General features: G+C 41.1%; 10 protein-coding genes across 21 annotated transcripts; 4 read left to right on the forward strand and 6 right to left on the reverse strand.

Annotated features, from left to right (window-relative positions):
* Window positions 1-2,215: 2,215 nt before the first annotated feature.
* Window positions 2,216-14,575, reverse strand: LOC117532832 (RING finger protein 223). Its single transcript, XM_034196371.1, has 2 exons — window positions 14,292-14,575; window positions 2,216-3,670 (listed from the first exon to the last, which is right to left on the reverse strand). Exon 2 carries the CDS (start codon window positions 3,574-3,576, stop codon window positions 2,863-2,865), a length of 714 nt encoding a protein of 237 aa, XP_034052262.1. The 5' UTR covers window positions 3,577-3,670; window positions 14,292-14,575; the 3' UTR covers window positions 2,216-2,862.
* A 13,259-nt stretch (window positions 14,576-27,834) lies between these two features.
* LOC117532864 lies at window positions 27,835-33,046 on the reverse strand. Of its 2 annotated transcripts, none has more exons than XM_034196430.1 (7): window positions 32,937-33,046; window positions 30,499-30,559; window positions 30,150-30,194; window positions 29,972-30,036; window positions 29,542-29,680; window positions 29,277-29,430; window positions 27,835-29,136 (listed from the first exon to the last, which is right to left on the reverse strand). In XM_034196430.1, exons 1-7 carry the CDS (start codon window positions 32,939-32,941, stop codon window positions 28,898-28,900), a joined length of 708 nt encoding a protein of 235 aa, XP_034052321.1. In that variant the 5' UTR covers window positions 32,942-33,046; the 3' UTR covers window positions 27,835-28,897. The 2 variants fall into 2 exon arrangements, with proteins under 2 accessions (XP_034052321.1, XP_034052322.1); XM_034196431.1 differs by lacking the exon at window positions 32,937-33,046 and adding an exon at window positions 30,999-31,700.
* Window positions 33,047-55,360: 22,314 nt separating this feature from the next.
* On the reverse strand, window positions 55,361-78,565 carry dennd2c (DENN/MADD domain containing 2C). Of its 2 annotated transcripts, none has more exons than XM_034196401.1 (19): window positions 78,238-78,565; window positions 73,883-74,926; window positions 71,909-72,033; window positions 70,895-70,968; window positions 70,573-70,731; window positions 69,343-69,421; window positions 69,067-69,111; window positions 67,874-68,058; window positions 66,324-66,433; window positions 65,454-65,523; window positions 64,210-64,287; window positions 63,738-63,878; window positions 59,968-60,116; window positions 58,873-59,050; window positions 58,592-58,633; window positions 57,629-57,737; window positions 56,960-57,202; window positions 56,163-56,249; window positions 55,361-56,085 (listed from the first exon to the last, which is right to left on the reverse strand). In XM_034196401.1, exons 2-19 carry the CDS (start codon window positions 74,728-74,730, stop codon window positions 56,054-56,056), a joined length of 2,754 nt encoding a protein of 917 aa, XP_034052292.1. In that variant the 5' UTR covers window positions 74,731-74,926; window positions 78,238-78,565; the 3' UTR covers window positions 55,361-56,053. The 2 variants fall into 2 exon arrangements, with proteins under 2 accessions (XP_034052292.1, XP_034052291.1); XM_034196400.1 differs by having other exon boundaries at window positions 67,874-68,061; window positions 78,238-78,564.
* Window positions 78,566-79,987: 1,422 nt separating this feature from the next.
* ampd1 lies at window positions 79,988-136,295 on the reverse strand. 3 transcript variants are annotated; one of them, XM_034196360.1, is made up of 16 exons: window positions 136,231-136,295; window positions 135,585-135,693; window positions 93,685-93,850; window positions 93,223-93,376; window positions 92,222-92,387; window positions 90,747-90,966; window positions 89,849-89,978; window positions 89,531-89,725; window positions 88,805-88,936; window positions 88,069-88,232; window positions 87,287-87,413; window positions 86,931-87,094; window positions 86,111-86,231; window positions 81,222-81,395; window positions 80,755-80,865; window positions 79,988-80,401 (listed from the first exon to the last, which is right to left on the reverse strand). In XM_034196360.1, the coding sequence occupies exons 1-16, from the start codon at window positions 136,282-136,284 to the stop codon at window positions 80,246-80,248; spliced, it is 2,343 nt and encodes a 780-aa protein (XP_034052251.1). In that variant the 5' UTR covers window positions 136,285-136,295; the 3' UTR covers window positions 79,988-80,245. The 3 variants fall into 3 exon arrangements, with proteins under 3 accessions (XP_034052251.1, XP_034052252.1, XP_034052253.1); XM_034196361.1 differs by lacking the exons at window positions 135,585-135,693; window positions 136,231-136,295 and adding exons at window positions 94,571-94,576; window positions 96,882-96,968; XM_034196362.1 differs by lacking the exons at window positions 135,585-135,693; window positions 136,231-136,295 and adding an exon at window positions 96,882-96,918.
* A 953-nt stretch (window positions 136,296-137,248) lies between these two features.
* On the forward strand, window positions 137,249-159,845 carry rassf11 (Ras association domain family member 11). Its single transcript, XM_034196334.1, has 4 exons — window positions 137,249-138,011; window positions 157,389-157,444; window positions 157,699-157,810; window positions 157,906-159,845. Exons 1-4 carry the CDS (start codon window positions 137,615-137,617, stop codon window positions 159,225-159,227), a joined length of 1,887 nt encoding a protein of 628 aa, XP_034052225.1. The 5' UTR covers window positions 137,249-137,614; the 3' UTR covers window positions 159,228-159,845.
* A 160-nt stretch (window positions 159,846-160,005) lies between these two features.
* Window positions 160,006-183,899, reverse strand: csde1 (cold shock domain containing E1, RNA-binding). 8 transcript variants are annotated; one of them, XM_034196332.1, is made up of 21 exons: window positions 183,613-183,899; window positions 180,374-181,072; window positions 177,846-178,034; window positions 177,031-177,229; window positions 176,348-176,457; window positions 175,520-175,606; window positions 174,867-174,964; window positions 174,702-174,783; window positions 174,222-174,350; window positions 172,190-172,315; window positions 171,779-171,994; window positions 171,532-171,672; window positions 171,251-171,415; window positions 170,007-170,111; window positions 169,303-169,481; window positions 169,074-169,186; window positions 168,867-168,986; window positions 168,597-168,775; window positions 164,411-164,574; window positions 164,190-164,322; window positions 160,006-161,510 (listed from the first exon to the last, which is right to left on the reverse strand). In XM_034196332.1, the coding sequence occupies exons 3-21, from the start codon at window positions 178,029-178,031 to the stop codon at window positions 161,463-161,465; spliced, it is 2,580 nt and encodes an 859-aa protein (XP_034052223.1). In that variant the 5' UTR covers window positions 178,032-178,034; window positions 180,374-181,072; window positions 183,613-183,899; the 3' UTR covers window positions 160,006-161,462. The 8 variants fall into 8 exon arrangements, with proteins under 8 accessions (XP_034052223.1, XP_034052221.1, XP_034052220.1 ...); XM_034196330.1 differs by having other exon boundaries at window positions 170,007-170,114; window positions 171,502-171,672; XM_034196329.1 differs by having other exon boundaries at window positions 176,291-176,457.
* A 1,097-nt stretch (window positions 183,900-184,996) lies between these two features.
* sike1 (suppressor of IKBKE 1) lies at window positions 184,997-188,097 on the forward strand. The gene is made up of 5 exons (XM_034196318.1): window positions 184,997-185,442; window positions 185,924-186,029; window positions 186,126-186,268; window positions 186,381-186,494; window positions 187,100-188,097. The coding sequence occupies exons 1-5, from the start codon at window positions 185,284-185,286 to the stop codon at window positions 187,247-187,249; spliced, it is 672 nt and encodes a 223-aa protein (XP_034052209.1). The 5' UTR covers window positions 184,997-185,283; the 3' UTR covers window positions 187,250-188,097.
* A 304-nt stretch (window positions 188,098-188,401) lies between these two features.
* Window positions 188,402-190,200, forward strand: micos10 (mitochondrial contact site and cristae organizing system subunit 10). Its single transcript, XM_034196411.1, has 4 exons — window positions 188,402-188,539; window positions 189,406-189,453; window positions 189,785-189,891; window positions 190,006-190,200. The coding sequence occupies exons 1-4, from the start codon at window positions 188,476-188,478 to the stop codon at window positions 190,012-190,014; spliced, it is 228 nt and encodes a 75-aa protein (XP_034052302.1). The 5' UTR covers window positions 188,402-188,475; the 3' UTR covers window positions 190,015-190,200.
* A 1,398-nt stretch (window positions 190,201-191,598) lies between these two features.
* Window positions 191,599-198,365, forward strand: htr6 (5-hydroxytryptamine (serotonin) receptor 6). The gene is made up of 3 exons (XM_034196423.1): window positions 191,599-193,213; window positions 195,121-195,255; window positions 196,521-198,365. Exons 1-3 carry the CDS (start codon window positions 192,320-192,322, stop codon window positions 196,875-196,877), a joined length of 1,386 nt encoding a protein of 461 aa, XP_034052314.1. The 5' UTR covers window positions 191,599-192,319; the 3' UTR covers window positions 196,878-198,365.
* Window positions 196,945-208,338, reverse strand: tmco4 (transmembrane and coiled-coil domains 4). Its single transcript, XM_034196421.1, is given in 15 exon segments — window positions 196,945-198,110; window positions 199,784-199,901; window positions 200,074-200,191; window positions 200,936-201,020; window positions 201,349-201,485; window positions 201,997-202,161; window positions 203,581-203,700; window positions 203,960-204,041; window positions 204,043-204,104; window positions 204,331-204,428; window positions 205,756-205,885; window positions 205,997-206,024; window positions 206,424-206,598; window positions 207,406-207,556; window positions 208,227-208,338. Coding segments are annotated over 15 exon segments (1,977 nt in total). The 5' UTR covers window positions 208,270-208,338; the 3' UTR covers window positions 196,945-197,645.
* Between the last annotated feature and the right edge of the window lie 9,103 nt (window positions 208,339-217,441).

A 217,441-nucleotide genomic window follows, 5' to 3' on the forward strand; every position in this document is an offset into this window, starting at 1 on the left:
AGCGCTCAGACCATTCCTCTTCCTCACCAACAGAGATGTTAGCTAACCAGGTCAAGGACACTCACTTTTCTTCACTCATTGGCCAGTTTCTGCTGCTGTGGCTCACAAATATATTTAAAATAAATTATTTAAAATACAATGCGTAATCAAAATATACTGAAGTAGTAGAAGTCAGTCATTGCACTGTAATAAACTGTAATTTGATACTGTTGACATGTGCGGGATATTAAAATAAAGGCACAGTGTAAGCTGCAGCAGCCACTCTGTGTGAGTTCTGTTCTTAAAATAATAATTGTATTAAAGTTTCAGCTGAAACTGCTGTCCTTCTTTTCCCTCAGCGTTGAGAGTTTTCCCGCCATAAATTGCTGCAAGTGTATTCTAATGGTTGATTCCTTATGTGAATAAAAGCTATGTTTTATTAATGTGTGGCATTGATGCCCTGTCAGTGAAGGCCAATGTCTGTCTGAAATATGCTGCACCACTCGATGTACTTCGGTAGATTTGGACAATGAACATGTTTGTATTCTTCCGTTTTTTTCCTTTTTGTCCTTTTTCTTCTGAACTGTGATCTACTGTATGTCCGATGAATGAATTTCATGGGTTTGTGTCTGTGTTTCTGAACCATCTTGCGCTGTGGATAATTTAGATTTTTATTGTATTTCACTTTGCCTCTATGGGTCAAACTTGTTTTCTAATGATATGGTGAAGCATCAATACTTGAAAGTGTGAACCTGCTGAATTGTTGGCCTGTGTGTGTGGATGTCTGTCGGCTGTGGGAGTATTTTTGGTAGTGCACTAGACTTTCAGTGTTTTGTTTTTTTTCTTGTTTCATTTCAAATGGTATTTGTAATTGATTGTTTTATCCACTCTTGCATTTTGTAATGTATCTGAATTGTTATTATTTCTGGTGTCATTTCACCTTTTGATGAGTACATTTGAGTTGAACCAGCATACATGGAGGTAAGAGGTTCTGCTCGTCCTCTTACTTTTACTTGAACATGATGTCTTTTTGTTTTGATTCCGTGTTTCTGTTGGTGGCAGTATGCCTGAAGTGAGTAGTGGTGACCTCCCATGTTGTCCCCCCTTCTCCCCCTCTTCTTGCACTGGCTCTGCCCAGACGCCTTTTCGCTGTATAGGCTACAAATGCTGATGCAATGAGCTGCCAGAAATGGCAACAAAATGGTTTATTATCATATAGTTTAATAAAAATCTATGATGGCACTATGTTAAGTCGCACTTGGATATTGCTTTATTTCTGATGTGTTAATCTGGAGCATGAACCGTGTGATGATGGAGAATAAAGCCCAGTGAACACGAGTTAACAAGAATTAATATTAAAAAAGCAAGGCAGGAAACACATTCCGGAAAAAATGCAAATTAAACGGTAATGAATGATTATTTTATAATCTGTATTTTGCTTTATAACTTTTGATAAAAACCGGGGGGGGGGGAACCACAAGAATGAGTTTGAAGTAAGCGCTGCTGTTATTTTCAGCATTTTAACACGAGGCGCATTAAGTGTTGAATGAAAGTGTCTTATGTAGCTGCTATCAACAAGGAAACAGTTTAATTCTGCTTCATTGGAATGCAAAGACCATTTCATATTTGGCTATCCTTTTTTATAAATGTGTAAATTCCCTAGAGAAAAATAAAGCCAATGAACAAGAACTTTTTACTCGTTCTTTACATAAATTATTATTAAAGTTATTATTGTCGTTCTGATTTAGGATATATTTTCCACAATCCATGTTGAAGCGATGACTGAGCCTTTTTCTAATCTATCTGCATGTATCATTTAACCATGTTTACTGTAAGTTCCTCAGGGAAGTAGCACTTTATTACGGCTGCACCTAAATGACACACAAGTGAGGTATTTGGAAAACCCCCCAATCCAAACTTTTCCTTTATCTGACGCACCTAAAGCAGGAATAAAAATAAAGGCTCTTCCTTCCTTCCAATCTGAAGGAAGGGTTGTCTTTTATGGTTTTTGGTTTAAGGGTCGGAGAGGGAGGAAATAATAAACAGCGCTCTGGTAAATGGTACCTATTTTCTATTTGCGTTTAAGCCCGTCAGGAGCTGTGTGCTACTTAAAGGGGAATTTGAGACACCTGCTTTCATACAAATTAAACCACTACCTAACAAAGTGCCAAATGTCATGAAATGCTCCTAATCTAAATAATGAGGCACCAAAGTTTCCTAGAAACATGATTCAAGCTAAAGTCTCCCTTTTTATTATCTTCTGTAAACAAGGCCATGACGAAAGGCACACTTTAAAAAGTTCATGTTGGCACATTGGGTTGACATTCATTTCCTGTTTTGTGACCTTACTAACCCTTACGGTAAAGTTGAATATTTGTTGAAAATAAATCCATATATTTACAAATCGAGTTCAAAATAATGTAACTTTTTCATTTGGAAATACCCGTTTGTATGCACATATAAACCCACTCGTGCTCTGTCATCTGATATCCAGTACGCTCGGTAAATGTGGATTCTGTCAATGTCTGTGTCACTGAACACAATTCGAGCCAAAGTGCCTGTCAGAGGCCATCTTGCACCACTGAGTTTCAAAGCCTAAATTCACATGTAATGACAGTTGTTAAGGATAACATATTTTTTAATTCAAATCAAGCTAATGGAACATGACACAATAACAGAAAAAGTGAAAATTAGTTCAGTCTATGTTTCTTTCAACCCTTTCATCCCACCCATTTAGAAACCAAACACTAGGGGATGATAAAGTCCGACATCTAAATAGGCCACACAAAGTGGCTTTAACATCTGTGGCAAAAGAGCAATTTGGTGAAATGTGTCATATCCAATATAATGTGCGTTTATATTGAAGTCCAGTCAGTCTAAAGTTCACTGTGTCCGACCGTGTGTTTTGGTGAAGGGGCTGAGAGTGGTGGTCGTTGTGGTAGTGGGGTTCAGGACGACGTGATCCCGCATACAGCGCATGTTCCCAGTGCTGAACACACACTGCAGGGGCCATAACACAACCACGATGAGCAGCACGATGAGCACCATGAAGAGCACCAGCCTCTTCCAGTCCGCCAGTCGGGCCAGCAGCCCAGAAGTCCGGGGCCCCGTCTGGATAGGAGCGTCTATCACCTTGCTGGCCCCAATGTCAATGCAGATGCAGAAGGACGAGGGGCTTTCAGAGGCGCCCAAGCTGGGGTCTTGTTTGGAGCTTTTGTAGCACAGCTTCTCCCCCTCCAGCCACACCGGCTCCTCCTGCTGCTGGTGGCTGGGCAGCTTGCAGAGGACCTCTCGGCTGGTGGTGAGGGCGGGGGGGCCCTGCTCAGGCAGCGTGGTGGGGTGGCGGCAGAAGGGGCATAAGAGGCGGGGGCTGCCGCCGGAATCCTCCTGGTCACTCAGCGAGACGGCCATGAGGCGGGAGAGGCACTCCAGGCAGAATGTGTGGGTGCAGTCCAGCTGCTTGGGTGTTTTGAAGACATTGTCGTAGGTGTTGTAGCAGATGGAGCACTCCGGCTGGCTCATGATTGACACCTTCTTTTTCAGCTCTCCAGGAGAGATTTGAGGGGCGACCTGCGTTTGCCAAATCTGCGGTTCCATCTTCAGGAATATTTAACCCTCCTTTGTCGAGTCCCCTCTGGACTTGTCGGCTCTTTGTTACTTTTTCTTGATCTGTTCTTAACTTCAGAATTATCTGAAAAGAAAACCGACCACATGTACAGGTTAGTTTTCATATCGAAGGTATCTTGCTGCTTTTATCATAACAACTGCAACATAATCCCAACAAGTAAACAAGATTTAGTACATCCTTGCACATGTTATAAAGCCCATTTTACCCTCATACAGTTACTAATACTTAGATGAGCTAATATGGTTTTAGTCTGTCAATGAGTATTCCCTCACAGCGGTGTGATGCCAATGAATGTGTTGAGTGATATTGAGGAACTGAAGCAACAGTCCAATTAAATGAGTCAGTGAAATGGCAACAAAGGAACAGGAAGGTCAATGTCCATCCCATAAATACGATGGGGCGCACGGCACACACACTGTGTTATTGTTTATATAACGCTTAGTTATTTATAGAACACAATAAAATATTTTCCAATCATGAGACCCGAACAGGAAATGCTAAGGCTAGCCATATCCCGGACCCTTTATTCCAGAATGAATTATTGAAATTGTAAACCTCTACTGACCAAGTTTAACAGCCAGAGTTGGTATTTTAATGTTGACCCGTGTAACGTTGACTGGTAAATGTTTTATTTTTCACACATTTCCAATAATATAGTATAGCCCGAGTGCTATTTTGCTAGCTATTTTAAACTATTGACGTTTGATGCTTCTGTTAGCATTTAACCCTTTGGCACCCCGCTGGAGAAACCTTATAGGAAGAAGAAGACAAGGGGAGATTCAGTTTTTCATGCTATCTTTCACATTTACAGTATATACAGTACAAATAAACACATGCACACGATCTATACAACTTATGGTTTGCTCTGTTTGTTTTTCTGTTTGTTAGCAGGATTACTGAAAAATGCCTGGCCTGATTTGTATAACTTGGTTAAAAGATACTGTATAGCATGTGCCAAGGACAATCTTATTACATTTAAAGGGGATTTGACCACAAGCGGAAAAAAGCATTATTTCTTAGTTAAGTAAATGGTTTTGGCAGATATCTGACATCAGTGCTCTTATAGATTTGAAGGTCTTCGTTTGTTTTTGTTTTCGGTAGCACTTTTTTAGAAAAAGAACACAGAAACGTTTTTGGAAAACTTCTAAATATGAACATCTAATCAACCGCCACATTTATATTCATGTACTCTCTCATGGGGCTAGAATACTGTTAGTATACCGTACCACTAAATTGGGAGTTAATGACAGCCTTTAGCCAAATGACCGCTGTGCTGTTTACAAGTATCCCAAATAACTGAATATGGTCGCCAGCATAGCTTGCAGAAGTACACCAGCTGGTACACAGGGTCCTTGGGCCCTCCTTGCATCGAGCAGCTGATGAAAGATTGTTCAGGGAAAAACACAGGTTGCTTTGTTAATGTGACTTTTTGACCATGAGTGTCTTAATCTGTATATCAGACGGCACAGTGGAAACTTTGAAATATGAATTCCTTGACCAGGTGTTGAGACACTGTAGGACACTGTAGGTCACAAGATTGGTGTTGAGAAATCTGGGTATTAACCACATGTAAACCAAATTATTGATTAATTTTGAGCATGGTTACCTTGTCTTATTCTTTCTTTCTTATAAGATAAAAAATACTGGTAGCAACCTGGCAGGTTAGACATTAAAGGCCCCTGATGGGAAGTGTGTGTGTGTGTGTGTGTGTGTGTGTGTGTGTGTGTGTGTGTGTGTGTGTGTGTGTGTGTGTGTGTGTAGTGTGTGTGTGTGTGTGTGTGTGTGTTGTGTGTGTGTGTGTGTGGTGTGTGTGTGTGTGTGTGTGTGTGCTGTCGTGCTGTGTGTGTGTGTGCTGTGTGGTGTGTGTGTGTGGTGTGTGTGTGTGTGTTGTGTGTGTGTGTGTGTGTGTGTGTGTGTGTGTGTGTGTGTTTTAGGGATGATGGATAGTCCTTTAGAGCACAGGTGTTCTCCTCTCTGTGCCCTCAGGGCTAGCCCTGTCTCAGCACTCCCATTTACACAAAGTCCCTGCTTGTTCTGCGTCTAATCTCTCCCCACCCTTGAAATTCCTGCTCTGCCAACTCTCTCTTTTCGTCTCTGCTGAATTCAACATGCTTTAGTAGGATGAGGACAGATTTTTCTGTATAATTATTACACCTGTCTTATCCCTGTAAAGTCCCCCTTAATCACTGTTCAAGACTACATTTCCCTATTGCTCTAACTCAAATTCTGATATTGGTTGTGGTCACTTTCTGAAGGCTCCTGTACAAAAGTGTATACAGATCAAATGTAATTTTTTTTAACCCCATCTAATCTAACACTAAGAAGACAAACGCCGCCTTCCAGTGAGAGCGCAGCTAAAACCTTTACTAAAACCTTCCAGCATTTCAAATATTTACATAATTGTTTGTCATATTGAAATGAAGCTGCTTTGGGGCACCTTAACAATTACTAGTTCAGTCTCATTAACTCATTCAAATAAAATAAGAAAAACGATAAGAATTGCAGAAAGCTAAATAAGGTGCTTGAATGGAAACTGGAATTGAACTTTGACCATTTTGACGATGGGCATTTTCCTAAAATTGACATACAACAGCTAGTATTTGAACAAGGTGTTCACACACATTCATAAAGTTTCACATTTGGTTAATCAGTGTATGTTTCATATTATTCACGGATCATAGAGATCAAGCTCAAGGTCTTTAAAAGGGGAGACCATTTCACAAAGCCCCAGGCCATCTTACCTTTATAATGAACACTAAATAAACAGCAACTAACTGACAACACAGCCTCGCATTGTCAAAAGCCGTTGAGGTGAAACCCATTGTGAACACGGCCTCAGGCTGTACTTTGCTGTACTCCTATGATCCCTAAATTCCTCAACACAACACCAGGCTCTAACTACCTATTATATATATATATTTTTTTTTTTTTTTTACTGAATACATTTCCATAGAATTGTTCAAACCTGCAAGCTCAAGTCGAATGAATCCCTAAATTCTGGTGAGCTTTGTGTTTTTGATTTAAACTCTCTGTGTGAGATGTTAGAGGGGGGGGGGGACAAATTGAGGCTTAAAAATGTGAGAAGACTGATCAATACCTCCATAATCTTCAGTGTGGTTAGCTATGAATCTTCCAAAACTTCCAAACACCTTGACCTGGACATAGTTTCTACAGCATGAACTGTGCAACAGTACAGTAGGCCCACAGGAACTGCAGAACACCGGGGCTTTGGGAACACTCAAATTACTTAAAATGATGTAATTCCCATTTAACCTGTTAAGGGGCTTTTTTCCCCCTGTTTTTTTCACAAAACTGTGTCTCAGGGCTTCTTAAAATGTAATAAACTATTCATGTGTCCTACTCATTTAACGGGAAGAAACTCAGCTAACTGGTGATATGAACCATGTTTACTGAAACAAAACACAAGTCTCACAAGAAGCGTCTAAATGAGCCCTGAGCGAAAAAATGCTAACGCACTCTAGGTATAAATCAATCTATATACTTATCGGATATGGACAAACAAGTTTAGCTAACAAGCTGAGATTCCACAGATTCTAGAAATATAAGAATCATCACTGAGCGATCAGAACTCGCGACAAGGGAAGCAAATACAGACATCACACAACGTAGCTTTAGGTAGCAAAACACACGGAGATATGCTCACCTTTTGCTGTTATTCTGATCAAAAACGAGAAAAACGCAGTTGAAGGTTAATCCATAGGTTAATCCAATGTGTCTGTCACTTTGATTTAATGACATTAATTATTGATAATCCATAATTCAATTTTTATGTCAAAAACGGTGTTTTCATTAGCTGCTAATGATAGCTTCCAGAGTGTATGACAGCTTGTCTCCTTGGATACGACTCCAAACAACTCACAGACTGCACCGGGCGCCGATGTAGGCGCCCTGTGACCATCAGATTTGACGACGCTGATTGGCTTAAATTATGTTTCGGCGCCATAATTTAAAGATAGCAACAGTTGGCTTCTACTGCACTTGCTACACAGCGCCCAGACGAGAGTGGGTAATGATCTAATGATACACGGGCAAGGCCAGGCAGGAAACATGTGATTTATCAGTAACTTTAGACATCGTAACACAATTTTAAACGAGATTATATTGTAGATTATACATTTTACTTATACCAATTATATAATATTTACCTTGTTTATTAAAAATAAAATAAAATAAATATTTTTTTCAAAAAAAATAAAATAAATGTAATGTGGGAAGAGGGGGGTCGGCGCCCCTATGGGCCGGCCGCCACTGATATCATGGATTATCAAGGATTATTTCTGAAACAGTATAGAGTGGCGAAATCCCTCCCCTTCCGGTGGACCTCCATGGGACCTTATTTCGGAAAAATTATGTATTGAAGTCAATGGAGAGAGAAAGATTATCTTTCGATCACGTTTGAATTGTGACACGAATTACACATATGATGTTTGTCAATTTACTCTCTGAACTGCCTGATCTTTTTAATGTTTAATGTCAACCATTTGTGCAGATAGCATGAAGTAGAAAAGATCGCCGATGCTAATGTAGCGTTAGCGTTAGCATTTCTCCCCCGGGTTTAAATGCAGGGTTGCCAACTCTCACGCATCTGGCGTGTGACACACGCTTTCACTCTCAATCTCACGCTCTCACGCTGCCCAAACTATTCTCACGCCAAAAACAAGAATACCGAAGACTAGAAACGGTTTTGAAAACGTTTGTCACGTAGTGATCGTCTTCTCAATAGAACATCTTTGATAATGTCTTCTGGCCAATCAGAATCAAGATAACGGCGTGGTGTTGTTGCAGGAAGTCCCTACGAAGAATACTTTTGCTGTAGTACATCTCTATATACATCGATACAACATTACGTGTTGATAGAAATCAACACGTAACGAAATAAGACCCCACGGTTTGATGATTGATAGGTGTGTGGGCTGTCTTTCATTTTGACACACAGAACAATGGGGGCTATCCACCCTTATCCACAATGTAAAGTCATTCACAGCATCTTCCCTCTCCTCTCAGTGAGGAGCAGCAGGTTCAGCTTTCAGAACAAAGTAACACAAAACTAAAATGGTATTCTTTTTTTTTTTTAAATATGTCGTGTAGTAATAGATGTATTTATTTTTCTTCTCAAGAGAGTACCAGAATGTGTATTTTGTTAGTATTTCAAAAGATCTCCTGGGGGAGAATCCCCCCAGACCCCCTGCAGGGGTTGGGTTTTTAGCATGTCAACTTTTTCACTTGTGGGGAAATTGCAGGATTGGCTCCAGATCCCTTTTTATTTACTACAAGACAAATGTGCCTTTTTATTTCATACAGTTCAATTTGGATTGAGACAGGGAAATAATCTAACCCTCACGCGTGGCGTTTCACTGTCAAGGGGGGCGTGCATGTAATTACATTGCAAATACTGACTTGAACCCCACCGCTGTATGGGTTAGCCCTACCATGGATTACCCAACAAAAATACTCTGGAGCCGCCACTGCCGACTCGTATTGCGCATGCGCAGATCTAAGATCCAGTATAAATGATACAAAAATAAATAAAAAAATGATAAAAAATATTGTCTGCACCGTTGTATCATTTTAGAGCACTGACATAATGATAATATATAATAATAATTCAAGTACATACTTTCAAACTGCTAGTCACATCCTCATGTAAATGGCAATTTATCGAGGTAATTTTTATTTATCGTACGATAAGTCAATTAATTGCTTATCGCGACAGGCAGACAATAAAACAGTGGAAACAAACATGTGTTTGACTTTCAATAGTGAATGAAACTGTGTGTCCTTTATAGTCTGTGTCCAATATTATGTATTTGTATATATTGTATGTATATCCTATATATATGCTAAGGTCCTGCTACTGACACGCTAGCAGTCATTTTGTGCGCATATGTGTAATTAAACCCATGATATCAAAATCTCACTCCAGGCAGGTACCCAAAGTTGGCAACCCTGTAAATCAGTGATCACCAACTGGCGGCCCGCGGGCCACATCCGGCCCGCCAGACATTATCATCCGGCCCGCACGACGGGGGTGACTGTGGCGTTGGCGGAGTGGTTACTGCGTTCGCCTCCCACCCATTTTTTTTTTTTACAACGTCTCGTGAGTAAGGTGCAGTACCGGAATCCAACAGAGAGGCAGCAGCTGCGGGTCAGTAGACTGCGTACTGCGAAACCTTCCCTGCCTTGAACAATAATTGATCCTTCGTTGTGAAGAGTCTGGTTAATACGGTCCGCACCACAGCAGTAGCCCCGCTGCGACAGAGTCCAACAGAGAGGCAGGAGCTGCGGGACAGTAGCCTAGAAGCAGGGTTGGGTTGTAACGGAATACATGTAATGGCGTTACGTAATCAGAATACAAAAATCAAGTAGGCTAACTGTATTCAGCTGGCGTTACATTTGAAAAACGAGTAATCTGATTACAGTTACTTTCGTAAACCTGAAGTGAATACATTTTGGAATACCTATTGGAATTATTGGTGGAAAAGTTTCCTCACAAAATGTAATATTCATTACCGGCAGAACTGTGTGCGCACTGCACAGCGCTGCAGCATGTCTGTGAGCGAGAGAGAGATGCAGCCAGTGTTGCCAACTCCATAGTAAGGAAAGTAGCTATTGGCTGTTCGAAAAGTCGCCAGAAGTCGCTAAATGACGTCATCGCCTAATTTGCATATCATGTAATGGCGGCTGTAGGCAAAAAACGTTCCCAACCCTTCAAGGATCAAAACTTGAAACCACCGGAGTTAAATCCAGACGACAGTAGATCAGAAATGTCTTTGCCTTTTGAGTATGTTTTGGGGTTTTAACATGACAGTTTGGCATAGAAATCCCCCTTACAATAAAGGCAGTATGCCCGTGTGTCATCTCCAATAAATGGCTTCAACCATCCTTTATACTCAGGGTTTGATTCCCACTCCTTTCTGTATTTTTGAGAATACAATTTAGACTGTGCCATGATGTTTAGCTTGTCACAGAGAGGCACACACACAGTGGACGAGGTGATTGAGTGACTGAGGCTGTGTGAGGCAAAGGCAGTTATTTATTATAGTGTGAAAGTGAGTGAAGAAACATTTACATTCAACATTTAAATCCCGCTCAAAACCAGGACGGCTTGGCAGTTGGCGCATGCGCAATTCATTTGCAGTCTCGACGCGGGGGAGTGTGGTTGTCTCCTCTCTGCTCTGACTGCAGCAGCAGCTCTGCTGCGGCCAGGCAACTGTCAGTCTGAGCGCCTGTGAGTACTATGGGAGGGAGGCGGGGCTCACGGCAGCACCCGCGGCTCGTTAACTGCAGAACAATACGTGAGTCTCCAAACACCAGAAAAGTCGCTAATAACACCATTATAAATCGCTAGATTAGTCGTTAGTCGCTTTTGACACAAATAAAGTCGCCGGAGGGTTTGGAAATCCGCCAAATTTAACGAGAAAATCGCCAAGTTGGCAACACTGGATGCAGCGTGTCTGTGAGGCCCCGCCCCCGCACGCAGATGAGAAAGAGAGAGATCTCTTTTAAAATATATTGAAAGTTAGAAACGGAGATGGTTCGATAAAATGTGCAAAATAACGTTTATGGAGCATTTTCTTTATTGTCGAGATGATGACATTTATAACGGGATCAAATCAAAGTGAATGGCCTGCTGCTGCTGAATGCATGGGGCAAGTGACTGGAAAAAGTTTTTTTAATTATTACATCGTTTCAGATAATAAATAATAATGATAATTCATTCTATTTAGGGGCACCGTTCAAAGCACCCAAGGACACCTTACAATTCATAACATATTCCAAGGAAAGGTTTTAAGGCAGTACAAAGAATGCAGTCCGGGTGATGTTTTTTATGTGGGGTGCAGATGAGAGAGCTGTCCAGAATGACACCAAGATGTTGTGTTTGAGTTCTTGATAAGCCATTAAAACAGTAAAATAAGTGTCTCCTGTTCACCAAAACATACCCATCTGTTATGGAAAAAGAAAGTATTCCAAAAGTATTCTAAAAGTAATCTGAATACATTTTTAAGACACGTAACTGTAACTGTATTCTGATTACTTTCAGAGCATGTATTCAGTAACTGATTACATTTACAAAGTAACCCTCCCAACCCTGCCTAGAAGTGATCCTTCGTTAGCGTGAATAGTCTACTAAGCTTTATGCGGTCCACTGTACCTGAGCGTGTTCCACTAGCACCTTGTTAAAGTTATCTTATCTTAGCTATCTCTTATTTAGTGGAGGAAAACAATTGTGACATCAGTTATGACATCACTTACGCCACTCTGGGATTTGTAGTCTTTCTAGTTGCGTATTTTTCATAGTCTTATATTTCAACAGTTTTATGACAAACTGTGACTTTTTTGGCGTGGAAATTATTCTTTAAGATTGACAAACATCATATGTGTAATTCATGACACAATTCAAACGGGATCGAAAGATACATTTTCTCTCTCCATTGATTTCAATACATAATTTTTCTGAAATAAGGTCCCATGGACCGGAAGTAGATGGGCGTGACTTCGCCACTCTATGGAGCTCAAAGGCTTTCTCTCTTGACGGTTATACCACAAGGTGAGTTCCTTTTTATTTCCTGCTTCTTCACACACATGCTCTCTCCAGTACAGGTTAGCTCTGAGTGTTAGCGATGCTAATGTAAACACGACTATATTGCGTCCAAAGCCTCGCAGCGGCGAAACCGTGCCGTGCCCACACTAATTGCACCGCATTTGCGGCTCAGTTGAGGCTCCCTCCGCAAGATGACGCCCCCTCCGCAAGGTGAGGCCCCACGCAGTCTGCGTGATCTGGCTGTAGGGAGGGACAGACCTGGTTGTTAGATATAAAGATGTGGAAGGTAGTTGTGACTATCCAGCTGATTATTTGTTACATTTTGTCCCTACATTATTGAATTAATATCCCGGATGGTGCCCCTGGTTCTGAGGCTTCTAGTGGTAGTGAAGAGTCCCTTTTTGTGTACATAAATGCAGTTTGAGATACTTTAGGTGAGAGTATACAGTCACTTTTGGAGAAAAAAACTGTATAAATATAACATTGATTGATATTCTTTGTTTTACAGATTGAATTCATGAGCAACTAGAAAAATATACTCAGTAGACTCTTCCATTTGCATCTCCCCCTGACAGAAAATAGTTTAATCGTATTGAATTGAGTTGTACCTCCAGGGTTCCTACAGTCAAAATGACCATGCCTTGTTAGCAGTTCATTTTCTGATACTCCGGTTCAACACGAAACCATATTTTTTTTTATGAATGTCAGTATTTGAGTTGCGACAAAGGGCAAAATGTGGCCTGCAACAGGCTTTGTTTTTAGCTTAGCCAAATTACGGAATTGTCCTTTTTTCCTACTAAGGCCGCCAAATAAAATAATCGTTAATATAATGTTAATCACCACAACCACGAAAAGGCCTTGAGCATACAGTCATATAGAGCACAACACATATTAACTGATGGGTCCAATATTATTAAAGATTAGCTGCGGACAAAAAGACAGATACACACACACACAATTGGGCACACACAAATCTATTTAAGCCTGGCGGGAAATATTTAACACACCTTGCTCAAAGCAATACGCTGCCACAGCTTTACTTGGTCTTTTATATAACCATTAGCTTGAAGTAGCTAACGTTAGTCCAGGTTAGCAAACATGAGCTTGAATCAGTTCCTTGACTTGACAGTTGTTTTTAAACTTTTGCTGCTGTATGTCTTAGCATTTACTTTTATCCAGAAAGCATATGAAGCCTCTCTTGATTCTGTTTTGCTAAAGTTACATACTATGAACAACACCAAACCGTTATTAGAAAAAGCTACATTTTTGTTTTAACTGTCCAGAGTCCAAATGGGGGGAAAGTAATCCAAAGGCTAACTAAAACTAAAAAACTAAAGGCCCCTGCAGTGTACACCAGAGTCAACTATTAACTAAGTCCTTACTTAACCCATATCAACTAACTGGAAACATGGGAGGGTCCCTTTACTGTCTTTGTACAGTGTTTGGTTTTGTGATTAGGTTTACAGCTTCCTCGCTATCAGTGGCCCATCTTTTTCTCTGTCCCAGTGACCCATTTGTATACACATCACTGCTTGTTTATGACGAGACATAATTCAAACTGAAGCCTTCTATTCAAGCTTCATGTAAAATGCTGTTGTTTTCTTTTTTCAGCCCCTTTGTGTCTGGCTTAGCAATGTGTATCTTCAGCTCAACCGTCATCCACAATGCTGCCCTACCTGTTCTCAGTTTGAAAGGTAAATTAAACCTGATCTACCTGCCGTTTAAACTGGGGGTGGAGTGGGTGGACTGCTGCAGACAGTTTAACTGAACGTGAGACTGTTTGCTCAGGCAAAAAAACACCTGCAGCATGTACAGATAGCACATGTGTAAACACCACAGACAATGCAGGAAACGGCATACAGATACTTGATAATCCTTACTGAATATACGGAAAAATACTTAGTAAATGTCATTATGAATGTTGCAGCTGCTACTGGGCTTCAGTTAGATCACATCATGATGCACCTGCACCTGCATTTGTATTTTCTCATTAAATAGAGAAAAAATGGAAAGGAAATCTCCTTTATTATTTAAGATGAATTTAACAATCTTGTGTTTTTAGGAACATCTCTCTCACATTTCTTAAAGGTCCTTTTTTCTTAGAGCAAAGGTTCAGTTTACCTGTTTTATGAAGAAGATTTCAGATGATCCCTGTTTGATCTATCTGGCTCAGCTCACTCCCTTTGCACTCGAAAATGCATTTTGCTGCAGTCAAAGTCAACCGTCTTCCGAGAGGCCAGCAGGAAATTAGGGGTTTGTAATAGTGCCTCTTCCAAAGTCCTCCTCTGTACTGGTCTGCAAACTCTGCTGGAGTCACAGGTGTGTGTATATGTGTGTGGGTGTGTGCTCAGAGTCTGTGTTCAGTGTGAGCTCTGGGTCCTCCTTGCTCAGCGTCCGTTGCCCAGTATCACCTGCCCTGCTCTGTCAGCTCCCCTTTTAGCACTTTATGTAAATCTCTGCCTTGAGGTGGGGGGAGGAGGAAGGGGGAAAGAAGAAGCCCTGAAGAAATCAAGTAGAATACACATTCACGCCCTCTGACACCCCTCCTTGTGTCTTTCTATGTTGATCTCTTTTATTTTCCCTTCTTTCCTTTCAGTCCTCCCCTACCTCGCCTAAACACACACAGGCAAATACTCCTCACCTCCAGTCCAGTAAACAAACACATATAGAGTAATACATTTTTCAATTGACAGATACATTTCTTTTTGTCGACAATATCCCCCATCTGTTTTTTTAGTTTTGCTCAAATGTAAACTGAATGAGGCAGCAGGTCATATACTGGATATTAAACACAAAAGACACACAAACTACGCCGTCTTTGCATCCACCTGTATGCTTAAGCCGAACAATACATATAAAGGATTCATTTCCATTTAGTGAGTGATAAGGGAGCAGGTGGTTATACAGGAGTGTCTTCCCACAGAGTCACCACCCAATAGTCTGTTGTTTGCTACAGTGTTGCTGGTGTGCCTGTTACATCAGACTAGCCGTTCTGTTCCTAGAGGGTGAATCACAGGGGTTCATCCAAAATAGTGAACTCTTATTGATTGCATTTGTATTTAGAAGACTATCAGAATTGCTTTAGAAGGCAATGTGTCATGTTCCACCAAGCAGAGAAAATAACTTTTTTTTTTTTACAACTGCATTTCAGACTTGTATAATCATTCATTCATATTTAATTCAGGAGATAAACATGAAAATAACAAACGTACATCCAGAAGAAAAAGGCTCTTTCTCTCTTACCTAACATCAAGGATGTGAGTTAGACTTTTTATTTGACTACTAATTTTATTTTATGGTAATGACTAATGGCTCCGGGCCATTAGCTCTAGCATCTCTGCAATAACAGCTGCCTAACTGACTCTGTTATTTAGTAACCCAAACCCAAATGCCCTGCCCTATCATATCAGCAAAGTAATTTATTGAGCATAGAGTTGTGAGTGCTTTGAGGAAGGATAAGATATTCAATACAAACCTTTTTTATTCCCCTTCCTGGAATCCATGAACTTGGCTTTATAGTAAGCATGTCAAAGACTTAGTGGCTGACTGGCTGAGAGTAATAAGCTACGGTAAGTTATCTTGTTGGGGAGGGCTGCACGTGAGCATGGAAGGTGTGTGTGTGTAGGCAGGCCATAAAATGACACAATATTGACTGTTTCACCACTCTACTCAACAAGGAGATATTTACAAGGGCAAAACCATGTCGTTTTTCAGGGTAAAACATACAATCTTATGTCCGGGTTATAGAAGAAATATGAAGTACGGTTTGTCCACACTGGTTTGATGATAAGCCTTGTGTTGTATCTGTAATATTTAGTAAGGTTGGTCAGTATTTTCCAAGCCTTATTTGATGTGTTCAATAACTGATCAGTAGCCTACAAGTGTGGTCTTTAGAATGGCAATATTTTTAAAGATTCTGAAGACATTTTGAGTTTATTTGGCACACAAGGTTTTGCTTAAATAATTTGTACGTAAATGTTTCGTCCAGATTGACATATCTCAACCATTGGAAGGGTTGGCCTTTTGTTTTGTACTGACATTTATGCTCACCAAAAGATACATCTCGAAGACTTTGGTAACCCCATGACTTTACTTTAAGCACCACCAGGTCAAAACTTTCATTTGTGCAATACTCTGGTTTATCATCAAATTCCTTAAAAACAATGACCCATCAGGATCCGCTTGAGCATGTTAGCATTGCCATTGTGTGCAAGGTAGCATGCCAATGTTAGCAGTAGGCACAACTCTGTCTAAAGCCCCGGCTACACGAGGACGATAACGGTCGTATCTGCTACGGTTCACTATCAGATAGACGGTTCGGCCACACGAGGCCCACATGGAAACGCAGAAAACGATAACGGGTCCCAAAGTGGGTATCTGCAAACGAAACAGCAGGAGCACTATGGCGTTATATTTGTGCCTCTATCCTGAGCATGCAATGAAACATGTTGAGCATAGAAAATGCGATTGAGCGCGCACTTGAACATTTTTGAGCACAGAGAAATATATTATCTCTCATAAAACTCCTGCTCCGTGCGCAAGCAGACCGCTGCACGCTCTCTCTCTCCCTCGCTCGCTCGACCTCTCCAGCCTGTGCGCGCTCAGCTTTGCCTGCGCTCGCTCAAGTTGTCACAGCGTTACAAATGTGCCACAAAACCAACCAATCGGAGAACTCGAGAAGGTCAATTCTGATTGGCTGGTCGTCTCCAATCATATTTTCTATCTGAGATGAGAGAGGGATTTTCGGTTGCCATCGGGCTGTTGACGTTCTTATTACACATCCGTCGTTGACATTTACAGGACATGACAGACTCGAATGAAGAGAATAGCACGCCACAGTGTCAGGTGAGTTATACATTTCTAGTTTTCTGATATCACGTTATTGTCAATGCCTGAGTTTGCTAGCTGGCAACATAGCTATAGGGGTAGTTTAAGCAAACCGCTAACAAACCATAGCCTACATACATGAACCCTTCTGAGGTATTGATTACTTGCTGTAAGGTAAGCATTAGAGGTGGCAGAATGACAAAACATGTTTCTCTCTCTATCACAATTTTGGGTTGACCAGAACCTGGACCAACTTCTGTTCCCTGTTCTACAATGGGCATAGAGCTTGCGCTGTGACAATTTGAGCGAGCGCAGGCAAAGCTGAGCGCGCACAGGCTGGAGAGGTCGAGCGAGCGAGGGAGAGAGAGCGCGTGCAGCGGTCTGCTTGCGCACGGAGCAGGAGTTTTATGAGAGAAAATATATTTCTCTGTGCTCAAAAATGTTCAAGTGCGTGCTCAATAGCATTTTCTATGCTCAACATTTTTCATTGCGTGCTCAGGATAGAGGCACAAATATAACGCCATATAGCACACGCCGTCCACCGCGGAGAATAAACAGAAGGGCAACCATGCTCCGGGGTATTCTTCTCTGCTTTTGGTGTATTTTGTGGCGGCAGCAGCGCCACTTACAGGCCCGGCATATGTACTACAGCGTTTCCAGCGAGTCGAGCGGTCTCGTGTGAATGGACACGTTAATTGAGCCGAATGCGTGTGAACGGAAGACTTTTTTGAAAACGAATTCGGTGCGTAAACGCAAACGTACCCGTTTCGTCCTCGTGTAAATGGGGCCTAAATGTAAAGCTGCTAACATGACTCTTATTCTTGCTACAAAATCCCCCAGGTTTCAGCTGAAGGTTTAGTGTCTCATATTGGACAGAGGTGTTTCCATCCCACAGGACAGAAATAGGCCGTTGTTGTCTTTACATTTTTGCCCTTCCACTTGCAGTGTTGAATTTAAATTGGTTACATTTGGTTGACAGATGATGAATGCAAATCTTTCTTTGCGATTCTTTAAGCAGTAAGATGCTGGTGCGTACAGAGGCAGCGGCCCAACATGGTTTTAATTGCTCAATCAAAGGTAACAAAAAGAAAACCATTCTTTGGTTCTAGCCGAACATACTAACAATGTGTATCTCCTTTTCACTAGATGACATGTTTTTATGTTCATGATTATTTACTAAGACAGTTTTAGATGTAATTTAAATACTAATATATAGTGAATATAATGCGTAACAGTGGGATTTCCCGTGATAATGGTTGAAACACTGAAGCTACTGTAGCTGTAGGAAGACTTGTTAGCTGATACAGGGAAATCGGAGAGCACATACACTTCAAGGTGCCTCTTTCCACCTTCCAACGCCTACCTGCTTTTCAGCAACCATCGGCAGAATTACATCAGTTTTTCCAATGTGACAAGCTCTGACAAGAAAGTCTTTTTGTGGATTTTGAAGACCGGTAGAATGGGTTCTAGTTAGCACCCAGCATACACTTCCTGTCTTTGTCCTCTATTGACTGTCAACAAGCAGTGTGCCAGAGTGGAGATAAGGTCACTGTTGAACTTTACAAGTGTTTGGCTTGTCTATTCTGAGCAATCCTATGTCCTTTTCAGTAGATTACGTATTCCAATTCTCATTCAATTCATGAAACACTAAAAAAAATAAGCTAGCTGAAGCATTTTAGCTTATGCAGGGCTTCTGGGGTGATGAGATAACCAGACACTTTGAAGTACATATACTGTAGTACATCTCAGAAATCATCAGCATCATTATCTTCTAATGTTACAGCCTCTGGCCAGGGAGTGTTTTTTCTATATTTTCTAAACCTCGAAATGGGCATATTGGTTCTTGTAGCAAGCACCCAAAATACTCACTGTCTGCCTCTTCTCTTTACCGTCAACAAGTTAGCTGCCGCTTGGGAAGAAGGTCACTGTTGAACTTAAATAAAAAAGCCCACATCCATTAAATGCCATGGGTGAGATTTGAAAGGCCGAAATGCATTTTAGTAAAACGAAGAGTTTAGTTTTGGGGTGACTGTAATCTTTTTTAAACTAAAGGTTAAGGGCTCAGTGCTAGCAATACTGCAGATGCTGTTATTTTTGCACTCAAATATTTGTAATTCTACCATTTTAGTTTATATTTAAGCCTCTATTTGAGATGTATTGCAATATATCACATAGCTTATTAACTGTACTTCAAATGTAATAATACTTTATGAGACTTCACATTAGAATTGGATCCAGTCACTTATTCCTAAGAGAACAGAGTCATGTCAAGGACTTCAAAACAATGGATTATAAACTAATAAATATTGAATCACAATTTTAATAAGGTCAACATTATAGTTTACTGTAAGCTCAGGTCACTAATTTATCTTTTTGGCCCACATCCGCAAACACTCAAGTTCTATTTCAAAATATCTTCCGCCCTGACTGTAGTGCTCTCTGTGTTTTCTTGCCAAGTCATCCCGGGAAGTGGGAAGTATTATTCATTTACAGGGTCAGCCTCACATTATGATTATCATTATGAGTCATCAGATCATGCTACAGTATATTATTGTTTGGTCTGTGATGGTCATATCCGGCACACTGACCATTAATGTCAACATGTGGCTAGTATGGTTACATTTATGCTGAGTGTATTTTTATGCACAATACACTCAAAAGAAAAGATCAAATGTGACACACGTCATCGCTCACCATATACATAAACAATTCCAATACATTTTATATTTCACTAAAGTATTAACCGTGTCTTTATGTGCTTCACTTTATATTTGTAACAAAGAGATGATTAAAAGACCAGACTGGAAAATAGCATTTCGATTTTTTCAGACAGACTGTATCACATTAGCTTTGACTGAACTTTAGAATTGTGAAGAGAAGAAAAGATGACAGAGCGCAAACACTGCTCCAATGTTCATATGGCCATGTGAGTATTGTTTGAAAATGTACTTGAAAAATTTGTATCCTATCCTTTAATGACATTTGTTTTGTCAACTGAGCAAGGACACATAGAGATAAATGTTACATTTCACTGTAATGACCAACTCAGAACCCAAAAGGCCCGAAGGCCCAATTCCTATGATTAGTTAGTTGTGAATCGATTAATTAAAAAATGTTTGTAGGGATTTGCAGGACTAAAGCCCAGTACAAACTGTTAAATGTTACATATCTAGCTGACGCCAATGCGAATGACAAACACTTCAATACAGTTAAAATGCCTATGGGAGCAATTTGGGGTTTAGCATCTTGCAGTAAGACATGTCGACGGCCCCAAACGTATGTGAAACAGAACTTAAAGAGGAAATATTGTGCTCATTTTCAGGTTCATATTTGTTTGTACTGCGACATGTTTTCATGCTTTAATGTTCAATGTGCAGCACCTCTTTTCACCCTCTGTCTGAAACCAGAGCCCAGTCTGCTCTGATTGGTTAGCTGGCTGGCTCTGTTATGGATCTTTAAGCTGGATCTTGCATTGTCTCCGAAGACCCTAACGTTTCAAAATGTAGGTTAAACAGCTTTATTATTTCAAAGCTGAACAAAGATACAAAAAACAGCAACTCTTGAGTCAGGGTTAGACTCATACCATAGCACATTGTGTTTTGCTTGGTTGCAGAACACTCAGCACTCAGCTCAGTACAGTTAGTGCAGTGCAAAAACAATGGGTGGCGTGTGTGGGACGGTCAATAGAGGCCAACGGCTCAAGTATGCCCTGAAAGCTCCCAGCAGTGTTACCCAGCCTCCCAGGCTCCAGAAGTTAAGGAAAAAGTAAGTGAGAAAGTCAAGTTTATTTGTGGCAAACCTTTTTAAAGCAAATGAATGAAAAGCCCTAAGGCACCACAACATAACTAATACTAAGTGAACATGTTAAAACCTGAACAAATTGAAGAATAAACAGGTTTGAAGAAACTTGTTTCTTGAAACCTTTGGACTGCTTACAACAAATATGTATTCAACATCATATTTTTAATTGTATTTCATTATTTTCATGCATTTTTCGAGTCAGGTAAACATTTAAAATGGTGTTATCCTCTGAGACACTCCAGTAGGGGAACTGGTGATAAACTGTTGGTAATTGAGATTATCTTTTTTTAATAAGACCTTTTAAAACAAAGTTACAAAGTGCTCCACAGGTAAAAGCATGGTGTCTCTTCATGCAGCATGCCCAGAGAACGCTGCCCCAGAGGGCCAAGAAGACACAATTCACTCCCAGCAGGACTCCCATGATTACATTAGAATTGTGTTTCAAGTCTCATAACACATCACTAACAGTGTGAGTTTCCCTTCTTTATTGTTGAATTGCCATTAATGATCTGAGTACAGCTTCACGTCTTATTTATTGATAGTTTGCCTTGTTGTAGTGATGTGTTTAAACTGTAGAATATGTGTTTGTTTGATATGACTAAATAAACTACGCATTGAGAAACAGAAAATGTACCAATTAATTATATTTTCCTCTCAGAGACAATTTATGAGGTACTGTTCAATAGTTGTATAGTTTGAGATCTTCAGTGGAGAAGGTTGAAAGGCCTAGCAGCAACATTGGAGACCAGCTTGTGATGTTTGATTGACAGCCGCCTAAATGAAAGATAGAAGTCAGTGGAAGAAGTACTCGTATTCCTTTATCAGCTTTCTAAAATAACAAAAGTCAAAGTATTATGGCCCTTATGACGGATATAGAATTGTTTCTGACATAAGTCTGTTAAAACTGATGCAACAGAGAACAAAATATAATTAGCATTTGACTGTTTCAGGTTTGTCTAAAATGCATTCTCTGGATGTCTAGGAACAGGAGCAAGACACAGCTTTTGGTTATCTCAAGGATGTGAATACAGCAGTGCATGTATCTGCCTCGTGAATGTGAACTGGTCACATTCTATGTGCACCAAAGAATATCTGAGACATCAAAATAAAATTACATTTACTGCAAACACATCAAAGTTAAACTTGTACTCCAGGGCATTTTTTGTCTTGGTAGACATTATGATATTTTCCATAAACCTGCTGTTTTTATTTATTGCTGCTGATTTGAGTTGCTGTAAGTAACTCATCAGGACTTGTCTAATTGATCAAATCTCTCCTAAAGGTGGGCTGAAGTCATTCATCATGGGAAGTGAAATGAAAGTGTCTCTAAAGAGGGGGCCTTGGCAGATAGGCCTGATGGAAATGCACTTACATTTACTATTGGACATTCTCAGGTGCCATATTCTATACGTGTGTTATTGTCCCATATAAGTCCCACAGATCAACACCAAAAATAGGACTTTTTCACTGAAGTTTATTTAAGTTGTCATGTAAAGCAGAAGTGAAGCAACGTTCATTAAAGCATGCCAGTGACCAATACATAGATGTAAAATAACTAAGTACAATTACCTCAACATTGTACTTAAGTACAATTTTGAGGTAATTGTACTTTACTTGAGTATTTCAATGTGATGCTACTTTATACTTCTACTCCACTACAATTCAGAGGTAAATGGTGTATTTTTACTCCACTAAATGTATTTAATACCTTCAGTTACTTTACAGATTTGGATTAATAATGTGAAATATAATCAACTCTTAAATAAGTCTTTAGTTCCAACTGGAGTACATTTACAAGCTACCCTGGAGTATACAAAGTCCTTCAAACTAGCTGCACCTTTACCAGCTTTGATAACACTTTAATCGATCAATAATTATAAAACATATCATATATATTATTCTGAAATGGGCCAATCTGCACAATGAGTGCTTTTACTTTTGGAACTTTAAGTATATTGTGATGCTAATACTTTTCTGCCATTACTTAAGTAACATTTTGATTGCAGGACTTTTACTTGTAATTTAGTACCTCTCCCCTCTCTGGCTGTGGATTACATTTACAAATTTACCAGATATATATTCAATGTAGCCTTAAATTTGAAACTTCAATCCAAAACTTTAATCAGATCTTTATTTATAGTGTTGAACGCCTAAAGTCAGACTAATAAGTAATCATTTTCCTACCACTGAATAACTTCCATCACTTGTCAAACATACAACGGATTTTCTAGGTATAAGGATACGTAAATACCAAGCATGTAATTGTGAATGCTGATGTTGATGAACTGAAACAGAAAAGCTTCAGTACATTATACAGGACTGCCACAGGTCCTTTCAGTGGAAGCACGTGCAGATAATGCCCCCATGTGGTCACAATGGAGACATACATGCTAATACATGGCCTATGTAGAAGATAACTGCGTCTGCTTGTATTGCTCCACATCCTGCAGGCTGAGCTTACCCATGTGTATCATTCTTTACAAAAAAACTCTGCCATTAAAATATTTGTATTTTGGGTCCAGCTGTTAGAGTGAGTCGGTGAGAGCCATGTTTTTTTTTGGGATCTCAGTGAAGCAAGTGAGAGCTGTCTGCAGCCAGAGTTGTCATTTAGTTTAAAAAGCACCTGTTCTCTCAGAGTATGTTATGCCTGCTCTCTGAGGGTGTACTTGTGACAATGGGTATACCATCAAAAATATATAGGCTACATATGTATATATACATAGCCAGGCTACATACTGTTCATCCATGAATTCAGCCATCGTTCATTTCATTATTTAAACCTGAGCTTCTCATACTGTGAAATATTCACTTTGTTTTTAAAATGTAAAAAGTGGTTTGATATGACTGTGGATTTTACTGAGATTGACACAAGGTGACATGTAATACATGTAAATGCTGGCTTTGTTGCTCAGTAATGCTCCTACTGTTTACCATGTCCAAACTAATAGGTGTCAAGAAGGGGAATATTAAAATTGTGTTGAGAGCATGGTCTGAAGCATCCATGCTTGAATTTTGACTTGAGCCGTCCCTTATAGATACTGTCTTTTCACGTTAGTGAGCCGGATCATTTCAATAGTATGAAGCTGCAGCCTCGCAGACCGCAGTTTCTGGACCCTTCTTCTCTTTTTTAATGGCGGATCGCAAACAGCTTTTAGTTGCATACCGCCACCTACTGTACATGAGTGTGTATCACCATGTCATTCCATCTCTAATAAACAAAATAACGAAAACTAAAATAAGAAACCACAAAATAAATAAAACAAAACAAACATCCATAATTTATTCTAACCTACTTTTAGATTATTTTACCTATCCCAGTTTCTCTCAGAAAGGTAACCAGTGCCTTTCTGGTAGCTCTCACTCCTTCTCCTTCTGTTCCCAGAACACCAACCACACTCCCTCTCTGCCTCTATCACTTTCTCCTTTAGTTTTTCTCTTTCAGCTTTATAGGTGACACAATTTAATAAAACATGTTCCACATTTCCCTTACCTCCACAGTTCCCACACTTGTCACTGTTACTTTCCCCCATGACATACAGAGTACCATTCAATGCTGTGTGATTTAGTCTGAGTCTAGCTATCATGATTTCCTCCCTTCTGTTTCTTTCTTTATAATCAATCAATCAATGTTTATTTATATAGCCCAATATCACAAATGTTACATTTGTCTCAGTGGACTTCACAGTTTGTACAGAATATCAGTGTGACAATACGACACCCTCTGTCCTTAGACCCTCACATCGTACAAGGAAAAACTTCAGAAGAAAACCCACAGTTTAAAGGGAAAAATGGGAGAAACCTCAGGGAGAGCAACAGAGGAGGGATCCCTCTCCCAGGACGGACAGACGTGCAATAGATGCCGTGTGTAAATTGAAAAGATAATACATTTGCAACATAGGTAGTCCAAATGTTTGGAAATGCATGTGTGTATAATAGGAAGATGAATCCACGAGGATATCCATCCAGGACCTATGATCCAGGACCACAGCCACGACTCAAGATCCAGGGCTCGCAATCCAGGACAGAGGAGCGCAGGATCATCCATGACTCCGGATCCCGGCGTATATAGACACCAAAAAGAAAGACATTTGGGGAAGCTGGGTTAATCGGAACATGAGAGTACACAGGTATAGACAGAGAGAAGGAAGAAGTAAGATGTCCCCCGACAAACTAAGCCTATATCAGCAAAACTAGGGAGCTGAATCTAATCAGCCCTAACTATAAGCTTTATCAAAAAGGAAGGTCTTAAGCGCACTCTTAAAAACGGATAGGGTGTCTGCCCGCCCGAACACAAACTGGAAGCTGATTCCACAAATGTGGAGCTTGATAAGAAAAGGCTCTGGCTCCCATTGTACTTTTAGAGACTCTAGGAACAACCAACAACCCTGCATTCTTGGAACGCAATGCCCTAGTAGGACAGTAGGGTATAATGAGTTATTTAAGGTAAGATGGCGCCTGCCCATTAGGGGCTTTGTAGGCGAGAAGAAGAATTTTAAATTCTATCCTGTGTTCTATAGGGAGCCAGTGTAAGGCAGCCAGAACAGGAGTAATGTGGTCCCTTTTCCTAACTCTGGTTAGTACACGAGCCGCAGCATTTTGAATCAGCTGAAGCGACTTGACTGACTTCTTGGTACACCCTGATAATAAAGAGTTACAATAATCCAGCCTTGAAGTAACAAATGCATGGACTAGTTTCTCTGCATCGTTTTGAGGCAAGATATGCCTGATTTTTGCAATGTTACGTAGATGGAAGTAGGCGGTCCTTGAAATTGATTTTATGTGGGCGTTAAAGGATAAATCCTGATCAAATATAACACCAAGATTCCTTACAGTCTCACTGGAGGCCAAATTAATGCCATCCATATTTAGTATATCCTTAGATAATTTGTTTCGTAGATTCTTCGGGCCAAGTACAATAACTTCAGTTTTGGTCGTGTTTAACATCAAAAAGTTGAAGGTCATCCACGTTTTTAAGTCCTTAAGGCAGTCTTGAATTTTATTTAGATGATTAATTTCATCAGGCTTGATTGATAAATATAGTTGAGTATCATCCGCATAACAATGAAAGTTTACAGAATTATTCCTTATAATATTGCCTAACGGAAGCATATATAATGTGAACAAAATAGGTCCGAGCACTGAGCCCTGTGGCACTCCATGGCTAACTTTGGTTTGCGTGGAAGATTCATCATTGACACGTACAAACAGAGCGTTCAGATAGATAGGACCTAAACCAGTCTAAAGCAGTTCCCTGTATGCCAACTAAGTGCTCTAGTCTTTGCAATAAGATATCATGGTCGATAGTATCAAATGCAGCACTGAGATCGAGCAAAACAAGAATAGAGACACGTCCCTTGTCAGAGGCTATTAGAATGTCATTTGTGACTTTAACCAGAGCTGTCTCTGTGCTATGATGTGTTCTAAAGCCAGACTGAAAAGCTTCAAATAAATCATTGTTTTTTAAGTAATCACACAACTGTTTTGCGACCGCTTTCTCAAGAATTTTTGAGAGGAACGGAAGATTGGAAATAGGTCTATAATTGGCTAAAACCTCTGGATCGAGGTTGTGCTTTTTAAGAAGCGGTTTTATCACTGCTACTTTGAATGATTGTGGAACATAGCCTGATAATAAAGACATATTCATAATATTTAATAAATAAGTGCTAATTAATGGAAAAACTTCCTTCAACAGCTTAGTTGGAATTGGGTCTAACATACACGTTGATGGTTTAGAAGAGAGAATCATTGAATTGAATTGTTCAAGGTTTATGGCTGAAAAGCATTCTAGTTTACTATCTAGTGTAATATTAGAACTTACGTTTCCGGGAGCTGTTGATAACACTATACTGGTCAAAGGCAAGATGTCATTAATTTTGTTTCTAAGAGTAACAATTTTATCGTTAAAAAAGCACATAAAATCATTACTACTGAGTGCTATGGGAATAGAAGGCTCAATCGAGCTGTGGCTTTCTGTCAGCCTGGCTACAGTGCTGAAAAGAAATCTTGCATTATTCTTATTCTCATCTATTAATGAAGGCTGCTCTCGCTTTACGCAGTGCTTTCTTATATTCATTGAGAGTAATATGCCAAATTAAACGAGATTCTTCAAGTTTAGTGGAACGCCATATCCTTTCAAGTTGTCTCGACTTTTGCTTTATTTTGCGGGTTTCGGCATTATGCCATGGAGCTAATCTATGTTGTTTTATTTTCTTCTTTTTCAAAGGAGCAACAGAGTCTAATTTTATTCGCAGCGCATCTGTAGCACTATCAACAACATGATCAATTTGGGGTGGTGTACATTTTGTATAAGTTTCCTCCCTTACATGCAGACATGCTATCGAGTTAAGTATTGGTGGAATCTCTTCCTTAAATTTGGCTATAGCACTAACAGATAGGTTTCTGCTGCAGGAGCTTTTGACTAATGCTTTGTAGTCTCGTAACAGTACTTCAAAAGTTACTAAGAAATGGTCGGATAAAGCAGGATTATGCGGTTCGACTAATAGTTGCTCAATTTCAATACCATAAGTCAGAACAAGGTCGAGAGTGTGATTATAGCAGTGGGTTGGTTTATTTACACTCTGACAAAAACCAACAGAATCTAATATAGAGTTAAATGCAACAGTAAGGCTATTTTTATCATCGTCAACATGAATATTAAAGTCACCTACGATAATTACTTTATCTGTTTTAAGAACCAAAGTTGATAAAAACTCAGAGAATTCAGATAAGAATTCTGAATAAGGACCTGGTGCACGGTACACTGTAACAAATAAGAATATAAATATTGATTGTAATTGTCTTTTGAACTTTATGATACTATTTACCTTTCTGGTCTTTCTCCCACCTTTTCTGCCAGATATCCATCCCTTTCTTCTTAATTACGGCTTTTCCTTCTCCTTAGTTGAACTGGTAATGTTATTTCCTTTTGTAATGCACTTTTTGCTAATTTATCAGTACACTCGTTTCCTTTCACCCCCTCATGCACACTCGTTCCCTTTCACCCCCCCCCCCCCCCGCCCCCATGCAGGCACCCAGCAGAACTGCAGATCTATACCACCTCTGTGAAGTCTTAACAGGCTATGATTAATTTCTATGAGTATGTCTTCTCTGGCAGTTGATGATGACTGTATGCTTCTTAAAATGGATAATGAATCTGTGCATATAACCACCATATCTGGTCTGACCTCTTCCACCCACTGTAATCCTATTATTACTGCCAGCATTTCTGCTGTGTACACTGATAATTGATCTGACGCTCTTCGATCGATCGATATTTTAAATTCTGGGATATATATACCAATTCCGATACACTCTTCCTTGTTCTTAGAACCATCTGTGTATATTTTGAGGTAGTTGTGATAAGTATTACTGAGGTACATACTTGTTTTGAATCCTACTTCATATATTTGCCACTCTCTTTTCTTTTCTACAATACTCATATCTATATTTACCATTGGGAAAAGCCATGGGGGAACACTACTGAATGGATTTGATGGTGAAAACTCTAACTCATGAATGCCGTATGTCTTTATTTTTCCATCCAAACCCACGGCCCTGGAACTTGGAATATTAGTATTGAGTATATATAACGTATATATATATATATATATATAACGTATATAGTAGTAAGAATGATATAATCTATTTATAATTGTAAATGTATATTGTATGTAGACATACATTTAGATGTATATTTTGTTAAAAGAAAACAAAAATGTTAATTTAGTTTTTGGGAGAAGGGGTGGTAAACTTCTTCCTACGTCTTTTCGGATGTGTAATTGGGTAGATCATTTGTTTATATATCATTTGTAAGTCAATAATATTTAGTTCATCAATTTGATACTGCTTATGTTTCTACAGTATCATAATTATCTTGTTTAATTTCATTTAAATGTATATGTATTCTTTTTTTTCTTTTTTTATTGTATTACACGTTCGAAATAAATCAAATCAAATGTGTCTCTGAAGTGGTGCTTGATTACTCAAAAACAAGTGTTAGTGTGTTTATGCACCTGGCTGCCAAAGATAAACATGCAGTTTGACCAAGAGGCATTTCAGTGCAGAATCAAATTGTATTCATTGGGCACAATGAGGATTCTTCACTGGGGTGAGGGGCGGTCTGTTGCTCCCTCAGCCACCAGACAACAGCTCCAGCTGCAGTACCCCGGGAAGCCCTCTTCGGAGTAAAAACCCATCAAGATTCCTCTCCGTCCACTTCCCCGGTAGCCTGTGCCGACGTCATTATATTGGTCGTCACAGTGAAAGCACCTGGAAATTTGGTATGCCTTCCTGAATTCCCTTTTGTGTCCCTCTGTAAAGATATTCCAGTTGACGACACCTGAAGTAAAATGTCACAAGACAATTACAATTCAGACAGAAAAAGAACAAAACCTTAATTTAGTTGAACTTTTTTAGTTCAACCAAACTCATAATACTAGGATAGGAGAAGGCAGAAGTAAAGACACTTAATAAACTTACTGTCAAGCCAGTTGAAGTGGGTTTCCTTTTGGAATGACCACTGGCTCACGATGTAGTTGAAGTTCTTGCAGGTAAGGGCTAGCGTGCAGATTGCAGGATCACCATCCTCAAGAACGACAAACCCAAGGATCCTCCGGATTATGCCTTCAGGCAGCTGTAGATATAAAACATGACTTAATATGAAATCCTTTCAAGCTAAATATTATTGTAGGTCTCTATTGTTATTGTCTCTACTGTCAAAACTAAAGCAATTGTAAATACATGCCTGCAATATGCCAATGGCCACCTTCTCCTGGGAGATATCCTTTCTGGCACTCTGTCGTGGCACTCTGAACACTGGTTGAAGGGTTCCCTCGAGCAAGCTTCTGGCCTCCAGAGTCCAGAAGGCAAACCTTTGGCCATGCCTTTGAAACAATAAGAACCAGATGTAATCTAAAGTATTACATAGGGAAAGGCTAAGGCATTGGTGCACAATTGATATGCATTAATAATCTCAACAGATATTGCCATCCAGAGTCTTACAGCTCTTGTTACTGATGGTCTACTGATCTGTAGATGGTTAATCTAATATAACTAACAGATGTTCTATTGACATGCTACTGAGTTTGTTGAGAGATTGTAGATAATCTACAAGTGACCCTCAAAATAAAGTGTTACTGAAATTAAAACACACATATTGTTAAGGGCTTTCATACCCTTGTATTTGAAAACGCTCCATGAGAAGAAGACACCACCACTTCCGAATCAAAGGCATGTCCATCTGAATGAAGTGACAAAGACCATTTTTCTTCAAGATGAACAGTATGATGCAACATAAGCAACACTTTAAGTAGGCATTTACTTCTTTGGTAAAAAAAAAAATCAGAAACTAACCTCCTGGAATTCAAACCCGGCGACTGTAACAATCGACAGAGTATACTGGAACAGAGAAGATGGAAAACAAAGCATTATATTTACAATGTTTACAGAAGCCTGAAACGTACCAACTGATACCCTATCATAAGCATAACAATTCTGCAGTCATTTCCACAGATCTGGCGTGGCAAGCCCTAAAATCAACAAAAATAAGATAACATTAAATACATGACTGATAGATAAAACCCCAAAGTCTTCTCCGTCACATGATGATTTTTACATGATGTGCAGAGTACGGGCAATAGTCATTTATCTTTGGAGTAGCTATGGATATATTATTAATATTTGTTATGCATTGATTATTCACCGCAATATCATGCCCTGTCTTTTCAGTCCAGCTCCCAGGATGAATCTGCTGAGCAAGATATCTACAAGACAAAAATTCAAAAATTAACAAAAAGACATTTTGGAATTCATAATGTTAAAGTGATTTGGTACTTGTGCACATAAGTCTACAGTAGCTCCCACATGTCTTTGTCAAAATTGCCTTGCAGTACCGGCATGAACAGATCAGAGCAGTGGAAATGACATTGTGGTCGGCAATTTAATGCACATCTGTGAATGGTATACCCTTAAACATAAGAACATAGAATTTTAGTATTATTATTTTGTGATCATATTATTTTAAAGTGTAAATTATGAATACCAAAAATCTGAATCAAGTAACTGGTCACCACAAACAAATCATAGAAGGACTTGTTTTGATGTATTGCTCAAATGGAACTGATTATAACATTCAGGCTGCTTTTAATGCAGACACATTGCAACTCCATTTGCATTTCACAAGAGAATGTTTTCAAACGTTACCTTCATGGAGAACTGCACGGTTGAAGTGGCTCTCTAAATGGGCTTGGACCTTGTTCAATTTGGCTGGGTGGAATACATTTGAGGCACATAACGGGCAGTGAAAGTCTTTGCAGCATAAATCACTGTAATAAATCGCTGTAAATCGGGCAAGGATCTCCCCTCTCGGATTGTAATATGCATCTTGAAAAAGAGAGAGCCTAATTGGTCAAACTGAACATTTTGAAATAATTTCAGACAGACATAAATTAGGCCTAATTGTTAGATTCTGACACGACAGATTCTAACCTACAGAATAGGCCGACATAATAACTGACTAAAACACCTCATGCAATATTACAAAACATGTCAAAATGATGAGACTGTCTGATAACACGTAGTGTGGAATAAACAGGCAGTCAGCACAGTTAAGATTATTTACAATGAATTCAAATAGTAATACAATGACTATTAAAGATGCATTTACACTGACGACAGAACTTAGGCTACTGCTGATTTAATGTAGTGGACAGACAGATCATATTGACATGCTTTTGTCATCCTTTGAAGTTGAATTAATTAGCTGACTATAATGAATGATCAGGGTTGGGAAGTTTACTTTTGAAATGTAGTAGGTTACAGATGACTAATTACCCTGTTGGTTTTGCAGCGAGTCATCATAGGGCCTAGGCTAACAGATTACTGTTTCCTCACATTTAGCACGTGTTGCTGTTAACTTTAAACAAACAACATGATTCACATTACTCACACTCTTACTGTAATTACTGATTACATTAACAATTAATGTAGGACACCTAGTTGGGCTTGCCAAAATCACCCTACAGTTTAATTAAACAAATAATCAAATATGCTAACAGTTTATTTTGCCGAAAGCTATAGCTAACGAATAATTGTTTTTAGTGCCTTTAATACGGTTAGAAGCTATCATAAGCGAACAGGTGATTGTTTGTATTGCCTTAAGACAGGGGCACTCAAATACAAATCTTAAAGGTCCAAAAGATTTGTTTCAATAAGAGAAAGGTCCGTTTATTACGGTCATTTAAACCTTTAAAGAATTGCAACAAGATTCTTAACACGAGGTTGCAAAAACAAAAATAATCTGTATGCAGCAGTTTTCATTGTTATTGTGTCTGTGCTTGACCCCTCAGAGTCGCAGTGTAAGAGCTGCACAGTTATGAATAAAGGCAGCCGCACCCTCTTTCATTCAGCATTCCCATTATTGCTTTATAAATGTATTCCCCCTTGTGTGTCCACTGAGGTTCGTCAGGCCCAACACATCTTCAACAAACTCCCCTTTGCCTCATCATAACAACTCACAAACACCAGCAACTGAGCATTGTCAGTGGTGTCAGTGGACTCACCCACAGCTAAGGAAATGAACTGTGCATTTTTTATTCCATCACAAAGCTGATGAATCAAATCACCAGCCAGTATTTATGTTCTTCTGGTTACTGTGGAATCTGAGAGGGGGATTTGCTGGATTTTACCTGTTATTTCCTCTTTTTGTTTGCCTTCAACATGGTCTCCATCACTTCAGTCATGCATTCTTTTATACTGCAGTTATTATCCAGTGGAAAGTCCTTACCTACTGGCCTAGTTAAATCAAAGTGGTTACTTTTTTTTGGCTGGGCAGTGTAGTTTTACACACCGTCTTATTTGACTTTCTCAGGACTTAAAACAATTTTTTTGGGGGCAGACCCCCTCAAAGAAAAAAATATATTTACACACGTAAGGTCATTATCTTAACAGTTTTGTATGCTCATCCATGAGCAGAGCATCAAGTTGACATGTCTATTATACAGCTGAATGTGGCGATTACCATTTTGTTCAGCAAAACGCCTCACAAACGTATTAAGATCAACAGCTTTAGTGCGTTTTGATTCAATGCTGAGTACAGCCAAACTTGACAGTCTCTTCTCTGTCATTGTAGAACGCAAATACCTCATTCCTTCAGTACTTGGGTCAGAATCGTCTATGGTCAGAATGCTTCTCGTTTTGCACCGTCCCGTTCAAATGAAATCGGCGTCAATCATATTTCCACTCTCGCGCCAGGGCCGGGGGAGGGGTTACAAGACGTGCGTCTTGTGCTGCATTCAATTACACTCGGACAATGGAGACTTTCTCTCATAAATGTCCGATGAGCCACAACTTTTCTTTTAAAACAAAGCTGCCAACTGGGGTGGCAAGGCCTATTTTTAGGGTGGCAGTTGCCACCCCGGTAGGTGAAACTATAGGCTACTAGCTACAGTACAGATGCAACTAGATGAGCTGTTAACTCTCACTCTGACTTTTTTTTTGCAAACTCTCGCTCTGACTCAGACAGGTTGAAAGAGACGATACACACATTTTTCCCACCGGCATGAGAAGCCCCTCAAGATGAGATGGGCGGGAGCTCAACATGGGAGGAGCCTCAACGCCCCTCCTTCTCAACCTTTGAGGCACGTGACGAGCTTCACAGATGACGCGTTGCATCCTGTTTCCGGGGTAGCAGTTATGTTCTGTTAATCATAGCGTCAGAGTAAAATGGAGGTAAGTAATCCCTGAATAAATTAACTATTTGTTTTTGCTGCAGTTTAAAATGTGTTGATTTTAAGTCTCACTTATTTGCTGTCAAATGTGCGCTGTCGCTACTAGGACGTGCATGTCCTAGTGATGCAGAAACTAACTACATTTAATAACTATTAATTATAACTACAAACTACATTTGTGTTGCTTCAAAATAGTAGGATTTCTGTATAAGCAAAGTCCTGAAAACTTTAGGAAAGTCTTTATATTATGTTTGCACTACTTGAGAAATACTAATAACTATACTATGCATAACCTATATTTCAATTAGATTTTTACAAAATAAATGTATATGCAGCTTATTTTATTCCTGCCTATTGCCTAACTATTTTGTTTGTGTTTATTTTCTTTGACCAGAAACACATCACACACTGATGAAAGGGATGTTCTCTGAAGGATAGAGCTTGTGCCAGAGCTGGCGGGGCGCATGAACAGTCAATGTGCGGAACAACTGTTCTCAGGAATGAGGAAAAACAACATACCCTCAACAAAGAAATATACTACACCACTACAATGTGACAACAAACAACATACCCTCAACAAAGAAATATACTACACTACTACAATGTGACAACAAACAACAAAGCTAAAGAGCAATACAGAAAAATCATCCCAGCAGATATGGAAATACAGCTTGATGTCAATGGGAGGATATCATTAGGTGAAGCATTTCTTAGAATCATTATGTTCTTGTTCTTTTATGTGGTTATCTGGAGATATCTACTAAAAACTAATATTATTTAATTTCAACAGCTCCTCCTTCACAAGTTGGGATGGCCACTACATTTTCAGAACACCACAGAGATGGTCAGGAGCAACAGGAGTGTAAGTTATCTGCTTGATATTGACAACTTGTATTCATACAAGTCATACTGTATAAACACATACATTTTGTGTTGTTGATTTTATCAAGTGAATGATGCCAAGGACCAGGGAGATTTTACTAGTATCAACACAATTATGGCAAGCAAAGGTTGCTGGGGACAGGAGCTTCAGGAGGTTAAAAAAAGTAAAGTGAACTAGTCAGCAGTTCAAAATATTGTATATATGCTAAATATTACTTAAAATGCCGGTTTTCATTTTCTTTTTTCTTCCTTTAGCTGTCACAGGTTCTGGACAAGACCCAAAGTCCAAACACACATCTAGCCTTTGTGAGCAAGATGGTTCTCACGCGGTCAGATCTTTGGAGTTTGGGTTTGGCTAATGACATGGATGGGATGGTAATCAGAGTGATCACGCTCTTTGTTTCTTGTACTTTTTCTAACTGATTTTGTTTTAATTGTTGGCATGTTTCATCTACTCTGTATTTTACTGACTGTGTGTTTGTATTCTGCCAGATCCTGAACAGCTGTCTTACAGTTATTGAGAAGGTATTGAAGCTGTTCTAAAATATGTAAATATATTACATTACATTGCATTTAGCTGACGCTTTTATCCAAAGTGACTTACAATAAGTGCGTTCGACCAACAAAATACAAACTTGAAGAAAACAGAATCATATAAGTACATCAGGCTTCATAGAGCAAAAACATTTATATGTATAAAACATACTATATTATACCAAACAATTATAAGATATTACATTATGAAACTACATCTGTTACAGAGAGTAGATGGCGTGTTTGCTGCCAACAGCCATGTTATAGCTGCTTGGTTTCCATCATCTTCGCTGAATCCGATGCAACACCTGCCGGTATTTTGATCATGATTATCCATGTTGCTGCTCCATGTTCTTGTACCAACTCATTACTGTAGTCACATCATCAACACAACTGTTTTTTTGCTTTTCCAGGAAAATGCAGCAAATCTCCAATGGCTTCTCCTTCCAGTGTGGGAACCTGGACACTGGACACTCTGTGTAAGTACATGTAGTTCTGTCTTTGCTATTGTGTTTACTTTACAATGAAGTTTGCCATGCCGAAAATAGTGTTTCTATCTTTAAATTCAACGCTTAATTTAGTTGTATAATATAGATCCTACAACTTTATAATATAACGTTTGTATGTCAAAGTATACCTGTTGATATTGGAACGTGTGATATTAACAGATACTGAGGCCACAAGCTAGGGAGATTTTCTTTCTAGATCCCCTCCGTGGCACTGGCTGGAGAGATGATAGTCGCACCAAACCATTCAGGTCTTTTGGCGTACAGTTACATCACATCCGGACAGTGGTAGTTCTGTTTTAGACCATTTGTCTATCTTTTTTTAATCTATGGCTCGGTTTTATTTTAACTATACATTGTATTAAATAAAGGGCATTGAACAGAACCATAGATGCCACTTGACAGCGGGGCTGTTCTGTTTAACCCCTTAATTACTTTTTTTTTGGAAGTTCAAGTTTGTTCCTGTTCCAACAGTGTTCAAAGATTTTCGAGTACTTATAAAGTTGAATTAAATTGTACTTATTCTTAACTTTCACATGCATTGTGTTCACAGAAACCTTGCTCAGATCTTGTGCCCTGGGCCTTGGGCAAGTCTTGGTGTGGATGATGTCCAGGTTAGATTTGTTAAAATTAGGGATGCTCCGATCGCCAATTTCGGGGCCGATCGCCGGAATCAGTATCGGCCGATACCGATCGCCGATCCGATCGAGTGGGCGGGGCCTAAATGGAAGATTTAAACATCACTTTAAATCTTCCATTTAAAGTGATGTTTAAAACTCAGTGAATGGGGCTCATTCACTGGAGCTTCCACAAACAACAATCAACTTAATTATTACATTCAAATGATGTACATTATTCAAGTTTACATTCACTTTGGATAATAACACGGGAGAAATTAGCGGAAGCGCTCTCTTTTCCTCTCTCCCTCCCCCCTCTCTGCCTCTCCTGACAGCCTGTCAGTATCTCATGCAGCTCACTGATCCAGTAATGAGTGACCCGACAATGAAGAATAAATATATTTATAATAACTAGTTTAGCTTGTTCCAGAGGTAGGGGTGTAACGGTATCCGTATTCGTCCCGTACCGTCACGGTTCGGACGTCACGGTTCGGCACACACAGTCACACGACGAATACGCATTTTTTTTACGAGTGGGAAAAAAGTGTCATTCAGGGCAGTATCCACTACACTATATATAATCCAGGGGGCGGTATTGCGCCTAAAAGCTGTTTGCCAGCCGCCCTTAAACAACAAATGAAGAACAAGAAGAAACACAACAACAAAACGAACAAAATACAAGAAGAAGAAAAGTTAGTATGGCGATTTCAGATAACACACAGGAGCTAGAACTCACCTGCTTCTTTTAAATCAGCTGTGTGGGAACATTTCGGGTTCCCTGTGGACTACAATAACGATGGAGTGTGCGAGTGGTGGATCGGACGAGGACGGTGTGTCGCCGTTGTTCTACAGTGGTGCGGTATGCTAATGGTAACACAAGCCAACATGCTACATCATATCAGAAGGCATCACCCAGATTTGCCAATCACCGGAGCCCGGCAAAATACAACAGCAGTTCAACAGCTGATCCCCGCTGTTTTTAAGAAGCCAAGAGACATGAAAGCCGTGAGACCAAAATAAATAACGGAAGCTTTTGGCATATGTTTTTCAACGACTTTGCGCTCTTGAAACACTTTCTTATTATTTATGATGTCATATTTTCAAGACATTCTTTTTAGTTTTACAGCTTGATGAAACCTTTTTGTTTGACATCAGCCATTATAGATAATATGGCCATCTGAGTGTACTGTGTAAGGTTTGTTTTTAACTGTTTAATACAGTTAATTATTCAAAAAAGAGTTCTTTTTTTAAAAAAAACTGAAACTTGCACTACTGTTCAAACATAAATAACAACAAACCTGGAATTATGCATTTGGGACTTTTTTTTTGCTTTTTCTTGTTGTACCGAACCGTACCGAACCGTGACCCCCAAACCGAGGTACGAACCGAACCGTGACTTCTGTGAACCGTTACACCCCTATCCAGAGGTAGATAAAATAGCTAAGTGTGTTAGGTCTAACTCTTACGGTACGTCCACACAGCAGCTTTTCAAAAATCTTGAAAATCTTGGAGCTGGGCGTGTCTGAAAGCTTGGGGATTTTTTGCGAGACATACAAAGCAAAAAACCCGGGGATTTTATGCGAGCAATATATATATATATAAACTCCGCAAACAGGCGAAAACTTACCAGTTTCGCCCACTGTCTCTTCCACCTCCCTCCATGCCTGGTTCCTCCGGTTTGTATCCCGTTAATAGTTCTGGTCGTAAAGAACCGGGTGATTTGCTACCGTAATTTCTCGTTTGGAATATGAGGAAATGAACTGCGGTCTGGTTCTCCCTGTGTGTGTGTTTCGCTGCGCTTACCGGTCCGGCGGGCGGAGTTGCAGGATTTCTGCTTCACACACGTTGCATACCGCTATTTTACTGTCTTTTTCGGACACCTTAAAATAATGCCAGACCGGTGAAGCCATTTTGGCGAGCTTGTTTTGGCGCGCACAGAGAAAAGTGTCATGTATTTTACGTCATGCGATCGGCATGTTTAGAGAGCACCGATCGATCGGTAGAGAGTGAGTATCGGCCGATATCGATCGGTGACCGAGACTAAGAAATGACGTAAGCTCCATGATCAAAACTGCCAAAAAGAATTTCATCAATGTCAAAACTGAGGAAAACAAAAATAAACCCCGTGAACTTTGGAAATTACTCAATAACCAGCTTGGCTGCAGTAAAAAACTCAAAACGAGATTTTCTAACTTAAACATAAAGATAGATAACAGGCTCATCACAGACAAACTGGATGTGGCCAAGTACTTGAACATTTTTTTCACAAACATAGCCACAACTCTTGTAAATAAATTACCCTCCCACTCAGGGCTTTTTGGAGTAGATCACATCATGACCTACTACAAAAACCTAGGGGTACGCAAAGATGATTTCAGTCTAGCAAGGGTAACAACAGCAGAGGTACTCATTAAACTGAGCGCCCTCCAACCTAACAAGGCCACTGGCCACGACAATATCCCCTCCAAATTCCTCAGAGACTCAGCAACCGCCATCTCACCAGTCATAGCTCACATAATTAACCTCTCCATAAAACAGGGAAAAGTACCCAAAGACTTCAAAATTGCAAGAGTAACCCCCCTGCACAAAAAGGGCAGCAAATTGGACCCAGGCAACTACCGCCCTGTTTCTATACTTACCTCCATCTCGAAAGTCATGGAAAAAATAGTATATGAACAGGTCGAAAAGTACCTCGCGGAAAAGAAACTAATCTATGAATTTCAATTGGCTTTAGAACATCCCACTCCACTGACACATGCCTTCTTTATTTGAGCGACCACATCAAACAAGAGGTGGACGAGGGCAAGTACTGCGGCATGGTGATGCTGGACCTACAAAAGGCTTTCGACACTGTCAATCACCCCATTCTGATTGACAAGCTAAAAGCCATTGGTTTTGATAAACTATCGGTGAGCTGGATGCAATCCTACCTGGAGGGGAGAGAACAGATGGTGGAGGTAAACGGTACTCTGTCCCCCCCCCTCCCAGTGAGCTGTGGTGTTCCACAAGGAAGCATATTAGGTCCGTTACTGTTCCTAATTTATGTAAATGACATGTCATCAGCATGTGACTGCAACTTGTTCCTGTTCGCGGACGACTCAGCCCTGCTGGTCTCTGACAGGAACAGGTTGCAGGTTGAAAAAACCCTCAGCTCCGAGCTCGGCAGAATCTGCACCTGGCTCGCCGATAATAAATTATCATTACACCTGGGTAAAACAGAGTCCATTCTCTTCGGTTCGAAACATAATCTCAGCAAATCCGACGACTTCTCAGTTGCAGTGGGCGACATTATTGTCACAAGTAAGAAGGAAATTACATACCTAGGATCTATTCTTGAGGCAAACCTCTCCTGTGACAAAATGGCATCCAATGTAATAAAAAAAGTCAATCAAAGAACTAGATTCCTATACCGGATCTCCTCTCTGGTAAGGCAAGGCAAGGCAAGGCAAGTTTATTTATATAGCACTTTTCAACACAAGGCAATTCAAAGTGCTGGTAAACAAAAACACCCTGAAAACTCTGGCAGGAGCACTCATTCAAGGGTACTATGACTATGCTTGCACGTCATGGTACCATAGCAACTCCAAGGCGCTAAAAATAAAACTTCAAACATCGCAAAATAAACTGGTCAGACTACTGCTTGACCTTTCATCTAGAACCCACCTCACCTCTGCCCACTTTGACAACCTAGGATGGCTTAGAGTAGACGACAGAGTACAGCTACTTGCAATGGGCCTGGTCTACAAGATCCACTACACCTCTATGGTACCCATGTACATGTCAAAATTCTTCCCAAAGGTCAAGGAATACCATGATCATAACACCAGAGGGAGCTCCACAAATCATGTGAAACCCAGATTTGGCACAAAAAAGGGGGAATACACGTTTCGCAATTATGCCACATCAAGGTGGAACGCTCTTCCCACAACTGTAAAGGAAAGTAAAACTATACTTACCTTCAAAACCTCTCTTAAAGAGCACCTTCGGGGGAGAGCATTGCAAAACTGGCCCCGGGTAATGGTACAAATCTCAACCTGTCGTTCAATGGACAGCTTCCCCCCCCCCCATCTATGTATATACTCGCATTTTAGACTCTGTTACTAACTGTATATCTGTAGACTTGGTATGTCTTAAATGTCCGGTTAGGATGTATTAGAACGAAATCTAAAATGAAAATTGTAAACAAGCAATCTGTATGTAAAAAAACCACCTGTATGTAAATTGTAAATAAGCCATCTGTATGTCTTATATGTCTTAAATGACATGATGAATTGGAAATGGGGGACCCTGATGTAAACAAGACGAAAGTCTTTCTCTGGTCTGCATCCCCTTAACAATTGTATGTTTTGAGCTGTACTGTACTGTACCCAATATACAAGCTGTTAATAAACTTTTCAATCAATCAATCAATCAATCGGAGCATCCCTAGTTAAAATTATTCTACTGAAGGGTATGATGTAATTGTCATTTTTGACTTTTCACACTACAGGGCCTACCAAGACAAGGGTTCTCGAACAACTGTGGGGTGTTTGTTTTGATGGTAAGATACTGGATATACAGTATACATATAGTAGTCCTATTTTTCTGTTTATAATAATGTATACTTAAGCAATAGCTCACGACAGGCCGTGGTATATGCTCATTATATCACAGCTAAGGGGCGTGGTCCACAACCCCCTTAGTTGTGATATAATGAGCATATATAACGGCCTGAAGTGAGCTATTGCTTTTATAAAACGGTTACCAAGTGTGGCAATATGAAAGAAAAATACACACTCTAATTTAAATAGTTTTTATTAGTAAATAATGATGTTCAAAATAAAATAGTCCCTCCGTTGCCTTCTGCACGAAACATAGTGTGAGGTGGTTGCTATGCAACAACACTAACAGCTAGCGAACATATTAGACAGAGAGCGTTGATCCATTATTTGGCTATTTATTTACATTCATTTGTATGTTGCCGTTTATTGTGCAGCCACTGAAAAACTGTCCAGCATCAGTAGCATGGCTTACGTGGTTACTTGTATAGGTTGAGGCAGAGCCGTATAATAGAAGAGTTATGACATCTCCGTTCACTCCAATGGACCACTTTTTTACAGCAATGGTGGATCGTGGAGCCTCTCATTCGTTCCCCGGAAGTTAGCGCCAAGGCTAGCAGAGCGGTAGAGTTGCAGCATAATAACCGTTCGTGACGGACTTTTAAAGGTAAGAAGAAGTTTAAAGATTTATATTGCGGATATTATCAGTACATCTGATTCAAATTAACATGTGTATTAAAGGATGTCAGTGGATTATCCCTAAATTAGTAGATTTAGGGAACGTTTACAGATAACAGATCAAGCTAGGATACCGAAGCAAGTTAGCAACAGACGTTGAACAACCTTTAAATGTAAATTCCATTCTCTTAATGTCATTTGGTCCAACGTTGTTGAATTAGAGAAGAGGGGCTTCTAAACGGGATTGTATGCGGGGGTGGAGGGAGTTAAATATTAGATAAATATAACTTTGGTGCGTGTAAGAGTGAGTGTTTTTAGCAGAGCCATCTTGTGTCCTTGTGATTATGTTGATTATTACCTGTGTGTATAATGTTGCAGCTCAGCTGATTTTGGATTGATGGCAAAGGGAGAGGAACTTAAGTGAGAGTGAAAACACAAGGTAAGTTTAATACTACTGTTTTATATAAGTAAGCATACTAAACATGTATTCTATCACTGTATTATTTAAGTAATCTTGTTAGTAACCTACTGTATGGCAGGTGGAGGGGCAGTGATGTTACAGGTGGAGGAGCAAAACTGCAAGACTGCAAACTCACAAGACAGAGAAATCGAAGTTTGTTCTCCAGAGAAGAGGTTGATTTCACTTCAATTTTTTCATATTTTCTAAAGATGTGGAAATGGCACAAAAAAAAACTTGAGAGCTGTAACCAAGACAACATAAGTAGACAGCCACCAAGGTTTTTCAAGTCCCTCTCTTACTCCATTTTGCCAACCCAAACTTCCAGGTACATGACGGGACACCTTGCTTGTTTTTGTTGTTTGCGCTCCTCTGGCAGGTGGAGGGCAGTGATCCCTTCCCTTCTTCCCTCAATCTTTGAGACTAATGTAAGTAGAAGACATGGCACTGTAAATGTTCAAACATTTAAAATATTATACCACTTAAAAATAAGAAATATTACTTTTGTTACTAAGAGTTCATACTTATTATACCTGTGTCACCTTTCACACTATCGCTGTGATCATGAGCTATGGGCTTTGTAGATACAGGTCCCGGGGTGAATCGTGGTGCAGGGGCCCTTCTCTTTTTGACCACAGGGCGATGCACGAAGATGGTGGGTATAGCCTCTGCTCTCAGCCTAGTCTTGCCCTTTTTTGTCTTGACAAACTGGTCTGCATCAAAATGTGCCTGCGGAGTGACTTGAGGTTACTTCACACACAGAACAACTCAGTTTTGTCTGCCCACATACATATTCCATAGTGGTTGAATACACAGTATTAGGAAACACTTTATACTTACTGGACATGTTATACTCATTACATACTGTATATACAATATGACCAAGAATGTGAGACAACTTTATAGAAATTCATATCACATATGTTACTGATGCCATTTGTCATACTTTGTTAAACTCACAAATAATAAAGTTCCATAACTTCAGTTGGGAACAAAGACCACACCTTATCTCCCCAAGGCAATTTCCCATCCAATAGGTGTGCTATATAGGTGTGTATAACCCTTTCTCCTGTCTGTTTATCCCTCTTTCAGCACAAGAACCAGAGGGGGATTCAATGGAGCCTGAATACCTGCACTGAGACCCTCACCCTGCACCCTGAGTCTCAACTCTCAGTGTTTTTCAAGCCTTTCCCTGTTTTTTGTATTAAACAAAACATTAAGCTTTCCCAATGGTGTGGTTTTCGTTTTGTGAAAAAGTGCAAATGCAGTGTTTGTATATAAATCACATATTTTTTTGCTGTTGGTCGTGAAATTGCTCCTGCTTCCTCCGCTCTGTGTCAGTGGGGAAGCTGTACATTCGTACTCCTTTCTCTGAGCGATTGGAGCATCCCCAGGCAGCACAGCAAACCATGGTGGCGACTAGGAGGCAGCACAGCAAACCATGGTGGCGACTAGGAGGCAGCACAGCAAACCAGGACAACAAGGAGGAAAAGGCACAGACAAACTGCATGATATGCTATTCAATGTTTATTGAATTCCATGTATTTGCAATGGATGTTCCTAAAACAACACATTTAACATCATCATCATGCTGCTGCTGCTAGTCCTTTGATAGTCACCTGTCGGTCTCCTGTCCTTTCTGAAAGCCATAAAGATGACATTAGTCATTTAGATAACTTGTGTCCTCAATTACCATGGTTACTGAAACTACCATGAATTTAAGAAAATGGTAGACATTAATCTAATCTGAATTTTAAAGCATTACTTTAGATCCCCTCCCTCTAAATATATCAATAAACATTAGAAAGTGATGCTCCTGACTACCATACAGGTTTAAGAAGATAATATTGGTTTTAAAGAATTCAAAGCTATAAATAAACAGCAACAGGCTCTTTAACCAAGGCACTGTTAGCCTAACATGTAAACTAGTTGTTCACACTAATCCTAATATTATCACTTAATATTAGCAAATTATATATTATTTTTTAAAACATATTGATGTAAATACATACACATATCGATTTGTTGTATACATTTTGCAAATCAAAACCTTTATTCACTAATAATTACCAAAAATCGTAGTTCTATCTCTTGTTATCAATGCATTCACATTGCCCGCCATGAACTTCCGGGGAACGATCCTCTTCTACATGAACCACGTGACGATAACCGTTTTTGGACTTCCGTTGTCGTAACTCTTCTATTATATGGCTCTGGGTTGAGGTTGTTCTAGGCTGTTGCTTGGCGTGGTGAGAATATTGCTCCACTTTCTCCGGTCCCCGAGATTTGGCTTCCAGTAGCTCTGGAGAGAGCTTTCGCACCTGTGGCCACTAACGGTCATCATGTCTCTGCTTTGTTTCAAGACCCCATCAGAAAGCTTTTGAATGGTGTTACTTTTCCAGTTGGTCTACCTGCTCTTCACGTAGCTCTGCATGTCGTCGTTTAGGTGCTTTTTTTTTCTGGAGATAGGCACTGCTCAATCCACTCCTCCATAGTAAGAAGACCCCCCCGGAGGTCGAAGTTAATCTTAAATGTTTCCATCTTATGCTTTGTAAGTTTGTTTCGTAACGGAAGAAATGTAAATATATAAAACTGACAAGTCAAATCAAGCAATCTGATTGGTCGATAGTGTTTTTGCGGACCTCTTTGATTACAGATTTGAAAACATTGTTGCTTGCTTTAAAAGTAGCTCAATTCATGAAGTCAAACCTTGGAAAGTATCTAGATATCCCTGCCATAATGCCAAAGGAACTGCACACTGAATATGTTTTGCCGTTTGATGTCTATGTCTGGACCGCTGCGTAAAAAGGAGGGTTTCTGCCCCGTTACTTATCCGCTGCTTTCTTGTTCCAGTTTGCTTTTCAGCCCAACGGTATACTGTTTTTCCCAGACGCGGAGGGATACTGACTTGTTGTGAAAAGTAACTTACAATTCTACCCGTGGTATACGCTCAGTATATCACGGCTAAGAACCAATCAGATTGCTTGATTTGACTTGTCCGTTTTATAAAAATGTATAATGCTTTCAGCATGCTATGCACTCCATTATTGCTCATAGTTTGAGACATGCTGTAATTTATTTATATCCAAAACAACATTCACGGAGGAATATTATTTGTCAATGAACACCATAGCATCACAACAACCTAACATAATATACTATTTCTTTATTTACAGTACGCATTTTACATTGTGGCAAGAGCCCAATTTGATTTCAATGAGGTATGTATAAATAAGGGTTTAATATTTCAGTTTTTCATTGATATCACTTGTGGATACAAGACTTTTCAGGACATGTGTTGTTGACCCATCTAGTTGTGTGCTTTTTATATTCCAAGACAAACATGCAGCAAATCAGGCACTGGTGGTGCCTATTCTCCTCAAAAACGTTCCCATGCCGTATGTTTCTTTAATTTTACAATTTACATTTGCATTCTTGAAACTATTTGTTACACTGTAACCAGACTATATCATTTTTAATGAATGTTTTTAATATTTGTCTTTCATTCACCAAGGTCTGAACAAGAGAGGTCGCAAGACTGAAAGAGGCGACGGGAGGAAAAGGCAATGCAGGTAGAAGTTGTTGAATCACAAATGATAGTCTTGAACCAGTGTTAAATATTTAACCTCTCTTTGTCAAATATATTTCAGGATGAAGAGGTTGTGAGGTTCCACAAAAGAAGCAGGCCATCATTTGAGATGGGGTCATGAGTGACCGCTGCTGGGGGGGAACTGTTACAATCAGCTGTATTAGGTTCACTAATGCCTCAAAATGTATTAGTTGTCACGATCTGTCTGTGTATTATTTTGTCCTGTCTTGTCTGTTGCTTTCTGTGTTCAATAAAATTGAAAGTCCTGAATTCAAAGTGTTTCTTAAGTAAAAGAGTATAAGTATTATCAGCTAAATGTACTCGAAGTATCAAAAGTAGAAGTACAGTATGCGGAATGGCTCTGTTCACAATATTATATTTCCATTGATATTATCCTGTCAATTCTATCAATTTGTCAATACAATGGCACTTTTTTAATATTTTTTAAAATACTGGTAGGAAATACAGTATTATATGATTTCATTTATATCACATGTTTTTCAGTAAAAATTGAGTAAATATACAATATTGCCTCTGAAATTAAAATTAAATTAAAAAGGTGTACGTTAAAAAACAAATGAAGGCCCTTTCTTGAAGTCATAACTGAAATAATTGATGCAATTAACATGCAAATAGACATTAAAATATGATTTGAAGGCTGTTAATGTGTTTAATTTGAGTTTTACATTTTTAAATGCCGTTGCCATGGCGACAGATCACTCGCCATCATCACAGACCTCAAGGTATCATTATATTACTGGTATCATTATATATATATATTAGGGCCAGGACTTTAACGCGTTAATAAAGATTAATTAATTACACAAAAATTAACGCATTTTAATCGCACTTATTTTTGCACCGCGGAACGTTTCTCACTGGATGTGTTTTCGATTATACTGGAGCACCAACTAACGTTCATGACTTCAGACAACAACAAACCACAGTGAACAACAGTGGGAAATGTTTTAAAAAACGGACGGATGGAAGCGTCGATAAGAGCACGGTTGTGTGCAAATTATGCAAAAAGGAATTCGCATATCACCGCAGCACATCAAGCCTCAAGTATCACCTCAATGCAAAACATATAGCAGCTAGCGTGGACGTTAGCCTCTTTTATCGCGTTCACACCAAAAAGAGCCGGTACTAAAATTAGTTCACCCCACGAAAGTCCCTGCTAGAGAGCAGGGACTTTCGTACGGCTCTCTTGTGAGAAGAGAGCTATATGTCTGATTGGCTGGGCGGATTGCAAACCACGCCCCGTAAAACTCCCAAAAAGTTTTGTGAAGCCGCCATTGTCGCCATATCCTCGCATTAGCATTATTAGCATTAGCCCAGCGCAGAAACGCAGAGAGACTAACTTATGGCAACACAAAATAAAACATGGGAGCGGTGGAGATGAGGAGGTGTCGGCGTTCTGGCGATTTACTCGGAAGGCTTCAGTAGAAGCTGCTGGGAGTCCCAGCAGCTTCTACTGAAGCCAGTCCCCAACTCCGGGGACTTCCGGCCGGGGACTTTGGGCGGCAGTATACGCCGTGAAGTGGTTTGCGGCCTGCCAGTAAACCCAAAGCAGAAGAAGAAGAAGTGACGTCAGCGGCTTCATTTGCCTAATCCACCCCCAGGTTCAAAGAGTTCTCATGAACCTTTGTGGGAAAAGTACTGCGGTGTGAATGCGCCTAATGGTATACTAAAATCCATGTGAAAAAAATTGCTTCTCACTGTCCATCCATCCATCCATCTTCTCCCGCTTATCCGTGGTCGGGTCGCGGGGGTAGCAGTTCCAGCAGAGAGCCCCAAACTTTCTTTTCCCTGGCGACATCAACCAGCTCTGACTGGGGGATCCCAAGGCGCTCCCAGGCCAGCGAAGAGATATAATCCCTCCACCTGGTCCTAGGTCTACCCCTTGGTCTCTTCCCAGCTGGACGTGCCTGGAACACCTCCCTAGGGAGGCGCCCAGGTGGCATCCTAACTAGGTGCCCGAACCACCTCAACTGGCTCCTTTTCGACCTCCTTCTCACTGTTCTCAGGTGAAATATTTATATGTGATTAAAAATGCGATTAATTTCGATTAATTAATTACAAAGCCTCTAATTAATTAGATTAATTTTTTTAATCGAGTCCCGGCCCTAATATATATATATTAATAATATAAGATATAATATGTTACAATAGTTAATACTCTGACGCTATGATTAACAACAGCACTGCTACCCCGGAAACAGGATGCAACGCGTCATCTGTGAAGCTCATGGTCACGTGCCTCAAAGGTTGCGAAGGAGGGGCCGTCCCGTCACGTGCCTCAAAGGTTGAGAAGGAGGGGCGTTGAGACTCCGCCCATGTTGAGCTCCCGCCCATCTTGAGGTACTGCGCACTGCAGTGAGGGGTACTACACCGGCATTCCGCGAAGACCCGCCCTACTGTGCCTCTGATGGGGCGGTGGGGGGGAAAAACGCTGACGGGATGCTGAATGTGATTGGACCAATGCGTGCCGTTGACAGACACACACAGACAGTGGAACAGTCGGACATGCAGAGCGCTGTTTGCAGTGGACATAGCGGAGAATTTTGACTCGTTTTGTGGCGATGTCTCGCAGATAACACAGATAATAATATGAAAGGTATCATTTGCTCAGAGTCCAGAGACAGTTGTGGTTCGGTCCGGACCCGGACCGGAGTCCGGACTTTGAGGATGCCTGCCTTAAGACTATCATACTGTAGCGTTCACAAGGTGAGTCGGAAACAGGCTTCTCGTTATTAGGCTTTAATAACTCTTGTTTGACAACAGATGATCACAGGTACATGTACACTTGTGGGTTCAACCTCACACTAACCTAACTCCTACCCCTACACATATATATATATATATATATATATAGCAGTGTCTACGTCACAACTCCCCGCCCTCCCCCGTCCGCTCCCCCAACCACAGACCCTGGACATCCTATGCAGGGTCACTACACTACCCCCCCACTACAAAGTTCCTCGCCCACGAGGAACAAACACAGCACAACACTACATCTACACACTGTACTTTGACTAGGAAGGTCTGGGTGGACTACCATCCCTTCCAGTGAGACCAGGGCACATTCTTGCCCTCTACAGGAACTGAGGGGTCTCACTATAACTTTTCTACCAAACAAAGTCTCTGAAGCGACCCGGGGGTCGTGTCTGCCTTCTCGGCAGGGGGACTGGGGTCAGGTGGACCGGGGTTGCCGGATCTGGCCCAGGCGGCGAAAAAATGGGGGGACTCTCAGTCCCTGATGGGGGACTGCTGCTCTGTTCGCCGGGGGGCCTGAGTGGGGATGTCGAGGGGACGGCTGTGGGCCCCGATGTTCCTTGGGTCTGTGGGGAAGCGACTCCTCTGTATGGAGCCAACCTGTCTCTGTGGAGCACCACTTTTCTCCCCTTTGGTGGCAGCTGCACCCTGTAGACCACTTCCCCCACCCTCTCCAGTACTCTGCAGGGACCAACCCACTGACTGTCCAGTTTTGGGCACCGGCCTTTCTTTCGTTGTGGGCTGTAGACCCAAACCAGCTCCCCGGCCCGGAAATGCTGCCCTCTGGTCCTGGTGTCGTAGTTCCGCTTCTGTCTCACCGCAGCACTTTTCTGCTGATCGCGGGCAAAGGCGTGAGCGGAATCAAGGCGGTCCTGAAGTCTCCTGGCGTACTCAGGACCTGGAGGCGTGTCTAGGGAATCTGGTGGCCGACCAAACGCCAACACAGCAGGGGTTCGAAGCTCTCTCCTGAGGACTCCTGGACTGCAGACCGACATGCCATGAGCACAAGGGGCAGATGCTCGTCCCAGTCGCGCTGATGCTGAGACGTGAGGATGGCCAGCTGCTGTCCCATGGTGCGATGGAATCTCTCGACTAGTCCGTCACTCTGTGGTCGCAAGGGGGAGGTGCGTGTTTTGTGCATGCCCAGTTGTGAGCACATGGAGGCGAACACCCGGGACTCTAAATGTCTCCCCTGGTCACTGTGCAGGGTCTCCGGCACTCCAAAACGGCTGAACATGCCGGCCACCAAGGCATCTGCGACTGTCTCTGCTTCTTGATCAGGGAGAGCATACGCCTCCGGCCACTTTGTGAAGTAGTCTACGGCCGTGAGAACGTAGCGGTTACCCCTGTTTGACAAGGGTAGAGGCCCCACCACATCAACCACTACTCTCTCCATCGGGGCCCCGACGGGAAACTGTTGCAGCGGAGCATGGGAACGACCAGGGGGGCCCTTCCGCGCCATACACGGATCACAGCGGCGACAGAAGTCTTCGACATCCCTCCTGCACTGCCCCCAGTAGCAGCCCTGACGAAGGCGCCGGAGAGTCTTAGTGACGCCAAAGTGCCCAGAGCCTGCCGTTCCATGCATGGCCTTGAGTACGACCTCTTGCAGACCCCTCGGGACCACCACTTGCCACCTCTTCTCCCCCGTTGCTGGCTCCTTCCACGCCCGCTGTAGTACGCCCTGACACAGACGTAGAGTCTCAAACTTTGGAGAGCACTGCCACTTCCTCCCACGGTGGCCGCTGCTGCGACTCAACCCACTGCAGTACAGGCTGTAGAACGGCGTCCCGCTCTTGCTGTTGCTTCCACTCTGTCACATCCACTGTCTGGAGCTCCCGGCAGATAACCTCTTCCACTTGCTGCGCTGCCGCACAAACGATTTCCTCCTCCAGCAGCTCCTTTTCACGAGTCTCTCTCTTCTCGCAGTAGTGGCATCCACCGGCGGCACACGGGCGGCGGGAGAGAGCGTCTGCATTTGTGTGGCGCACCCCAGCCCGGTGCTCCACCCTGAAGTCGAAAGCTTGGAGCTCTTCTAGCCACCTGGCGACCTGCCCTTCTGGCTCTTTGAACGTCATGAGCCACTGTAATGCAGAGTGACCCGTCCTCACCGTGAACGCCTGCCCGCACAGGTACTACTTAAAGTGCCTGATCGACAGCACCACTGCCAAAAGTTTCCCTGCAGGTGACGCAGTATTGTCGCTCCGCTTTGTTGAACGCCCGGCTGAAGTATGCCACCACCCGCTCCCCCTCTGGTGTAGTCTGGGAGAGCACTCCGCTTACCCCAACGCCGCTAGCGTCTGTGTCCAGGGTGAACGGCAGCCTGGGGTTGGCTGGGGCGAGAACCGGGGATTCACTCAAGGCACGCCGAAGGCCGTCAAACGCTGCTTGACATTGCTCAGACCACAGGAAATCCCTGTCCTTCTGCAGCAGCTGGAACAGGGGTGCGGCAGTGCAAGCAAAACCCCGTACAAACTTCCTGTAGTACGAGGCCAGGCCCAGGAAACTCTTCAGCTGTTTCTGGTTGCGAGGATTTGGCCAGCCTGTGACCGCCTGCACTTTCTCGTGCAGGGTGCCGATGCCCGCCCTCCCCCCCCACTTTGTGGCCCAGGAAAGTGACCTCTCTCTGCAGGAAATGACACTTATCTGGATGTAGCTTCAAGCCAGCGGCTCTGATCCTCTCCAGCACCACTCTCAGAGATCCCAGGGCCGCCTCAAACGAGCTGCCGCGCACCAGGATGTCGTCCAGGTAAACCAAACACTGTTGGCGGGGAATCCCAGACAGCACCCTGTCCATCAATCGCACAAAGGTGGCCGGGGCATTACACAGCCCAAAACTGAGGACCTTGAACTGCCATAGTCCCCGGCCGGTGCAGAAAGCCGTTTTTGGTCTGGCCTCTGGGGCAAGAGGGACTTGGTAATACCCGCTGCGGAGGTCCAAGGAAGAGAACCACGACGACCCTGCGACCAGGTCCAGGGACTCATCGATGCGGGGAAGGGGGTATGAATCCTTCTTGGTGACCCCGTTCACCGGTCTGTAGTCTGAGCACAGCCGCCAGCCACCTGTCTTCTTCGGGACCATGACTACAGGTGCTGCCACGGGCTGTCGGAGGGCTCGATAATGTCTGCCTGCAGCATGCTCTGCACTGCCTCGTCGCAAGCCTGCTGACGAGCCAGGGGAAGTCGGCGCAGGCGACACCTGATGGGACGCGAGTCCCCCGTATCGATCTCGTGTTCCACCAGATGCGTTCGGCCCACCTCCTCCTCCTTCATGGCAAAACTGCCCTGGAACTCTAGCAGAAGCTTCCCCAATTGCTCTTGCTGCTCGGGATTTAGGCCGCCACAGTTCTTCCTCCACACCTCCAATACTGCAGACTGAGCCTCTTCTACCTCCGTCTGGGGTAACTGGGGGGGGGGGCTGTGCTCGGGTGGCGCAGTCCGGGGGTGACAGGTGGGAAATTGTCCTGAGTGGGCGTCACCCGGGGATACCGGAACGGAGAGAGGGTTTTCCTCGGTTTCTAGGGTACTCACGGTGGGTGTAGGGGGTCTCCCCACAGGCTCAGCAGGGTTGTGGATACGGGTCATAGTAATCACAGGCCCCCCCCGGAAACTCACTGTGCCTGAATACACGGGTCCTGTACATCCGCTATCCACACGGGGTGCCGCACTTCAACTCCCCCCACCGACACAGACAGCACGCCTCTTCCTTTCATAGCCGCCAACTCTCCTGTGACTGTGCGTAGACGCACCGATGTCGGCTCGAACATAGTCCCACTGGGCAACACATCTGCTCTCACCAGGGTTACTGTAGAGCCTGTCTCCACCAGTGCAGCGCAGGGCACCCCTTCCACATCGACAGGGACATAGCAGGAGTCCCCACCAGCACGGCCCACCGCGACGACAGGCTCCACGCCTGTGCTGTCATCTTCTTCAGGAGAGCGTAGAGTCTGGCTCCCCCGGCTGTGCTGTCGGGCTCCTTCCTCGGATGTCTGAGTCGGTGGCAATAGAGCTGTGGTTTGGTTGGGGAGTCTTTGGGCTTGGTTCCACATATTCTCCTTTATGCGGGCCCCCCGTCGTTTCCCTGGGCCCGGGGTGCCTTGGGGCAGTCTCTGGCCAAATGTCCTGGCTGACTACACCCCCAGCAGACCCTGGTACTTGGTCTGTGTGTTGGCTGCAGAGAAACAGCCCTTATCATTTCCGTCATCTCGGTAACCCATGCAGGTTTCTCCTCCTCCCTGCAGCTCCTCACAGCCGGTGCTGCCGGCACTCCGCTGCTCCTAGCAGCTCCACTCCACACGTGCTCTCTCTCCACAGCCATCTCCAAGGCCGCCTGCAAGGACTGTGGATGCTGCAGCTGTACCTCGACCCTCAAGTCCGCAGGGCGGAGAGCCCTGATGAATTGATCACGTGCCAGCTCACTCTGCACTCCGGGTGGCATGTGTGCATACGCCCGCCGCGTCAGGCTCTCCACGTTGTTAGCCAACGCACGCAGCGTCTCTCCACACTCCCTACAGCGGTTACTCAACTCGTTCCGGAGCAGCTCTGGCGGGAAACACTGTCCAAACCGCCTCTTGAAAGCCCCCGCTAACGCTTCATAGCTGAGTCGGTCCACAGGGCTAAGCAGTAGCAGACATGAAAGAGCCTCGTCTGTGAGGCACAAAGCTAGCTGTAGTGCTTTCGTCTCTATTGACCACCCCCCGGCATGTGCAAGTATTTCAAATTGGGCATGGAAAGCCTCCCAGTCTGCCTTACCCGAGTATTTGGGTGTTTTCACGGACCCGGCGGCGGCTGCTGCTGGTTGATGGGCGCCGCCATTGTTGTTTACATCCAGCTTGGAAATGGCGCGAAATGCCGCTGAAGACGGAGACATTCCCGCGTCTCTAGCCATCTTCACCGCCGACTCTCTCAGGCGCTCTCTCGCCTCCCGTGCACTCATTAACTCTCTACTCATGTCCTTCGACCACCCGCATGCTCCATCTTCCTCTTCATCACTACTTTCCTGCTTCACTCCCATCTTGCTGAACTTTTCCATCTCCGCTAGCTTCCCGGCTAGCTCCGTGATGCAGTTACGGACTCCCGTCAGGATAGACGTCCTCCGTTCGAAAAGTCACTTCTGACACCAATGTAGCATTCACAAGGTGAGTCGGAAACAGGCTTCTCGTTATTAGGCTTTAATAACTCTTGTTTGACAACAGATGATCACAGGTACATGTACACTTGTGGGTTCAACCTCACACTAACCTAACTCCTACCCCTACACATATATATATATAGCAGTGTCTACGTCACAACTCCCCGCCCTCCCCCGTCCGCTCCCCCAACCACAGGCCCTCACCTCAACCAGCATCACTGTGCAGCTCTATGATTGGCAGAGAGACGGGGGATGCCTGAGTGACACCCTGGACATCCTATGCAGGGTCGCTACACTACCCCCCCCCCACTACAAAGTTCCTCGCCCACGAGGAACAAACACAGCACAACACTACATCTACACACTGTACTTTGACTAGGAAGGTCTGGGTGGACTGAGTGACACCCTGGACATCCTATGCAGGGTCGCTACAATACGTTAGCTAATCACACTTCATTTCAAGACACCGGAATTGTTATTAATGTTAAACAAATACAACTTTAAAAGCACTTCACATTACTCACACTCACATGTGCGTTGTCGTTCATATTAATGTCTCCTGCTCGCTAGGTGGCAGTGTAACTAAAAGCTGTTTGCGATCCGCCTTTTAAAAAAGATGTCATTTTCTTCCATAATGGCTGGGTTGTGAATTTAATAACGTGGATGAAGAGATAAGCTGGCGTGAAGGCTGTACATATTCACTGAGTTAGCCACTTAGCTCTTGGTGTCGCTCCGTAGCAACCCTGTCTCCGCCCCCGGAGCTGGCTGTAATGCCGTCTTTTCACTGTAAGGGTCTCACTAGCACTGAGCTAGCTATCCATCCAGTTAAACCGTTTGAAAGAAAACTCCAGCGCAGTTGTCAGTTTTACTGAAGTCTCTTTACTTGGTGAAACTGTAAAGACAATACAGACATAACAGTTTATTATTGACTGCCCGACTGACGAGCTAAACTAAACCGAATACTTCACACAATGAGCTACGGCGCACAAACTGAGAAGCTGTTCAGCCTCGCCGCTAGTAGCTTAGCCGCAAGGAATACTTACTGCATTCTTACAAACATAAAATTGTTACATACAACATATTCCATTAAGCCACAGCCTGTCGGATAATAACACTCACAGACGATGCGTGAACCAGCGGGAAATACGAAGCACAGCCCATGGAGAGCAGACGTCCGTTCATGAAAACAACCCAAGCTACACGTGGAGCACACTCGGAAACAAACAAGTTCGTTCTCCTAGTAACAGGAATCGAATAAACCACTAGCAAGCAGCAGTGTCAACCAACCACCACAAGGTGGTGCCAAAACACAGCCAAGAAACACATACATGACAGATATACACCAAAAACACATATCAAGGACAGAACAGTCCAGAAACTGTGGTCTGCGAGGCTGCAGCTTCATGCTACTCGATCATTTGGCTCGATCTCTTATGCCCCTTTTACACCAACGCGTTTTCAGCTCCGGCTCGGAGCTGGAGCCTGGAAAGTACCGATTTTTCCTGTTCACACCGCAGAGGCGCCGCCTCTTAGCTCCGGAATCCGGTTCACTTCCAGCTCCAAAAAATTGTGGGTCTAGAGCAGAGGTCGCGTTAACCGAATATTTTCCGTCTATGACGGATTTTTTTTAACAATGACGGACAAATCTGAAAGCAGTCCGTCATTTTGACAGATTAGAACAAACTCGGAACAGCGCCAAGCGAGGCTCCGGTGTTATTCCGTGTTATGCATGCCCTCCAAAAAGGAAATTATACCATTTGATTGTTTTCTCCATGCCTCTTCCCTGACAAGGCTGCAGGGAAACTTTTTTTTTCCATTCAATTCCCATGTACATATCTTAGAATTACCTTAGAGTGAATTTCTTCAAATGTGTTACAAACATCCCCTTGGATCAAGGATGAACTGATTACTTTGAAGGTCAATGTCACCGTGACCTAAAAGAAAGACTTAAGAACCACATGGATGTAAACTTCAACATGATTGGTTAGCATCTATCCTCTAAATGCTGCTCATGCTGAAGACGCTTTTCTTAATTGATTTCCTTTTTGTCCTAATTTGCATTGCAATGAGCTCTTGAGGCCACGGGGTTATGAACAACCAAAATCATTAGCATAATCAATACCATAGTCAGTCTGTCCAAGGTGTTCCATTTATTCAAAGTAGGACATCACGATTTCATACAAAAATATTCCAAATGCTGTACACTTGTTCTCAACATTGTGCAAAATGTAAAGAAAATATTTACAACTCCAGTTAACAAGGAGAAGGTCAGAGACAGACAAATTCATCAAACTCATCAAAATGTAAATATTCATTGTGATTAATGAGGAGTGATGACACTTTGAAATGTTCTGATCAGAGTCAATAAACTATATAAACTTGATCTGAAATGCAAACAAATTGAAGTAAACAGGTTTGTGCTGAAGGGATTGCAACATGGATAATGACATTTTACATTAAAATGTACAGTATAAAAACATGCATCAGGTTGGAACGATGCAAAGTATTTTTACAAGATTGCAGTTCACACATTAAGTTGCATTGACTGTAAAATGCACACATTGTGCAGTAGAGTTGAATCTGCCTTAGCCTCAAGGTTTCATTAGAAAAAAAGATTAAAAAAGAAATACCTTTTCCAGTTTTCGTTCAATAAAAAGTGCACTGCTTGCAAACATGCATGGCATTGAGATGAACCTCTCTTTCTCTAACTCTTCACCGTCTCATACGCATCTCGACATCCACATTCATTTCCTCAGCAAGTCCAGCAGCAACAAGTGTTCTGTTAGTAAGGCTTTCAATCAAAGCCAGAGTGCTGCTGTGTGTTCATTTAATTTGGAGGAGCTTCATCTTGTTCCCTAAAATAAGATCAAAACAATTAGCCTTTGAGACTTAACATTAAAAAGTGAACATTTGATGAAAGAGCAACACTTACCCAGTCCTTTAAGAAATTTGTTCACACCACTTGGCTCCGGCTCGGGGTAAGAATCCAGATACTCGGCCACTCGGACCTCAAAGAGACCTGGAACAGAGTTTCAAGTGTTGAGCCACCAAGACGGAATGTTTACACCATTCAATATTCAACTTAAAATGAACATAGTTTAAATTCTCCCCAAATGCAGCATGGTTTATTGTTGTGGTGTTTGCGTGCAAAGTTAATTCTCTTTACCCCGTTTCTCTCATTCCTTGCATTTATTTCAGACATGTGACTGATTTAATTTAAGTCACATGTCTGGTTTGGTATGATTGAATTTTTTTTATTCAATAACATTATCTTATGTGTATTATGTCTGAGTTATTCAGACACTCTAGGAGGGGTCCACGCTATACTTCAAACTTTGAACTACTTTCTTTGAATGACTCGTCTCAGCATTATGGGGACTTAAAAGGTAGAGACATCTTAGGCAGCAATCTAATGTCAGGGAGTAAATAGCTTATTCCTTCTATTCACTTACAAGTAATGAGCAGTATCTATGAATTCGTAAAAATGTTGATGTTTTAAATAAAATTGAGCAGAAAATCCATATTTTGACTAGTGAATAAAGTGTGATTTTCCCTGTGATCTTACAATGTCAACGTGATATGGCTAAATACTTGCTGAAAGTAAGTCCCCACCAGATTTTAAGACTTTAGACCAATCACAACAAATGTTGTGGCATTTTTCCTTCTCATACCATGTTGAGCCTTTGGGTACACATGGGTTACAAAAACAAAGCAACCCAACACAGTTACCTCTTCCTCCTCCCTTGCGCAGCTCTTTGTCCTGAATGAAGCCGGCAAACATCTGCGTGTCCATGAAGAACTGCAGGAACTGCCGCACTCCACGGGACGGGTGGGACTTGCGGAAGCTGTCGCGCTGAAACTCCCTGCTCCCGCTGGAGGACTCCACCATGTGCAGAGGGTAGTGGCCCACCAGCTCCACGAACAACCGGACAAAACCCTCCGACAGCAGAGAGCTCAGATCAGCCTGCTGACCTGGACGGCCATATTTGATGAAGAGAAAAGGGTCAACAGGACTCAAAAATAAAAGACTTGTACCCTAGTTTTACAATATAACTGACATTTGTTTCATTCATTTCTTAAAGGGTCCCTACTATGTTCATTTTCAGGTTCAGTGTGGGTGTGTGTGAGAAACTCCCTCTGGAGGGAACCTTGGGATTTTAGCCTTTGCAGACCATTTACATCCACAAAAACCCATATAATACACTAAAGGGAAAAAACCTAAAAAGCATAATAAGGGCTTCTTTAGACCGACACATTTAGGAACATTATGACTTACTATTTAAACGTCATTGTGGTGCTAAAATTGATGATGATATTGCAACAGTAAGGGCTAAACTTAAGCCATACTTAAAAAGCTGACAGACCTGTTTGGAACATGTAATATCTGTGTATACTAACCTCCACGACTGTCTCCGTCCTCCTGACTCAGGATATCGTCCCGCTGCTCCAGGATCTGCTGCAGCGCCGCCTGCAGTTTGTTAGGCAGGATGCAGTCCTCATCGCCCAGCTGTCATAGCACAGCAGAGGTCAGCAGCAGCCACAAAGTACCTTTTACAATCAAACAATTCAACTCTGCCACACCTTGTCCCAACATACCTTATGATATCTTTAGCCTTTGTACACTAAAGTAATTGCTTGTTTATAATGACTTTATTATTGCTGCTAGGCCTGCTGATGCATGATGTCTGTTTATGAAAATGCATCAGTAACAGATTTGGTCAGTTTTTTCTTTTTTTTATCAAATCAAATGACTATGTACTTCTGAATTAATACAAGTGCTGGTTTTCCCATTGATCATGTTTGCCAATCTGCTCAAATGAATGAACAGCTGTACATGTGTTTAGGAATGATGTTTTGTGCTAAAATAACAAAGTGCTTCACAGTCCATCATATACCATCTCTACAGGCTACAGGCTACACTGCGTATTTGAAATAATCTCCATCCTTTTATTCATACTTTTCCATCAATGATGTGCTGCATTTTGCTAACGGCAGTATTACAATAAGTTCTGTATAACATACAGCTAATGGTAAAGTGGCAATGCCATCATCAATGCATTTCCTATTAGCTCTTAGTTGAAAGAGACTGAGAGATTAAATGTAATTAAATAGGAGAGACTTAAATATAAACAAAACAAATGTGTTTATCATACATAGTAGACTGAGTGATTACTGTTGACAGTCTGCAGTGACATTTTACATGTGTTTATGCCTGCAGTGCTTGTTTGGGTGTAACACGGTGTTCTCTTTGTCACCCTGAACACATTCCACATGCACACACGGAACAAGTGTAGGCAAAGCCGTGTTTCCCGACCGGGACCACACCTACCATTCCCTCAACATAATGCTATGTGTACACACCTGAATGACAAACTTGTCTGCACACAGATCCACAATGAGCACCTGGGAAGACAGCAACAAGAAGAATGACAGTTAATGACGGCGAGAGGTTACTGTTTCGCAATAGTCATACAAAGCCATGGCTTGCAGTTATAAAAAGGTAGGGTGAATTAGCTAGTCTCTTCAGGGTGTTTCTAATTACTACACCCAGAAGAAGTAGAGATTCATTCACAAAATGTAGTAAAAGGACAGCCAAGAGATGGAGCTTAATACTCTCTTCAATGATTTCCCCTCTGACTGACCTCCTCTATGGGCAGCTCCAGCAGCTCAGGCAGGCAGGGGGCCAGCACTCCGATGAGGAATGGGGTGGGGGAGCAGCTGATGTCCAGCATGCTGGCCGGTAGCACAGGCACGAAGGTGTGCTGCCAGGTGAAGGGGTACAGCAGCGCCAGCACTGCGTGGCTACACCGGGACAACACACTGCAGGGAACAGGGAGGACAGCAAAGATGAAGCCACAAAAACACCATTCAGTTCTCACACAGATCATATGACACAGATTTAAATTGTAGCCGCCTAAAAATAGCCTGGTCACACCATTAGGATTCTTTTCCACCGTATATTAAAAGAGTTTTCAGCAAACAGCACTTGTGTTTTCAAAGAGTACTTCAAAATGCAACAGATCTGCCCTTATGCTCTTTGACGGTATTTAACATTACTCCCTTTATAAATAACTTAAAACCAATTTAACATCTATATCTCCTCTTAAAACCTGTGAACATTTATTATACAATCAACTCCGAGATAAACCTATTTCTAACTACAGTCAGTTTTAAACCACTCTGTAGCACATGACATGCCGACTCCATCGCAATCTTTTAAGTCTTAATCCAAGCACAGCGTTGATATACTGATATTGGCTTGTTATCAGTATCAGCAGACATGTTGGCAGATATGCAAAAAATCATCGTTTATATCATTCACAACTGATACATTTTGTGTCGTATATATGTGTTTTTATTTAACCTTTATGATAAATAATGAAACAAGCTTTATGTTTGTATACTTAACTGAGAAATGTCCTGCTGAATAAGCCTGGGGTGAGTCAGCACTTTGTTTTTGTGTAGCCCTGTAGAGCCCACTGGGACACTGCAAGGGATATTGGGCTGTACAAATAAACCTGACTTAACTTGCCTTTGGGACTTTGCCACAGCTTAGCTTATTGAGGCCAAGATACACACAGATAGCTGACACTAGTGCAAGGTCTGTCTGATGTAATCAAGTATTGTATAGCTGCCACGCATCAAGGGAGAGTCTAATCTGATAATAAAACTCTGTGTCAGTACTCTATGACATCCTTCTATATTGAGTATGTATCGATGTGGCTCTGCAGCTGTACCTGAGTTTGTCAGCGATGAAGATGACCCTCCTCTCCAGCAGAAGGGAGGCAAACACCTGCAGGAGGTTCCCGACGCTGAGGCACTGCAGCAGGCTGTCGAAATCAACGTGCTCCAGCCTGGAGTCCACTGGGCGACACAGAGTCAGAACCTGCACGAGCAACAAGAGCACAGAATGAGTGGAAATGCCATGTTATGACATGTAGTTGTTGTACACTAACTGCTTTATGAAGTATTTACAATTGGCAAAACAGACTCTTTACAAACATCAAGGTTGTAGTTTAGAGGCACTGAAGTGTTTCAGACAGAGGGTGAAAAGCAGTCGAGAGAAATAAAGACCTTTCTGAACATTAAAGCATGTAAAGATGTCACAGTAGAGGCACTATACATGGGCGCGGGAAGGGGGGTGCTGAGGGCGCTGCAGCACCCCCTAGCGGCAGGCAGGGGGTGCGGAGCTCCCCTGTCAGAATTATTATTTGACGGTTATTGCTGCTCCCGCTGTGCATAATTTGAGTAATATGTAGCCAATAAATTCCACATTGTTGGTAAAATAATATTTTGGCCTGCCCCGAATGTTTTTTCTGTAGCCCCGGACAATTCTACCTCAATAATATAATACATGAACCGTGTTTTACGTGAACCTCATCATGACACAAGAGAGGACGGTAGGACTGTAATTTCCTGTGTTCAGTGAATGCAACAGAGGCCACCAGACCAATCAGAGAGTTGCATGGAAATAAAAGTGTGCTTGTATCATTCAAGCTCGGCTCTGTGTGTGTGTGGCAATAGCGCATTTAGTGTGTGTGTGTGAGAGAGGGAGAGAGAGGGAGAGAGGGACCGGTGCCAGCAGCAGGGACCGTGTTGTTAGCATCTGGTTAGCTAGCTGCACTAACGGACATAAGGAGCTGTTTGTTCCACAACAAGCTGGAGGAGAGCTCTCCTCTCAGACTGAGAGGCTCAGGTGAGCTAAAGGACTCTCTGAGTGTTTAGATATTTCACTTTAGTCTAAGTTATCTCAGTGGGTCTCATACGGTTTGGTCACTAATTATTCAAACGATTATTTCCGCGGCACACCTTCATATGATCATTATAGTTATAAAAAAAATAAGAGAATAAAGGAAAAACAGTTATGAAATACTATATGGCAGTAAAACAAGAATACAGTTTGAAAGGGGGGTGATTTGTAAAATATCCATAAAGAAAAAGAACATCTGATTACAGTTGTGTTTCATCTGGGTGTTGAGAGATGTATCCAGATCTCTTAATGTTGCTCTCAAATTGCACCAGATTGATGCTTTTAACTTCAATATTTAAAAAAAAATCTTCCCGGGGGAGCTTGCCCCCGGACCCCCCTAGAGGAGGTGAGGTCCGCTCCCCACTCGTAAAAAATAGCACTTTACCCCTGCCTATATGCCGTGAGCTGATTATCGAGCTTTCATTGTAACAGTCGCGGCGTACTGTGTTTGCGTGTGGGGAGTGCTTTTGTGCGTGCTCTATAGTGCCCGTAATAGTGTTCACTGGAGTCCAGCACCTCAGCACCCCCACTCAAAATACCTTCCCGTGCCTCTGGCACTATATACAATTATTCATCCTGAAAATGAGCATAATATGTCTTCTATAATCACACAACAAACAGTGAACAATATATTCAACCAGAAACCGTAATCGATGCTCTCTTCAAAGTGTGCGAAAAGGGTTAGTCAGATAAGTCACAAAATACCATAGACAAACTAAACAGTCGAGCGGTAGACCAGCAGCTCATTTATTCCCAAGGTTAAATGATTGATGATTGTTTTTGTCGAAGGAGTCTGGCTTTGAAGAGAGCATACATAATGACTTCAGTTCCCTCTTGTCGGCAAAGCAAAGGTACTACTGATATGACATGTTTTAGGTGGTCTTTTGAGGCCTTTTTGCTTTCTGGCACTCATCTACTGGGGAGTAACTAATCAGGACACAGAAAGCGCTAACTGTATTCCCTTAAGCCCCTGTCACACTGTCCCGAAATTGACACCCGATGGACACACGAATATGGAATTGTGAATTTCGCACGAAGATGGCCCCGAACCACACACGAAGACAACATTTACATTACATTTAAGACATACAACTGCAATGAAAGTACCAAAAACAATTATGTTACAGTACTATGATACTGTACTGATATCTTCAGACTTTGTTCTTTACTTTATCCCTCTTTATATGTAGAAAATATTACGTTTTCTCCGTAATGTTGTTTCCATAACAACAACAACTTCCTGTCAACTCGCCTTCAAAATAATATATTATATCCTTTTTAGTTTCACAGAACACAAATTGGATTATTTACATAATATGTTTACATGATTTTGTTGTGCAATAAAACAACCCGATGGACACACGATAAAGGAAATGTTCAAATTCGGCTGTGATCGTAGCAACATCGGGCCATTCGTGAGGGCATCTTAAGCCATCGTATGACGTCCGGTGGAGTTTCTCAGGCTCCGGCAGCAACTTCGTGAGCGGTGGCAAAATCTTTGGCATGCCAAACAATTGCCGAAGGACCTTGCGAAGGTTCATTTTTGTGTTGAATTCGTGTGTCAATTGTGCCCTTCGTAAGGCCATCGTGTTATCATCGGTGCCATCGGGCATTCGCCCCGATCAGAGTGAGGGTGAATGCACCGATGATAACACGAAGATGACACGATTTGACAAGATGCCCTCACGAGTGCCTTACGAAGTTGCCGCTCACGAAGTTGCTGCCGGAGCCTGAGAAACTCCACCGGCGGTCATACGATGGCTTAGATGCCCTCACGAATGGCCCGATGTTGCTACGATCACAGCCGAATTTGAACATTTCCTTTATCGTGTGTCCATCGGGTATCAATTTCGGGACAGTGTGACAGGGGCTTTAGAGTTGCACAAAAAAAGATGCCATCAGATTATCATACTTTTTAGTTTTTTAAAGGACAAGAAAATTACTAGTGGTATTATAATGTTACAATACATTTTAAAATAAAGATTGATATATTAGAGGTAGACCTAATGTCTGGATTTTCTTGTTTTTAATAAAGACTACTTTCATTCTTCTTTTATATAAGTACATTAGGTGGACACAAAAATACTTTGCCTTCAATTTAAAAGCATTTGTAAACTATTCTTTCCGTATGCCTAGCCTCTAATATAAAATGACATCTTTGTTTCTTCTTTACTAAGGTTTCATTGTTCTGTTGTTTTACGTAATCCACTTTAAAGTTAAAAACATCTTATTTCATATTGCATTGCATTTGATATTGAGGTAATCCAAAAGTAATAGAAAGTAATCAGGTTACATTACTTTTATATTTTGCTGCTTAGATGATGTTACTGATTACATTTTTTAACATGTAATTGTACAGAGCACGTTTTTAAAGTAACCCTCCTAACCCTTACTTTATGTAATAAACAGACTATGGCTAAGTACCTCATACCACCCCGCTCACAAACTATCCCTTTAATAACCCCCTAACTGCTGAAAGAGAAGAAAGCAGTGATTTTGCAGCACTTCCTCTGAACTCCTGAAGATGTTCATTACTTGACTTATTTAAAATCTGCAAACAGTAATGACTACATTGATGATTGTTGTCTGTTAATATATATAAATCTGTCCCAACATGAACCTTTCAAAGTCGTAATTGCTACCCCTATTGTTTGCACAAAAAACCTCCCATTCTGAGTCATTGTGAGTCTGCAGAAAGAAGTGGTTAGGAAGAACAAAAATACTAATCAACGTTTCCCATTTTGGTTTCAGGGTTACCTCATTCCCCGAGCCAGGCAGGAAGCTCTTGACGGTGACTGTGCGCCCGGGGGCTGGAAAGGGGGCCTCCATTACGCTGCGCATAAATGGGTAAACCAGCGCTGGGGAGATCTCCCTGCGCCTCTCCACCTCCTCCAAAATCTGAACAGACAGAAAGACAAACACTGAGTATCCTGAGAGCAGATTAAACACACAGTGGCGCAGATGTTTTCCTCCTTGCTTAATCCACATTTACTGTTTGCAAATAAAACCCGGCCAACTGGAAAAATGGGTGTGACCCGGCTGCATGTATACAATATCACACACACCCAGGGATTGCTCAGGATTATCTTCTAGGTCATTCCATCCTCATACACACAAGGAGTTTCAAGGCAGCAGCTTTCACACACACTTCTAAAGGGGTCCCATTGAACTTTAGCAAAGGCAGCTCCTTTTCATCTCCCAACAAAAGCTTCCTTTATAGTAGCATTACCTTTGCAAAGAGGTTGAAGCAGCCCAGTTTGCTGACGATACAGTGCACTTCAGGAAGCCTCTTCCCTTTTCCAACGGGCTGAACGACACAAACAGTTTCATGTCAGAAAGCAAGTAGCAGATAAGATAAATATGCTAATCACATCGAATATATTAGCACTAGGGCCGCCATAGAGCTTCATTGGAGGACTGGCGGCCTATGTACTGGGGCTTGGCCAAAATCACCTTTAAAAAGTAACCAATATATTAACATTACAGAACCCTGTCTATTTTACCTTAAAATAGTTGTTTCGTTTTGATGCTACACTGACTTGTCCCACTCTGCACATTTGACAGCTGTTCATGACTGTGTCACATTCCCGTATCATCCCCTGGGACAAGTGTGTGAGGCTTTAAAGACTAAGTTAATTTAGGTGATGGTGGATTATATTTAACTCAGAACATGTTTTCTGTTTCCTCTGATACCCTCAGGCTTCTCTCCCTCGAGTCTCTGATTTACTGAACTGTCCTGATTGACAGAAGACTTGCCTTGTTGCTGAAGTAACACTAACAGGGCTCAGCAGCCTCTAGGGAATAGTAAGTAATACAGGCTTGCTCTGTCTTGTTGCATTATCATAAGTAAAGAATTCATAACAAATGCAAATTAAATGTCACAGCTGGCTCTATGTCGACAACGGTGTATAAGGAAATTGTAAGGGTGTTCAATTGCAAAAACATTGATTACTACATCATGAAGCACAGTCAGGTACTTATGAAAAGCCCATATAATACGTTTAACAGCGATAACCTTGCAGAATTGTGTTGGATAAACAAAGAGTTTAAAGTCTAAACTTTTATGATAGTAGCAGTGAGCTTATCTGCCAACAAAACAAACAGAACTCTTTGAAGATTGAATAAGCAAAAGAAAACATAGTTACAGAGAGCTCAACAAGAAACCCACAGTATGATAATTAGGATATAAACAAACATGAAGCAACATTAAAAGAAGAAAGGGAGATATCCAGCATCTTAATCTAAAGAAGTGTTTTGAAAAGTGTCTTAAAAAGACCTACAAGCAGCTCTCGTTGTGGGGCAAAGAAAGGGGAAATGATGACATTCTTCTTGCCTTGTGTCATTGATTCAGAAGTGGTTTATGGTCTGTGAATCAGATGTACTCATTCTCCTCCTCAGAGAGTTGGAGGCTGCCATGTCGTCACACACTACGGATTCAATGATTCAGATTGAAATGTTAACACAGCCACTCACCAAGATCTTCCGGCAGTAACAGAACCAGCGGCTGCCGTCCTCTGAGGTCAGGACAAAGGAGAAGGTCTCACTGTGAACAACATTACCAACAATTCGATCAAAACACAGGAGATGACGTTTAAGGGATTTTATATGACTTATAACTGCTTTAAAAAATGCAGTTTTCACCGCATGTCACTCCCACTGTCCCTCCTCTCTGCACTGTCACTTCAATAAAAGCACTGGTTCCCAAAATAAAAATTAAAAAACATCACTAATGTTAAAACGTCTGTATTTCCTTATGTAAAAGCCAAAAAAAGAGATTGAGAAAACATCTTTGGGAACAAGTTGATAACAAATAATGAGATAGAAATAGGCATGCAGAAACTAGATAAATGGTGCGTGGTAGGTGTGTATTTTATTTGTTTGCACTTCCAAATAAAAAGAGTTTTAAGTACAGGAAGGCAGTGTAAGTTGACATCATAACCCACATTGCAACAATGATCCCCGTAGTGAAAATAAAATAAGAATGCACACTGGCCCATAGCACTTAGAGATTGAATTAACTCGGTTGAATTTCAGCTGTTGCAACATCAGGGTCACAGCTGAGGATATAAATAAGAAAGAAGGAAATGGGGGTATTAAACATAAAACAAGTGTTAATTACAGTGCTTGATCTAATCTGAATAGTGTACCGGAAAGAAAAGTTAGACAACATTTATTAGAGCACATGAAAGGTGTGTGTGTATAATGACAACAAAAGCAGACATAAAGGAAATGATGAAAGATGAAAAGACAGTATCATGTTACCATGGTGCCTTAGGGATGATTACTTCTGTGTACACCTAGCTAGCATGCAATTAAAAGTATGACTGTAGTGTGTGTGCTGACCTTGGAGTGTTTGAGGAGGGCTTCCAGTCCTGAGAGTCGGGGAAGCAGAACTGGGGAATGACCTTCAGCTGGTCCTCCGCCTCTCTGGAGATCCGCGACGACTTCTCAAACTGAAACAGAGGCACTCCAGTTACAGCAGTGGTTCTACAGAGGAACTCTCTGAAGTAGCTTCAGGAGGACCCCGGTGAGATCAGAGCTCATTCAATTGCATTATAGCAACAGAACTTATATTGTATAGAATTTAAAATAACAGAAGATATCTTAATAAGTCTGAAGTATTGAAAATGACGTATGCACGGTTGACTTGTTATTAGTATTTTACATTGATAATCACCACCAAACAACAATTAGTATCTTCACATACAGGTGCCTAGAAACCTTTTCTAAAAATGGCCACAATCTAACATGAGAATATTATAAAGGCGATGGTTTAGAATGAATATAGAAAAACACTACACTTAGTATAGCATTCAGTTTAAAGAGGCCCTATGATGCTCTTTGGGGTTTTCCCTTTCCTTTAGTGTGTTATAAAGGTTTCTGTGCATGTAAATGCAGGATACGTCCCCAGCTGACCCAGAAAGCGACTCAGGTTCTGGTCCAGGCTCTCGTCATCTCACGCCTAGACTACTGCAACTCCCTCCTGGCTGGTCTACCTGCATGTGCCATCCGACCTCTGCAGCTCATCCAGAATGCAGCGGCTCGTCTGGTCTTCAACCTTCCTAAATTTTCCCACACCACTCCGCTCCTCCGCTCCCTTCACTGGCTTCCGGTAACTGCTAGAATCCACTTCAAGACACTGGTACTTGCTTACCGTGCTGCGAATGGATCTGGCCCTTCCTACATCCAGGACATGGTTAAACCGTACACCCCAGCGCGTGCACTACGCTCTGCATCAGCCAAACAGCTCGCTGCACCCTCGCTGCGAAGGGGACCCAAGTTCCCATCAGCTAAAACACGTGGGTTTGCTATCCTGGCTCCAAGATGGTGGAATGAGCTCCCTATTGATTCTGTTTTCTTCAAGTTTGTATTTTGTTGGTCGAACGCACTTATTGTAAGTCGCTTTGGATAAAAGCGTCAGCTAAATGCAATGTAATGTAAATGGTCTGCAAGTTCCCTCCAGAGGGAGTTACTCTCCCACACACTCCCCCCTGCTTTAAAGCCTCCATTTGACTACTTTGTTTACTTCAGTAACATAGTGACATCACTACGTAACACTCACATTTGTTTTGGCTCTAACACATTGTATGTGCTAGGCTAAGGGGTGGGACATCTCTAAGCAGTTGACCAATCACAACAGAGCCGGCGATCTAACCAATCAGAGCAGACTGGGCTCTGGTTTCAGACAGAGGGTGAAAAGAGTTGCTGCAGCACAGGCAGTATGAGGAAAATAAAGAGCTTTTTGAACATTAAAGCACAGAGACATGTAGAGGCACTAAATACAATTATGAACCTGAAAATGACCTTAATGCGTCCTATTTAAACACTGATCAAAGTACAGTTATGTTCTGTGCCTAAAAAAGGATATGGTTATGTTAAAAGCTTCTTCTTACCAGTTTAGGGAACTGCTGCGTGATTACGGGGGAGTATGTGTTTCCTGGGGAGCCTTTTCTCAGTGACACCACCACAAAGATCTGGAAAAGCTGCTGCTGCTGCAGCTGGATCAGGTCTCTCTCCAGGGTGCGGTAGCCTGGCCGACGCTTCAGTGTAGACTGGATGTAAACTGATCTCCTGGAGCCTGCTGGACACCACACAGTGAGACTAATATGGTAAATGCTTGTTCTGGGACAGATCCCACCCAGCACAATGGAGAAGTATGAGGCAGGCTAAATATCAACATACAGTGTGATTGTGAAGTTTACCAGATTACACAGTGTCCAAAACAATGGCCATGGATGATTGTCTATTTCTTAGAGCAGAAGTATTATTTGACTTTTTCAAACAATATTTCCCACAAGCTTCATTGTTACCTCATGCAAAAAGATGATTGACCTATGTTCAATTGGATTTTCTTACAGAGGAAACCGTTGCTTGGCTTTATAGATGGTATTGTTGGTAAGTCGACTACTTTTCACAAATATTGTATTAGATATATAATCATAAAATCTGGTACAGACTGATAACAGAATTAAATTACGAGGTTGAAGTTTCATTCTTTCCAATAATTTGGTTTATGGCCAAATACCTGACAAACTGATGATAATAATTTCAGATAAACATTCGGTTAAACAGAGAAAAGAATGAAATCTACATTTTTGAGAGGCTGAAAAACAGCATTGTTTGACATGAGAGATTACTCTTATTTGAATTGATTATCAAAACAACATCAACTAATTGATGCAGCTCTATTTTCCAACATGTCAACATGTCAACCTGGGATGTAGATAAAAGCACCTCTGCTAAAGTACAGCCTCTCAGAGCATGGCTGTAGACTATAAAAAAGAGACACATATTACATTTTTCAAAAAGGGGCTAAATCTAGACAGCACTTGGCATTTTGTTATTGATAAATGACTTGTTTCAGCTTTTTATATATGTGCTTATCAAGTATGATAAAGTGAATGACAGTCCAATTGAAGTTGTTTGCGTTTGATTGGATAGTATAGTAGTGTATAGCGTTGACTGGCACTCATATAATAATTACTTCCCTGGAGCAAAAGAACAGACGCTATGAATGGTTCTGGGTTTCCTTTGTTTATACTTGGGAGAGTCAATCAAAAATACTGAGATTAACCCTTGATGGTACCTTTGCTGTTGTCCTCCGGGTCGCTCTCTGTCCCACTCGTCTCCTCTGTTGACATGAATTAGAGGACGGAGGGATTAGTGAGAGGAATGGAAAAAAACTTGAGAAGCCATAATCAGATGCAGACAGTCGGCCTTTGTTTCATAATCAGCGGCTTCGCCTGTGGATTGCTGCAGTGTGCACCATCAAACGCTGGGTATTTCCAGCGAGGCTCGACTTAATCTTATTGAAGTGTTGATGTGAGTGACATTTGGACATCTGTGTGTGTGTATGTGTTACCTCGCACTGAAGCCCCCTGGTTCTTCACTCTCTTCCTCCCTCGCTTGTCGTCAAAGATGGTCTCGATCTTGTTGACGTACTGCGTAGTAGAACACACACAGGTACTCGTCAGCCCCATCATTTCCCATCCATTATAGAATCTTGATTATAGGGAATCATGATATAACAGCCCCTAAGTACATGATTAAATTATAGGCATTTTTGTAACCTCACTTTCCTGCATTCTTCTGTTAATGCCCTGAAACAGTGGAGTATTTTCAAGTCAACTAAGCCCTCTACAATAATGCACAGAGATGGCTCAACACACAATACGGCACATACAGGAAGCTGAAACGTATCTTTAAGGAGACGGACAACACACAGCGTATGGGGAAGAATTAAATACCCCTACTTAAGGTACAATGGTACCTTTGATTTTCAGAGAAATACATGAAGCATAGTATAACTACATTTGACCTGTCAGACTATTTATTCTGAACTTTATAGTTATGACAAAAAGGTCAACAAAGAAAGTGTTGTTTACATTTTTTAAATACCATCCAAAAATAACCATTTGTTGAGAAGACACAGAGTTGCTGTCATTTAAACAATACAAAAACAAAGGCTTTTTAGGTCTAAAATGATAGCCAATTAAACAAATTGCATTTCATTTGTTTAAAAAGAGAGTAGCCTACCTCAGATTGACCTGTGATTTTCAAATCTACTTTCAAACTAATTTTGAGTACAGCGAGCCCTCCTACTCAAACATTGTTTGACCTCTGTTTACGTACTGCACCTTATCATTAAAGTCCCTCCATGTCCACGGTCTTCGCACCGCCATGAGTCGTGTGTCTGAATTCATGTGTTCTGTACAAAGTCTCTTGAAGCAACCGAATATGATGCTCTAGCACTATCTATTTCTGCCAGCGTCCTCTACTTCCTGCTAAACAAGTCACACCCCCTCTGTGCTTTCCAACATGACACATGATTTATCATAGACAGAGGAACATACATCCTACTTTGTTTGTCTCTATATCATAAATAGACAAAACATCTCAGTGAACATGTGTCAGAATTAATAAGGGAAGGGAAAATAGACCCCAAGTTAAAGGTATGTTACCCATTAAACATCATAAAAAAGAGGAAAAATCATCCAAAATTGCCCTGTGATTAAAAATATATACTTTCATATTCAAACCTGTAGTCAACCATTGTATCAAAACACAAAGCCTAATGATATAATCCGTGTACCTGAGGCGTCCTCTGTATTTTTGAAGTGCTTGCGCGCCGGGGTGTAGCTGGTTTGGGAGTTTCTGCAAGTCTTGAGGCTTTGGAGGCCGTTGTCGTTTGGAACCTCTTTCTATCCACATTGCTAGCGTAGCCTTGCAACGTTTGGGGTTTTGGAGGCAGCTGGAAGACAAAAGGTGCCGAGTCATCATAATTACAAGGTATTAAACGACAATACTTCCCTCTACCCTTTAGAATTTCAGGTTAGGTTCATTTGATACACCCATTATCAACTGATGAAAAATACTTGTGAGAAGGAGATATGAATGGTATTATCTTTCAATACCTTTGGCCTTGCCATTGGGAGACACATGGGACTGAGCTTGATATCCTCATAGGGGTTGTCTCTGGTAACGTCACCTGGGGGATGACAGAGTGATGGAAAGGTTAGACAGGCTGTCTGGACGTTACCTCAGGGGAAAGTTTCACCACACCTAATACTGGCTTTGAACAAGAAACACAGTATAAGAGCCAATACATTACAATTCTTTATATTTCCCATGGAAGCGTCAATTCATATATTTCATATACTAACGGTCATTTACATTATCAATTAATTAGTCAATACAGTTTCATCATGTTATCCTTAAAAAGGCCCTATTAATCTTATTTCAGGTTTTTCCTTTCCTGTAGGGTTCCTCCAGAGGACACACTCCCCCCATGCATGAAACGCCTCCATTGGAGTCTTTACATCACTATGTTACACTTCTATTGGCTAGTGCTACAACTTGAACGTGAAATGCTGAGAGGTGGGATATTTTTGACACATCTCTAAGTGGTTGATCACAACAGAGGTGAACAGAGGTGCTGCATAAAATAAAGACCCTGTGAACAATTTGTATGCATTCAACTTACTTATTTAATCCATCAAAGATATTAAGTTTAATATCAGATATAACAAAAAGAAAACCCAATGTGAAAAGCTGCAACCAGATATATATTAAAATGATGTATTCACAAAATAGTTTGGAAGTTGCTGATTCAACAGAAAATCAACTACCTAACTATTTTAATAATACATAGATTATTGGGGCTGGTTGGTGCACCTCCAAATACAGATACATAAAGTTCCCTGCAGTACCATAATGTCTCATTTCTAACAGTGGTGGTTACTTACGTATCTTCTATTGTGTGCTGTTATTTCATCTTCAATACAATTCTCAACATAGCAAAAAACTGAACTGTTCATTCAACCTATGACAGGCCCCAGCTGTCTTTGTGACCTGGTTTGTCTGTTCTTAAACAAAGCAGTTTAAAATACAGGCAGTCAGTTTAATGATCAAATGGGAATTCCACTTACAAACTATATCCTCGTAGATGTTGTCGTCAGAGAAGGCGTGGTAAAGGCTTGAGTGTCCATCCTCGCCTTCAAGCGTTCCTTTCTTCGCTGTGAGACGCGCCGCATCCTCGAACTCAAAGGACTTCCTGTGGCGGGAAGGGAAGGCAGTGAAAAAGTGTGGCCTGGCTGCTGTCCTAAAGATAGCCACCGTACTATTGTTCACTCTATTGTCTGGTGTTTAGTAAACGTCACACCAAAACATTCCTCATGCCGATATCAAATGTCAGCAGGACAGAGAGAGTGTTATCAACTATCATGAAAGGAAATGACTGAGCATATTGGTACGAGACTCGCTTAAAAAGCAAAGCATGGAAAAAGAGGATTCTGGGATAGCATTTGACAAAGTCACAATGTCTGTTATAGTTACAATTACTACATTTAAAAAATAAAATATATACATTTATTTATTAAAGCTGATTTATGGTCGTCTAGATTTGGTTAAAGGTTCAGTGCTCGTTTTCGTTTTTTATCTCACATCTACTTGATTTCAGTTTAGCGTAAAACATGTGCACACGTCTGCTGGAACAGATTGCATGATTCACGGTTCAGTGTGATGTCACACCTAGCCCCATGGAAGAATGTCCTAATGCACAAGAAGGGATGACAGCTAACTGCCTCCTGTGAAGTTGGTAAACAAGAAGCCCTGTAAAAGTTTGCCAACTGTGTGCAAACATGGCGGGAGGACTGTAGGTGAGAGACAAGTTATGAACATGAACCAAACAATACAAATGAGTAGAATGGTAACATTGTACCTTTATTATTCGGTGCAGCTTTGCCAGATTGTTTAGGATCAAATCTACTTGGGGATCATCTTGTTATATTTAGCCAACTTTTTGAACAATTAAGTGCAGTTTCGCAGAAAAGTTGAAGGGGCCTAATAGTGCTAATTTTCAGGTTCCTAATTGTACTTTGTGCCTCAACTGCAAAATGTGTCCATGCTTTAATGTTCAAAAAGGTCTTTATAGGGGAGGACATTTTTTTGGTACTTTGGGATTTTAGCCTTTGCAGACCATTTACATGCACACAAATCTATATAATAATAATAATACATTTTATTTGGGGGCGCCTTTCGGAAGCACACCTTACAGGGCATAGGGGCAGTATAGGGAACAATTAAAACAGTGGATTTAGTCAAATATCAGCCGGGGTAAAACAAGACAAACAACAGGAAATGGACTACAGAAGGACACAGGGTACAGTTTATAAAGAAAATGCCAGTTTGAACAGGTGGGTTTTGAGTTGGGTTTTGAATGTTATGGAATCAAACTGTCGGATATGTAGTGGCAGGGAGTTCCAGAGTCTGGGAGCCGAGCAGCTGGAAGCTCGAGCACCCATATAACACACTACGGGAACGGGAAAACCCCATAGAGCATAATATGGCCACTTTGAAATAATATGGCCCCCTTATCTTCAGAGTCTTGTCTTCAATGTCTTTGCTTATTATCCTATTCTGTCAGTGGCTCCTGAACAGTGTTTTATGATGACAACAGACAACATCAGGATATGACAGTTACAAAGAACTATAGTACGTCACCTAATGAGTCCTGAGCTAAACGTGAGCATGGGTCACAAGTTATCTCTTGTTTTGCTAAGCCTTCAGCGAATGAGAGAAAGTGAGTGTGAAAGGGTGTGGGCAAGCCTGCAGATGATGGCCCTGGACCCGAGGAACTAGGCCACATCCAGACAATAGAGAACAATGCTGCCTGATATCATGTGACATCACACCCGGACCCCGGGCCAACAATTACACTCCTCCTCACAATTGCTCTAAAAACATTGCTGATATTACATCAAATCTGTTTTAGCAGCAGTCTAAAGCAGAATATTTAATGTGCCGAGGGAGTTTCCTTATTCCTTCAGCAGGAGCAGTTTTCATCAATTGAATAAAGCACTGCAAGAAATACCTTTTTTTTCAAAACTCTTTCAGTGCCTCACCTGTTCTTTTTATGCCTTGAAAGCCCATTGGTCTTGGGACATGGAGGAGGCGGGAAGCTGGGTGGGTGGGCCACCCTCCTACTCCTGGAGCGGTTGTTGTGGGTGGATCTGCCGTCCCATCGCACCGCATCGTTGTCTTTGGATCCCTGATACTGGAATGTCCGCAGAGGTTTGGGAGGAGGCTGGACTTCACCTGTAGAGTCCCGGCCTTTCTGCCAGAGCAGCCTGTCCCCCTCCAGCTTACGCCAGAAACCCCGTGATGTGTAGAAGTTTCCAGCAGGAATGTTGTCATTTTGGTCGTCCATCGATAGAGGTAGAAGTTTAGAAACTGCGTCGACATCCAAGATACGACCCATTTTTCGGTCTCCATTGGCAGTGAGGGTTGGTTTATCTGTAGTGTTGGTCTCCACTTTGGGAGACACAAATCTTTGTTTTACAAGTGACTTACTCCCCGGGGTTGTGGTTGAAAATTCTGTGGAACATTTCTGCAGAGGTTCTGACTTCCTACCGACCACATGTTCAGCCCGTGCTGGGGATTCCCGAAAATCCAATCCCAGAGTCATAGATTTGGAGAGGTTTGGTTTCCCCTGAAGCCCCCCTCTCAATCCCTCATTGGGACATCCGTTGCCAAGAACCTCTCCAGACAGAGTTCGGGATACAGTCGGAGGATGTGCCTTCACCCCGGCATCCTGGTTGCGACCTTCCCACTGGGAGATCTTCTGCCTGATGTTGATGCCCTGCTCCTGAGTAGGGGGCCTCCCCGACTGCCGAGCCACAGTGGCCCCTTTCTGCAGGAGGTCAACTTCACCACCCCCTCGCCTGCCCTGCTCCAGCCTCAGAGCCAGCATGATGAGAGGGGGCAAGTGAAGGCATCAGGGATTTCTTTACAAAGACGGATAGGCGAAGTCACGTAATCGGTGGTCAAATAATCCAGAAAAGCAGGAACGCCACAAGGTTTATAGTTGTTACTGATCCTTGATTTCTTTAGAAGTCTTCCTGTGCTAGCAGAGTGTCATTTCCCCCGTATCTCCTTTTGTAAACGACCTAAAAAGAAGAGAAGAAGACACAAATGACTCATCAATCACTGTACTTACAAACAAGTCCAGGCAGCACCTCGCGGGGTCAAAGGGATACCGAGGCAACACAGGAGGACAGTTACTTCTAAAGTAAAAACACACATCTGAAGCCTTCTACTACTTGTAGGAAGGGACAGAGAGGGTCAGGAAGGACAGGCTCCTGTCAAGGTCTGTTTCCAAAAATCTAATCCCGGGAGAATTAGGAAAGACAGTGACAGGAACAAGGTCACAGCAGATTTCTGCTGCTGTGTGTCTTGAGCAGCCCCAACCCTAATCATCTGTCCTCAGGGGAACTCTGTCTACTCTGTAGTCGTCGTCCTTATCCGCACAGCTGGCCCATAGAAAATGCCAATGATTGAATTAAATCTAATTTAGTAATCCTGCAAAACTGTCTTTCAGATGAGTGGGAGGAATGTGCATTTTTAAGTGGTTTCAAAGAACTTGAAAGGCAAGAAAACACTTGATTTTCAAGGTAATGAGTCAACTGACAATTAAGCGAAAGATAGAAAACACTTTAACCACACCTACAGTATCTACGCAGTGGAATAAAAGCTCTTTAAATAGTGTACATTTCATCAGACGCAAGATAAAAACAGACTGATTAAATGATGCCTTTGAGCTATGATTAGATTAGAGAGCTATAATCTATGGTCTGCTATCAAACACTTGATGTAAAGTTCTGCAGCGGCATCCCCCCCCCCCTCATATTCCCTGATCCAACATCAATGCTGCACTGTACGCTCTTACACAGCAGCTCCTGGATTGCTGGAACCAAACCGTTTGGACACGTTGCACATTAGGACCGAGGCTGGGAGAAATGCGGAGAAGGGGAGACATGGTAAAATTCCACTGCACAGCTCATGATCATAATAACGCTATGAGCTGCATTCCTGCAGAGACGACAAGAGGGGGGCTTGGTGGAATACATTTAACCAGAGACAGTCGGTCAGTCAGTCTTGAAAGTGACGCCTTTGTTTGGTTTGACCTAAATCAAATATATGTATGCACCAGAATGCTGCTCAATCATTGCCAGACCCTGTGATGACAATGCGACTCCCACTCCCAAACTGACCCACTTGCAATATTTGTCTGTGTGCGGTACGTTGCACAGGAAGGCATGAGTTGCACTTCCCGAGCTGCAGGAAGAGGGATCAGCAGACTGTCCATAATTATTGTGCAGAGAGATTTGCACCCAGTAGAAAACCACTGATTTGAGCTATGTTTGGATCATCTACATTCAAACCCTGTGATAGTAATCAAATGTTGTCTTTGAAACACGGTAAATCCAGAACAGCTACTAGGTGGTTTCAGTAACATTTGCAAGCAGTGTCAGCTTCCCATTTCCCATGGTTAAAGCAAATGTTGTGAGGCACACCATGAGGTGGTATTATGACTAATCTGCAGGTTCAAATGAACTTCACTGACGTTTTATCAGGCCGTCAACTCTGCAGAAAGGTAACTCTAGTGAAACTCACTGACTCATCCACGTAGAAACCAGACGCAGGACCTGTAAAGCTGAAGCACCCCCTCATCCAGAGGCAGGTAAATCAAACCTAATTGTGCCTTCAAAAGCACCACAAAACGCCCTCCTGACGACGCGCGGCATGACCCAACATGTTGAAGGCGAGGTGTTGCACGCCTGTGGTTCACCGTCAACAGTGACAGTTAAAGCTATAATAAAAGAAAATGTGGGTTTGCTAAATGCCAGCGAGAAAGGACACACCAAGATTAAGTGCCTAGAAATGACTGATCCATCACCACTGTTTTGAGCAACACACCCTTTAATTTTGACAGGACCATTGAAAGAGTGGTAGTCCACTTTAACATGACACCACTGTGCTGACAATGTCTCCAAACTATTCCATAAACTCATAAACTAATAATACAAATAGACCATTTCTGTGTGATTCAACTTAAGAGGATTTAGCACAAAATAAATGCAGAACAATTCATAAACAGTGCTCCTGGTGTGTTCCTTTTCTTTAAAAGGGAGTAGTGGAATATACATTTCAGCCATGTTCAGTTATAGTCACTTACTCATTAACTCAACTGCTTTTCATGAACACCTGCTCTTCTCTCTACCTTTAGGTTCAATGACCTCTGACTGCAATCTAAGTGTGCCAAATTGTACATTGTATTGCTGTATAAAGTGTGTGGATAATCAATGACTTTACTGCAGTAAAAGGTTAGATGCAGATGGCGGAAAAACGTTCACTGTAAATATATTGCCATTAAAACTAAAGCAATTAAAAAAGTGATTTCTTATTGCAACGCATTAGTTCAATCACTGACTTATAAGGAGCTACTTAGTATTCGGCCTTAACAAAAGGCAAAGATAACTGAAGTGGCTAACTCTAACACAGCCTTACCACCAGGTTAAACTTGTTTAGGTGACAAAGTCGATAAAGGATACAAGTTACCCTTGAACAGTGGTTAAAGTATTTAAGTACTGTACCTAGGTACAATTTTGAGAGACTTGTACTTTACTTGAGTAGGCCTATTTCAATTGTTTTGCTACTTTGTACTTTTCCCCACTCCAATTCAGAGGTGAATCGTGTACATTTACTCCACTACATTTATTTAGTGCCTTTAGTTACTTTGAATATGTTGTATAATGATATGAAATATTAACAACACTTACATAAAAATGTACCTGGAGTAAATTCACAAGCTACCCTGCAGTATACACACTTATTAAAATGAGCTGCACCTTTACCATCTTATAGAACACTCTGAAGCATCTATGATTTTAATCAAAACATAATATATACATGTACATACTTATTATTCTGAAATGGATCTGCAAAATGAGTACTTATACTCTTGGTACTTGAAGTATATTTTGATGATAATACTTGTTGTACTTTAACTCAAGTAACATTTTGATTGCAGGACTTTGACTTATAACAGAGTATTCCTACATTCTGAGAATACTTCTTCCACTTCTGAACACATTAAAAACCACATTGTTGAAACTTTTGGAAGCATGCCGAATTAAACAGCAGGATTTATTGATACAAAGTCATGTTTAATACTTAGTTTGATTGAAATATCACCCCCGCTATATCGATAAATCTGCATGTATTGGGGAAAACATAGCAGAGTTACTCGTTATATTTGATAGCTGAATGAAGCAGGGTACTCTTTCTTTACATAAACGCATGCATTGCTAGCTAGCTGTTGAAGAGACACTAACCTAGTCACCAGTGATAAGACATCAATACTCATTCCATAACACCACATGGGGAAAAGAGACCAATTACATGTGTCGTGACTTACCCCTTGTAGTTTAAGCAAAACGTATGCTCTTTCATCATCTTTCTGTCGATAAAATAAAAAAACGCAAATAAAATCCTAGTAACGTTACACTCGCTGGCATCGTTCAAACCGGGGAGGTTAGCAGCCTCACAAAGTCCAGGCGTTGTAGTCCACAGCTGGTTATAGTTAACTTATTTAAAAATACTTTCAATAGAAAATACTTTAATGACGAACAAAAATGTGTCCACTTTTCTAATAACTAGACACAACAACAAAGGAAGTGTCCATGGACTACTAGAGAAAAGTGAAGCACTCCTCGCCCTCCTGCTCAGGACAGTTAGTGTCAAGGCAGTCAGAAACATCCCTACTTCCGGTTAAAACTTTCACAATAAAGTTTCTTACTGACAAGCGCAAAACTGTTATAAGATTTCCCAGGTTTTTTACAACTTTGATGTGACATTACACAATTAATTGTAGCTAAATGTTTTAAAGCTTAGTATTTATTTATATATTTTTGATCAAATATTTTCAGTATTATCTTGTAATGTATTTTAGAAGTATATTTATTTTCAATAAAAACTTCAGTTGGGGGGATGTTTTTCAGATGTTGTCATTATTATTTATAGGACAATAACTATCATTGAAGTTTGGAAACGTCACAATTGCCATTAAGAAAGACGCGCTTAAGAAAATCATGAAAAACTGCAGTGTAAAAATCCAATCCGCCTGAAACCTTATTTTTCCTACTTGTTCCTCACAAGTGAATGTTATTTTTAAATTAAGTTTACCGTAGACCCATTCCATATCCGTGTTTAATAATAATCAAGTTCCTCTTATTTTCATGGCACGTCATTTACATTCCGGTTTTACTCTTTGTGTTTGCCTACAGCTTGACGCAGATTTGATTGTGAGAAAGTTTGGAAGACAAGAGGGAAGACGTCATCACATCAAATCCTGCAGCTGTCAACGATGAATAAATACTGTTGTCTTCAAGTGTCATGGGAAATATGGACATTGTGTTTATGAGTTGCATCTGCGAGACTCCACGAGCTAATAAATATGACTGGGGACTTTACTTGTATTCATATAGTAACATCTGAAACTGCTGTTAATATAATTGTATAAGTAATGTGTAATGTGTAATCAATGCCAGTTTTTCAGCAGATAATCATTTTTAAGTAGAATTTTGAAACGCACTTTAATATTTTGATAGTAGTGGAGACTCATCATATTAGTCAAATCTAAATCATATACTCAGCATATGATTTAGATCTGTTCTGTAGTTATTGCATACCATGGTACACAAAACTAGGAGCCTACAGTAGTTTAAGTCCTTACTTCAGTCCTTTAAACCTTTCAAAGAAATCCAAGACTTAAATCAATCAGGATATATTGGGAACTAAATCTAGCAAATGTTAACCTTTGTTGTTCCAGTTGTTCCAGTTGTTCCAGTTTCGATGTTAAATACAATTAGGGGTGTGTCTTCATTGGAATGACAGACACCGTGAAAGCTCAGTCTATAACAGAAAAAGTGATGCACTGTGCAACAACTCAGACCAATACGTTCATTACTCATGTACATGTTCCCCTTTCATTCTGCTGATACAGCTAAATGTATATGCAGCTAAACTCTTAAAGGAGACTCATTTAGAGCTTATAAGGAAAGCTACATCAGAAAATCAACACAAGACTAGATCCTGCTATCAAGTAAATATTGTTGCAATGTAATCCTGATTCATTTATGAAATATGGAAGCAACCACAAAAGACTCTTCTCATTTTACATTTTATTTCCTTTCATTCTCATTCATGATGTTTCTCCACATGGAATACTCATACTATGTACAGATCAATTGAAGAAGGTGTGCAGATTATATAAAGTGAAGACAAAAAGTTTCCTCCTCCAAAGGAGAGAACATTAGTGTGTTCGAGGCTCACGTTTCTTTAAGATTCAGTTCCTTAAGAGTTACTGTGAAAGACAAATGAAGATACTTTTCTACATCAGATCAAAGAGATGAGTTTGAGTGTGTTTACTCAGACTTCATGCCCTCCTGGATGCGGTGGAGCTCGTAGCAGAGGGTCTCATAGCGAAAGGCCATACGGATTTGGGCCACGTTGGTTTTACGGATGTCGTTGCCCTCCGGACCCTCCTTCAGGTAATCGTCACCCAGGAATAGTTTCTTCTCCTGGAACAAGGAAAGAACCACAAGCACATTTTGTTGTGAGAATGAAATCCCTTAAATGTGGATTGGATGTGTAATCTATTATATTGAAAGAGGTCCTCTTATACTTTTGGGGGGTTTCCCTTTCCTGTAGTCGTGTGTCATATAGTTTTGTGTGCATGTAAATGTTCTGCCAAGGCTTAAATCCCAAAGTTCTCTCCAGAGGGAGTTTCTCTCCCACACATTCCCCCCCCTTCCAAATTCCTCGTATGTATAAACCTACTTGGTAATTAACCCGATTCTTATTCTGATTTATATACAAATCATAATTTGTAAGGCTAAAGTATTCCATTAAAGCTCTCTGTCAGCTGTGTTACCTCATCAGACAACGCGCTCTGGATGACGCTGTTCCTGGAGATCTCACACATGTCGCAGGTACTGAGCTTGAAGACCTGGGCTGCAATGGCGTACTCTTCCATCAGGGGTTCCTGTGGACATAAAGAACAGACTTACACTTGGATATTTGGATCATCACTCCAACTTCAAGCTCCTGAGGCGTAAAAGACATCCTGTGTAGACAAAGCTACCACCCGATTGGGGTTTGTCATTAAGTGTGGAAGACAGTATTTTACAGCGGATTTTCTGCATAAACCTGTTATACTGTATGCTTACACTGCATGTTCATTCAATGCAGATCCAACTCTATTTCCAGTTGAGTGTGCTGAACATTACTTTGCATGTACAATGTAAGTACAACAAAATGTAATCATTTATAGATGCAATACAATACTTATTATAATCAGCACAGCATGCACCATTGCCCCCTTCCTCCATGGGCTCAGACCTTGGTGTAGTGGAACTGCATGGGGTCGTCTGTGGACAGAGAAACCATCAGGCCCTTCTGGTGGAACTCCAGCAGCGGGTTCTTGGCGTATTCCAGGAACAGGCTGTTGTTGCTGAGAGGGGACATGGCGATGGGGATCTGGGTCAGGTAGTACAGGTACTGCAGCACAGGACTCTGGGTAGGGAAGAGCGATAGATATATGATCAGTTTACAAGATATAGCTCAGTCAATTTGGGATATTATTTGTCATGGTCTGGTATATTTGTGATTTTCACTCAATGAATCAAACTTTGTTTCTATAGCATCTTTGATACAAGTGAATTCAGTTAACAGGGTTTCACAGGTGATTGACAAACTGAAATCAAGACACATCAGTGCAAACCATGTAAAAAATATGATAACAATTTTGTAATTCAAGACAAATTTACAGGGGGCAATACAAATTATGAAAATGTTATAAAATAGATTTAAAAGCTATAAGCTGTATGGTATAGTAATAAACAGCTCAAAAAAGAATATAAAAAAAGATTGTTAACAATGTCTATAAGCCTTTCTTATCAACGGCCACATTGACTTTTAAGGTTTTCAACACTTTCTCAGGCTGTTCCCAGGGCTCAAAGCATAATAAATAAGGAACATTTGTTTACAGGTAATAAGTAATGTATTACTCCACTGGTTTAAAATCGTCTCGCCAAAGGACCGCAGTTGGCTGGCTAACACTGCCGTATTTACAGAAACGTTTATTAGTTTTCAATATGAAAGTGAAAGTGCAATAGAAATGAATACAGCTAAAGCCTGAACATCAATACAATGTATATTGAGAACAATCCAGGACAACACCCATTTGGATCTATATTTCAGACATTAAGCCTTTTGAAAATGGGACTTCTTTAAGAATGGGGTCTTAATATCCTTCATCAGAGATATTAAAATACCATATTGAGAAAGAACATGATTTATATCAAGAACATTTTTTACTAGTAAATGTTTGTTTTGCCTCCAGATGAAAGGAGTAGGTCCAGGCCCGGTTCTACGGGGGTGCATAAGGGTGCATTACACCCTCAGTTGAGTTGTTATGCACCCTCATTTGAAAAATGAAAAGTGAAAAAAAAAAATATTACATATATAATAATAATAATAAGAAGAAGAAGAATTTAGTTGAAATAAAATAAATTGTAATTGTGGCTAAATAACATTGTTTGCTGCATTTATTTGGTCAATTGAAACGGTAAGTAACGTTATTATGTCAGGTGTGCGTGACCTGTGCCGCTGCGCAGGGGCGGACTGGGGGGAAAAAGTGGCCCGGGGATTAATTGACAGACAGGCCCACTTAATGCGCGGCATGTATCGGCCGGCCGGCGACGAAAGTATGTTACTTAACAAAAAACCCTATGCATTTTATGTTATTTTGGACCATTATTCATATAGTCATCACATTACCTGAGCCCTTGAGTTGCCTAGAGGAAAATAGTTACAGCATATATTTAGTGATTTTAATGTTAACAGATCATTGATGCAATAACATTTGGACCCAATTTGCCTGACTTGACGCATGGAATAAAACATGGGGGTAGGAAGCATCCTCAATGTGGGTGAGACAATTTGACAGGGGGTGTGGGCAGGTGGTGGACCTCACCTCCTCTAGGGGGGTCCGGGGGCAAGCTCCCCCGGGAAGATTTGTTTTAAAATGTTGAAGTTAAATGCATCAATCTGGTGCATTTGGAGAGCAAAATTAGGGACTAAAGCTATGGATACATCTCTCAACACCAATATGAAACAGAACTGTAAACAGATTTACTTTTTCTTTCAACATTTATTTGAACAGCAAGTGGAGGCAAAAGTGACTGCACCCAGAACAATAAACCTGCTCGCTAACTAGCCTAAACTCAGTAACAGAATGTGGGTTCTGAATGAACGTTCTTCTCCACAGCCGTGCGACCTCTGAGTCAGACGTCACTTCCCCCTTTTCTATCCTACGGGTGCAGCCACTCCCCCTGAACCCCTCTCTGTACAGAGAGTGAGGTGTTCCTTGAGACACACATCATATTTTCCCAGCAAAACAATCATCTCTAAAAAGTTACCATGATCAATGGTGTCATCATCTTGTGTATATAATGCCTCCGCCTGCGTGCCCCTGTAGCTCAAACCACTTTGACCAATGAGCTTCAATACATCTATGATGCGCTCCAACACTTGACGCTTCCTGCGGACTTCCTCTCTGTGACGTGACATCTGAGGTCCCATGAGAAGGTCCTGAATTGTGTTTTTTGAGAATCTGAGGAAATATGCCTCAGCGCAACCTCTGTGAGCATGGCTCTGATCATGCTCCTCGACTCTCTGATGTATGTGTGTGAAGTTGGTCATGCCAGTGATGAAGGAGTTGCTATCTCTAGGATTAGCAAAAGCCATACAAAGGGAGCAGAAGAGTACTTCTCTGGCTTCACTGTATGATAGCTATTTCCTGTTTGTGCCGTCTTTGCAAAAAAAAGCCCTCTGCACTACAGCCTTGTCTGCCTTCTGCTGGGGGTGAAAACGGAAGAATAGGTCTAATGTGCCTGACATCGGCCTGGTGAAATAATCAACTGGGGTGGCACTGACATCCTGGCCTTGACTAACTCTGTCAGTGTCAGCAGCAGGATCATCTTCAGCCTACATAAATGATTAGTATTGATTAGTATGTTACGTTATTATGTTACCACCATGTTATTATTATGTATGTAAACCAAGTAAAGTCTTAAAGACAGTAACAGGCTAATTTCCACCAGACAGTAACTTTAGTTGCAGGTTGACAAATAATGGACCCTTTATTATTTGTAGTATTAATAAAGTAACCTAACGTCTAAGCTAATCAAACAAAAGACAGTATAAGCAATCATAGTAGTCTCATTGATTCACCAGCCCAAGTCAAGTGGCTATAATGTTCAAATAGATTACCGTTGTCAATGAGTGAAGCAAATCTACCAGCAGCTTGCATATTTCACCAGAATTTGGTCAGTGAATGGTGTTAATTTTACCCTGTCCCTGTGAACACACAATGTACTGTAGGCAATAGCCTAGCTAGCTAGAAATAGGCTAGCTAGCTAATATTACCTCATCTGCTACATTAAAAAGCAAGCTAGCATTAGCCAAATGAGGATTTTCACTTTCAGCATCAATCATAACATTAACTTACCATCATATCACTGCTGGTACTGGGCTCTAGATGCCGCTGTACTGTGTCAGTTTCATTGCTGGACTCACTGCCACTGGGAATGGCCGCTGTGTCGGCTAACGTTACATCAGCTTCTCCGGTGGTGGTTGTACTACAACTACAACCAGCTGCAGGACCAAACGAAAAGTCTGTAATTTATTTTTATTTTGCTGAACCTTCCTCAAGTGCTTTCATTTTTTTTATCCCTAAGTTTTTGTGCACCTCCTTTACGCTTTGGAGCTTGTTTATCCATCAGTAACTCACTCCTGATCTTTCACTGCGCAGTGACAGCTGCTACGGGCCTGATGGGGAGTGGCCGGCCCGGAACGCTTACAAATGTGGGCACTTACAAATGTGGGCCGGTAGGATTTAGTTAAGCAAAAAAAAAAAGGGAGTGGCCGGTATACTCACAAATATGGGCCGGTAGGATTTAGGCAAAAAAAAAAAATTTAAAAAAAAAATATTTTTTTAAAAATGTATTTATTGTTTTGGCCCTCCGGCCCATGCACAGCACCGGCCCACCGGGGAAACTCCCGGTATTCCCGATGGCCAGTCCGCCCCTGCCGCTGCGCGTTCGTCATTTGCAAAGTGCTTACACAGCAGTCAGTGATGGACATCAGAAAATGGCTAAAACAACCAGCCCTAATCGCCAGCAGTAACATTGCATCTACTGCAGGTAATAACAGTTCAGATCATGGGGACATTACGTTACCCGCGGCCACTGTCGTGGTCAGTCCTCCCGCCCGACTCGCCGGCTTTGCCCGCCTCGCCCACGGAGGCGGAGCAACCGCAAGTGCCAGAGGACCTCGGCAAAAAAGAGCCTGCCCAGGTATATTTAAAAAAGTACCCAACTCGCCTGTACAGTGGGGTAAGGCGCTCATTTTGCAGCTCATGGTTTCAAAACAGAGATTGGCTGGAATATTCATGTAAAAAAGATGCCATCTTCTGCTATGCATGTAGACATTTCGGTTCAAGAAAGTCAGATGCCTTCACCACAACTGGCTACAACAACTGGCGCCATGCTCTTGTACGTGATAAGGGACTGGGAAGGCATGAATCATGCAAAGAGCACATAGATCCATAGATCTCTTAATGTTGCTCTCAAAGTGCACCAGATTGATGCTTTTAACTTCAATATTTAAAAAAAAAAACTCCCGGGGAACATGCCCCCGGAACCCCTTAGAGGAGGTGAGGACCCCCCTAGAGGGTGTTAGGTCCACTCCCCACTTATAAAAATAGCACTTTACCACTGCACCCTCTCTAATCTCAGATGCACCCTGAGTCATTTTGTTCTGGAACCGGGCCTGAGTAGGTCTGTTATAATATGTAATTGCGGAGAATACAGAAGATGTGTGTAAGGTTGTTAGAACAATACAAGTTGTGCTTCTAGTGCCTGATTATATTTCCAAATGTAATGCCGGCACCTCTGCATTGTGCCTTAAAGATAAAAAGAATATTGGTAGCCATAACATTTTGGAAACACACCTTTATTTCCATAAAGGTGCTCCTCTCCCTGGTTAACAGGTTTTCATTCCAGACTTGTCTTACATTCAAACTTTTATCCAAATAAGAAAACCCATACGAGAATAAATAATTCACTAACTATGTTTTCTTTGTTTAAAGTATGAATGGTATACTAAATGCAGTCTCCGCTAAATGAAGCTGAATTGACTTCATAGTAAGTGACTGGAGAACTGACCTTCTTGAGGTTGAGGCCGTGAGAGATGTTGTCAGCAGTCATGAATGCAGCCAGCAGATGGGTGATGGCTCCGGCTTCACCGCAGTGAGGCCTGAACGTGAAAGTGTTCATCCCCCTCTCTCTGGAAACCAGATGATAAACAAATGTTTTACAACAAACTCACCGGGAACATTTTCACAGAAGGTAGATATGTGAAGGAAGACTAATTTCTCCTGTGTGTATGACACAGGAACTTTCTCAGTTCTTGACATTTTGTTTTCATTTGTGAAACAGCTCTGGAAAAGGTTTTGGCTAATGAAATTCCTTTTGGTCATGATCATTTTGTTTGTCGTTTTCTGACTTACTCACTTAAGCCACATGGGGCTGTAATGCACCACTACTCCATGTTCAAAATAGGATAACAAAATATTAATGTGTTAGTCCAATCAAAGGTTAATTTTTCCACAAAATCTGAATAGAGCAAGTAAATATATAATGTGTTACCATGTTATGTAACATTACTGTCATCTTTCTAGCAAACAAAACCTTTTTTTTTACAGATGGAAAAAAAACATTTACAAAAATGATCCAGGTAACACTTTTTTTTTTTTTTAAATCAAGGAACTTAGAAAGATTATGCTGGCAAATCGTTCACCTATTAAAACACAATTCATAAAGCACAAGAAAATAACTTCAATCCAAATTAGAAAGCGGATTGCCAGAAAACACTTTTTCCTCACATGCCTCTCAGGGCTTCCATACTTACAGAGATAAAATGAGGAGAAACACATCAAGAAAAATCGTGGTCCTGCACTTTAATAAAAAAGACAAAGTTACTGACCTGCGGAGCTGGTTAAGCACTGTGATGTTGGCATACATGTAGTAGATGTAGTAGGTGTAGGAGGGGTTCTTGGTGATGTCCCACTCCTCTGGTTTGGGGCTCTTGGAGCAGAACATGTGACCACTGTGCTTAGACTCATCGTCCACGCTGTCGAAACCTGTCACCTACACACCAGGAGGCAAACGGTGATTTATACAGGGAATAGGGCGTTTCACTCTGGAGCTTATTCTGGGGTACTCCCTTTCACCCCAGTCATTTTCAAACAGTCCCAAATTCATGGTGGGGAAATCTATCCTATAACCAAGAAACAATTTGGTTTATTTTGCATCTATTTTTCACGACTGTTAATGACTCACATGCCGGAGGAAGATGCTGAGATCGGGGTTGGAGTGTGGGTCGATGGTGGCCTGGAACACTGGAAGGAAAATGTTCTCCAACATCTTGCCAAAGTGGGGCACAAAGTTCTTGCCTCTAAAGACGTCGCTAAGATAGAAGAGGGACGGAACAAAACTCATTTTAGATATCAATTCTATACATCTTTCACTCATTTTGAGCCTTTTTTCAAACTTTAAAGGTCCCCTATTATACTGTTTTTCATCAATATATTATAGGTCTCGGATATATACAAACATATCTCTGAGGTGTTTGGCTCGAAATACCAAACAGATCATTGCAGCATCCTATAATCCCCTCTGTTTCAGCCCTGTTTCCAAAGTGCTGATTCTCTGTCTGTTACTTTAGATGAAAACAAGGAGCCCCTCCCAATGCCCCTCTGAGAGAGATTTGGTTACAAAGAACACAATGGTGCTCTAGGAGGAGATTCAGGTGATAAGCCTAATGGTTACACAAGCCAAAAAATCGTTATGACATCATAAGGTGGGCAAAATCTGATCAGCTCTTTTTCAGACAGGTTTCTATAGAAATGGATCAGGACAAAAAGTGAGGGAATCTTTTTTTCCTGAATCTTTCAGAATCTCTTTACACAGAGGGGACACATGTTGATGTAGAAGAGACATGAAAAAGTGGATTTTGCATAATAGGTTTAAGGGGAGTAAAAATAGATGTTTCTCAACATGATTAATAATTTGTCTCACAGTTGTGTCGAACTGCAAAGAAGAAATCAACATTGAAGACTTACTAGATCCTGGGAATTTGAATCATCCATTTGAGGTGTGGGGAGAAGACTCTGTTCTTGACAAACCAGCCAGAGAGCTTGTCCCACTCGATGGGGTTGCAGCCGTAGATGGACAGACGAGGCTCAGCATACTGGTACTTGGCCTCCTCCAGGTCAGCTGCTACTTCCTAGTTTGCAAAAAGGTCAAATCAGGACCAGACCACATGAAGCTTGGCACATGGTTGATGATACTGTGACGAAGATGGCTTCGTCACTGTGGACTGACGGCTTCGGGCTTTGTATATTGCACATGTCTTTTATTTTGAGAAGTGTTCCTCCTCCCGTTCTTTCTGTTACTCCTGATTATGTTCACCTGGTGCCCTGTGTTGTCTCCTCCCCCCTCACCTGTGTCTAATTGCTGATTAGTGGGTGTGTATTTAGGCTCTGTGTTTCCTGTTTGGTGAAGGCTGGTAGTGTGGGTGAGATCCTTGTGGCTGGTGACTGTGTTCACCTGGGCAGCAATATTGAGGCTGTGTATCCTGTACCACAGCGATGAATAAATGCCCACACCGGGTTATATTTGAATTCTCTGCCTCTGCCTCCTTGCTTGGTCGGGCCGCTCAACGGTCAGTTTCACAGATACATTTGGCAGAAAAACTGTGCCAACTGGAAGTCATTTTGGTTTGACATATATGGATCTGTAATCATCATAGACTATTCTTCTAGATTTAGTTTGTTTCTTGTCTCATTAAAAACTGACCTTGATGATGGTGGCAAAGTACTCTCCACCAATGTGGTTCTCTGTCTTCATGTACAGGTCACGCAGCTCACTGGCTCCCACGGGATTGTATTTGGCGTTGAATTTATCGAAACGCTGGAAGGTTTGTCTTCCCTTCAGGGAAACAACAAAGAAACAAGAAAAGACACTTAAATCACAGCGGGTTAAAAGAGGCGATCGGACAATGGGATTAATTTTGTACATCCGCCAAGGGTTATGTTTTGGTTCGGTTTGTTGGTTTGTCGCTAGGATTACAGAAAAACGCTTAGCCCGATTACAATGTGTAGCATGGGTTTACATTTTAGACAGTTACTATGTATTACATTTTTGGTCACATAGGGCATTTGACCTTTAAGGGGGGCTGGTGCTTTTCGAGTGCTGATGTAGTTTTGAATACAAGTTTTGCAATGGCTGTGTTTGGGCATTTTATATCCAAATCAATTGTGTAAGAAAATAACATATCTATTGTATGTCCTACCAGTATCCTATAGTTTTAAGACATTATTTTTATCATAAAACCTTTGGCGTTGTTCTCAGCTGCCTTTACACCTGTAATTCTTCAAAGGTATTACATACTAGGATGCTTTCTAACACAGTCAGAGACTGGCCGTTTCTCCTTTCCTTTGGATATTCAATATGTAGCCATGCGTTTGAATTATTCTGTCCATTCAAATCTAAACCCCCCAATGTTTCATGTCGGTAACGTACAGCGTGCACATCCAGGGAGTCCACAGTGAGGTCATAAGGATGCAGGTGAAGGGACTCGAAGAGCTCCTTCATGGTGACCTCTTTCCCGTTCAGCTTGTGCACGATGCGGTCAGCGTCCACGCGGTAAGACCTCTTGATGAAGCGCAGCAGGTGCTTCTGGTTCATGCAGGCGGCAGCGTGGATGTGGGTGTCCACCTGTAAGGACAGAGAGACGATAGAGGGAAGATCACTGAGGTGTATGTGTTGTAGTAACAATGTTTGGTCACAAGAGGGAGCTAAAGACATGCGGTGTCCATGCTAAATGCTTTTCATGGCTACCTTCCTGCAGTTGTAGAAGTCCCTGTGGGGGTTAGACTTCAGCTCATTCATCTCCTCCATCTCATTCAGCATCTCGTGCACATTGAACTTGGACAGGATGAACTTGAGACGGCGGTGAGTGTAAGTCTTACTGCAAAACAAAGAGAAGCACATTATCACATTAGATTCACTGTGAGGTTATAAACATGCAGCTGTCAAATAGCAGATTTGCAGACATGTTTCATAAGTGTTTGTAAGTATGAGGCTTATGATACATTTTTTAAATGTGATAAGCAGCCAGAGAAGGGAGTACATTTTTTTGCGAAAAAAAAGATTGACGTTATAAACTGAATTGATGGTAACAGATGTTTTTTTAGATGAAAGTGGTACATTTAAGAGATTTTTTACCAGGTTTTTTCTTTTATTTGTGACTATAACCCTATTGAAGTTTTTTTTATTGCATATCTATGTTTTCATAATCTTAGAGAATATTCAATTTTTTTCTAGTAAATTTGTGATATTTATTTTTTAAATATATTGTTTGTAGCCTTTATTTAACCAGGTGAAAATCCCATTGAGATCAACGATCTCTTTTTCAAGGGAGACCTGCAGCACATTGGTTACACATAAAAACAACAGAAAACAAAATATGAATTTATTCTCAAAGAATATCCAAGTTTATTCTCTTAAATTAACAACTTCCATCAGGGAATTATTGGGTTTTTTCGCACAACTTGGGGTAAATGATATAATAGTAAGTCAACCCTGGGACTCATCTACTTGACATACATTAAAATATCTGTGTTGTACAAAAAATTAACTAGAAAAAAACAAACCTGGGAGGAACAACAGAGATTATTGAGAAATGTCAGTTCTAATAATTTTAAACAATGCAATCAATCCATTTTAAAGGACTCACGTTGGGCCCTGTGCAATGAGAGCAATGAGGAAGTTCATGTCGTCAATGAAGGTGTTGTAGTCGGGGCAGGGCAGGTTTTTGTGCTCATGTTTATCGGCAGCAGCAGCGTCGTTGTACACGTAGATGACACCATCCTTCATACGAGCAACGTATCCCAGATTCTTTGGCAGGGTCTTGGTATCAAAGGGGTCTTCTCCGTTCTTTGGAGGAGTTGTGAAGACTGATGGATGGATGCAAAGGTGGAATGTTACCAAGTTGTTCTACTGATGAAGTCCATAGGCATTAGAGACCAGGTCAAGAAAGTGTTCAGAGCCTTTTGAGTGTTTTTTAAGCCCATTATAGAATTTAAACAATAATTGTCTATTCTCCTGCACAATAAGGCAAGGCAAGGCAAGGCAAGTTTATTTATATAGCACTTTTCAACACAAGGCAATTCAAAGTGCTTTACAAAAAATGAAAGAGATTAAGAAAATGGCATTTAAAATCAGTCATTAAAAAGAAAAGCTAATAAAATAAACATTAAAAGAAAAAATACATGGATAAAAGTTACAGTGCTGTCAATTAAACATTAAAAGAAAAAAGTACATGGATAAAAGTTACAGTGCAGTCTAAGATATGAATAGTTCAATTAAAAGCAGCGACAAAAAGAAAAGTCTTCAGCCTGGATTTAAAAGTAGTCAGAGTTGTAGCGGACCTGCAGGTTTCTGGGAGTTTGTTCCAGATATTTGGAGCATAATAACTGAACGCTGCTTTACCATGTTTAGTTCTGACTCTGGGGACAGAAAGCTGACCAGTCCCTGAAGACCTGAGAGATCTGGATGGTTCATAATTTAGCAGTAGGTCAGAAATGTATTTTGGGCCTAAACCATTCAGTGCTTTATAAACCAGCAGCAGTATTTTGAAATCTATTCTTTGACACACAGGAAGCCAGTGTAAAGACTTCAGAACTGGAGTGATGTGATCCACTTTCTTAGTGTTAGTGAGGACTCAAGCAGCAGCGTTCTGAATCAGCTGCAGCTTCCTAATAGATTTTTTAGTGAGACCTGTGAAGACACCATTGCAGTAGTCGAGTCTACAGAAGATAAAAGCATGGACAAGTTTTTCCAAATCCTGCTGTGACATTAGTCTTTTAATCCTAGATATATTCTTTAGGTGATAGTAGGCTGATTTAGTAACAGTTTTAATGTGACTGTTGAAACTCAGGTCAGAGTCCATGACTACACCTAGATTTAAGCTTGCATGAAATGTATTCTGGTCAATGCAGGTAAAAAAATAAATAACAAACTACTTACCGAAGTAGATTTTATGGTTCATTATCAAGTTTCAGACAAGTCTATCCTTTTTAATAACACTTCCTCAATCACTTGATGGATGTACCATACACATGATTCATAAGGGATACCCAATGGTAAAGAAAACACATCGATAATTCATTTATTTAAACCCAAGGTTCACCATCGAGCTTTCCTCCTCACCTGGCTGCACCTGATCCTCAGGTTTGAAGGTCTCTCCCTCAATATCACACAGGTACTCGGAGGTTGTTCGTGGGAAGCGCTGCAAGGCAAGCCTCATGTACTTCTCCCTGATGGTCAAGGCACGGTACAGACCCTTACAGGACAGCTCAAAGTCATCCATGGTCACCTGATGGGTGGATTTAGAAGATGTAACATATTTGAAAGTTGTGGCTTTGTCAACATTTGTGGCATTCCTTTCAAGATGAACCACCTGCCCCAACACTTGTGCAAAAGCCTTACTACAAAATGTAATGAATGATTTGTGGCGGTTTGCTTGAAGGGGTAAAGGAATATTAGGGAATGCATTTTCTTAAAGTTAACAGTTATCTGTCCCTATTTTGCTGTTTAATTCAACATGCTGCATTCAATGAGCGACCATGTGCTTTCTGTTATATATTTTTTTATGGTCAGTATTCTTGAAATATATCTTAACAAATGTGAGCTGTTAAGTAGGATAAACCAGAAACAACAATAAGCTCCTCAAAGAAGTTTCTCTGCCTGTAAATGTCAAACCCACAGTCATGAAACGTAAACCCCAGCCTGCTCTCAGATGAGCTCCATTCATGGGCCTCTGTTAGTGAGAGGTTGAGGTTGAATCCATCATTTAACTTTTGGCAAAGAACCAAACAAGCGTATTTCCCACCAGAAAGAATTCAAGTTAACTCAAATGTAAGTCTTTAAATAATCTAAATAATGTGTTATCTTGATGAATGTTCAGTAGACTAATACAAATAGTGTTAGCATATTAGCATATTTCAAGTTTGAAGCAAAGGTACAGGATAGGAACTTATTTGTTTGCTAATACTTATTAAAAGGTTGAACCTAAGAGTTCCAGCTGAAAAGGAAAAAAATAAACTCAGTGTTCAGTAACAGGGAACTTGTTTGTACTTTAACTTAACAGGCTTTAATTTATGTGAAAATCCCACACTCAAGCTTTGAAGGAAAATTAAGCGTAGGCCTACCCCGGAGGAGTAGTCTCCGATGATGGCCACTCTCTGGAAGTCAGGTACTTCCAGGTAGGTGGGTGTCTCCACCTCCACTGACACTACAGTGGCTCCACCTGCCTTGGCAGAGGCTCCTGGCAGGGACATGGTGTGGCAGCGCTGGTGCCTCTTGCTGTGGACAAGTAGAAGAAAGGTTTGGTGGTTGGCTTCATCCAATGTCAAAATGTCTGAAAGGTTTTGTTGTTAAAGCAATTTGAAACACATTAAGTCATCCAGCAGAATAATTTCTCAGTCAATTATTAAGGACATTGTTACAAGGAAGGTAAGCAAACATGGTTGCACATACCAGCCACACTGCAACCACAGAAAGACTGTTTCATATCTGAAAAGTTTCCCTCAAAGTACATTATTTAATTGTATTGTTTGATTAGTTTCTTAAGACACAAGCACAAACTGAAAACATATGATCTCCCATCTCACCGTTTCTCAGCATCATCCTCAGTGTGCAGATGGTGGGCCATCTCCATGTGCATGATGGGACAGTGCTCATCCACATCAAATATAGAGAGCTCATCGCGGACATCCTCACCCTTGGTCTCCGACGCGAAGACCTGTTCCGCGAAGGCCCTCATCTTATCATCGGTCTCTGTCAGGCACAGCAAATGTTTGTGTGATTAGAAACAGGAATTCACTCTGCTTCAATCAAATCATGCAGCCACAAGCAGAAGCTCTTGACCTCTAATCTATGCTGCATGAATATGACGGGAGAATGATTTAGTTTCTTGACGAATGAATGGTGCACATGACATCCTACATCTATGACGTGAAAAAATGCACATACATTACCCAACCTGCTGTGTACAGACTCCAGCACATGCGTTGTATACATGACCAAAGATCGATTCAACGACTAAAGTCTGCATCCCCGAATTCCGGTTTGGTCCCATGCACTTACAAGCACTACAGTGATAAACCACTGACACACACTATATGAAATACTATACATTATATGACGTGGTTCAAACCTTCAAACTAATTACAGACCCATTTTTCTTATCATCTCTCACTGTATCATTGTAATTGTTATTTGCATCAGGCTGTACTGAAATTATTTGATCAGAATTCATGTTGAAAGAATGACAAAGAAAGAGGGCCATGGTCCTAGAGGAACCAAGCTATGAAGAAGTTCCGCAACAAGCAAAAAAAAAAACGACATGAGTGGCATTTCTTGCTTTACTACTCTTTAGTTCAAACTATACTTGTTACATGCACTATCTAGCCACGAGCCAAGGCTTTTTACTCTAAGACACATGGCATATATTGCCAAAGAGCTTTTAGGGTTTCACTTCTCACCCTGGATACTTACTCTGACCTGATTACGTCCAGCAAGAAAGTAGTACCACCAGGAATAGGAAAGTGAGTGTTAGAAAAAGCATTGGTTAGAAAGGTGATACAAACCAGTGTGACAGTAAATGCATGACACCATTTTACTGCTGTAGTTATTAATTTATTACATTTTAGATACAGACTATATCTTTCCTTTATTATTAATACATTTGCAATATAGAATACTCGTAAAAAAATACATGCAATTGTAGAAGATAAGGTAATGAGCAATTAAGATGAGATATCGGTACAATGCATACACTTAATGGTGAATGGATAAGTGGAATTAATGTAACATACAGTTTGAGGATGAATAATGTTGAGGACACATGACTTTACATAATGTTTAAAATAAGAGCAGCTGGACAAGATGGTAATTGCATCTTCATGGTACATGCATGATCTTGTGGTCTCAGTCCTTATGGTGACGTTTTGGATCAAATATGCAGGATACTCTGTGCATGTGAAGATGCATTTCCTGTTTCTCCCTGGCATTCCGCAACGGGCTCAAACAAGCCTGAAGATCAATTAAGTCTTGTTTGTGCATTGCTTTGCTAACTGATAAGCATTGGTGCTTGGTGGAAGAGTCATTTATAAATATAAAAGTTCACATTCAGTTCAGTCAGTGTTGATGATGCTCTGTTTGTAAGGCATCTGATACAAATTGAACTGAAATTGAATGTGAACAATATATAATAAATGGTGTCCAGTCCCAGTATGTTCCATTTCACATGGTATGGTGTAAACATCCAGTTCCTTTAGCAAGATCCATATTACTAGGTTGTATTCAAATAGGCTTCGGGGAAAGAATATTTGTAGATGTCTCACATCTATCTATCCATACAGTAAATCATGCTTTTTAAATGCTTCTCGTCTTCCCAGTCAGGGTGGGGCGGTCTAGGTTAATGGGAAACAAAATAAGTGTGGTCATGTCTCGAGCAGCAATTAAAAGGGAGGAAGTGAATACAAATAAAACTACATTAAAAGATCTGTGTTGATCTGTGTTGGGACTGTATACTATAGTAACTGGAAAGTATTTAACAGTTATCATCCAAGACGTGTTTCTTGAGATTGTTCAACGAGGATAAGTATCAATTAAATATATATAATTATCACATTAAATGAAATTAAAACTATTTGTGTGGCTAATATGGTATTTGGTCAATCTGGCCCTTTAATATAAGACTGATCAGGGTTTTATCATTGATACATTTGTTGTCAGCTCTGCTTTGGCAGATCGTTAAAGCTGCTTGCATGGACTGCACGACAACTCTGGTGTGGAATCCCTGTCGCCACATAACCAACAAGCGGAAACAGTCGGAAAAACCCGCTCCACCAATACCTGCTAAAATATGTGCCTATTAGTTGTGTAACCAAGCTCTTGAGGCAGCAGCTGGCTGGACCATTGCATTTCTATTTTTTACCATTTTAAAAACTGTTAAAGGCATAACGTGTCATCATAGCTAGCAATATGGTAAGTCTAGGATTAGCAACCATTAGAACAGCATTTTATTAGTAGTAATGATAAAGCGTTTTTAAACTGGAGATAAGAAGAAAAATGGAAAACACCTAAGTAAGAATTGACCTTTGAGAATCTGCTGACGCTTCACAACCATCAAACATCCTCTCTTGAAATGTTGACAGCTGATACTCAATTCAATCACTGGATAACTAAATAACCCTAGTTTTATAATATGAATTTAAAATGCTTTAAAATGCTTAATTGGAATTGAAATCACACAAATCACAAAGTTAAATGTAATTTCCACTGAGTTATTTCCAATTATGAGAAGACAATGACACCTTGCGATGGCTATATATTAGTCTGTATGGACTTTATATTGGAACTATATGCATTTTAACCCCAATGAACCTGCCATTAAAGCTGTCAGTGCCATACATTAGACTGACAATGTAACAATGGCTAACAGATGGGAATTTATTTCCTTGACAGCTGTTTATATTACACACAGTAAAAGGTGTGACCCTTGTAATATGCATTCAAAGCATATTTGCAGGTTCTGCCAGTCACTTCTATTATTTCCATGCATCCCAACAAGCAGCCATGAGGGCAGCATTCGACAGAAAGGTCAAGTTTTCTTTGTTATTCATATGTTGGCCAAAACAAATAATGGAAGAGCATAATACAAATGAATTGAAAATTTGTAGTGAACACCGTCTCAGTTCATCTGTGCAGTCGTTTAAAGAAACCTCTTGAAAATGATATCCAAATGCTATTTGTATAGATGAGTGTAAACGTTCAAACCGAGAGTCATTCTGCCGATACTCACCTGGCACTGAAACTTTAGGCATGGTGACGCTCTTCTATGAAACGCTCCCTTAGGACTGGTAAAGGGTGGTCAGCTACTGTGTGACTGTAGTAGGGAAGAGTGAAGCCCTGTGCCGGGTCTGTGCAGTATTAAGCCCCTTCAGCCTCTCAAGAGTAACCAGAACCCGCTACGCCCACTAGAGACACGCCTAGACGTAACGAGGGAACACATATGTGTCCAACTCTATTTTAAGTAGTCTATGTGCACACAGGAGTCCCTGATAGCCACAGTGTGTAGACAAAGAGTGTGTGTGTGCAGGGGGGACTTGTATTATACAACACCCTGATACAGTAGCTGCACAAGTGCTTGATTGGTGTTCATCACGAAAACACTTCAGTTGTTAATGTTGCGTGAAAATGTCAAGAATTTTCTGAAATAAGAAAGATATTTCATGACAGGTCATTTTTTATACTACTAATTATGGGTATCAGTAAAACACACTGGATAGGACAAGGAAAAGATGACGAAGCAATACTGGTAGAGATGGCGAGGACCACCTAGATGCAGACAAACAAGTAGAGAACCAGTTCTTCCTTAGACTGCAAGATGAACTATATGGAAGGAACTCACACGACATGTTTATTGTTACTGAAGACATGAATGTTAAACAGAGCCTAAGGATGACAGGCAGGCACGCGCTGTTAAAGCAGAACGATAACAGGCAAAGGCCGTACAAAATGTGCATCAAGAACAAGCTGGCCATACCGGTAACAATATTTCCACATAATGATATGCAAAAAGCAACATAGGAATCTCCGGAGGGACCAGGGACCTAGGCAGAGAATAGACGTTTTAGATAAGAATGAAAACCCAGAAATATAAAAATGTGCAGTCACGATGGTCAAGCCACTTTAAGGATGTGCTTTGTAGAAAAGAACCAGAAAACCCAATAATTTACGATAAATTAAGATATTAATGAATAGATTTCAGTCATTAGGATCGCATCATAAGGAGGTGTTACAAAGGCGATAAAAAGACCACAGAATTGGAAGGGACCAGGAACAGACTTCATCATGGCCGAGTTAATGAAGGCAGAGTTTCAATAAAGAACAAAAAATCAACTGTTGAGGAAATGCGGGCCAGAAAGAAAATGAAGAAGACATAGACCAAGGGCTAAGAATAGGCACACAGATGAAAAAGAAAGAGATGAGTTGGACTGGAAATCATAATTCAAGGTGCGAACCAGCGATTAACTAGAAAAGATAAAAAATACTCTGTGAATGGCTAATAATCCATTGAAAGGGATTTTGAACACAAGTGGACTGAAGTCTCATTGGATGCTGCCATTGGTTGATATGAAAACATGAAAACCCTTGAAATGGACAATGCACCTCACATGTGCTGTTATAATTTTGTTGAATTTGTGCCTTGGACTTACATGCTAACACAAGCATGCTAACATGCTCAATAATGTAATAATGTTTAGCTTAACCACCTTAGTTTTAGCATTTAAGCATAATAATTTACGCTACTTAGCAACAATTATGTCTTGTTTTCAGGTATTTGGTAAGCCATACAGTTGTTTTCATCTGGTGTTTCCATTGCTCTTAATGTCTTTCATTTTTGTAAAGCACTTTGAATTGCCTTGTGTTGAAAGGTGCTCTACATTAAAGGGGACCTATCATGCAAAATCCACATTGTGATGTCTTTTATACATAAATATGTGTCCCCGGTGGGTTGGGGAACTCACGCAGCGTCAGAAAATAAAACCCTTTCTCTTTTCCTCCGTACCCAAATCTTTTAAAAACGGGTGTACAACGAGCGGATACAGATTTGCTGCCGATCTGACGTCAAATCCGCAGCGGACCCACAGAAAGTTGCTATCAGAAACAATGCCTGACATGTTTTGGACGTAATCTCGTCTTTGTTTACATTTGCAAGCCTCGCTAACACTCAGTAACCTGTACTGGAGAGCACATGTGTTTAAAAAGCAGGAAATAAAAAAAGGAACTCACCTTGTGATAAACCCGCAAGAGAAAAAGCATTTGAGCTCCATACTATTTCAGTAATAATCCTTGAATGGTGTTTTATCACAGCAGAAATGTACTTTATCTCCGATAGAATTCTGATCAGGCATTAGCTCCGCCTCCTCTTTTTTTTTTTTAAAGCTAAGGACCCAAAATCCGTGTTTCTCTAACAGGGCTGCAAAAGAGGGGTATGAGCAGTATGAGGCATGGCTTCAATGGGTGATCCTTTTGGTATTTTAAGCAACAAAACTTCACTGACATGTTTTGTATCGGTATGGCCCTACAATATATTTGTCCAATATCGCATAATAGGTCCACTTTAAATTGCCTTGCCTTGTTATGTGATTTTTGAGCACCACAAACCATTCCATTGACCTCCATTATGGTAGGGGCAAAGGTCTTAGAAACAGATATTTGAAAATCTCCACAAATTCAATTTAAAACCAATACTATCTTTATTAGATTCCAGAAGAGGTAAGTAGATAAGTACATCTTGTGTAATTTTGTGAGTGAAATAAGTGTTTCTCATCATCATTGCACAGACTTTGCCATTCACTTATGTAACAAACTTCTGCTTCTCAGTCCATCCTAAAATGCTGTGCAGCACGAAGACACTTAACAAGCCATCTATTTTTAGGGAATGTGATCCTAAATGTCAACGTTCCTTGGATGCAACTAGTGAAAGAGATCAAGTAGCAGATGATCATTTAAGTTGTTGTAAAAATGCCACACAATATTTTCTCACAGGACATTTAGTAAATTCTGATCTTTTTAAGATGATGCGTTTTAGAATGTTTATTTAAGATTCCAGCTAAAACAGTTTTGAAACATTATCTTGAACCATGGGGCTGAATTTGATCTCCTCATGGCTTGGCTGTTGTGCAGTTTGTAAAGTATGTTCTCATAAAAAATACTTAGAGACAGAAGGAATTTTCTTTCAATGAATTGCAGTTTCTGATAAAGTGACTTTGGATAATACATTAATTTTGTTAAGGATTTTCTTTTTGATGCTTGAATTTATGATGCTACATTTCAGATTTTGACCACAGCCTTCCCCAGGTTGACACATGAATATGAAGTTGGACACCATAAAAAAAAAGTGGCACCATTTGCAGAGGCTGATCATTTATTTTCCTTGGTCTAGACTAGTTCAGGGGTAGCCAACACGGTGCCCGCGGGACCCGCAGGGGCAACGTGAGTCGCCCCAAGGGGCATGTTCTAAAAATAGCTCACAAAGCACACACGCATGGCGTGAATTCCACTGGGGACAGGGGAGACATGTCCCCCCCCACTTTTTGAGCCGTCGTCGCCACGGAGGAGCACACAGCAATAAAGTAAGAAATCATTCCAATGTGTACGAAAGGACAGTAAAAAAAAATGCAATTCAAAAGAATTAAATTGCATACATTTTCTTTTAGTAAACACTGAAAACGGGTCCCACAGACCCAAACAGCACACAAAGGTTAAAGGTAAGCATATAATAATGTTAAAATGTGCTAAATATATTCACTGCAAAAAACAAAAAAAAGAGGAGTAAAAGTAGCTCACGACTAAAGAGTGATGAATGAATCACGCATGAATCTGAGAGATTAAGCAGCTGACTATATGGTTTACATGGGCAAGAGGGAGCAAAGAGACCAAGTTCCCCGTCTCATATTACCCCTAGCATCATCACCTGTCAGACACTACCAAATTACAACAGGTGCTCCCCTATCTAGCTCCCAGTCTAGGAGTTGTTTGGGTATAGTGTTTGGCCTTACAGACATGTCCAATGACTTTTTTAAAGAATGTCACATGTACATAAGCTAGGTGAAGCACAAAACACTGTAATAAATCAAATACAAAAAAGACCCCTCGATTATGTATTTTCAATTTATATATAGTTCATGTTGATGTCATATAACAATGTTTGGTAACACTTTATATTAAGGTACACAAATTCACCATCAACTAGTTGTTAATTAACATGCATATTAGCAGTATATTGGCTCTTTATTAGTCATTATAAAACACTTATTAATGCCTTATTCTACATGACCATATTCTACAAGTAATAAGCCACTAGTTGAGAGTTTTTCCTCAATAACCCTCTAAATAGTGCTTATTTATTGCAAGGAACTTGTTGTACATGAGTTTTGGTCTATGGTCTAAATATGCGCTGCTCAATATGGGCCTAACAAGGCAGTAGTATCACAAGAATAGTAATTTTCCCATAATAACACTTAACATTACACGTTACTTGTTAGATGCTTTCGATAAAAGCGACTTACATACTCAATAATGGGCAATCCCCAAAGGAGCAATTTGGGGCGAAGTGTCTTGCCCAGGGACACAACGACATGCTGACTGCAGTGGGGTTTGAACCTGTGCTCTCCTGATCCTAACACCAACGCACTAATGCACTGCGCCATACGCCTCCACAAATATGGATCTATTCTTATGTAACAAGACATAAAACTATAAGTGTTAATTAAGTCTAAATAACTCAAAATTAGGTATTTATATCTAAGGACACGTTCCCTATTTTAAAGTGAAGTCTTGTTCATAACCAATAAGCTCGTAATTTGACTCCAATTGACCTGAACAGGTTCCCTATTCTAAAGTTGCCTCCTCTTCACACTTTGTAAATAGATTATAGCACACAACTACTGAAATTAACCTCAACAGCACATGAACAAAGTAGGCACACGTTGAAATATCTGTTTTATTAAACCACTATAGAGAGGTTCAGACGCATACCAAAACATGTCAAGTTTCTCCAAGGCTGAGAACACATATGCAGAATGTACTTTTTAAAGGGAAATGGAAACACTTTTCAAACTGCTTTCCATGCGACAATATTCCCATTAGGAAATGTATTTATCTAGTCTATTTCCAATGTAAACGATCGAGATACGCAAATTTATTTTTTGAAATACGTGCCTGTTACGACCCGCCTCCCTACTCAATAGTAGTGGCTCGTGAGGCAGTCCGCAACTTAAAACAAAAGTACACAACATGTAGGCACTAAACTGTGATCATACATTTATTGCCACAATACTAAATCATTCCACTGGAGGACAGGTAAAACAAACAAACAGATGGAGGGGACTTGGGCCAACCACACCACGGGCCGTAGGATCCAGAGCCTTCCTCCGCTACCCAAAATCCAACAGAACCTAACGGGAGAAATAAAGCCGCGAAAACCTAATACTAACACGTCCTCCAGGAAACACAACAAAAAGGCAAAAGAGCTCTGACACAGCAGAGACATCCGGAGTAGTGATCGGCCCCCTCCTTCTCCTTCAGCCTCCTCTTTTATGCTCGGCTGATTGGCGACTGGGAACACCTGCGCCAAGCTCGGCTGAGTGACAACTGGGAACACCTGGGGAAGGCGGAGCCAGGTGTACCTGCACAGCAGAGAGAACAAAGAGGACAACAAAAGGGGGGGAGTACGTAACACCCCCACCATGAGTTAGTGATTTTTTAATTAATTTTTTTAAACAAAACAATCACAACAATCAACCTTAGTTGACAGACGTGCTCACCACCACTCATTCCACACACCAGACAGGTTAACAACACACAATAACTGCTATATTATAAGCGCGACAATGCATCAGCCAACACATTATCCTTGCCACGAATGTGTTTGACCTCAACATTGAAGGCTTGCATGAAAATACTCCACCGCATCAACCTTTGATTTGTGTTACGCATTCTCTGCAGAAACACAAGGGGGTTGTGATCGGTGAAAATAGTGACAGGAATGTTTGATGACCCCACGTATACCTCAAAATGGTTCAAAGCCAGGACCATAGCCAGTGCTTCCTTTTCGACTGTGGAAACAACGGTGGAACACACCCGCTGGTGGGGATTGAATTTCCCGGAGCGGTACGACACAGGGCGCTCCACCTCACGATCAGCTCAAATACGTCTGCACGCTGCGCATCAGGCAAGTGTGCCAAATGAGACTCCATATTGGCCAGAGTCTCCGCAGCGATCGGGGCCTCCGAGGTGACAGGGGTGTCAGGGGTGTCCCTTTTAGCACTGGACAGCGCCTCCACACAGGCAGCGACAGGGTTATGAACAGCCCCAGGGCTTATCGTACCTGATTTCCCACCCTCACGCCACGATGGAGGATCCCTGACCGGCCTGTCCAATCCCGTAGCCGTAAAACTGTCGCGGGTGACTGCCACCGCATTCACTCCCGGCTTAACGAGCACTCTGCCACCGGCTAAATCATTCCCCAAGACCAAATCTACCCCTTCAATGGGAAAACATGGCCGAACCCCGACAGTTACCGGACCTGTGACCAGATCTGACTCAAGATGAATATTATGCAATGGCGAACCCACACACTGCATACCAAACCCCCTCACAAGAACACCCGAACCCACAGCAGACTCCTTAGAGAGGGGCAACACACCCCTCATCATAAAGGATTGCGAAGCTGCTGTATCCCTCAAAATGGTCACTGGAACCCTGTTGTTCTTCCCCGGTAAAGACACCATTCCCTCCATGAGAAACGGAGCAAAAACGTCCAGTTCTGATTTGAGAGACCCTGGCTTTGAAGTACTCACCAAAGCGACCGTCTTTACAGGCTTCTCCTCATCCCGCAAAGAATAACAATTCGCAGCAATATGACCTCTTTTCTTGCAGTAATGACACACTGGCCTATCCGTAGATCCCCAATTCACCTCTCCCGGTTTTTCCTCAGCAACTCTTGGCCTGCTGGACTGCCATGGCACTTTAGTGAAGACTGGGGTTTCTCTGATATTATTGTCCACAAACCCGGCCTGTGCCCTAGTCCTCTCACTGTAGACAGTCTTGTGAGTAAGCACATATTCCTCAGCCAAAACCGCAGCATCAAACAGTTTCACCGGTTTTTGCTCATTGAGGTATGTGGCTACTGTGTAAGGCAAACAGTTTTTGAATTCTTCCATGAGCACTAATGTTTTTAGGTCCTCTAGAGATTTTGTCCCCGTCGATGAGCACCATCGCTCAAACAGAACCTCTTTCTCACGGGCGAATTCCACATACGCTTGACAATCTTGTCTTTTCAAACCACGAAACTTTTGACGGTATGCCTCAGGCACCAGCTCATAAGCGCGCAGAATTGCAGCTTTCACCTATTCATAATCCCGGCTAACCTCCTCAGATAACGCAGTATACACCTCCTGCGCTTTACCCGAGAGAACGCACTGCAGCATAACGGTCCACATGTTCCCAGGCCATTTAAACGTTGTTGCTACACGCTCAAACAGGACAAAATAGCTATCAACGTATTTTTCGTTAAACACTGGGATAAACCGAGTATACTTGCCTACGTCAAAATCATGAGGTTGTGCAGACCCCAACTGCTGAGTCTGGTGAGACGTCAGCTCCAGCTCCCTCAAACGTAACTCCGCCTCATATTTCCTCAATTCGAGATTACAGGCGATCTCCTTCTCTCTCAGTCTGTTATAACTCTCCTTCTCTCTAACCATCAGCTTGCGCAGCTCTAGCTGAAGTTGAAGGTCGCTCACTTTCTGAGAGACCTCTGTCCCGTCGTCTATGGGAACATCTACTTCCTCCTCTGACAATACCTCCTGATCTATAAGCGCAGCCAACAGCTGTCCCTTAATGATTTGTTTCTTGTTCTGCTTATTGACTACAACGTCAAATTTGCTTGCGATCAGACCAAGCTGCTGTTTGCTACATGCATCCAACTTCCCCCGAGTCGGATCACCAACAAACCCCTCCAAGTCGAAATCCATCACTGCAACTCTACGCTATACAGCCAAACAAACAAACAAATGCTGTCAAGGGCCTTTTACAAAGTAATACTACTCACCACACCGGCACCTGCCCGAGACAGCCTTTGGACGAGCCCCCATATGTTACGACCCGCCTCCCTACTCAATAGTAGTGGCTCGTGAGGCAGTCCGCAACATAAAACAAAAGTACACAACACGTAGGCACTTTAAAAATGACGATTATGTCCACAAAATGAGGTTTGATGAGTCTGGATGCCTGGTTCAATACAAAACATCGGATTTGAAGCCAGGATCTGTTCCCACAATATTCGATTTCTCAACGTATGCAGTCGGGAACAGCGACCGTCCCAGCACGTCGGCCGCGCAAGACAATGACAGTGTCAACAAACGTGAAGTTCGAGCCACCAAACGAGTTGCTTCAGCTGCCGAGAGAGAGGTAAATATTGCAGCACTACCAGATTACTAGCTCACACATGTATTTACTGACACAGTGTGACCTTATTAATTAACGCAATCGCGTCCAAACTAAATGGTAGCTATTATTATGACATACAATGGAGAATTGGGGGTGTTCTATAGCTCAACTAATTAAACTGGCATACACACGCTCATCTGTCGAAAACAGCCCTAAAAAGGCTAGTATTGCTGGACTAGGTGTTCAATGGATGGTATTGCCAAGATGTATGAGGTGTTGGAAAATAATACAAAATATATGTCAACTGACCACTGAGACCGAGTCGGTACTGGAACTGGTGGTATCCCACTCGGCGAGTTCAGAACCGTCGGTACTTTCGGCGGATTCCGGATCGTATGCCACTCTAGTATTCGACCGAATCGGTTCATAAGCATAGGCCATGGGATGCCTGGTAACTGCAGATGCTTCCACATCAATGTCATCTCCCGACGAATAGTCAAATTCATCGTTCAAAACGTCGATCTCATTGCAAAATTCCTCCATCGCTGCCATATCTGCTACGTTGTGTTGACTTCCGGTATGGATACCCGGAGCGAAGACCCACCCAGTGACGTCACCATTTGGGACTCCCCTAATGGTGGCGGCCTGTTCCCGGAATTCCCCACCCGGCCGGCGGATAATTAATTCTCTTTTGGCGAGTAATATCATATACAATAAATATTACGATCAATATCCATTGTAAAATGAATAAACTCCCGGAATATTATAGCTGTAATTGGTGTTTCCTTTCCCCTTTAATAAAAAAACTGATTTTTAACAGAGTTTATCTATTTGTGATATGGTGGTATGTACTTACACAATAGGTGTACTGTTCTCTCTATGTGTTGTACTGTCTCAGTGTGAACATAGATTAAACAGCCAGCCAAACTCTTTTGAGAGCCAGGGAATGAGCAGCCATGCTCCTTTATTGAATTATTTGCAGTCAGGGGCGGATCTAGACAAATATTCATGGGGTGGCAAGAGAGTGGCAGGAGATTTTGAGGGGTGGCATCCCCTGACAGAAGTATATGCTGATTTAAATCGCAATCATATCAATCAATTAGGGGTGTAACGGTACACGTACCCGTACTGAAATTATTCGGTACGGGCCCTTCGGTTCGGTACACGTGTGTACCGAACGAATATAGCGTTAAACGTACAAAATTGAGAACATGAACAACTTTCTGGAAGTAATCTATATCATAGAGCGACCAAGTCATTTCATTGGACGAGAGGCATACTATGAGAGCTGGTCACAGGGATGCTTTCAAATGTAGTCAGTAATTTGAGGAACTGTCGAAATGGCGAACGCAGATAAAGTTGAGCTGAAAATCCTCCAGCATCATTGAAATCTCCGGTTTGGGAACATTTTGGTTTCGCAGTTACGTACAAGGATGACGGACAAAGACAGGTGGACCGAACCAAAGCTGTTTGTCGGCATTGTTCAACTAACATTGGTTACGCGGCTGGCAATACATCACACTCATTTGAAAAGGCATCACCGAATGTGAATATCACCGGTACCAAAAGAAAAAAGACTGAAGTGCAAACCCAACTCCCACTAGCATGTAAGCCTCCACCACTCGCAAAGAGTCCAGACTGAGCCAAAGCTATTACAAACGCCAAATATCCTTATGTTGCCATGTTAGCAAAGCGCTACCTGGCTGTATCTGCTACCTCTGTCCCTAGAGAGAGGGTGTTCTCCACAGCAGGAGACATTGTTAGTGCCAGCAGATCTGCCCTTTCAGCAAGCAATGGACAAGTTCATCTTTCTTTAAACAACATGAAAATACAATGACAAGCAAGTCCTAATGTCAAGCTGGCTGCTTAGGTACTAGTACAGTACAGTTCAAATACAGATGATTTCAGTTCATCGAAATGCTGCACCTTAATGTTTATTTTACTATATTTTGTATTTATTTGAATACATTAGTCACAGTTTAATAATAATTAAAAAAATGTTTTTAATGTTTTGTGATAATTTCTTCTGCTGTACCGAAAACGTACCGAACCGAACCGTGACCTAAAACCGAGGTACGTACCGAACCGAAATGTTTGTGAACCGTTACACCCCTACAATCAATGTTAACTTGGAAAGCCACAATATTAATATTTTAACTCAATCACATAGGTGATATTATTGTGGCACATCAGTAAAGCCTTACATATAAGGTGGCAGACGTAATGTAATGAATTTTAACTGAACAATAACTGAATGAGTTTGTCTCACTCTTAGACCAGCAGGGGAACCAAATCTATGCAGACTGCTGCAATAAGTTAATTAATTAACTGTCTCATCGATGTTTGTCTGAATGAATATGATACTATTAACAATCATATTATTCCTATCAGCTGTCAATCACTGTTAATAAATAATAATAATAATAATAATAGATTTAATTTGTTAGCGTTTTTACAGGTGCTCAAAGACGCTTTACAGATATAGTGAAGAACTGTTATGATTCACATATTCATTTATTATTGAATAAACTATATTTTTTGGAGGAGTTAATGATGAATGTTCATCAAGATGCTTGCTCACCCTCCTTCAAATTTGAAAAACAAGTAATTATATAATTATTGATATACAGTTACAACCTTGACTTTACATCAGAAAGAACAAACATTAAAGAAGTGACTAACTGCATCAGTTAGGGTTAAAAAAAACGTGTATTCAGCTAAAACATAAACATCACTGCAGTTATTATCCAGTGGAAGGTCCTTACCTACTGGCCTAGTTAAATCAAAGTGGTTACTTTCTGTTGGCTGGGCAGTGTAGTTTTACACACCGTCTTATTTTACTTTCTCAGGACTTAAAACTGTTTTTTGGGGGCAGACCCCCTCAAAGAAAAAAATATATACACGCATACAAGGTCATCATCTTAACAGTTTGTTATGCTCATCGAGTCATCCATGAGCAGAGCATCACGTTGACATGTCTTACAGCTGAATGCGGCGATTACTATTTTCTTCAGCAAAACGCCTCACAAACTTATTAAGATCAACAGCTGTAGTGCGTTTTGATTCAATGCTGAGTACAGCCAAACTGACAGTCTCTTCTCTGTCATTGTAGACCACAACTACCTCATTCCTTCAGTGCTTGGGTCCGAAAGGCTTCTCGTTTTGCGCCGTCCCCACGTTCAAGTGAATTCGCCACCAATCATATTTCCACTCTCGCGCCAGGACCGGGGGAGGGGTTACATGACGTGCATCTTGTGCTGCATTCACTTGCACTCGGACATTAGAGACTTTCTCTCATAAATGTCCGATGAGCCACAACTTTTCTTTCAAAACAAAGATGCCAACTGGGGTGGCAGCTGGGGTGGCAAGGCTATTGTTTAGGGTGGCAGTTGCCACCCCATGACACTCCGGTAGATCCGCCCCTGTTTGCTGTCCACTGACATTCAAACGGAGTGAAAAGTTACAAGGCACTTAATGATCTCATACATGCAAGTGTAACATACACAGATTAACACATTGGACCGCCAAGTGTAAACAAGGTAAATATAGCTAATGCTAGCTGTGCAATAAGCATGTGTGGGCCATTCTACCGAATTGGTGCAAAGTCAGGTTGGAACAGCTTTGAAATGTTGTATGTTTTTTTCCCAAAACGTTGTCCATATATATTTTGTACCATATCTAAATTACACATATCTAGTAAAAGAACCGTACATTTTTATATCGTATTTTCAGTCTGTATTGGAATGTTCTTCCTCTACCAAAAATGGTCACTACCGAAACATAGTAATACACTGTAGTAAAAAAGTATTATATTAACCTGTTAAGATTGTTTTACCTTCTCTTCTCTAAATAGTATTTTAACAAATATTTGAGGGTTTTCACGATTCAATTAATAAAAGTGAATTTTTAATCAAATTTCAAAGTTCAATTTATACAATTCATAAAAATCATAATGCAAACTTTCTTTGTAAAATGCATAATACTGATCATATTGATTCCAGAGTTGATGATTGTTGAAATTGAACATACATTAAACCAATCGGTATCATATAATTTTAGTTGATAAATCAATATACTAATTTTTTTACAAAACATCCAGTGTTTCGGTAGTGACCACAGTATTTTGTTCTCAAGGTTGTATCATATTCCCTCAACCTTATTGCTTAACTCATAACATGCCTTATGTTGAAGTGTGAATGTTTGAAGCTACTGACCCAGAATCAGCACTGTAACAGGCTGAAATAGAGGGGAATGAGGCTAGAATGGGTGATCTGTTTGGTATTTTGACTGTTTGGAACTTTTCTCCCCTTGGGAGGCAGCTGCACCCTGTAGACAACTTCCCCCACCCTCTCCAGTATTCAGCAGGGACCAACCCACTGGTTGTCAAGTTTTGGGCACCAGCCTTTTTTCCGTTGTGGGCTGTAGACCCAGACCAGCTCCCCGGCCCGGAAGTGCTGCCCTTGTGTCCTTGTATCATAGTTCCGTTTCTGTCTCACACCAGCACTTTTCTGCTGATCGCGGGGAAAGGCGTGAGCTGAATCAAGGCGGTCCTGAAGTCTCCTGGCATACTAAGGCCCTGGAGGAGTGTCCAGGGAATCCGGCGGCTGACCAAACGCCAAAACGGCAGGGGTGCGAAGCTCTCTCCCTAACATGAGGAGGGCAGGAGAACAGGCTGAGGACCAGGGCTGGCCCTAGACTTTTGGGGGCCCTAAGCGAGCTTTGGCTTGGGGGCCCCCCTCACTCTAGCGCGCTCTCACTACACACAACACGGAACCAACTTTTGTCTTGTGATGTTAGCATAAGCACACATATTGTATAAATAAGCATGTAAACACCGTGGACCTAACATCCTCTAGGGGGGTCCTCACCTCCTCTAGGGGTTGCAAAAAGAGGTTGCACATTTAAATTCAGGTGTTGTTATGGCAACGTCAGTGGCCAAACAGCCATATTTACTGCTGCAAATACGTTCAAAAATGCTGTCGACACGTAAAGCAGTGGCATGCCACCAGTTCAGTTGACTTTTTCTCAGAAATACTGTCACATAACATCCATATATTTCAGTGCTAGGTTGATGCTTAGCTAAGCTAACTATGAAACACTTTAACTGACAGGACTCAGGATCAACTGTGTACTGTAAGGTAGCTTCTAGCTTCATGTCGGACATTTCCCAGAGAGCTTTCTTTGAAATCACCAGGTAACGCTAAAAAACATTACATTTAGATTGTATGACACAGTTTTTATTTAATATATCTGACTAGCTATAGCTACCTGCTAACGGTTTAGATACCCCCGCGATTCAAAGTAACGTCAACAACGTAGCTGTAATTTATGCTTTGCTTACATGTTCACATAACTTGGAAGTTTACTGACATTTACATACCTTGTTCTCCTGGCTCAAGTGGTGGCTCTGGGGTTTTTATGTGAGCCACTTGAGAATTGTCGTCTTTTTTAAGAACAAATATTCTTATGTCCATCTTCAAAAACTCTGAGTCCGACTGACAGTTTAAACATTGTCACAGCTCACAGGATAGGTACCTGTCAGCCAATAAGACAGATGTTTATTTACATTCAACTCTCTGGTTGGTCTGGTGCCTTGCCTCTGTTGCATTCACTGAACACGGGAAATTACAATCCTGCCGTCCTCTCATGACGTTTGTATTATATGATTGACTCAATAATATAATACATGACTTTGAGAGTAGGCAATGTAGGCATATTAACAACATTAATTAAACATACTGTACTTATCACGGCGACGGTGTACTGAGATAATTAAAAAAAATCTTTTTTTTTCTTTTTCATTTTTTGCTAGGGGGCCCTTAGTGGGTGGGTGGCCCTAAGCGGCCGCTTATGTTGCTTAACGGGTCGGGCCGGCTCTGCTGAGGACTCCTGGACTGCAGAGCGACATGCCATTAGTACCAGGGGAAGATGATCGTCCCATTCACGCTGGTGCTGAGACGTGAGGATGGCCAGCTGCGAGGTGCGATTTTTGTGCATGCCCAGTTGTGTGCACACCCGGGACTCGAAGTGAAAAGTGTTACCCAATGTTTTGTTTGGTATTAAATATGACTGGTGTCAGGTTTACTGTTGACTACATCCTCCCTGCATGTGGATAGATATCTGAGACCTGTGCTCCACCATCTTCCACACAGACTCCTGACTTAAAGCAAAGTTCACTGAAGAAAAACAGCCGCTTTAAGGCCTTTTTATCTGGTAAAAAACGTGACACATTACAAGAAAACACGTTTACTTTTGGCTTTGAAAACCACGATAAAGTTGTTGGCCTCCCCAGAAACTTTGCAATTGTATCTCTCATTATTAGAAATGATCTCTGTGGAACTCTATAGCTCAAACCAACTGTGCAAAGGGAAATATAATTGACCCCTTGTCCATGGCACTGGAGAAAGTTCTATAATAAACACTATAACTGATTTTGTTATTTAAAAAAAAAAACATTTATTTTAATCTTTCCGACAAAGATTCAAATACATGTTTTTCAGTCCAGTGATCCAGAAGTAAACAAATGGTGAGGCTGATGACTTGTGTTGTACTGAATCCAACTTTCAGTATAGGAAAATAAACATTTTCTCACAAAAAGAGATACATCTTCCAAAAAGTGCATAAATAACATGGTATTTATTTAAATTGCCTTGATTTTATTGGATGACGGTTCAGAATATTTAACTGCACAGATTCACTGAGGAATGTGCTTGATAGTAATAGCTCACTGGTGCACAGTTTACGAGTTCAGCATGTTTAAATGTTCTGTTTGGATTGTAATCACCCTTCCTGTTTGAAAGATAAAGAGGAACACCCAGATCTAAAAATAGCATAACCACATAAACACTTGTGAATGCACGTATGCATGACCTGTTTGTTAAACAACAGCACGTTTCATAGGCACTGTCTTCGGTCCTAGTTATGCTAGGACATCCTATGGATTATGTTGTCTTAAATGTCAGGGGTTGAGTGAACTAGAAATGGTGAAGCTAGTTGTGGAGAATGTGTGTGTTGGGAAAAATTGTCCAGGACACTGTCTAAATAAAATAAAAAGTATTAAATGCTAAACAGTTTAGCTTAAAAAAAAAGAAAGAGTATATGGTTATTCACTTGAATTAGCAATACATCACAGAGTTGCCAGATTCAATACACTTTGCAGCTACAGCCTCATGGTCTGGCAAGCTTGCTAACGTTAGCATGTATTAGCGAAGGTTGGACAGATATTGCTGTAGTATAGCTGACATCAGTTTGCCGACAGTTTGACTCCTCCCTTTTTAAACTGCTGCCAGGCCTACTCAGAAGAAACACAAAGCTAATAAAAGAAGTCAATGAAAGAACTTGTGTGTACGACGCAAACATTTGCCCTGGAAGGTCCAGTGACCGTTGTAGAAGTTGTCGATACTTCTTAATACATGCATGTGTGTATGTACAAGGAATACACAATGCATAGGCAAGTGGTGGCTTTATTTATGACCACAGCATGTACAGTGAACATGTACGTTGCATGCCGACTAACAACTGAATGCCTATTACCTTAACACGTGAAATGTGGTAGCAAGGTGTTTCCATTCCATCCCATTTCAAGTGCTGTTCGAGGCTCGGCGTAACCCTCGGAGCACACTCTCCAATCACAGAGCTTGATTTTACAGTGATATCTGCACTACTCATCGACTAAAAAACACCAGATTATCCTTGTTAATTACACAACATTGATTGGTTTAAATTGTGTGCAATGCTTTTGTATTTTTCCCCTTCGATTCGGAGAAACAAATATGTTTTCGGAGTAAAGGATAGCAGAAGACACTACACTACCCATAATCCCCAGCTATCGTTTGGACTACACCATGTGCTCTGTTTGACAAACCCCGTGATAGTCCTCAAGCTCTGTGATTGGAGAGTGTGCTCCGAGGGTTACGCCGAGCCTCGAACAGCACTTGAAATGGGATGGAATGGAAACACGGCAGACTGTCCAAAACTGGATATGAACGGGTCATACTATGGAAGCAAACAAGAGACAGAAATATTTGAATAGTATTAGACACCGAATTTATAGCATTGAAAATAATTACTTTGAAAATCATGTATCTAAATGTTTTTGCCCCGAATTTACCTATGTGAAATAAAAATGTAAAAATTCAAGTGAAAAAAATTCGAATGTTCAAATTCAGATCCCAAAAATTCGACGTCAAAAAATTCGATGTCAAAAAATTCGATGTATAAAATTCGATGTCCAAAATTGCGATGCAGCATCATCCGGGCTACGCAGACAGGATAAGCAATCGAGCCCTAATGCAACTCCGACTTCTGGCCTATCAGAGCACGGCTTTGTCAGTCATGTGATCACAACAACCCGGGAGAAAAATGACGGAGAACAGCGGGGCTCGCCGCTCGGGTAAGTAGTCAGTTTGTGCTCTTTATTTTACAAGCAGTGAGTATCTTACATTAGCTAGCTAAATGAGTGAAGTAGCCTTGTGCCTTGCTGTTAGCAAGCTCCGTTACCATTAATTTAAGTGAATCACAACGTGTGTGTGTGTGTGTGTGTGGGTTGGTGACGGTTTGCAAAGTAACGTAACGATCACTTCGGTTAGATAAGTCAAGTAGACCATGCTACACTATACGAAATACTCTCTTACAAAAGCCCTGCATTTAAACATGTTAATGTTACTTTAGTAAAAGTATGCTAGTATAATTAGGAAAGTGTTGTTAAAGTAGATGTGGCATACAGAGCCATTAGTGGGTTGATATACCTACATTATTAGTAATTACATGTTTAACATGATTTGCATTTAATACAGCTCATGTTCAGAGTGTGGTGAGAATTGTCTGTGTGTTTTCTGATAAGGAATGGTTGGTTTATTGTTGGAAAATGTAGTGTCTAACTCCGACCAGCAGAGGGCGCGTTCGCTACACAGTGTTGGGGACAAAGTGAAGTCTCGCGTGAATACGTTCAGAGAACGTAAACATACACTTGAGTGAAGTCACGGTGTGTGTGTGTGTGTGGCGAACTGTGATAATAATATGTATATTTTGGCTCTTTGCAGGTAAGAACGGAGAGTTGGAATTGTGTAATTGATGAGTGAATATGTTATGTGTAAGTTGATGATCCCGGTTGGACTTTATGTAGTAGTGTTTATGAACGTTACTTGTTCAGCAAACGTAACGTACTGAAAATGGCTAGCCAGTAGTTAGCACTGGTGGCCTTGTTAGCTTGAGCGAGCGTGAGGCGGGAAAGTAGAACAATGAGCCGGTCTAAAGAGCCCGGACTGCTCGTGTATAATTACTAGATAAATAAATAAGTTAAAAGAGATACATAAGTGATTTGGTTAATGTGACAATGTTAGGTAGACATGATTGGCTGACTGTGTATCGGAGCAACAAATTGATATTGAATGTACAAGATGAAACTGGTCTGGAATAGCAATGCAACAGACATGATTATTGTTTGGATGTTGATGCAGATGTTCATTTTGTTTCTGTGTTAGTATAGAGAATATGTTCAGAGAACGTAAACATACACTTGAGTGAAGTCACGGTGTGTGTGTGTGTGTGTGTGTGTGTGTGTGTGTGTGTGGCGAACTGTGATAATAATATGTATATTTTGGCTCTTTGCAGAACAAAATAAAAGACTTTCAAATTAAATGTGTAGTGGAGGGCTACTTCACTCTGTACCACGCTACATATTTTGGTAGCAGAGGATGGTTAGATCCAGCCCTACGCCCAGCTGCATAGAAGCATAGATGGACGAGCAGAGGAGGACCATGGAGGAAGCAAGGGACGAAGTAAGCAGGATACTGCTGGCGCTGGAGGAGAGGGAGCTCATTTCCCTGTGTGAGCATCTAAAGTGTAACGCACCTGTTGGGGGGTTTGCCAGTAAAACAAGACGAACCCTCAACAGGTTGGTGGAGACGACATTAGATGAAATCGAGGAGGATGAAGAGTCCATAGAGTCGTATCAGCAGTATCTGCAGCATGTGCTGTCCTACCTGGCCTCTCTGAAGCCGACACCAGGGGAAACTGAGGCTGAGATTGTAATTCAAGAGACAAGTGAGTTAGAGAAGCTGAAAATGCAGTACCAGAAGTTACAGCAGCAGATGGAAGAGGAAATCGGGGCATTGGAGGAAAAGATCAAGCGGAAGACACAAGCAGCAGGAGGAGACACTGCACCTGCCAGCGTGACCGCAAAGGAAGAGGACACAAGGACTGCCACCACAGCACCAATCAGACTGCCCGAGGTGACGCTGAGGCGGGAGTTCCGGATAATTGGACAGATTGGTGAAGCGGGGCAAAAGGACAAATTGTCCTACACAAGCCTCATCAACCAGATCGAGTCTGGACAGCGGAAAGGACATGGAGAAGCGGAGATCATTGAAGCAGTCACACGTGCTGTGAGCCCAGGTCTTCATCTGCGGGAGATGTTGGAAATAAAGCGAGAGCTGACGCTGCACACCCTCAGGATCATACTCAAGGGTCACTACCAAGTGGACTCCTCCTCCGACCTACTGCATCGCCTGATGAACATGACGCAAGATCCAAAGGAGTCAGCGCAGAATTTCTTATTCAGAGCAATAGAACTGAAAGAGAAGCTAATGAGAAAAGCCAGTGATGATGATGCAGGTGAGCAGTTTAGCCCAGCGCTAATTCAGAAAAAATTCCTCCGCTCCATAGAGACTGGTCTTTACAATGATGCGGTTAAGTTCCAGTTCAAGCCGTATCTCAGTGACCGTACTGTCACAGATGAGGTGTTAATTGAGCGAATCAGTGAGGCTGCAAACTTAGAACAAGAAAGACAAATAAAACTGAGAAAGTCAGTCATAAACAAGCCCCCAAAAGTCAGTGAAGTGCAGGCGGAGGTGTATCCACCGGACGCCTCAGCGGCAGCAGTTGACACTGTTACTCACAATGAAGCAGGGGGGAAGAGTAAGAAAAGTCAGGTACCCAAGACAGAGACAGACCCAATAGGAGCACTCAGGGCGGAGGTTCTAGAAATTAAGAAGTTGATGTTACAGACAGTGGAGGCCACACAAGCTAGACCGACAGAGAAAACGTTCACACCCAGCCGTAGTCGGCCCAGGGGTTGTAGGGCGTGTCAGGAAGCTCAGATAGGTGACTCCTGCAGACATTGCTTTAAGTGTGGGCAAGAGGGGCATCTCTCCAGAGGATGTCGACGGATCAGAGAGCAGCAGGGAAAACGAGACCGGGCTGCCGAGCTGGGACCCTCGGTAGCCCGTGAATCATCCAGTCTCAACATGCAGCAACCTGTCCCCCCTCCCGCACCGCCTCAAATCTCATCAGTCAACTACCTCCCACCACGACGCAAGGAAAAACTCATCAAGTTGATTGGGAAGAGACACATTGTCCACTGCACACTGGATACGGTTCCAGTAGTAGCATTATGGGACTCAGGCGCGCAGGCGACCATCATTAATGAAGAATGGAGAAAGCTGCACTTACCACACAGCACGGTGCGACCTCTCAGTGAATTGTTAGGCTCAGACATTTTGTTGGGAGTAGCAGCCAACCAGACTGAGATTCCCTTCATGGGCTGGGTGGAGGTAGAGTTTAGACTAGGGAAAGAATCCGCCAGAACAAAGCCACTTCTAGTACCTATTTTAGTGTCAAGTGACCCACACGTAGCAGCGGAGCCCATAATTGGCTACAACGTGATAGAGGAAATAACAGGAGAGGGTAGTCAGACAACAAAGACAGAGACCATCCATACTGTGTGTCAAGCCTTCCAGATAACAGTCAAGACAGCACAAGCAGTGTTTCAGCTTATCCATGCCCCTATTAGTGAGGAAGATGTAGGAATGGTACACACAGGAAAAAGAACAATCACCCTTGGCGCTGAACAGATCACCACAGTGTATGTTAATGTCAACACTGGGGCTCAGTATCATGGCCAAGACCTGCTTCTAGTCCCAAGTGAAGAGCTGACATTGCCAGAGGGGGTGGTGATAGAGGAGGGTCTAGTCAGGGTCCCCAGAAAAAGGTCAGGTTATGTACCAGTCCCCATCGCCAACACAAACAAATACAGTGTAACCCTGACTCAGCGCACTGTTGTTGGTCACCTGCAAACAGTCAAAACCGCCTATGCGGCCAGTGTTGAGCAGATAACCGGAGGAGAGGGATTCAAATCACCAACTAACACCGCATCAGCCCCAGGTGACAACTCAAAAAAACATAAACCCGCCTGGTGGGACCCTCCGGTCGACCTTAGTCATTTAAACGAGGAGCAAAAGAGGATCACAAAACAGCTGCTGAGAGAGGAGTGTCACGCGTTTTCATACGACGATGACGACATCGGCTCAATCCCCTCATTGAAACTCCACATCACACTGCACGACACTACCCCAGTAAGAAAAACGTACATGTCAGTTCCAAAGCCACTACACCAGGAGGTGAAAGAGTATATCCAGGATTTATTGAATCGGGGCTGGATTACTCCTTCACGCTCTCCGTAGCCTCACCGGTCGTGTGCGTACGGAAGAAGGATGGGACTTTAAGGCTGTGTTGTGACTACAGAGAACTGAACAAAAAGTCAGTCCCTGATCGCCACCCCATACCCAGAATCCAAGACATGCTGGACTCCCTCACTGGCAGCTCTTGGTTCTCTGTACTGGACCAGGGGAAGGCCTATCACCAGGGGTCCCTGGACAAGGAGAGCCAGCCCCTGACAGCTTTCATAACCCCCTGGGGTCTGTACCAGTGGGTCCGAATCCCGTTCGGGTTGAGTGCGGCGCCCGCGGAATTCCAGAGGAACATGGAAGATTGTTTGCGTGGCTTGAGAGATGAAATGTGTCAACCGTATCTGGACGACAATCTGGTCCATAGCCCCAGCTTTGAGGACCACATTAAGCACCTGAGAACTGTGTTACAGAGATATCAGGGGCACAGGGTTAAACTCAGTCCCCGCAAGTGTGAGGTGTTGAAGAGGACGGTGAGATTTCTGGGACGGATGGTGTCTGGACAGGGCTACACTATGGACCCAGCTGAGGTGGCTCCAGTCCAAGCCTTAAAGGAGAAAGCGCCTACAACAGTGAGAGAGCTGAGAAGAGTAATGGGATTCCTCTCATACTACCGAACATACATCCCAAATTTCTCCAGAATAGCCCAGCCTCTCTACCAGCTGCTCTCAACAACACCTGATCAAATGAACAGAGAGAAGGTCAGGGCCACTACCAGGAAGAAAGGGAACCTCCCACCTAACACTCCTATACAATGGACAGATAACCACCAAAGGACATTGAACTCTCTCATAGACAAGCTGGTAGAGCCTCCCCTTCTGGGGTACCCAGAGATGACCCAACCATTCGTTCTCCACACAGACGCATCCCAGGAGGGATTGGGAGCAGTACTGTATCAGAGACAGCATGGTAAGCTGGTAGTTATAGGCTATGGTTCCAGGACTCTAACACCACCGGAAAAGAACTATCACATGCACTCGGGAAAATTAGAGTTTTTAGCACTAAAATGGGCAATATGTGAAAGGTTTCGGGATTATCTTTATCATGCCCCACACTTTGTAGTATATACAGATAACAATCCCTTAACCTATATCCTCTCAACAGCTAAGCTTAATGCTACAGGTCATAGGTGGGTGGGTGAGATGTCCGAGTTTGACTTTTCCATTAAGTATAGGCCGGGAAAGAGTAACGCAGATGCGGATGGCCTATCCCGCATGCCATTAGACATTAATGCGTTCATGACACAGTGTACAGAGGAGGTGGGTCAGGAGGTGTTCAGTGCAGCAGTGCAGGGAGTCAGTGTGCAGGGAGACACCCCCTCGGTCTGGGTAGCAACAGTCCCCATAGAGACACTAGACTTAGTGAGAGATGCGAGTGCACACCCTTGATACAAGTCCCTGACACCAGAACAGATACGAGACAGTCAGGAGAGAGATCCTGTCATAGGCCAAGTTCTGCATTATAAGAGGGACAATCAGCACCCGTCCAGGAGAGCTCTGAAAGCAGAACCGGCGGACGTCAGAGTATTAATGAGACAGTGGGCAAAGTTGAATGTCAATGAGGAGGGAATTCTCTTTAGGAAAGTAGGAGATAAACAACAGCTTATCCTCCCAAAAGAGCATCGTCAAACAGTATTCCACGAGCTTCATAGAGAAATGGGACACCTCGGGGTCGAGAGAACTTGGAACCTGATCCAAGATCGATTCTATTGGGCCCGTATGTACTCCGACATAGAACAGTTTGTCACCCAAGAGTGTGAGTGTCTCAAGGCAAAGCGACCTCACAAAGCAACTAGGGCTCCCATGAGAACCATTGTCACAACACGCCCAGGTGAGCTAGTATGCATTGACTTTTTACACTTAGAGACATGCAAACAGGGGTTTGAGTACATTCTCATTGTGATCGATCATTTCACTGGTTTCGCCCAAGCCTACGCCACGACAAACAAATCTGCTAAAACTGTTGTTGACAAGCTGTTCAATGAGTTTGCACTCCGCGTCGGATTTCCAGAGAGAATTCACCACGACATGGGGAGAGAGTTTGACAACCAGTTGATGGACCAACTACAGAAGAGCTGTGACGTGCGGGGGTCCCACACAACATGTTACCACCCCCAAGGCAACGGGAAGTGTGAACGGTTCAATAGAACTATCTTATCAATGCTCCGCGCCCTCACAAGTAAACAGAAGGCTGATTGGAAGAGCTCATTGACAAAACTGGTGCACGCGTACAACTGCACCCGCAGTGGGGTCACAGGATTCTCTCCCTACTACTTGCTCTACGGAAGGTCACCTCGTTTGCCAGTAGACCTGCTTTTCAACCTACAGCCCAGAGAGGCAAAAGAGACTTACACTGAATATGTACAGAACTGGCAAAACCGAATGCGACAAGCCTATGAGATCGCATCCAAAACAGCGGCCCGGGAAGCTCTACGGGGCAAGAAAGGCTATGACAAAAGAGCACATGGAGCAGACCTGCAACCTGGTGGACGGGTGCTCGTGCGTAACCTGTCAGAGAGGGGCGGCCCTGGTAAACTGCGGTCCTACTGGGAAACTAAAGTGCATGTGGTGGTGAAGAAAAGGAGCAGTGACAGCCCGGTGTATGAAGTAGCACCAGAGGGAGGAGGTAAGAGTCGCGTATTGCACAGGAACCTCCTACTCCCATGTGACAGTCTGCCCTTGGGGAAACCGGAACCCGCCCCTGCAAAACAAGAGAGGAAAATACAGACACGGACAAGAACAAGACAACACCAAACCGGCGAACCAGAGGAAGATTCAGACAGCGAAAGCAGTGATGAAGTTGAGCTGGTGTGCCGTTTCCCTTACGAACAAGAACTAAGTCAGAGAGCTGCAGATTTGAATTCAGAGGCAGAGACATTTGCACCAGCTCTGACGATGCAAGACGGAGCTCCAGATCTGGAAGATGCAACGGTTGCTCAAGAGGAGACAGAGACTGACAACAGAGGCATCACAGCTGATGGAGATGGTGAGAACCGCACGGCAGAGCCTGGGGAAAGTCTACAAGAGTCATCAGAGGAAGATGATCCTGACCCTCCGCCAGCGACCAGCTATCCGCAGCGACACAGGCACCGTCCCCGAAAGCTGACCTACAACGCTTTGGGTGAGCCGACGTGGGAGGAAGCGGCGGCCGAGAGTCTGCACATCGTGAGTATGTCACCAGCCTGCCACCCACCGGTCATGTGGCGACCGTGGGCATCATTAGACGTTGAGGTAATGGGTTGAACTCACATTACACGAACATTACCCTAGTTCGGAGAAAATGGACTCTGAAAAGTAAAATGGTGAAATGTATATGGACTGTGAAGAAGAGACAATTCCGGGAAAACATATTGCACTGGTACTGTACAAAAGAAGAGACTGGTAACAGACTAAAAGAACCGGGGCCGATATGAGTTCTGTTACATTTGAGAGTTGATCTGATTGGGATCCAGAGTACAGTAACTGATGTTTAGTGGTATAGGTCTAAATGGGTCAGATACTTGGATAAATGGGTACTAATTGAATTGAATGTCAAGTGCCACTTTAAAATAAGTAATACCATGTTTTCAGTGTGAAAATGCAATGTGTGAAAAGGTACACTTTGGGTATCTGAAATGTCTGGAGACATTTATTATTGGGGGGGAGAGTGTGGCATACAGAGCCATTAGTGGGTTGATATACCTACATTATTAGTAATTACATGTTTAACATGATTTGCATTTAATACAGCTCATGTTCAGAGTGTGGTGAGAATTGTTTGTGTGTTTTCTGATAAGGAATGGTTGGTTTATTGTTGGAAAATGTAGTGTCTAACTCCGACCAGCAGAGGGCGCGTTCGCTACACGGTGTTGGGGACAAAGTGAAGTCTCGCGTGAATACGTTCAGAGAACGTAAACATACACTTGAGTGAAGTCACGGTGTGTGTGTGTGTGTGTGGCGAACTGTGATAATAATATGTATATTTTGGCTCTTTGCAGGTAAGAACGGAGAGTTGGAATTGTGTAATTGATGAGTGAATATGTTATGTGTGAGTTGATGATCCCGGTTGGACTTTATGTAGTAGTGTTTATGAACGTTACTTGTTCAGCAAACGTAACGTACTGAAAATGGCTAGCCAGTAGTTAGCACTGGTGGCCTTGTTAGCTTGAGCGAGCGTGAGGCGGGAAAGTAGAACAATGAGCCGGTCTAAAGAGCCCGGACTGCTCGTGTATAATTACTAGATAAATAAATAAGTTAAAAGAGATACATAAGTGATTTGGTTAATGTGACAATGTTAGGTAGACATGATTGGCTGACTGTGTATCGGAGCAACAAATTGATATTGAATGTACAAGATGAAACTGGTCTGGAATAGCAATGCAACAGACATGATTATTGTTTGGATGTTGATGCAGATGTTCATTTTGTGTCTGTGTTAGTATAGAGAATACGTTCAGAGAACGTAAACATACACTTGAGTGAAGTCACGGTGTGTGTGTGTGTGTGTGTGTGTGTGGCGAACTGTGATAATAATATGTATATTTTGGCTCTTTGCAGAACAAAATAAAATACTTTCAAATTAAATGTGTAGTGGAGGGCTACTTCACTCTGTACCACGCTACATAGACACAAGTTATACTATTATATTATATCATTTGATTTATTGTTATTACCGATGCACGAGTTGACTTAACTGTTGTAGTTGGAGCTCATTTTGAACAATGAGCTAACTAATTATTACTTTCATAATGGTGTAATGTGTCAACTATTTTCTACATTAATAGATGAAGGTCTGGTTTGTTCAAACTCTCAAAATAGTAGGACCAGAGCCCTAGAGACTCTAGGGCTGAGTAGGACATGCTGTCATTAGTCCGAAGTGACACCTTTACAATGTTAAAGCTGTTAGATAAATGTAGTGACGTAAAAACTAAAGTATTCAAGATAGTGTAGTGAAAAAGAGATGTTTTTTTTTTTTTAAATGTTACCAAAACAAAATCTCTTGTTTTGGACTGACAGTAATAATTCAAGAAATAGTAGATAAATAAATACACACACACATCAATGTGTTGTGGATGGAACACAACAAATGGTGCTCTTACCTGTGATGCCTCCTCCACACATTATAACCAGACTGTATCATTCAAACTATAAGTAACAGTTCTAGCTACTTGACTTCAGACAAACAATTCAAAAGACAAAATCAACAATTTATTGAAAGACCAATCTTTATTTCTCTCCTTTTGTTTGTGTTATTAAACCCTGTCAATCTAAAAAACTGAGCAACTCAACAGTTAACTTTATATTTCTTATTGTCCAAAGCATCTATTAAACTATTTGTTCCCCTCTCATATTCACAGGATGGATGATTAGAGACTTTGGGGGAAACCTCAGCTTTATGAATGTCCTGTCTGTTGCGTTGGCCAGAGAGGGCTGAGGGTCTTTCCCTGCGAGGAGTCCTCGCAGGGAAAGACCCTGCAGGCCTGAGGGAGGAGGACCAGACCTGATGGAGGAGGACCTGCACCACCTACAGAACTTAGCCCATGCTGGGCATAGCTGTTACCACCTGCACAGGCCTAGCCTGTCAATTAACAGATTAACATTTAGTGTAACTTATGTATATTATTTCGTTTTTATTTTTTTAAAAATGGTGATGGTTCATGCTTGATAACTTTTAGTTCACATTTCAATAAATTGTATTTGCACTCCTTTTGTCAGTTATTCTTGCTGAAAATGTTAGATTACACATTCACATCTGAATGAAGATTGGCACCATTTATTTATGACGTTGCAAACTCTGCGGTACAAGGCACAAGTGATGTGAAGCTCAAAGTGAGGCAAATGCATTTGATCAGCTGACTTTTTTTTTTTGCCAAACTTTATAGGCCTGACAATAATCACACTGTCTGAGGTGCAACGTAAAACACAAAACAACACAAATGAAGTTCCTGTTAGACTACAAAACTATTCAGTGTGCAGGTCTTTGTGTTACAATACAAGTGTCTCTTAGTGAATGTCCTGTACTGCTCTTAAATCTCATCACATCAGCTTCTCCTTTCCCTCTTGGATGTTCTTCTGGACCCTCAGAGAAAGAGAACATGGTGAAGCAGTCCTGTCTCTCAGGCATGTCCTTTCCTAACAGAAATATCAAAAAACATATTATTGCAGAGCTAGTGTGTTATTTAAGAAAGAGGTGTGTTTGTTTGTTCATAAATATAATGATTTTTTTATTTTAATGTGTTTTTTTAAATCCAACAGTGTGCTTCAAAGATAATCAGGTTATGAATAAACCGTTCTAAATTCCTCAACATTGAAATAAATGTATTATTAAAATAATATGTAACTGTTATCAAAACTTAGTGCAACTGTAGAAGCTTGCTCTGTCCGGTTGTCTCACTGAAAGACAAAGGGTCGCAGTTCTCACTATGTTCAATAATATTTGCCTTAAATACATTGAAATGTGAAAGTTGAACAAAAAAGTGATGTTGCTTGGTAAAATGTAAATGTAACCTTTTGCTAAGAAAGTACACTCAACATCACTGATGTGTAGGTGATCTATTCACTCAGTCATGTTTAATGGCATGTATATCAGTGTATTAGAGTCATTACTTTATGCATTCTTTGTAAAGCATGAAAAAGGTGTACCTTAGAATCCGTGCTGAAGTTCTCTGCTGCTAGGACTCCAGATCTGTCTCTCCTCCTTTGGTCCAGCCTGTCTGGATCACCTTAAGGACACTTTGAACAAACAGATGTAAAGTTACATGCGTGGGTTACAGACTTCTTTACATGCAAACTACTTTTTATCTTCTTTTAAAAACAGGTCATAATCTTATTGTTATACTTAAGAAATTGCTGGATATCACAGTCCTTATACTGTATCAGTTTGATTGAGTATTATTGTGTAGGTCCTTTTTATTTTACTGTTACTTTGGATGAGGTTTTCATGAGTCAGTCAAATTAATTTGTTTTCATATGCCATATCACACACGTAAGGGTAAGACACAAACCTATTGAACAAATGCAATGCAATGGATAAGCTTAATTTCCACTGAAGTCACAGATAACGTCATATATAATATTTAAACAAATCATTTCCTTGTCACTAAAGCATTGACTCCGCTATTCATCGTCCTTAAATGCAGGAATTAAGTTACATGTTCCGTTGTACAGCCACGATAAGGCTGTTTCTCAAGTGTGATGATAATACAATTAAAAGAGGCATTGGTAATAATATTAAAAACAACAATGTTTGGGTCGTTCGTCGGATAGGCGGTTAGCTGCAATAAATAACTCCAGTTCAACAAACCATATTACAATATCTAAGGGAGCGTTATTTCTGGACCATCTTGAAATGTGACGTTCATATTTTAAAGATACACACATTTCATTGTGAGGTTGATTTAATATACACTAAGCCTCTCTTCAACAATACGTTGAAGTTAGCTAGTCTATTGTATGCTATAGTAGAGCATAGCAAATTTAAATGAACCTTAACAATGCATACAGTAACCTAAATAGCAAACTAACTATCTAACGTACAAGGATGACCTTATTTTAGCAACCTCGCACAGAAGCCTTTTAGTATACAGTAGCATCCCACTTAATGTTTTACACTCTTGGATGCTACGCATAGCATCGTTAGCACAGATGGAGCTACGATTGCTCAAATGCTAACCCAACTCTAAACATTCATTAACGTTAGCTTAATAAAAACACCAGTAACATAACATAAAGTACGCAGGGTTGACTTACCAAAGAAACTGCATTCATGGACGGTCTGTTTCAACCGCAGATAAATCCTATATTTGCAGGACGAATAGTCCACCAGGAGCCAACACAACAAACACGGCCGAGTTCAAGTAGTGTTCTCCTCATGAGCTGAGCCGCTGTAGCATCACGGAGCTAACGGAGCTAGCAGAGAGGAGCTAGGAGCAGCAGTCCCGTTGTCATGAAGGGGGAATCTAACTATATACAGAATATGTTTTTGTAGATCCAGGCTAGAAACATGTTCATTTTCTGATGTTAAGTTGGACATTTTAACAAAGGGTCTACGGGAATTGCTCCCATCTGCATCCATCGCCTATAGTTTGCAGCATTGGGCTTCACCGCACTGTCCCGGGGTTTGCCGCTTGGCTCTGATAGGCCAGAAGTCGGTTTGATTGCATTAGGGCTCGATTGCTTATCCTGTCTGAGTAGCCCGGATGATGCTGCATCGCAATTTTTGACGTCGAATTTTACACACCGAATTTTTTGACATCGAATTTTAAACACCAAAATATTTGACGTCGAATTTTTTTCACTTGAATTTTTGGGATCTGAATTTGAACATTCGAATTTTTTTAACTTGAATTTTTACATTTTTATTTCACATAGCTAAATTCGGAGCAAACCAAATTCAGATTCATGATTTTCAAAGTAATTATTTTCAATGCTATAAATTCGGTGTCTAATACAATTCGAATACTTCTGTCTCTTGTTTGCTTCCATACTTGATTTTCAAAGTAATTATTTTCAATGCTATAAATTCGGTGTCTAATACAATTCAAATACTTCTGTCTCTTGTTTGCTTCCATAGAGTCCCCCCCTCCCCCACCCCGTCCCCAGAACTACACATGCTGGCTATTCTGTTTCGCAACATGTTCTTTATCTATGGCACGTCTCTACTGGGAGTTGTAGTTTTAAAAGACGTTTTCGTATTTCCCATAATAAGAAGTTGCCAGTATTGAACTGTGTACATCCCTGGAGGTTTAGGGGATAGGAAACACTCAAATTTAAAACATATAATTAATAAATGGGTGAAAATTGCTTGTGCCCATAATGGGCAGCATTAATAAATATACACACATGCCAGCTAAGGTCAGAAGAGCTTTATTTAACAGCTGGTCTTATGTTTGTGACCCCTGTTGTTAATTGATAACATTACATTACATTAATTGATAAGCCTGAAATATGCACTTGTCAAGGTTCAGAGGCAAATTTTGCAAATATGGCAGTAGCCATCGATCAGCTTAAGATAAAATATACTTTATTGATCCCAAGTTGGAACATTTGCGTTACATCAGCATGTGTAACAGTTGTATGCAGTGGTGTTTATTTGTAAATCATTTAGTTTAATCACACAAATTCTGTTTTATATTTAACAATTCTGTGTTCTTTATTTATTGATTGTTCAATACCTGACAAGGCCGGAGATGAAATATCTACATATATCTTATAAGAGTATAATACATTATGTATAATATCAGGTAAAATAAGTGCTTCAACATAGTTAACATTGCTGGAGGTATGCACAAATATTGATAGATGTCTTGTAATGCACTATTGAGGAACCTGCGACCCAAGTTTTCCATTCAATGCATAACTACACCATAGTTGTGTGGGCCTATATGATTATGTCAATAAACCTTAGAAAATCTTGAAATCTTGAAAGGGATGTGCAAAATAGTCATTATATACAGTCTTTAATTAACTATTAGTAGAGAATAACGAGTAATGAATATACTTTATAGGGATCCTATTAATATCTAATAATAAAATAATGAAATTCAATAACATGCTTTACCCACTAGGTGTCCCTTTATATCAGCTGTGCAACTTTGTGGTGTAAATACAACCTGTTGTGGAAATAATTATCATAAGACGCCAATTAGTAACATACAGGACAAACCTCGATGTCTGTTTACCTTCTTTAAGGACACAGGCGGCTTAGCCAATAATGTTATTGTTCCCATTCTGTGACCGGTCAATACTGGGATACAGATGGTCTGTGTTGTGGGTACACTGGGACACTTCCTTCTCTGTATTTGTGGACTCCAAGGTAAAATCTTCGAGGTCATAAGTGTCCGAGGCAAGTAGCTCTGTGTTCCCACACTGTTTAGGCTATCTCCTCAAATATGTTGTTTACTCTCTGCGAAACCAGTTAGATGGGCTGGCAAGAGAGAGGCTCTCCAGAATTGACGTGGCAACTCTACCGTGAAGTCAGAACCTCTGACTCTTGGACTTGTGATGTGAATCCTCCGGCCGTTTAACTCCAAATAAACCATCATGTGTTTGACATCAAAGCTACTGCTCTTCCCGTGTCTCCTTCCTGAGTCGGTGACTCCCACTGCATAGCTACACAGAAGTTTCCGTTACACAACCTATCTACCAATTGGATCAAATATAAAAGTCAGCCGAATTAGTGTTGATACTGCAAGGAGACGTATTGTGTGAAAATAAATGTAAGATGTTGTTTAATGGCCGATATATTTATGATCCACGTCACGTTTTCAGTTCCTCATGTTTGTCTAGAAGTCTTCTCATCAGGGCTCTATAAATACAGAACTACGGCAGATATGTAATATTTAATGCAGCCGAACCGTGTATTACAATGCCGTTATGTGATGACTTCCAAAGAGAAAAGCAAGCACACTCGGAATAAAGTATTATTTTTTTTTTTTTAAATGTTTTCGGTCTGTTTCCGGTATTTGTTAATGACGATGTGCTGTGAGATGTGAGACTGGAATTGCACAGGGGAAAATAACGTTGGTTATCTTTAGATGCGGATTTTGTTAAACTAATATGTTTGCGCTGTGGACCAACACTATACATTGACGGGGAAGGGGGTAGCAATAAAGATAACACCATTAAACAGTTACACAACATAACAGAAATAATATCGATAGCAGCGTCCCTAGCAACCACCTTGGTAACAATGAAAACTTCCTGAAGTAATCTTCGTAATAACTAGCAAACTAAAGATCATGTACATCCACTGCACACATAATCTGAAATAACAACTCATATTTCTCGCATCAAATGACATCAAAACGCATTTTAATGGCCAAACTAACTTTAAAATAGGCATTTTCCACCGAGAATAAAACGAAGTTCGGCCATGTTTTTTTTTTCTGCAGGGAGAAATGTGAAGATCACGTGACATAGACGCCAGCCATGGAGAGGCGAAGTCCCTCCCCTTCCGAAAGCCTCCATGGGACCCCGGAAGCGAAAAATTATACATTGAAGTCAATGGAGAGAGAAAGGTTATCTTTTGATCCCGTTTGAATTGTGCCACGAATGACACATATGATGTTTGTCAATTTAAAAGAACATTTTGCAAGTCAAAAAAATAAAAATGTGTCCTAAAACTGTGAAGTTACACATTTTTTTGTGTGAAACCGCTCAGTGAACTACAGGTCTCTGGTCTCGCACAATACGCGTCACCAACATAAAGATGGCCGTCACGTTAGCACATTTCACCACATTCTTTCAGAATGAGAATAACATTATTTTACGAGGTGAAAATCACTACAAGTCTGGGCACGTTGAGAGCCAGCATGCGGGACCGGCTTTACAAGGTTTCGGTGAGTAATATGAGTGCAATGTTTAACGTTAATGTCAGCTAGCTAACATTAGCTAACAAGGTACACTAACGTGTTTTGTTTTAGCAACTAGTTTTCTCCTTAAGAACTTCGTGGTCTCTGTGTATGCTGTGGATAACATTAGTGTTCACAAGAACAAGGTACACTCCCGTGTTTTGTTTTAGTTGCTCTTCAGATTGAAGCGGCCAGTTTTATATCGACTATACTGTATGTGTGATCTCCTTTTTCTCGTTGTGTCATTTGAGTTTATTTGCTGTGTGTAGATTCAAGGATTTTGGTTATCTAGGCACAGCTGTGTGTGACTCCCTCTGGTACACCGGTATGTGTTTTCCTAATGTAGAGAGCATTGATTAATTAATAAACTACACACTGAGTCTAGATCCTGACCAAATCCTTTTTTATTGTTGATCAAATGTTTTTCAAAAATGTATTCATACACATTTAGAAAAATACAATGTACAATCACAACCAATACAACATAAATTACAAAAAATACAGAAAAAACAAACAATAACAACAGACAAGAGGACAACACTATGGAAAAATAAACCCTCCCACCCCCAGATCCGGACCATCCTTGTATTATTGCTCATTCAATCTATTATAGCATGCTAACAAATGGTACTTACTTTATTTTTACAGATCTGCATGGGAGACGATGGCGCGATGCAGAGCGCTGTCTGTGATTGTGCACAGGGGATGTACAAATGCAGCCACGCTGCAGCATTGGCAATATTTGCCATGTGGCAGATCAGCTCCACAGATGTTGAGTGCCAGTGGAGGAAGCCTGGCACTTAAAAAGTAGTCCAGCCGGTGTCTCAACTTTACCAACAGCGAGAGGAGACATACAACCCACTGGCCAGAGACATCGCCAACTGTCAACTGGGGGGTTGTAAACGAAGCCGAAGGGGTGAAGGCTTTTGTGGAGGCTTTTGTGGAGGCCTATCAAGTGACAGTGTTCGAATCGAGTCTGGTCTCTTTGTGAGTGAGTCGGGTGTTTTGGGAGCATCACCCGATGGACTTGTGCAGCCATCTGCCCTGCTGGAGGTGAAGTGTCCACACAGCTAGAGGAACATGACCATCGCGGAGGCAGTCCAGTTACCATCCTTCTGTCTCCGTGCGGAGGGTGGGTCATATATTCTCAAGGAGAATCACCCATACTGGCACCAGGTCCAAGGGCAGCTGCATATCACAGACCGGAGTCTCTGCTACTTTGTTGTGTGGACCACGAAGGAGGCGATCATCATCCCCATCCCCAAAGACCCTGCATGGCATGGAAAACTCCTCCTCCTGGAACAATTCTACACCCAGCATATGCTCCCTGTGTTGGCCAGTAGAGAGGAGGACATTTCAATAAACATACTCTTAACACCCTCGGACTCTGCGTTGTGTTTCGTATGTGTGATGGGGTGTTATGCAGAGGGGAAGAAAACAGGACACAGCAGATTGGGATTGTGGTGGAGATGCTGAGCAGTTATTTAATTGTTGCATGTAATTATTATTATACTGCGTGCTTCTGAGTTATTCCATCTTTTGCTGTAACATGGATCTGTATGTAACTCTATATTTACTTGTTATCTAACACACTTCCTTCTACATCATACACCATCATTATACATAGGATATCAATATTTGTATACATATCTGTAAATTGTATAATTTTATTTAAACGTCTTTTTGATCTCTCAAACTGAGTAAGATTGACAATAAAGTTGACTTTGAAAAATATATATATATTCTTTATGAAAATAGTTGACTGTTGTCAAATGAATCCAAATGAAACGTTGGATTGAACTACAACTACGCCTTTAAATCTCTACGGACTGTTTTTCAGTGGGATGGCAAGTTCCTATCTTTAAACATTTATTAGTTTTTTCTCAGAACAGATTTGATTTTCTGAAGTTAATTTAACTTTGCCGACCATGTAAGGTCATCATTAAAAGGTACAATCAATTTGTTTATGGTTGACTAAAATAATGAAAAACATTCATTTGGATAATTTACTGACAGAATAAGAAACTCAATGATGCTCTACTCACCTGTTCCTTTTTTACAAAGTGAAACAGTTGAAATGATAGATTTTAGTAAACTTAAAAACAACCTTCTCCAAAAGCTATCAAGGAATATACCGAATACTTGTTTTAGAACTTTATTACATATTTGTATATAAATAGTTTGAATGATCCATAATTGACAGAAGCTTGGGTTTACACTGACCTGTTACTCATATATTAATGTCTTTGTAACTTCAGTAAACCACTACCTCACTCATTTCACTTTCATTCATCACGGTTCAGTAAACTAAGTGATACATGAACCAGTTTAATCATTATAATAACGTAGGATTGCAACTCTTTGAAAATGTAGGTGGCTCTTAAAAGAGCTGTTGTGTTTGGGTGTGCTGGTCTCAGGTCAGTCTAAGCCCTCTCTCCGCGGATGCGGCGGGCCAGCTGGATGTCCTTGGGCATGATGGTGACCCTCTTTGCTTGGTTCATCTTACTGGGGGGCAGCTACATGGATGTCGGTGCAGTCCACAATCATTGCGCAGTTGAAGGCAGAATGCATTTATTATTGACTCCGAATGAAGCACAACTTCATGTCATACAATACAATGACTTTATTTGTAATTGTGTAAAAACATATGAGCATTGATTAGCAAGCAGGACCTGCAGGAACAGAGAACGGTGATGGATGGAGCTGGGAAGAAAGAAGAATAAAGAAAACAGATCAACTTTATTATCGGATATTAAAAATTCAATTTCAAAACAAGTTGCCGCTCCTACAGTTATCTAGTATGTAAAGATGATTTCACATGACCTATGCAAAATATCACACTCAATACATGTGTGTCTCTGGGGGGTGCATTGTGCCTTTGATGTATATAAATAATATACCATAACCAAATACTATTACGTACAGTGGAAGTCAGGTTGCCAGAGCAGGTCAGTGTGCATGTTCCTCAACGTCTCAGCAGTTACAGGTGAGGTAAATAAAATAAAAGAGAAAAAGGTCAGTAACAACACTTTAAAGTAACAACACTTTGAATAATTATCTCTTCTAACAATTTTCTCTCAATAAGCACACAACGACTGTCTTTCCAACAAACAGATTGTCATCACAATGAAACACGTCCAGAAGAATGTCATGCAAAGCTCCCTGCCTGCCTTCGACTCTCCCTGAACTGCTTCCTTAGCACCCGGTGGAGGGCGCAGAAGGCTACTCTTCAAATGTTTCACGAAATACTTACCATCATGTTTGGTTACTGTTTAACATTTTGGTTTACTTCATGTAATAAAATAATAACTTCATGGTAAGGCTACTAAAAATGACAAGGCTAAGTAATGTAATGCTAACTAACGTGCTCGCTACTCGTCGCTACTAGCTAGGTAGCTAACTTGACTATGCACATGAACATGCACAACATGTATATTACCTATGATATTACCTGATATGTCTGATCCAGCGACTCCTGGTCCTTTCATCAGACGGGAATCGATAGAAGGAGCAAGTGGTATGATCACTTTTATGACTACAACCTGGTACAAAGCACACAGGCATCTTGTAAAAGTGAATTTATTTTTAGCGATCTATAATTTATTGGAGGGAATAAATCAGTTATGAGATCTTCTTCTTCTTCGCTCTAATTACGAGTCTTATTGTAAATCACCGAGCATGCCTGTGACATCACTTACGCGACCCAGAATGGGATTTGGGATTTGTAGTCTTTGTAGTAGCGTATTTTTCATAGTCTTATATTTCAGCAGTTTTACGACAAAATGTGACTTTTTTGACATGGAAATGATTGTTTAAGATTGACAAACATCATATGTGTAGTTCGTGGCACAATTCAAACGGGATCAAAAGATATGTGTTCTCTCTCCATTGAATTCAATGTAAATTTTTCGCTTCCGGGGTCCCATGGTCCGGAAGTAGATGGGCGTGACTTCGCCTCTCCATTGGAATGAATGGCGTAACCCTCGGAGCACACTCACAGAGCTTGAGGACTATCACGGGGTTTGTCAAACAGAGCACATTGTGTAGTCCTAAACGATAGCTGGGGATTCTGGATAGTGTAGTGTCTTCTGCCATCCTTTACTCCGAAAAAATATTTGTTTCTCCGAATTAAAGGGGAAAAATACAAAAGCATTGCACACAATTTAAACCAATCAATGTTGTGTAATTAACAAGGATAATCTGGTGTTTTTTAGTCGATGAGTAGTGCAGATATCACTGTAAAATCAATCGACAGTAAGAGGAATACTTACTTCCGGGTGTACAATTTTCCGTTATCCAATGAGAATGGACGCTCACATTGCCTTTAAGGGCAGCCGACACAAACGAATGCCGTGCTTCCATGAGCGTCATTACCAGTAGAAATACATTGCTTTTAAAATCGTGCTGTGCAACACGGAAAAAAAGGGGAAAATCGTGTTGGTGAACACGAATCAATAGATTAAAAATCGTGTTGGTGAACACGAAATGCCATGAGACTGGGTTGGACTGACAGTTGCCTGGCCGCAGCAGAGCTGCTCTGCAGTCAGAGCAGAGAGGAGACAACCACACTCCCCTATGGAGGACGGAACATGACTTAAGTATAAATAAATAAATGTATGAAGAAATACAGGAATAAATAAATTACGTACATAAATACAGGAATAAATAAATAAATACGTAAATAAATAAATAAATACAGGAATAAATAAATGACGAAATAAATACAGAAATAAATAAATGTTGAAATGAATACACAAATAAATAAATAAAAGAATAAATGCATAAATAAATATGGAAATAAATACATCAATGTATAAATAAATAAATGTCGAAAATAAAACAGAACACACGTTATTATTATATATCTTTCATTTATTTCTACATTTACGCGACATACATTTATTTATTTATGTATTTATGTGTCCGTATGCTAATGAGGTGGGCGGTCCTAACCTCAGTCTGAAGCAGGATTCGCCAATTGTTGGAGCCAGGCAGAAGCAATAGATTTGTGGCAAGTCACATCATGTCGAGCTGAGCCAAGTCCTCTATACATCGTTCCACACGAAACTGGACATAGTCTTTTGGTTCTCCGTTCTCTAAATGGTCCGCTAATGATCGTAAATGATCTCCAATGGCTCTTAAATCAATATCCATAAATAAACCTTACAACTGTGGATAAACCATGGATGTATAAAGATAAGGGCTAAACAGTAAAGCTCCTGCATTCGAATCAGCGCGGTTATCCAGGCGTTAGTAGTAGAGCCCTCTGCCAGAAATGATCACACACTCCTGTAACCAATCCTGCTTCAGACTGAGGTTAGGACCGCCCACCTCATTAGCATACGGACACATAAATACATAAATAAATAAATGTATGTTGCGTAAATGTAGAAATAAATGAAAGATATATAATAACGTGTGTTCTGTTTTATTTTCGACTTTTATTTATTTATTTATACATTGATGTATTTATTTCCATATTTATTTATGCATTTATTTATGCATTTATTCTTTTATTTATTTATTTGTGTATTCATTTCAACATTTATTTATTTCTGTATTTATTTCGTCATTTATTTATTCCTGTATTTATTTATTCCTGTATTTATTTATTTATTTACGTATTTATTTATTTATTCCTGTATTTCTTCATACATTTATTTATTTATACTTAAGTCATGTTCCGTCCTCCATACTCCCCCGCGTCGAGACGGCAAATGAATTGCGCATGCGCCAACTGCCAAGCCGTCCTGGTTTTGAGCGGGATTTAAATGTAAAATGTAAATGTTTCTTCACTCACTTTCACACTATAATAAATAACTGCCTTTGCTTTGCTTTGACTCACACAGCCTCAGTCACTCAATCACCTCGTCCACTGTGTGTGTGCCTCTCTGTGACAAGCTAAACATCTCTGTGACAAGCTAAACATCTCTGTGACAAGCTAAACATCATGATGCTTTCCTGGAGAAGTCCAGAATTTGATCCTTGAAGAGTTGGGAACGTTTTTTGTACTCCCCTCTACCATGCTCTCTCCTACAGCCGCCATTACATGATATGTAAATTAGGCGATGACGTCATTTAGCGACTTCTGGCGACTTTCCGGACAGCCAATAGCTACTTTCCTTACTATGGAGTTGGCAACACTGCATGGGTCATGGGCTGGCATTCCCCACACAAGCACCTTCAAAACAAAACGTTTATCAGGAAACCGTATTACATCTTTTTCCCCCCCTTCGCTGCTCTCCCCCCCCCCCCCCTCCTCCTTCCCTGCTCTCTCTCTCTCCATAACGTAGTGTGGAGTTGCATTAGGTAACGCGAGATACGGCTGATACTTGCGCATTAGTTTCTGTTATGGATCAGTATCAACAGTTCTGCCAGTAACGTTACTATATTATCAATGCTACTTTAGTTATAGCCTGATATATGATAGCTAACTTTACAATGTTGTGATGTGGCGTTAGCTAACATTCTGTAGCTAACGCCGGACACTCACCAAGATAGCTGCCCCTTCCCTGCTCTCTCTCTCCTCTCCGGTACAGCTCCGAAGGTAGTGTGGAGTTGCATTAGGTAACGCGAGATACGGCTGATACTTGAGCATTAGTTTCTGTTATGGATCAGTATCAACAGTCCTGCCAGTAACGTTACTATATTATCAATGCTACTTTAGTTATAGCCTGATATATGATAGCTAACTTCACAATGTTGTGATGTGACGTTAGCTAACATTCTGTAGCTAACGCCGGTCACTCACCAAGATAGCTGCCCAGTTCTCCACTGGTTCTCCTCACACCACAGCTCAATTTCTCTCCGATGGCCGTTATTTCTTCTAATCCTTGGATGCTCCTGGTCTCTTGGACGTCTTCTTTCACACACAGTGACGTCACAGCTACCCACAATGCAACGCGTGCCATATATTTTTTTATAAAGACACCATTTTTCTGGAGGTGCAAAAATCCTGGCAATGCTAATATAAACAGCTAGCTTATGTAGCCAGGCAGAGCGCACTAGGTTTTTTTTCTGAATTAACGACCGAAGAAATCGCTGCATGTCTTCGGATTACATCTCTGGACTTGAGGGGTGTACTCTAGGTCGTTACCAGCGTAAACTAGAGCTGTGTGGGTTGTTGGATGTACATTGTATGGAATTACGACCCTCAAAAGTGGCCTTCGGTCGATTTTGGCTGCATCTACGTCTATCTTCTGGAAACACCAGGTGAATACCCATACCACTTGTCACAATAATATTATCATGCCAATGCATATATGTGGTATTTTAGAGTTGACTATATTGATTAAGGCAATCGACTATGATATTCTGTATGCACCTCGTGTGAAATGGTTGATACCGGAAGTACGGTGTCGCCCTCGGCCCAAAACCCGTATGTGTGTGTGAAAGACTAGCAGGCTCATAATTATAAGGTTGTGGTCCGTCATATGCATTCGAATATTCATGTTCAACTTCTTCTGTGTCTTCTGTGTTGAAACTAGCATTGGGATCCATGTTTATTAATATGTTACACCGGCCGCTCTCCCCCTTGTTTACCCTTTGTTACGTCACACGCGGGAGGTCATGTGCCGAGGCTTTTATATGCGGAAGTGAACATTTCTTACAAAAACGACACCAGATGTCACTGTAGTGTATATTTCTGTATATTTTTTTGAAAATCTAGTGCATTCATCATTTTCCTACACATTTATTCACAGGTGTCTTTAACCTGGAAGTTGCTCTTTAAGTCTAAATCTGCTAACAGGTTATGGGCCCAGATGCGATGAATTATTCTACAGTTCGAAGCGCATGTGCGATAACAAGGCGAGAAGATTGCCTGTTAGCACGGTTAGCATAGGATTAGCTAGTTAGCCACATGTTAAGCTAGTTTAGCATCGGGAGAACCGAGGGAAGCTAAAGCTAAGCTAACGAGGACCTAAGCTAAGCTACTGAAGCTACAAACGAAAAAGCCATGGCGAATAGAACCACGAGGAAGAGCAAGTGGCCCACGTTTGACGGGAAAGCAGAAGAGTATGAGATCTGGGAAGAGAGGATGCTGTGTTGCATGCACGGAGTGGGATTGAAGGAGACCATCCTTCCAGCACCCGCTGGAGAGCTGACCGCGGCACTGAGGGCTCAAGACGACAAGCTCAATGCTGACGCCTATTGTGAGTTAGCGCCGCTACTTGACAATACCAGTTTAGGTCTGATATTCAGAGACACGAAGGACAAGGGCCGAGAAAGTCTCAGAATATTAAGGGAGCACTATATTGGAAAAGGCAAACCCAGGATCGTCACCTTGTATATAACCATGACTGCGCTGAAGAAAGCTGATAATGAGACGGTAACAGAGTACATTATCCGAGCTGAGCAGATCATTACGGCACTCAGGAGCGCGGGAGAAGCACCGAGTGAGGGACTAATGATGGCGATGGTTATGCAGGGATTACCCGAAAAATACAAGCCGTTCACTCTAATGGTGACACACGGTGACAGTGAAGTAACGTTGGGACAGTTCAAGGCGAAGTTGAGGAACTTCGAGGCCTCAGAAGATTCAGCCTCGAGACGAGCGAGAGGGTGCTGAGGGTCCAAGCAGCAACAAAGAGAAAGCCCGCCAAACGATTCATCCCCGATGGCGGCGGAGAACACGTCGGCACATGTTGGCGATGCGGAGAGAAAGGCCATCGAAAAGATGACTGCAGAAAGAAAGTCTGGTGTAGCTTTTGTAAAAGCAAGGGGCACACAGACAAAGCGTGCACAAAGAAGGACCGCGGTGATGCCGCTCGGTGCGCGAGCATGCCAGGTGGTACCGGAGAAGCTGCGGGAGGAGGTGACTACACCCTCAAAGTGCGAGCTGAAGAGACCAGCCTACAGAGACAACAACTACAGACCCACAGAAAACGATTGATCGTGGACAGGGGAGCGTCGTCTCACATCATCAACGATAAGAAGAAATTCAAGATTTTTGACAGCACCTTCAAGCCGGAGAGACACAGCATGGAATTGGCAGACGGGAGGCGCACCTTCGGGGTGGCGCACGGCAGAGGAGAAGCAGAGATGTGTCTGATAGACTGCGAGGGACGACGGTGTAAAGTGACTCTGAGGAACGCACTATACATCCCATCGTACCCCCAAGAACTCTTTTCCGTGAAGTCTGCTACAGCTAACGGAGCCAAGGTTTTCTTTGACGAAGGTAAAGATGCTCTGATGTTACCGGATGGTACCAGGTTTGACATTTATGTATGTAAGAAAATGTACTATTTGCAAACAGAGTGTGATGTTGAAGATAAGTGTCATGTCAGCCATGATATCCAAACGTGGCATGAGATTATGGGTCACTGTAATTATGAGGATGTGTTAAAGCTGCAGGATGTAACTGTTGGTATGCATATTAAGGGTACAAAGCGTAAGCCTGATAAAGATTGTACAGTATGCATAGAGGGAAAGTTTACCCAAACGAGAAACAGAGATCCGACCGATAAAGCAAACACACCACTTGAGTTGGTGAACACTGATCTAGCTGGTCCAGTTAATAACGAGTCCATAAATGGCTTCAAGTATATGCACTCATTTACAGATGTGTGTACAGGGGCAGTGTTTGTTTATTTCCTGAAAGCGAAGAGTGATGCAGTTCAAGCCACTGAGAAGTATCTGGCAGATGTAGCTCCCTATGGGACTGTGAAATGCATTAGATCAGATAATGTTCACTAGTAAGGAGTTTCAGACACTATTGAGAAAGAACAAGATCAGACATGAGACGTCTTGTCCTTATTCCCCACATCAAAATGGGACAGCTGAAAGAGAAGGGCGCACTCTTTTTGAAATGGCCAGATATATGCTTATTGACAGTGATCTGCCTAAAAACCTGTGGCACTATGCCAATCAGGAAGCAGCACATACCAGAAACCGGTGTTTTAATAAGCACACGGGCACTACGCCATATTCAGCACTGACAGGGAAAAAGTGTAACTTAGCTAGGATGCATAAGTTTGGAGCAGTGTGCTATGCGTACCAGCACGACAGGGGGAAATTAGATGCTAGGTGTGAGAAAGGACGTTTTGTAGGGCATGACAAGGGAAGCCCCGCCTATCTAGTTTACTACCCCGACAAAGAGAAGGTTCAGAAGCACAGACTAGTAAAGTTTATCACCAGCACAACTTGTGATAGCGAGACTCAGACACAGTGGTTAGAACAGGATTCGGAGGAAGACTGTGAAGAGGGAGTAAAGGCCCCACAGCCTAGTGTACTGAGCAAAGATGTACAAACTAACGCTCCACAGTCAGCACCAGAGGATGATGGCGAACAGCACCCTAGGGTGGCGTCACATGCCTCAGACAGTGGGAGATATGCAGTAGGGAGCGCAAACCCCCAGAGATTATACTCAGGAAGATAGTGATGAAGATGATAAAACACTCACTAGTATAGATTATTGTTACAGAGCAGTTTGCGGTGTACCTCTGACCTTTAAAGAGGCCATGACATCGACCGAGTCAGAAAACTGGGGAAAAGCGATGGATGAGGAAATTAAGTCTCTAGAAGACAATCAGACTTTTACCCTGACAAAATTGCCAGAGGGCAGGAAAACAGTGGGAGGTAAATGGGTTTATTCAGTTAAGGGAGACGTTGACGGACACGACAAGTACAAAGCTAGGTTCGTAGCGAAGGATACAGTCAGAGGGCGGGGATAGATTACGGGGAGACGTTCTCACCTACAGCCAACCTGACAAGTGTATTAATGCAGAAGGCAGCCCAAGAGGATTTGATTTTACACCAGATGGATGTAAAGACGGCCTGCCTGCATGCACCCATTGATCACGACATTTACATGGAACAACCTGAGGGTTATGTAAAAGAGGGAGGAAAGCTAGTGTGTAAGCTAGAGAAGTCAATTTACGGCCTGAAGCAGTCAGGGCGAAATTGGAATACGATGTTGCATGAATGCTTAACAGATGACAATTTTACACAGAACCCGGCAGACCACTGCGTGTACTCCAAGGAGTCTAAAGAGGGAAAAGTAATAATTGCTATCTGGGTCGATGATCTTATCATCGCAGCCAGCAACACCAAGATTTTAGAGAAAGTGAAAAACATGCTTTCCACAAAATTTAAAATGAAGGATTTAGGGAGATTAAATCATTTTCTGGGCATGGATTTCAGTCAGTCTGACGGCTGTGTGAAAGTATCACAAAAGAGATACGTGGAAAAGATACTGGAACGTTTTGACATGCAGGAGTGTAGAATAAGGGACACACCTTGTGACCAAAAGTTAGATTACACTGAAGATGCACCTAAAATGGTGGATGTGAAGAAATACAGAGAGGCTGTTGGCAGCCTAATTTATTTGACTACCTGTACACGTCCAGACCTATGTTTAGTGGTAAGCAAGTTATCACAATATTTTTGCTGAACCGACAGATGAACATTGGGTTACAGTAAAACACGTTTTGCGTTATCTCAGGGGTACTGCAGACAAACAGCTTTGTTTCAGAAAGAGCAGCGAGAAACTAGGCCTACAGGCTTATAGTGACGCTGATTGGGCGGCAGATAAAACAGATAGACGCAGTATGACAGGGTATTGTGAGCATGAGTAAGGACAGCTCACTAGTCTCTTGGAAAACCAAGAAACAGCCTACAGTAGCGCTTTCCACATGTGAAGCTGAGTATATGGCTCTAACAATACAGGAGTGTATTTACTTGGAGCAACTACTGGAAGGGATAGACACATACATGTATAAGAAAACAGTTGTAAACGAGGACAATCAGGGGACAATAGCCCTTGCTAAAAATCCTGTGTGTAGACAAAGGTGTAAACACGTGGATATTAAGTACCACTTCATTAGGTCCACCATAAGAAAGGGAAAGATGACACTGGTTTATTGTCCTACAGACGAAATGGTTGCAGATGTGATGACCAAGCCTGTATCCAAACTGAAGCTGAGGAAATTTGGAGGGATCATGTTTGGTGTGTAAAATGTGTGGAAGAAGCCCACATTTAAATCATTTGTACCATGTTTTTGTTTTGTTGATTAGATATGAACAGGTAAACAGTAAGCACATAATTCATAAGTGGGAGTGTTGAGATATAACATACAGACATGTATAGTGTATGACTCCATGTATTACTGTGTACCATATATTGTTTATGTAAGTAGCTGCGACTACTAACTGTGTTCATTGGTTAGGGCTGTACCACATGATTGTGATGTCACTACCTGGGGTATAAGACCGTTGGAAGTCACCCCACGCCCACTTCCGCATTACGCAAGGATCGACGTAGCTCTACGCGATAGCGTCATAGACTTCTTCTTCGGCAGTTATAGCGGTTGCGGTAAAGCAGGATATTGAATAGTTGTTTTTTGTCTTTCCAACGGATTTGTTAACTGAAAGTAAACGATCCTGTAATCAAAGCCATATCGAAGAGTCCTGAGATTGTATTACTGGTGTTTTATCATCTATAAATAGCCTGTGTGTATCCAGTGGCGTTTTCTCCCGGAGGCCAAGGGAAGCCAGGCTTCCCCTGTTTTTTCGGATTGTAGTTATCATTTAAATAAATAAATAAAAACACTTTGTTTTGTTTCGATAATTCTCCTTTGCTGTGTGTTGCTGCTGGCCCGTCTCTCCGTCTCTCCCCCATTCTCATTGAGTATTTTACAAAGAGTGAAACAAACAGCGCCCCTCTAGATGTTATGGTGAAACAGTAGATTGCACTCACTGTTGCGAGAGGAGGCCAGCCGAATCTGGCATCCCTTGGTGAAAAAAAATTGAGGGATTGACCAATCAGATGAGGCCCACGTGATGCCCGTGCCAACCTGTGATTGGTCAGGGCCATGCCAAGGGAAGCCAGCCGCCTCTTGCTTCCCTTCAGAGGCGGCTGGCGATTTGATTGGACACTGCCATCCAATCAAATCACATCAACATCAGTTTTAATACTGTAACTGTCATCACTGCCGTTAGAAATGATCAAGCAAATGAAGCATTATGGAGGGTGGAGATTTGGCGTACTTAATCAAACATAACTTTACTAAACTTCCGCTACAGCAGCAACTAAAAATTAAATCAGATGACAGGCCAATGCCCGCACTCGAGCAGAGTGCGGGCAGAGGAAAAAGGGAGAGAATCGGACGTTCAATGAGGACAATTATGTCCGCACGGAGTGGCTAACTGGAAGCGTTAAACTTCAGCGTCTATTTTGCTGGCCATGTCTTCTTTTTGACAAGGATTCGTGCTCCCTGAACAATCCTTGGGCAACTTCAGGATTCATCGACCTTGCCAACCTGTCACGGGCAATTGAGAGGCACGGTAAATCCAAAAATCACAGATTGTGTGATTGTCTGCATACATTAATAAGTAAAATGCTTAAATTAATAAGGAGAGAGTTTTAGTTGGAGAGTGCGTGCGGACCTTTCCGTTAGATAACAGGCGTGTGCAAGTCCTGCATCTGTGTGATACAAATGTGTGTAAAATGATACCGGGCGCTGTAATCACTCATCTGGTTACGTTATTGACCACCCCCCCACCAAAAAATGGGCTTCCCCTACATTTTTCCCCACGCCACACTACTGTGTGTATCCTCAAATGTCGTTTTCAGGACAAACAAAAGACGTTTTAAATATCTTATCAGCTGGTGTAAGTGCAGAATATTGAATATAACCTTGACTATTACTGTGTACTTCATTTATCTGACAGCATTATTTAATGATACTATTTTATATATATATATATATATATATATATATATATATTAGGGCTGTCAAACGATTAAAAATTTTAATCAGATTAATCACAGCTTAAAAATTAATTAATCATGATTAATCACCATTCGAACTATGTCCAAAATATGCCATTTATTTATGTATATTGTTGTGGGAATGGAAAGATAAATTAAAGAAGGCGGATATATCCATTTAACATACAGTATCTATGTTTATTATAACATTTTTCTGCGTGTCAAAATGAAAGACAACCCACACACCTATCAATCATCAAACCGTGGGGTCTTAATTCATTACGTGTTTTTTCTATCAACGTGGGAGTACTTCAAGAAAGTCGACAGAGGGGGGGGGGGGGGGGGGGCGGCGGCGGCTAGTGGAGTACTTCGTGACCACAGAGTGTGAACGTTGTGATCAGCTGTTTTAGCGCAGTTCTCCAGTGAAGGGGGGGAGTCTCCCTCCGCAGCCGGTTGGCGTAGTTTTGGCACAATTCCGTTGTACAGACCGACGTTAACAGCAGCCCTGTCTGTGCACACGGAGACCGACTCTGTCGTCCGGTGATCTAACCGCCTTCTGGAAAAGCTTCACAAGTACGTCGGTACGCAAATGCGCTTTGTGACACAAGTGACGGTATGCATTTCAGATTACGCACATAACCTGCGTACCAGTTATGTGCACCCCTGTAGCCTACTACAGCGAAAGTATTCTCCGTCGGGACTTCCTGCAACAACACCACGCCGTTATCAAAGATGTTCTATTGAGAAGACGATCACTACGTGACAAAAGTTTTCAAAACCGTGGCTACTGAAATCAATCTTACTAACTGCTGTCTGTGCAATTTACTCCGCGCGAGTTGGCAGTCTTTATTTTGCTTACTTTAACATCATTTTTCATGGTGGGGCTAAGCCATTTCTTGGTATGGGTGTAGCCTACCCCAGCCATACCCTGGCGCTGCCACTGGTGGCACGTATGGGGCGGGCCATTCTGCACATGCGTTAAATGCGTTAAATATTTTAACGCAATTAATTCAAAAAATTAATTACCGCCGTTAACGCGATAATTTTGACAGCACTAATATATATTAATATATATATATATACACACACATTTATTCATTTATAAACATATATATATAAACACACACATAAATGTACTCACATATGTATTTATTCATTTATACACACAGATGTATTCATTCATTTATACACACACTCACATATATACACTTTATATTAATTAATTTGTACACACACATACGTATATATATATATATATATATATATATATATATGCGTTAAATGCGTTAAATATTTTAATATATATATATACGTATGTGTGTATATATATAAACAAAACAATATAATAAAAACAGTTGCAATAATAACATAATATGGTATGATCAATTCTACCCTTTTGTTTTTGCTCCATTTCAATTAAAAGATATTTTTCAAAATCAATATTGGTGGGGGCTCTTTTGCAAAGATAATCAATAACACCACCTGACAGTTGTTGCAGATTATACAGCATACTTGTTACTTACACACAAGTGCGATGGTCCCAAAAAAAACAAAATCTGCACTGTAAAAAAATATATACATTTATTAGGCACTCTGAATAAGGGTTGACTGTGTAATAATCATGCCTGTTATTAATGTCAAATGTTATATGTTGTATTATATAACAAAATAGACATTTATAACATATTATAAATGTCTATCTTTAAATAAAATATTAAATAGATACCTTTACATCCTAAACAGAAGGTAAAAACCTTAATATGTTACATGACAAACAAAAAAACGAAACATTATATATAGGCTATATATACTAGGGATGCACGATAATTATCGGGCCGATAATTATCGGTCCGATATTAGGAATTATGACGTCATCCCGATAAACCCGATACCAGTATTAATAGCCCCGATAATATACAATATATTTTTTGGGTAAAAAAAAAGAAAAAAATACTGCGGTGTGGGTGGATTGGGATGAGGGGCGCTTGTTTTTCACTCGGCTCCTCCCGTTTTGCCAGTACTGTGGTATTAGTGGTTTAGGAAGAGGGGAGTTCTTCACAAATCCAGCGCTCCCTAACTCATGCCTGGTTGTGACGTAAATGGTGTGCGGCCGTGAAGCCAGGACAGTAAACAAACATGTCGTCGGTGGTATGGGCGTTGGAGCTATGTGCAACTCAAGGCATATGCTCGAACCGGAGCTGCCTGGACGCTGCAATCATGTTGCGCACTATCCGTGCTGAGTGTGCTGACTTTTCGTACAATGTCCCACTGTCTGGCTTCCTGCATAAAGTCAAGTGCTCGGCGCAGTTGTGGCGAAATGTCGCTCCTCTGTTTTCATTTAAACAGCTCCTTATATCTGTTAGCGCAGCTAGCTAGCACCAGATGCTAACAACAACAATGCACGTAAGGTCTCTCGCTCGCTCGGGCCACACATACACACACCCTCCCGGTCCTCCAGATGGCCAGTCGGTGCCTGCCGGTGAGCGTGGAAGTGTGGTCTGCCACAGGAGCGGGAGGAGCAGGGCTGTCAGCATCAGCTTGTAGATGGTATTTTAAACTCGATGCGCTCTGAAACTACGGGGCGGCAAAGGAAAAAAAATACACATGCGTTAATCGTGTTAAAATAATTAGTGGCGTACATTTTTTTTTATTATCGGTATCGGTCTTGAGAAGCAGGAAGTTATCGGTATCGGTTTCAAAAAACCAATATCGTGCATCCCTAATATATACAGATGTTTGCTAATGTATCCCTCTTATATCCATCAGGAATTAATATTAAATGATGAATTAACATTACCTCAGCACTGCATAAGTGTGGTCGTCAGTCATATTGACAAAGAAGCACTATTATATTGTATATTGTATATTAATATGCGGCGTTTAAAAGGACGGTATTTCGCTTGTCAGATTAAGATTTCGCGGGTGTGCCGCGTCAATGACGCGTAGAGCTACGTCGATCCTTGCATAATGCAGAAGTGGGCGTGGTTAAATCTAAACTGGGTTGGAAAAACGATAGACGCACCCGGGCCCGCTGGTGACACGATGGAATCAAGAGAGCTCAGACCCTCACTTATATAGAGGTCGGAACATGTCATAAGTATAAATAGATACAAGCATAAATAAATGTAGGAATAAAAACATGAATAAATACAGGAATAAATATGTTGCAGTGTTTTCAGGGAGCTTTAGTGTGTGTGCTGTGGCTCAGCTGGAAAGCAGTTGACTCATGACCGCAGGGTCCCTGGTTCAACGACTGAACAATACGTATTTTTTGTTGTTTATAAAAGCTACAGCTAAATGAGATAATGTAGTTAATAAATGTATTCTTTGATATGGTTTAGCCTTTCTCAGGCTACAACATGGTTCAGTTTATGAATATTATTAAGGAATACAAATCCCTCTTTGCAATGTGTACCAGCCTCCTTAGGCTTTCCAATCACAATCATTCAACTGGAATAAATACACTATTGTTAACATGAAATTATTATTTTATGTTCGTTGTTTAGAGTTATTCTAAGGCTTTACTCAATGGGAACTCGGTATGAGATAGAGCACACTGTTGAGATGTCCAATCTGCCTGTTTTACACACTTTGACCAACAGGGGGGTTTGTGTTCAGATGAAGCCCATGATGAAGCCTCATGAGATGAACCCTTTTGCAAACCAATTGGCTGGAAAGCTTCAAAGCTTCATAAGGCTTCATCTCACCATCACTAGTTGTCGATACTTCTTAATACATGCATGTGTGTATGTACAAGGAATACACAATGCATAGGCAAGTGGTGGCTTTATTTATGACCACAGCATGTACAGTGAACATGTACGTTGCATGCCGACTAACAACTGAATGCTTATTACCTTAACACGTCACCGGGTGGCGCACCAGCTACGGTGGCCTGCAAAGGACAAACGTAATCATATGAGAATGATCTACAACCGTGACATGGACAGCTCAAGTTGAGGCAGCACACAAAACATTTCCTGTTAATCATTCTAAAGCTGTAAGACTCTAAATGTATTAAGGATGAAAGGGTTACGAAGAGAAACAGAATTGTAGTTCCTTTGTCGTTTTTACAGATGCTGAGCTATCACATAACCTCAACAAAGTCTCACTCCATGCACACATGGTTGCTAGCTAGCTACAGCTGCTAGCTGTACCCTGCAGTGGTCACCAACCTTTTTAAGCCCAAGATCACTGACCTCGGCCTAGGTGAAAGGTGAGATCTACCTATTGCAGAATTGAGTGAAAAAGACGGCCCAGACAGTGCTTCCAATTTGAGGCCTTTTATATAGGCTAATTGCATCTGAATTACTGTTACAATGAAGGCTCCATAATCAGCTCACAGCATATAGGCAGGCAGGGTTCGTACGGGTGCTTGAAATCCTTGAAAATGCTTGAAATTTGACGTGGTGTTTTCAAGGTTGGGAAAGTGCTTGAATTTTGAGAATGGTGCTTGAAATTGAGATAAAGTGCTTGAAAATGTAAATGCTTTACTTTTACAATAAATTGCTGTCTGACTGAATAGTTCGCTTTTTAGATTAAAAGAAAATAATTGCTTCGCTTCTACATAAAACAACTCTGCTGCAGCCTTCCCGCCAGGGTTCTCGACTAACTTTTTTTCCCATCCTCCCGGAACCGTCCCGAAATACAATCTAAGCCGTCCCGAAATGAATGTGGACCGTCCCGAATTTAAAATGTTAGTTTTTCACATTATCATTAGTTAAAATCATTCAAAGTGACCTTTAACATAAATAAAACATCATACAAATCATTAGATGATAATTCATCAACCTTTTTATGAGTAAATCATTCAATCACATAAACAAAGGCCAAATATATTTAAACAAACACACAAACGAGAAAATTACTCTAATATTGAATCCAATCAAGTCCCATCCAATTAACAAACAAATCCAACACTGTGTCCTGAAGACAGAACCCAGAGTAACCACAGATGACAGTCTGTAACACAGTCAGGAGACCTTTACAAACGGCCCCGCCCCCTCGCACACAGACGGGAGAGAGAGATCTCGTCTGGATTGGAAAGCTCGAAAATACATCATAGACGCATGTTGTAGTCTTATTGCATATTAGAAACGGAGTTGGTGAAACTAAAACTGCGATATAATGTGTATGTAGCAATAATACATATGACATATATTTTTTAAATGTCTCCAGTACCGATAAAAAGTCCGATAACGTCGGAGTTTAACGTTACCACTGTCTTTAATAATTCCGCCCCGGGGCCCGTTTAATACCGGGGCTCGGTACCCATCCCTACATGGGGAGAGGCGCAGCATATTGCTAAGGACTAAATACGATGGAGAGTTCTCATCTCAGCCTTATTACCCATAGGGGATGAAGAGGAGTAAGTAAATAAAGAGGCCAGCGCTCCAGGGTCTGGTTCTGCTGTGCGTTTTTGTGATGTAATGGTAAAACATTTCAGAATTCCTCCACGGGATGCCATTGTATATCACTCAACCCGCGAAATACACACACTCAGTACATAGCTAGACCCGCGAATTTGCGGGCCAGGAATTCGCGGGCACAGCCAGCTGGGCGGCTGGCTGACAGCCAGCGGCACAACTGTAGCTAGATGTGTGTGTATTTCGCGGGTTTCTAAATGTTTTGTGCGTGTGTGTTTATCATGGTGTTTATGTTGACAAGGAGGTTTAATAACTGTGTGCTACACAAAACGTGCAGTCGGTTTCATTTTCATCGCCGTTTGTAGTAGAGTTAGCAGGGTATTTTTATTTTAACTCTCGTCCCAAATTCGTCCCAAAATTATTTGTTATCCTCCCTGACACTATTTTTTTCGGCCCCGGGACGACGGGACGTCCTTAAGCTCGAGCCCTGCTTCCCGCGCTATGCGCGCGACCTGCAAGTGTTTGTGTTACGTGTGACCTGGGCATTCTAATGAGAGCGATAGATGACAGTGTGCCAGGAGGTTGCCGTTTCAACGAGCGTTGGCTAGCAGAAGACAAATACAAGCCATGGCTAAGACGAGGGTCAAGCCCACGAGTAGCCTCCTGCAAAGTTTGCAAAAATAACGATGCGAGAATCTGCGCTGACGAGCCACATGAAAGGTACGCCGTAGTAGAGCATTTTAGATTAGGCTAACGTTGCATGTTACGTTTGTTTAAGCTAACGTTAGCGAGCTGAATAGCGAACTCGATTGAGGGATAATAATAATTGCAGGGGACGAACATTTCAGAGGAGCGTACCTATGTTATGTGCGTTACAGTCGCCATCGTGTGGTATTCAGAGGATGAAGCACTCACGGCATTTCGTGTTATAGTCACGAAATATAATCTATTGATTCGACACAGAGCGATTTTGAAAGCAATGTATTTCTACTGGTAGTATGTTTCGTGCCTAAACCAAATATGACTTGCTCCATCGAAATCAGTCACATTGACCCGAAGACACATTTTCGTTTGTATTACTGGTCTGGGGGAAGCTCGCGAGTGTGTTTGTGTATATTGCGTTTGTGTACCGGGGAAACTCAAGAAAGATACTCAAGAAACACCGGCTGTTGCTTGCTGTGACGTTACATTAGTCCGTTCTCCGCTTGTAATTATGCCGAAGCTTCAAAGTTGTATTTATCATCTGAATTTGCCAAAACAAGTTTAATATTCTGAAAGCCAATACTTTGTTTATTTGAAAACATGAAAACAAACTGTCTTTTATATAAAATTGAAGTATTATACAAGTAAAACTACATTTTGCTTCAATCCCATGTAATTGTAGAATGAACACAGTCTTCCTTTGAAGATGTATAAGTCAGGTGTCTTGAGTAGTCAAAATTACCTATAAATCATTGTACACATTAGTAAATATTATTTTCCACTTGTTACCATTGTGAGTCTATTTTTATGCAGCTCTGCGTGATTTTGTGGCTACAATTCAGACTAATACACTACTAGAGGTGGAATAAGTACTCAGGTATTGTACTTGAGTAAAAGTACAAGTACTCAGATCTTGTAGTGAAATTATAAGTACTCAGATCTTGTACTTGAGTAAAAGTAGAAGTACCAGAGTGTAGGAATACTCTGTTACAGTAAAAGTCCTGCATTCAAAATGTTCCTCAAGTGAAAGTAGAAAAGTATTCTCATCAAAATATAGTGAAAGTTCCGACAGTAAAAGTAGTCGTTGTGCAGATTGGTCCATTTCAGAATACTATATATGATATGTTTTATAATGATTGATCATGAAAGTGTTCTCAAAGCTGGTAAAGGAGCAGCTAGTTTGAATGACTTTGTATACTGCAGGGTAGCTTGTGGATTTACTCCAGGTGGAACTAAAGTCTGATTTAACACTTGATTATATTTCACATCATTCATCTGTGAAGTAACTAAAGGGATTAAATACATGTAGTGGAGTAAAAGTACACCATGTACCTCTGATTTATGTTTACTGCCAACCTAAAAGTACCTCAAAAATAGTAATCAATAATGTATTGAAAAGTTATTTGGCTGATTGTTGTATATCGGCTCAGACAGGTTATATGGGAGGCCTAGTCTACGTACAGATCACTCATTTTGAAATATTAAACTTAGTTTTATTTTCTTTCATTTTTCATCCTCGTGTAGAAGGCTATCACAAAACACACATTTGGTTGTTTATAGCATAAAGAACATCTGATTTAATGTGAGGTGGGGAAATAATCATTTGAGTATGTGTATATAAATATGTAATTTACAACAGCTGTAAGATGCTTGAAAAGCTGGAAAATGCACCTTGAAAATGCTTGAAAAGTGCTTGAATTTGACTTTGGAAAAGGTGTAAGAACCCTGGGCAGGGGTAAAGTGCTATTTTTTATGAGTTGGGGGCGGACCTCACCTCCTCTAGGGGGGTCCGGGGGGATGCTCCCTCGGGAAGATTTATTTTTAAATATTGAAGTTGAAAGCATCAATCTGGCAGTAGCGTGGCATGGGGAAGAAATTAGGGGAAGCCAATAATACGTCCTTTCTTTTGGGTCGGGGGTGTGGTGGTCAATGTAATATAGTAACCAGATGAGTGATTACAGCACCCGGTATCATTTTACACACATTTGTATCATACAGATGCAGGACTTACACACGCCTGTTATCTAACCGACAGGTCCGCACGCACTCTCCAGCCGAAACTCTAATAAGCATTCATTCACAAACTAAATCAGGAGACCTTTAACGTTTTACGTCCGATTCACTCCTTTTTTCCTCGCTGTACACAGCTCCAGTTTGGGCATTGGCCTGTCATCAGATTTCATTTTTAGTTGCTGCTGTAGCGGAAGTTTAGTACAATTATGTTTGATTAAATACTCCAAATCTCCACCCTCCATAATTGCACTTGCTTCAGTTGCTTGCTACTTTCTAACGGTGGTGAGAGTGGTGCAGTGACGCTATCTATCTTCTATCGATTAGATTTATGATTCGAAAATTATAAAAGTAGGGTAGACATGTGGATATTATCCGGCTGAACAAAATGTGCATTTATCAAACAGGTTCGTTTTCCACTGACCTTATTTCGAGCTATTTTTCAAAATCCTATGGAGAAATCCCATTGCTTTTTTGTCGAGGGAAACCGAGCGCAGCTTACTTCCGGGTTTTACGACGCGTCACTGCAACACTAAGTTGATGCGATTTGATTGGATTGTGAGGCAAGGCATGGCCCTGACTAATCACAGGTTGGCAGGGGCATGACGTGAGCCTTGTCTGATTGGTCAATCCCGCCATTTCTTTTTCACGAAGGGAAGCCAATTTCGGCTGGTCTCCTCTCGCAACAGAGAGTGCAAGCTACTGTTTCACCATAACATCTAGAGGGGCGCTGTTTCACTCTTTGTAAAATACTCAATGAGAATGGGGAGAGACCATAGGGGAGAGACGGGCTGGCAGCAACACACAACAAAGAATTTCCGAAACTAAACGAAGTGTTTTTATTTATTTATTAAAATTATAACTACAATCCGAAAAAACAGGGGAAGCCTGGCTTCCCTTGGCCTCCAGGAGAAAACGCCACTGCAATCTGGTGCACTTTGAGAGCAACATGAAGAGATCTATTGGTACATCTCTCAACACCCATATAAAACAGAACTGTAAACAGATTTTCTTTTTCTTTATGGATATTTTACAAATCACTCCCCTTTTAAACTGTATTCTTGTTTTACTGCCATATAGTATTTCATACCTGTTTTTCATTTATTCTCTTATTGTTTGTATAACTATAACGCAGTGGCGAACCGTGTCTATCACAGCTGGACCTTCTGTAGACACACTGTCTACACACACACCCCCCTCCGCGGCATTATAATGTCCGTCTTTTCACTGAATTGTCGTCTTGAAAAGGGTACTCACAACAATTCCGCAACAACTTCATCTTCACCTGTTGCACTTGTCATTTCAACGTTAAAAACAATAAAACGGCATGAATTGCTTCGTCGCATTCTAGATCCTCTGTCTCGAGCCAGTTAACTAGCGGGCCTTCTAGAATACCCTGGAACCGAGGGGAACTCTGAAAGAACACGCCCATTGGCTACACATCAATATATGAGTGGTTGATCAAACTGTCAGTCCAAACGTACGCTCTCTTTCAGTGCAACGGCCAGGGTATTCTATCAAGGATGTAGAATACCTTGTTGAAGGATATTCTACCCAGAGACCCAGAACAAGATCTGATTGGTTGCTTTCTTTTCTAACACAAAACCACTGAAATGCGTAGTGCATGGTCCGAGAAGGACAAACAAATCAACGTAACACTGTAATATTACAGATCAACAATACGGATACGATTCTAATTTATTCATTTTATTTATATAATTAAATCGATTTTTTGTTGTTTGAGTGTTCCAGGGTATTCTCTGAATACCTTGAAGGCCCTGACGGTTCGCCACTGCTATAACGACCATATGAAGGTGTGCCGCGGAAATAATCTTTTGAATAATTTGTGACAAAACCGTTCTAAACACTCAGAGTCCTTTAGCTCACATGAGCCCCTCAGTCTGACAGGGGAGGACTCTCCTCCAGCTTGTTGTGGGAAACAGCTCCTTATGTCCGTTAGTGCAGCTAGCTAACCAGATGCTAACATCACGGTCCCCGCTAGCACCGGTCCCCCTCTCCCCCTAACACACTAAATGCGCTATTGCCAGTGCCACACACACACAGAGCCGAGCTTGAATGACACAAGCACACGTGTATTTCCATGCAACTCTCTGATTGGTCTGGTGACTTGCCTCTGTTGCATTCATTGAACACGGGAAATTGCATTCCTGCCGTCCTCTCTTGTGTCATGATGAGGTTCACGTAAAGCACGGTTAACGTATTATATTATTGAGGTGTCTCAAATATACGTTAATCAAGTGGCACCTGCTAACGGGGTGGTGGATGATAGGTTTACATCTAAAAACGTATTTTTCAAACATTATTATTTTAATTTAATTTCTCTTTCTTTTGTTACTTTTTTTTAACGGTCCGCGATCTACCCGCACCACACTCGCGAGATCGACTGGTTGGCGACCACTCAGTAAGGTTCAAGGTTCTTTATTTGTCAAACAAACATAGCGAAAAGTGAAATAGTGCAATAAGAGTCTATGCAAGTCATTGAAATATGATATATTAGGTAAATAGATATACATAATTTTAAAGTAGCAGCCAGATGAATATTGTGGATGTTGTTCATGTGTTTAACGGTCTTATTGCCTGTGGGATGAAACTGTCCCCGAGTCTGGTGGTTTTAGTCCGGATGCTGCGGTAGCGCCTGCCAGACGGCAGCAGACAGAACAGTTTGTGGTTGGGGTGTTTTATAATCTGGAGGGCTTTCCTCCTGAGCCGCTGGGAGTAAAGGTCCTCCATCAATCAATCAATCAATGTTTATTTATATAGCCCAATATCACAAATGTTACATTTGTCTCAGTGGACTTTACAGTTTGTACAAAATATCAGTATGACAATACGACACCCTCTGTCCTTAGACCCTCACATCGTACAAGGAAAAACTTCTGGAGAAAACCCACAGTTTAAAGGGAAAAATGGGAGAAACCTCAGGGAGAGCAACAGAGGAGGGATCCCTCTCCCAGGACGGACAGACGTGCAATAGATGCCGTGTGTAAATTGAAAAGATAATACATTTGCAACATAGGTAGTCCAAATGTTTGGAAATGCATGTGTGTATAATAGGAAGATGAATCCACAAGGATATCCATCCAGGACCTATGATCCAGGACCACAGCCACGACTCAAGATCCAGGGCTCGCGATCCAGGACAGAGGAGCGCAGGATCATCCATGACTCCGGATCCCGGCGTATATAGACACCAAAAAGAAAGACATTTGGGGAAGCTGGGTTAATCGGAACATGAGAGTACACAGGTATAGACAGAGAGAAGGAAGAAGTAAGATGTCCCCCGACAAACTAAGCCTATATCAGCAAAACTAGGGTTCTGAATCTAATCAGCCCTAACTATAAGCTTTATCAAAAAGGAAGGTCTTAAGCGCACTCTTAAAAACGGATAGGGTGTCTGCCGCCCGAACACAAACTGGAAGCTGATTCCACAAATGTGGAGCTTGATAAGAAAAGGCTCTGGCTTCCATTGTACTTTTAGAGACTCTAGGAACAACCAACAACCCTGCATTCTTGGAACGCAATGCCCTAGTACAGGGGTGGCCAACCAGTCAGAGGTTAAGAGCCACATTTTTTCTATGTTATTGCAAAGAGCCACATCAAACACACAGTCACTGATACCGCTTGTTTCAGTTTTTTGTTTTCTGGAGACAAGATTTCAACCACGTCACTGATGCATTTTTGTGGCATTGGGATATATTTTTTAAATCCTCTGGAGCAGAGAGAGGAGCTGTGGATTATTGTTATTGATTAATGCATCAGTGTTTCTTAGGGTCAACAACACTAAACCCACAACTTAAGATGAAAGCGTTTAGTTTATTTAATAAAAGAGCACATGTTCAATGTGAAAAGTGACAGTAGTTATAGATTATTTGCAATTTGGTGGTATATATATATATATTTTTTTTTTAATTATATATATAACACCTTGAATTCCAGGGGGGGCGCGGGGCTCCGTTGGCGGGCAGCGCCCCTCCAAGACAATGGTAGGGGAAACACTGGATAGTGTTTAATCAACGATAGGTTTTTCCCCCCTCAAAGGTGATTGGTTCACTGCATTGCAGGTATTATTGTGATTGGCTCTTGGGCCACATCAAAATTAGACGCGCTGTCATCCTCTCATACTGACACCTGACACCACACATACACACGTAGGGAGAGCCGGGACGAAAGTAACACGGGACGAAAGTAACGGAGCTATTTTATCCGAGCCCGAACAACTTTGACCAGCCAAATTACGTCAGAATTATCAGTATTCAATACTTAACAGACCTACTAAATATCAGGTTTAACTGTCAGTGTTGTCACGATACCAACATTTTGGTTTCGATACCAAGTCAAGAATTGCGATTCCGATTCTTTTTCTTAAAAAAAGGGAAACAGTCTTAAATGTAATTATTGTGCTTTATTTCACACCAGAACCATAACCATAACACAAACTTTTAAACAATGAGAACAATAAATAAAATAAATGACAATAATTCGTATTAAATAAAATTAATACATTTCTCACAGACAGGCCTCATGGTGCCCGTAGGCTTGCCCTCACTGTCAGAGATATAGCTCAAATACATCGCTTCTGGCGTCTCTTTTCTCAACAAGCCGAGGCGCAGCAGCAGTTGTACTCCCACTTGCAGCCATGCTTCTGGTTTTCTCACATGCTCTGGCAGCTAGCGCGTGCACGAGAGAGGGGAGGGACTTAGAGCGTGCTTGAGAGGGGAGGGACTTCGAGCGTGCTTGAGAAGGGAGGGGCTGCAGGCACGGCTGCAGTGCAGGGAGTGGAAGCAGAGCGCTGAAAACACACGGCTCTTATTAAAACGGCGCTTTCTCACCGGAGTACTTTTCCCCGTCATTCTTAAAGTACCGATACTAATGAAACGGAGGAATCGTAACGTTTTTAACGGCAGGGTATCGCGGTATACCTTTCAAGTATCGGTACACCATGCAACACTAGTCAGGAGTCAGTGTCTCTCCCCCAAACTCACACATATAAAATTCGATATGAACTGAAGAGCCGCATGAAACTAGGCAAAGAGCCGCATGCGGCTCGAGAGCCGCGGGTTGGCCACCCCTGCCCTAGTAGGACAGTAGGGTATAATGAGTTCTTTAAGGTAAGATGGCGCCTGCCCATTAAGGGCTTTGTAGGCGAGAAGAAGAATTTTAAATTCTATCCTGTGTTCTATAGGGAGCCAGTGTAAGGCAGCCAGAACAGGAGTAATGTGGTCCCTTTTCCTAACTCTGGTTAGTACACGAGCCGCAGCATTTTGAATCAGCTGAAGCGACTTGACTGACTTCTTGGTACACCCTGATAATAAAGAGTTACAATAATCCAGCCTTGAAGTAACAAATGCATGGACTAGTTTCTCTGCATCGTTTTGAGGCAAGATATGCCTGATTTTTGCAATGTTACGTAGATGGAAGTAGGCGGTCCTTGAAATTGATTTTATGTGGGCGTTAAAGGATAAATCCTGATCAAATATAACACCAAGATTCCTTACAGTCTCACTGGAGGCCAAATTAATGCCATCCATAGTTAGTATATCCTTAGATAATTTGTTTCGTAGATTCTTCGGGCCAAGTACAATAACTTCAGTTTTGGTCGTGTTTAACATCAAAAAGTTTAAGGTCATCCACGTTTTTAAGTCCTTAAGGCAGTCTTGAATTTTATTTAGATGATTAATTTCATCAGGCTTGATTGATAAATATAGTTGAGTATCATCCGCATAACAATGAAAGTTTACAGAATGATTCCTTATAATATTGCCTAACGGAAGCATATATAATGTGAACAAAATAGGTCCGAGCACTGAGCCCTGTGGCACTCCATGGCTAACTTTGGTTTGCGTGGAAGATTCATCATTGACACGTACAAACTGAGAGCGTTCAGATAGATAGGACCTAAACCAGTCTAAAGCAGTTCCCTGTATGCCAACTAAGTGCTCTAGTCTTTGCAATAAGATATCATGGTCGATAGTATCAAATGCAGCACTGAGATCGAGCAAAACAAGAATAGAGACACGTCCCTTGTCAGAGGCTATTAGAATGTCATTTGTGACTTTAACCAGAGCTGTCTCTGTGCTATGATGTGTTCTAAAGCCAGACTGAAAAGCTTCAAATAAATCATTGTTTTTTAAGTAATCACACAACTGTTTTGCGACCGCTTTCTCAAGAATTTTTGAGAGGAACGGAAGATTAGAAATAGGTCTATAGTTGGCTAAAACCTCTGGATCGAGGTTGTGCTCCATGGATGGCAGCTCCGTCCTGGTGATGTTCTGTGCCGTTTTCACCACCCTCTGTAAAGCCTTACGATTGAGGGCGGTGCAGCTGCCGTACCAGGCCGTGACGCAGCCAGTCAGGATACTCTCTATGGTGCACCTGTAGAAGTTGCAGAGTATCCTGGAGTCCATGTTGAACCTGCGGAGGAAGAAGAGCCGCTGTCGAGCTTTTTTGATGGAGTAAAACATGAAAACTGACAAAAAAGTTCAAAAACCACTTCAAAATGTCTTATGTGGTTAATGCACTGCATGCTAACCCATACATCTATTCAATTCATACCATCTGAGGGCTTACTTTGACTGACAGAATATCTTATTATTTTCTATCCTCCAATTTTCTAAATCACCCAAGAGAAAGTGTCTTTTAAAGCAGAATGGAAACATGATGGGTGGGATCATAAACTGTCCTCCAATGGTAGGTGATTTAAGGAATTGTAATTGTTCTTAATTGTTCCGGAGTTCCTCCCAACCAGAAAACCCCCCCAGAGCAGAGCAGCCTGAGCCTCAGCACGACAAGACAGGACAGAAGGTAGGTGCTTTAATCTTTTTCATGGTAATTCTTGTAAAGCCAGTAGGCTATTAGAAGATTGTTTTCTGTACATTTATTTTAAGTATGACGGGGTAACTGTAGACATTCTACAATGTTTTTTAAACTGCCCTCAAGCTTGACCAACACATGATAGGCAGACAGATTACAAGCGAATGTTAATGAGTCAAATTGCTGTCTCCACCACATCCACAGAGGGCCTGCAAAATGTGACTAAACTTTTATGTCCTTTTCAGACAGGCACAATGGAGGTGAAGGTGTTCGTGGACGGTATTCCCCGTGTGGTTTGTGGCGTAACAGAGGAAACGACATGTCAAGAAGTCGTTATAGCATTGGCTCAAGCCCTTGGTATGTACAGTATACAGTATGTGGCTCTACATTGAAATCTTTATGTCCTGACATGTTGACAACACTGACAACAACACTGTAACACCTCTCTTAAGGTCAACCAGGGCGCTACACATTACAGGAGAAATTTAAAGACTTTGAGCGGAGCATGGCACCCAATGAATGCCTACTGGAGACTCTTGAGAAATACGGCCAGCAGGCAAGGGACGTCCGACTCACACTGCTTCACAACGGACCCTTGGTCTTGGACGAAATGAACAGGACAAAAGTTGGCAGATACCAGCCTTGCCCACCATTGAGAAGGAAAGATGCAGGCACCAGAATGCGGCGGGGAAGCGGTTTACTGAGTTTGCATCGTCAAAGTTTGCCACCAAGTTTGAGACAAGAGGCTGAGCAGCAGAAAGAAGATGTGAAACGGCCAAAAAGAAAGTCTCTGACGCTCATGGAGGAAGCCTGGGAATGGCTGGAGAGTCTGGGTAAAGGCAAGGTCTATAGTACCGCATGTGATAAGGACAGCAGTAAGAAGACCGATAAAAGGAATTGTACCTCTTTGGGTGTTTCTCTCACTGTGGACGATGGTAACTCAGGTAGAAGAAGTAGAAGCAAAGTCAGAGGTCATAAAAGTGTGAAGTCAGACTTGGATCATCAAACGTCCTGCTGCATGGGAAGCCAGACGAGGAGTAAAGTAAGTAAACGAGCAGAGAAGACTGAAGTGGCAAAATCTGATCAAGTAGCCAGCTCGAAATCTGCTACAAGTGAAGACGAGAAAAACAGTCGAAGAGAAACCATAATATATCAACTGAGCTGTTTGCAGGATTTGCAGGACCAGATTGCACGCATAGACAAACAGATTTTGGAGCTTGAGGAAAAACAACGTGCTGAAAAAGATGAGCAGGAAGCCCAGGAGAGAATGGTTGAAGAGGAGGTAGAGCAGATCAAGTTTTGGGAGAATGAGTTAAAGGCAGAGGAAGGTTTCGAGAAAGATTTGCAAAGCCAGTTCCTTGAGATGAGAGCAAATACTGTTAGGTGCAAGGCCAAACTGGAGGAGTACAAGCACAAAATGCAGGGGCTTGATTTCTTTGCCACTCCAAACATTGCTGAAGGGGTTTCAGAGAGCATTTCGGAAAACGTTGAAAATGCTGCCACGGAGAATTCAGCTGTTTCAACTAAGGACCAACAATCTGATCAAGATGGGGATGTAAATATTAACAGGAAGTTCCTGCCCAGTCGGGACTTGAACCCTCCTCACGCTCTAGTTCCTCCCGGGCAGATAAAGGAGCGACGGCCCACCGGGCCCACAGAACTGAGGGAGTGGTGGACACGCTGGTCTCAAGCCCAAGGCCCTCAACCACAGACTAGAAAGAAGGTGATTCACCGCTCTGAGCTTACCATATATCTGGGCAGTACCAAGGTTTAGAATCATATTGACAAATGTCCCAAATATTAAGACTTTAGGACAATACATATTGGGAATGCCTTCCTGTGTGGTCATTTCAATCCTCCCAATGCAAGACGCTGATCCTTCTGGTTCAACATGTATTCGACATTTTGTAAATGTGCAACTCTGAACTCCTAAGCGAGTGAACAAGGGTTTTTACAGGAAGTACTTCCATAAGAAAACCCAAAAATAAAAATCTTAAGCTACTTTTGTGTACAGTACATAAACATACACTGAAAAAATACTTGACTCAATTCAAATTCAAAACTACCTCTGTTAGGAGGATTTTGTGAATCGAACATGAGACTATGCATATTTGTGAATAATATTGTACACTCTACTTAAATATAGGGAAATAAAGAACTTTCTTTTTTTCCAGCTTTCATGTGAGCACTTTGTGGATGCCGTCCACAATTTGAGGAACGATTAACTTTGTAAACTAAACTGTTGTGACACTGAATCTTCTTTCCAAGGAAACGGATAATTGTATCTGTTGTGAATATGCAAATTTTGTCATCTGCTGAATACCATTAATTGTTTTGCTGTGGAGAACCCATCTATGCAACTTTGTCTTTATGTAATAAACCATTAGCTAATCTCTCCAAATGCCTTTTTACATTCTTATTTCTTGCCCTTAAGTGAATGCTAGGGTGTTAACATTGGTCAACTTAAAGTGATTTCACAGCTACTTAAATTCTTTGTGTTCAGTCATACATAATGCAGAATTTCTATGAAAACAGACAATGTACAACAGCTCGTGATTTCGATAAAACTTTAATTAATTTGTTTCATTCAAGACAAAGGAACATGAGAACCTCTGTGGTTCAACTTAAACCCAGTGATCTCCAAAGTTTAAATTAATTTATACTGTAACTTTATGTGCAGAGGCGCACAGCTCACCCACCATGTCTTTCCGGTGCACAATAACTGGTAACCTGATTCTTAATGCTTTTTTTATTTATTTTCTTTTAACTGAATTTCTAATACTTCACCCTTCGCCTTTTTTTAAGTTAAATTTGTTTTGTTATATTTTGACGTTCCAAAGAACTTCCACTAAGCAAAAAAAAAAAGAGAGCACACATTACATACAGTATAGTTCAACCCACAGGTTTGGGATGCATATCAGTATAATTTCTACAAAAAAAAAAAAAAAGCCACCCTTAGATTGTTCAGATTTGTGTTGGCGGTTGGCTGGGAACAGAGGGTACATCTAATTTTTTGTTTTTCCTTTTTTTTTAATATTTTGCTTGTAGTTTTTTTTAGGCACCTTATTCTTACTTAATTCAATATTAGCAGATTTTCAATGGAAAAAAAGCAAAAATATGTGCAAGAGAGAAAGAAAAAAAAAAAATTGTATAAAAGAACTGCAGATAAGATGCCACAAGGAATTCTGCACCTGGGAAAAAATTGCTTAAGCGGAGCATGTGAATACCAAAAAGGTATCTAAAGGCTCCAGATTGGTGAAAGTAAATCCCATTAGATTAACTACATTGACATTCACATACATCACACACACCATGCTTTCACCTCAGCTCTTCAATAAAGCGTTTTAAAACTGCTCAAAAAAACCGAGCAGAGAAGAACCCTCAGTTTAAGCTCGCACATGAGAAATATGATCCTCCTTATGGAGGGAACTTTGCTTTGCTTTATGCGTCTTCTAGGAAAGCATACAGTAGTGAAAACTTGATAATGAAACCATATCTAAGTTTCCATGGTTAAAGGAGCAAAAATATGAAAAACACAAAAAAAGGAGCAGATGCTCAAAGACATCCCAGGCAAACTAGTGGACAGATTACAGGTGCAGAATTCCAGACAAAGCAGGTTAAAAAAAAAAAAATAGGGACATAGACAGCCACACAGTCATCACTCTGATTTAGAGGGGCGAGACCCTCAGAAACAAATACCTCCGTTACACACTACAATCACTGCTAGGATACATCACACACGCACACACTCAGAGCCCCCTCCCCATGTATGCTGGAACTCTGCAGTAGGTCCATCATAACGGGGGGAGGCGAGGCAGGGAACTGTGGAATGAGAAAAGTTCCCTCGCAGGTATCGATGGGACAAGGATTACACATGCCGATTACTGTATGTATGCGTATGTTCTGTCTATGAATGCCTGTGTGTAAGCATGTGTTGAATCAAATTCCCTTATCGTCGCCCTCTGGGAAAGCTTCCCACCAACACCAAACAGGGTGGGCTCTGTATGGCTCAGTCGATGACACCCGGCTGGCGAGTCTTGCGCTCCACATTGAAGCCCTGCGGAGAAGGATGCATGGTATTAATGTTGCAGCTTACACCTTTGTATATACACACACACACACACCATTCCACATGTACGGAGTAAAAACTGATGAAAGGGAGATGCAATTCCTCGACAATAAATTGTCTCTTCATATCAATAACTAAATTGGTGTCTTTTGGAAACTAAAAATAAATTCCTAGGGGTTGCAATTCATCATTAAGTAACACTGAGATAACAGCTATTAAAAAGTACAATTCGCAATCCTGTAGAAATCCAGATTGATTAAACTATAATGCCTGGGTCATAATTCATTGCAGTTATACTTCCGTACATATATCTCACCTTATGGAAATCAATATCGTCTATAAAATGAGACATTTGCTTTTTTAGTTAGCAAACAAAAAGCTAAAAACATGTCAGGGTTCATACACTTTTTCACCAATGATTTTCAATGACTTTTCCATGACCTCTACCTCATTTTCCATGACCAAAAAAAAAATTACCACTGGAAATGGTTTATTTTAACATGGAACAGGAAAATAAGGTCTGCATTATGAAACATGTTGTGCCTATCTAAAACAAATCAAATAGTAGGCTTACTAGCTTCTACGCGCTAAAGCAACTGTAGTCAGGGATGCAAACTCATCAGGTATGAAAAAGGTGACAAGGATCCGAGCCCCCCGACCCCACGGAATATCGGCTTTAAAATGAGGAATAACAGAGGATTTTAGCAGTCAGAACAACTAAAGCAGCAGGTAATAATAACAGAAACGCCAAAGAGTCACATCTAATAGAAATATATAAGCATTTATTTTAATTGTGTAGCAGTCAGTTTATAATTTTGGCAGCACTGTTGAGCATTTTGAAAATGTATTTTCATGCCTCTGTGCAAGGCTTAGTCTTTCTATCTGTATAGCCACTGGTGTAAAGTAACTAAGTTCATAAACTCAACAAGTACTATACTTGGGTACTATTTTGAGATACTTGTACTTTATTTAAGTATTTAAATGTGTTGCTACTTTGTACTTCTACTCCACTACAGTTCAGAGGTACATGGTGTACTTTTCCTCCACTACATGTATTTAATACCTTTAGTTACTTCACAGATCTGGATGAATGATGTGAAATATAATCAAGTGTTGAATCAGACTTTAGTTCCACCTGGAGTAAATCCACCAGCTACCCTGCAGTATACAAAGTCATTCAAACTAGCTGCACCTTCACCAGCTTTGAGAATTATTCTGAAATGGACCAATCTGCACAGTGACTACTTTTACTGTCGCTACTTTAACTATATTTTGATGATAATACTTTTGTACTTTTACTTGAGGAACATTTTGAATGCAGGACTTTTACTGTAACAGAGTATTCCTACACTCTGGTACTTCTACTTTTACTCAAGTACAAGACCTGAGTACTTCTACTTTTACTACAAGATCAGAGTACTTCTACTTTTACTCAAGTACAATACCTGAGTACTTTACTTTTATTAAGTACAAGATCTGAGTACTTCCACTTCTACTAAAGTACAAGAACTGAGTACTTCTACTCGAGTACAAGATCTGAGTACTTCTACTCGAGTACAAGATCTGAGTACTTCTACTCGAGTACAAGATCTGAGTACTCCTACTTTTACTCTAGCACAATCTCTATACTTATACCACCTCTGTTTATAGCCTATGAAAAAACTATTAGAAAACGAAGGCTAAAGCTAACGTTAGCAGATAGTGACAATGATATTGCGACAGAAACACTTTTCAGTTCACATCACGCTCTGCCGCTCTGCTCTGAACACCTGAACGGCCCGTTCTAACAGCTGTTCACCAGCGGCTCAGTCTGTGCCACAGTGACTCCGCACAGTTAACGAACACACCGTAGATAATGTAGCTGACCCTCATCCCGGAGCAGCAGAGTTCAGCCGGCCCGACAGGCAAGAAGACTCGAGCACACAGCTCGCGCTTCATATATTAAAAAAGAACACCATGCGCGTCATGATGGCACATAACAGCTCGCGACCGCAGATTATTTTGGCGATTAGATAAAATGTAAATTATATTTGACGCAACTTTAGTTACATTTCCATGACTTTTCCAAAACTTTGGGAAAAATATTGTTTTCCATAACTTTTCCAGGGCCTGGAATTTGCATTTTGAATTCCCATGACTTTTCCAGGTTTTCAATGACCGTACGAACCCTGACATGTACTTTTAATAATTTTGGTAATTAATGTGCATGTTATTTTTTGTTTTCAAAATAACGGTTCATATAACTTCGTGAGGGTTATGAGTGTAAATTATTTTTACTTCATCATTTTTTATTTCTGGGGGGTACGTTAGATTAAGAATGCAATACTTTAGGCCTTTTCTTTCATTACCCTCAATTACTTTTATCAGAATGCACATTTCTTTTTTTCACACTTATTGCATCGTGTTTTATGAATGAATAAAACTACCACTATAATCCAGTGAAAGGTCCTGATTTCCTTTATATGTACTGAAATATATTAAAGGGCCCATGTCATGCTTTTCCGGTTATTACCCGTCCCCTTGTGTGTTATGTAGCTTTTTATGCATGTAAACGGTCTGCAGTCACAAACCCTCAAAGTACACCCTGCAGCGAGTAAAACTCTAACACAGAAAAGATCTGTCTATGCTGCCCCAGTGGAGCATCGTAGTGGAGCCTCGTTCGTTTACCTTTGAATTGTCGGGACCCCGGGGCTGCCTTACAATCACCAGACGTGGAGCGCTGGCGTCGTCAAGGGTGATGCTCTTCAATCGGTTTACCAGACGATCTGGACGCGGAGTCGCCACAGGCTTAGGCCCTTCGCTGTAACGTCAGGTTGACAGTGAGCATTCATTCTGAAACATTCTGATTACAGTTAAATAAACCAAACTTTACATTCTGCAGTCTTTACCTGACTCTGCGTACGTTGCAGGCACTACATTTTCCTGTGCGTTGATTGAGGACGACGGAGAACTCCACCTCATCCCCGGTCTGGAGCTCTAGGCCATCTTGCACTTCCTTTACATGGAAGAAAAGCTTCTTGCTCTCACCAACTTCATATGTGATGAAGCCAAACTGGGGACAACAAAACAACATGATTTCAGGGTTAAACATTTGGAGTAATTCAGTCCAGCGTCTATTAACAGCAACGCAAGGCTTCTTTTTTCGTTATACTTTGAGGTTTCTGATAAATGTGATGTAAAAAATAAATAAAATACTAAATCTGTGCAAATGGATTTCTAATCTATTCAATAAATGTAATAGGTACAATGTACTTTTATGCAATGTATCGGAATTTTTTTTCTAAATATTTAATTAGTTTCTCCGATTGCAAATATATAAATATATTTTAGTAAACTTACTGTAATTTGGTCATTTTCAAATGGCATGTGCTGTGATGCTGTAATTCTACTATAGGGAGTTAAATCCAATAATGCAGTGTATTGAATTTCAGTTTTAAGTGCATTTGTTTTCCTTGGTGTATATATTTATTAAGGAGGTTATTTTGGCTCACCGTAGCCATCCTGCAATAATTATCTTATAACTAGAGAATACAATTCCTGAAGAAATTGCTAGTGGGAATGCTTTATGCTGAAAATCTGACGCTAAACTGCTATGCTGAAATATAATGTGTAAGAAGAAAGTGAAGAATTGAGATTGAAATAATGATACATGAACACTGGGGGCTTGAATGTGTGATGAGAGAAGAAAAGAAAGTAAATAGGCTTGGAAAAGCAGCAGAATATTTGAACTGCAAACTTCTGAACTAACTTGATGGCGAATGATCTGTCGCCATGGCAACGGCATTTGATGACACCCCATAATACGCTTAGATGCTTTGATGACTGCATCGTTACCAAACCTGTGAAGTTTTGGGCTGTTTGGAGTATTTTCACTGAAGTTATGAGAAAACCGTGTTTTATTACATTACTCTCTTTTCGGCATATGATGATGACACCCCATAATTGACGTAGAGCTGTTGAGGGCAGGACCTTTAACCTTTACCTGAAGTCTGCTGCTCTGAGCAGTCAGTTGGAGCGATGACATCGTGTTCCATGACACAGGTGTTTATATTTGAGCTAACGAGGCGTGCAGAGATCACAGGTTTCCATTGTTCTGAATGAGAGATAAACCTCTTACATGTGAACGTTTTGTGGAAGAACCGTAACAGATATCTGTGAAATTTCAAAATGTGAAGCATGTCAAGGAAGTTGAGTATCTGAAGTGTAATTTTGGTGTAGTTTCGGGTTAATAATGTGGCCTTTTTGGCAGTTTAACTAAAGGTGTGCGGCTGCTACCGTGAGGAAATATCAGCCTGAAATTACAATGGGCATGTTGAAATTACAATAGGCATGTTGAAGGTTTTTTTCACTTCATGCCCTCAAGAGGCATTTTGTTTAATTATTTTTGCTTAATTATTTGTCATTTTTCAAGCTACGAGATGTTTTCCTACGTTTGTCATGAAAAATTATGTCTCAGGAATGTAGGGTTTGGGAATTATGGCAGTTTAAAAAAAATATGAAGGCAAATTTCAAGCTGTCCTCCACTCTAGCTGTGACATCACGCACTCAGTTAATATTAACATCTGAAGAAAACCTCTTTACCAAGGTCTGAACAATGTTTAATATCTCTAAAAGTAAGAATCAGATTTAAAAGTTGTTTTACACGAATAATGTCAGAAAGATGTGTAACATTTTAAAGTTGGAATGAGGTTTCTGAGTGAAAGTATGAATGAACAGTTAGCAGTTGAAGTCGCATGAAGATTTGTTGAAGTTGAAGAATTTCTCCATTGACTTCAATGGTTAAAAATGTGATGTATTATGGGATGTATCTCTGGAATTATGAAAGTTATGAATGAGAAAAGTAATAGCCATTGATTCCCGACCGAGCTGAACGTTTTGATGTTTGAACGGAGTTTCTGCGATGCGGGAGAAGAAGCGCGGCAAAATAAGTCGGCGGAATAATAAACTTTTCGTCCGTAGAATAACAGATAGTTGGAATGCTGTTAACAGCATTCCAACTAAATGAATAGCTGTTCAATAAGGGTTGATGTCCTTGTCTTCAGTAGTGTTAATTTCGTCAGCTATTTTTTTATTTAGTTTTAGTCCTGTGTTAAATTTTCTTTTTAGTTTTAGTCATATTTAGTCACCTTCATCCTGTTTTTATTTAGTCAAGTTTTAGTCGACTAAAAGTCTGAGCATTTTAGTCTTATTTTAGTCAAAGAAAACTAATTATTTGAGTCTACTTTTTGTCAATAGGCGCATTCACACTGCGGTACTTTTCCCACAAAGGTTCATGTGAACTTAGTTCATGTGAACTCTTTAGTTCGCATGAACTAAGTACAGATCGCGTTCACACTGGAAAAAGTCCCTGGGGGTGGATTAGGCAAATGAAGCCGCTGACGTCACTTGTTCTTCTTCTGCTTTGGGTTTACTGGCAGGCCGCAAACCACTTCAAGGCGTTTACTGCCGCCCAAAGTCCCCGGAGTTAGGGACTGGCTTCAGTAGAAGCTGCTGGGACTCCCAGCAGCTTCTACTGAAGCCTTCCGAGTAAATCGCCAGAACGCCGACACCTCCTCATCTCCACCACTCCCATGTTTTATTTTGTGTTGCCATAAGTTAGTCTCTCTGCGTTTCTGCGCTGGGCTAATGCTAATAATGCTAATGCGAGGATAATAAAATGGCGGCTTCACAAAACTTTTTGGGAGTTTTACGGGGCGTGGTTTGCAATCCGTCCAGCCAATCAGAAATATAGCTATTTTCTCACAAGAGAGCCCCACGAAAGTCCCTGCTCTCTAGCAGGGACTTTCGTGGGGGTAAAAAGGTTCACATGAACTAATTTTAGTACCGGCTCTTTTTGGTGTGAACGCGATAAAAGAGTTCACATGAACTAAGTTCACATGAACCTTTGTGGGAAAAGTACCGCAGTGTGAATGCGCCTATTGAAAACTGTTGAGTCTTTTTTAGTCATCAGATTATATAGAACATTTCAGTCAAACTAGTCTAGCCAAAACCAATAATTTGTCATTTTAGTATTATAAATAAGATTATATCTTGTCCTTATTTGATGAAAAACACAGGTTGAATGATTAAGAATGCAGCTATGCAGAGAGTATCTGGTCAGGTTTGTGGTGTTTTTACCAGCTGTGTTATGGCCACATTGCTTCCCTTCTGATGAAACAATGCATTCGCTTTTTTTCTCCGCCTCATTGTAGCGAAAATGGGACCAAATATCACATCGTTTCTTTCTCCCAAGCAGTGATGGCTTTAGACTTTTTCGTTGTCAGTCATTTTGACGGACAGGATCGTAACATTTCCGTCATAATCCATTATTATCCGTCGAGTGCACAATTTATCACTCACTCGCGCTGACGGGGGGTATTCGGTTAACGCGAGTGCGACCACTGCTCCCAAGCCCTGTTGTTGCCATTTTATTTTCTGTTAAATAAGGTTAGTTAGACCATGAGTTAGACCCGAGTCTTCCTGACAGTTCACAGTGTGCCGCTGCCCGGTGTAATTCAAATCTACCGCCGCGCGCACCGCAGACACACACAGCTGCTGCCCTGCCGCAGCACCGGAAATGTAACTGCTGGGAGAAAAACTGACTATCAGAGATGTAACGTTATCTTTGATAATATTTCGTCTCCTCATTTTTCGTCAACGAAAGTAAAGAGAGATTTTGGCATAGTTTTTATTTAGTAAACTACATTTTCGTCTCGTCACTTTTCGTCAACGATATTGCATCATGATTTCGTTACAGTTATTGTTTACTGCCGTCGGTGCAGTCTCGTCATCGTCTCGTTTTCGTCATGGAAAAAAAGGTCGTTGACGAACATATTTCGTCATAGTTTTAGTCAACGAAATTAACACTAGTCTTCAGTGGTGAAAGATAAGAGACATCTTCATGTACAACAATATAAATAAAATACTTATGATAAATGTTTTATTAAAGTAACTTTATGTAGCAAAATGTACTTCAATATTCAGTGCACATAAACGGTTTGGGAGGGCACTGTTTACAAAAAGCTTTTTTTCCCTACCATGTGACCCAGAGGTATGAGCATGAATTCAACTTAAAACCAAACGGCTGATCAGTACCTGGTCTTTGACACACTCCACCATGGCTCTGCGCTGAGGGACCACGTTACAGGCCATCTTCTGTCCAGTTTGTGTTACTGTGCAGTCCTGGAACTTCACCAGCTCTCCTTTCTGCAGGCAATCCCCCTTGTTCGACATTCCCATGATTCCAAAGGGATAACTCTGGCCTTTATTTGCACCTGGAACAATGACAGAGGGATGAAATCTTTGTATTTTTCCCCAAAAGAAAAACACTTTGAACATTAGGTCCTGTCATAACTTTACACCCACCTTCTTCTGTGATTTCAATAAGCCCTTGGTATTCTGTCTGGGAGGGGTCCACACTGCGTAAGGGACGGATGACTTTCCCCATCATCACTGTCGCACCAACATCCTCACTGATGCCATTCACTGAAAGAGGAGAGAGTTGGTTTTAAACACTTTATTTGCAACACATGACTAATGGAAGTGCAACAGCTGGAATGAAACCCTTCATACCTGCAGCCACTTTGGTAACCTTTTCCGCACTGACTTTGTTTCCTTTTCCTTTAGAGAGAGTGTACTCCACGGTGTCGCCCAGCTCCAAGTTCTCCAAGTCTCCACACATTTCACTGAGAGGAGAACAATATATTTACACTTTGAGTGCGAGTTAAATGAACAGATGTCGCTGACAAAGTTAATTCAGCAAATGACTTATTAAAATGTAATGAACAACTTTAAGCTTTACCTGTAGTGAAAGAAAATCTCCTGGTCATGGTTTGCAGTCTCAATGAAGCCAAAGTTGTCCTTGAGTGTGGCAACAAATCCCAGCAGTCTCTTGGCATTGGAGGCATTACGGTTGAGGACCCGGATGGAGACTGCGCTCTGCAGGCCGGTCCGCTTCACTTCATTGATGGAGAACTCCACCTAGAGGACAAACATATTGATAGGTCACATACAGGCGGTGGATCGTGATTGAAGAATCTAAATGTGCAGCAGTGTCGGAAGCGCTTTAGTTTATAACTTTATATACAAGTCCTTTCCATTAGGAGTTTACACCTTCGGTTATCCCTTGTACCGTAAGAGTTAAAATAATTGATATTATAACTAAGCACTTGGCTTCTGTCAAATGACCCAAATGATTGAGAAGATGTTTATTTTTCTGCGATCTGCTTTGCAATCAAGATCCCACATTTTCTTGCATTACGAATTTCTCTCGCTCCGATTGGAGGGATGGGATTTAGATTCTGGTATAACTGCTCCGTTTACATTTTGTTCAAAGGCACACATTTCTTCAAAGATATAGCCTCAAACATTTGCATTCCTTAATGCATGATGGTTTTTCCAAATCCAATGAGTAAGCAAGTTAAATAACATGACTCATGATTTTTGTCATGTTCCAGCAGCACTATGGAAGCAACATCGCTAAGTGCAGTCTAACTAGGTAGATACCTTGTCTCCGACTTGTGGGTATCCTCCCTCTAGATCCTTGTTATGGTATGGCACAGTGAGCTTCTCTCCACAGTCTTCATATGCAATCACTCCTTCCTCAGCTTCCTGCTGAGACAACAAATATGATGTTTCAATAATGAGCATCACCTATAGCTGATCCAACTCCCCCCAGCTGAGCCGGACAGTCTCATCAATGCTGCTGGATTGGATGATTCAAGACCATGTAGTGTATTAGAATATGGTGTGCAGAGAAAGCCTACACAAGCATGTGAGAGGAAACAGTGTGCAATGCATAACTCTGCAGCAGCGTAGTTGGTTAGCCTTAGATTACTGCAACATTTCTGAGTTACAGCCGACTATGAATGGATCCATAATTAGCCATCACTATTGCAGTTTGATTGGGAACACTCTGCAATATTCACATTATTTATTCAAAGTACTTGCCTGAACAAATCACAACATGCAATTTAGTGGCATTTTCATGTTTATAATCCAAACAAAAGCTGAGTTTCAAATAAGCTTGGTAGGTTGGGCAATCACAGAAAATCAGCAGACTATTTTATGCTTCCTAATCCGTTGCTTCAACTTCCAATTATTATGAAAATATTCATCAACTTTCTTAAATTTCAAGTGCCAAACTAGACCACAGTAACAATGAACACCTTCCTGGTCTCCAAGAAGAGAAGCTGCCAATATTATAAGGAAGGACCCTGCTCCCAACATTCCCTTCTATGTCTAAGGGTTAATTGGTGATCAAATACCATGCTGTTAACTCAATAGGTAAAGGAGGCGATCAGTGTGCCGGCAAAGACCAACCTTTTCTACAACTTTAGCCTTGAAAAATAAAAGAAATAAAGACATATTTTAGACAAGGCTAGTCAATGTCACACTTTTGAATTGTTACACTGCATAATCTGTCAGACTGATCATATATAAAAACTCTAGGAATAATATATTTATTCTAATACTGTAAGTGAAATGTGTGGACTGTTGCTGTAATTCTGTGTACATTTCTTTAGCATTTGTGAGACTTTATTGATGTGGCTTCATGCAGAGCGACACAGGCCTACCTTGTCTCTTTTCTAACAAGGAGCATGAACAGGAGGTCGTCATGGGACGAGAAAGCAAAGAGGAAAATTAGAACTAAAAGAGGAATTTATGTGGACTACGAGGCTATGGTTTCTTTAATACACTGGGAATATTTTATGTACAATAATATTTTGCATTATTGCGCACTGTGGTACCTTTTCCTTGCCCTTGGTGGGAGAGGCATTCTTGGTGGTGGCTGCCACTACTTCCTTCTCCACTACACCCATAAATCGCTGCTCAGACTGGGTATGGAAGGACACTGTGCCCTTGGGCAGCTTCTTGATGCGTACTGCGTGGTTCCTCTGAGCCGACAGCATATCCTGGTGACAAACAGGACATCTACTTTAGCTTTTTGTTGAAGATTAACTTAAATTTGCCTGAATAGATAGTAAGACAGAATACATACTTTTGTGAAAAGCTTATAAACAGGACCTACAGGCACAACAGTGAACTCCACTTCATCTGAGATGTGCAGTTGGCTTTCCTCCAGGACTTCACTGAAGTGGAAGAACATCCTGGCGTCCCGGTCCACGCACTTGATGAAGCCGAAGCCGTCACGTATAGCTGCAATCACGCCCTGCAAGAGGAATGGGTGACAAGGTTCTTACTGTGGACAGGCATTGATTAAATAGCTAGACCTCTGCAGGAGAAATCACAATGTCATATTATTTTGTATTCCCCACCATTTCACGGCTCTCCTTGGTGAAGTCGAAGGTGTCAGGGAGGATGTCGATGTTGGTCGCTCTCTCCAGCTTGTCTCTGCGGTCGGTGGAGATGTTGAACTGGATGTGGTCTCCCTCCAGAAGAGTCACCTTGGACTTTGTGTCCTTCTCACCAAATGGGAGCTCCTTGTCAGCGAAACCAATTCGGGAGCTGATGCGGCCGGGAAGAGGGTCGTTCTGTGGAAATGGAAAATAAACCTTAATGATTGCCATAGGGGAAGGAAAAAAAGCGCGATAAGAGACAAGGAAAGTTATGAATTAAAACAATAGAATTAGGTTAAAAGTATGTTCATGTGATGCAAGCCGTACAAGAAAGAAGCACGAAGGACCGATTTGAGAAAATTCGACTTGCCAGACTTGTAATCTACTTGCCTGGTTTTTGGTGGGAACCTTGGGAATGACCTTGACAACAGTGCCTTCGAACTGCTCGATGCTGATGTCTTCAAAGATGACTGTTCCTTGGGCGAGCAGCCTCACATCTGTGGCCACCTCTTTACCCTATGGCCACAAGAACATAACATGTAAAAGAGAAGGTATACACAAACATTTTGGCAGGTCAATTTACACGAGTCAAATGTAAGACTTGTTTTAAAACAACAAATAATTGAATACCCATATTTATTTTGTGTTCATATTGGCATAAGAAACAAAGTCCTGGAAATATTCTTTCAACAATATAAAAGTAATATATAACCGCTATGAAAATATAAAGGTTATATTGGAAAATAATGGTTTAGTTCTCCTTCAGAGCACAGAATAAATACATCCCAACAAACCTCATAATTATTTGCAGTAAACAAAGACAATTCAAGGCTTTTGAAAGACCTTGTAGATCAGAGGTGCCCAGTACGTCGACCGTGGGGGCAATGCTGGTAGATCGAGTCATTCTTAAAAAAAAAAATCCAGCTCCGTCAAAATAGACAAAACAGGTTTTGATCCCTCCTCCCTTGGCCTCCCTGCCACTTAATTCAGGAGTTTACTTGATTGACAGAAAAAGCGACCTATCGCTTTCCAGTCTGTTAACCCAGAATGCAAAGCGATACAAAATCAGTCAAGTGCCGGGAAAACTCAAATTAAGTTAAAGAGACAAACAACAAAATGAGTGCGGGACCGAGCAAGAAGCTAAAGACAAACCACTTCCACCCAGAATGGGAGGAAGAATATTGTTTTGTGATGTCACATTCAAAGGTTATTATTTGTAAAGCAAGCGTCGCTCTGCCAAAGAAAGGTAACGTGGAGAGGCATTATCGGAGTGTTCACAAGGCATATGACAGCGACTTCCCTCCGAGTAGCGAGTTGAGAAAGGTCATGTATTATTGCTACACAAACATTATCTCGCAGTCTTAGTGTCGCCAACTCGTTTCTAACATGCAAAAAGACAAACAAATGCGTCTATGGTCGGTGTATTTTTGATCTTTCTAATCCAGACGAGATCTCTCTCTCCCGTCTGTGCGCGAGGGGGCGGGGCAGTTTACACACACGCGGCTGCTACAAGCAGCAACACACGGAGGAGATGGCGGAGAGAAGCGCTCCAAGGTGTGGTTAAATGTTACCCGTCTTGAGGTGGACAATGCTCCTTGCCAAGAGAGTTCAGCATGTGAGGGCGGTAACACGAGCAATGTGTCTAAACATTATGCAAAAGTGCTCCACATGCAGACGGAGGAATGCACCGGGTTCCACTGTCTTTCTAGCAGCTCTGTAGCCCCATCCACGAGTAACGTTTCCACGTCAGGTGTTATGTATGCTAGCAGCAACACACGCAGTTAACTCAATGATTCAAACATGGGTTAATGATTAGAGGAAACTGAGTTACTCTTTATTTTGTTAAAGTTTCAGCTATTCTGTTCACAGTTCTGTCATCAGTTTATTTAATACGATTTGTTAAAACATTGTTGTTTCTTTTGATGTGAAATATTATTTATTTTATTTAAATAAAAAGCAATGTTAGTTTTGTTCAAAATGTGTTTAGTTAATTTAATAATATATGTATTTTTGAATCAAGTATTCATCTTTATTGTCTTCATTGTTAGTTTCCACATGCCTAAATCAGCCTCAAGCTACATCTAAAAGTTGATGGCTAAGAGCGTTTGAGAAATTGTGCAAGGCATACAGTAATAGTCCGAATAGTCGATTAATCGATTATCAAATTAGTCGTTTGTTGCAGCCCTATTGTAGTTATCCCATGTATAAATAAAACGTGTTCTTCAGCAACCCTTGTAATTTGGGATTTTATTTTTGGTTGGTAGACCTCGGTGAGCTGGTCATTTCAAAAGTAGCTCACCAGCCCAAAAAGTGTGCGCACCCCTGGTGTAGATCCTAGATTTAAAGGGTTTGAGGTGTAAACAAATAATCAAAGTACAAGAGCTACTCAGGTATTTTAAGGGTTGAAAAGCTTAACACCTACATTCCTGTCTTTAATGGTGAACTCAACATCATCTCCAGCCTGCAGAGCCTCCAGGTCACCCTTGAACTCGCTGTAGTGAAAGAAGATCTCCTTCACCACATCTGCCCTCTCGATGAATCCAAAGGCCTCCTGTAAGACAACATGTGGTTCAACAAAACAGGAACAGCAACCGTCCACTCAAAAGGGAGAGATCCTGCCTCAAGTCAGTGAGTTACTTACTGACAAAAAAGATTGTCAAAATGGAATGGAATTAAACTAAATAGAAATGACGCTAGGGAACCCACCATCACAACATCCATGTTACAAATTCTACAACTTTAGTAAACAAGCTAATGGCTAGGTTGGCCTGAAGTATTTCATGTACAAACCATTTTCTCAAATAGTGCCCTTTTGTGCAAAGGTAGCCATCACAAAGATGACCACACCATTACTAAGTTGCTTAATAGAACATGTCCACGTGATGATATTAGCGTCCCGTACCTTTGTAGCACACACCACACCCTGGCATCTCATTTGCTTTTTCTTCACCAGTTGAATATTACGAGCACTGACTGCACCAGTACTGAAATGCAAGAAAGGTTAAACAAACTTGAGTGTAATCTCGGCATATTAGGGATTGAATACTGTCATTGTGTAAAGACCTACTGTTTGTTGGTATCCATATAAAAGCTGACTTTGTCGCCTGTGTCCAGGTGCATATTAGCCTCCACATCATCAGTCGTGTAGGTAAGGTAGAACACCTCCTGTTGAAAGTCAAAACAGGGTTTTTGAAACGGTTTTGAACACACCTCTTAACCTAAAAAAAAAAGTTAATTATAGTGTTTCTCTGTAACCCATTGGTCGATTTTTGTGATTGACACCTCTTTTGAACCGTTAGAGCCAATAGAATCGAAGGGGAAGTTCCACATACACGTTACCATTGAGGAGTTAGTGTGACGCGCACGCAGTCGAAAGCTATGTTATGTTTCTGAAAACTAGGCTCAAACTAGTAAATATGAAGATGGATTATTAGTAATCATTTCAAAGTGAGACACATTGGATTAACCTTCAGCAGCGGTTTTATGCCATTGAACATTTGTCGTACAGTGACAAATAAATGGCCCTTGTGAAGGCCATGATGGAACATATTCCATTGATATAAATCAATCCTTTTTTCATAATGGGGAAGCAGATGTAAGGAGGGTTTTAGCAAAAGTCGGTTATAGAGCAAGTAAATCATTGTTAAAAAAATCATCAAGAAAGGATGAAGTTTTAAAAACATCCTGCATTTCTCTGAACTATAAATCGATGCCACTTACCCCATTTCTTTCATAACAAACACTGCCAGTGGGAACCTGGCCGGGTGCAGACTTTCCATCCAAGTGCACTGGGATTGAAGAGACAACCTATGGAAAAGGGAGGAATAAACAGAGGGGGTTATTAGCACTTCCCTTTGCCAATCGTAGGTTGGGTATTAAATGTAATTACATAGCCCAATTAAAATATTTCTGGACATGTGATGGATGAAATGGCTTATTTTTCAAAATGTCACGGGTAAATGGCTTAAATTCAAATGTATACAGTAACAACTATATCAAGTGTCACAAATGTGGTGCATCACCCAGAGCTTTGCATTGTTGCATGACGTGTCTAAATAACTTAGTGAATTCAATCCATGAATCAGAGTTTGGAGTCAAATTGGGCTCTGTATGTGGGACCTAGATGCATAATAGCAGACTGCTACATGTAGGATTTGTTTAGGTTTGAGTGACTGCGCCATATTAGTTGCAGTGGGTATTCACAGAGAAGTGAATACACCCACTCAGCCATTAAATTGATCACTTGACCATATTTGTTCTATAGACATTCGGGACCTCCAGCAAACATGCATGTAAGCACACAAAGCCAGTTTTAAATTTAAAAGAATTGTAAATCTTGATGGGACATGTTCAAATGAATTAGAAGGGGGGGGGGGGGGGGTTTAACAATGTATGTACATTAACATCTTCTGCCCAAAAAAACACAATGGGCCATATAAATATTATTTGACAGACAACGACAGAACCAAAAATAAAATGGTGTTCCTTAACTGGATGAATATAACCATGCAGCACAGTAAAGGGATAGGCGTGCAGGTCTGGCCCCACCTGGCCCGAGATGCGCTCCTCTGGCAGCACCTCTGGCTTTATCTTTAGCAGCTTCACTGCTATGGGCTTGCCAGTGCGCCTGTCAGAGGATACCTCAAACTCTACATCATCTGAGGAGAGAGAAGCAGCAGAACAGCAAACACTTAGCACACTTGTAATAATAGAAAACTTTAAGAGTGGCAATCAAGATTTTCATTTGAGTGGATGTCTGTTATTATATAATAAGGTATCACAATAGTTATTGAGCAGATAGTCCTATGATAAAAGCACTGCCATTTTGACTGATTCCCAGCATTACAAATTGGATATCAGAGTCCCTATTCACGTCAAAAGGCACATTCCCACTGTTGCCCCTTCACATTGAAAGCATTCAATTGTTTAACAAACGTACTTTTATTTCGAGGTAGTCACACAAAAAAATGCAACATTTCTTTCACAAAGCTTGACACCGGAGACTATTGTTTGTTAAATAGGCATCTACAAAAACAAGACGGCAATCACATATGGGATTTTATTATCATATATAATGATCTGAGAACTGTAGTATCAAATGTCAACTGCGGTTACCACCAGTTAATAGGGTGTCCCCATATAAACCAGGACTGAAATCTTAATCGGTTTTTAAAGCTTCTTTTCAACAAGTTAAGTATGTATAAATGGTAGAAAAACCCAAGGCCTCTCACCTCCTATTTTGAGCTCCTGCAAGTTGCCATTGTACTGGGAGCAGTGGAAGAAGAGACGAGCCTGGCGTTCAGAGCACTGGATGAACCCGTAAGAGGTCAGGAGCTTCTCAACCACGCCAGTCTCTCTAATGCCAGGCCCTGTTCCGTTAGCGTACGCAGTATGTCCATTGTTATGGAGCATGCCTGGGTCAAAACTCATCTGGGGAAGAGGAGAAGCAAGTGTTAAAATGTATTCAATAGTGAAGCTTAACAAAAAAACTAAAGTATGTTGCAGTTTAATGCAATGGTTGATGCCAACCTCAAATACCAAACAACAAATGCACTTCAAAATCATGCAGGTACCACAAACTTTAGGAGAAAGGAGGAAGGGTGGAAAAAGCAACATTTAAGCTAAATCAGATTCTTCTGGGAGCTTTCTGGCCAACAATGGAGATGTAGATAATGCCAAAGTGGAATTTTAGGATAAAACGTCCCATTGAACGAAATATAATAAATAACACTAACGACACTGTACGGCTCTTCCTAGTTTCTTACAAGTGTTATGCACTTAGTTAAAGAATTTGACAAGCGATTTGAGTCCCAAACCATGTTAGCGCTGACAAAACGTTCATGCAGATCTGGTTACACTGAAGAACTGTTCTTCCTCTACTAACCAACTAGTGTATCGATAAAACTTACTCGTCAAAATCTGTCACTACATACTGGTTAGACTCACGCACCTACAATCCATGCGGTTATCAAAACATCACGACAAAACAGCTGACCACAGGGATGTTAAAAGTCAGCATGGGCAACTCCAGAGCATGTCCCCTTACTGATCTCTGATACAGGGGGGTCCGCTTGTGTTTTTTACTTCCTGGATGGGGGTGGCATGAGAGGGAGGAGCAGCGGGGGATAGTCATGGGAGCGGTAGAGGTAGATGGGGCAGAGCCAGTGTTGTGAGCCACTGGAGGCTCAGAGGAGCCTCTTTCCATTTCTGACACTGGGGGTAGGACTTGCATATGCTGTTGGGAGGAGGCAACAGCTTTGAAAAGGGAGCATAGTCATAGCCTTTATAGCATTTTCTTTCCAATTAACCTTTTCCAGACATCATATGTAGTTTGGTTATTACTCAAAAACCGGTTATCCAGCCAAATATGATCAAATACAGTATCTTCGGAACTGCCGTCATCGTGAACAAGAACCAGTGTTTGACCCCGACTATTTTAGGGGCCCAATATACATTACTAACCCTTCGCACCATATCAAATGTTCTTGTATTTAAAAAGAGTTCTCCAATGCAATTTTTATTTAATTCAGCTCATCACAATCACTAATCCTAACGTCACACTGACGTAACAATGGAACTGCTACCATGACAATCTCACATTAAAACATCAATTGACAGCATTGATCAGTGGTTAAAAACACACACTGGTGTATCCACAGAGAAGGCGGGAACACTTAACCAACCTCTGCGCAGAAAGTTAAAGTGAAGTGGTTTGATTATCGCAAATGTTACTCAAGGTCGAGTGTGTTAAAACTACTGAAGATGGAGATTGGAATGCAAATGACAGGTCAAAGGAGTGATGCATCTACAGTGGACAGAGACGGTGATGGGTTATGGGGAGGGGGGGGGTCCCAGAGAAGCCTCTTCTGTTAGGCCCTGTACTGCACTTCAACAAAGCGCCAACAGAAGATATAACCTAGAATGGAGGCATTTTACCCTTATATGGTCTTTAAGGCGGAACATTTAAGAGTACAAAGGCACGCATGATTTGGTTGCCTGTGCAGTGAAAAACAATTTGGTCTCGGAGATAGCGAGGACTTAAGTTTAAAGATGATGGGCAAGTACTTCAAATATTAACCATATCATTCATTTAACTATATAGCAGGACCAACAGTTATGCAGTTTGTCAGAACTCGCCAGGATCTGAATGAAGATACGAACTGAGAAAATATTTTACTGGATTGCGAAGTAAAAATGGGTGGGGAAGAAAAAAAAACGCCTCTTAAGGAGTTTATTTAAAAAAGCAGAACACCCCTCACCCTGCAACAATAAAACTAAGTATAGGCTAGTCTCGGGAGCCCGAAAAGGATGAAGAAGGTTAGGCCATTCACAGCAGAGATGCAGGGCAAGGTGGGTGGATGGGTGTTCGATGGGGGTGGGTCACGTAGAAAAGAGGTGGGAAGGTGGAACTTACGGATCGGCCATACGGCGACAGGCTGAGTCCGACAGGGGAGGTGCTGCTCAGGTCAGCGCTAACAAATGCGGTGGGTGGCGACGCAGGCAAGGTAAACTCAACAAAGCCTTTCCAGGGGCTGCCCATATTTTCCCATAAACTCGGACCGAACTTGCTCAAGCACTTGCTGAACTTGGATTACTTGTTTGGAGTTTTTTTTTTGGCTTAACTGTTAAAGTTCTATTTTATATGACCACCCAATGATACACCGCTGGATGTCTGCAGGGGTGAAGAGAGGAACAAACATAACGGGTAAGGCAGATAGGTCAGCCAGTGTGCCATGTGTCACAAGACAAAAAGGAAAATTAGCTGTGGGCTTCCCGGAGTTAGGAAGTTGAAAAGTCAAAAATTAGAGGATATGGCTTTAAAACCACAGAATAAGGAAAAGGGTGGGCTGGGTGTGGGGAGGCATTTAAGTCATTCTCAATCTAAATTCAATAACCAGTTTAACTGTTTGGAGGAGGTGTAGCTTCAGTTCAGCTGGCTTGTGTTTGGAGAAGTTATCTTTAGCAAGTGACACTGTAGAGGTCGCTGGCATGATCAACATTCTAATCTATCACCTATCCTACTCATTGCACATGAGTGGAGTCATGTGCAAAGAGGAATTCATATACAAGGTTGATTTCAAAACAAGCATTGAAGCAGCTGCTTTCGTTTCTATATCTGCGAGATTATTAGCTGATGTTGCTATTTAAAAATTGAGAGTCTTGAAATTGTAATTGATGACAAATTGTGAAAATATTAGCAGACATGTCGGTTTGCTTGAACAACATCCAACTTTGACAAAGAGGACAAATGCACTCATTATGATCAGTGACAAAAATAAATAACAACCCCAGGATTGCTGCATGAAATCAGCGCAGCTGGTCAAACTGAACCACAGAGATACAGATGTACAGACATAGATGGAGTATTATGTACAAATAGGGAATTTACCAATGTTATTTACTGAATCATACCCACATTACGTCAGATTTGTTATCTGGATCGTTAAACCCGATAAAGGGAAATATATTCAGCAAAACATGACAAATTAAATTAAAAGTTAATTAATTTAAAAGTACAATTCTCGTGAACATGACAGGCCTCATGTTATGAAGGGAATAATAACTGACACCCACCTTTATTCGTTGCGTTTACTCTTGTATTTCTCAGGATCTCAGTGATGTTGCAGTTTCTGCAGATCTCTTCACGCACACAGTTGAACACACACACGCACACACACACTTGTTACAGGTTTCTGGCACAAGTTCTAGATGGTTGCATAAAGCAAAAAAACAAAAAAGAGGGGCAGAAATCTAGCAGAAAAAAGGCAAACGCAGGTGCATAAACACTGCTGTAAAAAAAGGAAATGTACAATGAAAACAGTCGAGTCGAGAAAAGGAAAAGAGGGGGGTAACTATGGGGGGGAAATAAAACTAGCAGGTAGCAGCCCACTCCACACCCCGGTGGTGAGTCGGTGATGTGGTGAGGATGAGGAGGGCTAGGAGCAGCGTTGGGACATGTGCTTTGTCAAAGCTGTTGAGTAGGCACAAACTTCTGGTTTCAGATCACTTAGTCTTCTCAGAATATGCTTGGGCATAGGTTTGCTTCTCTGTTGCGTTTCAATTGGGCTGATGGGCGTCTTCTTTGGTCGTTTCAGGATTTGGTTACTTCTTGCGTTTTAAACCCTTGAAGTGATCGGTTGGTTGGTTTTCTATGCGTCTTCAGTGTTGCAACTTTGCTTTTGTTTTGGGAGTTTTATCTTCAGTTTCTTTGTTATGATCTGAACTTGAAGCAGTTGCGGATGGTACAAAAATTCAGTTCCGTTTCACTTCATACTGTTGGAGGAAAAAAATGTGGTTAGCTGGGCAGAACGGATTAATGTAGGCATCAACATCACAAAAACATCAAGAGTGACAGGACCAAATGCCTTAGCTCTCCAAGTGTCTGCAATGACACAAACACATTGAATTATTTTACTGTAAACTGATAAGAAAAATAAAGTGGGGCCAGTGGCTTGAAGTTTTTATTTTTTCAGATCACTATTCCTTGCCACAGAATTACATGTATGTAAAAAAGGTTATTATCAGATGCCTGGAAATGCCAGGAAGCTAGTAGCTGTGGGTTAGGGTTAGGGTCAGCAAGCCTTCGTGCATACCTCTGTTCATGCCATAATATTTATGGCACCATCTCTGACCAGGGCCCTCTTGTTTTGTACTTCAACTATCAACTGTTGCACTCTTATTGTAAATGTTCAGTGTGTCTCTGAGGCCCTACAAGCTAATAGATTCATTACATTCATGTGCATACATTTTAAATGTGAAAATCAGAGACTGATCTCCATCAGTAGGTTAGAGTGTTTGTTGTTGACCTAAATACGCAGCAGCTTTGAAAACAAGCTGGGTGAGCCAACCCAGGACACATGATATCTATTCTGCTGCGAGTGTGTCGCAATGACTCATCCCACGCACTTCCCGAAACATTCAAATTATAATGTTATTAAAAAAAAAAAAGTCATATAAATGTCAAATCAGATTCTAGCAATAGGGAGATTGTTGTATTTTTGAAACAGCCTCCTGGATATTCATATCTAAATCTAATATCTGGATTTAGCAACAATGTCACTTTTGTGTTTTGTTTACATGTGCAAGGCTCAGATAAATCATATACCCATGGGGACTAAAGCTGTGCATCCTAGTCATATAACAAACAGAAGCTAGTCATCACAAAAAGGATGTGTTAAGTGGGGTAAAGGTTTTGAGTAATGAAAAGGGGCAATTCTTCAGGGAAAACAACCTTGAGGAAGACGTGCTTTTCTGTTATTCCTTCTCAGCTTTTGACGAAGAGAGAAAAAAAACATTCCACCCACTAAACCACCAGCAACGATTGGCCGTTTAAGAAAAAAAGTACACTTTAAATCATTAAACAATAAAAGACAAGGACCACACAGTACGGCCTATTAAAAAGGCAGACGGCGCGTCCCTGGGCTGGGCCCGAACAACAGCCGTCCTGACAGTACCAACCATGTGACTTCCTAGCAATCCGCTATCCTCTGCAGGAACCACTAATAAGGCCTGATCCAACACGTTGCGGCATGCAACGATGTAGAAAACGTCACAACTAAGCTAGCAGCTAAACACAGCTCAAACTCTAAATCACCAACCAAAACATCGAATATTGGTTTTGTTTCACACATATACTGCTTGTAAATCAAACCAACGCAAGTATGAATCAGCTTAATGACCTTGTGTGGACAAACAACCACACCGATTAGCATCATGCTAACGCTAAAGTCGTAAACAGCCAGTACCCCCGGGCGTTTCCGACTTTGTTACATTTTAAATTCATTTACTTTACTGCGACATGCTCATTAGGCCACAGGTTAGCTTAAATAGTTAGCAAATGAGGCATTGTAGTTATTGCCTCATATCACAAGTAGCGTGGCTTGTAGTATGGTCAAAAGTAAACGGAAAGTAAGCACACTATCGGGTTATTCTTGTACACCTAAGAAAATCAAACAAAAGTTCCAAACCAAAAACTGTCTTTTTAATATTTGTAGCTAATTGTAATGTAAGTAAAACGTGGTAGAGGTATACGTGAGGCTTTTAACTAGCACCTGGGTATTGCGTTTAATTTGGTAGCTGTCACTAAAATAGTTATGGATATACATTTGAATAAAAGTCCTATTTTGTGGAACTGGGTAGCACCGCGCACTGCCCTCCGATAACAAGAAACGTTAACACATTATAATATTAATTTGGTTAGACTGACAGAAGGAGGGTTTGGACTGGTGGCGAAGAAAGCGACTGGCGACGGAAAGACCGGACCTTTATTTAGGATATTATAGGTGCCACGAACTACAATATATTTGAACTCAGGGTGAAATACAAATGTCACCATCAGAGTTTATCCTGTACATACACAAATAACATTAAGATAATGTAATCGGAGCTAACGGCACGAGGACGGGACAACAAAGAAGCTATGACAAGCGATAAGAGTCTCGTCCTCAATTACACCGCGTCTGTCACTAACAGCCATTTGTTTCTCACACGTGTCGTCTCATTGGTAGCATTACTTATTTTAGAAATACAAAGTTACTTTTGTGTATTGTTAACAATGTTGCTAAGCCATTCACTGTGCTAAAAGGCTAATAGCGGCTACAGTTAGCTAGCATGCTGCTGGTCCTTGTGTGGTGATTTATGGTGAGGAAAAATAAGGCTGCCCCCACCCAGGCCCGAGCTCTGCGTATTACAAAGTGCTTCATACCCTGTTCAATTTTAAAGGCCCGCTGGATGAGAAAGCTTTACGTTGTAATGACATAGTTCAAAGACATGTTCGAAAAGGAATATAAAGCTATATTATTAATAAAACTTACCCCAACAGCTTTCAGCACTGTCACCAGCGCCGCTAGAAGCAGCACGGCACATTACGTAGTGATTAGGGAGACAGATACCGCGATATTTCAGAACGTTGGGATGTCCAGAGAACCTGGAAATAAAAGAGGGGCCACTGCCGCTGAGCGAGGGATGACTAACCATTATTGCTGTCTCGCAATGATCCATCGAGAACTGGGCATATGTCTATGATCATGATGGGAATATTTTTCTATGACTTACTATCTTGACTAGAAAGTAGACAATTACGCGCTGACTTGCTCGAAATACAGTAATTCCCTGTATCCAGACAACTGGACTCGTTATCTCATTTAATCTTCCGACAGTAACTGTTCTCCTCCCGTAGTAGAGTTTCTGAGGCCACACGTTGCATCTTGGGAGTGTTCAAGAACAACATCGATTGTAAGATAAATGTTATTTAAGGACGTTCTTTTGATAATATTGAATGAACCTGTGACTGTTTTAGATTATAGGTTTAAAGGCTAAATGTCATAATCTGCATAATATGTAGGATATGCATATATTTGCTGTTGTATCATATATTTTTTTATCAATACCATTTTCCATATTATTGCGGCTATTATTATTATTATTATTAATGTTTTTGTTGTTCTGTGGTATTATGTTTTTTTTGTAATGGGATTTAAATCTCAATGTGAATTCCTGAATACATAAAGTATACTTTATTTTGTTGTTACCAGGATCGTATTTTTGAGAGGCAGGCAAGATAGCAAAAGCATCAACAAAGTCATGGATAAAAAGTGAGGTACCATTCATTATGACACAATGGCACGTACACAGCAATGGAAAGTTAAAAAACAACCACACATTTAACACATTATGAATGTTTTCACCGTGGACATATTGGTGTACATTAGGAATACAATTAATGCTTTTGTAAATGCACACTTTTGTCTGCAGGCAGTTTTTAAAGTTCATTGGTTTCAATTGAAATATTTTAAAGCCTCAATTTCATACATTTCTACTCATTTTAGTCTGGATTTTTACAAAGTTACCTGGGTATTCATTCAAGATTCAAAGATGTATTGTCATGTCATATACACAACTACGGTATAGTTATGCAATGAATGAAAAACTTAGGTCACAGTTTTACTCAACAGTGCAATTACAAGACATACATTTTTATAAGAATTTCTAAAAAATTAAATAAAATGCGTCCCCTCCTGTACAGCATCATTGTTTTTTCACTTTTTATTTGAATCATAACCATGATTTTTCACAGGTCAAAGGTTCACAGATAAATCTGCCAGTTTTAACTGTTTCAAACCGCCATTTAATCTGTCCAGTAGATGGCGGTATCTATCCTGAAGTTGGTTTCCTTTTATATAAAGCGAAGAAGACGAGGCGGACGTGACGTTTTGTCCAGTTTCACACGGAAACGGCGCACTTGACAACAACACAGAAAGACCACTTTTTATTTGTTATACTGTACTTAATCTGTATTCCGACAAATATTAACGAAGGCCCGCAATAGCTTGTACACGTCGCTATAAAGGCATTGCAGCTGCCGCGGCTAGTTAAGGCTAGATAGCAACCAAAGCTAACACTGCGAAGTATTTCAATCCCTCTTGCAGTGTCGAGTAGCTTGTTTACGTTGCACACAGGAGCTGTCAGTTTGTCAGTTTCCAGAAATGGCCTGCACTTTGGAGAAAGTGTTGGGGGATGCCCGGACACTTCTCGAGAGGCTGAAAGAGCACGACACGGCCGCTGAGGGGCTGATAGAGCAGTCTGGGGCCTTAAACCAGAGAGTGCAGGGCATGAAAGAGGTGGGAAATGCCATTCCAGACAAGGTAAGGACGATTATTTCCACAATCAGAGTTCAATCAAGTGCTGCACTGCTCAGTGGCAAACACACAGCAGTGGTGCAACAGAAACTCTTGATCTCCAACTGTATCACTTACCCATTCATTCTAGAAAACATTAATACAATATAACTAACAGCCCACAATTTCACAAATGCTTCTTCTGATAATGTTAAACAATCATAAAAGTATCTCTTGATGAAATACATTGCTCATTGTTGGGCAATTTTGTTGCCCAGTTTACCACACCATACATTTTTCAAAAAGCTTTATCATAAATGTTTTGTATATGTGTATGACTGCCTCCTATGGAGCATTTCACTAGTACCAATGCACCTTATCATACTGTATTTTTAAGAATTAAATCCTTTTGTAATTTGTTTTTGAGTTTATATTTTCCTCTATCTCACAACAAATTATAACAAAGCAACACATCTTTCTGTTCTTCATCATTCCTCTCTCCTCTTAGCATACAGAAGACGCTTCTGAGATTCAGGAGCTGACAAAATACAAGCCTCATGTCCTTCTGTCTCAGGAAAACACTCAAATCAAGGACCTGCAGCAGGAGAATAAAGGTTAAAAAAATATATACCAAAATACACTTCATCCTGTTCATTTTTTAGCTATTGTTTTGATATCTTTGCTAAAAATCTTCTGGACTTTCCCTGCAGAACTATGGTTATCTCTTGAAGAACACCAGTACGCACTAGAGTTGATCATGGGTCGTTACCGCAAGCAGATGCTCCAGCTGATGATGGCCAGGAAGGAGCTGGACACCAAACCTGTGCTCAACCTCCACGAGAACCACGCTAAGGTACCCTTGCTGTTTTCGAATGTTCTCATTTGGTTAGGAATCTAAATGGATGGACTAAATCTAAAGTTGTACTAAAACTGGTAAAACAATTAGTTTTTGGTCTGTTCTCCAGGAAGTGCAGAACCAGGTGGAGCGGATATGCGAGATGGGTCAGGTGATGAGAAAAGCGGTGCAGGTGGACGATCAGCACTACTGCTCTGTTCGAGAGAGGCTCGCTCAACTAGAGGTAAGTGCTTCTGTAAAATCAGGAACAACTTAACATGATATTTTGTATGGGGACGTTTAGCTAGAAATACACACTGATACTGTCTCTGTGTTGCTTACCATGGCAAGGATGTTGCTCTACTTTCCTGGTTGGCTCTGGAGAGTGGTTGCACAATTGTGACCACTTAAGACTTCATTTATTTTTGTGTCAAGACCTTTATATATACAGTCTATGGTCAATACCCATTTCATTATGTGTGTTGTAGTGCTGCTGAAGCGGTAGTTAGTATCTTTCTACTGCATTCCTGCAGCCATGCATATTCTGGGCAACATTGATTGTCAAACTTCATCTTTACAAAGCTCTGCTAAGTGCATTACAAAGATTCGCTCTTCTCTATATACGTTAACGTTAAATGTTTCCACTTTGTAGCAGGTTTTAGCTAGCTAACATTGTTGCTTCGGAGCAGTAACATTTTCCGTGTTGGCGTAGGTGACTCTGAAGCTAAGCAGCATGTAAAGTCTAGGGCTATAAACTAATCATATTACTTGATTTGATTGTTTGTTTACCTCTCAATAATTCCATCTGGACATTTTCCCATAAATCTGTGGTTACTCTGTCTCCTTCAGATTGAGAACAAAGAGCTTCGAGATCTCATGACCTTCAGCAAGAGCTTTGTGAAGACAACGAAAGAAGAAAACAGCCAGCCGCCACCACCACCAGCAGCAGCGGTAGCAGAAGAAGAAGAAGAAAAGTCCTCTCAACCAGAGTCTGACTAGTGACCAGAGCAGCTTCAGTGTGAACTGTGGGTGGGGCAAGTGCTTCAGGACAAGGAGACAGGGTGGATGATCTATTGACTGTGTTCACTACATTATTTTTTTACATAGGATGGAATGCAGCATATTTTTTGTAGCGGAGTCCACTTAAACACAACATCCTGGCTATCAGGTGCACTTACATGGTGGTACCAGGACAATAGCTATTGGTGTCATATGTACAGTATGTGTGTTATCACTTACAAGTATTCAATTGTGGCTAGCCTAAGATTCACGTTTAGGGGAATAAAGTCAGTAAAAGGGGATTTATTTTGTTTTTGGCCAAAGATATATTTACTCCTCAAGGACACCGTTTCTACCTCTTTGGTGCCCCTTTGCTGTTCTCACACAATCACGATGTGTAAATACTCATAACCAGCCCTCATATGAGTCCACTTGAAGTCCATAAAGAAGCCAACTTGTAGTGTTCACTATTTTAAAAGGCTGTGCTTCAAAATCACTCTGCCAACCAGTGAGTTTTGGCTTTTTCACACGGTTTGCCTGCTGAGAAGTGAATCATTTGTATGTGATTGTTTATCATTTAATGAATTGAATACGTCTGTTTGTAGAATTCATATATAAGGTGGCCCAGCTGATGGCTCATCATTATTTATGGTAACAATCTTAAAACTTGCCAAGTTTTTGTGTAATGGATATCAAATATTTGTGCACTTTTTGTGTCAGTAATTGTGTATTGTCATCTCAGGAAATCAGTGTTAATAACGTGAACATGCTGTAATGACTTCATGACAGTGTACTGATCTGTGTCAAATTATATTTCATTCAGAAAATAAAAGATATTGTTTTTGTGATTTTGTTGTTGTTGCCATAACATAGAAATGACTGTGAATTATCTTTCTATTCGTTACCGCAAGGTGGCGACATCCAGCCGCTTTAGTTTTAAAGTCATCGCGAGGTTTGCAAGATGGTGTAATGGTGCGTTCACGTATATACATAAACGAACTTTAGCCTTTTAAAGGGTGTTTTTTCCCCTCACATATTTCATCAACAACATCAAGCCGGTGAATAACATTTTTATTTCCCACTTTGACGGATAAGGCCTAACAATGCATGCATTTAATCACGTTTTCCCATCGTTAAAATAATAGGAAAACCCATATTTCCAATAGCACTTGAATGTATCACCAGAGCTGCATTTGACACTTGAAAGGAGCTAGCTACTGTGCAGCATGTCTGAGAAGGAGCTGGGGAAAAAGTGGGACCGATGCCTGGCAGACGGTGCCATTAAACTCGGTAAATATCTCAGAGTATTCCCCTTTTAACTACACTGTATGTCCCGGATTTAAGACCAAATAAGCTACAGTTATTACTGTAGTCCACTACTGTCATTGACTGGGCGAGAGGCTAACTACTAGCTACTAGTAGAGGGCTTGTAAAGGACACCCGAGTGACCATATCGATTTATTTATTTTATAGACACAATTAGACTTAATTATTTAGTTTCATTAGAGTTTACCATACGGTTAGTCGTAATTTCTTTGGTTTCACTTATTTGTTGTTAGAAAGAAGTAGGAGCGCCATTCAGAAAGTGATAACTTGATGCTTTCTTGTGCATTTCATTACGCAATGTTAATATAACCTTAAACAATTACGTTTTACGATGTAACAGTTCCCACTCCTGAATTCGGCATACATATAAAACATGTATTGTAATACCATGTACATTTTGTAAAATGTTTTAGGTAATAGCTCCCTTTAGAAATTGCGTCAGGGAGTGGGATGACATATAACAGATATATGAACGGAGTTTTGGCACTGAACGGTGTAGTCTTCGATACAGTGAGAGGAAACGTCACCCTAGTTTCAGACACAGATATGGGGGAAATACTCTGACGTCACTTCCCGCCATCCTACTGTCAGAATGAGATTGACATTTTATCCACATAGGCTATTTGTAAAAAGGTATTGCGTTACAAAGCAACAAAGCTTGTGTCATGGCTACATGAAAAATATAGAATACATTATGTAAATGTCCATAAGTCCGAGTCAGAATGAGTCAGCATGCACGCAATAGATAAATACAGATGCGTTTTAATTGAACAGTCAAAGTTACATTGTCTTCCTTCCATGTCATAACTGTTTCCCCCCCTCCTTTTCAGGCACTGGTCTGGGGTTAGGAATCGTCTTTTCTGTTCTCTTCTTTAAACGTAAGTATTTCAAAAATAATTGTTGCTGTATCTTGAAGCTTTAATCAAGCTCAAAAGACTAAAGGTCCACCTTTTTCGCTTGCACCTTGGCCATCAAACAAAAAAACATGGGTGTTTTAAACCTGACTAAAACATATTGTAAAGGGATTCAGCTAATTAAAACTAATGCACCAGCACTTACAGTGGGTTGGCTTATTTCAAGTAAATGTACCTATATGTTTGTATCTTCATGGACACTTAAATGAACGCTAAATGAAAAAGGTAATAATCTATGGTATGTTTTTCATACCACTGTGCTTGGGAAGGGATAAAGTATCGGTTTCTTTTGTAGGGCACACCTGGCCCATTTCATTTGGCTCAGGAACAGGACTCGGCATGGCATATGCCAACTGTCAGAATGACCTGCGGTCATTTTATATGCTGCACAGCAGCGAAAAGGTTTGTATGGTCTAAAAATACACATCTTTCCTTAATTAACTCTACTATCAATACACTGTGTCATTGTTTATGCCAATCAAGGCTTATGTGGCTGTTTTCTGTTTTCTTTAACAGGAGCAGTAGCTGTATGTCATCGAGGGATTTTGTTTTGTTTGGACCTTATTGTTTTGTTTGAGAGTCACCATTTGCACTGTTCTACACTAAGATCCTTGTCTTTCTGTTGAACGATCCGTCCCAGTATGTATGATGTGTATGTGCCTGATCAGGACAGTCTGAGTATGTTTAATAAAAGAATAATAACCACAAAAATGATGCCCTGCTGATTCATGTTTTTCTCCGATGGTTGATTTTGGGTGAAACCCATTTAAAAATCCCATTCAACTAAGTTAAAAAAACAAACATAGTAACATAATGTACTATAACAAGATTTTATACACATTAAATGCAGCTTTGAAAATATGTGTTTTCCGTTTTATTTCCGAATGCTAGTGGGAGTATTTTCTGAGGAAAGTGGGGATAGCGATGCAAATGCTGTCCCAGAAGGTGGTGGGTGAGATGGGGTCAGAAGGTTGGCAGCAGTCGCTCTGATGTGACAGATGACAGGGGCGAAGCGACGGAGGAAATTAGTCAGTGCTGAGGGGGCACGGAAATTGGAGAGCTTTGTATTTTATGTTTTAGTATTTGACACGGCTATTGAAAGGCTGATGCGCACATGGTTTTACCCAATCAATTGCTTTTATTTTATGATAATTTCTATTCATGTGCTCCTGCTGGGAATTGAATCATTATTTGGATTGAGAATGATGTAGGAACAAGGTGAAGTGTCTGTTGTTTTCTGAGTTGTTAGAACACAGGAGTGTGAATTTGTTAACCAACGGTAATTATGAGTCACTGAAAAATATTTCATGAACAGTTGATAAACGGGCACCTGGCCACAGTGAACGCAAAAAGACGAAACAATGGAAACAAAGTTTGACATAATCTTGCAAATTAAGTGCAATTATAATATGCAAAATAATTGATTGCATAAGTATTTGACATTGGCAAGGACGATAGTGCTAAAAAGCCTAATTGTGATTCAATCTTGTGAATTATTAAAATGAGACACTACATGTGAAAACATCTGATTTCTAGAACATTTTATTCCTAAAAACATGGCAAACTGTCGACAGTATTTTCTGATTCATCAAGTGATCCAAAAAGACATTAAAACAATCTTAATGTTATATTATGTTCATGTTCCTGACTGCATTCTATTTTCACATGTCTGGCCCGGTAATGTATGCAAATTGGCACATTTTAAGGTAAAGCCTCATTTTCATATTTAATCATAACATTTCAGAAAACTTACAATACTCAGAAAAATTGTCTTAATAATCAATTTGGGAAGTTTAGTGGGGATATCTATTAGTTAATGGAGTAGTCTACACTTAATATGTCTATAAATTGTACCAATTAAAACAAAAGCAGTAAGAATGCAACATTTCAGAGAAATTCTACCTTTGTAGAAATAAGCCAGTAAAGCCTGACAAAGCTGTCATGTTAGTTGTACCTTAGTAGACAAAAACACCATTACCAAACATGGAAAAAAGACCCACTACACCAATTCCTATGTTTAATAATGATCATTTCTTGGCTGTGATGTGCATGGTTATGCATTAACAGCTCCATGCTTTGACACGCTCCTTCTCAAAAGCTGTGCGCTCAGGCTGGCAGGCGCGCTGGAGTGGCCGACACAGGGATTATCTGGAGCGAGGAATATAAAGGAAGCGGTACAAGGACTATGATACCTGTAGAGCACTTATGAACAGAGCCTGGCTTGCAAATGACCGCTGCACAGTTTTGTCTCTGTTCCCGCTCCCACCAGGCTGTCTCCAAGAATAAAAGGACTTGTGGAAGGCAGCAGAGCTCCGGCTTAGCGAAGGTCTTGCGGAAGCTTTACAATCCCTCTTCTATAGGCAAGAATGTAATTCTGAGAATTGGTCCTTGCTCTTTTCATCTTCAATAGTTCCTCTCACCGGCACAGCTCTCTTATGCCTTATCTCTCTGTGTGCCCTCCTCCAATGCCTGTCATCAGTGTGACATGCTGCTTCGAAACCCTCTGTAAGCCATCGAATGGCTCATTCTGCCTCTTAGCTGTGGATGAGGCAGGGACATGCTGGCCAGGATGGAGAGATAAGTGAAACTGTGATACTAGTGGCAGTGGAAGTAAGCCCACGGCCCCTGGATGTATTCCTGGCAAACAGAGATGGAGATATTTACCAATGGACAAGGAAATGGTTTGAAGGCATCTCAACACAAGACCTCAATGGCTTCTGTTTCTTCAAGAATGAACCTTTTGACGCAAAGGAGAACTGGTTAAGGTTCGTGGCATATAGTGGCGCTTGAAAGGGAACTTCCAGGAGTTAGTTCATTGCCAACCCTTACCATGGCTGACTCTCACTACAACAGCAGCGTTACCACCACCAGTGCTTGGAACATCACCGGCAGCGGCCCCTGGTTGTTGGCCTTCATGCTGACCGTCATCATCCTCATGACCATCTGCGGTAACATTTTGCTGATCGCAGTGGTGTTCGCCCATCGCTCTTTGCGTTGCACCTCGAACTGCTTCCTTGTTTCTCTGTTCCTGTCCGACCTCATGGTGGCACTGGTGGTCATGCCCCCCGCCATGCTGAACGTCCTGTGCGGTTCCTGGGTGCTCTGGCCTGCCTTTTGCCCGATTTGGCTCTGCTTTGACGTCATGTGCTGCAGCGCATCCATCCTCAACCTTTGCGTGATCAGCCTGGATCGCTACATCTTTATCATCTCGCCACTGCGCTACAAGCAGAGGATGACCCCACCTCGGGCCTTGCTCTTGGTAGGAGCTGCATGGGGGTTGGCGGCGTTGGCCTCCTTCCTGCCCATTGAGATGAAATGGCACAGCTTGGGCCATGGGAGCGGACACTTGCCAGCTCCTGGGGTCAGCAGTAGCAACATGAGTTCTTACTCTGACACCTTGTACCCTTCATCCTACTTTCAACTGTCACCGTCTGGAGGCCTTTCCTTCCAGTGCCGCCTGCAGGTCACCCTGCCCTTTGCCTTTGTGGGGTCTGTACTCACCTTCTTTTTGCCCTCCAGTGCCATTTGCTTCACTTACTGTCAGATCCTTCTAGTAGCGCGGAGGCAGGCAAAGAGGGTTGCCGCATTGAGCCACCCGCCGCATCCGCATCCCTCTCTAGGGGAACCTTTCAGGTCTCCTTCACCTGGGGTTGATGGAGGGAACGCTCAGCACGACGGGGATGACTGCAGTCACCAGGAACCTCCAGTGTCACAAAATGTACCGGTAAGAAAAATGAGATACCAAACAGTTAAACAAACCAGCCAGGGCAGTGATTAGTGTGTGACCAGAATTATGAATACAATCCTCAACACTCTCTGAGAAAACTCAAGTACCTGTTCATCATCATCGCCTTCCAGATTTCTGCCTCCTGCTTCATCAAAAGAACATAACAAACAATAGTAGACTGGCCTTTAAGCAGTCCGTGATGAGAGTAGGAGATGAAAAGGTGGATTCTGTGAGGAGCAGATGGCACAAAGATAATAGGCAAATTACGGTTCTCCAACTCTTCTCAATCTTATCTTTTCCTTGACATTTAAGGTTTGACATAATACTATCCATGCCATTTCCTTAAAATGCCAATTATACTGATGAAATCCACTGCTTGGTTCAATATCATCTAAGTGCAGCAATTATAAACCTGGAAATGTTATGATTATGCATGCTTCAAATGTGGAAGAAAACACTTCAGGGACGCTCTTTGAAAGCTGTTTTTTGCCAGCCCTTAGTAAACGCACTTGACTTTCCAGAGTTGCTTGATTTAAAAATTACCTGGGAATCATTTGAAAGTATATCTGAAATTAAGAATGACTTGGCCAAAACCTTTTGTGTGTTTCGTACAAACTACATTGTGTTTAACATGGTTGAGGTTAACTGTCAATACAAAGAAGCTATTTAGTAATAAATGAGTCAGTTGAAATGGCAAATATCCTAACCTATTCATCTTTGTCAGGCTGTAAAAAGAATCAGAAGAGATACGCTCAACGTAAGTCAATGTCGAAGAGATAAAAAAGGCTTTTTTTCTCTTCCTTTATTAAAATGAAGAAAATAAATCCGGTGAAAGGGAAGTGGTGTCAAACCGGTGCCAAAGTCTTAGAGAGAAAAGTACAGACGGTGTGTCAGATGTGCTGCCCCCGTCTGCAAGGATCACAGCCACACAGTCTGTCACATTTGCCTGCATACAAAACATACACACACACATACAAGTTCTCATATCCTCGGATTCATTTTGACACCTTGACTTTTAGCATCCTGATTTTTCCCAATCAAATCATTCTTTCGTTCATTAAAAATATTCTTTATCAGGCTTTACAACTCTTCATTAAAGACGGGGTTTCAAACCTTTTGTAATGCACCATTCCATCAATAGGACATTTATATTCTAGACATGTTGTGCATTATGTTATAGGCTACATGTTTCCCCAAAGATTAGGCCTGACATATTTGGTATTTTTTGGTATTTCCAATGTCCACTCAAACTTTAAATGGGCCCTAGTATGCTTTTTGGGGTTTTCCCTTTCCTGTAGTGTGTTATATAGGTTTTTGTCAATGTAATTAGTCTGCAAAGGCTAAAATCCCAAAGTTCACACCAGAGGGAGTTTCTCACCCACACACTCCCCCCTGCCTGAAACACCTCGAAAGGACTCCTTTGTTTACTTATAACACTTCTATAGGCTAGCGCACCAAATCATTGTACGTGAAAGGCTAAGGGGCATCTTTAAGCGTTTGACCAATCCCAACAGAGCCAGGGCTCTCCTTTCTGACGAACTGCTAAATGTAACTCTAACTTGAGCAGAAGCCTCTTGCTTCCTTCCGCAGAGATACGGTTGGAGGGTGTAGTTCGGTAGAAAAGCAAATAGTTCTTACATCAAACTGATCACAAAAAGCTCTGCGAATTAACTTCAGTAACTGGGTCAGGATTTCTGGAAAGTGGCATTACTGTTTAGTTTTCAATAGATTATTTTTTCTACAACATAACAAGCCGTGCCATCTAGTTCCATTATATAAGAGAGAAGGCAGACATGTCTACTAGGGGTATTTTCAACACTCCACTGCCTAAATCAAACAATCCAGATCGATAAGTATCACTATAGGTAAGAGAAAAACATGTATTTTGGATTTTCTGTCCACAGCCGTCAGTGAACAGTGAGCGGCGTCTGGCCCACAGGCAGGGTCGGAGGGCACTGAAGGCGAGTCTGACACTGGGAGTTCTTCTTGGACTCTTCTTCAGCGCTTGGCTTCCATTTTTCATCACCAACATGGCACAGGTCAGTCGAAGATCCAGACACCAACTCTACCTCAGATATGACACAAAAATTCAGTCAGTAAATATGAAAAATACACTGGTAACAGGAAGTTGGCGGCAATGTAAGATATACGATCAGATTAGTTGGAAGTTGGAATAGCCTTCACCTAGGCCTATATCGTGCGCAGACAAGTGTTCAATCTTCATTCTAAAGATATTCCACAATCACTATTTAAATAATCTGGAGTTTGTTTAGCTGTTCTATTCTACATATCTGAGTCATTTAGTGTTTCTTTTGTAAGCTTTCACAAATGTATGTGTGGTGGCACCACAACGGTGTGAAACAAATGCAAAAGGAAGAAAGATGAACGAGAAGAAAACACACTTGGATACCAGACTATTTTTGTATTGGCGTCATAGCCTTGCCAAGCAATCCAACAAGGAAATAGATTGGCATTTCAGCTTCGTGCAGCTGACTCATTCCCAAACCCAGATAACAACACAGCACAGCACCATTTATTTTTAAGTTGTTGATTTTGATTAGATTCACTCATTAGTCAGCGGACAAACTTTGGAGGCCATTGAAAAAACGACGGCGGGATGAAATCAATGTCGAAAAACAGCTTAATCTAAATTGGTAATGACACTTGTCCTGTTTTTCAAGCTTTCAATGATCCAGTCATTTGGATTTCCCATCTGTGCCCTCTCGCTTATCCCCTGCATAACATAGAGCACAGAGACTTGACTGTGTCTGCGCTCTCCTTCCTTTTCACACTCAATGTGGTGTGTGAAACGCACCCCTCCTTTCCGTCCTATTCCCACCGCCTCCCCGTCTCATCTTGATAGTATTGGAAGCTCTCCTCTAACAGCTGTCTCCTCCTTCACTGTCCTTCTCTAAATCTAGTTGCAATGTTCAAGATCAGTGTTTTTTCCCAGGCAGAAGCAAATGTATTTACAAGTTCTACTCGAGGAAAATTAGATGTTTATCAAGAAGAGGAATGATTGACAGCACATATATATGTGATTAGCAGGGGAAAAATCTGTGTTCTTCTTGTTCTGCTATTCGAGTTTCCTATAGAGGCAAAATGCACAAGGAAAATTGAATAAATAAAATATTTGAAATATATTTATTTCAGAGCTGCCTTTTCTCTATTGCCTTTTAAGCAATACTCTTTTGTTGGTTAGATTTGTTATTTATTTATTTCTCTACCCAATTTCTTAATCTTCCGATTTATTTCTGTATTTATGAGTATTATCGTAAACTAACCCCCCCCCCCTCTTCATCAGGCAGTGTGTGAGTGTGTCCCCCTGGCGCTTTTCGACGCCATCACCTGGCTGGGTTACTGCAACAGCACGATGAACCCCATCATCTACCCGCTCTTCATGAGAGACTTCAAGCGGGCTCTGGGGAGGCTGCTGCCCTGCTGTTCCTCTCAGTCGCCCCGAAGACCCTCGCCAGCGCTCTCCCTGTCTCTCCGCAACTCAGGAGAGCCCATGATCGCCAGCGACCCGCCCTCCCCTCTGCCCTCTGACCCCATGATCCCCCCCGCCACCGCCACTGATGCCGTCAACCTGCTGGATGCTGAGCACGCTGGCATCGAGCAGCCTCTGCTTCTGCCCAATCAGGTGGACACCCTGGACTGAATATGTGAATGCTAATATTTTGTGGCAGGAGAGACTCAAAGTGTGAGTTAAAAGACTTAGGAAGAAATAAGATCACTTTTTTATTTTCACAGAAAATGTCTAGACAAATTCACTAGTTCAATTAAATATGGTTGAAGAACTTGATGTAGGTGCATTTTGTAAAATAAAATAAAAATTCAGGGAATATTTTCCAGTCAGATCAGTGCCAAGTATATACACAATACAATCCTGAGGCTCTATGGAAAGGAGCACTTGCTTCAAGGGCAAGGGTAGAACAGAGAGAAAAAAAAGGCTTGAAGAATACACATTCACTGAATTACTCACCGCCTTATGGAAATTAAATTACTGTGATAATATCCATAGCAACCGGGCCACAGATGATAATTAGATAGACGAGAGGAATAGAGGTATCACCTATTTTGTAGCATTCTCTTAAAAAAACCCTGTGAAAACACAGAACAAGTATTTGATCTCACAGTTAGATAGAAATAAATTATGTCACTATTAACAGCTTGTATAAAATGTACTTCATAAAACATTTTTTTTAATTAAACTAATAGTAAGTCCAACATTTTGTACTTAAAGTTTAACAAAGGGGGTTTTCACTCAAGCCTTCCATATGCGTGCATTGACTCTCTAGCTATTCTTGGCATGTCAGTGTGTTGAGAATGGGATGAATATTTTCTCCAATAAAGCTTTGATGCTAAAAAAAACAACTTGAGAAGATGAGATTTTTACAAGGAAGCAGCCGATCCACAAACATGCTCTTTACAAGTCTGGCTGCCTTTGTTTATGTGTGTGCTCTGTAGTCCAGTGTGTATCATCCCAGCTCCATGACACATGTTCATTATCCTCCGCGGCGTCCAAAGGGGCATTGAGAGCAGACCCTTTGTCGCCCTCAGTTGCATTTTCCTCTGAGGTAAGCGGTAAATTGTTCCTGTCTGATTCCGTTTCATTTAATGAGTCCAGCAGGTCTGAAATATCAGGGATATCCCACCCGTCACCCAGTTCCTCTGTCACGTCTCCACTTTTTTCTGCACAGGTCTCCTCAGCTTGTTTTTGTGTGTCTTTTGTCTTTGTGTCAAGGGTTTGGTCAGGGATTACCACTGTCCCGTTTGTAATTATTACAGACTGAGGAAGAGCAAAGGAGGCTCCAGGCACTTCTTTGGTGGGAACTCCTACCGCCACTAAGATGGTGTCCATATGACGCATGTAGTCCAAGTGGCCTTTCACCTGGGAAGAAGGAACATGGTGTTACTGTCTCTGACTAAAAGGAGGACAATATAGAGTGGTGCAGTGATGACGTATTTTTGGAAGTTAACTCTGAAATAAGCATCGCAAGGGCTCCCTAAACAAAAACCGCTGGAATTATTTTGAGGTATTGCGGAAAAAAAGTTCTTACATGTTTGTTACAGCAGAATAATCTTCTCATATTAACACCACTTTATGATGAAATGTAAATGTGGGTTACTTCAAACAGTAGATTAAGTAAATAGCTAAAGTTAGACTATTAGCAAACTATATCAGGGTTGCATGGCTGCACATTAGAACCGCTAAGCTAAAGGTGGCTAATGTTTGTGTGCTGACATTTATGGCGCATTTCCATTGCAGGTCTCCCTTGAAAAAGAGATCAATGATTGTATTGTCATACTGATATTCTGTACAAACTGTGAAGACCGCTGAGACAAATGTAACGTTTGTGATATTGGGCTATATAAATAAACATTGATTGATTGATTGATTGATTGAAGGGATACACCTGGATAAATAAAGGTTTGAAATGAAATGAACCAAAAACGGGCCGCGCACGGCACGCTTAAACCGCGCTGTAGTGGAAATGCGCCATTAGTAGTCTAATTAACTCACTTGTTTTTCTGACTCAGATGTGTCTTATTTTAAGCTTGTGTTAACTGCAGATTTATTTCAAGACATTTAATCAACATCATGTTAAAAAAACGAATTTCCGGGTTTTAGGACTCATTCCTGCACCACTCTATTTCTTTGTAAATTATAGTGTACATTTAATTTTGTTCTTATTTCTCATAATTTATTTTATTGAATTGTATATTATAGAAATAAAACCTGTCATTTTAGGACCATTTGATCCCAATTATATAATGACAGTATAAAAGAGCAATTCACTTCTAATTCTTATGAATATTAATTTTAACTCTTGAATTGGAATGTGCATTTTTTTTAACATATCCTGAACAATTTAAGAATAAATAAAACCACAGCTTTGGGCTCTCTTTACAAAAGTGTGTGCAAAGCCCAAGTCTTGTAATGCTAAGGAAACCCCTGCTGTTTATTCCAGCATCAAATTGACTTAAAGCTTGGTGAATTTCTTACCTATAGAAAAATGTTAGCACAACATGCAATTTCAGGGCAGCGGAAATGATGGAGGTCACGTCCATATCTCATAAAATAAGTCGAAAATGTGTTTATGGTGACACGCCTTTACCAAGGGAAATATTGTATGGTGCTTCAGATTTGTCAAGCATCTTTTTACCACACTTTTTCAAATGTTTGGTTAATTAGAGGTTAAACCTCAGATGTTTTGTAAAGCATTGACATGTTGAAGTTTCATGTGGAATCTTGAGGATTTACAGGTTGGCAGAAAGGCATTGCTGTAAACTGAAACAAACCAGCAGGGGCCTTATTTTGTTCCTTTCTTTTCTTCTTACTGTCTCTTTTGAAGTGCTAAATAATATACAATTCATAATACTTCAAATGTAATTTAATGTAATAATATTTCACCAATAGAAATGGTTATGGAACCCTTGTGTCTTATTACATTTTCAATTTTGATTAGTGTCAATTGTTTTTTTTAAGGGGAAATCCTTGAGATGTACTTCAAAAAATTATTCATTTAGTGGAGCCTCATTTCAATATAAGCTCAGACTTACCATGGAGGAAAGATCCACATTAATTATGCGCCGATCCTTGATGTTGATTGGCTGTAGCCCGGCAACAGACAGTTGTGCAGATGAACTTCGGTACAGGAACCCCAGGAGCCAGTCCCCTCTGAAAGGCGGATTGTCCAGAATGTCATTTATTCATGAAATACTAAAATCACAAAGACTGTAGTTTCTGAATCTTAAATATACTTAACGAGTAGACCAACACTACGAAGCAACTGGAAGCTTTTACTTTTACCTTCATGATTGCTGAAGGATAGAGCTTTTTTTTTAATTACCTGCAGTAGCCGTTCACTATTCTTCCAGCTACGACCCTCGTGATTCTCTCCCAGGCCTTTTCAGAGCCGTCCACAGGAGCCCCCAAGAGGACTACATCCTCCACTACCCCTTCACTTCCTGAGGAAACACAACACAGGGCTTAACTGGTCTGTCAGAACACAGAAAAAGAGAAAAATTAAATTATTATATATACACATTTAAATGTGTAGATTTAGGACAGACCCCGTAGGCAAAAAGTAGATGTTTCAAAAGAATCAGAATCAGGTTTATAGTAGTAGTTTCATACATCAAGGAATTTGCTTTGGTGTATAATGGTGTATACATGAACACAATTAGAGGAATTCAGTAGTAAAAAAGGAGCAGATGTATAACGGTTTTAAAATCTATTTTAGAAACTGGGGTTAGCCCATGATATTAGTCAAATAAAATGGTCTTGTTATTTCTAAATGCTCAAAATCATAGGGGTCCACAAGGCACGGTGGAAAATACATTTTATATTATTATTTGTGGTATTATTTTTTAAAGTAAAGCAATAAGGAAATATATGTGCAAGACATTAGAAATAAACAAATGTGCAAAATTAGCTTACATCTTTTTAACATAAAGCATAGTTCAATGAGTGGGCAATTAATACACATTTTTGGTGTGTTTTTCTCGTATGTATTCCTTTCTGAAGTCTGTTTATTTCTGATTTAATCTTTTCTGTAAATGAACACAAATGATACTCTGCTTGAACACAAAAGAAGGATAACATTGTTTTTAAGAACAACTTGGTAGACAGTTAGTGCAAGGAAATGTGGATGTGCATCTATTTTCAATGCATAATGAAAATATGGATTATGCACAGAATGTAGTTTATACCTTGGTCATTGGCAAGCTCCTGTAGACAGTAGTAGATAACTCTGGCCCCGAGACTGAAGCCTATCAGGCTGACAGGCCGCTTCCCCTTCAAAAACAGAACAGAGGAGAGACGAACAATATTGAAGTAGCTTTCGTTCGCTGCTTTCTGCTTTCGTTTTTTACTGAACAGAGGCATTATTCTGAGCATAAAGTCCTATTTCAGGTTAATAACTATAGCATTTCATATAGCATATCACATTTTCTTTTTTTCTAGTATTCTAGTCAATCAAAAGAACAACCAACATCATGGTTGAATATGAGCTAGTACAATTATAATGTGAACACATATAACCCTTATATAGTGACAGCTGACACAATACTGTGGTGCATTATGGTAAGAAGTGTCCAAACAGAGTTTAAGAGTACTGTGATACCTGCTGTCTGCTCCTCAGAACCTGCGCCAGGTGTTTCCCCACCTCAGCCGAGCGGTTCAGACACACACACCAGGGGTGGTCGATGACGCTGGCTGCTGCCAGCAGAGACGCCGGCCACGTCAGAGCCGCCACAATGCCTGGACACATATTAACAAGCAAGACAACAAGAAGCTAGATAAGAACAATGGCTAGATACGATAACCAGGACTGTTTAACAGCAACCAATAGCATTCATTTTTGCCATCACATATTTACAACAGTGAATTAGTACTATGCTAGAGAGAAAAAAAGGAATTCCCGCAAATAAAGTTGTGAATTTAGGAGACAAGACCTTGGATGTTCTCTGAGATACTTACTACAACAATAACATATATTTGCTAGAAAAACTCGATTAGGTCATCAACGGCCTCTGTGGTGTGATGATTGTGTTATCTCAGAGAACATCCAACTTTTGGGGATTTTAAATGTATGACTTTAACTCTGACTATTTCCCTCTTTCCCCGACTAAATATACAATGGCTCTAATACACTGTCACACAAGTGTGAAGTAGAGAACAGAACGTATTTGACCACAAGCTCAAACACTCCTGTTCCAAACGCAGATCCTCTGAATAGTCTAAATGCGTCCTGCTCGACCCGTCCTCCTACCTGAGAGCACGGTGTACTTGAGCGCCTCCTGGGCCACCATGCTGACCAGCCCGTCCAGCAGAGAGGCCATGGCTGAGCCCAGATCCCTGAGGAAGCGGGACTCCCACACCAGGCAGTACTGCTCCCCGCACTCCCCCAGGCTGCACCATGGGGCCTGGAACGAACCTGGAAGACAGGATTTTATGTCAGGAAACGACTAAGTAGCACTTTAAGTGAAGTGTTTTTTTTTTACCATTGTCAGTGAAGGAGGTACTAAGCTTGTATTTCATAGCGGGGGACGAGAGATGTAGCATTTTATGTAAAAAGCATAAATTGAGTGGTTTATTTGCATAATCTCTTGGACATTGGTATAGAACATATTTTAGAACATTATATATATAGAAATTGTATTCATTGGGATAAACACCTTGAGATGCACCATCTCGTTTTCAAGGGGGTCCCGAAAACATTACTGTATGTGCAGAACTGTGGCCCAGATAAAAAGAATTATTTTAGTTTCTCTTGATATTTGTATTCTTCCTCGTTTTTTGCCAAAACACTGTTCGATTTAAATTGTCACCCAAACTTTTCAAAACATTACAAAAAATTCAGGATTCATTTCAGTTTTAAATGAACATATTGAATATTCTACTTATTTTTAAAGGTTAAATATGTTATCAAAAACACTTTTTTGTCAAATGTAGCTGATACGGGATAAAGGTTTACTGGCAGTCAGTTCTGTGTGCACTCTGAAAAAAATACATCTGGTGTTGATATCCAGCCATGGCTATGTAAATAGACTGCCAGGTCAAGGGAAAGGGCATGGATGTATAAAGAGAAAGGTTGGAGCAAGGGAAAAGCAATGATGGGAGGTGGGTATTTACTTTATTGTCATTTTGAATTTGAAAGCCTTGCATGTTATGGCACAGAGCTACCTGGCTAATCTTCTCTGTACCAGCCTGTAGCCTGAGGTCCGGTGATAAGACCTGTTGGCTGGTCCCCGGTCATGGCTGAAGACCAGGGTTGGTATGAGCATTTGCTGTTTAGGTCTATAACCTTTGGGGATTATATACCTGAGGAACAAATATATTCACTTCTCATATTTAATTAATCTCTGCAGACTTTTTTCTACTGTTGCCCTTTTCATAAACATTTGTTACTTTTATTTGTTTAAAGTGCTCTTTAGCGTACTATAACCATTGTTTTTAGCGCTGCTGTTTTATGTGTTATTTATATTTGATTACTCTCTTTTTTTTTTATTACTTTAGTTGTTAAAAGCATTATCTTGCACACTTTTTATGATAGTGTGCAAGTTTCTATCGCTAAGTTTCTATCGCTAAGTTTCTATCGCTAAGTTTCATGTTATTCCTATTCCTACTGTGATTTTGTGTTTTATTGCGCTCCTGCTTTCTTAAATGCGTCTTTTGTTTTGTCAAGCACTTTGTAAAGGAAGTAATGAAGTGCTTTACAAATCAAGTTATTTTTATTTCTTAATAGAGGTCAAATATTATTATTATTATTAAAAAAAGTATTTACCCATATCAACCTAACCTGAACAATGGACATTGCAAGTGGTTATAGTGACAGTGGAAGCCATGTACTTACTGTATTTGCCACTGCAGAGCCAACCTGTCACTGCGATGGTCAGGTGAAGTTGCTTCCCTGAGCGCAGCGGCAGGAACTCAAACTCCTCAATCGCCCCGACACACTTATTCATCTTATAGCCTGGAGAAATAACGTATGAAAATGAAACAATAGCAGAAATCAAGAAGAAGAAGATTAGAAAGAGACTGAGAAACATCTGTCTAGGGGATACAGGTGAAATGCAGCCTCTTTGCTAACCCTAGTATACTCACACCAATATCTAATAATGTGCATTGTCCCTATTACATTTATTAAAACGATGTGAAATGGGAATACCACAAATGTGTATTTTCCAAGTTCAGTCAAAATTCAAACGTATTCCTGCACACGAAGCTCTTACCAGTCAATCCAGCTCCCGCTGCTCCAAACAGAGAGGCCATGATTGCTATGCCAGTGGCTGAGCCCAGAGCAGCAGCCCCCCCCCGCCCCCAGCACAGCACCGGCCCCCACTGCCACCAAGGGGGCTGCCAGCCCACCTGTCACACCTGGCAGAGGCACAAAGAGGGTAGTCAGTCAGTACAGAAGAAATAAGCCAGGATCCTTTTTTTAGAAAAGTCTACAGAGGGAAAATACAACTCCTGAAAGAGAGTGGTGATGGAAATGGAATCCACATGCATTATTATGATCAAATATCAGTGGATTAGGTTATCCACATAAGATACTTGATTGTTTCAGATGTCCATTTAAAGCATTTGAGGCAGGAATAATCACCAATCACAGTTCCTCCGCCCACAGTAGCTAGTCCAATCAGGAGGTAGCGTCGTAACCTTCTCCCTCTTTCTCTCCTCAGCCGCCGAGAGGACTCCTCCCTGAAGGAAGCAGATCATCTGCATTAGTTTAAATATTATTGGGCTCAATAAATACAAATGTCAAATGACTCTTGTAGTGGGTAACGCGACCTTTTGAAAACAGTGCACTGCTTGTTTATGCCACATAAGCATTTCATTGTATCATTTTGGATAAATGGGCTAATAGTTTTGTTTACACCCTCTGAAACACACCGAGTTTGGAAAAAAGGTTAAATCAGAAGATATTATAAAGTAGTATTTGAGATTAATTTATATTAAGTGTACACATCATTCATCGCAGAATGAAATCTCATCTGTTTTGACTGCACTTAGGCCAATAATGAAAACGATTGTCATTTCTGTATGTAGCACTTAAAGGTGGGGTAGGTAAGTTTGAGAAACCGGCTCGAGATACACTTTTTGTTATATTCCATGGAATGCTCTTAACATCCCGATAGCAATGAATATCTTAAGTGCTTTGACAAAAAATCCATACAAAAATTTCATCTGTGGAACCCGTAATACTGTAAAAAGTACAACCAATCCGTTTAGCCGGCCCGGCTAAACGGATTGGATTGCCGCCCTGTCTGTCAGCCTTCCATCTCGTGCACGCACAAATATATCTCGTGCCCTCATTGGGCGTGCCGTCATTGGGCGTGCATTGCAGCAATACTTCAATGACTCGCCAGCAACAGGCGGCCACTTTCACCAGTCTGCTGACGTCATGTGCGCGTTCATGTGTGTTGGAGGAGGTGCTCTGTAAGGAAGTCTGAAGGAAGGGGCGGATTCTTTTCGGCTGTGTACTTTCAAATTTTAGTGCACTCGAGCCGGTTTCTGAAACTTACCTACCCCACCTTTAAGGTGTGGCTCGTTTAAAGAGAATTCTTGTTGTAAGTAATTCAAGTAATTAATAGTGATTTTAGCCATTAGACATGCAATTTAATTTCAATATATATTTTTACAAGACTAAAATAATAAGTTGTTAGTTATATAATTCCAGTTATGTATGAATATGAGTCTTATTTTGAAGGTTGCGTTCTGAAGTCTTGTTGTGACACGAGTAAGAGTGACAGCATTAAGAAAGTAGCAAGCACGGACAATGTAATGCTCCAGTAAAAGGTTGATACTGTAATATGGTAATTAAGAAACCTGAAGACTTCCACCTTTTCATTGCATGCAGCAAATTAGGTATTGTTGTTTTGTTTTATTTAACTTTTATCTACTTTAGTAAAACATCCAGTGCATGCAATTGTTTATGAATCATGGTCCTATGTTTCTCTCGTTTATACTGCATGTTAAACCTAACAACTGCCACAATCATACATCCTTCAATCCAAACATAACTTACTCGCTCTCCTCCCCCCCTTCCCTCAGCTTTTCTCCCAGTGTTTCCTCGAACTCCTCCAGCTGCTTTGTGAAGACTCGCAGCAGAGAGCCGACATGGCGGATGAGAACCCTCGATCTGGCATCGTACTTGCCTGAGTGAGAAGGTAACAGAGCATGAACGTTATCAAATATCTTTCATAACTTTAATCAGTTTGCACCGTGTAATATTAATTACAACTATTAATTCATCAAAGCATTCTTACCATCTTTGACAGAAAAAGAGACCAGATCCTGTAAGAAAAAAGAAAAGCGGGTTATAATGTGATGTCGAAATATAGACAAAAATGTATAGAATACAATTGAATTTATGTTGTTATAAATAAAGCAAGAAGATCTGTTAGCATGATAAGTTGAGAAACAGGACTATCAAAATAATGTTATATCAAATAACTGTTTCATGATACACATTCATTATAGATGAAATCAATTGTTCATCCAGTTCTTTATACTGTAATTATTATTTTAAAATGCATACATCTTTGACTCAGTATCACTGTAGTTCAATTATACATTTAAATCTCATCTGCTCTATGGCACACATTTACAGACAACAACCTATTCTAAATCCAATTTCCAACAAGTTGCAATACATTTAAAAATCATTGACTCCTCAATTTAAGTGCCAATCACATGTATGATGGGAGTGGCCCCAGAAGCCAGCAGAGGTTCGGCCTGTAAGGTGGAGAGGAAGGTGTCGGAGCCTTCAAAGCCCAGGCCCGACAGGAAAGCCCCCATCACCGGCATCACCGACTCATCCAGGTCCAGCCAGCGGACCAGGCCCTGCAGATGCTGCTCCCTGAACGCACTGAGAAAGAAACATCATTCAGTTTGGTTAACATTTTTCATTTCTACAAACAAATTATTAAAAGGCCAGTTGTCATGATATTCTGGAGGTTTAATCTGCCTACTGCTGCTATTTTTTTTTTAAATGTCAACAATACAAATGTATGTGGGTCACTTCTTAAAGAGTGGGTGTGAATCACTCCATTTATTTGTACATGTTGTAGGCAAAGTTATAAAGTAACACTATTATTGCTACTTTTGTAATTATTATTACTCTAATTAGTATGTTTTTGTATTCATAAATTAGATTCTGTATTTTAATGCATTTATTTGTTTATTATTTTTTAAAGAGCGTTCTCCTTGTGTCTTTTTAAATTATTACCACAAAGGGTTGTCAACTTTGGAACACATTACCCTCTAATATGAAATTCATTCCAGATATAAAATCCTTTAACACGAGCCGTACCTATTTTTAACACATGTACTTTAAGAACCAATGTGTATTAGTGTAGACGTGCATTGTTGTAATTATGGTGTGTGTAATGTGTATTGTATTGTATTTCCATATTTGAAGTGTATTCTCGATCTATGATACCGAACTGTGTATATTATAACAACGCTGTAGCCTATATGTAAATACCGAACTAGGGTTGGAAATGAGCTGCAATGGATCTATGTAAAATAGCTTCGTCCCTATCAAACAAAACAGATCCAAATTCAAATTCAAATTAGAGGAATATTGATGGTAGGCTTTTAGGTAGGGGTTTTATTGATTTTACAAGGAAGGACACAACATCTTATGATGACTGTATCCTCATGGCTCTGTTACCTGTTCTCAGGTCCAGTGAACAGATGACCCAGAGACACAGCACACAGGGCAGCATAGGCGAAGCGGCCCTGCTCACTCAGCTGTCTGCTAATGATATCCTCGGGCCTGGGGTCACGTGGGGCATCGTGTGTTGCTCCTGCCCCTCCTGGGTCTGAAGTGATAAATGGACAAGGCTTAATTATTAACTTCAAGGTAGTAGTTTGATTCACATCCAAGAATGAAACCAAAAACAAGTAAGTGACATATCAAAAACACATGAAGTCAACACCTAAAAAAGTATGCTTTTGAGAGTAAACAGACAATGTGTAGGAATATTTGAAATGCTGTTAGGTGGACCACCTGCATGCCGAATTTATAAGAAGACCCCAATGATTGGTGTGAGGGCTTTTGACAGGCAAAATAATATGTTTATGTCACTTAATAGAGATTTAGCATTGAACTGAACAGTTTTAAAACGTGGTTTGGTTTGAAGTTTTGTTCAATTCCTGCGAATAGCTACACGGAACTATAGATTTAGTTTCTGTGACATCGTTTATCTGAGGAAATGGACTGAATTAAACATATAGAGAGTGCGTAGTGTGACCAATATGTTTAAAAAAAAATCTTCTTAGATATATTTAAAAAGTAAACGTGTAACTTAAACCAGTGCATGTCAACAACACTTGGGTTAGCTGCTAAACACAGCTGGCTGGGAGTGACTGCTGCCTGGGCTGTTAACTTTGGTAGCTAACGGTCCACCGGTAACTTTGATAATGTCGTAAATGTAATAATGTTAGCTACTGCCGTACTGTGGAAAATAACAAATTAATTGTATTTGGTACCTGGAGTAAAATTCTGATCCGTACTGCTCTGTTTTTCCTCCATGGCTACAGATATCTCCACTCTGCACACTAAACTTTCGATGCGTTCACGTGCTCCTCCTGGGCTCTGACATCTGACAATTACATGTGAAACGGCCCCACAGTCTATAAACTACGTAACTTCCTAAAACGTGTAGCATATATATCTGTTACCGACCTTCTATAGCACCGTATAAAAAATACAGCGTCCTGTGTTACACCACAAACTGTATTGGGACATTCACATGGCTGTTCACGGATTTATATTAATAATTTCGAGTGTCCTTGAAGGCATCATTTGTTTGCAACTTTTAAGTGACGCAACGTCCACGTACACCTATAATGGGGCAGAGCAGGGGTCTGTTCACGACTGACACGTTTAAAAGGGTTTTGTCAGAGAAAATTATATTATATTGATGCATTACACCACTTTAAATCAGGAAAAGATGCAACGAGGGTCTGCTTTATACAGAACCTACTGTGCATTTACAGTCTATGGATGACATGACACACCATCCAACATCAGTGCTAGCTAGTACAGCTGATGGCCAGTAGATGTCAGTGTTACATTTATTTTCTCGCCACATTGCCTATTTGCAGTTCTGCCTTCACCACAACCCTGATCATACCAATTATATTGTTGGTCACTTTCATAATAAACTTATACTTTTTTATAATGAAGATTACCCTGAAATGTGGCAGAATTCCCTATTGAGTTGAATAGCAAAGCAGAAATATGCTTTTTTCATGGCCATTACACACATTCTTCAATTTGTCCAGTTATTCCAAGGTCCATGTATGGCTTGTCTGTCTTTTTGCCATCAACAAAATGCTACCCATCAGATGTTCTTGGCAGTAGGCTTATATCAGAATGAGGACGGTTTCCTGCCAACTGGCTTCAATCAAGGACACGGTCATGGATGCACACTGGAATAATTTGATAAGATGCTGCCATGTGCTAAGAATGCAACAGAACACTGCATTGTTCCATGGTGCGAGGTTAATGTGTGGACTTAAATTCAAGGTCACAAGCATAAAGATAGAAGAGCAAGAGGCAATTTTAATAGACCACTGCTAATGCATTTGGAATGATTGGGAATTAATGTTTAATGCGCAAGGGAGATAAGCCCAATGAATCATACACTAACATACCCAGTTTACCATGGCTATAGCAGTGGAGGACAGTTACTAAGGACATGTTCTTAAGTGCAGTTTTGAGATACTTGCACATCATTTGATTATTTCCATTTCTTTCTGCTTTTTACTTCTACTCCAAAAGGAGGTAGATAAAATAAGATAAGATAAGATAGACCTTTATTGATCCCTGTAGTGAAATTCAGCTGTCATAGCTGCACAATAAGAATGAAACACCGGACAGTACAGAAAAAGAGTTTACACAAGAATTACAAGAATAAAAATAAGAGTACAAATGTAAGTAACGGTATAAATAAGAATAACAACAATAACGCAATAACGTAGATAAATGTACATGAACACAGATATTGTGCTTTTTTCAACCACATTTATTTGAACACATATTTAACATGATTTTTTTAGTTTAAAACAATGTATGGATGCCTTAGTGAAAATCAAGCTACTTGGCAGTAGATATTAAATAATACAAAATAATAAAAATGTTTACCACCTGCAATATATTTTTAATGAACACTTAATGCATCAATATTTATAGTTAAATATTATTATAAAACGGTCTGTTATGCATGATAAGTACTTTTGCTTTTGGTACTTTATGTATAACTTGATGCTAATGCTTTTGTACTTTTACAAATTTGAACACAGGACCTTTACTTGTAAAAGAGGACTGTAGTACTACTACTTTTACCTAAGTACACATTTTAATACTTCATCCATACCTGGTTATAGGCCTTCTGTATAGAAATACATAATTTAGTGCATAATAGCAGTCAACAGTACAGTATTATATGGAATAGTATAGTACAATAGTTGAATATAGTATTGTAAAAGTGTGTAGGATAGTACAGTATATGTGTATTTTACAATGACATAAATCAGTTTAGCACTATAAGTTGAGTATAGCTGTAATGTAAAGTAGACCTAACATTTCATAATGAGGTAAATAAAAAGGAATTAAATATAGTGCAACAAAAATATTAGAATATTATTATCTAAGAGTGGATTTCAATGTATGTTAATGACTCCTTTATATTGAATTGAATTTATATTTTCTTATACATTGCATGCTACTTTTTCATACAAACTCTCTGATCTCTGTTCTGATGATCTCTGACTCTCTCTTGAGTATTTGGCTGCGCCTTTCCTCCCACTCCCTTCCCATTTGCTTCATCAGCTCCATTTAACTGTATATCCTTGGCACGACTCTCCTCTCCATTGGTGTTTTTTTCCAGCTTGAATTCTGGGATATGACAAGAGAGGAAAAGGTAAACACCGGAAAAGAGTGTAAAGGCAGATTCAACTTCCACCAGGTCCTTATGTGGAGGAACTGTTAGTGGGTACTTTGTCAAAATAATATCCTGACCTTGTCACAGAGGAATCCTAAACTTATGTGTGGTGTATTTGTCTGTCATCCTGTTTACATAGCCTACTGAACACCCTCTAGTGCATCATACACAAGACTTTATATGTTGTAGCAAAGCCACAGCTTGACTACTAATGATACACAATAATGCATCTTTATTTGGAATGTCTTACTTGCATACTATAACAATGATTTCTTCATTAAACTCAGCAAGTGCAACATAAACAAATAACTGCTATATAATACACAGTACCCATTGTGAGGGAGGAATTGTCGGATAGGACCCATATGAGTTTTCGTTTTACAGACTTGCCTAGACTTGTGTCCGGGGGGAAATAAAAGCCCTGACACTGAATTTGAAAAACCTTGAGTGAAGAAAGCAGAGATAGAAAAGAAAATATCAAGTGAACCTTTGCTGTACCTTGAATAAAAATCATCACAATTTTTAAAACCTGAGATTAAAATCCTATGTGAACAGTGGTTACACTTCTGTTTCAGTTTTTCTTCAGTTTCAGTTTCTCAGGTGGTTTCATTGAAGAGGAAATATAATGCAGATTCATATTTGTATTTTTGTGCTTCTTCTTTGACATATTTACATGATTTCATGTTCAAAAGGTATTTATTTGTTCTCATATTGAAACTGCTGCAACACCTCTTTCCACCCTCTGTCTGAAACCAGAGCCCAGTCTTCTCTGATTGGTTTGGCCGGCCGGCCAGTTTCGAATGGCTCTGTGGTGATTGGTCGACCGCTTGATGTTCCGCCCCTTAGCCTCTCACGTACAATGTATTGGAGTGCTAGCCAATAAGCGTAAGTGTTACAAACTGATGTCACTATATTATGAAAGTAAACCAAGGAGTCCTATCGAGGCGTTTCAGGCAGGGGGTAGGGAAACTCCTTCTGGAGGGCACTTTGGGATTTTAGCCTTTGCAGACCATTTACATGCACAAAAACCTATATAACACATTACAGGACAGGAAAACCCTAAAAAAGGAAAAGGGCCCCTTTTTAAAATAACAAAATGTGTTCAAATGCATTATTACAAGTAATAAGATATTGCATTGATACAAATATAAACAATTTTGTAATCAATTATTAATTAAGCTATTTAAAGTTTATTATTTGATGCATTTTGACTTAAAGGGGACCTATCATGCAAAATGCACTTTTGTACGTCTTTTATACATGAATATGTGTCCCCGGTGTGTCAGGGAACTCACCAAGTGTCAGAAAACACAACCCTCTCTCTTTTCCTCCATACCCAAATCTCTAAAAACGAGGCTGCAACGGAGCTGATACAGATTTGAATTTTTATGACGTCAGAAAAGTGGTGCTCCACCTATATGGCCAACTCTCCACCTATCAGGGGAATGAGAGACCGCTCGAAAGCACTGGAGACGCTGTAGTACATATGCCAGGCCTGTAAGTGGCACTGTAGTCTGCCACAAAAGCAGCGAAGAAGACTTCCCGTGCATGGTTGCCATGGTGGCCCTTCTGTTTATTCTCCGCTGTGGCTCTTTTTCTCCCTCCCCGAGACAAACACCCACCTCTCCGCCTCTTCCAAGGAACGAGGGGACCGTGCGGCAGAGTTTCAGTTAGATTTTTTTCCGCCGGTCAACATGTCTGTTAAAGTTTAAATCTTCCGGACAAAATTAGAAAAGTGCCGGTCAAAGGTCTTCTTTGTTATTTATTGAGCTTTAAAACAAATGAATAATGACTCTATATAATCATATAAGAATAATACACGGAGGACGGAGCCTCTCTTTTCCTCCCCCTCTTCTTAGAGCCCATCAGCTGATCTCAAAGCACGCTCCCCTCTCCTGCAGGGGGACGTGGTCAGCTGCAGCTCATTTGCATTAAAGCTACGTCAAAGAATCAGCCCCCTGCAAAAACAGGGCTGGAAAAGAGCAAATAGAGCGAAATGAGGCATGGCTAAAATGCAGGATCTGTTTGGTATTTTGAAAAAAAAACGTCACAGACATGTTTTATATAGGTATGGCCCTACAATATATTTTTCAAATATAGCATGATAGGTCCACTTTAATATGATAGTAAACTGAATATTTCTGGACGATTTTTTGGGTCGATCATTTTGGGTTCTGGTAAAGTGTTATGGACTTTATTTTGCAACTGTTTTACAGTTTGTCCTTTCAATGCTTATCTGTTAATGGATATACTAATGCATGTCCACTTGTTTTTATATTTGCAAATGCCTATTTCCTTTCCATGCCAGTATTGTTTTAGGAAGAGCCACCACTTGTAGATTTAAATATAATTTGGAATAGCCAGTTGAAATATGAGACAAACATTTTTATAAACACAAACATTTGACTCATCAATTCATACTTTGAGCACCCTCTAATTACTTTACTTCTTAATATAATTGCTTCTCATCATCTGGGGGATGGATCTGATAACAAGAACATTTTTTAAATACTCTGCTGTCCTGATTTATTACCTCCGCTAAGGACGATATGTTTTCAATTGGTGAGTGTATTATAGGCAAAGGAAGAACACATTCGACTTTTTCGAATCACAATGTATTTTTCAAATGGGTTTGACATTGCAAAATATGGAATGGCCTTGGGGGATGTCTGTGTTCTCCAAGTGATCATTTATTATTTTTTCTGTTCACTCACTGCCAAAATGAACCACCAAACATTTTTTGGGGATATCTAGAATTTCATGGCATTCAATCCAATAGTTGAGAAGTTCCAGTACATACAAGAGTGATGGACCAACTGACAAACTGACATTGCTGCCATGGGGCTATGCTGCTAGTACTGCAAATCAAAAACAAAGTTGGAGTTTGTTAAACAAACCGTTTGAGTCATTCATTACTGCATGACAGCCAATACTGTTACTGTTTCCAACCACTGAAGCTTGAGCTAACTTTCCACAAATTCTTTAACCTAACCAGCAGACTTCACGTCTCACACATCAGCCATCGATCTCCCTCGGGCTAAAAACTCCTCTTCCCTCTTGTTCTTGAGCTATGTCACACAACCTGCCAGTGTGTGTGTGTTCAGCCTTACAATGGATTACTCATTGGAAAACAGACAGGCAGACAAGCAGAGCTCAAGCCAGACAAGTTCAAACACAACTACCCCCGTCTCTATCTGTCACCTTGACAATCGACGGGAGGGGAGATGAGTGAAACCGAGATGAAGTGGACGGCGTGACCTGCGGGGCACTTTGGAGGGCGTGTTTTGTGTGCGTTTGCTATAAAGAAAGACCAGGAAGTGGGAAAAAGATAACAAGAGAAAAGCTGAAACTTTGAGCATTTGTAGAACCACTGTGCCAGGAAGTGAAAGGCAAAGACTTTAAGTGGATAGGCGGATATGGATGACAGGTGTTAACAGGCAGGACGTGCCGGTCATCTTTCTGTCAATAAAGGAGGATGGGATGCTCACACCTGGTGAGGCTGGAGTAAATGTTCTATCTCTGCAACAGGGTTAACCCTAACCCCTATGATTCTGATTACCTTTTGATAGATTTACAAGCCTTTGTGTACATTCTGTTTTATGTGTGCATTCATTTACAGCGTGCAGACATAAGAGAGGGTTTGCCTCACACCGATAGCTTTGATAAGTTGCCAGGTTAACCCCCCCCTGCTCCCTTAACTCAACCTGCCCTGACAGATTCCACTACGGATGCACTTGTAATTACAATCCCCTGCCTCTTTAAACTTTCAGACATACCACAAAAGTGACTTCAGCTCCCTTTTGTGTGTGCATTTATATCCCGTATATTGGCTTGTGTTACTCTCTTGGTGTACATGTGAGGGCTTGTGTGTGTGTCCTTGTGTTTGTATAATATACCGGAGTGTTACTAAGGGTGGGAGGCAGCTGGGACTGCAGAGGAGGGAGTGTGCGTGCGGGGTGAGGAGCAATCAGAGAGCGAGGAATCACAAAGGGAGGAGAGAATGGAGAATCCAGCTGCTGTCCACCACCAAGGCCAAGACACAGCTGAAAGGAAGGTGGTGAAAAGGAAAATGGATTTGTTGTTTTAAAAACTAGTGTTGTAATTAAGCAATTAGTTTTATTAAATGTTCAATGTTAGCTCATCCCAATTCATATTTGCATAGTGAGTTACTTTTTGAGACTTTTTTTGTAGTTAACAAAAACAATTTATTGAAGAAGAAAAAAAGTTTTTATTTTACTTTTACCAAATCTGCTTAGTAATCAATTTTTGACCAACACCCCCAGTTTTTCTATAAATATAAGATAAATATTTTTGTGTGTATTTCTTTTTTTGGATAATGTTTGAACTTTGAACAACTGCATTTAGTTTTTTTAATGTATTTATTTTTTCTTATTTGCATTTTAAGAAATTATTTAGTTACTTTATTTTTTATTCTCATTTTTTCCACTCCATATATTTCATTTATGAAATCCTTCCATTTTGAGTTCATTAAATTATCATCTATAACCAATACCTTGTAATGTATTTAAATATTGCTTAAATATTGAAGAATAGGTAACAATCTTTTCAGGGTTTTTATTTCAAGAAATTCCAAAACTGTTTGACAGTTCTCTATAGATATTTCCCAGAAGTGGCTTTTAAAATATATGACTTTGGTTTACCTTCGGCTCATTGCATTATCTCCAGCTATTCAAGTTTTCTTTGTCCTGATAATTTTTTAGTAGTTTGAAGTTAACCAAATCAGATTTCTCCCTAGGGTAGCTTTGCTAAAATTGAGCTTTGTGTGATATGCTAACAAAGTAGCGTCCTCAACACTGATAAAAACAGTTCAGGAGGGGATGATTAAAGACAGAAAAAAAAAAAAATCCAGGATGAATAGAAATATATCCAGATATCAGGAGACATGAAATGAGAGGAAAGCATAAATAAGAGTTCTTGAGATGTGATACAGACACAAACACACTTTGGCACTGTACTGGGTTGTGTGTGTGTGTGTGTGTGTGTGTGTGTGTGTGTGTGTGTGTGTGTGTGTGTGTGTGTGTGTGTGTGTGTGTGTGTGTGTGTGTGGGTGTGTGTGTGTGTGTGTGAGAGAGAGAGAGAGAGAAATACCTGGTACATCCAGCCAACTGTAGCCTACCATCCTTCCCACATGAGTGCAGCCAGAATTTGGAGAACTCTGACACCGATGAGTCACCGCCACTGACCTTTTTTCATGTGGTTACTGAATGAGTGGGACTTAGCATTTCTCGAATCATAGCGAGCCCTCACGGTTCTTTGAGCAGTTTGTACTTTTGGATGGAAATCCTTCATTTCACACAGAACAAGAGAGCACTCGGGGGCAAGCGGAGGCTGCTGTGAATGGAATTTCCTTTTTTATAGTCAACAAAAAAGGATTCTTAGTCCTCAGCTGCTCTATTTAGACATTTGGAAACACCCAGTAGCCTTTTCAGAGGTTTTCATTGTTCATTGGGGTAAAGTTTCTCACATGATGATGGAGTTGGACCATACTGTGATGTTAAAATGACCCATAAAATCCTCTTTGATTCATAAATCATGAGACTCTTGACATTAGGTGGTTGATTGTCAAATCCTTACCTGCTAGCTTTCTCCAGATCAATTGGACTTCACACTGTGACAAAAAGACGAGTACATTTATCCTCTTCCCATACAATAAGACCATTGTCTGAGCTATTGAAAGAACCTCCATCAACACAACTTGGCAAGACCAGAGGCAGCCTGTGACATTTTACTGTGGAAATTTGTAATGGGTTTTGGCCTCACCAACTTGGAGAAATGTACAGTATACTCAATGCCGATTATAGCAAAACAGATGTTCCAACTAGCGCGATGGATGGAGCCGTATACGCAGTTTAATTCCCAAGACAGTAAGCAGACATGGTTGCTTCTGTCCAAACTTAAATATACACTTGCAGATTTATTCTGTAAAGATACGGGCATGCAGCGAACCTGACTGCTGCTTGTGTTTAATGTAACTTGTCATATTTGTTTAGGAAAAGTTTTGGATGCAGTTACAATTCCTGTAGAGATATCAAGAGTGTGTTCTGAAGGCAGGTCTCACCGGTTGAGCTTGACACAATGTTCTTAAGGTTAAATGCTAAGGAAATGCCTTTATAGACAGTGCTTTAAATACAGTACCCATGTGGACAGACAGGATGTTGATGAGTGGAGTCAGGAAAGTACCACTGACGCATTCAGGGCCGGAGGTGTCAGTGTTGTTCAGGAAGGCAGTGGGCATTTGGCGCATTTCTGGTCTCATGCACATCCCTAATGATGGGAAGTCCCTCCGACTTGTCTGTCTGTATTTTTAGTTTAATGACTATTATTATGTGTTGTGTAAAGGATACTGTGGGAGGAGGCAAAGAGCAGGTTCATATTGTGTCTTTGTTTCCCTCTTATTGAGCATTCCTTGGATTTATCTCCCTTTTCCATCCTCATACCCGCATCTCCCTGCATCCTCCCTCATCTCTTTCTCCCACCACTGTTTATTTTAGCCTCTATTTTCTCCTTCTTTATCAAAGTCAACTTTATTGTCAATCTTCTATGAGTGAGATACAGACATGGAGATCGAAATGCTGTTTCTCACAAACCAGAGGAATACAAGTTAAAATGTCAAAAAATACAAAAATAATCAAACATGGACACATATATACACATTTTCACATTAGGGGCATCCATACAAAAAAAATATATAAAGGCACAGCAGTCAATATATACAAAAATAAGAACCACTTACAA

Source organism: Gymnodraco acuticeps, unplaced genomic scaffold (assembly GCF_902827175.1).
Source record: "Gymnodraco acuticeps unplaced genomic scaffold, fGymAcu1.1, whole genome shotgun sequence".
Lineage (NCBI taxonomy): Eukaryota > Metazoa > Chordata > Actinopteri > Perciformes > Bathydraconidae > Gymnodraco > Gymnodraco acuticeps.

Bases quoted from the DNA above. Each gene is read 5' to 3' on its own strand.
- csde1 (XM_034196325.1), bottom strand. From the start codon at position 178,031: ATGCAAGTCCTACCCCCAGTGTCAGAAATGGAAAGAGGCTCCTCTGAG. The intron at 174,784-174,866 runs GTAGGTCTTTAC...CTTGCATTTCAG, and splicing joins TATATGGATACCAACAAACA to TACTGGTGCAGTCAGTGCTC. The intron at 172,316-174,221 runs GTAGGTGTTAAG...TTGTGGCCATAG, and splicing joins TCACCATTAAAGACAGGAAT to GGTAAAGAGGTGGCCACAGA.
- rassf11 (XM_034196334.1), top strand. From the start codon at position 137,615: ATGCCAGGTGGTACCGGAGAAGCTGCGGGAGGAGGTGACTACACCCTC. The intron at 138,012-157,388 runs GTAAAGATGCTC...CCTCCCAACCAG, and splicing joins CAAGGTTTTCTTTGACGAAG to AAAACCCCCCCAGAGCAGAG. The intron at 157,811-157,905 runs GTATGTACAGTA...ACCTCTCTTAAG, and splicing joins AGCATTGGCTCAAGCCCTTG to GTCAACCAGGGCGCTACACA.
- sike1 (XM_034196318.1), top strand. From the start codon at position 185,284: ATGGCCTGCACTTTGGAGAAAGTGTTGGGGGATGCCCGGACACTTCTC. The intron at 185,443-185,923 runs GTAAGGACGATT...CTCTCCTCTTAG, and splicing joins GAAATGCCATTCCAGACAAG to CATACAGAAGACGCTTCTGA. The intron at 186,495-187,099 runs GTAAGTGCTTCT...TGTCTCCTTCAG, and splicing joins AGAGGCTCGCTCAACTAGAG to ATTGAGAACAAAGAGCTTCG.
- ampd1 (XM_034196360.1), bottom strand. From the start codon at position 136,284: ATGAATATTCGAATGCATATGACGGACCACAACCTTATAATTATGAGC. The intron at 135,694-136,230 runs GTCTTTCACACA...TGTGTGAAAGAA, and splicing joins TTATAATTATGAGCCTGCTA to GACGTCCAAGAGACCAGGAG. The intron at 92,388-93,222 runs GTAGGCCTACGC...TCCACCCATCAG, and splicing joins TCGGAGACTACTCCTCCGGG to GTGACCATGGATGACTTTGA.
- LOC117532864 (XM_034196430.1), bottom strand. The intron at 30,195-30,498 runs GTGAATAATCAA...TCTCTGTTCCAG, and splicing joins AGACAGGGCATGATATTGCG to TATACTCTGTCGATTGTTAC. The intron at 29,137-29,276 runs GTAAGTTTATTA...ATTTTACTTCAG, and splicing joins CCACTTCAACTGGCTTGACA to GTGTCGTCAACTGGAATATC.
- LOC117532832 (XM_034196371.1), bottom strand. From the start codon at position 3,576: ATGGAACCGCAGATTTGGCAAACGCAGGTCGCCCCTCAAATCTCTCCT.
- micos10 (XM_034196411.1), top strand. From the start codon at position 188,476: ATGTCTGAGAAGGAGCTGGGGAAAAAGTGGGACCGATGCCTGGCAGAC. The intron at 188,540-189,405 runs GTAAATATCTCA...CCTCCTTTTCAG, and splicing joins AGACGGTGCCATTAAACTCG to GCACTGGTCTGGGGTTAGGA. The intron at 189,454-189,784 runs GTAAGTATTTCA...TTTCTTTTGTAG, and splicing joins TTCTGTTCTCTTCTTTAAAC to GGCACACCTGGCCCATTTCA.
- dennd2c (XM_034196400.1), bottom strand. From the start codon at position 74,730: ATGCTGGCTCTGAGGCTGGAGCAGGGCAGGCGAGGGGGTGGTGAAGTT. The intron at 66,434-67,873 runs GTAAGAAGAAGC...CCTCTGTTTCAG, and splicing joins CGCAGCAGTTCCCTAAACTG to TTTGAGAAGTCGTCGCGGAT. The intron at 56,250-56,959 runs GTAACTGTGTTG...ACTCTGTTCCAG, and splicing joins GCGCAAGGGAGGAGGAAGAG to GTCTCTTTGAGGTCCGAGTG.
- htr6 (XM_034196423.1), top strand. From the start codon at position 192,320: ATGGCTGACTCTCACTACAACAGCAGCGTTACCACCACCAGTGCTTGG. The intron at 193,214-195,120 runs GTAAGAAAAATG...TTCTGTCCACAG, and splicing joins CAGTGTCACAAAATGTACCG to CCGTCAGTGAACAGTGAGCG. The intron at 195,256-196,520 runs GTCAGTCGAAGA...CCTCTTCATCAG, and splicing joins TCATCACCAACATGGCACAG to GCAGTGTGTGAGTGTGTCCC.